Here is a 265,796-nt window from a genome sequence, read left to right on the forward strand (position 1 = left end):
ATGCTGCCTCTTCTTATTCTCACTAGTAACCATACCCGTGCGTTGCACGGGAACCACTATAAAAGAGAAGAAAACAATTATTCTATTTAAAAGTGTATATATGTAATATAAAATTCATATCTTCAACAGCACGGATGGCTAATTTTGCAAAATCAAGCAAATGAAAAAAAAAAGGAAAAAAAAACAATGTTTAAGAAGAAAAGAAACTCACTCGGCACAAATTAAGTTTTATCATTGTAAGATAAAGAAAAAAAATACACCTCAAATTTTGATCGAAAAATTTATACCGCAAACAATTGAAAAGATTTATAACAAATTGTCTATTGGTCTAAAAATAATTCTAATTTTAAATCACAATAGAATGAATTAAATGTGATAAGTAATTTTTTTTAGGCAAAACAATAAACTATACAAAATCAATCTAAAACTAATTATAACAAACTTTACGTTAAGTTGAAGTCAATATGATAATCTAAGGAATAGTACATTTTTTTTAATTTCTGGATACAATACACACACACACAAAAAATAATAAGATTGTACTTGAATTCAAGCCAACAATAGCTTCAGTTTATACTTGGCCTTCATTTTATTATGATCACTGTCACTATATGCACAATATGTAAAATTACTTGCTAATTGTAAATATAAGATTTTAATAAAAGTTAGTAATAAGATCACAACAGAGAAAACGATCTAGAGAGAGAGAGCTATTGCCATTGGTTATTTTTATTAAAAAAATGTTAAAAAAATTAATTATTTATTCCAACAATGTTGACCTCTCAATAAAATGTCAATGTTCGTCAATGCCCCCAAAAAGCTCTCGTAACTGATTCAGTATTTGCAACTGAGCACACTCAATCTTAACAACAGTCTCGTGATTGGTTAAGGTCTTGGAAAATTTGAAAAAACTCTTTATATTGATGGTCCAGTAAAAAACATGCGTGAAAAAGAAAAATTAAAAGCTAGGCGACGTAATTTCAAAGATAGTTGAAAATTCAATATAAACTCCGTAAAAACAGGCAGCACAAAGCGCCGGAAGTAATGCTACTACATGTCACGGTTGTTTTAAAAACAATAAAAAACAGAGTTCTTCCCATTTTTGTTTTACCTCGCATGAAGGAAAACGTAAAATTAATGTTCGCTAACAATATTGTCTCGAGTGAAGTGCAAGAGACTGATTTACGAACTAAAGCTGCAATTTTGTTAACACAAACAACGAATAAAATTTCGCAAAGCACAGAGAAATTTTTGCATAATTCCAAAAACCAGCTAAAGTTTTTCCGGAAAAGAGGGAAATAACGCAAACAACTGAACAAAATTTTGAGGAGCGGAGATATTTTTAGTGTAAAAGAATACGATAAAATCATGTCTATGCCAAAGATTTTTTCGGAAAAGAGCAAAGTAGGCAAAGTAGCTATTTACCAAAACTTCTATATTTTTATCTTAGGTAATGAAGTAAAAAATAACGAACTTGACAGAAGTTTGAACACTAAGTTAAAACACAAACAAAAACATTGCTTACGCTAACTAACCGAAAATCAATATAAGTATAATCGTGGAAAAAAAATCATTTTCTTGTAAAAACAAACATCTCTGAACAACCCACTGTTTTCAAAAACTAAAGCTGCAATTTGTTTAACGCAAAATAACCGAATAAAAATTGTCAGAGCTTCATGATTTTCTCTGATTATTTTTCAGTACTATGACATTCACCAAGGAGTTTTTTTGGAAAAAATAGGTTGCATATTTAAGAACAGAAACCTTAGCACCACTGAAAAGAAAAGAAGTTCGTATTATTACATACTCGCAAAAAAATATTTTTCGGAAAAGAAAGATTTTTTTTTTCATACTAACAAACATCCATCATGTTATAGCATCTGCAAAACTGGTTCCCATAATTACACTGTAGTTCAATTGTAAATAAATACTGAACATATTTATTAATCTAACATAGCAAATTTGCAAAAAATTAAGCCATTAGATGCAGAAATTGAAATATTAGACGCATCACATTTGTAAAAAACAAACAAATAACATGAGAAAAAGAAACAAAATGATCTTACTTTGGTTGGTGGGAAGAAAACAGTGTGATCATAAACCGCATAACCTCGAAATTATCTTTGAAAATCAAATCACTTTTAGAAATTCCGCCTAATCAAATTCAGAATTCGGCGGCGATCTGTATGGGTTCATCCAGAAGAGCAACCATCATCGCAATTTAAATCACCTTCTGATAATGACAGGAAATGAACACATATGGTTCACATGTGAGGAGTCATTATGAACGAAAATTATGCATGTGTTCAAAAAAACCAACACCGTTAGCAACTATTATAAGCTGTGAAATTTAAATGTAATGTAAAATAAATCTAAATAAATAAACATACATATTTCTACCATCAGATATTCCGGCCGGGTGGATATCTTGTTCTATGTCATACTCTTTCATTTCTTCTAACCAACTTGTTTCTATTGCTATATCTAATACAACATATGTATCGACTATCGTGATTATGAAATGGAACCATGAGAGGGAATATGAACGACTAATTGTAAACTATTGTGTAACGGGCTGGCAACGTACATTCTTCATAGTAAGTCCTGGAATATCCATAACTTCAACCGTTCTTCGGAACTGCCTCTCTTTACCAAGCATATTAATAAAGTTGTTGAATATACAATGGAATTTTCAACAAATCTTAATGTTCTAAATATTAAGCATGATAAACATATACTTATGATTATGTTGATAGAAGATATATTTTTGAAATGACATGCATGAACTATTGTCGGAAAAAGTATTTATAACAAACCAAAATACTCATCATAGGAAAGAAAATTAACAATTAAACTGCATACAAATGTTTAATTCTAAACTAAGTGCAGATATATTTACAAAACCGAAAACAAAATTGTCATTGTTCACAACCTAAATTTTTAAGCATGATAAGGCCGTATTATATGCAAGTACATACGAATTTTGGATAATGCTAAAGAAAACTACAAAATCACTGCCAAATTACCTTATTAGTGCCTTATTTGTCAGATTAGTGTGGCACTCTGATGTTTTTTTTTTAATTCTTCTGCATAAATACACAAACACAGAAAGGTCAATACAAATATTTCTAGGTACTGAAGTCAAAAAATCCATTATACGCAGTAAACTTATAACATAATAATGATACAAAGAGCAGAATGTTCTTTAATTGTTTCAGAAGCACTAAAACATAACAATATTATTTTATGATGAAAAAAAAAAGATGCAAACTTACCAAACAATCAATGGCCAAAGTAAAACATTCTAAACAAAAATTAATTTTGCAAAATCTCTTAATAAAACATAAAATCCTGTAAAATTTTGACATAACATCTGCCAGCGAAAATATTATTATTTATTTACATCAATCCTTCAACTTTTGCCAAAACAATTAAATCAAAAGGAAAATTAGTTGTCTAAGAAGCTCTCGGACAGAAAGTAGAGCATATTATAAACATAATTCAGTTTTGCAAAATCTTTTGGTACAACTTATTTATATTCTTGTCAAACGACTTCATGTTTTGCTTAAACATCGAAAGACGGTATTTATCAAAAGAAGAAGCCGTAGGATTATGAAAAAATAAAATTGAAATATTCTAAACAAACAGTAAAACAATGTCAAAAAATCTGCCAACGAATGAAAATCAGATTTATTTACATTTTTTTCTAATTTAACGACATCTTCACTGAAAAAATCGAACCACTGCATTGAAAAAGAAAAAAAGAAAAAAAGTTGAGCAGAAGGGGCCGTCAGATGATAAAGAACAAAACTAAAACATTCTAAAGAGAGTACAAATTGCAAAATAGATCACCTTTCATGAAGCCGTGGGATTATGAAGATGAAAACTGGAATGGGAAGAAACAAAGATTATGCAGTACTTTTGGATGATTAAGAACGGAGAGTTGGAGAAAAACTGCTACTACGTGGAAAGAGGCCGTGTGCGTGAGAACTGCTCTTACGTGGATTTGGATGTTAAAAAAAACTGTCCAAATAAGAAATTACCAAAGTGTCCCTAGGTTTAGGTTTAGGGTTATAGGTCAAAATATCTTCCTTTTATATATAAGATCACGTACTACAAATAACTGGTCCGATGACCCGATCTCTATGCAATTTCGATGAAAATTCCAGAAAAATTAAAAATAATAAATAAATAAATAAGTAAACGGTTGACTCTTTAAACCGTAGGTTATCCGTATAAATGTGTGGATATTCCCCCGCTAATACGCAGTATTACGCAATAATATTCCCCGTTAATTCAGCGTAATATTCTTCTTCTCAATCGCCTTGTATTTATATCTCTTCGTATCTCCTGCCTTGTGGAATGTGAGAGGAAGATAACACGGTGGGCTCCCTGTTCTTGGTGCAACGGTTACACACACTATAGATAAGAAAGATGGGTGCATCGGGAACAACGTTTGTGCTGGCTGTTCTAGCTGCTACGGTTCTTAATTCTGCGGTTCTGTGCAGTGGGGGAAGCACGAGCACTTTTGTTAGGAAAGATGAGAAGAGTGGTGATATGCCACTTGACAGTGACGTATTCAAGGTGCCTCCCGGCCATAATGCCCCCCAACAGGTTTCTCTCTCTCTCTCTCTCTCTCTCTCTCTCTCTCTCTCTCTTCTCTCTCTTAATTTATTATTATTCTATTTAAAAATAAACCTACTTTTTCTGATAATCATTGATCTCCAACGTTTTTGTCTTTTAGCGCTAAATTAATTAATTGGTTAATTTTGTCTTGTTTTCTAATAGATATTTATTCTGCATTGAGTATTTTATATGTGGTTGGATATTCGAGGATTCCTCTGCAGTAGTAATTTCTACGGATTTTATCTATTTAACCATACATTTTGTGGATGTGTGTTAATTTTGGTTTGGTTATAGGTACATATAACCCAAGGAGACCATGTAGGAAAAGCAGTGATTGTATCATGGGTAACTGTAGAGGAGCCAGGTTCAAACACAGTTCTATACTGGGCCGAGAATAGTGATCACAAGCATAAGGCAAAGGGGAAAGTCACCAAGTACAAATTCTATAATTACACTTCTGGTTATATCCATCACTGCACTATTAGGAATTTGGAGGTACAAACTTTATTCTGAATATTTATGAATTTACAGTCACAAATTTAATTTTTAATCATGAATTATTTAATGCTATATTTTGCAGTATGGCACCAAATATTACTATGAGGTTGGAATTGGGCACACAACAAGAACTTTCTGGTTCACTACACCACCAGAAGTTGGCCCTGATGTTCCATACACTTTTGGTCTTATTGGTACTTTTATTTTATTTTATTTTTATTTTTTTTGTTTTAGAATTATATGGTGTGTTAGGCTTGCTAGAATACTATCGTGCTACAATAATTGGATTCGGTTCCGTAATTTAGTGGATTATTAGTCTTTTTGGTTGTGTGATCGGTGATCGTTTTCAAGAATATAGATAGGGGATGATCCAATTGAAAGCCATATGCATAGAAATTCAATTATTTATGAAAACAATGCTTAAGTTGCTTGATTCCTTTTGTTCGTTCATTGTAGGGGATCTTGGCCAGACTTACGATTCGAACTCGACGCTTACGCACTACGAGCAAAATCCAACAAAGGGACAAGCTGTATTATTTGTCGGAGACCTTTCTTACGCTGACAACTATCCTAATCACGACAACGTTAGATGGGATACATGGGCGAGATTTGTCGAAAGAAGTGTGGCTTATCAGCCTTGGATTTGGACAGCTGGAAACCATGAACTTGATTACGCCCCCGAAATTGTAAGTCTCGTGCAAATTCATTGTTTGCATGTATAATTCAAAAGAACAGAGCACGGAACTAATAAACTAATGTTTGATCGTATTATTTGTATTAGCATTTATTTCAAATCTTCGATGTCAAAATATGGTTAATTACTTACTTGCCACACTTGTTTGTCGAAAAATGAATTTTGACAAAGTAGTCATAATTGCATTGCAGGGTGAAACGAAACCGTTTAAGCCTTTTACGCACCGTTATCATGTCCCGTTCAAAGCGTCAAACAGCACTTCTCCTTTATGGTACTCTGTCAAGAGAGCTTCGGCTTACATCATAGTCTTGTCTTCATATTCGGCATACGGTAATAGAATCCCCGTAACTAAAGAAAACTATTTCACTTTCTATTTATCACTCTTCGGTTAAATATGAAACTTATAAGTTGATTCCGTTTTCTTCCTTTTCTTTTTTTTTTCGTTTCTTGAAGGCAAGTACACTCCTCAGTATAAGTGGCTCGAACAGGAGCTACCGAAAGTCAACAGGTCCGAAACACCGTGGTTGATTGTTCTGTTGCATTCACCATGGTACAATAGTAACCACTACCACTATATGGAAGGAGAATCCATGAGAGTTATGTTTGAACCATGGTTTGTCAAGTTCAAAGTCGATGTCGTATTTGCTGGCCATGTTCATGCATATGAGCGATCGGTATACCTTTATTCCTTTCTTTTTCTTTAGGGCAAATTACGGTCACCTCTGAGTTATGGTCAAATTACGAAAAAAACCCTCATGTTTGATACTTACAGTCACCCCCTCAACTATGTATTATCTTATGAAAATACCCTTCCAGAGGTAAATTTAGGGATGTTAAATCGGTAAAACCGAACTGAAATTTTGGTACGCCAACATTTCATTCCGTTTACCGAACTGAATATACGATTTGGTTCGGTAAATAACCGAATTGCATAAAACGAGTACAAACTAGAGGGGTTATTCCGTAATTTGGCCATACCTCATGGGTGGCCGTAATTTGCCACTTTCCTTATTTGCATAACAGTCGCATAATATATGTGCTTCTTATTACAGCACCGTGTGTCTAACATAGCTTACAATGTCGTGAACGGAATCTGCACTCCGGTGAATGACCTGTCCGCGCCGGTCTACATAACCATCGGAGATGGAGGAAATATTGAAGGCTTGGCCAACAAGTAAGACTTCAAACTCTGAATCAAGCTTAATTTATTTAATTACCTCGAAATCAGAAGTACTATGGCTAATTTTGTGAACGTAATTATGTTATATATATTCAGCATGACAGTGCCACAGCCCGAGTACTCGGCATTTAGGGAGGCGAGCTTCGGCCATGCAACGTTTGATATAAAGAACAGAACGCATGCTTACTATAGTTGGCACCGTAACCAGGATGGTTACGCTGTACAAGCTGATACAATGTGGTTTTCCAATAGATATTGGAATCCGATTGATGATTCTACGAGCGCTCAATCTTGAACCAGTGGAATTTTCGCATTCTAATTTGTTTCGGTTCTCCTTTTCCGTAATTTGTGCAGTTTGTGGTATATATATATATATATTTTTTTTTTTGCTCGGGCAACTTAGAATAGGAGCGGTGCGTGCTTAAACAAGCTCAAATAAAACGCGTGGATTGTCGAATTGTATACGAGTCGGAGAACACGAAGTGTATTTTGATTCTTTCACATGTTGTAGAACTTTAGTGCTACAAATGATTTCTGTTTGATTAATTAGCTGCATTATGTTGCTTCTGAGATGAATTGAAGTTAAATAAATGAACTTATGATTCTTTGGCTGTATTCGCATACTACTTGCCATGATTTTGGGGTCCAATATTTCACTAACTGTGGATTTGGTTGGAGCATTCATTTTGGTCCACTATTGGACCATAACCTATACCAATACTAGTGCGATTTTCCAGTTTTGCATTTGACTTTGTAGTGCGGGAAAGATAACTAGGAAAAAGGGCTTACGAAGATTCTGTCACTTGATTATAGTTGGCAGCTTTTTTTTTTTTTATAATAGAAAAAGGATAAATTATGGAATGGTAATATCAAATTACGAAAAAAATCACTAATTTTTTGGCAATTACAAATACTCCTCTAAACTATGAATCTTCTTAGTTCTTAGTTCTTACGCATCCATTTTTGTGGTGTCAAATTTAGAGTGAAATATTCTAGATTATGTGGAATATTCTCCGGTTTGTACCTGTTTTACCCTACTCCAGTTCGACATTTTGAAATAAGGTGATTATAAAATAAGTCTCCCCGCCTGTAAATATCAGATTGTGGTGCATCAGAAGCTGCATTTTTGCACAAAATGAGTACAAACTAGAGAACATTTCACATAATCTAGAAGATTATGTTGAATTTGACACCACAAGAGTGGATGTGTAAGAAAATTAAGAGCTAAGGGAGATTGTTATAATAACCCAAACATAAGCGGGGAGAGTTTCGTAAATTGACATTAATTCAGGGGTGACCGTAATTTATCCCAAAAAAATTAATAGGACCAAGTATGAAATCAAAATCTAGATATTTGGATTATTAAAGAAAAAAAGTATTTATAAAGATAATAAGAAAAAGGTTGATTGCATAAGACGGTCGTTTTCATCAGAACTTAGATATTTCCACTATATCGGCTATTCGGCTCTAAAGTTTGGCCCATGCTACTGTCCTTTGCCTCATCGACTATTGACTTTTTATATTCCATTGTGATTGGCTGATAGCCGATACGTCATTTTCACATATCCCCATTACCATGTTGTGGATTGCCAGCCACGTCACTCCCTATGTCCAGCTCTGTTTTTTTCACAACTCCCAACCTTTTTCACATTTTATTACAGAAATTAATTTTTTTGTCCAGAAAATTTATTACGATATATAGCTAGTATTTTGGTCCAGTGGTCCGATACTCGAGATTAGAAGGTTTGACTGCTTAAAAAAAAAAACCAACGTATATATTCGTCTACAATCCTGGATGTAATTAGCAATAATATATATTAATTCCCCGTTAATCCAGCGTAATATTACTTCTTAATTGCTTTGTATTCATATATGCCTGCTTCTGGAATGTGATCAGAGTGTGGTGAATTGGTAATTTCATTGTTCTTGCTGAGAAAGATGAGTGCACTGGGAACAACGTTTGTGCTAGCTATTCTAACTGCTGCGGTTCTCAATGCTGCGGTTCTGTGCAATGGAGGTGTCACGAGTAGTTTCGTGAGGAAAGTTGAGAAGACTGTCGATATGCCACTTGACAGCGATGTCTTCAAGGTGCCTCCCGGCTATAATGCGCCTCAACAGGTCTTCTTCCTCTCTCTCTCTCCTCTTTCTCTCTCTCTTCTTTTTTTTTTTTTTTTGAATTTTTTTAAATTCTTGTGATCTTACTTTTTAATAGGTACATATAACTCAAGGAGATCATGTAGGAAAAGCAGTAATTGTATCGTGGGTAACTGTAGAGGAGCCAGGCTCAAACACAGTTCTATACTGGGCCGAGAAGAGTGCTCACAAGAATAAGGCAAAGGGCAGCCTAACCAGATACAAGTTTTACAATTACACCTCTGGTTTTATCCATCACTGCACTATTAGGAATTTGGAGGTACAATCTTCTTCTCTGTTCTACAGTTGTACTTTTTATAATCAACGGTCAAAAATCTCTCTTTTTATTTAATTTTAATCTTAATTTATTTCCCTGCAGCACGAGACCAAATATTACTACGAGGTTGGAATTGGGAACACAACAAGAACATTCTGGTTCACTACACCTCCAGAAGTTGGCCCTGATGTTCCATATACTTTTGGTCTCATAGGTACAATCACACTTCTATAATTTTATATGACTAGCAAAATTCTATTAATTTACTGAAATATTAAATTATTGAAGTAATAATTTAATGCGGTTACTACGAGTCGCGACCGAGAAAATAATATTATTTAAGGGAGAATATTAATTTATCGAGATTCAACAGTACTTACTTTTTGCCTTATTATATTGGGGATGTTGCTTTTAGGCTTTCTAGCATTTTTATACCGGGAAATTTATAATCGGGAATTAAAATTCGCTGTTGTTTTCGTTTCTGTTTAAATGTTAATCTTTAGCAGTTTCGTAAAATATAATATACGTGCCTCAAAATGTGAGTGTTTTCGATCATTTGATTCCTTTTGTTCGTTTGTTGTAGGGGATCTTGGCCAGAGTTATGATTCCAACAGGACGCTCACGCATTACGAGCACAATCCAATTAAGGGGCAGGCTGTATTATTTGTTGGAGACCTTTCTTATGCCGACAACTACCCTAATCACGACAACGTTAGATGGGATACATGGGCAAGATTTGTCGAAAGAAATGTAGCTTATCAGCCTTGGATTTGGACAGCTGGCAATCATGAAATCGACTTTGCTCCTGAAATTGTTAGTGTTGCAATAAATTTGTTTCTTCATGAGAAGTTTCTTGATGAGGTAGAAATTCATTAATGACGAAATTTGTGGCCAATTATCGTTGCAGGGTGAAACGAAACCTTTCAAGCCTTACACGCACCGTTACCGTGTCCCGTTCAAAGCATCAGGAAGTACTGCTCCTTTTTGGTACTCTATCAAGAGAGCTTCAGCTTACATCATTGTTTTGTCCTCGTATTCGGCATATGGTAAGAATGCACCTAATCGAAAAAATAAATTAAAAAAAAACTATTTAATTCAGTCCCCTTGATTATATATATATCTTCTATGTGCACTTAATTAAGATGAGTATAATTTACTTTGTTTAGATTTTTAGTTTTGATTTTTGACCTTAATTCTAAAGACAACTTTGGATTATTAATGAAATTACAAAAATATCCTTGTGCCTTAAATACGAAACTCGAATATACTTAACCTCGATTTTTTAACATCAACCTTTTTGTTTTGTGTCCGTTTTTTATTTAATTTAGGAAAATACACTCCTCAATATAATTGGCTTGAAGCGGAGCTACCGAAAGTCAACAGGTCAGAGACACCGTGGCTGATTGTTCTTATGCATTCTCCATGGTACAATAGCTACAACTACCACTACATGGAAGGAGAAACCATGAGGGTCATGTACGAACCATGGTTCGTCGAGTACAAAGTCGATCTCGTATTTGCAGGCCATGTCCACGCATATGAACGATCGGTTTGTGTTTTTTCTAATTAATTATATTTATTTAAAAAAAAATCAACAATAAAAACTCAACAATTTCACTATCTTCGACGCTGCAGGAACGTGTATCTAACGTAGCTTACAATATTGTGAACGGAATTTGCACTCCGGTGAATGACCAATCTGCCCCCGTATATATAACAATCGGGGATGGAGGAAATATTGAAGGCCTAGCTACAATGTAAGAGCTCCAACTCCAAAGTCATTTTAATTTACCTATTTAAATCAGAAGAATTACGACAAATGTTGTAATAATACCGGCCGTATTGTTTGTTTCAGCATGACAGAGCCACAGCCTAAGTACTCAGCGTTTAGGGAGGCTAGCTTCGGCCATGCAACACTTGATATAAAGAACAGAACCCATGCTTACTACAGCTGGCATCGTAATCAAGATGGATTTGCTGTAAAAGCTGATACGGTTTGGTTTTTCAACCGATTTTGGCGCCAGATTGATGATTCTACTACCTAAAAAATCTGTGTTTAATTTGTTTTCTCGGTTAATTGGACTGCTTTTAGATGATAAGATGAACACACGAAGTCGAATATTGCGAACTTTTTTTCTTTCGATGCGAAATATGAATCCACGTGTATTGAGATTTGTAGTGCAGTTCTCCTCAATAATATTTCAACACTCTGAAATCTGAATTGCAGAAATACATCTTTTAATTGGGTTGCTAATTTTGATTGCAAAAAAAAAATAAAAAATGGGTTACTAATTATTCTGGGTTAGTTAGACTCCCACATTGCTTGAGAATATATGTTCTTAAATGTTTAAATATCGAATAATCTTTTGTACAATAATGAGTTGGATTATATTATTGTGTTTCAAATTGGTATTGATCTAGGTTATATAATTATGTTTAATCTAGCTCTGATACCAATTTAAATATAATATATCTAATTCAATTTTTTTTTATTTTTTATTTTTTCTTTGGGAATTTACTTCTATGTTTTTTTTAAAGAAAAAATATTTATATGTAATTCGATTACAACAAAAAAAGTATTAGCATTTTGACTTCAGATTAATAGATCATACATTATTACATTTACTCTTGATAAATGTAAATTTCAATAAATTAATATTTTTATGACTATGACAATTAAAATAATAAACACACTAATTTTATTTACCTGCCTATTGTTGAAGAGAGAAAAGAAAGAGTTAATAGCATAAATTTTGCAGAGAGAAGAAAAGATTAAACTACATTAAGAGAGAGAGAGAGAGAGAGAGAGAGAGAGAGAGAGAGAGAGAGAGAGAAGTCAAAACTAAAGAAAAAGGTAGAGAGAAGTGATTGGAACAATCCCCACAGCACGTAATGCAATTACGCAACACAATCTTTCAGCTCCGAATATAAAATCTCCAACTGCAGTCGAATTCGTTTAACGGGCAAATATAATTCTTCAAACTGCAATCTCTCATTCACCGACAGAATCCAAATACTGTAATTAATGAAAAATAGTTGAAATTGAGCTCGGCTCCGAATGGCCGATCCTGCGGTAACCAGCATCTCGCCGGAAGAGGATGATCAGAAATCGAAAAACGATGAAATAATTGGGAAAGGAGATACAGATTCAGATCCAGAGTTCTTCAGTTGTTTGCTTCAGCCTTCGCCTTCAGATTCCGATCCCAATTACATCGGAATCCGCCGCATCCTCCTGTACCGCAAGGCGCAGGCCGGCGTTCTCCGCCGCAAGGTATTTTTGTTTTTTCGCCGCGCGTGTGACTTTGTATTTCGATTTACAGGTGCATAGTAAACCTTGTATGTACGTCGGAGGTAGATGTTTTGGCTGAATTTTTGGAAAAGATCGTCGTTGAAGCATTGATAAAAATAAATAGATTCATATATCCTGTCGGTTAAACCTGGTGAAGAAAAAGTTTTAATGTTGGTGGCATTCAACAAAATCTGATTATAAGTCTGTATAATCTGATTCATATATACGTTTTAAAAATGTAATCGATCTTATTAAGTTCATTCGTGATTGCATCCCTGATTAAATGCTTAAATGCTTATATACGAAGTTGCATGTTGTAGGAATGGAGATGTAATGGAAAAGGTTACGTTTCATACCGCAATTACATCAACAGGCCTAGGAATTGGGAGAGTGCACAGACACCAAGCCGATCGAGCACTCCTGGACACAGGTTGCTAAATTCTGGTTCTGATTTTGGATCAACATTTTTTTGTGTGTGCGACTATTCAAATCTTCAGTTGCAGCTTCTTCTTTTAGTTTTAAATGCGTATATCTTTATGAAGTAAGGTTATTATTTAAGTTTTCTTCCATACGATTCTCACATCAGGTTAATTTACTGGTTGATGCATCAGTGGACGATGGGCACCATCTACAAGTCCACTCTCCCCTCCATTCTTTGAGGCAGACAGCTGGAGTACTAACAGAGTATGTGGCCATCCTATACCGTCATTTCAATATTTCGTTGTAGTTTTATTTACATTGAAGTACTTGAGAATGTTAAACGATAAAAGAGGAGTTAACTTGAGTTGCTTGGCAACTGTCCTAATGAAGTAAATAAATAAAAAACATTAATTATGGAGTCTAAGAAAAAGGACCAATTGGCTTATGGAAATTAAGATTGTAAAGTGATTACTTTTAAGTTTCCTCGTGATGTTCATGTCTTTTTGCATGAATGACTTGGAGAACTCTGACAACAAGACTGGTGGTCCAGTGGCCTTCTATATACATGCATAAAAACAAGATTATGGAAATGTATGCATGTTTGTTTGGTATTGACTATGTAAATTATGCATATGATTGCGTGTGTGTTTATGTATAAGATATTACTGTAAGAATCTTCATTGAGACGACTGGTAGTGGTTGGGAAACGTCAAGTTTTAATTTTCAACCTACTTCTTTCAAAATTGACATATAGGTATCATTAAGTTTGCAATTTGGTGTTGAGAGCTTATAGTCTATACTACGAAATATTTTTATGGCAATTGATGTCTAAGGAGCTTTATCCAAAAGTTTTTAGCCCAGTGTAAATCACCAATGAAGATGCAGATGCTAGCTTGTAACAACGATTAGAATAGAATAAACAAAGTTGCTTGCTATTAGCAACCACATTTAGAAGTATTTACCTTTCCCTCTGAATGATATCAAATCTTTATTTTCTCTTCTTGATCTATTTATAGGATATAAAAAGTTTTAGCCGAACACTGAGCCACAGCACAAGTTTCAGTTCTAATGCCAGTGATATCGAGTACCCACGTAAAAAGAGTGAACCTGCATATTCCTTTGTAGGGATGCACTGCATTTTAGACCAATGCAAGGCTATGGGTAATTTCTGACACTTAAATCAGAGTCTATTGTTTCGTTGCATTTACAAAGTCGGAATTATAGTATTTTTATAAAATTTATGGTGTATTTATTTTATAGTTACGGTTATAAAGTTTGGCCACATGAGTTCGGATCTACTTGCTTATGGAGCAACAGATGGAAGCTTGACCGTGTGCACTGTCTCTACTCCACCATCGATTCCGAAGGTGTTTACAGGGCACACAAAAGACGTCACAGGTTGGATCAACTGGTACTATGTAAATCTTTTCTATACTTCTATGCTCATTTTTATTTCATAATTATGGTCCCATTGGTGGAATCATCTTCTATCAGATGTTGATAGTGGGGAAAAAAACTAGGCTTCTTATTACTAGAACGTATAATTGCCTATGTATGTTAACTAGCTTTGTTAGCACAATGTCCTACATTATGTCAATAGAAAGAGTTGCTCCTGTGATTTAATGATATTGTGCTACGATCAAGAATTTTGACGTTTTCCCATTACACGAATACTTATATGCAGATTGATTAAGGATTTTTAAAATTCGCGCGGATTTAGTTTTGTACTATAAGATATGAATGTGATACAACTGAGACATGGTTCAGGTGCATTAATCAGACATGATTTAGCCAATTAAATGTCTTTTCTTTAGATGCTGTAGGGAGGTTTGCAGTTCGAGCTTGCTAAGCAATTTGATGGTCATTCGGATCTGAATGTCTTTCCCTTTCAGATTTCGACTTCTCAACAAACAATCAGTACATTGCATCTGCCTCAGTTGATAAGACGGTACGAGTATGGGATATCTCCAAAGGCGTTTGCATGAGGGTGATTTATGGAGTCTCTTCACAACTTTGTATTCGTTTTCATCCTGTAAGTACATTTCAATCTTAAGAATTTAGCTGATGGGCCCACAGGGGAAAATTTTAATTCTTTCTACCTTAACTGTGCAGGTTAACAACAATTTTCTTTCAGTAGGAAATGCAAATAAAGAGATAATGGTAATTTCTTTGCTACTTTTACCAATTACATCAACGTGGTGTCACGGGGTAGTCAGAATTGTTGTTTTTTTCAAAATTCTGGAATTTAAGCCTTTTCAATGTAGCGAAACAAATTAGTACTTGTCTCCTCAGCTTCTCCTTGCACAGGTACTTCATATTATTCCCCAGATTGCTCATATCAACTCTTGTAACTTGAATTCCAGGTGTTCAATTTCAGTACTGGAAGAACAATAAACAAGTCAACATTTGACAGTGAGGTAACTGCCATGGACCTTGACCACACCGGTCAACTTATTTTCTGTGGTGATGCTCAGGTATGTGTGGTCTCCATGGAGAAGGATTTATACTGCTGATAATCATTTAGAATTTTTTTCCTTAAAACACTTTTGTCATAACTCTGTGCAGGGATGTATATACACAGTTACTATGAACTCACATACTGGTGCTTTATCTCGTACTCACCGACATCGAAGCAAAGCTAAGCACAAATCTCCAGTCACTACTGTACAGTACAGAACCTTCTCTCTGCTGGCACGGGGTCCAGTACTGCTCACCTTTTGTCGAGATGGAAGTTTGTCTTTCTTCAGGTTGGTTTAGCTTTCAATAAACATTTGTTTTGGTAGTTAATATATGTGATTTTTTGGAATTATTTGATTTGAACGGGGTGAAATTTGTTCAACTTTGTAGCGTCTCTTTGGAGGTACAAGGTTATTTGACAGTTCGTTGCGCACTGAAATTGGCGCCACGTTTGCATAGCATCCGTGCATCATTTTGCCCTTTGCTTTCCCTTGAGAAAGGAGAATACATAGGTATGCTTGCTAAGTCATTACGCACGTAAATATTTTTGTAAGTTACTAAAAGTTTGAGGTTGATCTCTTTTACTAATTTAGTTGCTGGGAGCGAGGATGCAAATGTCTATTTCTACGATTTAACACGGCCGAGGCATACATGTGTGAACAAGCTGCAGGTTTATCTCACTCAATTCCAAGATTTTATTTTCATTTTATTTTCACTTTATGTACATCAACGATTTCGTACTGAACCGACTATTGATTATGATTGCAGGGTCACAGCTACCCAGTTATAGGCATTGCTTGGAACCATGGAGAGAACTTTTTGGCTTCTTCCGATTTTGGTGGTACTGTCATTGTATGGAAGAGAGCAAAGTCAAATTAAAAGCAGTTATTCGATGACTTAACCGTGTAAATGGATTCTGGAGTACCGAAATTTATTTTCTGTTACTGAAAAATGAAGTCTAACTGCAGAAGATGAAGCCTCTTAACTAGTCATGTCACTGTATACTAAAAGTCTCAAACTCCAAGGAAAACAAAGTGTACTTAGGAAGACAATTTGTGTAGACATTCGTACTTGATCCAAAATAAGTATAGAAATATTGAATATAGATTTATTTGTTTGTTTTATGTTACACTCAGTGAATTCATCGGGCAAGATTACACGTGTATGTAACATCCCACTATGCACACATCCTAATGTGTATGCATATATTGATTGTATGTAACTATCTGCCACTGCCAATCATGCATGAAGATAAATTACCAGAACATAGTGGTAAAAGACTAATACCCGTGTATTACGATTGATACGAAAAATGGTAAAGCCCTTTCACTTCCACTCTTGAGCTGACGAAGTTTCTGATCCTGAAACTTGAAGATAGGAGACAATGGAAACTACAAATATTAGTAAGTTATGATACAAAATAAGTAATCACCAATCATTTCATAAAATTACATGCTATAATGAAATTCTAATATCACTTTAACCACTCGCAACTCTACCTAAACTAGCCAACAGGTAGAGAGCATCTAATGAGCCCTGTAACTATTATGTTGAAATACTATTTGCTTTTACAAAGAAAAAGAAAGGAGAATCTACATCACATAAATACAGACAACCAAACACATCCTTGAAATTAAAAAGTAGAAACGAGGAGTTTCTCCATCACTGTTCCCTTCTTTCACCCATTCACACTTTTTTTTTTTTCTTTTTTCATCATTGCTTATGTGTTTGTTTGCATTGGATAAGTACAATAATACACATCTTGCGCACATCATCTGCGACGCCGTTTTGTATCCACCTGTTCACATAAAAAAATATATGAAAAGACATAGATGCAATTTGTGATATACTCTATTTGAAAAGAACATTTATCCAGATATTTTCTTTTTTATATATGTATACAGATGACTAGATTTTGGATGAACAAATACTAAATCAGAGAAAAATACAGTCATAGTTACTGAATTACCTTCTCATCAGAGTGTCCAGTAGAAACATGAGAATTCTGTAATTTGTTTTGATCTTCAGAGGAACAACTAAGACAGTAGAAACAGTCTAGTTTTTTGGCTTCCTCAGGGGTCATTTCAATACAAGTAGGATGAAACCTGAATCAGATTTTAAAGAAAACAAAATCACTAATAAACTATTAAGATATTTTCGAATCCTAGCTAAGAAAAATCAATAAACTATCAGTATTGTAAATGTGGCAGCATTCCAAACATATGAAAAAAAGAAAAAGATCGCGGTGCATATAAACTCACCACTCAGTGCATCCTTCACACTGAACCATAAGTTCGTCAGGATTATAAGGCATCTCACATTTACAGTACCTACGGCAGCAAAACGAGCAAGGATTAAAAAAAAAATTCAAGAGTACCATGCAACAGTAGCTTCTGCCTATGTTCTCGAAACCAAGGATACATACCAGATTGTTCAACCAATGGAAGAAACAAAAGACAAAAATACCCACTAATAGAAGCAATAAGTAGGCCAAAAACACCCAAAGGCAAGAAAATGGATGCAGTGACAATGGGCAAAATTCATTAAGTCAAAGTATCTTCATCTATGTAAAGTCATCATTAAAATCAATGATCTAAAAGGGAGATGTATAAGAAACAAAAAGCAACACAATAATTTCTAAAACTCGACCAAGAGTCAAGCTAGAAACCTAGTCTTCTTAGCAGTTTCCATTTCTATTAATTGTAAGATAACTATTTAGTATAATTTTTTTCCCAGCTAGCACTAATTCACAATGGAAATCGGAAAACAACTAACTGGTTCAAGTTTCGACCATCGCCTAAATGAGGCTCCAATCAACAAGTTCAACAATTCGGAAACTACTCTAATCAAATTCAACCATTCACCTATAAGCCCTCCGTATACACATCAACCAAATTCAATAACTTAATCGTAAAACAAACGAGTACAAAAAAGTTAAACCTACACGGCGACTCGATCAGGATTGAAGCCACCGGTGGACGAATTGTACTCGAAACGACAGAAGAAGTCTTCGTTCCCAACGGCATCGAGCTTAGTGTAGCTGATAAAGTTGTGCACCGTACACTTCCCCTCTATAGTATCAGCGCTCTGATAATCCAAATGATCGGACAGAAACAACTCCTTCGAGCCGTGGAACTGCCGCCGGCCTCCGATCGACTCCTCCGGCCGGTAATACCACCTAACGCGTACCCTCACGCTCGTGCCGCCGCCGCGGCCGTCTGCCGCCTCGATCTTCTCCACGCGCGCCACGTAGGACAGCTTCGAAGAATCAGAAGGTCTCATCAAAACGCAGTCTCCAGCTGCAAACAATCGAAAACAATTTTGACCGAATTATGCAACAGATACAAGCAGATTGAACGATTGATAGCATATCATATGCCGTTGATGAAATTGCGAAGACTTACGGCGTATGGTTTTGCTTATATGCTTGACGGTGTAGGAATCGATTGTACGGCGGCAGGATTTGGCTTTAGCCATGTACTGTACGGCGGAGGGGGGCGGAGGAATTTCCTAATTAAGTAGAGTACAGATTAGCAGAGAGAGAAAGTTCGAACAGAGGTTTAAAATTAATTAACAGTAATTTTCATATTTCTACCTGAGATTATTCAGGGTGTGTGGCGGTGGAAATGTGGAGAGAGGTATCTTGGATGAAATCGACGGTGGGGATTGATTCACACGAGACATCGAGTAGATTGACGGTCGCTGTTGGAGGAGGAACACAAGGCTGTACGGTAAGAAAAATGCACATGATTTTAACCCCGTTGCAAACTGTTGTGTCTTTGTAGTTGACAGTTGATTTTTGCCTTGTGATTTCTGGGCTTATGTTTTTGCCCATATTGGGCCCATTTTTAATACCCTTTCCTTGATTGAAGCTTCAGCCCCATTTAGTAAAACTCAAAGGCCCATCCTTTTTTTAATTTCGAATTAAATAAAAAAAATTAAAAGAAAATAAGCTAATTCACATATATTAAAGAAAAAAAAAGTACATATGTATTCTGGAAGGGGAAATTCTAAGTTACACCTGGTTATTTACATCGTGTTATTGTTCACCGTGTGTGTGTTGTTGTATACATATCTTTATTTAATTTAATTAAATAAAGATTTGGTTAATAAGTAAGAACCCAACTACCATGACATAAGCCTCCCTAAAATTAGTACTAATTAATAAGTTAATCATTATTAGTGGGCATATAAAATATTAAAATATTGCATCTGCTGAGAACCCGACACTGAAGAGTGAAGACCGACAATCTATTGATGAGAGATGAAATTATGGCAGTACATAAACTCTTAGTAATAATTTAATTTGCACATTAGTGAATTATGTTACTTGTAGTTTTTAATCAATGAATATTGCCCACAATTTGAATATGTTGAGTTGTTTAAAATTTGAAATGTTATTATACGTTTATAACTTTATCATTCGACAATCAATCTAGTTAATTCAAATTAGATTAAAAATTATACGAAATGACTACTTTTTTCGTGTTATGAATTGTACCAAATTTAAACTAAAAATAAATAAATTACAATCACATTCAAACTAAAAAAGTGTTACTAAAATTGAAACAACATTTAACATTCGAGTTAGCCATTATAATTAGCAATTATTAGAAAATAAATAAATAAAACAACTAATTCATAGAAATAAGCTAGTCGGCCCCAAATGCAGGGGCCAATAAATAATTTATCTTCTTTGGTATATAACCCTAGATTCGTTTAATTCACGAATCCCCATGCTTTTGCTCAGACTACAGTAATTCTTTCTCCCCTCTTCTGATATCTCTGTATATCTTTTGCTGCTCTCTGCCTACTGAACATTAGCCACAGGCTTTATTATTTCCTTTTTACAATTTCAGTCCCTCAAATTTCCTCAATTTCTTACGTACCCCTTTTGTTTGTTACTAATTATTCTTTACTACCAATAATTATGCTTTATACACTAATTACAAATATACTTTTTTTTTTCTGATATATCAACAAACTTCCAAAAGAAAAAAACATTAAAAATTGTTTGTATTTTGGTGCTTAGAACGAGCAAGGCAAAGAGAGATGGCCGGCGACACACACCACTCTTTTGGTATCATGCTTACCTTCAATTAGCAAAAAGGTCGTCATTTAAATCAAATATATTTGTTTGTCTTCGAGAAATAATAAAAATTAGTGATGTGACGTAAAGTAAGAGTGGAAATTGGATAAATAGAAATTAGTATTTCGAATTTCATGTCGAAAAAAAAAACAGAGAAAAATGAAAAATCAAAATTTTGGAGAACGGAATGAATAAACTATAAAGTTGTTCAAAGTCTACTTATTTATTATATAAAATATATTACCAGAGTAATTTCTAGAAAGAAAATGGATTTTTTTGAATTATTCCCGTTGATTAAAATTGGAATGAAAATCAAAATCTCATGTATATTCTGATTCCAATTAAAAAAGTTGGAAGTCTTAGAATTCAGATTAAAAACTTTGTTAAAAATTGAAACATTTTTATCGACAAATTTCAGAAATTAGGTTCCAAATCCCTAGCACAAGAAATTGATTATTGATTAATGGGGCATGGGGCAAATGTAGAAATACGAAATTTTTTAGGACCACTTAGAAAATTAAATATCCCACATATATAATTAGGTGCCACAAGAAGACAAAAAAAATAGTGACATGGGCACCCTATTGGTGCAGTGCAATGGAAAAAGATAAAAGATTTTGGTAACCCCATTAAAATATTCCACCCAAACCAGATAAAATAATAATTCAACAAAAGAATAAATAAAGTAGTACATGGTGCATATTGCATCAATGCAGACCTTCCACCCATGCTTATGTTTAAATTGAACTTTTAGAGAGAGATAGAGGTTTAATGGATATTTTTTTTATAATAATAATAATTATTATTATTATTATTTGAATATATATGTATATATAGATATATATATATATAAATGGTTTAAGGGAAGTTTTAGGTCTACCAACTGGTGGTTAGAGAATGGCACTCCATAACCAAACACCAAACAAACAGCAGCAAAGAATTAAACCAAAGTCAAGAAACAAATAATAATAACAACAACAGCTAAGAATTAAAGATGGCCAACATTTTATTTAATTATTTTTTAAATAATTTCTATAAACAGGCAAAGCAGAGAGAGGAGAGATAAGTGGGATTTTATTATAGATGTGTATTTAGAGAAAGGTGTGATTTTTATTTTTGTGGGGTTTGGGAAAAAAATAGTAATAAGAAACGACCCTTTTGTTTTAGGGGGGGTTTCATGCTATATATTAAGAGAAAGGTGGAAAATTGAGAAAGAGACTTTGTGTATAAGTCTCACGTGGGAATATATAAATAATATGATGATATATATATACACATATGTGTGTGTGTGTGTGTGTGTGTCATAAAGGTGAATGGAAAGAGTTGTAGAGGGGGTGTGATATAATGTTCTTGTACTTTAAACTTTGAAAAATTGCAACTCTACTATGCCTGCCTAGATAGAGAGGAAAAGAAAGAGGAAAAAAAAGTTTGTCTTCTTTCTTGGGTTTTCCTAGTTCTTTCTTCTTTCTTGTGTGTGAGTGTTTGTGTGTGTGAGAGAGAGAGAGAGAGAGGAGAGAGAGAGTAGAGAGAGAGAGAGATGAAAAGGGTTGCAGGAGAGAAGGGGTCATATAATAGTGTTGAAGTGTTGGGATCTGTGAGTTTGGTTTGAAGGTATATATATATTTTTTAAGGCGGATCGGAGAATTGTGTTCATTACAAGGCGAGAACAGCTTATACTGAATTTCAGGTTTGTCTGAATTTTTTATTTTTATTTTTATTATTTTTCTGGGGTGCTAATTGAGGAAGAAAATTGCTGTCTTGTGGTATTTGGATTAGATGATTATGTCCACACAATCATATGATTACAGATTGCTGTCTCTGTTTCATTACTGTAATACTTTAATTTTCTACGTTGTCCCTCACACACACACACACACACACCTATGTGTATATACATGTGTGTAGTTCTCAGGAAGAAAGTAAGCAACTTTGTTTGAAATTCTGTATTGAGGAATTTGATACCTTTTTGCCTCCTATTGATCATTTTTTTTTTTGGGTTTAAAAAACTGGATTTCTGTATATCTTGTGTGTGTGTGTGTGTGTGTGTGTGTGTGTGTGTGTGTGAGAGAGAGAGAGAGAGAGAGAGAGAGAGAGAGAGAGAGAGAGAGAGAGAGAGAGAGAGAGTGTGTGTGTGATTTGAAGCCAAATTGCATTAGCAAACTACAATGTGCATGAAAAAAAATTCAAATCAATAAACACAGTTGTTGATGATTTTTCAGCACAAAGGAAAGCCATGGAAACATATTTCCCGATGCCAAACAACGAAAGAGATTCCGCCACAATGCTCTACGCAAGGGACCGTTTGGACGATTCTCATTCCGAATCTCCCGTTTTTCAAGAAAACACGATAATGTTTTCAAGTAATTACACGCCACCGACTTCTTCTTCGGTGCCTAATTATGACTCCAATACTTCCCAACAAGAAATTCTATTAAATTACGGAGGCTCACAAAACAATAGAAACGAGATGCTAATGATGAACCAAGGCACTGGATTATTATCCCTCAGTCTCAATTCAAATGTATCACCTATCCAATACCAGGGTTTTTCGTCGATTATTTCCCATAATAATAATAATAATAATATTAATAATAGTAATAATGATAATAATAATAATAATGATAATAATGTTTCTGCGTATAATGGTATGCCGAGTGTTGTGAGAGCTGTTCCGAATTCTAAGTATTTGAGAGCGGCTCAACAATTGCTCGATGAAGTTGTTAGTGTCAAGAAAAGTATGAAAGATCAAAATGCCAAACGGGAATTTCCGAAAAACTCGAAACAAGTCGAAGAGGAATCATGCAAGGAATATCCTTCTTCTTCACCCACAGTTAAGGCGAGCCGGAGTGAGATTTCCGTGGCTGAAAAACAGGATTTGCAGAACAAAATGTCGAAGCTTTTGTCGATGTTGGATGAGGTGAGAATTAATTTACATGTTATGACAAATATTGCTATTTTCGATTACAAAAGGAATCTAATTTTCAAGAAAACGTAACTGTTTCTAACTACCGTACAACAGGTGGACAGAAGATACAGACAGTACTACCATCAAATGCAGATAGTTGTTTCCTCGTTCGATGTAATAGCAGGTGCCGGAGCAGCTAAACCATACACGGCAGTTGCCCTAGAGACAATTTCCCGCCATTTTCGATGCTTGCGTGATTCTATAAACAACCAAATTCACTTAGCAAGAAAAAGCCTCGGAGAAGAAGATTCTTCTTCGAACGATAATAAAGGAGTTGGAATATCTCGCCTTCGCTTTGTCGACCATCAACTCAGACAGCACAGAGCCCTTCAACAGCTCGGAATTATGCAACAACATGCTTGGAGGCCTCAGAGGGGCCTTCCGGAAACTTCCGTTTCCATCCTGCGTGCTTGGCTTTTCGAACACTTTCTCCATCCGTAAGTTGCATAATTTAAAAAAAAAAAAAAAAAAATTAACTTTCTGCTTTAGGAATTTTTGGGATTATTTCTTTTCTTGATTATTTTTTTGTGTTTGCAGCTATCCGAAAGATTCTGACAAGATAATGCTAGCAAGGCAGACAGGATTGACAAGAAGTCAGGTGAAGTAATCGTTGTTGTACTATGAATAAAACATGCATCATGTGTTAGCAAATAATTAATCATATGGTGTGTTGACAATTTCAATGTTGAGTTGTTTATAATCTTGATATTGACAGTGATGAAATATAAATTGTTGAATTGCCATTCGAGAAATAGATAATTGCTCGTTTTTTTGCGAATGACCAAGGAAAAAGGATGCTTCTAGACATTTTATCTTTTAATTTTCTTGCATTTTAAGAGCATAATTAAGAATCTGTTGCACAAAGTTTTAATTTTATGTCTGGCTTAGGTCTCAAACTGGTTCATAAATGCTCGTGTCCGCCTATGGAAGCCAATGGTCGAAGAAATGTACAAAGAAGAAACTGGTGATGCTGAAATAGATTCCAATTCTTCATCCGAAACCATATCAAGAACCGCTGTAAAATTAAAACCCTCCAACAAAAACAGAGGAGAAGATTTTTTGCTGCAAGGGGCGACAATTTCGACAGACCAGATTACAGATATAGAAATGATGGGATCGGACAGTAATTCCATATTTCAGACAGAACCACCGCAGATGGATTACGGGATTGGGAAAAGGCAAACAACTGAGTCGACTCGTTACCAAGATTCGGTGGTGGAATCGAGTTGTGGGAGTGAGAGGTTCATTACTTCTGCGTACCACATTTCGGATATGGAGAGATTTGGTAGTGTTAGTGAAGTGTCTCTCACACTAGGACTGCAGCAGTGTGAGGGTGGTTTTATTCCCTTGAGAGAGAGTGATGCTTATAATGCATCGGCTTCAGCTATGGGGACTGAAAACGCAGAATTTGATCGAAGAAATCAATTTATTTCGTCTCTCCTCCCATCGTTTACGTGATTTTTTTTTTTTATGTGAAAATCCGGGAGTGATTGTAGAAAAGATTGGTTGGACAGATTATATATGTAAAGAAATGTGTGTTTTGTGTAATGTAAAATCGAGAATACGATGTTTTTTGTGGCATCAAATCGAAGAATAAGGGAATTGTCCCATCCTATGTAATGTAAATGCACTGTTATCAGATGAACAAAAAAAATCAGAAAAAAGAATGCAACCGAAGGCACACAAGCAAAGCTTCGGTTACGGCTTAACCAATAAAAATCCAATACAACTGTAGCATTGGCACAACTTCATAGTATAGCCATAGATTTAATTCACTGTACAAATCAACTCTCTAATGACTTGACTCATAATCACAAAATATGCTTTTTTTCATGTTCAGAAATCCACCATGCTTCACCGAACTTCTTAACAGTTTCGTGTTTCAATTGCCACTAGACAAGAATTCACAAACAAATCAATCTGTGACAGCAAACAAGCTCAAAAAATCCAGTAGAAGACCGACCCTTACAATTTTCTGCACATATTACCTGAAAATAACGATAAATACAAAAGAACAGTGAAAAGGTGGATATAGAATACATGCATCAAAAGGTGAAAAAATATAGCTCGATTTACCTCTTAAACACAGAAGTCACATCTTCACTCAATCGTGCACTTTCCAAAAACTCATCTCCGCAGTTTTTAACATCAATAGTCTCCATTTCAAGCCCTTGTTGTCCCCTAAACTCATCCCACTCAAACCACATCTTGGAAATCGATTCCTTCTTGAAACAGGTGGCATGGTCATCCTGCTCTGGCGACTCAGCAGCAATCAATCTGTAAGTATATACCTTCTTCACCTGGCCGGGTCGAAATGCCCGCCCAATTGCTTGCCGGGTCACAGACGGGTTTAAGTGAACATCCAGGATAATAATCCGAGAAGCCCCGACTAGAGATATCCCTTCACCACATGCTTTGATCGACCCAAAAAACACACGAGCTTCTGATGATTTATTGAATGTATCCATGGAAGATTCGCGTATGTCCGCATCAGAATCACCCGTTATCATAAACATTTCCTTCCCGATGCTATAGCCCTTGACTTTAGCAGTTACTCTCTCCAAGCATTTGAGGGGCAAGAGATATTGGCTGAAAACTAAAAGCTTTTCCCCACTCGATTCGCAAAGCTGGAGAAGATTGAGGTAGAAGTTGAGCTTTACACCTTCTTTCACATTTAGCTTCTCCAGTAAAGTGTCAATCTTCTCCTCATCGACTCTTTCTTTCACACCAGAGTTTTTCGAGAGAGCTTTCAGCTTTGGGTGCACGTAAATTGCACTTCCTTGTGCACTAACTGAGAACTTTCTGGCTACAGTTTGAGTCAGTTGTTTGACTTCGGTTTTTTGCCAGGGACTGAGCCTAAGAAAGACAGAAAAGTCAACTAGTCCAGGAAGCTCGTCCAAGTTATCGCCCTTATAGTAATGGAGGACTTTCCTTGTCATCTCTCGGAGATCTTGTATCACAGTCACCTTCCGTGTGTGATTCTCGTCTTTTGTGAGGCTGTGTTCAATCAGATCGTAGAACTCGTTGTTCGTGCTGTTCTTCATCAAATTCCTTCTGCTAGAGATTTCAGCTCTGCTCAAGATGCGTCTCCTTATGGCTTTCGAAGTCTCCATTTTTAGAAATTTTGGGCGCACCAGATTCAAAATGTTGAACACTTCTTTGACGTGGTTTTGGTACAGTGTTCCGGAGAGAACCACCTTTCTTGTGGTTTCGACCCTCTCAAGTGAGCTCAGAACATCAGTGTCTTGATTCCTCGGAGTGTGGCCTTCGTCTAAAATGAGGATTGTTGGAGTCTTGAGCAAATAATTTTGGCAAGCGAGAGTAACTTTCCCATCGTCCTTGTCACAGACTATGGAAGAGAATTGTTTGTAGCCTAGAAACAGAACGCTCCTTTCCTTCACCCATTGCTTCAGAACTTCCAGCTGTTGTGAACGGCTATCTGCTTTGACTGAGTAAAAGTCGTACAGGGGAATGTCTTCGACTTGCCATCTGGTGAACTCCCTTTTCCATATCATCAAAATACCTCTTGGCAGTACAACAAGAGGTCTTGCACCGGGATATTTCGCCATGAAGCTCTGAAGGAAACTGATGATCATGAAAGTCTTGCCTGAGCCAGGTGCATGGGCCATGATGCAACCTCCAGGATTATCTGTCACGAGGTTGCTCAGAAGGAAATTGAATCCCTCGACTTGATGGGGTTTCATCTCTTTCCTGTGGCGTGGATGTGGGTTAATATCAGCTTCGGTAAAATCGATATCAGATGATCTGAACGCATCGGGTAAATTTTCGGTTGGATCTAACTCCCTAGTACTGCGCCCTTCGTATCTGTAGGTTCTTGTATTTCTTGTGCTCTGTATTCAAAATAGAGCAGGAAAATCAGTTGTTTTAATCAAATATTATTTGCCAGAACAATCTAGTATTGTCAACATTCAGTTATTCAGATGAAAAAATGATGCAATTTTTGTATCAAGATAAGATTGATAATTTTACATAGGAAATTTTAAAGCAGGAATGGGAAGGTGAATACTGTGTGCAGGAAACAACCATTACAAAAGAAGAACAAGACATGTATTCAGCACATAAAGTTGGTCTAGGTTAACATGTGCAACACAAGTGTTGAGCAAGCAAATAGAAGTTTATATAGGTTAATTTGTAACATTCTCGCATACGATTTCAGAATATGACACAAGATTTTTTATGCTTGCGGTAAATAAAACCAAACATATTTTCACCAATCTAGCTTTCGGATGCAACCAACACAAACACATTTCTTTTCATATATACCAAGGCAACTTTCTAGATCTTTTCAAACACATGTAAAACATCACCTCTAGATATGAAACTAAACAGAGCATACAATTCGACTGTAAAGCTCTTTATCGCTAAAAGGGAGTAGGTCATCAGAGGCCCAAACAAGCACATTTTTATAATTTCTGTCGGAATCATACTAGTACTTTTTCGAATCATAATGATGAATTGAAAAATATGGCTACAAATATAAATGATGTAGGTTGTAGGAGTATTAACATAAATATCAATGTACGAAAGAGGTTGCCTTATAGTGAAGTCAAAAGGCTAGAGAGATGCATACAATCAGTTAAAAATGAAAAAAATTAACAGATAGCACATTGACTAAAGATTTTTTTTCTAGTATGCAGGTTGCATCAGGTTAACGAAAAGCTGCAGGACAGCAGTTCGGTACGTGTGAGTTTAAGTGACTGCGAAGCACATATAATAAATTATGCCAACTTTTAGGGACAATGATGATAGATATAGATTTTCACACTAATAACCAAGTTCACAAGAATCAGCAAGCAATAAATACTACAAAAATACAATGTGGAACTCAAAGCCATACCTTTGAGAAATTATACTCGATGATTGTTTCAATTCCTCTCCTAATGACCCCACAGACGCGGCATACATCACCAATATCATCTTTGAGTATAAACGAATGCTCACACTCGTATTCATCTTCAGCATCTTGCCCATCAAGCAGGGCATCTTCAGTGGCATCCTATGACATAAAAAACAGACTAGTTAATGAGGTCTCAAGGTATACAAGGATAAAAATTCAAACGGAGATTGATCACAATATAGATTAACTTTTTCAAATTATAAAACAAATTAAACAAAAGGAAGTAATAACTGGAAAGTGAAACACAGCATCTAGGATTGAAGTTTCAGATATTAGGCACAAAAAAGTGAGCACTTCAGATTTAGACAGTGAAGGACATAAATGCATATTGACAAAAATGAAGACACAACTCGCATAGATCCCATTGTGACAAATTAAAGCATGAAAAAAGAACCACATATATTTGGATGGGGGCAGGGGGTGGGGGTTAATTTATCATGTTTTTAATATTTATATCTCTTAATTATCACAGGCCAAACATTTTCCAGTGACAGGCTATCATTAGGGCATTTTTGTATACAAACAACATTGATGCAGCTCCCATGCTCTAAGCCTCAGAAGTTACAAACTATTTCCATAGTTCCCCTATGTTTTGATTTGCATTCTAAGGCAGTATTAACCATCATGAGACAAGAAACGACACACTCTCAAGAAAGAAACGAAAACAAAAGATAAAAAATCAAGCTATCCATAGAAGTCAATAACTAGAAAAATAACAAATTTGAATATCTTTCGTAAAAGACGGCCATGTTGTGATGGTTACGGGTTGTAGCAGTAAAAATGATATGCTTAATATGTATCGCGCAGTACTGAAAATGTGTTGTCCGGATTAGCAAATCAAATTCTGAGGTCCAGAAATTTAACCATCTGGAATAATAAAAAGGAATAGTAGAGGAGGATACCTTTGAACACTCTAATGCAACTGTCATCTCATTCCAAATGTCACCAAGACCGTCAGAATGTGTATCAGACATCGCATCATTTTCTTCTTCCATATCCTCCTCTATGCCAACATATACACCTTTATCTTTCGGGGGTTCAGTTTCATCAGCAACATGTGGATTTGCTTCTCGAGAATTTTGGCCTTGAGCAACATCCACAGGCACATTTGTTTCTCGAGCTTTTCGGGTTCGGGTTCGGCTTTGGCTTCGAGAGAAATCCCATTCCTGCATAGTGTCAGGTCACTTCAGTTATATGGCAATGAGGTCACTAACAGAATGGTAAAAATAAATAAGAGTATATCTATGACATGGAAATATATATCAGAAGTTCAACACAAATCTCATCTTTCTTAAGTTATAATCCCACCAGAACACCATTAATAAAGTTAGATGAATGATAGTATAGATTGATAATTGATAAATGATAAAGCTCCAATGTAGGTAGATTCAGAAGTTCAATTACCACAAAGTCTTTCATCTGAAGATTTCCGGGAGGCTCCTTCAACTCCATTTCCAGATGGGGAGGTCTCCTAGTATCATTTTCGTCATCTGAATCAATGATAACAACTGGCTCAGGCTTAATATAGTGGGGTTGCTGTTCTAATGGAACAAATCTTTCGACTGCAAAACTATTTCCGTCCTCATCATCATCTAGGTCAATGACATCAGGTGTAGTTGGTTCAGTCATCTTTGATGCCACTCCAATTTGCACATCAAAGCACGGTAATGAAAGTTCAGGATTCATTGGGCATAAGGTGTTCAATAACTGTGCCCTCCGCTTGAGAAGCTCGTATATCTCTTTAGTTGCACTTCCATATTTGCCAGAATCTAACTCGTTCAGCAGATTATTTGTAGCGAACGGATCAGAATGATCTACAACTCGTGAATAAGTGCAACCCCTTTCTCGTTCGGATTCAAAACGCCAAGGAGAAGATAACGTACTATCATTACAGCCACTTCCTTCCTCGGCTTTTATCCCTTTGTGCCGCTTGGAGCTCAAATCTGTTAATGAAAAAGTCAAATACAATGCACAAATTAACGTAAATACTTCTTTATTTAATGGAAAATGGAAGAACTGTTTAGATGTAATCTATAATATAAGACTGCGGGCAGTTCAGTTAAGTCAGTTTCCAAATTATACCATGTCTATAGCTTCTGGATACAGGCAAAACACATTTTTTGAAGACGTGCAGTTTCTTAACAAAACTGTAAGCAGGCTAGTCATGTTACTCGATGGCGAATTTCTCAGACATTTAGTTTCAAGAATGCATGTATACCATAATGACAGCAAGTTAATCACCCAAGTTTACAATAGAGATGCCATAAACTGTATAAGGTGGAGGGTATCTCGAAACCGCTTAATTACTGTAGGTTCTCAAGACGCTTCCTCTTTCAATAGTTACTTCTGCATGCACAAACTTCAGGGACAAATGCACAAGGACTGAATCCAATAACATTTTAGCAAACAGCTACTAGACAATGGATAATTTATTTTGTACATCCTATCGAATCGTGTGAGCAAGACTTGCTTAGGCCCTACAAATTTCTAATGTAACGAATACTTCCATTTTATTTTAAATTCTTATTCTGGTCAACAACAAACACTTGTTAATTTTCAAACAGACACAAAAAATCGTGAAGACGTAAATGGTTATTAAGAGAACGAAATTCAACAGAGATCAAACAAATACGACAAAAATAGTTAACGCAGTTGTCTCCACAAACATAGTACTTCAAATAACAAAAGAAAATGAATCAACAAGAACAAACATCGCCTAAACAAAATTCACAATGCAAACATGAATTCATGTGAAGTACATATTTAGTACTTACGCACACGAAAGAGAATCGAAAAAGAAAATGATAGTAGGAACATTTACCGCTTGAATTAATGGCCGGATATCTTTTCAGAAACGGAGTATGATATTTTCTTTCAGCAGCTGCAGCCATATCGCTCTAAATACGCCAACCATGAAAAACAGAAAAAATGTCAAAATCGTTTTTCGACATAAATACAAAATGCATGTATATATATCACGATCGTGTGACGCTAATTTTCAGAATTCTGAACCAAAAATATCAACAATCATCCGAACCCCAAAGCAGTGAAAATACATAAATTAAAACAAAAAAAAAAATCATATACCATCGAAGAATAGCTTACATTGAATCGGAGTGGCGTTTGAAAAATGAGAGGGTTTTTTGCTTCTCTTCTGGGGACGATTCTGTTGACGAAAAGTACAGCATCAACTGGGGAGTGAGCAGAAATTTAATATGAAACAAAGGGCAAAAAAAGAAATTGAGAAAACGTTTGATTTTCTTCAACCTTTTTCCTCGTTTATAATGCCAGGACAAAATTCTTTAATGCCAGAAGCGAGTTTGTTCGAGTGACAATTTTACCCTTGATTAAAAGTATTTTGAATTTTCCACCGTGGACATACATTGGTGATAGACGTCGCATATATATTTATTTGTTTCTACAAAAAGTAATGACTAATTAAATATTTCTATTAATTTCGGAATTGCTATTGATTTTGGCCTAGACTAAATAAATCGTAAAAATATTTTCCCATCTAATTTAGGTATTTCAAAATAAATAAATAAAATTAAATTAGATATGAGTTTTTTTGGCTCACAATTTATTTTTAGAGTGTTTGCAAACGCAACTTTTGCTCTATGCATGGATACTAATTTGGGCTTAAAGTTGTTTAGGCATTCGTGCACTTATTATTTTCTCATCAATTTATAAGGGACTTGCTTTTTACAGTTTGAAAATTGTTATTTATCGTTTGTAACAAAAAATCTTTTATCTCTAAAATCCCAAAATCTCCCAAAAAAAACCTAAAAACGCCCAAGGCAGGCGTCCACGGCGTGTACGAACGTCCGGAACGGGCGTTCATACACGTTGTAGGCGCCCGTCTGGGCGTTTGTGGGTGTATGTGCAAAAAAAAAAAAAAAAAAAACCTACAAATCGATTTGTAGGGCTTTTTAACATGAAATTGGTTCCGTCATCGACCTACCCAATGCATATTACACATAAAGGAGTCGAAATTACCTCAAAAAATCGAAGCCCAACTCTTCTTCAAGCTTGATTTCGAATTTTCGAAATTTTCTTTTTTTGCTATTTGCAGTTTGGGGGGTTTTGGGGTTTTATTTTGGGAGTTTTTTGGGGGTTTTAGAGAGATAAATGATTTTTTGTTATGAACGATAAATAGCAGTTCTCAAACCGTAAAAGGCATTTCACATTTATAACGAATTTATTGACATTTTACGAAAATAACTTGCAAAATTTATCGATTGTTGTTGCAGATACGCCAACTTATAATTAACCGTTTAAAATTATATTTTCATAATATTTATAAATACCCCCAATTTTATAAAACATGTATTTATTCATAATTGTACCCACAGTCATCAATTTCTATTTTTTGAAATTCTTTGTAAATACCATCTTAGTATCGCTCTATCTTTATGATCGAAATAATGGTAGCGGACCAAATGCAATATACATTTAATCCATAAATATTACTCCCTCCGTTCCTAAATAGGTGTCGTTTTTCACCTTGGCACAAATCTTAAAAATCTCAATAAATATGTCTTGATTTTAGGAAAATAGATATTGATGGACCAAAATATCCTTGTTTATTAATTAATGCAGGAAGAATGCTATAAAGTTAATAACAATAAAATTGAAAAATAAGCAATTAATGCAGCATTAGAATTGTAAAGTGACAGATAATATGAAATAAAAGAAATTCTCAAAAGTGACAGATATTATGGAACAGATGGAGTACCACTTATTTACTCTCACCAATTTAAATATCTTCATGCATTTATAAGCTATTATATCATCTTTGACTTTAGGTTATGCACTTCTATTGTAAACTAAATTAGATGACAAAATTCGTGTAATTGTTTGCTCCATATTCATTAATTATGAAGCAGCATAAATTCTCTTGAATATTATATGCTTTTTAGTTTTGTAACATGTAACATTTGATTTTGATCGGCCTAAGCCACCTCAAATCCAAACTCACAACTATTAGCTACAAGTCCAAAAAAAGCCCAATTCATTAGCTAGTTTAATTATGGGCTATTATAGCCCATCATTAATTTAACATCAAGTACACCTATTTTCTTTTTTTGATAAATAAGTATACATAGTTTTTTTTCCTATTAAGGTCACACAAATTGTGTGCTATGCTATAAAGATCGGGTGTGTATGCTTTGATTTTGAATATTATTTTTCTATTTCTTTGATTAAATGCATCTCCACAAGATGGGGTAAATTGCTGCCAAAATCGAGGGAAATGGAGGCTAGGGTTTAGTTTGATCTGAACTGACAATTTAAAAATCCCATGTGCAGTGCATGTGAGTGTGATTCCGGTGAAAATTGAACAATTCCGGCATATTTAGGGCAACATACCAACAATTTACGAGTTCGAGTAAAAATCTGTAAAAAATATTAGTACGAGGGAAAGTGCAAAAGACACTTAGTTTAGGGGTAAAGTGCCATTTACCCTAAAATAAAGGCAATGATTTTTTATATTAATTTTTTATTTCTTTGATTAAATGCATCTCCACAAGACGGGGGCTGCCAAAATCGAGGGAAAAAAGGCTAGGGTTTAGTTTGATCTGAATCGACAATTGTACCCTGACAATCCCACGTGCAGTGCACATATATGAGTGTTGTAATTCCGGTGAAAATTGAACAATTCCGACAAATTTTGGGCAACATGCCAACATTTTACGAGTTCAGGTAAAAATCTGTAAGAAAAAAATAGTACATGGAGTAAAGTGCAAAAGACACTCTAGTTCAGGGGTAAAGTGATATTTACACTAAAAGAAATGACAATAATTGAAGTAATTGATGGGGTGCAAATCGCAAACTCGAAAAGTCAAACAAGTGAAAATTGGAAAAACAGTGCGCCTCAATTTTCAATTTTTACGCCCCTCTCCTCCCACGTTTCGTCTTCCCCGCAGCCAAACACGCTGTTCTTCTACCACAAAGGAGGAGGAGTGAAAAAATAAATATTATTTTTTTGGCGCCCTTTCATTAGCAAAATTCTCCCCGAAAGATTCCCCCCTCTGTTTCTCTCTCCCAACGCTTACGATTCCCTAAGATATATATATTTTTTCTCTCTCTAACTGCAGTACCTACGCGTAGTTTTGCATCTTTATCAGTTAACCGCTGACTTGTTCTGCTTTCTGTCCGTACAATGGCTTCCGAGCAACAGTTATCTGCAATTAAGGTACTCAATTTACTTCGTTTCGCACATGATTTTGTAATTAGTAACTCGGAGGAAGAAGTATTGAGTTTATCTACTGTGTTTAGGGTGCGAAAGTGCTTATGGTGGGCGCCGGCGGTATCGGGTGCGAGCTTCTGAAAACCCTCGCGCTGTCTGGTTTCAAAGATATACATATCGTGAGTGGAATTTCTTCTTCCTTTTCGTCGTTTATTTTTATGTTTCATGCTCTATTTCCAGTTATTTGGTTGCCGTGGATTTTTAGGGTTTTCAATTAGGGCTTTAGAAAGTGCTTGGGTTTTGAATAATTAGGGTTCATATTTCGATGAGTGAAACCATAATATGAATATTTGAGTTGAAAGCAGTTTAGTTTTAGTTCGAATTGATTTGTTTATTAGATTTTGTAAATTATTTGGAAAGGAGGCCTTTTAGAAAGTGATAAGTGTTTTGTAATGAAATGTCCGTTTAATTGCAATCTGTGCCGAGGCTGAAGGAGTTATTAGATACAGATTATAACTTACAGCATCTGAAATCTCATATTTTTCTTCTGAAAGTTATTTGAGAAGCTAGGCTCTTTATTTTCAGATACATAATCCCATGTAGAATGATATAATTATTTTTCCATTGCTTGCCTCAAATCAGATTGACATGGATACCATTGAAGTCAGCAACCTGAATAGGCAGTTCTTGTTTCGACAATCACATGTTGGGCAATCCAAAGCCAAAGTAAGTAGAGTCTTTAACTTCTTGAATGCTTCCCGCTATTGTCCTCGGAAATATTTCCTAATATTAGTTGGATGAATGTTCATACAGGTTGCTCGTGATGCAGTGTTGAAGTTTAGGCCTCACATCAGCATTACACCATACCATGCAAATGTGAAGGACCCTGATTTCAATGTTGATTTCTTTAAGCAGTTTAATGTTGTTTTGAATGGGCTTGACAATTTAGATGCCCGGCGGCATGTGAATCGCCTTTGTTTGGCAGCTGGAGTGCCATTGGTCGAAAGTGGGACCACTGGATTTTTGGGACAGGTGGTGTTTTCTTGTAAGAATTTATTGGCAATATATGTTTATTTTTTGCTATCATTGTGATTCCATTAGAGTATTCAATTGAAGAATGCTGTTTTTCCCTTCACTTGCAAAGATTGTACTTCACTGCTTTTGTAATTAGGTCATGAAGCGGATGATTCTTCCACTTTTACTTGTTGGATTATCCTGATAAACTCTTTAACGAGATTATTTTTCCTGCATCTCTATTGAATTATCCATGTCCGTAATTTACTGTTGAAAGTTTCATAAAACCATTATTATTTTTGAATTGTTGGAGGCAGGTAACTGTTCACGTGAAGGGTAAATCGGAATGTTATGAATGCCAGCCTAAGCCAGCTCCAAAAACTTACCCTGTTTGTACTATCACAAGTACACCATCAAAGGTATACAAAACATATATGCTTATTTCTTCACGTCTTGTGTTAGGGACCTCCGTTTTAAAAAAACTGCGCCAGAATTTTCATGCACTTGGTTATTAACTACAGGAGACTTAAAATTTCTTTGTTGCTTAAGTAGATTGAAGCTATATGAGAGGGTTGTTGAAATTAATATTTGAGTCAACAACATGGACCTTTTTGCTAGACTGATGCTTTTGGTAGTTACACGCCTGGGAGAAACTTATTAGGAGTTCAGATGTTTTTTTGGGGGATATTTGACCACACTTTGCTTATTGTGGTAATTTAGAGAGCATTTTTTAGTGAGAGAAGTTGGTAGCAGTTACCGAGAAAATGTATTGTTTCTCTTACAGTATTACAGTACTACAGAATTCCTACCTGCCTGATTTTTTAGCTAAATTATTATCATATCTTGTTTCATTATTGCAGTTCGTCCACTGTATAGTATGGGCGAAGGACCTGCTTTTTGCAAAACTATTTGGGGCCAAAAATCAGGAAAATGATCTGAATGTGCGTTCTAGTGATGCTTCCAGCTCGTCTCAACAAACTGAAGATGTTTTTGAACGCAAAAACAATGAAGACATTGAACAATATGGGAAGAAGATATTTGATCATGTTTTTGGTTATAACATTGAGTTAGCATTGTCAAACGAAGATACGTGGAAAAATCGTCACAGGCCAAGGCCTATTTATAGCAAAGATATATCTCCTATTGAGCTTCCTCATCAGAATGGAATCCAGGCTAAAATTTCAGTTGGAGGAGATATTTCATCAGTTTCTGCAATGGCATCTATGGGTCTGAAAAATCCACAGGATCTTTGGAGCTTAAATGAGAACTCAGCTGTGTTTCTTGAGGCTCTGAAATTATTCTTTTCAAAACGAGAAAAGGTTTGAGAATGAAATTATTTAGAAGATCTCAATATTACTGGTCACCTGATTCCTGTTTGTAGCTGGTATCTAATTTTTCCGTTTTCAGGAGATTGGTAACTTAAGTTTTGACAAAGACGATCAGTTGGCTGTAGAATTTGTTACTGCTGCCGCAAATATCAGAGCTTCTTCATTTGGCATCCCTTTGCATAGCCTTTTTGAGTCCAAAGGTATTGCTGGTAATATTATACATGCTGTTGCCACCACAAATGCCATCATTGCTGGGTTGATTGTGATCGAGGCTATTAAGATTCTGCAGAGTGATACTAAAAGTTACAGGTGGTTCATACTTGCTACACCAAACATTTGCTCTTATGCATTGCCAACTCATTGTTTTGATGTTTTATTTGTTTGTTTTCCTTTTGAATTTTAGAAAACCTATAAATAAGTTGAATATTAAGTAAAACCTGTTTGTTTGCCTTTTGAATTAGTTAAGATTTCTCATGTATCTTATAGCTCTGGAACTTCCTAATTTCTTAGCTATAGATTCCCCTTTTCATTTCTCTTTTAACGCGAGGATATTTCCTTGGTGTTACTGGATTCCTGTTTTCCTGATTAACTACATCGATGTGACAAGAGTCACAAGACTGATAGAACAACATCCTTTACCTAACTAACCAAAAACTTGGACAATTATATTTTCTAGCTGTCTTTAGTTCTCGTTCTTATAGGCTCTTTTATGTGTAGGATGACTTATTGTCTGGAGCATCCTTCAAGAAAGATGCTTCTTATGCCAGTAGAGCCATTCGAGCCAAACAAGTCATGTTACGTCTGCTCCGAGGTTTTTTGGCTTTTCTTATCTCCCTTTAATTTCTTTCTCCTTTTGTCTTTTTTGGAATTTTCATTCTATTTTGACTAAATAGACGGCATTATTATACATTTTTGCGCAACTGTTGTTTAATGCTATGGCATGTGTTTGCAACTAGACACCTTTGACCCTTGAGATAAATGCGCATCGTTCAAAGTTGAGGGACCTTGTTGACAAGATTGTGAAAGCAAAGCTTGGCATGAATTTGCCTCTAATCATGCATGGTTCAGCCCTTCTCTATGAGGTTGGTGATGATCTCGAGGAAGATGAGGTTGCCAACTATGCAGCAAACCTTGAAAAGGTTGGTTGCCTCTTCTTTTCAACTGTGTTAGCATTATTAATTGTAGTTTGCCTCTCCTTGAAAAGGTTGATCATTTTATGTTAGGTATTATCTGAGCTTCCTTCTCCGGTAATGGGTGGAACAATTCTTACTGTTGAGGATCTCCAACAAGAGCTTAAGTGCAGCATTAATATTAAACACAGGTTTGCCTTTCTTTTAATTTTGTAGCTCGAGAAAGGTTGTTGTTTAATGATTTCTACTTATGCAAATGGATATGAAATTAGTAAATTACCGTGCGATCTCTTATTAAAATTTCAGTGAAGTTTGGTAGCATTATTATAATTTGTATCTAGGAAATAGCAGGCATTCAAAGTACTCGAAGGTTTTTATTTTAAAATTCATTTTCTGCTCTATTTTTAATGTTTTAACTATTAAGGCAATGTTTTAATGTTTTGACCTATTCCATTTCCTTCGTCTTTATTTCCTCATGCATTTTCTTATCGAAGTAACAAATGAGTGAATCTATGACCCGATCTACTGACATTTTTATAGGCATTTTGCTTAAGGATAAATAAATTTCTTATCTGTATGAAAGCAGATCTGTTCAACTTCTAATCATAAATGAAATATTTGCAGGGAGGAATTTGACGAGGAGAAGGAACCCGATGGAATGATTCTGTCTGGCTGGACACCTGCTCTTGCAGCAGAGAAGAATGGCAGCACATCATCTACCACTGAAAATGGTGCCAGCACCTCTGATGTATCTCAAGCTACTTCCTTAATGACCGAAGAAGACGATGATCTGCAAATCATTCCAGCACAACCTGTTGGGAAGAAAAGGAAGATATCCGATCTTTCAAGTGCTGCTACTTCTGATTTTTCATCTGTTGCCAAAGATACAAAGATTCAAAGAAAGGATGTTGATGGTAACAATGATGTAGTCATGCTCGAAGATGGCAGTTTGGGAAATAGCAAGAAGAAAATCGAAACGTAGTTAGTTTATTTTGCCTTTAATTTAACTCTGATGAGTACTTCTCACTCTAACTCGGTCTTAGAATACAGAGAAAACGGTGATTCTATTTTTGGTGGCTGTAATTTAAAACATCTTTCTTTTAGGAGCCTTCAGTTTTTTGTCAAGATGTTTATTCTAAGTTTAAATTAGGGGGAATTAACAATGTAAATGTCATTGCTATGGTCTGTGTACTGAGAAAATTGTGGATTAGGGAAACAAGTATGTTTGTGTTAGCATTGCGTTTGCTTAATTTGCCATGTCATGTTGTCTTATTTATGGGAAAAATACAGTTTTTGTCCCTCAAGTTTGCATCGATTTCACATTTGGTCATTCATTTTCACAAAAGACACTTTTGGTCCCTAATGTTTCAAAAGTTCAGCACCTTTAATACTTTCCGTCAAATTTCCGATAGCACTAACGGTATCGAGAGCGTAGCTTTCACTAACAGACTAAGTGTAAATTGATGGAAATGAACAAAATTGTTAAATTATTAAAATATGTGGGATTAAATATGTTTTTTGTGAACATAGAGAACGAAATATGAAATTGATTCAAACTTGAGGGATGAAAACTGGATTTTATTCCCACTTATTTACTCTCCCACTTTCAATGAACGGAAGATTGAGCAATTCATATACTCTTGGAATTTATTATTATTGTTCTGAAAAATACTTTGACAATAAAATCGATTTTTTAAATTGTTTCCGGTAACGAAGAAAAGCTTAATGGGCCCAATGGACACCTCACAAAGCCCACTACATATTAGGCCCAAATACAACTGTGGAAAATATCTCTTGCTTCGCTACCAAGCTGAATGCAGACCATTTTCAAAAATTAAAATTAAACGAAAAAATTTACTCAGAAAATTTTGAAAAAGGAAAAAGAAAAGCCAATGTCTAGCGAAAACGACGATGCTGCTCGCCGGAAGACCGCCGTTTCTGATTATCGGAAGAAACTCCTCAATCACAAAGAACTCGGTGGCCGAGTTCAATCTGGTAATCGATTATTTATTAGACCTTACTTAATATGTTGAATTTGATTTGTATCGGTGCCGTTCAGCTGACCTATCATCGCAGTCTCTGAAAGTTGGAGATCTATGTTGTGATTTGTGTTTTTTTTGTTTACTTAATTATTTGTGGTTCTAGTTAGTGTATACTGTATGTGTTTGATTGAAGAGATGATTTATTGAAATTCAGGAATCTAGTTTTGTGTTGTTAGGGAGTTATTGCATGTACGACGAGCTTTGATTTAAGATAAATGGCGGAGGATATTGTGTTCTAGGTTTTTCTAACTTGAAGCTGCATATTTACCTTATTTGTTTGATATAATATATGATTTTTTTGTGGAATTGAAGCTGCATTTGTTTTTTTTTTTGGAACAGTGGTTTTAGATTTTGAATTTTGGTTGTAGCTCAGTATCACTAATGTTTTGAATTCAACTGTCATCACTCAATGAGAGTTAGCATTTGCTTCACGCAGAGAGATAATATGTTGTGTGGAGAATTTTAAACAATGGTTAGTTTAGGTTTCCAGGAGTAATATATTTATGTTACACTCCTAATCGTGTGTTCAGTTGATGTAAAAGTTTCAAAAAAAAAATCAGCAATATGATACGTTTTCTAATTACCATATTTTTCATTTCTATATATTGGAGTTCATTGTTCCTTTATTCTGGAAAATGACTTGATTTGCTTTAGTGTCTTGATACGTTGATTTTTATCGTTCTGCTGCCATGGATTCGGTTCACAAGCTTTGTTTCGTAATAGATCTGAACTATATAGCTTTTACCATAGCAACTTAGCCTTATCAGTTATCACATATAAGTTGCCTTTATCGTGGAGTATAATATACTATTAGCTAAGACTAAAGTGGAAATATTTTATTTGTATAGTAAGGGAGAACTTAAGAGCTAAGAAGAAGGAATATGCTAAAACAGAAGATGATCTCAAGTCTCTCCAGAGTGTTGGACAGATCATAGGCGAAGTTTTGAGGCCTCTCGATAATGAACGCTGTAAGACGTTTGTTTACTCTTCTTCTCCTCTAAATACACACTATCAGGCATTTATTATCTTTTCTTATAAATAAATATGTGCAGTATGCCAGCATCAATCTAGTACATTTTTAGTAGTTTTTTTCCCCATGTTATCCATTATATTTAAAATTCACGTCTGCATTTGGAAATTATGAAGAAATAGATGGATTCTCCTATGTAGAAACACCTGTCTTTATTTTAAGTGTTCATTGACCAATCACATTAGTACTGCCTCGGTAGTGCTTAGACAAGTTATTTGGTTTCTTATCATAGGCTAGGTGACTGATAATTTGTCACTAATTGCTGTTCTTCTCTTTGTTTTCTAAATTAATCTTTGTCTTTCGCTATATTAGTGATTGTTAAAGCCAGCAGTGGCCCGAGATATGTAGTTGGGTGCCGCAATAAGGTGGACAAAGAAAAACTTACAGCGGGCACTAGGGTAGTTCTTGATATGACAACACTGACAATTATGCGAGCACTCCCTCGTGAGGTAAACAGTTGTCCTCAACACCTATTGTTTGGGTTTAACTAGTTATGGCTCACAATTTTGATTCTCAAAAAAGGAAAATAAAAAGTGCTGATGGAATAGTTATTTTGATGTATACTGCAGGTAGATCCTGTTGTGTATAATATGCTTCACGAAGATCCTGGAAATGTTAGCTATTCCGCGGTGGGTGGACTGTCTGATCAAATCCGAGAACTGAGAGAATCAATAGAATTACCTCTTATGAATCCCGAACTTTTCCTAAGAGTTGGAATTAAACCTCCAAAGGTAACATTATTTAAAGAGCACTTGGGTGATTTTCAGTTTTTCATCTTTTCGTTTTTTAGCAACCGTGTATACCTGTTTCAGGGTGTACTTCTCTACGGGCCTCCTGGAACTGGCAAGACATTGTTGGCCAGAGCAATTGCTAGTAACATAGATGCCAATTTCTTAAAGGTGGGAAAATACCAAAAAATCTTACATAGTCTTCATATCATAGGAGTTGCTTCTTACAAAAAGTGTCTCTGCAGGTTGTATCAAGTGCTATTATTGATAAATATATAGGTGAGAGTGCAAGACTGATTAGGGAAATGTTCAGTTATGCCCGTGATCACCAAGTAAGTATTATACACTAACTTTTCTTTTCTCCCTTTCCTTTCCAAATGAGACATGATAATTTGATATATTAGTCTGGATTGACATTAATGAAGACCATTTTTTTTGTTCTGTATAGCCCTGTATCATCTTTATGGATGAGATTGATGCCATTGGTGGGCGTCGTTTCAGTGAGGGAACAAGTGCTGACCGTGAAATTCAAAGGACACTTATGGAGTTGCTAAACCAGCTCGATGGGTTTGACCAGCTCGGCAAGGTCTTGTTCATTCTCATTCTTAAATTAAAAAAAAAATATATAAAAAATATATATTTGTGTGGATTCAGGCATTGTTTTATAGGCTTGCATGCATACTATAGCTTGAGTGGATGGTGATGTGATTTAAATTGTTACTGCAGGTTAAAATGATAATGGCAACAAATAGACCCGATGTTCTGGACCCTGCGCTTCTTCGTCCTGGTCGTTTAGACAGGAAAATAGAAATACCATTGCCTAATGAACAATCAAGATTGGAAATTCTCAAAATCCATGCTGCAGGGATTGCCAAACATGGCGAAATTGATTATGAGGCTGTTGTGAAACTTGCTGAGGTTAGCTAAAATTGCTGTTTTAATATCTTTCGTGAATATTGTTTATAACCTTTTTTTTCTCTATTGATATATGTTGCATTGTTCAGGGATTTAATGGGGCCGACCTTCGTAATATCTGCACTGAAGCTGGTATGTCAGCGATACGAGCAGAGCGTGATTATGTCATTCATGAGGATTTCATGAAGGTAACTTTTTTTTCTTGCGTTTTGATATATTTCACTTAACAGTTCAAACGGACTATCAATCACAATTTACCTAATTGACCATAGTTGATCCATATTTTATTTTCAGTTCATTCTTTTAAAGCTAGTTAGGATTGATGGGATAGATTATAGATGTACTTCACACTCCTGCCTTGTAGCTATTAACGGAGTTAACTATTTATAAATTGCACACTTAATTCTGTTATATTTGACAAAATCACACACATGTACGAAACTTCATCTTGATTTTTGCATATTGACAGATTTATTTTGCTCCTAATCTTTTGTTGAGTTTCTCGTGGTTGAAAATGTTCCAGGCTGTAAGGAAGCTGAATGAAGCTAAGAAGCTTGAATCAACTGCTCACTACAGCACTGATTTCGGAAAGGAATAGAGAGAGGAGCCTCCCCTTTGATGGACATGGCGCATTATCCTTTCATCAGATCGGACGCTTTTAAATCACTTTTAGCAATCGGAACAAACTTGTTAAAATTTGTTAGGATGCGTCTTTCAACAATGTGAACGATGAGTATTTTCTTTCAACAGAAATGCTTAAGAAGTCTTCAATCTCAGAGTACAAGAGATGCATTATTACAGTATATGTACATAATCTGTTTGTTTCTAAATAATGCCACTGGGAAACCGTTATCTGTGTCGAATTATAAACCGCTGATATGAGTTTTCATTCGTGCAAAACAAAAGATATTCATTCATGTTTGCCGCTTGGTGTTGTAACTATGAAAACAGAGCTGAAAAAACAAAAAGAGAAATAAAATTAGCCATTCTACATAAATAAGCTATTCAATCACATGCATTGTAAATTTTGACGTCTTCAATTGTTCCCAATGGTTGTTTCTTCAATGAAGAGCTACCAAGTTAAGAGGAGATGAATCACAACAGGATTTCCCGTTTCTCGAGCGACTTATTGCCACTGTAGTGTATCTAGAGCTTCTTGATGAACCCCTTTGTCCCCTGCTGCCACTACATTGAAACCTGAAAACAAAAGTAAAAAAAAAGGGAAAAAATAAGATGTTAGGCTCGTTTAACACATGATATGAAAGTACATTGAATAGTTATAACCGATATGGTTGAAAAATCAATTTTCATTGAATGAGTGATGATTTAAGCCACATGAAAATCGTACTAGTTGCTTCTGCTTTAGAAGAAGCCTCCCAATAAAGTTGATGCCCTTTCCAGTCCGTTATAACTCCGCCAGCTCCTTCAATCACAGGTATCAGGGAAAGGAAATCGTATGGCTGGAAAAAAAGGTCAATGAGAGATCATAAATATGTATACGACCGACACAATAGTATGAGTGTTTAGCAGTTGAGATTTCACCAAATCAGTCACAAGATCATGTCTTTGTGGCTGAAGTATTATAACTATAATAAATGGTAAAAACTAATGAATTATGCATAAAATGGAGAATTTCTTATTTCCCACACTACTAGGTAATAATTTTGATTAAACAGTTCGTATTTCAAAAGAAACACATGACCAAAAGATACATTAATTATACTTGTAATATGTTAACAACATAACATAGCGAAAAAAAAGACGGATCTCACCTTGAGGCCAGACTCAACCACAAGGTCTACATGACCTGACGCCAACAGGGCATAGGCATAACAATCGCAACCATATAGTGGCACTTTGACCTGCGAAACCAAACAAATTGAATATCAGAATCTTATAAACTTGAATTATACATATCAAACTTTTACACTTATACGTCATACGTATTTTAAGTCAGCTGAATCATACATATCAAACTTTTAGCAACACCATGTTTATATATATTAAAAAAAAAAAAAAAAAAAAAAAAAAAAAACTTGTAGCAATATCAAGTGGACACATACCTTACTTCTTACTCGAGCGAAAGCCACTTCAGCATCCCCCCTAAATAAATGTGGGCTAGTAGTGTACCTGAAGAGACCCCACATCTCAGAAAAGAATGGAAATAAGAGGAACGGAAAAAACATAAGATATGTTACAGACGAACAACATTCAGAACAAAAAAATCTGCACATAGCATAATCTATATCAACTTATTATGAATATTGTTCTGAAGAATACGATATTTGTTAAAACAGGATGAACATACAGGTAGGCTTTCGAGAGTTGTGAACAGTTGCGTGTATAGATCTCCTGTCCGTTCAAGGTAGTTCTCTTGCCACTTATTCCAATCCATCTTTCTCTCAGGACAGGTTGGTCAATAATGCCAAGAATCTGGTCAAATAAAAAAGAGAAAAATAAGTGAATTGTATTTCTAAATGAGTCAAAAAGGTCAAAAAACACAGAACATTCAGAATTCTCTTCATAGCATTCTTGAATGCAGTAAGCAGCAGGAAATCCGTACCGGTTTACCCTTATGGAGTAAAGCAATTAGTGTTCCAAACAAGGGTTTCCCTGTGAGTAAAACAATTAATCAGGTATTAGGCAAAGCTTCATACTTAATCATAGAGCGACAAAGAACATAGATATAATACCAGTAATAAAACTTTTTGTGCCATCTATCGGATCCAATACCCAAACAAAGTCTGCAAAATCTTCTTTGCACTTCCATCCATTCTCCTCTCCGAAACTGCAATTATACATTAAATCAGCTAAACAAATTGATGAATATGACAACATAATGCATCTTCTATCGCAGTACAACTTTTAGGTGATGAAAATTGAATTCAGCTATGTCCAAAATAATACATATAAAGACAAATGAATTATATGCATATATATCCAAATATGCCATACATGTCTCGTATTACTTGTTTTTCCCTGTCACACGGTCATTCAAAGACATCAATTCCGTATGGAGTATCATCATGTTATATAATTGCGTTTATTTAAGTATTAGATGTATCAGTCGCTATAACTTAATGAGGAATGCAAACAGAAATTCAAGGAAAAACATGCCGAGCAACGGGGTGCAGGGAGGATACAATTAACAAAATTGACATGGATATTATTCATTCACGTATTTTTTGTTATTTATATATGTGTGATATTCACGCATGAACTGAAACTAGCACCAATTCATACATGAGATAACAATCTGAAAATAAATATACACCAATCACCAGCTTCGACAAAAACGATAAAAATTTGAATTCATGGAAAAGCAGACTAATCAAGATGGTGAAGCTTTAGATTCTCTTAAAAATTCAAACCAATTTCTAATGATTTTCTCAAAACACCAAAATAAATAAATATCAGTTTGCACCATTGCATGAGAAGGAAAATTCTACTGTATAAAGCTCACATTGCATGAGAAGGAAGATTCTCCTGAATAATTTTCACCATGGACTCCTCCGCAGCTTGATCAGCAATCGTAACAGGACCTAATTCCAACAGAAAATCAATCAATCCAGACAACAGCGAAAATCAACAAAAAAAAAATTCTAGAACAAGGAGACAACTGAGCACTTTAATAACTAACTTGAAAGCAAAAATTAAAAGTAAAAAAATAAAATCGGAAGACTCACTTAAATCCTCTTTATCCAGAATGTCGAAGCTTTTGCGGAAGTACCGGCGGATGACGTCACCGGCGGCGTCGGCGAGCTGGTTTCCTACGTCAGCGAAGCGGTCGAGGTCCACACCGTCCAATCCCAGGGCAATCGCTTGATTGCCGCAGCTGTTGCCATTAGAGAGAGAAGAATTAACAGAAGTCATTTTAACTGAATTCGATTGAATTGATCCGAAAGTTAGGGCTGAATTGAAACTACTCCGGCCGGAGAAGAGAAATTGAGGAAACGCAGGCGGAGAGGAGACGGCGGGGGTTCGGCGGGGGTTTAGAGAGAGAAAGTTGGAGTGAGAGAAGTGGGCGTGCATTTGGAGAAGCGGTGCTTGCATTGAGGATGGGGTGATTATATAGGCGGGAAAAATGACTGAGCGAGAGCGACGTGTTCGCACAGAGACACGATGAACTGTGTGTGTGTGTGTGTGTGATGTGTTCCTGGGCAGTGGGCGGCGGTGGTAGAGAAAAGGGAAGGGAGAGTGGCGGAGGCTGACGTGTTTTTCCACCGTCGGATCCACGAAATAAAATATAAAAACGGAGAACAGAGAAATAGGCAAATAGCAATATAGGCAATTTTCATCCCTCAAGTTTGCATAAATTACACATTCGGTCCCTTATATTTCAAAAATTCAATACTTTTAGTTATTTTTGTCCTTTTTCCGTTAAAACTAACGGAATCTACGGTGTGTGTGCCCATCCATCACTGACTTAACTGACGGACTAACGCTTAGTGGACAGAAATAACTAAAAGTGTTTAATGATTGAAACATGAGTGACAATGCGTTTTTTGTGAACATGAAGGACGAAATATAGAATTAGTGCAAACTTGAAGGACGCAAATTGTAATATATCGATTCATGAGGAACTAGATACTACACATGTTACATATGGTATATTTGATTAAATAACTACACACTAAACACACAATACACATTAGTATGTGATTATATGTAGATATACGGTTCAAATTCACTCAATTCGGCCATGAAATGTATATACATGGTTAATTAGAGATGCTAATTTCAAATCATAGCACACAGTTCCCATGTTTGGGGAGTGCACAATGAGATAATCACAATTTACAACACTTGTGGTTTGTTAGTAGCTATCCACTACATTGGCTTTTTTTCAAGTAGAGGTATCAACTAATGATACAACATGTAAGTGGATTTATGCTGTGGTGCATCCACTCAAACACCCGATGACTTGTTCTCTCAAGTCCTTTTGCACTTAACTACTAAGCGTGCCTTTGCTAGTAAGGAAGAATATACTTGATTCTTTTGGCATTCTATTGGCTTATGAACTATTCGATGAACCGGCTCGACAAAAGCTCAAACTGCCACCTCATACTTTTCAACTTTCGGACAAGCCAAATCCGAACTAAGACTAAGAGTGTAAATTATTTTCGTGAACTCAATGAATCGACTCGACAAAAACTCAATCGGACCTCAAGTTTTTCAAACTTTCTAACAAGCCAAATCCGAACTATTATTATTTGTTCCTAAACTCAGCAAACTTTTTTATTTAATTTTAATTTACTTTTTTAGTTTCATTGTGAATATAATTAATATAAAAATCAAAATAGATTCATATAAATAATTAAAAAATAAATTACATATAATTCTTTTTCATATTTTTTTATTATAATTTATAATAATAAAAAACCAATAATATTAATAAAAAATAAAAATGCACAAAGTTCGCTCAGGAGCTCAATCGAGCTCAAAATATAAAACTTCTTTTCAATCCCAAGCTCAAAATTTAAAACTTGATGAGCTAAAGCTCATCAACTTGGACTCAGCTCGAGCTCACCAAAATAGTCGGGCTCAGCCCGAGCTCGTCTAACACAACCTCTCCGCAAAAATTCCCCTTTTTTTTTTTTTTCTAATATCAGTTATCTCGTGTATCCATATATCATATATACGTATTTCTTAGATATGAATAGTTAAAAAAGTAGATATACAAACCACAAAAATTACTAACGAGTAGGAACACCATACACATATATAGCATGCAAAATCCATTTGATGTACATGGGCCAAAAATATGATGAAGCCCAACAATTATAATTACAATATTTGGGCTCAATTATCAATTAAAAGTTCAAGATCACATTTCAAGCCATAGTAAAATTCCGTTATTAAGAAAAGGTAAATATTTATTCAATACAGGCATTAGAATATATATTTTCTTCTCGTATTCCTGCGATATTCTTCTCTTGAAATGCATACTAACTTAAGCATAGGAGAATTGTATTTTTCTTCTTAAGAAGATGCCTAATTCCATCAAATTGAAGAGGATCATCACAAGATCATATCGGTTCTTGAATATTCATTGTAGGCTCAACCTCAATTTGAGGTGTAGGTTCGTGATTCGAGTTAACTTATTGTTGACCGCATCAAACAATAACAAGAAATTAAAATCAACATGCAGAATCATCAAACAAAATAATAATACAACATATTACAGCTTCATCCAAATGAAATAATACAAGAAAATTAAACCACAAGACAACTAATTAAAAGCCAACTATAACAAGGAAGCTAGTCGACATACAAAACATACTTACACACACAACACACAGTACTGAAACTGTAACTATTATTCCAATATGTAATCAAACACATCTTAATTTGTTTAGTGGTTATGGTGGCCGGGTAGCTTCTCCTTGATCTTCTCAAAAACGCCCTTCTTCTCATGCTCCCCTGGAACAGTGGTCGAAGTTTTGCTTTGGTATGTGGTGGTAGTAGTAGCAGCAGTAGGTGCTGGTGCGCTGTGTGCGGCCTCATCCTTATCTTTGTGTTTCCCACCCCCAAACGTCTCCTTTATTTTCTCTTTCAGCCCCTTCTTCTTCCTTCTTCTTCCTCCTTGCCCATCATCCTCCGACTAAGTACACATTTTCATTAATTAATTATTTACAGATCCACAATTAATAAATATAATTGAGTACTCACACACACACACACATATATATATATATATAATATCTTCGTTAATTTTAAAGTTAATTATTTGAAATTAAGAATTAAACTGACCGAAGAGCTGGAGCTCGAGCTGCCAGTGCGACGGAGTTGCTCTTGCAGCGGCTTTGGCTCAGCAGAAGGCGGCTCGTGACTGTACAGCGGCGCCCCCACCCCCGCCGTATGGCTGGCGGCGGCGATGCCCTGCGTGTGGCCGGTGGCCCCCAAACCCTCGGTGTGGGTGTGGCCGGCGGCCCCCAAACCCTCGGTGTGAGTGTGGGCGGCGGTACCGAAACCCTCGGTGTGGGTGGTAGCGACGCCCTTGATGTGCATAGGGTTTCCGAACTCATCAGTAAGCTGAACCGGTTTTCCGTACTGATCGGTCAGCTGAATCGGATTCCCGTGCTCATCTCGTAAATCCGCCATTTACTCAGATCTCTTTTTTTTTTCAATTCCTTTCGAGATTAAAAAAGAAAACAAACGATTGCTTCACTAAAATCACAAAGTTCGAAGGAGTGGATTAATGGATTTATTTGGGGGTTTATTTAAACTGAGAGAAATTGGAGACGGGTGGCAGAAAAATGTATTTTCTGCATGTTGATGAGCTCTCAACACGTGTTCGAAAAAACGGCTAGGGGATCTGCGCGAATTTCACGGCTGCCACGTAGGCTCACCTAATGACACGTAAGCTTTCGAGTTTCAATGGATTGGGATGAATGATGATGCATCACCAAAAACGTTTTGTTTGTTCAGTGTCGTCAAACATTAATGTAGCGCTTACATGAGAATTTACACGCTTTTATATATAAAATATTTTTATTCAAAAAGGACACGTGTTGAAATTTAACACAAAAGATGTGAAAGTATAACCGGCCCGAATTTAAGAACCACGAAAGTGAGTTTAAAAAAGACTAGGCCCCTAACTTTATAAGCCCATAGATGTGTACAAGTCTGGCCCAATCTAATCATTAAGCCACAGCTCATATATATATTTTTTTTGTAATGCATTAATCTTATTTTATACAATAATTAATGATTTGAATTGTAATAATAACATATTTGTTAAGTGAATAAGTTAACATTTCTATTTCAAAACTAATCCATATTCTTAGCCCGGTAAATTTGGTGAACTTACACAGCATCAAAAAAACAACCAAAAATAATCATCATTATACAAACGAAAGCATACATACTTATAATTCAATTACTACCATTTATCTTTTTTTCAACATAATAATAATGAATTGGACCTTCATTAGTAATTTATCCCCCCTTCTTTACAGTGTGTCTGCACCCTGCAGTAGCTATCATCACTTCTATAGTGCATTGTTCAATGAAGGGCTGATGTATGCAAACCGGTTCGTCTCGTAATATTCAATAATCGTAACAGAATCGAAACATAAAACACTTACTTTTAAACCAATAAGAACAGGGCTTAAAAAAGCTCAATTCTTGCTAGATCTTGCCCAGAAAAAGCCCTTTCTCGGAGTTGATTGATTATCCGAAAACGACCTACTCGTTTTCGAGCCAAACGAAAAGTGTCTTTTCAAGAAAGGCTTCCCTATAGAGCTCGAGCTGCTCTTCATGCTCGAACTTGAGCACATCTTTGGATCGACTCCACTTTTTCGATACCTGACATCACCGCTGACATCACTGTCGACAACAGCACGTTTCCTAAATTTCTTTCTAGCCTTGGAATCCAATTCAGATTTCAGCACCTTCTCAGACATCTTCACAGCCCGTTTCTCTCCGAAGGTACAAATGGGGCAAGCGGGGTCGTACTTGTCGATTTCAGGTGTCATAGTCTCCAAGCACTCACCATGATAAACATGCCCACAGGTCAAAACAGAAACCACAGCAAGATCATTCGCAGACATAATTTTCGATCTCTCGATCAAAAGCTTAGTGCAAATACCACAAGTTTGAAGCTCAAACGAAGGAGATTTAAAATTAAGCTCGCTGGATCTCGTAAATGATTCGCTATCAAAGGACCATCTCTCTCTCCGAGTGGTGGCCAAAGGGATCGACCAACTGTCTGAAGAGCCGCCATTAGAACCCCTAGTTGAGGATTCATTGCCCTCGCATATTGAGAATGTTGGAGACTTGTACTCTGGGATAATTCTGCTGTCGGACACTTGACGTAGTAAACGGTGTCTGGGGGAACGGTGGTTATGCCATCTTAAAGGGGTGGAGTTTGGATGAAGGAGGTGGCTTTGGGAAGAGAGAGGAGATGCAGACGTGGATGAGACTGAAGGGACTGAAGGAGAGAGCTTCATCGGTGACGGGTATGAAACAGTTGGGGAGCCTCTTGACTCCTTTACCTGAACAGTGAACAGTGATCAGAGAGAGAGAGAAAAATGTTTTTAACTCCAAACGAGGAATTCCATGCTAAGTATTCACATGCACTGAAAGAAATCGAACTAACTTTATCCATACCCTCCACGTACCTCTACGATATTCTGTGAAATAGCTTGATCTGCAAAAACAGTAGATAAATTAAATTGAGTGCCGAAAGAGTCAAATATGTAAAGTTGGTTATGCTATGATGTGTCGGCCAAGAAGAATTTGATACATGATAGCCAGTGTTTCTTACTAAACAATGATATGGAGTTTACGATACCTATATGTCAAAAGGAAAATGCACAAATTCTGGGAGCTCAAAGTCTTGTATACAAAAGGTTCCAAATTATGAATCAAATAATCCATACTCCAAAAACTCATGGACAAGGTCTTAATGAAGCCAGAGATATGCTTCATATTTCCCCATCATTTTTAACTTATCGATATAAAAAATTCCCAAACATAAATTGAATATAATGGCCAATGCGACACCACTCATACCCATATGAAGTAGCTGGTTGCACATCAAAACTTACCGCAACCACTATCTTTCTAATGTTTACAATTCAACGATTCATTTAGTAGTGTTGTCCCATAAATAAGGCTAAGATAATTTGATGGGAAAGAGCATAATTATTGGAGACTTCTTAGTTGTTAGTGTAGCAAAATGCAAGTGCAGTGAAAACCACTATTTGCAATTGCAACCATAATATTCTTCTTTGGATAATTTCCTATCTTACTGCACCTTCAACAGAGGACAACCAGAGAGATTCTGACAGCATATGTCTTTACTTTGCTGATAAGTAAACAAATATAAGAACCTTAACTAAACCTGCTCCTCCGTTTCTGCGGGCCCACTTTACTAGATCACCCAACAGAACAGAGAGTTGCAAGTCTGTCAACTGAAAAGATAAGAATATCTTTATGTCCCTCGTCCAGACAGCAGTACTCTCACATCCTCTATAAAACATTTAACTTTTTGATTCAATAGAAAAATCCGGATATTGGAGCATCTATTAATTTGATACTAGGACTGCCTAAAAGTCTCTAAAATATATTTCCATGTATCAACTGCGTAATAAATTGCATATACACACACGCCTCCTTCCGTAATACAAAGATAATCTAGAGAAAGAGAGATAATATGTGTTCCAGTTCACCATCATCGTTCATGAAAATTTAAAGGGGGGTTTTAGTAATTAATCTATTAATATGGGAAAATTTAAAGGGGGGTTTTACCAGAAGATTGGGGCATTGATATTCCGCCATTTCTTTCTGAAACTGGAGACTTATGCCAGGCAAGTGACCTGAAACTATCTAACGGACTACCCTCCTCTGAAGCAAACACCGTTTCAACAGAGGTACCAGTTTTGGCTCCTCCGTCATTATGTAACCAATTTGCAGGTGTCTCTTCCTCAGCTACTCGTCCACGATTATCCCATCGGAAACTCCATGTCGGTGAATTGCGTGAATGCCTTTGCAAAGTTTCAACAGGTGATCCATTTGTTATAGTTCTGTCTTTAGCAGCAATACAACAAGCAGCTCCCATTGTACTCACACACAGGTCAGTGAAGCGAATAGCTATGGCTAATTTCCTTTCACATCAATGACCTCGGAAAAGCAAATACGAAGGGAATCAATAGCAATAAGTTACCTGCAATTATTAAAGGAAAAATAGTCAACTATCATTAAAAAAAAAAATTGGTACTTCATATGAAGTAGCAATCTACAATTCTACATATAAGACTTGGAAATTTATGATTCCAGATTCGTTTAAGTGAACATAAAACTGTGAATTCTATCAATCACTACTTTCTCAACTTGCAAAATAATGAGACACCAACAAAGCCAATTAAAACACGATGAGGAATTCCGAAGCACCGGAAAACACACCTTGCGTAAATAAAAATTCTCAGATTCAATAATCAGTAAATCAGATTCACTGGATTAGTATCCTATAGAATATTTCACTCTTGCTAATTACTACATCTTCAACAACTCTCGTAACAGCTATTCTACAAATAAATTAGGCATAATTAATTACAATTAGACCTTTATCGAAGCGAATAAATATCTGAATCAATAAACTTAGACGAAAAACTAATTCCTCGATTTTCAAGTGCTATTTAGAGGGGCAAAAAAAAACCCTAACATTCGAAACTGCATCGGTCAATAGAGATCCGAAACTCGTGCCTAAAAAAACTGAAATCCAAGTCAAGAACAATTTAGCATTATATTTACCATCTCTAATCCAAAAAAATTAAAATTTTCACCTGCTTCTAACATATTCTACGAATAATCAAAAAAAAAAAAAAAAAAAAAACAGGAGAAACAAACGAAACTTACATGATCGAACGGTACCGTTTTCACCGCTCACGAACCCTAGGAAGAAACAGAGATACTGTGTTCGCGAGTGCGTGTTACGCATATATATGTAAATAATTATACTATACACTGTGTTTGTGTGTGTATAGATAGTAGAGAGAGAAAGTAGAGAGAGAAAAAGGAGTTGTGATTCTTCTTCTCGAACAGTAGTTCAGATTTTGAGGAAGGTGGAGACGACAATTAATTGACGGCGTTAGTTGGCGCTGGCTGATGACGGTGCCACGGTCCACGTTTCCAAACGGCGGTGGTTATGAGTTTTTTTTGACTTGTAACGGCGTCAATGTGAACACGTCGTAAGCAATGCGTCTTTTTTTAGAGGGGTTGTTACTTCTTATCACAATTATTTTTGTAATTTTCACTTTAAAAAAAAAAAACTATTTTCTAAATTTTGTCTGTTGAAATAAAAGTCTTCTGAATTTGAGTGGTACGTTGTGGTGGTGGAGCTGTACATTTTGGACTTTCCTCTACTCTTTATTACCTCATTTTGCAGCATTTAATTTAATTGATTTTTATATTACATAATATATATTGATCGACATATTATGAATTATCTTATATTCCCTACGTTCCATAATAACTGTTTTTTTTAAATTATTTTTGTTCCATATATCCGTCGCTTTACATTTTCAATATTGTATTAATTGTGTAATTATCAATTTTACCCTTATTAACTATCTCCAACATTCTTTCACATTAATTATTGGCAAGGGCATTTTAGTATAAGAACATATATTTTTCTCAAATTAAGCAATATTTATTGATATTCTTAATCCTTGTACACAAGCTAAAAACGACAATTATATTAATTTTAAATTTATATTTATACACCTAGAGAGAGAAATTTTAATTCTAAATTTGACATCAAGGAAAAAGATATGACTTACTAAAAATAAAAATGAATGGTCACAAATTTAATTAATTTATTTTTAATTTGTTACCCATCAAACTCTCTTATTTCTCCATCTGTTATTGCAAAGTACACATGTAAGAAAGATATAAATTTCATTGTTGGAAAAGTACACAAGTGACTCAACTTATTCTCGGAACCATCATTATCAAAGATATAAATATATATATATATATATATATATATATATATATATATTCTCAAATTAACGAAAATAAGGAAATTCACACGGTAGTGAAAATCATGGAATTGATTCTGTGGTCCAAAAAAAGTAGGCGTTATGCAAATTGGGCCCCATGTTTCAATTCTGGCCCGATTGTTGAACAAATTAAGCCCAATAAGTTTTTCTAGCATTACTTAAATAGGAAAAAAATAACAAAAATAAATAAATAAAGCCCGCAAATTTCTTCATGTTTCATTATTGTGTTAAAAAAAAGAAAGAAAAAGGTCATTATTTTAAGTTCTTGATTTTTTTTTTTTAATAATACAAATTATTGATTAAATGAAAAGGGAATATGTTGAGAGTCAGAAAAGCATTGCTTCCCTTTTATAAATATTTAAATAAAATAAAAATGAATGATTGTATAAAAAAAATTGGTTTTGCCCTTTTATACTAATTTTTTTAGTTACATTATTATTTTTCTCAAAAATTATATAATTTGGTTCCCTGCGGTTCAGTATAGAATTTGAAAGTTTAGAGCCCTTGTTTAAATACATTGATTGAGGCCTTCAACATATTTTATATATACCAAAATTTTATCGTTATATACACGACATTTAATTTATACAACAAAATCGAAAAGATAATGTAATAATATAAAATAAAATTGATGGATGACATTAGGGATTCGATAATTTTTTTGATTTTTAAACAATAATATAGCTTACGAACATTGTACGATACAATATATAACGTACCGTATAAAATTGTCATGCATACTCATACATAAACACATATATAGTTGATATTTCACATATAGTAGGATCCTCTATATAGATAGGGCTTGTATAAAACCCTAATTAACATAATAAAACTCAACACTATTATACATACATATATAAAAATTATATTACTACATTTTTTTTCCACAAATTATTTGTGAATATTTAGATATATTGTGCCACCCCAATTAAGTAGATCGATCACGCTCAATTCGGAATGAGTTTGAAAGGAGGCTTGACGAATGCAGGGGTTGGATCGTAACTTCCATAATCGTTCGTTTTTACTTTTAGAACCCTTTCGTGAATTCCACTGCGTAATGGCTCCCACGATTCTCGTACCTGCCCAATTTATATAATTACAAGAAAAAAAATCATGTTTCGTGCATATAAAAATTTGATAATAATATAAAAGACATAGTACAGTAAATCTAAATTTTAGGTAATAATCGTAAATATATTATACAATTTTCTCGCACAATATCCGCGAGTATGTATACGTATTTGATTTCTTGTTATGTGTAGTTAATTAGTAATATAATTTTGACAAACATTGATGCATGGGCCGAAAGTACTAATTAAAGTTTATATTTATTTTATGCTACACCCGATTAATTTTATCGACTACCATCCAATATTTTGCGCATGTATTCGAAAGTGTGCAATTTTGTTATTAAAACTTAAAGTGAATATGTTACCAGATATATATATATATATATAAATATATATATATATATATAAATAAAATTAATTAAGATCAGAAGCTGATAAGAGAAGTTACCTCATGAGTTGTACTAACTTCTTTCGACACCATTGATTTCTGCACTCGGCCTGCATGCAAATATTTTTTTTACCAAATAAACCATACGAAACGAAAACATTTTTTTCTTACCAATTAACGACGATCAGAAAAACTCGACTTATAACCAAAATTGTTATACATGTATGCCATATTAACCGACGGTGATTTATTAAGATAAAAAAAAATGAAAAAACGTAATAAATCAAAATTCAAACGTATACCTGCAAATGAAGTCGAAACGAGAATCGCAGAAACGAGGAGGAAAAGAAGGCTGATTTTCTTGAAAAGAATGAAGCCCATTTTGTTCTTCTTCATCAACACACAGACTTTTCTTTTTTCTTTGTCTCAAAGGCAGAAGAGAGTACTTAACTTTTTTGGCTGCTCAAATAGAAATAATAGTGCATATATGCACTACTTTAATTGTATTATTATAATTAAAAAATTAAAGGTTTAGGGATAATTACTGGAATTTAATTCTACTATATAAAAAGAAAGCTTTTTTTTTTATTTAATTTAGTTTAAAATTTTAAATGACATAAAGTTGAGGGACAGCATTTTATTGTTGTTGGGGCACTAAGTGTAGGCAGTTAGTGGATAACTGCATTATTTAATTAAAATTGAAAACACTATGTATAGAGAGAGACATGTAAAATCATATCATCAAATCATATCATGTAAAAATTAAAATAAAGTTGTTGATTACCGAATTTAACATATATATGATTAATTATTTGGCCAGTTACTTATTACATAATTGAGATTTACATTATTATATTCGAACTGTTAATTAAGTACTATAAAACGAAAAATTGTATAAATATATATATATATATATATATATATATATATATATATATATATATATATATATATATATATATTTTTTTTGGCGTGCATGTTAGAAACGTAATGATGGATGTTGTTGAAAACACAATATAGTAGTGCAACCTAGACATAGACTATTATCAATTTCTATTGTGCACCAACATAAGATCTAAACATGATATCCCAAATTTTATATATCAATGGTATAACAGTTAGAGCAAGTGAGTTCGTGTTAATTGACTCAGTTCGAATATTTCCAACGATCGCTAGGTTGAGTTTGTCACACATGATTAGCCTAGTACGGTTTACGTCTCTCGTATAGTTATTATATGAGAGTGTAGGTTTACCCTATACCAAATTCTTATTCAAAAAGACGTTCAATTCAATTTTTTTACTTTTTTGAATTTCATGCAAAAGTTCCCCCTTCAAATATTAATTTCTTCCATTTCCCACTATATATATATATATATATATAATTATGTATATATATATATATACCCTTGAAAATTCTTGAAGATATAAATATCAGGTTACCGAAATTGAACAAAGACTACGTAAAGAAGAAGAAGAAGAAGAAGAAGAAGAAGAAGAAGAAGAAGAAGAATAGAAGAAGAAGAATGGTAATTATGTAATAATTAAATGTGTGGTTTGTAGACAAATTAGGTTGTGCTAAAAAGAGCTTTTGTGGGAAGAGTAATGTTGATCAATCATCCTAAACGACAAAGACAATGTACCAAATTCCCACTAATTAAAAAAAGACAATCGTGGAGAATAAAGATTAGAAGCACTATCTTCCCTTTTTCTTAATTTAATCTTTTTTAATTATTATCTTTTTTTCTTTTTCTTTATTTTTTTTCCAAAAAGTGGTGTTAGGACAGCTTCCCTCAAATTAAGTCATTAACCATATAATACGCTTGTGTCAATTATCCCGCATCGTCTAACGGTCGGGGTAATTGAGTTTGTGACAATTGACCCAAGTTTGAATCTCATTAGGTCAAGTTTATCATACATAATTAGCCTAGTTAATTTACATTTGACGTAAAGTTTGCAAATTATTATACGTGAGTATAGATTTATCCAATGAACTCATACGATTAGTTGTTGGTTCTTTCGTTACTATATTATTAAAAAGAAAAAAAAAAGTTGAACCATATAATGGTTTCTAAAGAAGACCTAGTAAACCCATTATCTTCATCCTTAATTAAACTACATTACTTTGACAATTATTGGCTGAGTTACGTCGTTATTTCTTCTGAGCCTACACTTTTTCTTATTTTTTTTTTCTCTTACTTTTTCTAATTTTAAATTGGACCTAAGAATAGTGTGCTTTAATTCGAAAGATTAGCTCATGCCAATCTTGAATAGGATTATAAGTTATAATCAGGATGTAAGTTATACTTTTTCTCTATATAGTTTACCGCCAAAATACTTCTAAAATAGACCCCAAAAAATAAATAAATAAATCAGAAAAGAAGGATTCTAATTTCAAAGGTACAATATATTACTTAAGAGACTCGTTATAACACTTTCGCCCGATATAACTTTATCGACAATTTTTGCCCTTAACATTTACCGTATATATGAAGTCAATTGATCAGCCACACGAAGTTACATTGAATATCTGCGTATAACTACACTATGTATACATATACAAGCGCGACAATGTCGGATCCTGCACAGATAAATATATTTCCTATTCCATAGTATTTTGTCCTCTTTTTTTTTCGGTTTTTCCGATTTCCTTTCTATAGGAGCGAGCTACATTGGTACAAAGAACCTCAAAAAACACGAAACGAAAAATAAGCTCATCCTTCTATTTTAGCTTTTGAGAAGACTTAAGTTTATACTCAATTTACGTAACGCCACCTGCGAAGTAGTCAATGCTTCACCTATGCATCGGTTCTTTTGTCTACTGTATCTTGATTTGGCATCGCACCCTAAAAACCAGTCACAAGAAATTCCTTCTATAATTTTACATATAAATTATAAATCGACAAAATTAGAGTACTAAACTTACTTGGAAAATTTCACCGAGTTTCTTTAATCCGCGGGCCCGTAACCTGAGAATTTCCTTGGAAGCTTCGGAATCTTTCAAAACCTGATGTATTATTATAATTAATTTATTTTTTTAAAATTAATAAATAAAAAATCGACAGAAAATTCAAACAATTGACGAGCCAATACGATTTTCAAACATACCGATTGACACACATGGGAAACAGTCATTTCAATATCCGCCACATTCATTCTCCAGAAAGAATCGAAAATCGCTTCTTTGATTTTTTCAGCTGTTTTCATTGTGTTCTCATCCTTAATCTCTTCTTCGGTACACCTCTTCCATTCCTCCCGCAGTTGAATGCATGCAATAGCAGCTGAGAGCAAGAACGAGGTTAATTTTATTTTCAAGATTAAAAAATTATAATAAGATAAAAATAAATAAAAAATCGAGGCATGTGAAACAATTGTTGGCACCTTGAGCTGCTGCAGACTGTGTTCTTCTCGAGTGTCTTTTGTCCCGAACCCACTCTGCTAAAAACGGAACCTTCATATAACGCTTCCCCTTTCCGATTTTTCTTGCAGCTTGCCTTGTGTATATGTATCCGATAGTATGCAACATAGCCTTGCCAAAAGCTGGAAAAAAAAATAACATTAAAAAAATAAATTATATATATTACTCCCAAGGGCATAATGGGTATTTTGCTAAAGACGTACGTACCAGCTTGAGAAAGACGGTGGGCTTCTAATTCTGCAGATTCTACAAATTCGTCTTTTTGGCCTTGAACATATAGTTCAAGTCGTTTTTGCAGAATTTTTATGAGTTTCTCTTCCCTTTCTTCTTGCAATGCCTTTAACATGTAAAAAGAGAGGAAAAAGGCTCGGTTAATCACTTCATAAAAAAAGAATTTTCAAAAAAAAAAAAAAAAAAACAATTACACGGGCAATTAAGTAAAAACCTTGAGTATCTTCTCGAGTTTGGGTTTTTGAACTTCAGGGGGTAACTCTGGATCAAATTCAGGGGGAGGTGAAGAAAGCAACGAAAGTTGGCCCACGTAATTCTCAAATATTTCATTTCCAAACATCATTCCGAAAAGAACTGTTGGATCAACCATCGAGTCCCTAAAATCAGAGAAAGGTTCATCAATTAAGTTTAACCTGAACATCGAGAACACTAGCTAAATTGTTATACATATACAAATTGGTAATGAGAAATAAACGAGAGTGTCGAAAACTTACTTCATTCCTTCCTCTTTTCCGAATTTGTCGTATGCTTCACGTTTTTCAGGGTCACTTAGTACCTGATAAGCCTCTCCTAATGCCTGTATACAAAAACCGTAACGAGGCAATTGAAATTTTTGCTTCCCGTTTCCATTTTCTCACAGAAATCCAACATTCAATTCCTTATTGTGTACATATTCAAGATTAATGGCGACTGAAATAGCAATGTAGCTTACATGGAAATCTTGAGCTGCAGCTTCGGGATCTCCGTGGGTTTTATCAGGGTGTACAGCTCTTGCCTAAGAACAAGATAATCGATAAAATACAAACAGGTTTCAAACACTAAATTTATTAATTATTGATAATCCCACATTAGTCACTGATAAAACCATCACCGAAAGAAACGAATAAAAACTAAATACCGAAAATACCATGTAACGAAAAAATTGATCTCTCACTAGGAGGCAGAAATATGTGCAAATCTAATTTACATTCAAAGCGACGAGCCATTCCATCGACTATTGAATATATTTAAATGACAAAAATGAGCAAATTTGGATATGTTGACGAAAACAAGATCAACGAGTTCTTAGCACAACGCAGTGGTTTTGGGTCTCAAAATCATAAACTAGTGTGCAAATTTCGACATACCGAGATAGAAATTTAGGAGAAAGACGAGCTGGAAAATTGGAATCGAGAAACTTACAACTACAAAATCCATTCACAGGCACAAACAAATACATACAATCACATCGAAAACTATGATATACATATATATATTATCTGAATGGCTCACCTTTTGATAGTAAGCCTTATTGAGATCTGCTAGACAGGCATCTTCTTCAACTCCCAATGTTTCATAGTACTCTTTGTCCGCAGACATGGCTTACAATCAACTAAACGGAAATTTAAAAAAAAAACAAATTATATATGTGCATACAATTTTTAACCAAAAAAAATATCCCCAATTGTTTACTTCGGAAATTAGGGATTTCGTGATAGAAAATAAGGAATTCTAACAAAAATCAAGTAAATTTATACATGTTGCCCTATGTTTTTCAATAGCCTAACGCCAATCAAATTTACCAACAATTGCAGAAATTCACAACATAGCGACTTGGTAAAATTATCACTCCGCAACAAGCAGAAATCCATGCGGCTCAGAATTTTTCGATACAGGAGATAGAGAGATAGAGAGAGAGAGAGAGAGAGAGAGAGAGAGAGAAACTCACGATATCAATTTTGAGCTGGAGAAAACAATCGAACTCTGGCTCAAAATTGGATTCTTGATTTTTTTTTTTTTGTTGTGGAAAATGAATATTTTGTTTTCCTTTTTACGATCTATAGTGAGTGGTATTCAAAACCGCCTGACCGTTGAGATATTAGCTTTTTTTATTTTATTTATTAACTAATTAATTTATTTATTTATTGTTAGATGACCGTTTAAGCTTTAACTAACAGCAAATAAATACTAAATATTTAGCAATTCTTTTGTTGTTTTTTAAATAAAATGTCTTGTCACGTTATTATAATATTTTTATTATTAATATGCATTTAATAATTGCATTTTTATCCCTACAAGATATTTAGAGGCTATAGAGATAGCTGTGTTGAATATTTCAGATATTTGATTCTTTTTATATGCAAAATATCACTTCAATACAAAAGCCAAGTAACAAAATCCTTATCTGAATTTTCTAATTTGAAAATAAATAAAAATATATTGGAAAAGGATAATGACCTAACCCCAGTTTTCATCCAAAGATAATATTTTTATCCTTTGTCATTATTAAATGAGTTCATACCAAAATTGAAATTCCGTAATGCTTTATATTCAAATGCAAGATATCTTAAACCATCATTTGGTTAAATGTATATATCAAAATAATTGAAACAATCCAATTTCATTTATTATTTAGGATAAATTACGGGCACCACCCTTAAGGTAAGATTAAATAACTCACAGACCCCTGTGGTATTGTTAATTAGAAATATCCCCCTAAGTTATTTCTCCATCACACAATTACACCATTATGGAGTTATGAGTAATGAAATGTTGAAGATTACATCTGAATTTCCATATCTACCTACATTAGAGCAACTCCAATGCTAAATATCAAAATTGAGTTATCAAATATTCATTTGATATTTGAGAATTATTTTAATATTGATTTAAAATTCATGTACTCCAACTATGGTTATCAAATTAATTATCAATTGGAAGTTTATTGGTGGTTTTATTTGTAATTGCCACGTGTCAACTTCTGATTTGATGGTTAGGAGGTTACACATTTTTGATAACTCAATTTCCAGCAAGTATTTTTACAACCCAAAAAGTGAATTATCAAAATGGAAAACTCATTTAATAACTCCATTGGAGTTAAAGATTTTTATTTTGAAGTATCTAAATAGGGATTAAATGTTTGAATACTCTATTTAATAACCCCATTGGAGTTGCTCTTACAGAAGGACAACGGTAATATATTTTTTCTTACCTCAGGAATACGAATAATTTACCTATTGTCTGTTTGTTTAATAAAAGGGTAACTTAGATAATTCATTCATTGGGTTATGATTTATAACGGGATGTTAGTTTTAGGGAGGTATTTATAATTATCAATACCACATAGGTCGGTATGTTATTTAGTTTTATCTAAGGAGGTATCCGTAATTTCCCATATTATTTAATTGGCCCCAACAATATTGGACCAGTAAAAAAGAATTGCTATTGGGCCCTAATAATATTAAGTATTTTATTTGGGCCCATCTTAATTAAGGAGGAATGCACACAGAAAAAATACCCATAAATTAAACCGAATCAGAATTTTGAAACATATCGGCCCAATTCAATCCCACCGCAGCTTGTTTTCGTTCTCACCAGTCACCACATTTGTGTAGCCGCGTTTTCGTTCTCGCACTCCAACTGTTCGATGAATTGTCTCACAGAACAAAGTTTAATTTTTTGGCTTTTTCAGCACAGTAATCAAATTTCTCTCAGATTTCTGTTCGAGCGATTGGCTGAAAAAATACACAGCAACACGTTACGAAGAGAACGCATGAATCAAGCTGCAAGTTTTTTATGGCTTACTTTTAAGTAAGATTAATTGTGATTTTCGATCCTTAATTATGTGGAATTTTATTAGTAAAAAAGTATCTCAGCTGGCCGTGTTTATTAAATTGCAGGAAAAAAGGTTCCAATTTCTGATGAGAAATGCATAACTAGGGTTTCTCTGCTGGTCCACGTCGGATACAGCTCAGCATGTGCTGGAAAACAACCTCTGGAAGGAAGTTGTGGAAGTTTTATGCATAAAGGTGAGAACTCACTCTACAAAACTTTTTTCTATATGGTGCAATTCCGAGTTCTGCTTTTAATTCCAACCAATTGGTATGTTTGCTTTTGCTGAGTATTGCTAATCCTTCATACAGTGCTATCCTATCTATGCTTTATTGTTATCCCAATTTAGCAATAGGATTGATTGTGGCCAGGATAAAAAAAGTTAAGAACCGGATAAATGAGTTCCGCCACAATTCCTTTGTAAAGAAGTCTGTTTGATGTTTAGATAGGTATGCCTTGTGTAAATGAGAGACAACAATGAGTTATAAATGTTACAAACTGCAAAATGGTGATCGAAAAGCTGAAATTGGACTTTTTGGAGAAAAAAAAATATAAGAGGTTTCGAAAAGATTTCAGTATTAAAAATGAAAAGCTTATTGCATATTGGACAGAAACTCGAGTCTAGTGGGGCCAATTGCCAGCTAATTATTCTTGGTGGATTAAGCTTGGGTGTTTGGTTTCGGGTTTTCAGGTTTTCGGTTTCACGAAGAAAGCAACTGAATTCCCAAAATTTTGATCTGAGGAAAATAAAAATATTTTGTCCTTACTCAGACTAGTTCTTGGCTTATGATAGACGATTCAATATATTAGAAACAATTAGGAGATAGATAAAAGATGCAGGGCAGTGATTAAAGAACAGTATGATTAATTTTGGGAATTAAAAAACACATCTCTTCTCTCTCTGATGTTTTGTGATGTTTTTTTTAGTATTGAAAGAGCAATAATGGCCCTAGCCACTTTTGTATCACCCACCTCTATTTCGGTAAGAAGGAGAGAGAAAAAAAAAAAAGACAAAAGTAAAAAACGATAAATCACCTCAATAATCAAAATCAAGAATGAGGTTTTACTGTGTTGCCTTCATCTGAATTATTGAAGGGCATTGGCTGGCCACATGGGATTATAATCTCATTAAGAATGTCGATGCTTGCATCACCTATTTCTGTAATAAAAAATACGAGAAGAAAAGGCAACGTAAGGCTTGTCCCTGTCTAGATTCCGTCATAATTTAAAGAATGCAGTTTTGAAGTACAATATTTCTAGCTGTCAACATTTATGTGGTTCAAATTATTCAAAGTCGTAGATAAGAATGGAATAAACCGAAAGGCGGACTAATGGAAGTGTTTTCGGTTAGTGATTTATTTATTTTTAATTTCCTGGTCTTAGTGAAAAGTTTAATACATTACTAATGCATATATTCCTTTACAATGGAATCTGCGTGATTTGCGTTGTGCCATTAGACTTATTTCTCGAGAATAATCATATTCGTCCGATCTGTCAGCGGAGATAGAAAAAAGAACTATATGCAATAGTTTAAGGCTCGATTTTGTCAAATGCAAGAAAATAATAAATTTATGTTAGGTGGTTCGTATTAATAAAGAGTTTATTGGGTCGTTGCCTTTATATGTTACATAAGAACCAACATAATGGGAGTATAGTTTAATCACTAGTATATTTATCTTTTTCGTTTCTTTTGAAAAGTATTTAAGATTATCTTAAACACGAAAAGGGTAAGGGTATACTGTATACATATGTTTGTGGCTGGTATTCTTTCAGTTCATTATCTTTACGATTTTAGATGCTTAATAAATATTAAGTATATCTCTTTGTTTAAAGGTTATACTCGGGATTAAGAGAATATTGTGTCGAAAAGATGGGTGTCGAGATGAAAAGACGCTTAAGGCACAAGTTTCAGATTCTGTATATATCGGAATAACATTTTGCATTTTGCAGTTTGCAGTAGGCTTTAATCTAAAACTAATCAAGACCGATCACAACCATCGATTTACTTTACGGAATGATATTCTTTATTTCTAATTGTGTGTATAGCAAATGCCATTCTTTTCCCCTCTCCTTTATTTTACACCCCTCAAAGCAACATTCACTTTTTACTCTTCGAGAAATCGAGCTGTTGCCCAATTGTAATTCCGGGTCTATACTTTTTATTGCCACCCTTTCTTGCACCTCCACTCTTCCACTTGAATGTTTTGCTATTTAACGACGAGCAATAATTACGATAGTATTTTGGCTTTGCTAGTGAAAATCACAATAATAGAAATATATACCCCAGCACCATTGTTCGTGCAATACACTTTATTTTATTTTTTCTTCGTTACCCTTTTTTTTTAATTTGCTTCCTCCCCAACCCTCATGCGTACACGGAAGTCTCTACTTCATGAATATAGATAACGGTGCCTCTCTCGATAGTTAATTTATTTATTTTTATTATTTTTTCTTATCTAATGTTCGAAATGTGCTAGATAGAACCAGGCTCTATATTCGTTGCATTTTCATCAGGTCTCTTGTAACCAATTAACCATGCATATCGAAAACATATCTGCTTATTTCACGCAGGGACATTCCGGTAATTTCCAATTTATGTGGCTGATTTGCTTTGGACATATGATAGTTGAAAACCTTACATAGTACTTTGATTTAGCTTATCACAAATGTTTCTTTTTGATTTATTTATTTACCAAATAAAAAAAAATGGGGTACAGAAAAAGAACAAGTGGGGTGGATTTTATTTCACTAAGCATCTTTGGACAAATATGATTTTTTAATTTTATTTTTATTATTTATTTTTATTATTTATTACTTGAAACAGGGGTGCATGAGATATTGGAAACTAAAGAAATACATATACTGTGTTCATCTAATACAGCAAGTTTCTTCCTTTGGCTCTTTTTCCCACATGAAATAAAGTGGTTTTTAAAAAAATTAAAAATTAAAGTGTACATTTTATTTACCTTTCTTTTGTATCTTCAACTGTTTAGTGCTTGTCAATTTTGACATCTGATTGTCACTATTATGTTTTTTTACATCAATTGATATCTCATTTTCTTTTTAGTAACTTTATTTAATTACAAAGTGTGTTTCACCAATTATTATTGGAGTCTTGAGAAATTATATTGTAGATGTTGGTAGATTGTTATGTCAGTTATGCTTATTAAACCTCAAGAAATACACAATTTAAATAACTTAATTGTCGATTTTCAGTTTTGCACATGTATAGAAAATTTCAATAAACATGTCTTGATTTTAGGGGGGAAAACTCATTAAAAAAACTAAAATAACATTATTCGTTTCATAATGTGATAAGAGATAGTTAATACTTGAAGATGAATTTTATTAAGGTTAGAACATGAGAAAAAAAAAGTATTTATTGCACTATTAAAAATCTAACTTGACTGATAATATAATATTTTTTAAAATACACAATTATATCATACATAGTGGATAGATCCAAACAAGTTTTACATACATCCATATATATATATATATATATATATATATGTATGTGTGATAGTGTGTGTAAATCATAGGTGGGAAATTACTCAATATTTTCATTGAAAGTAGAACAAATAATTTTTTTATTTCGAAAACATGAACTTTATTTGCCCTCATTTGAAGGAGTTGTATTAACTTGCATTTCTGAACTCTAAAATAAATAAATTCTGGCCAGAAAAACCTGAAATTATAAAAACAAAAAATAATTAAAAGAAAAATAAAAAGTCAGATATTTATTTGCAGTACCGTACACTAAAATACTCAGATGTCACGTTTAAGATCTAAAAAAACAGTAAATTGCAGTGATCAAGTGAGTTTAATGAATCTGATGTGTGTAATTAAATTATCATAAGACTGACAAATACCTTTTGTACTTGTACTAAAAGAGATTTGTCTCTTGTCCCCTGCACGTGGGCCCTCTTCTCTAGATTTCCGATCTTTCAAGTAAATTACCATCATTTAATTTATTTAATTTTTTTCATTTTCTTCTCCAAAATAATTAAGGGGAAACTACAGATAAATCCCTAATCCAAAACTTGAAACACAGATCAGTCCCTAGGTAGTTTGCCCTAGCATTTCAGTCCCTACTCACACGCCTAACATGCAGATCAGTCCCTAATGTGAATTTTATATATTTTATTATATATTCTTCTCACTCTCACCCTTTTCTCTCTCCTGCTTTTCTCTCTCTTCATCTTCTCTTTCTTTCTTCTCTCTCTTCATTTCTATCTGCTTTCTTTCTTCTCTATTTCTTCTCCATTTCTCTCCTCTGGTTTCCCCTTTTTTCCGGCGAAAAAATCACTGTAAAACCCACCCACCCCACAATGGCTACAAATGATGTATCTAACGATGTACCCAGTGTGATTCTTGGAAGTTGTCGATACAAAAATCAACTTCACATTATTTCCATAAAAAGTAATTCGACATTAATGGAGATATATGGTGCTATTATCAACAAATGGAATCATATCCATCCAGATGCACTGATCCTCCAATACTTGGCTCCTCGGGAAAGATTGTATGTGACATTGGGCACTGATGAAGATGTGGAGAATATGGTTGCATTGCATCTGATAATGAAGATGAGTGTGGTCGACATTGTCGTGACCTGCAAAGATGAAGCTAATTCGCGTGGAAAGAGGGTTCGCACCGATGGCTGGTAGGTCTCCATCTTTTTCTGTACTGCTGAAATGCATTTCTTTATGGTTGTTAATTATTGTGTGATACATAGTATAAAATATGGCACATAATAGTATCATGCTAATATAAATATGGTATGGACGTATGATACTTACAGTACGTAACCTTGATCTGAGTAGTATGGGTGATAGGTAAATTTGGTACTGCTGGTGGGAAAACATAGTATCATATAATGAGGAAGATAGTACGTTACCTTCATCTGAATAGTATGGGTGATAGGTAAATTTGGTACTGTTAATGGGAAAACATAGTATCATATAATGGGGAAGATAGTACGTAACCTTCATCTGAATAGTATGGGTGATAGGTAAACTTGGTACTATTTGTGGGAAAACTTAGTATTATATAATGGATAAGATAGTATGGAACCAGTGCATTGTTATGATATTTTCATGTACATTGTTATTTGGATTCCACTCTATTGTAATCCATTTTTAAAATTTTTTTGAAACCAAAAGCGGCGATCAATCGATGGAAATCGAGGGTAATCCGCTTGGAAATTCAATTGATGCATGGAGACATTGCATCCGTGGGGAGAATCAGTTTTTTAAAGATCCTGATGATTTTAGGCATATGCTGAAAAACTATTCTATTGCTAATAATCGATCATTTAAGTACATGAAAAATGATCAACAAAAGATCATAGCAGTATGCATTCACGAAAACTGCAAATGGAGGGTTTATGCATCATTGTACAAGTCAGATAAGTTATTTAGCATTCGCAAGTGCAATCTTGAGCACACTTGTGGTGATGCTACTCTTCGTACAAGGGGTCATCCTAAAGCCGATGCTACATGGATTGCCCAAATTATGAAACGAAAATTGAGAACGCAGCCAGCTTACACACCATGTGGTATGTTAGAAGATATCCGAGACGATTATGGTCTGGAGCTTCAGTACTACACAGCATGAAGGGGTAAAGAAAAAGCAATGCGCGATATCCATGGTGATGAGACGACATGTTATGATAAACTGAGACGCTATTGTCGTGCATTAAAAATGCATAACCCTGGTAGCATGGCAGAGTATGAGATTGAACCTGCTACTCAAAAGTTTATTCGAATATTTATTAGTTTTGGGAGTTCTATCTCCGGCTTTCATCGGTGTAGGCCGATGATATGTTTGGATGGGACTCACATTAAAAATAAGTACAAAGGATGCTTGCTTTCTGCTGTGTGCAAGGATCCAAATGATTCCTTGTATACATTGGCATACGCAGTTGTTGATGCTGAGAATGATAAAAACTGGGAGTGGTTTTGCATTAAATTGAAACAAATTCTAGATCTTCACAATGACAATAGATCTTTTACCATTTTCTCTGATCGTCATTCGGGGCTTCTTAAAGCCGTCCCGATGGTATTTCCTAGTAGCCACCATGCATATTGTTTGCGACACTTGGTGGATAACTTTAGAACTCAGGTATTTTGATTCTCTTTAATATGCAAATTGGAACGTACCATTTGTCACCTCATGTCATACTTTTGTATAACATGTTTCATACTTTTGTATAACATGTTTCATACATTTGTGTAACATGTGTCATACTTTTGTATAACACATTTCATACATTTGTATAGCATGTTTCATACATTTGTATAGCATGTTTCATACATTTGTATAACATGTTTCAAAATAATATAGGTCCTGAGGAAGTACCCATTGCACAACAAGTCATATTGGGCGAGTGTTTTACATAATGCTGCATATGCTCCTACTCGGCAGGAGTTCGATGCAACTATTTCTCGTATAGTGCAATCTATGCCTCTCGCGGCATCATTTATTTCGAATTCTGATCCAAATCATTGGGCGAATGCCTATTTTTCTGGAGAAAGATGGGGAATCGTGAACAATAATCAGGCAGAAAATTGGAATGGTTGGGTTAAAGATGCCCGATCTTTGCCTGTTCCATCCATGATTGATCACATACGGATCAAAATAATGGAGATGCTAGTTAAACGAGAAGGAAAAAGTTTGGCAATGACTGGCATATTGTGCAAGAAAATTCTAAAGAGATTAACAATCAATCATATGGCCTCTCGTTCCTTAAAATATTGTAGATCAAGTAGTACCGCTTTTGAGGTATATGATGAGGACAAGTCGTATAAGGTTGACTTGCAGCAGAAGACTTGTTCTTGTAAAGCATGGCAATTAGAGAAACTTCCATGCAAACATGCATGTGCATGTTTGGAGTCAAAAGGATACTCAGTATATGAGTTTGTGGATCCATGCTTTCATATTGATACGTACAAACAGGTATATCAATTCACGATTAACCCAATTCCCTCGTTTGATGAGGACTTTGACTTGTACGATGCGTGTAATGCTCCGCCCGATGTCTTTGTTAATGCACCTGATTCGAGAACTCGACCGGGACGTAGAAAGACAAAAAGAATTCCTTCACAAGTGCAAACTCGTAAACTGAATTGTACTCGGTGTGGGAAGCCTGGACACAATCGTCGTACTTGCACACAACCAATCTGACTAGCAATTTTTTTTAATGTAAATACTGTCTGCATTTGTGTTAATTAAACTAACTAGTCTTGTTTCTAATGTAAATTTTATGTTTTTCATCAGGGAGGACAAGATGGAGGAGAGCTTACATGATTGCCCATTATGTTATTCAAGTGATTGAAGTGAATGAAAACTGGTTGTTTGTACTTTATTATTATGTGATTTGCACTATGTTGTTTTGAACTTTGTACTATGTTTCAATTTGCACTATGTTTTTGCTATTTGTAGTTTGTACTATGTATTAGGTACTCTGTTCATTGATGGTTTATCATTTTCAGTCTAATGGTACTATTTTTATTTACACATGGTATTGGATATGAGATAGGATGGTATGCCTATTGTTGGTTGATGGTTTATCATTTTCAGTCTAATAGTACTATTTTTATTTACACATGGTATTAGATATGCGATATGATGGTATGCTTGTTGCTGCTTGATGGTTTATCATTTTCAGTATAAAGGTACTGATTTGATTTACGCATGGTATTATCTATGAGATAGGATGGTATGACTTACTCAATTTATGACCGTTACAATATAGCCGTTGCTTATAATATAGCCGTTGCTTATTGTCAGAACTAGTCAAGTCATAATATGACCATAAATGACACATAGGCTCATTTGTTTCTAATTCATGGCTTCTTCTAGTAGCACCACTCAAAGGGAAATGAGTGGGTTAAAATACAAAAAAGGGAAATGCAAGCGTCTTGATTGTGGGAAGAAAACAATAATCATGGTTTCAGAAACTATTTCGAATCCCGGAAGGTTATTTTACTGTTGCCCACACCATGGCTACTCCCATTGGTGTGAACCATTTGAAGTTGGGCAAACTTTTTCCAACTCAAATCGTGAAGAAAATGAAGCTACAAGTGCGTCGATGAACCAAGTCCATCAAGAAAGTGAAGTGAAGAATTGCAATTCTGAAGGTGGAGTAGTTCATAAATTGATAGTGTTGAATCTAGTAATATTTGCAGTCTACATGCTATGTAAAACCTATGTACTGTTGTTTAATTAGTGAACATAAGAGTACAATGTATAAGCTGGTAAAGTTTGGGTTCTTCAGCATTTATAGTACGCTTTGTTAACCAATTAAGTATAATGTATAAGCTGGTAAAGTACAAGTGAGTCATCACTATAGTACCATGTGTTCACTGATAAAGTATATGTTTGCCATTCATATAGTATTTTTACACTCTATATATTATTGTCGGGCCAATGCGTCCATATGATCGCATTTTAAGACACAACTCTTCAGTTTTAGACTATTAAGAATGAATGGAGACAATGTGGGAGTAGATCAACATCGACTATGGTAAGAATTGAGGAAAGTATTAGTTTTACACTTGAGCAATGTAGACTTGTATGAATATATTGTATAGTATATGAGTATCATGTATGAAATTCAACATATTTATGGGATCTTGTATTCAAACGCAACAATAATGCTCACCTACCTTAAAATAATCATCTAAAACATAATTTATGCATCTCCCGTACTTATTGATCATTAAAACGTCGATGAAATTGGTACAATTCAATTCATCAAAAAATATAGTACGCTTTGTTAACCAATTAAGTATAATGTATAAGCTGGTAAAGTACAAGTGAGTCGTGACTATAGTACGATTTGTTCACTGATAAAGTATATGTTTGCCATTCATATAGTATTTTTACACTCTATATATTATTGTCGGGCCAATGCATCCATATGATCGCATTTTAAGACACAACTCTTCAGTTTTAGACTATTAAGAATGAATGGAGACAATGTGGGAGTAGATCAACATCGACTATGGTAAGAATTGAGGAAAGTATTAGTTTTACACTTGAGCAATGTAGACTTGTATGAATATATTGTATAGTATATGAGTATCATGTATGAAATTCAACATATTTATGGGATCTTGTATTCAAACGCAACAATAATGCTCACCTACCTTAAAATAATCATCTAAAACATAATTTATGCATCTCGCGTACTTATTGATCATTAAAACGTCGATGAAATTGGTACAATTCAATTCATCAAAAAATATAGTACGCTTTGTTAACCAATTAAGTATAATGTATAAGCTGGTAAAGTACAAGTGAGTCGTGACTATAGTACGATTTGTTCACTGATAAAGTATATGTTTGCCATTCATATAGTATTTTTACACTCTATATATTATTGTCGGGCCAATGCATCCATATGATCGCATTTTAAGACACAACTCTTCAGTTTTAGACTATTAAGAATGAATGGAGACAATGTGGGAGTAGATCAACATCGACTATGGTAAGAATTGAGGAAAGTATTAGTTTTACACTTGAGCAATGTAGACTTGTATGAATATATTGTATAGTATATGAGTATCATGTATGAAATTCAACATATTTATGGGATCTTGTATTCAAACGCAACAATAATGCTCACCTACCTTAAAATAATCATCTAAAACATAATTTATGCATCTCCCGTACTTATTGATCATTAAAACGTCGATGAAATTGGTACAATTCAATTCATCAAAAAATATAGTACGCTTTGTTAACCAATTAAGTATAATGTATAAGCTGGTAAAGTACAAGTGAGTCGTGACTATAGTACGATTTGTTCACTGATAAAGTATATGTTTGCCATTCATATAGTATTTTTACACTCTATATATTATTGTCGGGCCAATGCATCCATATGATCGCATTTTAAGACACAACTCTTCAGTTTTAGACTATTAAGAATGAATGGAGACAATGTATGACTATATTGTATAGTATATGTGTATCATGTATGAAATTCAACATATTTATGGGATCTTGTATTCCAAACGCAACAATAATGCTCACCTACCTTAAAATAATCATCTAAAACAATAATGGAGACAATGTGGGAGTCAATCAACATCGATTATGGTAAGTTTTTTGTGAATACACATGTGAAATACGCTTTGTTCATCAAATAAGTACAAGTCTATTGTTGACAAGGTATCTTCGAATGGACTAGACAGTATTTGTTGCTCATTTTTATGGTACGCTTATATTCTTTATACAAACTAATTAATCGCAAAATAAAGTACCATGTGTTCAAAAGGCAAGTACATTTCATCGAAACATATAGTACAATGTATACAATGAAAAAGTACGAGTAGAGCTAATCAATAGTATTATTAGCTCTACAACAAAAGGACAGATTGTTTATGGCATAAAAACACATTCACCTGTTCATTAATTAATTACAAAAAAGACAAGAACCCCAAAACACTTCCACTCCCAGTTTTTTCACAATAACGCCAGATCTATTTCATATTTAGCTTCCACTTCTACTCCCCGATGCCTCAGAAAGATAGCTGCTAGTTTTGGGCGAAGTATTTTGATATCGCAAGTTTTTGCCTTAAACCAAATATCTTCACTGTTTATAGCATGACAATATGCCCACATGCAGACAAACAAGCCGCAATCAAGGTTCCCATCCTGCTGCCTGCATCCATGAACCCATTTAGCTTCCGATTGTATCTCCAACCCAGACCTTCTTTCAACCACCTTGCTGTAAAACGAGGCCTACGAAAATAAAATATTATATTAGTCTACAACAATTCGCAAGAATAAAGAATAACTAATTACAAAAATATGGGCTTACGACATAATCCGCAATTCCTGGGAAATTCGGAGAATAGTCTATGGAGTTCCAATGGTAAATACATTTATCTATTGGGTTCAGAACAAGCAGGAACCAGTGTTCACTGGAATTGATAGGTATCATGACAAATGTTTTACTGAAGATATTTGCTGTGTTTAGCTTGTCAAAAGCCATCGTTCCAAAAATAGTAAAATCATTGAGAAGACGATCAAACATGGCATCGCTCATTCGTTCTACGTCCACCCGAGGTCGCGACATTAACTCTTGCTACGAAACATAATAGAGAATATTAGATAAACATTGTAATGTATGCATAATTATTTGTTAAACCACTATATACCTGGGCAGGGGAGTCAAGGTAATCAATCTCATGTCCATGTTGGTTCATGATAGATTCGGAACATAATAGATTCAAGTACAAATCTATGTGTTCTGCACTCAGCATTTCATCAAATAAAAGTTCGCACATATGCCTTCCCGTCAACTGATGTGGGCCTCTCTCCACAATAGTTTCACTACAGTAAGACATAACCACGTACTATTGGATAAGTAAACTTGTACTATGTACAAAGTTACTACATACTATAACATGCAGTAAACATGTACTATTGGATAAGTAAACTTATACTATGTACAAAGTTACTACATACTATAACATGCAGTCAACATGTACCATTGTATAAGTAAACTTATACTATGTACAAAGTTACTACATACTATAACATGCAGTCAACATGTACTATGCATTCACTTGACATATACCATTAAAGACATTAACATGTACTATCAAGGTGGTTGTGCTCTTACCCTAAATCAACACTTTCCAAGAACTGATCCAACAATATCCTATCTTCTTCGGATATTTGGTCACGACGTACGTAGTCCTTTCTTCCCCGGTAATAATCGGCATTCTATATAACGAATAAATCACACCAATTATGACAAAAAATAATAATAATGTAATACTAATATTAGATAAAAATACCTTGATCCCAGGGACTGAAACCGAAACCTTGGACACAGGAACTTGTTTACGACCACGTCCTCGTCCTCGTCCTCGCACGCGTGGAACTTTGGCCTTTGACTTTGGCCTTTGACTTTGACTTTCGTCTCCTTGATTTCTTTCTCTTTCTTCACTTCGTTCTCCTTCACCTTCCATCCCCTCTACTTCATTTTTTTCTCCTTCTTTTTCCCTTTCCTCTATCTCTATCTCTTTCTCTATCTCTATCTCTGCCTCTATCTCTATCTCTTTCTCTGTCTCCGTCTCTCTCTCTTTTTCTGTCTCTCTCTCATTCTCTCTCTCATTCACTCTCTCTGTCTCTTTCTCTGTCTCTTTCTCTTTCTCCTTCTCTTTCTCCTGCTCTTTCTCTATCTCTATCTCCTTCTCTTTCTCTATCTCCTTTTCTTTCTTTCTCTTACTCTGCATTTTTTTTTCTTTATTTTTTTCTTCTGTTACATTCCCCCTCTTCCTTTTTAAGTTATTCTTCATCTGCTGCAACTAAAAAAAACAATAGTACGAAACATGTTATACCATAGTATTATATTAGTTGACATATAGTATGTTCCAATGGGAATGGAAGTATGAATTTTAGGGTTTATTGTTTTAATGACTTACAGATGTTGCTTCCACGTCTCCAATCTCATCTTCACTACTCTCAGAACTTATTTCCACAAATCTGTCAGCACTAATTCCAACAACTGGACCAGAAATTACTTCCAAAACCGGAGAAAGCAACACTTTCTCTTTCGGGTACACAGAAAATGGTATAACCTAATAAACGTAAAAAAATTGTTAGCAAATACCTAATACATTATATATTTTGTAACTCAAAGTGTTACCTGCACTTGTTTTATCTGATCAAAAAGCAACCTAGCTGCTTCTTCATCGATTGGGATTTTGCTGTCTTGCCACCGGAAGAACCGGGGAAATTTGTAAACACTGGTGCTAACCCCTAGTGACGTGATCCTTTCATGCACCCATGCCTGCGTATTTTGGAATCAATATTAATTGGTATATTCAATATAACATAATATATATTCACTATTAGATATCACTTACCAATAAGCCGATAGTGCATCCATCAAAATACTTCAACCCCCCCTTCAGATACCCCTCCATATTCTCAACAAGAATATCATACACCAACTTTCCCCATGCAAAAGACCATAAAACCTCCAAATCTTCTACATGCGGATAAACCCACCTTTCTAACGTTTTGTTCCCCTTTGGCAGTAGAATAGTATTAAACAGATAAATAGTGTACAATCTGCTGAAATCTTCAACAGATTGTTGATCGGTCATAACTGCATAGGCCTCCAGTTTATAACCAATATATGGCCTCGTCATTAAAGATAACTTACCATCAAAAATACGTGTGATGAAACCAGTGTCTCTGCCATCCATATTCACATCCACCGGTACACCTTCGTACTGCAGCCCTAATACGATAGATAATTGCTGCGGAGTGAATTCCAAGCGTATAGTATTTCCCCCAAACCAGAAGGCCCGATCTTCTGGATTGTACGCTTGCATGAGAGACACAACCCTATGGAAGCTGTGGTTTATTTTAGGCATGTCCATGTAGTGATAGAAGGGATTTTTCTTCAGTACTTCATGATGTTGTTTCTTCATCACTTTTTTCACACCTTCCATAGTTAGGTGAAAAGCGATCGGTGAGCACCTGCAGCCTATTGATAGCTTGCTGCAATCTTCTTTTACAACAATTCCTGCAATTACATACACATAAAACAAATACAATTATAACAAATACAACGTACTATAAAGTTCCACATGTCAATACCATCCGAAATCACTAGTAATACCATTCAAAGGCACTGGTAATACTATTATGGCATATGACTTATACTACAGGACCATCAACATTATACTTCTAGTACCACATGTCAATACCATCCGAAGTCACTAGTAATACCATTCAAAGTCACTGGTAATACTATTGTGGCATATGACACATGCTACAGAACCATCAAAGATTATACCATCTAAATGCACTATTAATACCATTACTGCGCATGACACATACTATAGAACCAGTACGAAAAATACAATAAGCCTCTTTCCCATATCCTATATGAAACCCTTGTTAGGACTCAAAATGCTTTGGGGACATGCTAATGTCACCGAAGAATAATACCCATGAGAAAACTGTTACAAAATCATGAAATTCGACAACAAATAAATGATCTTTGCAAACCCAAACAACAGAACAACAAATATTGGAACCGATTTAATGATTAGGGCAAACACCGAATAAAGTCGAGGCATAATACCCATGAGTGGATATGTTCAAAATCATGCAATTCTATAACAAATAAACCTTTTTGCCCTGCTTAAGCAACACCCAAATGGGTCTGTTTCCAAGAAAATGAAAAAAAAAATAAAAAATCAAACCTTGTTGTTTACCCTGCTTCACCATTGTTTATAAATGGGTTTGTTTATACTATTTTTCTGCGGTTTGTTGATTCTTCGTGTTTCGTAATTTCTTCCTTCTTTGTTGTTTCTCTGTTGCGTTTCTTCTTCGTTTCTTCTTCGTTTCTTCTTCGTTTCTTCTTGGTCTGAAAATGGGTATTACTGAACGGTGGTTTTTTCTGCGCCTTTTTAGCTTCTTTTTTGTTGTTTGATTTTTGAAATGTAACGGGCAAAGAGCGTGTAATACAAACGGCGCGTTGGAAGTTGAAAAGAAGTTATGTAAAATTAGTATAAAGTAAAGGGTATTTTCGTATTTGCACATTTTATTAGGGACTGATCTGCATGTTAGGTGTGTGAGTAGGGACTGAAATGCTAGGGCAAACTACCTAGGGACTGATCTGTGTTTCAAGTTTTGGATTAGGGATTTATCTGTAGTTTCCCCAATAATTAATTACTTTAATAATTAAATAAATACTGCTCTAGATATTAATTACTTCAATTATTGATTGCGATATTTGTATTTGAACTTCCGTAACTTTCTTGCTCTTTTCTTCCTCAATAATCATTCTCATTCTCGTCACGTTAAAGTGAATATTCTAATTTATAATATGTTGTATTTTTTTATAAATATATTAATTTAGAGTAATAATAATTTTATTGAACAAACCAATAATAATTCAGGAAATAAAAGAATAGAACTCGATAATAATTTTTTAAATCCATAATAGAATAACTATTATTGCATAATTGGAAGCAAATTACAAATTACAAAAGTTCTTGAAGAAGCCATATTTCAGTTGTATGGAATATATGCCTCTTTTAACAAGAACCTTAATATAGTCTAATACATATTTTATTAATTAATTAATTAATTACTAATTTTTTTCTTCCCATCTCCAGCTAGTAATAATCATTAATCTCCATATAATTAATTAATTAATTATAATACTAATTTCTTAAAAAGGTTCATTAGGAGATATCAATCAAATGATCAATACAGAAACCCAGCATCAGCTGAAGCCGCCGCCGCCGTCATAATAATCGGCTGGCTCGAACAATTCCAATTCCAACCATAGTCCATTCCATAAACCGGCTCCTCCTCACTCGGGAAGCCGTCGTTGTTTCCGGCGCACAAGAAGCTGACAATCTCGTTCAGTGACTGGAGCCGGCTTGTCAGCTCAGCCGCCTGAGCCCTGAGAATAGTGTTCTCGGATTCAACCCCCACATAGTGGTGAGCCGTAACATTCAAGGCGGTGAGCATGTGGTGATTCTCCTTCCTGAGGTGAGCCACCTGAGCCATCAAGCCGTCGAGATGCTTCTGTTTCCTGAGCCGGCTCCGCCGAGCCGACTCCCTGTTTGAAATCATCCTTTTTCTCTTCCTTTGATCCAGTAGGTCTCCTTCGGAACCCGAATTCTGTAGCCCGGACGATGAATTCGACGATATCCCACTTGATGAATCCATATTAATATTACTTAATTAATTGAGATTTTATTAATATATAGTAGTAAATTATGATTTTAATATAGTAATTGAAATAAAATAATAATAAAAATATTTAATTAGAAGAAGGGAAAAAAAGGAGAGATCATGAAATGTAGTTGTAGAACCAGTAGAGGAAAACAACGGAGAAAGATTGAACTAGATGGGTTCTGCGCTTGTATGTGGAATTTACCATAAACCCAGAAAGGAAAAGTTCACTCAGAATTAATGCAGACATTAATTATCTTAAAGAAGAAGATGAAGATGAAGAAAAACAGATTGAACATCAAGATTTATTTCAGATTATTACCCAACCCACGCAATAATAATTATATTATTTTATCTTGTTTTTAACCTAATTAAAACAACAAGTATATATTATATTATAGTGCCAAGAAAAAAATAATAGGCAGAGTGGTGTAATTAGTAGCTAAATGAGAGAGAGAGAGAGAGAGAGAGAGAGAGAGGGGGGAAGTGAGAGTGTTGGTTTGGGTGTGATTTTATAGAGGGAAAATAGCTGCAGAATTGAAAAAATATAAAAAAGGTGTTGGTGTAAGAAAAAAAAAAAATAGGGTTTTGAAATAAGGTATAAGAAAAAAGTGGTGGGTGTGGGGTTTAAAGATTGATGGGACACGGTGTTGGATGGGAGGCGCAACCGTCTACATACAGCTGGGCAGCAACATGCCCAGGTTTATTGTTACCTTCAAACAACCAGCGGTTAAAAAAAAGAAAATACTGACTGACGTTCTTGTCAACTATTGTTAGGTGGAGATCGATTGTTATGCACGGTTTGTCTAGGGTGGTTTACATTTCTCTTCTTGTTTGCGAGCTATTATACGAAAGTGTAGGTTTAACTAATGAATTTATATAGTTTGTTGTCCACAACAGAAAAAGAAAAAGAGAGAGAAAAACAAATTGGAAATTACTATTCTTCAAAAAAAGAAGAAAGAAATTGGGGAAATAGTGATGTAACAATCACAGATTGACACGTAAATAAGTGAAAAAGGTAAAAAGGCTGTATGTGGGCTGTAAAAGATTCATTCGTATATAAATTAACCTCAATCCCATCACTGAATCTGTTAATTTTGTCTCAACCAGCCCTCCTCTACGGCTCCACCACCACATCAATCATTGCATATCATACCAAGTCTTGGAGGTCAATTTTGTAATTTCGCCTCTCCAGTGGCAAGGATGTAAATTTCTTCAGGTATAGATGTTATTTTACTCCTTGCTACATCATCATGCATACTGCATAGCGGTGTAATTGAGCTTAACCAACTCTACAAAAGCTCGAGCTTTCTGGCGAGTCGAACTCGAACTCATTCTTAGTTGTTTATGAACTTGAAATTCATAAAATAAATTAAAAAAATGGACTCCGGCCAGCTCGACCCCAACAATAAATATTCGAACAAGCTCGTCAAAATGGATTCGAGCTCGAGTTCTACACGTCTACACCCCTAATCATGCATAGTAACATTTATGAGGTAGTTATTAAGACGATGATTAGTGATTTAAAGATAGAGACGTGACAAGTTTGTTCTTTTCTAAAATATTAGGCAACAAGACTATTAGTCCTCACTTTAGGTTAATTTAGCCTAAACTCTTATTTATTAAACAAAAGAACAAAAATTAACACATCTTTGAAAACTGATTATTAGTTTTTTTTTTTTCTAACTTTTTTTTTAATAATTGAATCAAGCCAAATTATGAAAAATTGAATCAATTTCATATTTTCTCTAATCAAATCTATTTTGTCACTTTTTTAGTGGATTTTTTTTTATATACCTTTTTCGCTATAAACTCTCAATTTATTTATTGGTTTTGTTTTTCCTCTTTACTTTTAAATTTTAATGTAACGTCGGCCCAAATTTAGTTCATAGACAGAAGTCCACTTTGGGCTTCAGGTATCTAACCCTTCACCCTAGTGTTTCAGGCCCAATATTGTATTGTATCATTTGAAGCCTTCTTTTTATTTATTTTTATATATTATTTTTTTATTTAAATAATATATAATAGTATAAACTACTATTATAAGAATATAAAAAATTAAACATATATAATTACAATTCATTATTATTTTTTTAATTTTTATTATAATAAAATTAATTTTTAATAATAATAAATCAATAAAAAAAACCAAAATGAATTTGAGCTCGAGCTAGTCAAAATCGGTGTTAGACCGATTCAAGCCAAAAAAATAAAATACTTAATAAGCTCGAACTCGACAAAATAGACTTCATCTCGAGCTGAGCTGGTCTCGTTCACACCCCTAGTTCATACACTCATTAACTTCGGTTACATAAATCAAATTATTTTGGACTAGAATTTTATTTATTCTTTATTGGCTACCTTCAACTAACTGATTTCAGTAGTTGGTCTCCCTATGAATATTTTGAAGTCTTCACAATTTAAATATATGCAATTAGTTTCTCTTGCTCTTTGATTAACTTCAAAGAATACAAAAGTAGGTGAAGTACTTTGACAACATCAAATAATTGGGTAATATACAATTATTTATTTATTTATAAATTAGAAAAGGTCAAAGATGGGTTAGATACTAGATATTTTATTATATTTGGATTTATTATATCATATAAAATAAGAATGAGGCCAATCATAATTGACAAAAGTCAAATGCGCATAATTGAAAAAAAAATTATAAAAATAAAATGTAACAATTTACTTACTCCTAAAATATCTTATCACACGTAGGAATTTATCAGTTGTTCAAAATTTAGCTTAGCCAAACGGACAATTAATAAAAACAACGATTACTATACTGAATTCAATTCAATGAAAATTTAATGAGGGAATAGTCACTTCAAAATATATTTTTATTGAATGTAAAATGGAGGCAAACAAATCCATTGAATTATGGGTGGAAATTGGAACATAATTACACCTTATGATTTCCGAAATTTGAATTCGAGATTTTCTCGATTTTCCGAAACAAAATTAAATAATTAAAAAAAAAATTTGAAGTAGCTATTAACGATTAAAAATCTACTTGATTTTCAACCCGATTAGATGATTGATTACTTTTGGGGTTTCATCAAATGAAAACAATATTAAAAAAATAAATTAAAAACAAAATAAATATACCGACAACGTATGATTCAAGACACCACGCGCCAAATCATGTGGTAATCTCCACCCCGGCTCAAACAAGGTCTAACAGCATAGTACTGTACAGAAAATCACGGCACCGAATCATAATTGCATAATAACTACTATTCAAAATCAAAACCCCTTTTTTTGGCGTTTTCCTCCACCCACCGCCGCCGGCGCATTCTATTTCCCTCCCCTGCCACGCTCCTCCTGCCACGTGTCCAGTAGGTCCCACACAGTCCAAACAATACCTACACAATTTGACAAATTCTCCCCCTTTTATCTCTTCTTCTCTCTCTAAATCGCCGTCGCTCTAATTATCCGGCGATATAAATACGTACTTATATTATTCTGTTTTTATTTTTTTTCTTTTCTAATTTAATTTATCTTACTGGTGGTATCTTTTCTGCAATTATAACCGTCGATCAAAGCTCTGATCTCTGCCACTACTTTTTTCGAGGTTTTTCTTAATACTCCAAAACAAGGTTTTTGAGTATTCAGTTGTCGATCTAGAAAAATCACATAGGGTTTTTTTCTTCCTGATTTTGATTAATTTACTGAAATAAAGTTTTTTTTGGGGTTTCAGTAATTGCAGAGTTGGTGAGTGTTTTGATTGATTGGTTGATTGGTCAATTGATATCAACATTGGCGATGTCGGGTCCCTTGGATCGATTTGCTAGGCCTTGTAAGTTGAATTTTGTTCGGATTCTCGGTTGTTTTTTGTATCTGAATTTTTCGATTTTACGGTTGCAACTTTGTTGTTTCCGATTTTTTTATGTTTAGCTGTTTGTTGTATCTGTGACTGTATGTGATGAAGATTGTTTGTCCCGAGCTGATTGAGCTTCTAACTGCAAATTTCCAGATTGGTTTGGATAACAATTTGTGTTGATTTAGCTTTTATTTGTTCTGAATTAATGGAATTTTCGAATTTTAAAAACAACGGTATCGATATGGAGAAAAATAAAGGGGTTGTAGGCTTGTAGCCATATGAATGGTGTCGGTGTTTAACCTGTTCATGGTAATTTACACTTTCTTATGGTGAAAATTTTGAAAAAAAAATTGTGTTTTTACTTTGTGAGGAGTAAAAGTGGTTAATAAGAAATAATTCTGTGTAATTTTCTGAAGTGTTATAGCATAGAACTTCTTGAAGCTTTATCTTGATTTATGCTTAATAGGGATATTTTTCCTGGAAAATTAATGGTTTACATGTGATTGTATTCTCTTTGTTTGGAAGTGCTGGTGTCCAATCATATATGTTTTGGGGGATATTATCGCTAAAAAGTTGAATTGTGCAAACATAATACTGCATTATTTGGGTGTACTCTATTCTAAAAAATGTTTGTTAATGTACTTCTGGTGGAACAGGTTTCGAGGGTTCATCTGGTAGTGAGGAGAGAAGAGAAAGAAAGTCCGATTTTGAGAATTCTGAGGATGAAAGAAGGACGAGAATTGGTTCTTTGAAAAAGAAAGCCCTCAATGCATCTTCGAAGTTCAAACATTCTCTAAAGAAGAAGGGCAGTAGAAGAAAGAGTGATGGTAGAGTCAGTTCTGTTTCAATTGAAGATATCCGCGATGCGGAGGAACTGCAAAGTGTTGAGTCATTTCGGCAAGCCTTGATTCTTGATGAGTTGCTGCCAGAGAAGTTTGATGATTACCATATGATGTTGAGGTCAATACTCTTGAATTCTGCTATTTTTGTTAATATCAACTTATGAATTGCGACATTAAATCACAAGGAAACTAAGAAGAGCGCTATATCTTATTGATGGGAAGAATGGCTAAATCATTTTTAATAGCTGTCTTATATGCGTTAATTCCAGCCTCTAGGTATCATACTGTTGCATAGTTTTCTCTCTAAAAATATTTTGTTGGCATTCTTGGAATTGCCTGCAGACTTGCACTGTGAACATCACTTTGACCCTTTACTCCCTTCATGGGATCATTTTTATGCCGTCCATTTTCAAATTGAGATTCGTCTTAAGCAACTATAGTCAGTCTTAGGCCTGCATTTAATTTTTTCTCTACGGCCTTTTGGTCAGGAGTCGTATCTCCTGTTTGAGAAGTTTTAGTTTAATCTTGCTCAATGTACGTGCAGGTTTTTGAAAGCAAGGAAATTTGATACTGAAAAGTCTAAGCTCATGTGGGCTGATATGATGCGCTGGAGGAACGAATTTGGTACTGACACCATTGGAGAGGTAAGTGGACAGATGTTCCTAATCATATCTTCGCATGTAACTAAACCAAAGACTCGTTTGTTTTGATTGTTTTTCTTTCCCACTTTTTTTTTGTTTTAGCTACTTGGACCTTAAATAGTTACCTTTATTGAGTTTTTTTTAATTTTTCTTTTTTTTCTGTTTTTCCATCAGGACTTCGAATTCGAAGAGTTAAATGATGTTTTGAATTACTACCCCCATGGCTACCATGGAGTTGATAAAGATGGAAGGCCGATATACATTGAGAGACTGGGGAAAGTTGACCATAACAAACTTATGCAAGTTACAACCCTTGATCGTTATATAAAGTACCATGTTAAAGAGTTTGAAAAAACCTTTGCAGTTAAGTTTCCAGCTTGCACCATAGCAGCCAAACGGCACATTGATTCAAGCACGACAATTTTAGATGTTCATGGTGTGGTATGTTCTCCCACTTTTTATCTTTACTTTCAGTAATTGGCATGATTTCTGTTTCAGTTTCTTTGTCAATTTAAGGAATTGTGTTACTTTCAGTAATTGGCATGATTTCTGTTTCAGTTTCTTTGTCAATTTAAGGAATTGTGTTACTAATCTGTTACTGTATTTAGGGCTTGAAAAACTTTACCAAGAGTGCAAGGGACCTCATTACGCGTCTCCAAAAGATTGATGGTGATAACTATCCTGAAGTAAGCCCTGAATTTTAACTTACTCAATTATGATGTTTTATATGTTTTGGCTAATAATTTAATGTTCAATAACTTATTGCAGACACTCCATCAAATGTTTATCATCAATGCTGGTCCTGGTTTTAGGCTACTGTGGGGAACTGTGAAGAAATTTATAGATCCCAAGACTGCCACTAAGATTCATGTATTCTACTTCTTACTTTTCGTCATTTGAAAAAGCTTTATTATTCTTTGTTGAGAGACTGCCTGTAACTTATAGATCTCTCGATTTCTGGAATGCGACAGGTTCTTGGAAATAAATACCAGCAAAAATTGCTTGAAATAATTGATGCCAGGTGAAAGGAGTGAATATAACGTTTATTACATTTTTTTGTAACTATCTAATGTTGATACCCCTATTAACGATTCTTCACATCCTTTTGTGGGCTTGTGCAGCCAATTGCCAGATTTCTTTGGGGGTACATGCGACTGTGCAGATCAAGGGGGATGCCTTCGGTCTGATAAAGGACCATGGAAAAATCCGGAGATACTGCAGGTCCTAATTTGCCTTGATTAAATTGTTGTATCATAATAGTTTTAAGTTTTCAGTTTCAAAATGTTGTTGTGAAATTAAGATAGTTTAACTGTGCAGATGGTGCATAACGGTGATGCAGGGCGTGCTAGGCAGATTGTTAAAATCATCAACAGTGATGGGAAGGTTGTATATGCTAAGCCTCATAACCCCATGGTATGGATGCTCTACTTTATATTTTTTTAGGGCACACATTGTTCTCAGTATGTCTGATTTAACTTGAGATATCTAACGTTCATTTATGTATGCGCCAGTTTAAAGGCAGTGATACTTCTACAGCCGAGTCTGGCTCTGAAGCTGAAGATATTGCTTCACCAAAAGCCACTAGGAGTTACTCACAACTTCGTTTGACACCAGTTCGTGAGGAGGTATGGTTCAGCGTAAAGTTTAATATTAACTGATTTTTGGTGATTTAAAAGAAATAAAATTCATTTAAAAACTCATCTACTGTTAAGTAGTTGGTTGTAAGCCTCTTTGATTTTTTTTATAGCATGTATAGAATATAGATAGTTAGAGTGTCCAAAGAATGTAACAAGAAAATAACTGAAATTTTTCTATGTTGCATTTCTCTTACGAGTTACTTGCGGGTCATACTTCCGTCAATGATCTTAAGACACAGTTAACTTATTTATCAGGCGAAGGCTATTGGAACAGCTGGGTATGCTGCTGGTCACTTCTCAGGATATGATGAGTATGTTCCTATGGTTGACAAGGCTGTTGATTCAGGATGGAAAAAGTCCCCTCAAAAGCTTCGCGTTTCTAAAGGTTTGTCATTGTTTCAGAATCTCAATGCTTGTCTTTCTCTCTCGTTTTGTATCAAGATGCTCGTTTTTATTTTGTTCTGTTTCAGAGATGTTTCCACAGCCAGATTCCCGAAAGATACCCGAAGGATACCGTGCACAGATTTCAGCAGTTGTCATGACCTTGTACATGACGCTTTTCTTGTTCTTCCGTTCAATATCATGCCGTGTCACAAAGAAACTCTCCGGTGCATCGTCACAGCATAACGATCAAATCACTGAAGGGTTCTCTTTCGACACCAACAACAAGGAGGAGTTGCTGTTCAGACCACCATCCCCAACACCATCTTTTACAGAGGCAGAACTCTTTTCCTCTGTTCTGAAGAGGCTAGGCGAGCTTGAGGAGAAAGTCATTACTCTTCAAGATAAACCATCTGAGATGCCGTACGAGAAAGTAGAACTGCTGAATGCTGCTGTTTACCGAGTTGATGCCTTAGAAGCCGAATTGATTGCAACCAAAAAGGTAACTTGGTTCAATTTTACTCTTATACCCTTGAGGCCCTTTATATATCCATCTAGAATTTTTTCTTAACGGGACCAAATGCACACTAACTTTTTTCTCGGGGGGTGGGGGGGGGGGGGGGGGTATGGCCCCTATGGCCCTATGATGACTCTGCTAGTGGCTGTTTGACCCAAAAATAAAATTTGAAGTTTAAGAAAACACATGACCTCATGGTGAGAACTGTAGGTTAATAAGACGAATTTGTGGGGGGCAGGAGGATCTGAATGGAAAAGGAATAAACTACGATAAAATAAGTTATTGATGTATACTAATATTGCATATGAGTAATTTTATTAACATTAATGCTGGCTTGTATTAAAAAAATGTACACGTGCTTCCTTGCCCAAGTTGTCATGGGAACGTAGTCTAATTTTAAGTCCAGTCTGTAGCCAAATTAACATGTATTTGTGGCTCTGAACAGGCTTTGTACGAGGCTTTGATGAAACAAGAAGAACTGCTTGCTTATATAGACAGCCAAGAAGATGCTAAGTTCAGGGTAAGTGTGAACTTGATTTCTTCTTATCCTGGTTAAATAGAATGATTATATAACTTAAATTACGAGAATTGTCATATGACACGTTTTGTGCTAACGAGTCTTTGTTAATTTGTCCAGAAGAAGAAGTTTTGCTTTGCATAAGTGTCGTATTGGATTGAGCGATCTTTGATGGTTGAGGATATCTGCATTCTCCGGCTTTATTCGATTCTCCCCCACCTTATTATTGTCGTATCGAGCTGTGAATGAAATTTGTAAATTTCTCCTTGATACACACTTTACTGTGTGAATCTATACTGAAGATATATATATATATATATGTATACATGATTTGGATTATTACTCTACTGCTGTGGTTCATGATTTGTTTGAGATTCTGTTTGAGTGATGTTCGAAAGTCGAAACACTTTGTGAAAGTATATATGAAGACATGAATTCGTGATTTGGATACTTTACTGGTGTCGTTTGAGAATTGTTTTGGGAGATATACTTTCGGGTAAAATTCATTTTTGCACCCTTGTACTATGCGAAAACGTATCATTTGCCCCCTAAATGTTACCTTTCGCATAGTACAAAGGTGCAAAATGAATTTTACCCTTTCTGCAAAACAAAAATAAAATGAAATTACCCCAAACAAAAAAGAAAAAGAAAAAGAAAGATGTATAAACACTCAAAACACCTTATTTAGGTGTAAATTCATTATTAGTTATTGTAGTTTAAACAAAGAAAGAGCCATAAACAGTTTTACTGGCCAAGGAGAGAAAGCTTGGCTTGCCAATGGTTGCTTACAATTCCATACAACACCAAAACATCACTTTACACACTAAAATAATACAAACAGCAAGCCGCGTAATTCCGAAAGAAAAAAAACAACGTTTTAAACACAAAACTCGGTACAAGAAAGCAAACACCTGTTTGCCGATCCAAGGATATATATATATATATATCGTATTGTGGGGAGCTAAAAAAATGGAAAAAAAACAACACAATTTTTCTACAAGAATAATCGAGACGCTATCAACTTCACTGTCAATGTGGTTTTCTTCGTTCAGAAAGCGAAGAACTTCTTCTTCTTCTTCTTTTTCTCAATGTAGGCGAGCAGCTCCTCTTGCTGAGACAGAGCTTGCTCCAAAGCCTGTCAAATTTAAATAATCTTTAGGGGGTAGTTTGCTAAAAAAATTGCACGATAGGGGTTTTTTAGCAATTAGACTAAACACAAGGGTGCATAATGCAATAAACTAAAAAAAATCGAACCTTTCTGGCCGAAGAAAGCTCTTGCTCCAAGGCATCAACACGGTTCAAAGCACTATTCAGCATCTCCTCCTTCTCAGGCGGCATAGTTACGGGCTTCTGGCAAAGAATACTCATCTTCTCCTCCATTTCGTTCATTCTTTTCATCATAATCAAATAGTCGGCTCGGGAGATAGCAGCTTCCGGCAAATCGTACGCATGCGGACGAGGCTTAATCATTTCATCCACACCGCGCATCGAACTCGAGTACAGCGTGGCATCCGTCAGCTTCTTGGGCATATTACGCGTCATACGAACCATGGTCATAACTCCCATCACAAAAGTCAATACTCCGGTGAATAGATGGTTGCTCAGCCCATCCGAATTTTTGCATGCCGTGTTGTGGACCGGGAAAAAATCCGTAGCTGTAGAAATATATAAACATAAAATCATATATATATGATTTATATATATATAATCCGTCTTTTAGAGGTACAGTTAAACCTCTATAAATTAATACAGTTGGGACTAGCAAAATTCTATTAATCTAGCGAAATATTAAACTATCGAAATAATAATTTAGTTCGTTTTTACCGAGTCGGGACCAGAAGAAACTATTATTTAAGCGAGGTTATTAATTTATCGAGGTTCTACTGTAGGATAGAATTATGTACCTCTAGAAAGGGCATAATTGTCACATTGTGCTGCTTTTTTCCATTTTGCAGCGACGGTTTTATCGACCATGCAAACATATTGTTCAGACTCAAATGCCGTGGCAGAGTTTCTCGTTACCTGCACAAAATAACTCACTAGTTACGTAGCAATTTTATAAAATACATTTGATTATTTCGATACAATTTACGTTTTTAATTACTTACTTCTTCATGAACAGGGGAGAGCTGCGGATGTGTAATATATTCCCTATTACCAGTGCTCATTGGATCGAACGAGTTTGTTTTCTTCATACTCTACATTTCGAATAGAAAAAAAAAAGTCAACGGTCAACTGATATCAGATACCTTAGCAAAACAAACATTTGACAGAAAAATAAAATAAAAATTTAAAAAAATTTGAAAATTGTACCTTGGTAACGGTAGTCTCATCCTCCGAGATTGTTTTCTCATCGACAGAAGAAATGACCATTTTGTTCGAGCATTTGTGTTCGCCATTACGGACCATCTATATATATTCAAGATTCTGTTAGATAAATTCTTGATAATGGGATTGATTAGTAGCACAATTTTACTAAGACGATGATTAGAGATAATTAACAACCTTCATAATCTCGGTATCGTTCCAAGGGCCCTTATCGGAAAGCATGCAACCACCCTTTTCTTCACAAGTGCACGTGCCGCCCAAAAACTCGGGTAGTTCACTGATAAAATTTCAGACCGAACAATACTATGTTATATCGAAGCTGTAATAATCAAGAACAAGTTTACTTAGCTAAATATTCGACTTTTTTTTTTTACCTTGCATCAATAACTTCAAGTAGTTTGCTCTGGTATTTATTACCCAAAACCTATTAAATTAAAAAAATAATAATTAGCAATATCGATTTTCGTGACATTTTCAGCCGGAATTAGAAAAAAAAAATGTAACTTACATGGATTTTGGCGGTGGTTTTTGGGTCGAGGAACGACTTAACAGTGTTCCACAACAGCCTAAATCCAGATCCTGCATTGATAATATACATTTGGAATAGTGTCTGAAAAAAGCAAACAAAAAAAGATCAATTGAATCGAACAATTAGAAATAAAACCAAATTAAATAAGATTTAACGAAAGAAAAAAAAAAAAAGTACCTCAGGGTAATTATCACCATCGACTTTCTGAAGGCGCTGAATGAGTTCCCTAGCCGCCTTATTGAAATTCTTCAGCCCCTGAACCCCCGAAAAAAAAATATTATAATTGTTTTCGATTATAATTTTAAATTACGAAAAAAAAAACCGAAACCGATGTTTCTTACCACTCCTTGGACATCCAAAATGGTTGTGCTTTGATCAATATGTTTTTTAGCAGCAATCGAGCAAGCTGGAAACTTATCGATAAACGTCCTCTCAAATTCTTGAACGTGGTAGTTAATGTAACGGTCCAATGTAGTAACTTGCATGAGCTTTGTGGGGTCCACTAGACCGAGCCTCTCGATGTAGACAGGTCTACCTTCTTTGTCTACGCCATGATGCCCTTGCGGGTAGTATTTTAGCACCTCTTCTCTCTCCTTGAATTCGAAATCCTACCGAAAAAATAACAAACCATATTTATTGTATGGATTTAAAAAAAATTAAAAAATTAATAAAATTCTCCTTACTCTATGATCAATTTAAACTTTCGATATTATAAATTACGAAAATACCTCCATGATGGTGTCGGAACCAAAGTCCTTCCTCCATTGAAGCATGTCACCCCACATTTGCTTCGTTTTCTCGATATCGAATTTCCTCGCCTTCAAAAACCTGTCACAGTTTGGTTTATATCTTCACTAATATTGCATTTAGCACCCTTGTCTTATCAATATTAAAAAATTCCCCCCCAATGATTCAATTTCATTAACAAACTACCCCTAAAAAAATGCATCATAAGTTTTATAACACGAGGATTTTTTCAGTAATTCAGTGCAACATGGATAAATAAATGCAATGCACGTTTGATTCATCGGAAATTGATGAACACGACAAGGGGTAAAAGCATAATTTTACCTAAGTAGCATGTGGTAGTCATCGTGTTTGGAGGGGAGCAATTCCTCGAGGATGAGTACCTGACGGAATGAATCGACAGCCTGTAATTCCTCTGCATCGTGTTCGTCTTCAAACACGACGGACATAACTCTGCTATTCCTTCTGCCCCTCTTATTCAACGAATTTCTGAATTTATTCGACGCGTTAATCGCCTTCTGCTTCAAAGACCCGAGCCTCGTTTTCCTCTCATCCTCTGAATTTTCCATGTCAATTTTCTCCATACCTACACAAAAATTAAAAATTAAAAAAATTCAGCTAATGTAACATTTTGATTATGAATATTTATAATATAAATATAAATACGAAAACGAAAAATACTTACTAGGCCTGGATGGGCGTTCGACTGATTCCGACATTTTGATCGAAATTTGCAAGTTTGATCAAAGTCAGCCTATATTTACAAACTTTAATCAGATTTTCACAGCAAACACAACAAAATTTTTTTTTTTCAATTTATTTATTTATTTCTGTTTCATAAAAGCTATTAATATTACAAAAAAATCACAATAAAATAGAATTCATAATCCTAAAAAAACATATAAATTATATAATTGACCTATTGAAATGTGATCAAAGCCCTCTCCAAATGCAATAAACGATTAAAAAAAAAAGAAAAAAGAAAAAAGAAAAAGAAATGATGAAGAAAAGTAATTACCCGAATAAAAGAGCTGAGCTATGTACAATTTGTTAGGAGGACGAGAGAGAGGGAAAGAAATAAAGTGAGGTATAGAAATAGACGAATACAAAAAACCAGGGGGAAGAGAGAGAAACTAAATTATTAAATATTAAATAATAATAATAATACTAATTATTATTGTTATTATTAATTACCCTGAATAAAATTTGTGGCTTTGCTTAAAACAAAAAATCAACGGCTGCCCATTCTTTTTTAAACTCGGAATTCTTTCTTCACAGACACATCCTGGAGTTATAGAGATACATTGTGTATCTATATTTATGGGTAAATTTAATATAAAATATTTGATTTGTTCTTCCTCCTTCTTCTTCTATTTGACTGGGCTCCTTCGCCATTGCTTATCTGGATATTTTCCATTTAATTTATCTAATGTGTGTGTGTGTGTGTGTGTGTGAGAGAGAGAGAGAGAGAGAGAGCGAGAGAGAGAGAGAGAGAGAGAGAGAGAGAGAGAGAGAGAGAGAGAGAGAGAGAGACTTCGTGCTTAGTGCTTCCCATTTTAAGTTCAAATTAACTAACGTCTCTTTCAGTTAATTTTCCCGGGAAAAAAAGAAAAACAACTACTCTACATTTCAACCCTTATATTTTTTTATTTTTTTTATGAACATAAACTATATATTCACAAGAAATCATTACTTGTAACAATTAATATATATACTCTCTTTTAATAATAATATATATATCTTAATGTAAGAAAACAATTACTCTTACCCATTTTTGTTTATCTAAACAATAAATTAGGTAAACTAATTAAAATGTACTTAGTGGAGCTCCACTAATTTGACAGAACCAGCCCGCAGCTCCATATATATAACTATTATATTAAATAAATAGTTGATATTATCATCTAGACTTTTAATAATTCTATATACATTATCTGATATAAATTATATATTACTCCTAATATTTAATTACTTAAACGGGCCGGATGTCTTAATCAGACTACACACGTCTTAATTAGCAGGTGGGCCCATTACCGAGTTTCAGAAGAAATAAAAATAGGGCCATTAAATAATTAACTTAATTAAATTTATATATTGATCCTTATTAGAAAAATAAATAAAAATATTTATAAGTGGCGGTCCATAAACCCATGCTTCTTCTGTGACTGTGTGATGTTCGTGTTCATAACTCATAAAACCGGGAACAGCAAATTATTACTTAGGCATTGTTTGGCTGCTCGCCCGCGAGATAGATATATGAATTTTTTTTTTATTTTTATTTTCTGAGCGGCGTTGGCCGCCGCTGAGGCGGCCACGGATCGGAGACTATTGATTTTCTCGAGGGGAGCCGGAGCACAATCCATGGATACATGAGCTTGTTCGTCTTTGAAGAGGTATGTAATTGAATACTTTTGGGAATTAGTGTTTTCAAATATGAAAATAATTAAATTTTTGGTACGTAGATTCTAGAATTATCGCATTTCCTTACTTGGATCAGAAAATGTTGAATTCGTAGCTCAGGAATTCAAATAGATTTTTTTTTTTTTTTTTTTAATTTCTCTGAAATGTTCTATCGAACTTATAGTATTGATGATTAAGGTCTGTTTGGTTTGTAAAATTAGCCGTGATTAACTGAAATTGGAGTTTATTTGATGTTTGGTTTAGTCCTAGATAAGCTGATTTTCATAAAATTAGGTTAATCTTATTTTAGGAATCAAACCAAACGAGGCCTTAGTAGTTAATCATAATGATTAATTTATTATGGAATCAACAACTGATATCTCAGATTCAGACACTCCATAACGAAAATTGGTGATGAATTATTATTATTATTCCTCAATTTGTTCTCCTTTATCGTCTTCGTTTCTTGCATTTCGTTCGTCGCTTTGCCTCTTTTTCTCTCGAAGAAACTCGATAAGTTCACGAAGTGCAATATCAGCATCTTCATTCCTCAGCAACTGCTCACCAACTTCTGCTGGTGTCACCATGACATCATCAATCAATCCTTCAATCTCGCCGAAAAGCGAGTGATTGTTAATCCCGTGATAATTCTTCGCTAGAATCTTGAATGCACAAGGTGTGCAGTAATTCATCAATATGTGCATATCCATTCGACCCGGCCGAAGCAAAGCCGGGTCCAATCGGTCCTTGTGGTTTGTTGTGAACACTATAATCCTTTCGTCTCCACAGCTTGACCATAGCCCATCAATGAAATTTAGCAGCCCTGATAATGTCACCTAACAAAAAATACACCAAAAATAACAATGTAGTCAAAATCGGGATTTTAAGGAGAATCTCGAAAGGGGATTTTAAAGATTTAAAGCGCAAAATAGAAGGATTTTACTTGGATTAGGATTTTACTACGATTTTAGGATTTTAATCGGGATTTTAACTACTTGCAACAAAAATGATCAAGAAATGCAATTATGTCACTCACACACACAAATGGATACTTACTTGGTTCGTTTTATCGTTTCGAATAATATTTACTGTCTGGATTTGGGTTTGACTCGATGTGAGTTTCTTGAGAATTTGTTCATCTGACTTGCGATCGTCAATCTCAAGGCTACAATCGATATCCTCCACCACAAGTATAGACCTATTCGCTGTATTAACCAACAATTTTCTCAAACTGGAATTTGTTTGAATACCGCTTAACTCCAAATCATACACATCGAAGTTTAAGTAATTTGCTATAGCAGCAATTAAGCTCGATTTTCCAGTCCCAGGGGGGCCGTATAACAAATACCCCCTTTTCCACGCCTTCCCCACTTTTCTATAGAAATCCCTCCTCCTCACAAACATATCAAGATCATCTATGATTGTTTTCTTTAGCTTATTGTCCATCGCTAAAGTGTCGAATGTTGCTGGATGATCGAGCTTAATCGAATTCCACGCATAATCACCTGTGTAGCGATCGTTGCCCAAAGTGTAGATTTTGAGGGTCTTTTTGTCTTCTTTCATTATTTGCGACTCCCCGAGGATGTAAGGGAAGTAAGACTCAAACACCGTTTTCTTGTGTTTCTTGTGAAAACGGAGCTCGAAATACTTGACTTCTGACTGGTTGACTTGCTGACCGGGGTATGAATTCGAACGAGCGGACTCGATTTGTCGAGTGATTTGCCGCCACTTGAAGGTGTTCCCATTGAATTCGTCCGTAAGTTCTTGATTTTTGGCCATTGAAGTCGAAATCTTGCTCTCCATTTTGGGCATGTGCACCGTGAACGTGTCCGTGTGGGGAGAAATCTTCGTGCCTAGGTAGATTTCGGCCGCCTTGTAGATTTGATTGGCCGATAGTCCGCTTGTTTCCTCGATGATCAAAGTGATGTCATTGGAAAATGATTTAAAGAAAGATTGGATTGATAAGTGGACGTATTGTTGGAGTTCGTAGGGTATTAGATCACGGGCGATCGAACGGATCACCATAGCCGAAGCGGCTAGTGAAGCTGCGGTTGAGATGATTGTTTTTGCAGATGGTAAGTTGGCCGCGTGATTGGATAACATGTTTGAAATCGAAACCATGTTTTTCTCTTTTCTTTATATATCGATTTAATTTGTATAGAAATATGAAAATGATTGCTATGAAGTAAATTAAGGAAGGCATTTTATCTACACTTAGTGTTGTGTTAGTTGGGAGAGGAAACTTCGAGGAAGAGAGTTTGTGTAACTATTTTCTTGGATTTTAGTGAGTGGGTGTGCTCTTTTTTCCTTCTCTTTGTTTTTCTTTGGAAGCTTCTTATGGTAGTAAGAGTGAGTTTTCTTGTCTTGTTTCGTTGACCGGACGGCGAGGCTAAGGTAATAATGTCGAATTTTAATTCAATGTTAGGTGTGGAACTTTAAGACTACGGCAAATTGCATGCCGTTAATAGATTAATATCCTCGTCGTCTTTCGACTATTCGTCTTTTGGATCACACACATACACATGGGTGTGTGTGTGTGTGAAAGTGAAAACTTTAGTAAGTTTCTTGAAAGAATAAGGCAGATTAGGGAATGGAAGACAATTTCTTTTTCTACATTATATAACTTTCCTGAAAAGATTTGTGCACTGCTCTGAAAGAGCCGAGTCATATCACAATAAAATTACTTTATTTGTGGATGGCTTTATACTTCAAATTTCTTATGCTTATAAAAATTAGGTCAAATTACGGCGAGCCCCCCGAGGTAAGCTCAAATTACGAAATCCCCCCTCGTGTTTGGATAATTACAACCAACCCTTTCAACTATGTATTGTCTTGCGAAAAAACCCCTCCTTCGGTGGGTAAATTTGACACTATAAGGGTGAACGTGTAAGACAATATATATGGTCGAGGGGTGGCCGTTAAGGGGGTTTTTTCTCGTAATTTGAGTATACCTCAAGTGTGGCTGTAATTTGCCCTAAAAATTAAGTAAGCATGTAAACAAGGCCCTGAGAAAATTGGTGAAATAAAAGTTCCCATATATATACATGTCATACGTACTTGATAGGAATGATATATATATATACAGTACGTAGTAGTACTTCTTACCATTCACTTATCATACTTGTAACTCCGTATTACCAGGAACTCCAAAAAACAAGACTTAAAAGTTACTGAGGAAGGAAGAAAAATAATTAAAAAAAAAACCTTAATAAAAAGGTACAAGAGAAACAGCACCACGTACATCCATGTTTCAAACTGAAACAAGTGCTGTAAACTCTTCTTCTTCCTCCCTCAAAACCCTCTGCTGCCGTGCAATAAAAGCCTCCACAGTCCGTCGGAATTCTTCCCCGCTCATCTCATCCTCCACCACCACCGCCGCCGCCTTCTTCCGCCCACAATCCACGCTTTTCCGGCAACTTTGGCTCATGCTTCGCCTCAAATCGCGGTGGCTCTCCTCCCCTTTAACCACCACCGCCCCCCTCCTCTCGAGATTGATCTCCGATTTGCTCTTGCTTATTATCTTATTTGCATTATGGAATTCGTAGGCCTCCGGCGCCGATTTTTTGACATGCTTGCTGTGGGTGATCTGCTGGTTGTTGTTTCGACATTTTTCGACGTACTCGTCGTAGAAATCAGTGGGTCGTTTTTCATTCTCTCCACCCTTGGAGGAAGATAACAAGAAGAGAATGACGATAATCGTGTTTCCGACTAAGAAAACGAATCTAGGGCTGATTAGGGTTACCGAGATTCCCCTGAAATATTCGCCGGAGATATTGAAAGAAAAAGCAAACTGACTGGAAAACCTGGAGACTACGACCAGGAAAACAAACAGCTCCACCAATCGGAATAAAGTCGTCAGTCTCTGAGTCCTTCGGTGCCTCGAAGTCGCGTTTGCTTTCTCCGATTTTACGTTTTGAAACTTGACTGAATCCATTTCGTGGGAATTAACGGCGGGGCGGGTGTTCCTTTTTTCACTAGAAAGAGAAGTGGTTTGAGAAATTGGATTGAGCTCTCAATTTAAACACATAGAACAAGTGGATTAGTGCAATATTCATAGTTTATAAAATACAAAACAAAAACAATTGTAGTGTTATATAATATATGCAATATTGGTTTTTCTTCTGTTTTATTTTGTTTTGGCTTATGGAATGGCAGTACAAGAGGGAGGAGTGGTATTTATAGACTCAAAGAATATAAAGATTCGATTTTTATTTTATTTTATTTTTATTTTAATTATATAAGTTAGTATATAAAATAAAGAAAAAAATATGGTGAAGTGTGGAGTAGTGGGGTTCTACCACTTGTTTTTTGGGCAGCAAAAAGAAATAAAAAGTCAGTAGTTGAAGTAGAAATCTCCAGCTGGTGGTTATGCATGCACTCTCTCTCTCTCTCTCTCTCTCTCTCTCTGGGCTGTAATTTGGATGAGTAGGCATACAATTATTGCTTGTATAGTGAAGGAAGGTTAGAAAGCACTGGAAAAGACAATATCACTAAAACTTTTTAACAAGATAAAAGATTTTTGGATCATGATTGTAGTAAACATTTCGACCTCGTATAGTTTTATCAAACTTGTAACAATTGTGTTTTACTTTCAATAATTCTTGCCATTCAATTAATGAGAATTGAGAAGTTCCCATGCACATATGGTTAAATTCATCCCTTGTTTTGATGATTTACCTATTCTTTTCTCCTTTTATTTTACATATATAATTAAGGGTAAATAATGAAAATCTCCATGAACTTGGGCTAAATTACGGAAAACATCCCCATCTATCCGTAATTATCAAAATCCCCTCAATGTTTGTTTCCTTCTTACACCCGACCCCCTTATGGTCCGATTTTTCATGGATTTGTTTATTTTATTTTAGGGAATATTTTCCCGAAAAATGCCGATTATACCTCTAGGAACCGTCTCTTAAATGTAGATGGCCTTGGTATACCTTTTGCAACAACCGCATTATCTGCAATGTCACTGCACTTTTTGGATTGCTAGTATGAACCATCAAAGGACACATAGGCATTGCTTAAACATATGTGCATGTTTACCTTCAATTTGTTGTACGTTTATAGGAGTAGAATCAGTATTTTTCGGGGAATATTCTATGGAGTAAAAAAAAATTCGTGAAAAATTACACCGTGAAAGAGTCGGTGTAAAACGGGAACAAGCGTCGTGGGATGATTTTCATAATTTAGTCAAAGTTTGGTGGTTTTGGTAATTTACCCTATAACTTGTGAAGTTAAACTAGAATTTGATTTGAGTTGACAAATCTACTACTGTGTGTTAGCAATACTCAGTACCATAGGTGCAATTTTTGCCTCCAAATGGATCATATTCATTGGAATATATTCCTGAAACCCCACCACACCACTTTTTTTATTTATGCCTCTTGCTTTCTTTTTCAATTTGTGGGGTTACCCCAGTTTTTTTTTTTTCTTTTTTTTTTTTTTTTGAGTTTCTGATTTTTGGTTCTTGTATAATTGTAGGGCCAGCTCGTTTTCTTCCTTACTAAGAAAATGCCACGTGGCACTACTTTCCTAGTTGCAAACTTTCTTTGACGTGGCAGTTTAAGCTGTAGAGTTTTGGTGTTTTTAGCAGCACCACTTGTTTCTATTTTAGGGACCTCGATTGACCTTTGGTGAAAAGAAGAGAAGGATAACCCATACTCCCATCTCCTTTTTCAAATTTGTCCTCTAACAATAAAATTTGAAAATATTCAAATCACAAAATTATTTGAAATTAAATTATCACCATCTAATTATCAAATTATTGCTACCATAATTGAGATCAAGTTATATGTGCATAGACATACTTCACGTAGTTACAACTGACTGAGGAGACCATTTGCATGTTCTTAGCTTTCAATTTGAAATCATTGATTATTTTCACAACAATGTATTCCATGTCCCTACAATTAATATAAATTGAGTTTAAATATATAAAATAAAAATTTGTTTGGATTTAGTTATTTTACAACGAAATCCAAATCATATGGTTAAAAGTAGTGGGCCCACTTTTACTGGTTAATTGGCAATAATTGGGCTTTAATAGAGGCGGCTTTAACTTCAAATGCTCTAGATCTGTGGGGCCCATGGGTTAACTTTTGTTTAGATTATCCAACTAATAGAGCCTTAAGTGGGAGACATCTCTTTCTAAAAGCATTTTAATATTTATTATTATTCATTATTAGTTTTTTATATCCTACAAATTTGTAGTGCAAATGTTTTTATTTTGATTTTGAAACATTTTTTTTTATCTCAATTAAGAGATTAATGGTCCACATTAATATTCCCATCAACCTAAATTATTAATGTTCATTTTTTTTCTTTGTCCCACTTGTGAGAGTTTATTTTCGAATATCAAATAAAAAAAGTGCCGTTGATGATTAAAATTAAAAAAATATGATTAAAATTATAACTAAAAAATGGTGAAATACGTAAATAACTAGTCATTAAACACATATCTGCATAGGTGGGTGTTATTATATGTAAGTTGGTGCAAGGTCCTAGGATCGACTGACAGTCGCAGTGTGGGAATATCAACCTCAATGAGGGTTGGTTCCTTGTGGGCACCAGGTCCGGGTCCGCAACCTTAACGGACCGTTGAGTTACTATGATTTACATTCCTCCACCAAATACTGGTCGGGCCAATGGATGGGGCCTTGGGGGTGAGGGATTTCGTCTTCTGGTGCAAGTAGTCAAATAGAATAAACGATACAAGTATTTTCAGTTATTCCAGCACTATATGAAAGTTATTATATTCATGAACGAAATTATTGCATTTCACAAATCCAGAGTTAATGCAAAGTTAATCACACTTTTTATTGATCTTAAAGCAACTTTTGTGCTTCTAAAAAGATAATTAAAGAAGAGATAAGGATACGGACACCAAAGCTGAAACCTAGTTGATTTAATTAATCACTTCCTGGACTATGTTCTTAAGTTGATAATCGGGAGACAACTTTTTTTTAATTATTTTTAATTATAATTAATTAATTAATTATGTTTCTCGAATAATTCTTGAATATATAAACACAATGTAATATGCTGTTGGCTATCAATTCATAAAAGATGCACACGCTGGATTTAGAGGATTTTTAGTCGGATCCCACTTTTGATATGTGCTCTTTGTTTTTGTTTTTCTTTAAGACTTTCTTTAATTAATATATATATATATATATATATATATATATATATTAATATATATGTATATATAAATAATTAAATTCCCTATTGAACATCTTTTTTAAAGCTGAAATATCACTAACCATAGCATATGCACTTAAAACGACTTTGGATATTTCCAACTGTACTACGTTTGTTTGTTGGATTTGAGAAATTGAAGTCAAGAATTTTTAATATATAGTAATAATTTGGTTAGATTCGTGCAAATGTAATTGTTGGACAATTTAATAAATTCAAATCGAAGATCGCAACAGAAAATCCAATGCAAACTCTGGACAACACGGCGATGAAAAACTCAAGGAATACGTTGTTCAGCCTTGAATGGCCTACTTTCACGGAATAGAGCGACACTTTATTGATTGATAAACAACACATGTTAATAAGATTACAATAGCTCATTTTTTTCTCAATTCTCATATTTCTTCCATCAGATCTAACTCTTCTCTTGTTTTTCAAAAAAAAAAAAAAAATAACTCTTATCTTTCTATGTTTTCTCTCTTCTTATATAGTGCGTGTTTATCGTGCCAATGTATGTGTTTCTTGTTGCAATAAGAAATTTGCTACTAATGAATATTTGCCGAGGCGAGTTGACTCTGTCCTTAAGACGAAATTTTCCCGCAACGGTGCTAACGGCTTGAACGGAAATCGTCTCCCAAGATACAACGACAAAGCTTGGAATAGGAGCACTCCAAATCCCAAGTACGACGAACTGTACTTTGTGTAGAACTTTTCGAGAGAATCTGTGAAGGGTAGGCTAAATATGCAGTAGGCTGTTTTTGTATTGAAGTGAGGAATTATAGGAAAGACGGGGTCTATTTATAAGGTTTGAAAAGTAGTGTCCTTTGGAGCAAAAATGTACATAAAGAGTCTTTTGGGCCGAATGGTTGCACCATTTCGAGTTGAGCCGATTGGTTTGCATTGGTACGGCCGCACCAATTCAAACCAGTCAGACCATTCGAGATGGGCTTCGGGTAAGGAGAGTCATATGGTTTGACGGCCCATGACCTAATGTTTTTGCCCAAAAAAAATAATGTTGTGGTTTGGGCCCAGGCCCAAATCCGTACGAGCGAGCGAGCCGGCGGCGCGCGCGCGTGTTGGCACGATTCGAAACACATAACATATAAGTCTTTCTCCCAAACAAAGTTGAATGTCCAAAGGGCGTGATCATTTGTCCCAACATTTAGATATATATACAACTAGGGGTGTAAACGAGCCGAGCTCGCCTCTTTTGGCTGGCTCGAGCTCGAGCTCGAGTTTATTTTGTCGAGCTCGAGCTCGAGCTCGAGCTCGCGAGCTCCTCTGTTTTTGGCTCGAGCTCGAGCTCGTGTAAATTTTGTCGAGCTCGAGCTCGAGCCCATTGTCTTTTTTTTTTTTTTTTTTTAAATATTTTTTTAATTATTATTTTATTATTAAAAATTATTTAAAAAAAATAAAAAATAAAAACAAAATTGTAATTATATATATTTTTAATATTTGTATTTATTTCTATAATATTTTACATTATTATACATTATTTAAATAAAAATAACATATAAAAAATAAAAAAAAATAAAAAAATAATAATAAATCCGGCTCGCGAGCCGGCTCGCGAGCTCATGAACAACTGAAAACCGGCTCGAGCTCGGCTCGTCAGAAAGCTCGAGCTCGAAAATCTCGAGTCCGAGTTCGAGCTTTTTACGAGCCGGCTCTTCGAGCTCACGAGTCGGCTCGGCTCGTTTACACCCCTATATACAACTCAATACTTCTCAACTTTTCCAATGTGAGATAACTCAAAATCCCACTTTCCTTATATTTTGGACTAGTAATTTTTCATTCACCATAAATTTGGTTTTATACTAGTCTATTCCAAAATTGATTTATATAATCAATTAGACCATACAATATCATTGATGAAAAAAAATTCATGACTCGATTTTAACAAATTTTCCCAACATTTCTAACTAATTCGAACAACTCGTCATTCCTTATAATATATGCACAAAGGAATCCTTCCATAAGCTTCCCCCCTGTTATCCCTACAAATCCAATCAACAACTGCCACATCAATACATAAGTTAGTTAGGGGAGTTAGTTATCCGATACACCCCAGGCTTTATTTCCGTTTGTTAATAGTGGTTATCTAATTACGAATGAAGTTTATTTACGAAAAAAGCCCCTAACTTTTCCATAATTACATCCAATCCATGCGATTTGTAGATTGCTTACACTAACACCTTTTATAGGGGTGGATGTAAGAAATTAACAAACCGCAGGGGGCTGAATGTAGTTTCAAAAACATGAGAGATTTTTTCGGCAATAAACTTTACCTCAGGGAGGTGGTCGTAATTTATCCATTTTTATATTTTCTGATTGGTTAAATTACTAGGCCTAGGCCCATGAAAGAAAGCCCAGAAGTGTTATTATAAGCTATATTCGGCCGGCCCAAAAAAACCCAATTGAGAAGAACGACACCGTTTTGAATGTAAAACCAAATAAAAACCCTAGATAGTTGTCAGTCATTTGCCTTCTCTAATATTCATCTCCGCTGCCCCCTCTAACTTCCAGCCGCTCTCGCATCCTCAACACCCTACTCTCGCTTTCCGATGGTGCGCCGCCGCAGCACTGATTATATTTTTCTTAGTTTCGCACACTAAATCCGGTTTCCGATGTTATTTAATTTCCCCATTTTTTTTGTTTATTTAATTTTATCAGGCGCCGAAGAAGGAGAAGGCTCCCCCACCGTCCTCCAAGCCGGCGAAATCCGGCGGTGGCAAGCAGAAGAAGAAGGTCGTTACTTTTTATTTTATTTATTTAATTTCTGCGTTTGGTTGTAGATTCGGAATTATCTAATTTGAATGAATAAAATTTCAGAAGTGGAGCAAGGGAAAGCAAAAGGAGAAGGTGAACAACATGGTGCTGTTTGATAAGGTGACTTATGAGAAGTTGCTTGTTGAGGCTCCTAAATACAAGCTCATCACTCCTTCCGTTCTCTCCGATCGTCTCAGGGTATAATTCCTTTTTTTTTTTTTTATTATTATTTTTAATTCCTCAGATCTGATAAACCTTATTCATTATATATATCTCAAAAACCCTTAATTTTCGTTTGTTAGTTGTTTGATTGCGTTTTTGTTTGATGATATGTGGTTAATATTCTGTAGATAATGTTTTTTTTAATTTGCTGTGCTTTTCTGTTTATATTGTGCTCATATTTATGCTCAATGATGTAAACGTGGAATAGTTGTTATTGGAAACATATATATACTTAGCTTGCTTATCGTACACTGTTCTACAACTCTTTAATCACAATTTATCATGATACTAAACAGTTTCAAATGCATTATGTTTCTTGTTGTTTAGTTTTTATGTTATGCTATGTGTGTATTGTAAATAGGGAAGTTGTAGCTTTGGTCAGTCGTAAGTAATGTTAATTCATATACGTTTTATTTTTTTCAATCGTCCTTATGTATTGTTTTTCAACATAGAGCTGTTGAAAAATCACGGGATCAGCATTAGAGTATAGACATGCTACCGAAATCCGTAGAGTTTAAGTGGCGATTAGGTTACTGGAATTATCTGGGTTAATATTTGTTCCCTCATCCGGTGTTTATTTTATGTTTCGAGTGTTTGTGAAATTATGTTTTGAGTGTTTTGATCAACCAAAGTTTGTTCGCTCGTTACTTCTGTTCTTTCTCAAATGATTGTGCAATTTGCAATGTACATGTTGATATTAAATCCGATTGTTTGAACATTGCAGATCAGTGGATCTCTTGCAAGGAAAGCTATCAGAGAACTGATGGCAAGAGGTTTGATCAGAATGGTGTCGGCACATTCGAGCCAGCAGATCTACACCAGGGCCACAAACACCTAGGAGTTGCCTTTTATTGTTTTTTTTTTCCCGAGCTTCAATGGATTTTGTCTGAATAGGACTCTGTTTTATTTAGCTTTAATCTTGTTTCTTTGAAAGACTATAAACTTTGGGTTGCCGACTGTTATATTGCTACTAGATTTTGTTTGTTGGTCAGGCCCGTATTGAGTTTATTTAACCTCGTATTCCTTATATCTTGATATGTGTCATTTCAACAATGCGTGTTTTATTTTCTTTCTCTGTGAGTAGTTGTCTTTAATTTGTCTCGATTTACTTATTATTGGATCCTTAGATAGGTGTATGCTTGATCTCCATGCTTATGTCAACATGAATTGTTAGAATTTGTTTGGTTTTTGGATATCTGAAAACTTTGTTATAGTTTATTGCATGAGTGTTGAATTTGTATTTCGATCAAATCTGAACATTTGGTGTGCAACTCTAACTGTTGATTCGGTGTGCAAATCTGAATTTTCGGTGTGAAATGACTCAATTTATTTCTATTTAATGAAGCCTAACAGTTTATGTTGCTAAGCCTAAAAAACCTGAGTTGTAGTAGTAATCCATGCCATTAATTGAGGAAAGCACAAAGAGTATTTGCACTTTGTTCTTCTTCTTCGGTTTGGTTCTGTTTGGTTTGCTGTAAAACAGCTGCAAAGTGTCTGTTTGTTAAGTGGCCCGATCTCTCCCCAAACTTTGGCCTTGCTCTCTTATTGGTCGATAATTTTATTGTGGTTCGACGAAGCATTTTCATAGTCACTTAAAAAACTGAGCAGCAATCTTTTACAAATGTACTTGAGGCTATTGATAGATGAATGAAAGATTTAGGGTACCATAGTCATTATAGAGTTTTAATTACATGCTTTTAGAGTTCAAGCTGCGTCCAACAATCAATGGCCGCCCTGTACACTAAACTTATATTTTCAATGAAAAATAATGGCTACTTATTTATTTATTTATTTTGCACATTTCAATTCCTCTAATTTTTAGGAAAGGGTGCCACATTTATCTTGCAGACTTCGAAAAGAATAAAAGAATAGCAACTTCAATAATGGTGTTAATAGAATCATGGTTAACAACTTGAAAATCTAAGAGATGATCAAATTCAGTTTCTTTTTTTTTTTTGATTTTTTTTTTTTGAATTTGATCAAATTCAGTTTCATAACAAATTCCAGTTTCTTAAAATCTAAGATATACACAATGTTTTGTTTGATCCCGTACGATGCGATGCACGGGTGAAGTACTAGGCATGGTTAAAAACTTTAAGATCAAATTCAGTTTCTAGTACTAGCCATGGTTAAAAACTTTAAGATCAAATTCAGTTTCTTAATCGACAAAGTTCGATTTCACATTACACAAAAACACGAAAAAAACAAAATAACTTCCAAACGAACAACACACGTAAAATTCGACAGACTCCGCTTTCGAACTACAAATTTTGAGAAAGAAATTCTTCTCAGAACCACGAATGCACTACTGAGTTTTAGCCTTGGAGAGAGCTTTTTTCCTCTGCCCCAACATATACCCATACAGATGAGGACTACACGGAACATAAATCCCTACAGCCAAAAATGCCAAGTAATAATAATCAAACGAAAAATTCAATTTATTCGGCATTCTAAAGCTGTATTTCTCGGTTTCCTTCATATACGGCAGCGCATAGTAGATCAACCCTAGTTCACTAGTGATCCCCACAGGGTACAATATCAGGAACGTGCTGTACCTCAGCCAAAGCAGCCACGCCGGCGCAAACCCCAACGCCTCCTTGAATCCGAAAAACGCGTACCTGATTATCTCCGTCACCGACCAGCCAATCACCAGAGATACGACGAAGAAATGCGTCTGGATTTCAGGGAAGCTGTAGAGGACTCCCCAGGTGACGTACAGTCTGGAGCTGACCTGAGGGAGAGTTGCGGTCACCGGAGATCTGACCAGTCCGAATAGGCTGTGGAGGATTTCGAGGAAGGCGGCGGATTGCGCGAGGATTAGGGGCTTCTCGACGGCGGCGTAGACGGATTCGTGGCCGGAGTTTTTGAGTGATTTGACGGCTAGGTAGAAGACCTGGAACCAGCCGAGGAAGACTATCCAGTTGTATAGAATGAGGTAGATTCGCCGGAGGGAGGAGAATATTCCGGCCATCGGATCTACGGATTTGGGGATCTGCTGAAGGATTTATGGTTTGGAGTTGGGTAAGATGGTGATTTAAATTGAAATAGATTGTATGAGGGCGAATTAATGAAATTAGTTGTACAGATCAACTACTTTTTTTTATTATTAATGGCTAAACTAAATAATTATCTATTTTTTTTTAAAATAGTAAAATTAAATTAAAAAACTAATAGAAAATGGTGGGTCAGATTTCCGTTTGGTTGGGCTTCTTTGTGGACAATAAATTCGGGCTCAATCCCTATTAAATGTTTTAATTTGGGCCAAAGTTATTGATAATTTGGTTTCTAAATAAAGCAAAAATTGGATTGGGACCATATGCCAGTAATAAATGGGAAATAGGAAAAAAAGAGTCTAATAGAAAATAAATGATTTTTTCCACTTTTGTATTTTCTTTGATATTCAAAAATAATAAAATAAAATCATTCTATATTGATAAAAAAAAATCCATATATTTTTGCCATGTTATTATTATTTTTTATGTAAAAGTTATTACTATCCATATTTTAATTTCATGGACGAAGCTAAGGTGGTAAACGAGCCGAGCCGACTCGTGTTCACTATGAGCCGGCTCGAAAAAAGCTTGAACTCGGACTCGAATTTTTCGAGCTCGAGCTTTATGACGAGCCGAGCTCGAGCCAAAAATGAAGGAACTCGACAAGCTCGAATTCGAGTTTGACAAAATAGACTTGGACTCGAGCTCGAGTCTGCCAAAAGTGGCGAGCTCGGCTAGTTCACACTCCTAGACAAAGCTCATTTATTGAAAAGTAGAAAAATAAATGATAAGATATGAAGGGGTGGTGGCCCCATATGGTAAAGGTCAGGACACGTGAAGCTCACGTGCCTTTCACCTAAAATAGGTTTTACTCTTTTGTCATTTCATTTGTTGTCTCAACGTTCCATATTTATGATTAATACATTTGCTTATAATATAGAATTCTATATAGTTATTTTCTAATCTAGGACTTCTTTATTCGATTTACATCAATCAATCAATTATCGATCTTATTGTACATTTTTCTTATTCGTTTATATTATACCTCGAATCTTCATCACACAACACCTACTTATCACTCCGTATTGCAAGCTGATGTATGTTAATCGTCTTTTACCAATGCGAGCTATGAACTTTTTACTTATGCATTCCCTCTTTAGAGAATATGTCAGTCTATCTCGGTTCTCATCGTTCGTTGGAACTTGACCCATTGGGTATGTGGGCCCATCTACGTTTTGGGCTCAACATTTATCATACATTGGGACCAAGGCTCGCTGATCTTTAATATAGGGAGTCGGACCAAGAATGCCGAACTGACCACTACTATACCATAACTATTTAAACCTAAGGCTAAAAACAATGTTTTGAAACCCGGACCGGACCGGCCGGTTCGACCGGTTCAACCGCGAACCGGTGCCTTGTTCGGTCCGGTTATACCTATAAAACCGAAAATTACAAAAACCCGGTCAAAAGGTCAAAAACCGTTTTTTTGACCAGTCGGACCGGAAACCCGGAAACCGGCTCAAAACCGGTTTTTTGGCTGCACAGGCGTTTTTTAATTAATTCAAAAAAAAAAAAAAGGAATTCCAAACGGCGTCGTTTAATGCCCAGAAAAAAGAAAAAAAAAATAAAAGAAAACAAAAGGAAGTTGGAACGTGAACAGTGGGCTGATTCACAAATCACAATAATTCAATTTTCAACATTCTACCCTAATAAGACAACAAGTCAAAAACAGGAACGTCTTTTTTATAAAAAAAAATACCAGCGGCTTTTTCTAAAGAAAAAAAACAGAGAATTTTTTCTTTTCTTGTGGAAGTGCTGTCGTTCTCCAAATCAAGCACAACCTGCACCGTTGTTCTGGAATTGCTCTGGTAAACTTTTTTTCTAGATTATAAATTTATAAATTCGTTTATTGGAAAATAGATCTAATTACATAGAATTTATATTCTTTTTACTATTATATAATTTAGCAAATAAATCTTGAAATTGGTGCTTGAAGTACACAAATAAAATAATTACTTGTTTGTTTCAATTAGTTGATTCATGGATAATTACTTGTCAAGAGTTTAAAATTACTTATTTATTTGATGAAATTTTAATAGTTTAAAATTATTTTCAATCGATTAATTTTTATTTTTTTTATTGTCAAGAGCATGAGTTCGATGTGATGACATCCCATGGAGGAGATGAATGTGCGGATGAAGGTGGAGATGAAGATGAAATTGGAGATGAGTACGAGAAAGAGTGATATATGAAGATGATAGTGTCATTCATATGCATTTACTATTTACTTTAAATATTTGATTTTGATGTGAGACTTATTTTAAATGTTTGCTTTAGAATTTAGATGCTCGACCTTTTAATTTTTTTTTTTTTTTTGAGTTTTGATTTAAATTAAATGTTAACTTTTGAGTTTTGACTTATAAGGTGACTATGATTTATGTTCCCTGTTATTTTATGGTTTGATTTATAATTTTATGGTTAACTCGTATGAATATTTAATATTGATGATAAACAGGCTATTTCTACGTATTTTTTTGCATAAATAATACTATATAAATTAAATATAAATAATTAAAAATAGATTATTCAAAAACCCGGTTGGACCCCGGTTGAACCGGTCCAACCGTGACCCGATAGCTTGGCCGGGTCAATGTCCGGTCCGGTTTTCAGAACATTGGCTAAAAATAAATAAATAAATAAAATTTCCAAGAAATGAAATAGTGACACGTGTGCGGACACCAACTCTCAAGCAATAAAAAATGAGCAACAAACACAAATCAAAATCTTGGGAGATTCACCTTGGATTGTATTTTTGTTCCACCAAAATCATGATTGACATTTTCACCAGTCATTTTCATTATCTTCATATCTTATTAATAATATTTTAATTATTATTAGGTTATCACATTGTCATTTAATCCATAATGATCTAACAAAATCATTTTACTTTGTATGCACATCTAATTAGGTGCACATTAGCTTTAATTTTGACCGTTAAATTATTGGTGAATAGCTTTACTCATCACTAATCTCTTTCATATGATTGTGTAATTATGGAATTAGTATTTGATCATGGTTGTGCACAAGGTTAATAATGTGCTAAACAAAAGTTATCACTTTAATTTGGGGGATTTTCATAATTAATTTTGCAAATCTCGCTCGTGCGAATGTATATGAATTGACAAGTTTCGTCGTGACCCGAGAAGAAAGTGTGAACGTTGAGGTCATTTTCATGAAAATTAAGACATTCAAATGGGATCCATACCGTAATAATTATTTTCTTTAAGGATATATTTTGAATTGAAGTCGATGATTTCTTATTATAATAATTAAAAAAATATTATACTATATTAAATTAAAATTTTCAGAATTTTAATTTTGAAATACCTTATTCTTTTGGGGTGATTGTGAAGAAATTAAGATTAATGGGTGTATTTTTTTATTTTTTTATACATTATTAAAATATTAATTGATCACATGGATTAACTTAATTGTATTCTCATTACATAATAGGAGATCAAAACAATCTACCGGCCCAACGGGCCCATAAAAAACTCAATACCGGGCCACGTAGTCCTAATCCATGTTATTAAGTATTAACACTTCAATTTAGTAAATTACTAGTATAAAATATTCAATCTTTCTTTTTTTTTTTGAGATGATAAATATTTAATTTAATAATAATAAATTAAATAATTTATTAAAGTGTTAATTTAGAAACAACTTTTAACTATGTATTGAATTCATCTGTCAAACCCACCAACTCTACGGTTCATAGCTCTACCGAAATGAGTTAATGCCACGTAGATATATAATGATTATTTTTTCTAAAAAATAATAATATTATAATAAATTAAAAATGACAATTACTAGTAATAGAAATCCTAGTAAATTGGACCAAAACAAGTAACATGGGTGGGGTGTCCCCATATTTGGATAGTTCTCGTTGTTTTCAAGAGTTTGGATAATATGGAAAATATGTACTTATTTATCCTATCTTTATTTTATACCAAATTTATATTTTGAAAATTTACATTACTACTTACATACCATGATTTTGTATCAACTATTGAATACGCATAGTAGAAAAGACCATGAAATAAGGTGCCGTTCAGGGATCGAAGAACGCGAATGACAGCGATATAATGAACCAACATCGAAGCTGTCAAAAATTATGCACACCTTCAAGCGCCAGAGATTTTCAGACGCTACGCGCCTCATCTGTATGGCTTTCATGATCACGTTAGAATACTTGAAAAGGTATTATTATAAATTAAATTATGTATTTTTTTTCTTATGGAAGTACCTATTTATAAGAGAGGATATAAGTCTAATAACAATTTAACTGCGACTCATAATTGGAACATAATTCTGTAATAGTAGACTCATAAATATATATTAACAACTTATTTATTAAACTTTTGATCGTATTTATCATTTATAAACTAATTCTTCTTCATTATACATATAATTTTATTTTTTAATTAATTTTATTTTTTTATAATTTGTTCTTCATTTGACAACTTGAACATATGTACATAACATTTTGGAATGTAATATAGTGAAATGATCCTCATCCAATAAGCAACTTGTGCCACGTGTCAATTACGTACCTGCCTCACATTTTCTTGACAAAAATTCATATAGGACCCTCGATGTACAAAAAAAATTCATTTCCAAAAATTATGTAAAAATTGCAGCCACGAATAGAAAACAGGGAAGATTTATTCAAAAAAATAGTCCCAATTAATGACGTGGATATTGATACAATACGTGTAAAATACACATGAAATTGACACGTGTCTTCTTCTCCAAGCTCAGAAATTTGACTATGGCAGAAAACCAAAGGCCTTACGCAGAAGCTGGACTACAATACAACACATTGCATGGGCGGAATGTTTTTTTTGTAATAAATTATTATTTTATATTTTAATATTTTTTTTAACTCGAATTTCTCAAATATAATTAATAGTGTGAATTTTTTTTTTTAAATTGACAAATGGCATATAGCCATTTACACACACACTTGAACGTGTGTATGTGTGTTCAATTCACTTCTCAATATATTTTTTTTCTATATATAACCAACCACATTTGGTAGCAATTAATTGCAAGATTGCAAGATTTCCCGTGATTAATAAAAAAGAAGAAGCTCACAAGCCAATAAAAGCTTCTACCTTTCACCACCACCACCACCACCACCACCGCCGCCGCCACCACCGCCACCACCACCCCAACTTGATCAGAAAACCTTCCATTCATGCATTCTCCACACACCCACTTCTTCTTAATATAAATAAATAAATAAATAAATAAATATCCACTCATTGCTTCTCTGCAATAGATCTTTTCCCTTCTTTTGTTTCTCGAATAAATACAATTAGATTCTTGATTTCTCAATTTCGTTGCTTCTAGGTTTTCCAATTTTCCCCCTTTTGAATCAGAATCTTGATTTTTTTTTCTCGTCATCCTGCATGATCTTGTCCTAGTACTTACAAAGTTTGTTCGCATAAAATTTCTTCTTCAGATTTTGATTCTCAGGTACAATTCCTTAAGTATATTCCCTGTGTGTGTGTGTGTGTGCTTTTTTTTTTTTAATATTTATATATATATATATATATATATATATATATATATATATATATATATATATATATATATATATATATATATATATATATATATATATATATATATATATTAATGTCATAATGTGATTAACGCTGATTTAGGGTTACCAGCTGTCAGAATTTATTGTTATTATTGTTTTTTTTTTAAATTTGTTTGAATATGTTTATGTGATCTATACTTTACTTAGATTACATTTCTTCTTTGTCCACTTTACTCAACATGTGTATTTGTTCTTGATTACATTAAAGTTATTTAAAACCATTGATCTACATATAATTGTACCCTTTAATTAATTCATAATCATCACCATCATCATTATCTTAATAATTTTTATTTTGTAATTATTAATTTTTATATGGTGAAATTGATTTTGAATTAGTGAGTGAACTAAGATGGATGCTTGCTGTGCGACACTGAAACCGGCAGCCCATTTGGCGAATTTGAGGAAAGGAGTGTTCTGTAATGAAGAAAGTAGTGGTTTCTGGGGAGACAAGATTAGAGGGAGTTTAAATAATTATATTCAATTTGGGAAAAAAAAATTGAATCTTGAAAATAATGGAAGGAAGATCAAACCCGGGTTTGCTTCTTCTGTTCTCATCAGAGAAACCGACAACGAAACCACGGTCAGCATTTCCCCCCATCCTCTGTTTTCTTTGTTTATATTCTTTGTTTTGCGTTTGGGGAGTTAGTATTTATACTTAACCGGTTGCATTTGAACCGTATATTTGATTAAATAACTACTCAGTAAGCACACACATACACACATGTGTGTGTGTGTGTGTATATGTGTAGATTTACGGTTCAAATTCACCCAATGTAGATCAACAGGTGTAGCATCTAATTTCCCGTTCTTCGTGTGTGTGTGGGTTTTTTTTTTTTTTTTTTTATTTTTTTTTTATAATTTATAATTTTTAATTTGTTGGAGTTGTTTTCAGACAGTAAAAACACCAAGAATTGAGAGAAAAAGGGCAAATCTGAAAAATGTGGCTGCAATTATTCTGGGAGGAGGCTCCGGTGCGCAGCTATTCCCTCTTACAAGCAGAGCTGCAACTCCAGCTGTAAGAAAAAAAATATATAAAAAAAAATAAGCTACTGCGATCAAGACTCGATTTTTATTAATGTTTCGTGTTTATGTTATTTTTTTTGGTTTTGTTTGTTTAATGTGAATTGATTTTTGCAGGTTCCGATTGGAGGATGTTACAGGCTGATCGATGTACCGATGAGCAATTGCATAAACAGTGGAATCAACAAGATATTTGTTCTGACGCAGTTCAATTCGGCTTCTCTAAATCGGCATATTTGTCGCACGTATACTGGAAATGGTGTCAGCTTTGGTGATGGATATGTTGAGGTTATAACACCTTCCGATAATGGTACTTAAAAGAATGACAATTTAATCTTTAATTAAATATTTTAATTTAATCGTTAGGTTTTGGCTGCAACTCAAACGGCTGGAGAAACCGGCAAACGGTGGTTTCAGGGCACAGCAGATGCTGTTAGGCAATTTACATGGGTTTTTGAGGTACGTTTTTAGCATACGAAATTAAATTTATATATATTTTTTGATCTGATTTTTCTTTCGATTCTTGATTATGGGTCAATCTTGAATTATTGAATGGTTCTTGTAGGATGCAAAGGCGAAAGATATAGATAATATAGTGATTCTATCGGGGGATCATCTTTACAGAATGGACTATATGGATTTCATTCAGGTTATTTTTTAATTAGTCTCTCAATAGTGAATTATTTTATTACATTTCACAGTGTCGAGATTGATTCGTAACTCGTGTTTGAAATGATTTAACAGAACCATATCGACCGGAATGCTGACATCACGCTTTCATGTGCACCGGTCGGAGACAGGTTCAATCTTTTAGCCCTCTATAATTCTTTTATTTAAAAAAAGAAATCCAAGATTATTAAAATGTCAAATTCGAAATTTTGATTTTTAGCCGAGCATCATCGTTTGGACTGGTGAAGATTGATAGCAGAGGCCGCATAACCCAGTTTTCGGAAAAACCCACAGGCAACGATAAGAAAGCAATGGTATTGCCTATATTTCGTCTCGGAAAAAAAAAAAAAAAATCAAGTGTTTTGATTTTTAATTGATGAAAGAAAAAAAAATCCGTCTGATATAATTTTATTTTTCAAAATTAATGCAGCAAGTGGATACATCTATCATAGGATTATCTCCAGACGAGGCTTTAAAATCACCGTACATTGCTTCGATGGGAGTTTATGCATTTAAAACAGATGTGTTATTGAATTTGCTTAGGTGGCGTTACCCTACGTCGAATGACTTCGGCTCTGAAATCATTCCTTCTGCTGTTAAGGATCATAATGTGCAGGTTCGTTTTCGACGAAAATCTAATTTCGTTTTGCTTCTAAGTATTTGTTATATTTAATGAATTTTAAAAAAACGATCCCCGTAATTGCAGGCGTATATATTCAGAGACTACTGGGAGGATATTGGAAGAATAAAATCGTTCTTTGATGCTAATTTAGCTCTTGCAGACGAGGTTTGATACAATTTTCCGTTTATAGTAGTATCACTTAATTCACCATATTTTTCTGTTTATTATTATTAAAAAAATTATTGTTTGCAGTTTCCGAAATTTGAATTTTATGATCCAAAGACTCCGTTCTTCACATCCCCCCGTTTCTTGCCGCCGACTAAAATCGACAGTAGCAAGGTGAGCTAGGACAATTAGTGCTTCAAAAAAATTAAATTTCATCATGTTTGATGTTCTGATTTTATTTATTTATTGTTAAAAATGTTTTCAGATAAAAAATGCAATAATTTCACACGGGTGCTTCCTTCGAGAATGCATTGTTGACCACTCGATAGTCGGTGAACGGTCTCGTTTAGACTCTGGTGTTGAACTTAAGGTGAGCTTATATAATGCCCTCCCATTGCATCAAAAAATATTTTTTTTAAAAAAAAGCATTTATGTTAACTATAGTATTTTGTTCGATAATATTTTATTTTTATATTATAGGATACTTTGATGATGGGGGCCGACTACTACCAAACAGAATCAGAAATTGCGTCACTCCTCGCACAGGGTAAAGTTCCAATAGGGATTGGAAGAAACACGAAAATCAGGTGAGTGTGAATATAGTAATATTTGATTGACATTCAGAAAAAAAAAAAAAAAAAATACTTGCATAAATATAATATATTTTTCTTAAACGAACTGCAGGAACTGCATTATTGACAAGAATGCGAAAATTGGGAAAGATGTTATTATCAAGAACAAAGATGTAAGATTTTTTTATTAATTCGTCATGCTTTAAATATATATTACCGGAAAGTGAGCCTTGTACTAAAAAAAGAAACAATTCATAATTTGCTTTGTCTAAATAGGGTGTTGAAGAAGCTGATAGACCGGAGGAAGGATTCTATATTCGTTCGGGGATTATAATCGTACCTGAGAAGGCAACAATTAATGATGGAACTGTCATATAAAAATAATTTATTTCTTTGCTGGCATTTCTGTGGCCTTTTGAGGTGAGAAACTGGACGAAACTTGAGCAGATAATCACTTGAGGCAAAAACCGATCACCGTTGGAGACGAAGAATATCTGCAAGAAAGCTGGTACTGGCTTACGTTAAATAATCGTCGGGGGAATAAATAAATTAATAAATAAATAAGTGTTTGCACTTACTAAAGTGCTTTTTGTTTTTTGAAATGCAGTAGAATAAACTATGTATGAGGGATTCTGTATATTAAAAACAAAAACTTGTGCTGCTGTAGTATTAAGTAGTAACAAGAGAATAAGTGATGTAATAAGGCATGTTCATATTGTGTTATCTCAATGGAAGAATAATGTATTGTTCAAAACTTGGAATTTATTTAAAGAGAATTACTTTACCTACAATGATAATGAGTTTCAAACAGTTGATGTTCAAATGTTTAAGTTACTGATAAAATCATGCAAGCAAAAATTACAGAGAATAGGCATCTCAGTCGTAATCTTAGATTAGAATATCTCTACGAATCATCGACATTCGAACTTCATAATAATACAAGTAGTAATAATAAATCACTGACTTCACAACTTAACAAAAAATGTGGAATAAACGAAAACTTGCAATGCGATTTTTTTTCTTTCAGAAAGCTTTTGTGTTCCAAACAGTGAAAGAGCCTCTCTTCTGAAGCTCGCACGGTTGAAAGCAAGTCAAAGCCCTTCCCATTAATGCCATTGCTGCAACGCTAGGGCACTGACCCTTTTCGATGTTCTCCAATTCCAATTTCGAACTTTGTGCCACACAAGAAATTCGTGTTTTGGGGTTTTTTTCGGCGATTCTTGATCCATTGCTCAGCCATCTTTGCACCCAAGCATGTGACAGCAATAAGCCCTTGTCCTTTTTGTTCGGTTCTTGGATAAGGTTCTTATCTTTACTAAAGAAACCCCCACCCTTGTCTGAAAGGGCTAATTCTTTACCGCCACCATACATGGTTGGAGTAATTTCTGAGCTCATTACATCACTTTCCAGAATTCGTCTGAAGAACTTGCTCGCTTTTTCGGGAGATGGGTTTTCGGCCAAGTTTGAGCTCTTTATGCATTGAGCAGGGTGGTTCGATGAGCTCATTTTGAGACGCTTGATCCATCGAGTGCTTGGATCTGCATTAGGATAATTATCGAGGCTGAAATTGGACTTCCTCTTTGGCTGCTCCATCTCTAGAGTTTGAGTTTTTGAAGAGATTGGGCATACATTCTCTGGCGAATTCGCTAACGCGGGAAAGTTGATATCGGGAATTTCGATATTAGGCTGTTTAGATACAGTTTTTCTTGAGGAAGTCGCACGCTGAATCCAAGGTGGTAGATTTGACTTCGTATCGAGGATCTGTAACACGTTTCAAAAGATATGTTAGAGCGGTTTAAAAGCTGATGCGCAACTGTAACCTTTAGAATTATATCAGAATCTAAATACACAAGAAATAGGAGATAATAGTGCATAATTCAGAATAACTAGCATGAAAAGGGTACCTTGGTCGATGCTGTAGAATTCGAACCTACAATAGAGAAAGAGAAACGGCTTAATAAAGGACAACATTTCGAATGCACATAAACAATGTTTTTTTTTATTTTCTTATTTAAATAAGAATAGACTTTTTTTTTTACTGCATCTTCCATTTGCCAGCAATAAAGCAAAAATAAAATAAACTGATAAATAATCGAGAGCAAAACCAATCTAGCACAGGTAACACGTACCTGATTGCAGATTCTTCTCCTTAAAAGACATGGTATCTGTCTCAGCCGATAAATTATTCCTAGTAACTTTAGAAGCCTTGGCGTCTTCATTATCAAAGGAACTGATCAGAGGCTGAAGTTCCATTTGTTGCTTAACATGACCAGAATATGCAGAGAATCGATGAAGATGACTAGATATATCTCCATTCTTACTAATATCTCTTGTACTACTGGTAAATAGGTCATTTTTTTTCGACGAATTGAAATCAATCCTTTCTGTGATTAACACACTTTGGGTTGTCTGAGCATCCATGGTGGTGCCGATTCTCTTAGTCCCCACATCATGAACACGATTCTGAAACTTCATTAAAGAGTAACAATCATTACGCGTATTCCTTGTTTCAGTTTCCTCGGAAGTAATGCACTGACTCGAAAACATTCCAATACCTGAACACTTCTGCATCTTTGGGGCACGTTCGAGATCACTCAATGAGTCGACATATTTTTCTTTGTGAGGATTAGGGTTTATCAAATGAGATTTCATCCACTTGGGAAGATTCTTTGAACTACCTTCTCCCACAGAATGGCATCCTCGGGAAATAATTCCTTCCCCACTCGAGCACTCAACAGCTTTACCACGCTCAAGGCTGAGCTCAAACGGAGGCCTTAACGCTTGCATTTCATCTGTGTGCTGGCCATATTTGAACGCAGAAGCGCAAATTCTCTCACTCTCGACGATTTTTGAATTCGTTTTGACGATCTCGAAAGTTTTAGTCTCGATCAGTCTGACTCCTTCGACAGACCTAGAAGAAGCTGCCAATCCATCTGTTAGATCAGCATCCATGGTCGAACGGTCACGTTTCTTTTTTGGAGAAGTACGTGTTTCGTCGAGGCTCGTTCTCAACCAATGAGACATCCACAGAGATTGTTGCGCTTGCACAGACTGTCCACTTCTCCCATCAGTGTTGTCATTAACTGATTGTTGGACTCGATCAGACATGATGAGTTGGACTCGGTTGCAACTGTATCTTTGGAATGGGATCGATCTGCACACACAAATTAAACCTACTATTAAAACCTAAAAGGCATGTATTTGTAAAGACAATAAAATGCTAATTATCAAAAAAAAAAGACAATAAAATGCTGATTCAACTGCGAAATTCACAACCTAATTTCCTAATCCGAAATATTTCAACATAAAACGTACACGTTTTGCGCAGTTTAATTTCAAGGTTGATTTTAACTCAAAATTAATCAAGGATTGAAAGACTAAGAAATACTAGCACAAAGCACAACCAGGCGGATAAATCGAGATCCAATGAACAGAAAACGTTGCTCAGCTAACAATTAAATTTCCATCTCCGAAGATCCAAAACTAAATTAAGCAGTGGAACAAAAAAGGATAAAAAACAAAGATCCACACAATAAAGAGATCCACGAACAAAAATTAAGCAACTGACAAATTAAACTGTTGAACAAACAGATTTCAATCGCCACAAACGAACAGAAACAAAATAATTTGAAGCAACAATTAAAAATGGCCATGGAGTAGTCAACTCACCTCTCTGTTTAGTCCCACCAAAATACTGAAAAATCACGGTTTCGCAGCTGAATTCAGGATCGTGTGTGTCAGTGTGTGTGTATATATATCGTTATGTATGTATGTATTAGCTGAAAAGTGACGGAAGAACACAGAGGAGAGAGAGAGAGAGAGAGGAGAGAGAGGAGAGAGAGAGAGGATTGGTTTATGGAGCCAAGCTTAATCTTCTTAGTTTTGGTTTTAAGCTTTATAGAAGCAAGGCGGGGGTAGCTTAGTGGTGGGCCCCACTTATCTTGCACTTTTTGGATCTTTAGCCGCTACACCGGATTTAAATATTAGTAGCTAATTTTTCTAATATAGAATAAGTTATAGATATAATTCAACGTTGACCGCTTGCCTGGACTAAACCATGAGCTTAGCTCATTCATAAGCTTGATTAAGCGGCTCCACAAAAGCTCAAATTTAACCCCGTTTAATATATAATATTGCAAAAATTGGTAATATAAGTAATTTATAAAATAGTAATAATAATAATAATGATAATAGTTAATGTAAAAATAAATAAAATGAGCTCGAACACAATATCGAAAAACTCGAGCTGGCCGAATTTGTTATCCGTCAGGTTATCAATACTATAGAAAAAATAAAGAATATAATTAAGTCTTGTTTTGTTACATATATCGAATTAATTTGGATTAGATTTGTATTTGTGATAATTTTGAAACATATTTTATCATTTAATCTGTAAAACAAATCAAACATAACAACTACACCACTGGGAAAAATAATCCAAATATATCCTTGCATATAATGTAACAACAAAGTATGACATAATAAAACAATGAAATTATTACTTTTACAATGTAATAGTAGTTCAATTTTGAGCATGTGCTCTGACAAATGTTTAATTTATTTGTAACAACATTATCTTATCATATTATGGGGCATCTTAATTCGAATAATCTTTAGATACTTTTAGGACTGATTATTGAGGCGGGCCTAACCGAAGCCCGCCAGCTCGGCTCAATTAAACTTGAATCGAGTGTAATTTTTGTCGAGTTGGACCGATTCTAAGTCATTTTATTCAATCTAATTTATTTATAAACCGAGTTTGAGCTTAGTTTGGCTCAATGCAAGCTCGACCATTGCCAACCATATTTAAAAGAAACAAATAAATATATAATGAATATTGCTATTCCTGAAAAAAAAATATCTAAAATAAAAGGGAATTAAATAGAAATAATATCTAAATAGGATGGGCTGAGCAGAATGATTGTCCCTTTTTGAGGACACAAATATCTAGCCCATGAAATATCTTTGTTTGCTATGTTGATCCGATCCAGTCACCGAGTCAGTCAGTCAACATTATATCTATAAATAAATATCTACGCTGAGCCGACAACAAAGCCGAGCCGGTTGATTATTTAAGCACGGGGGTTTATTTTAATATTTTTTTAGTATACAACATTAGGTGGAGTGGTTTGCCACGAATTCAGTTGTTACACCACTGGTTTATTTTATGGACACGTCATTATTTTTAATATTTAATTAGTGTGTCCTTTTCTACCTTAATTGCGTCGGGGAAATCGGATTAACTTGACATTGATTAGTGAGATTCAATAGTGGGGTTTCTTGACATTCAAAGGTTTATTATTATAAGAATCGAATCGATGAACATATAAATAAAATCAAATAGTAAAATTAAATAATAAAATTTGAATAGTAAATCATAAAATTTAAACGATGAACTAAGAAACATAACTTCTAATCAACATTTAATCAAATACATAGATAAAAGGTCCATTTGATAACATTATTTGATTTTAATAATTATTATTGAACTTACTTTTGGGGTAAATCAGCCATCTCCAACCTTTTATATATATAAAGGGTAAATTACAACCACCCCTGAGGTGGTTAAATTACAAACTCCCCTCTTGTTTGGGTAATTACAACCAGAGCCGGCCCTAGGGTTCCCAGGGCCTTAGGCGAGATGAAAAATCGAGGCCCCGATCTTATAAATTTTTGTTTGCAATATTCTTTTCTATTAAAAAAAAAAAATTATTTATATATATTAGGCTTTTATTTTTTATTTTATTTTATTTTGGGGGCCCAGATTAAAATGGGACCCTAAGCGATGGCATCTCTGGCTTCCCCTCAGGACCGGCTCTGATTACAACCACTCCTCAACTATAAATCTTCTTACACGTCCACCATTGTGGTTTTAAATTTAATGGAATCTTTGAGATTATATGGAATATTATCATTTTTGTACCCGTTTTACCCCATTCGAACTCCACATTTTGAAGCAAGATGATCATAATATGTGTTTTTTGGCTTATATATATATATTAGATTTTGATGCATTATAAACTGTATTTTTACACAAAATGAGTACAAACTAGAGCACATTCCACGAAATCTAGATGATTATGTTGAATTTGAAACCATAAGGGTGGAGATGTAAGAAAAAATCATGGTTAAGGGGTAGATGTAATTATCCAAACAAGAGGGGTTTTTTCATAAATTGACCATACCTCAGGGGAGTGTTTGTCATTTACCCTATTTATAAATCATGAATTATGAAAATCAACAACGCTTTTATAATAACAGGAAACGCGTTTATCATTTCGAAAAAATATATAATAATATCTTGAAAATATAAAATGACGAAATTATCCAAAGAATGAAAGCATATTCCGATAAAAGGGCGAAATCGTCGTTTATTTTGTTATCGCAGTCGTGTTTGTTTCTTCGCATAGTTGTCAAAGGAGTCGGTGCTATCTGGATACCTATTTCCAAACAGATCCGAATCCATATTTCTTCACCTCCGAAAAACGGAAAACCCCCAAATTTCGATTCACTTTCACCGGCTGTATGCTAGCCAAAGGTAACCCTAAACTATAATTTGTGTTTTAATCAGCAATTCGTTACATTTTTTTTAATGCATAATGCACGATTATGGTAATCTTCTGTATTTTTTATTATTTGTTACCTTTTAATTAAATTTTTGGCAACCATTGATCGGCGGTGTCAGATCTGCTTGTTAATCGACGTTTGGTTTCATTATTTTGGGTTAATTCTGTTTCCGATCGTAAATTTGGTCTACTGTTGTGTTTATTATCGCGAATGTGGGGTTTAATTTGCATTTATTTAGAGCTTAGCCGCCGTAATGATTATTTGAAACGGATGTTGTATAATTCCAAGTTGAGTTGTTTGTGTTGCATTGCGTATTCGATTTGAAATACAGCTCAAGCAGATTAAATGAGCTGTAGTTGAGGTTAAATTTTTTGTCTTGCCAAAATTTTGGTGAAATTATCATATTTTCGTTATTCTGCTGCATTGTTCTTCGTTTTTTTGGATAGAGCTGCTGGATTTATGAGGTATTGTTTTTGTTATCACCGCTACAATCACTCGTGTTTTTTTCTTTCTTATTCGATTTCTATTTCTCCTGTTATTGAAGTTTGGGATGTTTTTTTTAGGGTTTTGAATTTGATATTCGATGGAGGGGGTTGGAGGTGATGGTCCCTCAGCAGCAGCTGCAGCATTGAACCAAAAGAGGCATGAAGTGTCGAGACTTTTCCAGTATTATTTAGATAAATCTACTCCACATGCTACTAATCGCTGGGTCGGAACTTTTGTTTTAGTGTGTCTTTACGCTCTTCGGGTTTACTATGTTCAAGGGTTCTACATTGTTTCATATGGTTTGGGGATCTATATTCTGAATTTGCTCATTGGGTTTTTGTCACCTCTTGTTGACCCTGAGCTGGAACAAACCGATGGGCTGCTTCCAACAAAGGGTTCTGATGAATTCAAGCCTTTCATCCGCCGTCTCCCTGAGTTCAAATTTTGGTGATTCTTCTAGTACTTTCCCTTGTCCCAATTTTGGCATGATGTGATTTTGACATGTTATATGTTCTGATTGATGCCTTTAGAATTTTGTGTTTGTTATTTCTTCCGAGCAATTTGATTGCTACTTTTGCTTTCCAATACTTTTTTAATCGAATGTTTTGCCTAACTCAAAGTAAAGGTGGGTAAGAGTATGTTGAGAATGCCATAGGTGGTTCTGAGACCTTTCTTCGTTTTATTTCGATCATGTCCTGCTAATCCTTGTTATCTTCTGTTCCTTAGCTTTGCTGAAAGTGTAGTACATAGATGCAGAATGTTGTTGTCTATGACTGGCATAATTGTTTTTCATGACTGGCAGAAAGTGTAGTATATAGTTTAGTATTGATCATGTCCTGCTAATCCTTGTTATCTATTATGGTTCATTTATTTGGTATATACAGTCAGCTGATTCCTATGTCTGTTTCTTTTCCTTTTTTGTATATGCACATTTGTGACATCCAGTTGTTGACATTGATAAGAGTCTTGTTTTTGTGATTCCAGGTATGCCATCACTAAGGCTTTTTGTGTAGCATTTGTGATGACCTTCTTTTCCATGTTCGACGTCCCAGTCTTTTGGCCAATACTATTATGTTACTGGCTGGTACTTTTCGTACTAACAATGAAGCGTCAAATCATGCATATGATGAAGTACAAATATATCCCATTCAATATTGGCAAACAGGTATAATAATCCCTCGAAAATTGTATATTATTATCTTTATTTTTTGTACTATTATTTGCTTATGATGGTTCTTGTCTTACAACAGAAGTACAGAGGGAAAAGACCTGCTTCCAGTGCCAGCAGCCCTCGAGCTGACTGAACTTTCTCAAAGTACATGATATTAGGAAGTATGAAATTGGAAGAAAAAAAGGGGTTATGGATTTATACTTCACTTTAGTTTACGTGATTTGTTTTTGCGTTGAAATATTCACACGCACCTAAGTACAGAATTATTAGCGTATAGTTCAGTTGTTGTGCTGATATTTGACTATGGCAGCAAACTGTTGTTGATGATGCAGGGTAAGAAGATAAACTTCATTAGTTTTAATGTTTGCTTTATACTTCAGATGTCTCACTAGATGGACCAAGTTAGCTTATTGCCATGTAACTTTTTTTTTTATGTTTAATGACCTATAGTTTATATTATACCATTGAATGTTTTTATTGAGCACATAACTGAATATGTGCCACAGGTTCAAGATTGTTAATTGGTTGTTTATGGATTACCCTTTAAATGATCGGCCTAATTCGGTGAAAGCATTACGGTGGCAATATATAAGCTGCAGTTCATAAATTATTGATACGTCTATGATATTATAAACATATATTTGATCAAACAAAAAACATCGATGAAACTGAACTGAAGAAATTCCAAATTCAAACATATTGGTCAAGCATCTCATCGACAGTAGCATACTTAACATCAGGATAAATCTCCGATGCCTCGACACCAACCGAAGGTTCAATCCTAAAGTTTGTCTGATCTCCCTTCACAAAAACAGAGTGTCGGATTGCCATTCTCACATTTAACGGGGCCGATGCCTCTGAAAACACGTACACACACAACTATCCATAAACTTATTTATATAATAAACGAAAAATCAAGAAAACCAAAGGTAGAATTCATCTTACCTTGAATGTCTTTCAGAACTTGTTCTTCAGGAACATATATTCGTTCGATTTTTTCGCCGCACTTACTCTCCCACAAAGTCGTTAAGTCATTCATCGAAATAGAGTTGGCTGGAGGTCTAATGTAGAGTACCTTATTCAAAGTCCTCGGATCATCCACAGCTTTTATAGTATAAGCGGCGATATCTTCTTCCGTATTAAATACAGCTGAATATAACAGAAGCAAAATATTAAAAGAACTTGGTCGATAATCAATATCAACTGCAACGGGCAACCACATATCTGATCTTATATAACTTGATCATACACACCTTTTGTGTTCCCATCTGCTAAAATGACAACTTTGTCCCTTGGTGGAGCTGTGGCATCTAGTTGAGCAAGCGCTCTAACAAATAAACCAGCAAAGCAATTGCTTACGACATATGTATAAGGAACTCCGGAAGCTTCGACAAGACGACGGAATTGAACTTTTTGTCCGAATATCGATTTTGCCGGCTCAACAGGATGGCCACGATCCACGTCACTTCCAAACTCCGAAGGGAGGAACCGCTACAAATTAACATGTTTAATTAAGCCACAATCGTTTGGTTGGTGAGATAAGCCATGATTAATTAAATAAAATTAGGTATTATATATGATTTTGGTTAGTGCAAAAAAAAAAAAAAAAAAAAAAAAATCAAACCTTGACATTGCCGGATTCTTTCATAGCAGGTAAAAACATGTGTTGATCATTCACCTGAGTGGAGCCAACAGTTGAGATCACAACATCCACTTGCTTTATTGCTTTCACCAAGCTCTCGTGATCGTGCAGATCTCCCTACACCAACTCAATCACCCCAAAATTAAATCAATTTATTTGAGTTCCGTACATTACGCAGAAACAAAAAAGTAATTAGAGGAAAATTGGGCTCACAGGGATGAAGGTGACGCCGGAATTTGTAAAGGTCTGAATTAGGTCGGATTTGTGGGGGGTAGGGTTAGAGAGAGTGGACTCTCTCACTAGAAGGAAGGTGGGGTGACCGGCGCTGATGCTGGCTTCGACGATGAATTTGCCCATGTATCCAGTTCCTCCGATTATCAGAATCTTACTCTTGCCGGCCATTTTAACGATTCTCGCCGGCGACGGTAGTCTAATTGTGAAATAGTCAAGTGTGATTTGAAGGCTGATGTGTTCATCTTTTCTTATCCAAACCAAAATATTATTTTAGTGGTTGTTAAATTGCCATTAGAAAAACGTTTACTAATTTAGATGTGGGGAAATTTGCCAAAAGTCCTTGTACTTACGGAAATTGTTGTATCCCAACCAAATCTTTTATTTTTTTCTTCTAAAAAGTCCGTTAATTGATTAATCTATTGACATAAATATTCAAACGCGATTTTGATCATTTTTCACTTCAAGTTTTGCAAAACCCGAAACCAGAATTTGTAGTTTTTTGAGTTAGCTTTCTAATTCAATCTGAATCACCAAAATTGGATGTCGGATGAAAAAAATATACATTAATCAATGAATACTGCCAACAACTTTGATCTTTTGAGTTACCTAAAATTCAAAATGTGACTGATTCATGCATAACTTTGTGACACGACATCCAATGTAGCTGATTTAAGTTGGATTCGAAAGTTAACCTAAATTACTACAGTTTTCGTGTTTCAAATATTGCCAAAATCAGACTGGAAATATGTCAAAGTCAGGTTCGAAGTCAAAACGGCATTAGTAGAATTGAAACGACAATTAACATTTCAGTTTCGTAATTGTTTGCTTTCATTTTATTTTTTATATGATACATATTTTGCTTGGAGTGTGAACTTGTCAAATGAATTATCAGAATAATCTCTTAATAGTGTAAAAACACATGAATATTTGTCCTCAACAAGATTGCTGGTGGTTTTCTTGTACAAAACAAACAAGTACAAAAGTCAATAATTACATGTAGCTTAAAATTACAATTCCTACAACAATGTATCCAAGAACTCACTCACTGTAGTGTATTTAATACGCGGATACAGCTCTGTTCCTTCCACACCATTCGACGAGTTTATGTCGAAATACGTCTGATCTCCCTTCACAAACGCAGAGTATATAAATACCATCTCCATGTTATCTGGATATTCCATATCTGAAATAACGCAAAGTCACATTGTTTACGACTTTCAGTAACGAACTAAAAAAAAACGACAAGTTTTTGCAATAATCAGATGTACCGTGAATTTTCTTAAGAAGGGCTTCCTCTGAGACATAATTCCTCTCGAGATTTTTCCCGATTTTCTTCTCCCAAATATCAACAATCTCGTTCATGGAAAGAGTGTTTCCGGGTGGCCTCAAATACAATGTTTTATTCAGTGTGCGTGGATCGTCCACCGTGCTAATCGTGAATGAAGCAACATCACATTCCTTCACAAACACACCTATTATATATAACCCCCAAGAAAAAAAAGTAATTAGACGAAATCCCCTAAATTAGATGAAATTAATGTTTTAATTCACGAGACCTTTAACATTTCCATCTCCGAATATCGTGACTTTGTCTCTAGGTGGGGATTTAAGGCCCGGCTGAACGAGGGATGGAAGTAAGTAGCTCGTATAAAAGTTGCAGCATATGTAAGTGTAAGGAATGCCTTCATCTTCGACAAGACGCCTTATATCGGATTTTCTTGAATAGAAGTTGTGGTCCAAATCCGAAACCCTAGTTTTATCGGGATCCAATCCAAATTCTGATGGAAAAAACCTCTGCACTATCCCAGCTCAATGTAGTAAGCTCATATGAATTTCATGTTCAAACACTTTTTGAAATAAAAAAAACTCAAAAAAATCTGCAATAATTAAATCATTAATTCATTGGTATTTATAACAAAAAAAGAAAAAAAATACAGAATTAAGAAAAGAATTGACCTTGATGCAAGCAGCGCGTTTGATAGCCGGAATTAGAAGCATCTGATCATGCGATTGCTTCGAAGAAACTGCGCAAATCACAACATCTACTTGCTTCAGGGCTTCGATTAAAATCTCTTCATCTTGCAATGAACCCTAAAACCCCAAATTAATTTTTTTTAAAAATCATAATTTACAGGAACGGAAATTGAGCTGAAATAAATGGTGCATCGGAACATGCCTTAACGATCTCGAGGCCGGCATTGGAGAGGAATCGAAGTTTCTGGAGTTTGTCCGGGTCGGAAAATCCGGATTCTCTGACGAGTCCGATTGTTCGATGGGATGCATTGAGGCTGGCTTTCGCTAATTCGAATCCTAGGTTTCCTGTAACTCCGATTATCAATATCTTGCTTTTGATTTCCGCCATTGTTCAATTGATTGGAGTGAGGCGGCGGTGGTGGTAGTGGTGGCGCGTGGGTTGAGACTGGCGGAGAGAAATGAATTTATTTGGGCTTGGAAATGCAAATTTCCAGAAGGTTTATGTCAGTTGTTGCCCAAATGGATCTGGGCCGTCTAATTAAAAAAGGCCCAATCAATTATATATTTAAACAACATTTTTTAAATTAAAACGGACAAATAAAAATTACTAGGGCAATTATGTGAATTGACTATATTACCCCGTTCCCCGTCTAATTTTTTGTTTATAAATACCCACAATTAATTAACACAACCCTAATGCAGATGGCCGCTTTCGTCTCTCCCCCATTCTAAATCTACTGTTAATCTCTTCATTCAAAGTGTTCGCGAAATTTTGTTTACACTGCACACACACACAGATAAACACACGGATGTGTGTGTGAAAAATAGGAGGCGCGATGATGAGATAAAGAAATAATCTCGTTAATCTGATAATTAATGAGGAAACTTATCTATCCATTCATATTTCCTGAGCGCCTTCTATTTCTTTTCTCTGATTTGCATTTGTGTTTTTAAATGAATTTTTTTGGTTAATTTGTTTTTGTTTCTGCATAATTTTAATTTTTTACTAATCCTTCAAATTTGGTTCTACACTAATCTAATTCTTCAACAAACTGCTCTTTTTAATTTTGAAAATTTCTTATTGCTATTTTGATCTGTAGAATTTTAATGAATTTTTCGTTTTTTTATGGGCAAAATTATTTTTTAAAGATTTGTTGGTTTTTATAATTAAAATTAATTTCTGGTAAAGATCTTTGTTGATTGTTTTGTATAAATATTTAATTCAACTTAAATTGTATAATTGTAGTTTTGAAGCTCTTTGGTCTAAGTGGTGCAAGTAATTGATGAGATTGGAAGTGTTGGGCTCTTTGACCTAAATGTTTATCCACTTTAATTTCATTTAATCAAGAGCTTTTTCTAATGACAAATTAAATGTTTTATAAATCTGTTGGCTATTAAGGATGGTTTTATCTATCCTACACCCGGTGAAGGTTACACCGGGTGATTGTTTACCGTTGATCTACACATACCAATGTGGGTGTGTGTGTTTTTGTGTGTATATGAATGGTAAAGATCTACCCGGTGTATTTCACCCGGTGTAGGATCTCAAAAGCCATTAAGGATTTAAGGATGATTGCAAAAAAATGTGTACCTGAAAATATTCAAGGATTTAAATTAAGAATTTAATTGACTAACGAAATAAATATAGTTGACAACTAAATACATTTTTTTTATTTTTTTAAGTTGCAACTATATATATACAACCATCTTGAGTTATGGTTAAATTAGGAAAACTCCCCTTTTGTTTGTAATAATAATCACTCCCCTCAACTATAAAACTTTTTATATATTCAACTCTGCGGTTTCAAATTTAGTGAAATTTTAGAGATTATATGGAATGTTATTACTTTTGTATTCATTTTATCCTATTCGAACTCCACATTTTGAAGTAGGACGACCATAATATGTGTTTTTTAGCTTGTATATATCAGATTGTGGTTGTATTTTTATACAAAATTAGTACAAATTAGAGAACTGTAGCACATTCCAAGAAATCTAGATGATTATATTGAATTTGACACCATAAGGGTGGAGATGTAAGAAAAAATTATAGTTGAGGTGTAGATGTTATTGTCCAATCAAGAGAGTTTTTTTTCGTAAATTGACCATACTTAATGGGTGTGGTTGTAATTTGTTTTTGATACTGAGCCTATAAATACTTGGTGATATTTAATCACTGGTGTGTGGTTAAATAATTGCTCTTGGCATCAAATAAATCCATAGTCGACATGTACTTATTTCTATTTTTCAAAGTAAAAAACATTTTCGTCGGCACTAAAATCAAATTTCACTTTATTTTTATCAAATACCAACCTAACTTAATTTTGCACAATAAAACAATAATAATATATAAATAGGATTAAACTCGAAATTAAGGGAATAATGGGAGAGAAGTCGGTGAACCAAAACCTTACCAAATTCAGCGACAACGATTGGAAAATGAAAATTGAAATTCAACCCAAAAAAAAGAAAAGTATTAATCACACTTTAATCTATTAATTATTATTCAAAGTCGGCTGGCTCGCTCTGCATTCCAAAATCAAAACGATCACCGCTTCTCTAAATCACAATAAACCAAACTCAAAACGAAATCCAAATCTCACAATCATTATTCCTAATTTTGTCGTTCAAAGCAAAAATTGTAGATCGAGTAATCAATCAATAATCAAAGCACCAAATCGGAAAAAAAAAATGGAGACGCTGATGGAAGATGTAGAGTACAGCTGGAAAGAAGTGTCTCTGCCGTCGCTGATTGAACCGGAACTCGACAGAGAAACCGGCGAGAGGAGAAGAGGCCGTGACATAATAATCGCCGTCGATCATGGCCCTAACAGCAAGCACGCCTTCGATTGGGCCGTCACCCATCTCTGCCGCCTCGCCGACACCCTCCACCTCGTCCACGCCGTCTCCAGTTATTTTCCTCCAATTATTATCTGCTTCCGCATTTAGGTTTAATTTGCTGCTAATTTAATTTTGTTGATTTTTTTTTTTTGTTTGAAGGTTTCAGTAACCAGATTGTTTATGAGTCGACTCAGGGCCTCATGGAGAAGCTCGCCCTCGAGGCTTTTGAGGTTGCTATGGTAATTTTTCTTTCTTAACTTGATTTTTTTTTTTTTAATTATAGATCTAATGATAATAATAATTATTATTATTAGTGTAGTATTAAATAATTCAGTTGATCAATTATGCATCGGGATTAAAAATGAGCTCAATCAATGGTTCGAAACTCCATTTTACGCGGTTTTAGTACGTTTTGAACACTTGTGTTGCTTACGAATTTATTTAGGTTTGTCGTGATTATTTGTTGTTTGAAACTTATATAGAGATTCGTCGATTCTTCTTGCAATGATTTTCTTCTTCAAGAATCGTGCTATCGTAATATCGTTAGAATTATTACAACTCTTGTTCCTTTCCATAAATTGTTAAAAGTAATGGCTGCAAAAAAAAAGTTTCATTAGAGAAGCTCTTGTTATGTTGGATTCTTTTGTTTTAAAGCTTCGAAACAACCAGAGAATCTTCGATATTCGTCGTGAAGTTGTAATTGTATTTCCTCTCTTCTGTAAGTGAATTTTCTCGTTCATCTTCGAAACTATGTACTATATTATATCTCCTCTGGTTTATTTATTTATGTAAAGTGGAAATGACTGATCATGTTCGAAGTATACCTTCTCCTCCATTACTTTTGAATGTGTTAATTCTTAAACCAAGAACTACACCTTACGTAACTTGGGAGTATAAAACACAAGAAAAATTAAATAAAGCGAGCTATTATTTTTTTGTGACGAGGCTATCGTATGTTAATATTTGGTGTAAGTAGGTGAAAACAAAGGCTAGGATTGTCGAAGGAGACGCCGGCAAGGCAATATGCAAGGAAGCAGAGAGGTTGAAGCCTGCCGCTGTTGTAATGGGCACCAGAGGCCGAAGCTTCATTCAAAGGTCTCTCTCTCTCTCTCTCTCTCTCTCTCTCTCTCTCTCTCTCTCTCTCTCGAACATGTGGTTGACTTATTATTTAATTAATGATTTTGTTAATTGTTTGTAGTGTCCTACAGGGAAGCGTAAGTGAATATTGCTTCCACAACTGTAAAACAGCACCGGTAATTATTGTTCCTGGGAAAGGTATTTAACTTAACTCTGTAACTAAGCCAAGTTTCGTCAAATTTCTTACAAGAGTTAATATTAAATGATGAATGTAATTCAATAACAGAAGCAGGGGAGGAATCTGTTTTGTAAAAGGAACATGCAAACGGGGCCTCAACCATCGTTCATGAGAGTCTCAACAGCAGAATGATTTCGCTCTATTGGATGTGAGTGTAAATTTAATGTTTTTACTGTAATATAATTTATCATGTGTGATTGACTATGTATTAGATTCTATTATTGCAAAAACTAAAAAAGAAAAAAAAAACTCTTATTTGTGATTTGTGAATTGATTTTCGATTTTTGGTGGGGATTATTTGAGATTCTCTTCAAGTAAAAGACACAGAACAAGTAGTAACTGAGTTGAGTTTGCATTATATTTTATTTTTAATTTGTTATCAGTGTTTTAGATAAAGTTGTGAAGCAGGGCAAACTTTGTTTCACCATCAATTGGGGCAAAGAGAATCAATTGAGATTTTGCTAATGTACATAAAAATTAGGTCCAGCATTTTGTCATTTTCCATATGGCTTGAAAATGAAGTTGATATGAATACTCCTTTTTAGAGACTATTTTTTGTTTGGTCGAATTACGAAAAACTCCATCAGGTAAGGTCAAATTACAAAAGAAACTCCCTCTTATTTATGTAATTACAACCATCTCCCTCAACCATATATTGTATTACATGTCAACCCTAACAACGTCAAATTTACCTACCGAATGAGGGGTTCTTTCGTAAGAGGGTACATATTTGAGGGGCCAGTTGTAATTATCCCAAATTAGAGGGTTTTTTTTGTAATTCTTCTATTCAATTTGATTTTTACCCCTACTTGTTGACTGCTTACCCTAAAGCATTTTAGTCACATATATATATGATTTCCTGGAAGCCAGTCACGGACTTCATGATCACAATTGACAAACCAGACATATCTTATCATAGGTAAACTAGATGTGTATATAATAATCTTATCAAATCAAATATTGAAACTTGGATTCTAATCCATAATTCAATAAAAGAATAATAATTTCATTGTGATTAAGTAACAATATTAGAAGAATATTGAATTGATACCAATTAGATGAAAAAAAATAAAAAAAATTGAAGTGCATATATTATATTTAAATTGGTATCAGAGCTAGGTTATATATACCCGAAAATAACCTAGATCAGACTTGCTTTATGTACGCAAGTGACGTAGAAATCAAAAAAAAAAAAAAACGAAAAAAAATCGGGACCGTTGCGGGTGATATAAATAGATTGTCTGATTCTAGTCTCACAAGAGGAACATATGTGTTTCATATTGGTTGACTCTGTTTTCTTATCTCTTCACAGAACAGCTTAAAACCTGCTTCCATGTTTCTAATTCACACAAACAACTTGTCCAATTTGATGAATGTTACACTTTTGTCTTAATAATTACAGAATCCATGTTTCTTGATGAACTCTTTCTCACATTCATATGCAAAATTGGGCTACATCTCATTTATCTTTTTAATAATTAATCAATAATCATTTTGTTAATATTATCTCTTGCGCTGGGGGTATACATAATATATATATATATATACACAGCATTTAGTTTCAATAATGTCGAAAAAAAGATTCATCTGCAACACTCGAGAATTCGACTTCTTCGTGGAAATTTGTACATTTGGTGCATGCCGTTCATGTTTTCAGCTTCGTACGGCTCGAATAAACCTGCAAAAATAAGATTTTTTTTAAACGTAAATTTCAAGATTTGAATTTTTTTTTTTAAATATTTTTCGGCGTTTGTGTAGTACCTGTAAATGGCAGCTGAGAAATAATAAATGGGGTTGTGATCTTTACTCCATGTTGTATATGTTTTGGAATTCATCCTCCCATGTTACGTGCTGAATTTGCTGCTATATATTTGAAGATATTACAATTAGAAAATAAATAAATAAAAATTAAAAAAAAAAAAAAATAGATGATTTATTTATATTTAAGAAAAACAAACTCACATTTAAACTGGATGAATCAAGAAATGGATGTGGGACTGAAACAGGAGCACTAATTGTCCTCCTCAGAGAAACATCCATAGGATTAACTAACATTTCAAGAATCGAGCCCGAAATTTCTTGCCCTATTGAATTGAACTGAAGAAGGGATTGATCCATCATTTCCGATGGTGTCCCGATTGTCGGAACACTAGACGAACACCCCGTAAAATTCTGATATCCAAAAACAAAAAAAATAATATTTTAGAGCCATATATTAGTACATAATAGCCTAATCGAGAGGATTCGAATACGAGTTTTATTACATGAAAAAAAAATTACCTGCTTCGTATGATAGTTTTCAACGTCGAAATCGAGTCTTGGATTAATTACAGCCAGTTTCATGGACAAGAACTGCATGATAATTGATTTAGTTACACAGATCAAAGCAAAAACTCATTGTTAATTAATATATATTAATTATATAAATATATATACCTCAACTTGTCTTTGAAGAGATTGAACATAATTGATAATTTCATCAAGCATTCCAGCTTTGCCAGTAATTTTATCACAGCCCGGAACTAAATCTTGAAGATATTTCATTCTTTCACTTATTTTTTCCCTTCTCACCTGAAAAATCAATTCATCACTCCATCAGAAATCGATATTAAATGATCGAAAACAACATTGATTTTTTTTGAAAATGTTTTCTTACTCTTTCAGCCAAGCTATGGCTGTCAGTGGCTTGACCGCGACGAGCACGAACATGAATGTAATCGGTTTTCGGAAATTCCTTCGAATTGTTATTATTATCCTTTGAATTTGTAGCACTTGTTATTGTGCTACTCTTGTTGTTGTTATTGCTGTTTTGCTCTGTCATTTTAGATTCTTCTTCAAAGCATTCATTCATCTTCTTCTCCTCTATTTTTTCCTCTGCAATTACCTGAAAAATAAATATATATATAAATATACAATTATATATATATATATATATATATATATATATATATATATATATAGTAAAAACAGAGCACGAAAAATGGGGAAGCAAATTAAATGGGCAAAATTAATTGAAATTGGGGAAAAATGCGAACCTTAAGGGTTTGAGTTTTATCAGCCTTTCGCTTTTTGGAACTCTCTCTTCCGGCGGCGGAGCTAAGAGCGGCCTCCTGGGCGGCGATCTTCGCCGCCGCCACGTCCGGCGGGCAGCTGACGGTTCTCTGAATAGCGTAATTCTTTTCCAATTCCGACCCGTAGTTCAAATCACCGCCCCACCCGTTTTCCAGACCCGGGTCGGGTTTCATCGCCCCGCCGAGCAGCAGCTCGTGGAGACCGCCGTGATCGCCGTTCAATGACATAAAAACGCCGCCCAATTGATCGCTGTTGTCGCTGAAATAAGGAAGGGGCTGATTCTGCTGGTGTTGGTGCTGTTGAATTAATAACTGATCCTGCTGCCATTTGTGGCGCGAACGCTGCCGATCGAGCACGCTGATGTCGGCACCTTCCGACGCGGCGGCGTGAAGGCAGTGCAGCATCTCCGGTAAACCTCCCCTGTTCATCACCGAGAGTGAAAAAAATGTCCTCTGAAATTGGTTGGGGAACAAAATCACGAAGCCCGATAATTGAAACTTGCAAAAATTGAGGCTAACCGTCGATTATTATATATGAATCAGAAGAGAGAGAGAGAGAGAGAGAGAGAGAGAGAGAGAGAGAGAGAGAGAGAGAGAGATGTGATTAATTGGGGGAGAAGTGATGAAGTTATCCTTGGATCTTCAATTTTAGTAGGAGGAGAAAAAAACATTATTTATATACTCGAAATTGAGGTTTAGATGTGGGGCATAGATAAAACTGCCGGAAAGTGTGAAAGAGACCGCCGGGAAATGACGGAAGCAGCCGGATAAATAAATATTAGAAAATAAAAATGAAGTGGGGGCAGAGCAGAGAGACAAGCATGGAATGTAACCACAAGCAGGAGGCCATGGTGCGTGGGCCCCACTTAGACGTGACCAGCCACGTGGGCTTGTCTCTGTGGGGCCCGTATCCCTTGTGGGCGACGGCCCAATTTTTATTTTTGGGCCTCTGGATATTGATATATCACAATTTATACATTATTATCTAATTTTTTTTTTTTTTTTTTTTTTTTTTTATTATCTTCCCATGATAATTTGATATGGTTAATAATATATATTTTTTTTTAATTTGTTTTATTTTTTTGAGATGGGTTATGGACTTAATTTCTTATATATTTAGTACCTAAAAATTGAAACAAATATTTTTGGAAAATGAATTAATTAATTAAATGAAAATATTGATCCCCCTTTTTCAAAATATAAATAAATAGAAAATGACCTAGCGGTCAGAGCAAATGAACTTTTGTGGATTAATCCAAATTCGAATCCCCTTTGTAACGGCCGTTGTGTCGAGCTTATCACACATAGTTAACCTAGTGTAATTTACATCGTCTCTCATGTAACTTGCAAATTATTATACAATAATGTATGTTTACCAACTAGCCACCGCTTGTGAGACATTTGATACATATTTTTTCTTTTTATAATAAAGATTTACTTAATTAAGGTGTTGAATTATGTAATATTTGAGAAGAGGACCACAAATATTATAGATTTTCTACCTAAATCGTTGTCACAAGACAAGCACAATCCGTTATAGATTTCATATCCTTTTCAAAATAATACTTATTTCTCATTCACCTTTTTTTTTCTTTTTTTTTTCTATAAATGATGATGACATACTTTTCCATGTTGCAATCTGACTGGCTTCATATTATTTTTGTACCATTTCTCATTTAATAATAATTATTATTATTATTAAATTAAATGAAAAATAGTGTCATTTATTTAAACATATAGTCAACTAAGGTTAATAAATAAAATATATATATGTATATATATGTATAATTATAAGCTAATAAGTAATAAGTAAAGCAAGAAATAATCTAATATTAGAAAGCGACGTTGACCTAATAATCATAGTACAAATACACAAGTATGTATATATGTATGTATATATTGTTGGCGCCGCAATTTGATTACGTTTTCTTTTTTTTTTTTTATCCTTAATTGTACTTTATTATCATAACAAATCACTATCAAATATGATTAGTGTTTCTAAAAGTATTTATAGTTGATTAGGACACCTCTTAGCTCGATTTTTTTGCTTTAATTAATATACCAATTCATTATATAAATATATATATGTCCATGTATGTATTATATATCATATTGTGCCTTGTAGTTTAGGTAATTAGTATCTACTTTTGTATAGTGACTTGACACAACCTTGATATTATACATTGCATGGCTTAATTTACATAATAATGATATTGATGGAGACTTTTCTAAGGTGACAATGGCTATACCATGCAATTTGGATTCTCAATTTCTTCTAATTTTTTTTTTATATATATTTTACATTTTATCATGTGTATATGCATAAATAAATATCTTTATCATGTGTTCGAATCTCACAGCGACCCTCCATTCGAAAAACTCTACGTGCAAGACTTCAAAATGTAACACGTCTATGCATATGATCGATACAACATGTTTGAGAAAATAATTGATACCAAATAATTCATGTTATGATGAGTGTAAATTTCTTTTTTTTTTTTTTTTGTTTTAATTTTTGAAGTGGTAATTAATTGGGGGTTAAATTAAATAACCTAATTAGCAAATGGGACCTATTAATTTTATTTGAATTCTTCAATCACTTTCAATGTAGGGAAATTAATCAAAATCCCTACAAAGGGCTTCAAATTCTTCCAATCTTTATGCTTTTATTGCACTAAGATAGCCAAGTACAATGCACCAATCAACAGTGTCATCATTGGCCAACATTATACTATTATTACGAATGGACCCCATCTTTTTTAACTATATATATTCTGCACCCCACCAAAATGATGGCTCATATTCATCAAGACTATAATAAATTTTGTAATAATAATTGAGGGCACACAAATTTTATATTATATATTTATATATATGTATGTGTGTTATTTTGAATATTGAAGCTTCAAAGATTAATTACTTAGCTTATATATTTTTTATAGGAATTAATTAATTAAATCCCTTAAAAGATTATTATTATTATTATTTTGATGATATATTGTTGAATTAGAATATGAGCTCTTGATGTTTGGGAAAAGCCATATATAAATATATATATATAATTATTATGTATGTGTATGGTCAATTATAAATGCTGACAGATCTGTTCCATTTGCAGCAGGTGGTATTAGGTAATAGTAAAAATCCACACACACACACAAAAATAATAATTAATTAATAAATAAATAAAAAAATCCCTGCAATCTGATAATACGATTATATATTTATATTTATAAATATTGGATAATTTAAATTTTAGTTTGATGGTGTTATCTTATCTTCTGGCCGGAGATGAAATGGAGGCAACAAATAATAAGGCAAACTATACATTATATATTTAAGTGATGGGGTTTGATAAGAGGGATATGAAATATTTTTTTAGTTTTAATATTATATATATTATATATATATAACATCTGAATCTTCAATTATATATGTAACAAATATTTATATAAATAGTGGATATTTAAATAACGTCGTAGGGCTACGGCACGATAGATTGGTAATTTATACTATGTTACACCAGGTAAATCGATTTTCATTTATAAGCACATAAACACACAGACATCTAAAAATTTATCTTATGTAATAATCCCCACTTGCAGTTCTAACTTTCATTATATATATATATATATATATATATATATATATATATATATATATATATATATATATATATATATATATATATATATATATATATATATAGTGTGTGTGTGTGTGTGTTTGCTGTGATGTTTTTCTGGTTAGGTAGATCAGAAAACCTGCAAATTCTTTACCGGTTTTCTTTGCCTTTTTAAGATATAAAAAGAGTTAGAGGAGAAATTCTAATAGTAGTCACTGCAGCCAGTTGTCTTATATCTGCCAATTAATGGGCTCTCTTTTTTTAATTTATTTTTATTTATATTTTGTTTTCATATTTTAATAATTGACTGCCTTTTTTTTCGGAAAAGAAATAATAATAATAATAAAAATAAAAATAATAATAATAATAATAATAATAATAATAATAATAATAATAATAATAATAATAATAATAATAATAATAATAATAATAATAATAATAAATTAATTAAAGCATTATCATGTATTGTATCAAGTTGAAATTAAAAAAATAGAAAAGATGTAGTAGCCATGAATAATTGAATACTATGGGAGTCAGTGTTGGAGCTACACATCGAATAATTAAATATTAATTTATTTGTCAATTTCCAAGATTCAAATTAACCAATTCCATATATTTATTTGATTCCTCATAAAATCAGCGTTACCATGAGGTGGATATTTTACTAATAATAGCTATATGTATGTATAGCTATTCGTACATTGTGTTCGAAATGGATCAAATAATAAGAATATATGAGAGACGTAAACCACACTATTCTAACCAACTAGCACCTGTTGGTAAAAAAATTTAAACTTTAGTCGATTGATACATACTCACTTACTACATCCACTAGATCAACTTCATTATAAATATATAACATATCGTACGATCTAATTTTAGCATATTCAAATAAAATACCAAATTATGATAAGAAAGTTATAAGGTCACTAAAATTATTAGAGAATTAATTTAATTATAAAACATTTAATTTAAATAATTTGTAATAATGAAGATGGGAAACATAAGAAGAAAGTTGGTGGTGTTATGGATAAACATGAAATGGGGCGTAGCTTTCTTTTTCCAGCTGGGGTTTTTCGACACTTAGTCCCCTTTTTCTTATTTTTGTAGGCCCTTTTAATAACAACTGTCCTAGTAAAACCATCTTTTTTTCAACCTTATTTTTTTTTATAATATTTATTAGTATTATTTAACTGCTTTCTTTAATTTAATGCTTTAATAATGTACTAAATATTTTTCTTATTGTATATTTACATAGTCACTAATTAAAGTTTTTTTTTTTTTTTTAAATCAAATTTAATTAATCGAACCTTAAGTCCGACCAAAACCATTCGCTTTTTGGTCAACTTTCTAGCCCAAATTTGCAATTTTCACTGGTTTTGAATTTCAATCCCTCGGAAGTGCATCTCACTTGCTCACCGAATAACATAGTTCTGAACAAACTAGGAAGAAATTCACATAATGGATTGGTATGTAGATGGAAAAGAAGGACTGTCTCGAAAGTAGGGAATTGAAACAGTACATCCATCGTCATAGACAAACAAGCATGTCACCGAGAAATGACATGACGCATTCAACGCGGTGGTACTACCGGAAGAGAGAGAGAGAGGAGAAAATATCACAAAGTAGGCTCGGGGACAGAGGCGGAGTCTAAATACCTCAACTGGGTGATGAAGATCAAAACAGAGAGAACCAAATGTCAAAATCCAATATGTAGAGAGTTTTCACTGTTTGACACGTTAGTTGGGCTTTTTGTGCTGCTGGGCTTTAAGAGTTGGGCCCAATAATCCATTTGGGCCCAAAAATCCAAAAGTGGTATTATAGAAAACTCAGACAAGATTTGCTTATTAGTGACCAAATATTACATTTGGTGATTTTCTTATTTGAGATTAAGAAATGAAACTTTTGTTGAGAAAATAGTAATTAATTTAGGACCCAAACTTGGTAGATTGTTTTGAGCCCAAACATGTAATAGGCCCTTTTAACTTTTTTAAATATTCTTACAAACCAAACACCTATTTCACTATTACTCATTAATTTCAGTTTTGGAATATGCTGCAAGTATATAATCATAAAATACATAAAAATAATATTAAAAATAATGGAATATTACATATATATTTATAGATTTAGTTTTTAAAACATGTGAGTTTTTTCATAATTATAATCACAAATCACAATATGTACGTGCCTAAATTCTTTGATTGAATTATAAACAATTTAGAATTTACTTAGAGTTAAAAAAAATATATATTATTATTATCTTTGATAAAATAAATGTAGGTGGAAGTGCTCGTTCAATGTCATCCATTTTTTCATGCATGTGCAACTACACCGTCGTCTGTCGTCTGCAAACGACGACAAAGCTCTTAAATGAGGTGATCATTCAACGATCAACACCAGTTTTATTTTCGTATCGAAAATAATGGATTTTTTTTTTTCCGATTCTTGCACTATTTTAACTTGCATGTCTCCATATATAGCATGCATAGTATAATAGAATTAGTGATTATTACTTTAATTCATAATATCTCATATTTCGTTAAACAAATTTATTGATCAAAATTAAGAAGCATACATTAGTACTCAACGTACACGAAAAGTCGAAAACTACAACACCGAAAGAAGTTCTTTTTTTTTTCCCCCCGAATACTGGACTAAATTAAAAAAAAAAAAAAAGAAAAAAAAAAGACAGCAATTTTCTGCAATAAAATTCCCACTGCATTAATCTTCTTCTTCATTTTAAGGCATAAGTTGATGAAGACTCACTTAGATCATAAGAAACTTCGAAACCTGTACAACGACGACAAATTAAATTAAATACATTAATTAATTATCCGGTTATTAATGGTACAATTAAGGGACAGATTTTCAAATTAATAAAACAGTATTATATATATTTTGTTGAAAATATATTATATACTCCAAATTTGAGGTGGATATTAATAAAGGAAAAAAGAAAAAGACGAATATTAATTTTATGAATCTTTATTTTGTGGTATATATTATAAATACATATGACGAATGTCATAATATAATGTTGACATATATTGTGCCCTTGCATGCACCTAGCTCGCACAGAATAAATAAATTGAATATTCGTAAATATATATACCTTTTATCTTCCAAATTGAATATATATATATATATATATAAGATTACTATTATTAATAATATTCATGGAAAGAATTTTAGAGAAAAAAAAAAGGAATTTAATTAGTGGTAATTAATTAATTAAATAAAAATAAAATGAAAATAATACCTTTAATTAATTGTTGATCATCAAATTCAACGTACAGAGGCGTTTCTGTAGTTGGGAATGGGAACATGGCCGGTTTCGATACGGCGGAGATCCTCAATGAGAATCTGGTAGTGCATCTTCACCTCCTCCGCCGATTTGCCGCCGCCAACTGCCCGGGCCACATTCTGCCACCTGTCAGGTGTGTCCCGGTCGAACCGGGCCAGTGCCTTCTCGAACAGTTTGTTCTCTTGGGCCGTCCATGTTGAACCGGCTCTACGTGTACTCATTGAACTTGAAGCCATTTTTTTTTATATATATATTTCTGTATATATATATATATATATATGTATCGAAAACTGTATACAAGTAAATAACACTGTTTTGATATGTGAGTTGATGAATTTAGTTTCCCATGCTGGGTTCTTATTTATAGGGCATTCTGGGGGGGTGGACTTAGGGGTAGTTGTGGGAATCTGAATATTGGGGAAAGTTGGTTTAAATTTAAAATAAAAATAATATCTAAAAAATTTCGACTTGTCTACAGTACAACCACAAGGTGAAGTAGAAGAATCTATATCAACAAATTACAAAGACAAGTTGTTCATCCATATTATATTTTTAGCCAATTTATCTCTATTAAAATTGTATATATATACACACACACATACATTTGGCAATTTGCTCAATTCTTGCATTGGACACACTACACACACAACTTTCCTTTTGGGTAAATAAATACCAAAAATATGTTTATTAAAAAAAGTCCCTATAAAATGTTGGATACTCCAAACAATACCATCTTTACACATGAACATTGAAACTACAATTGAGGAATTTGATTGGCCAAGACTGCCTCACGTAGTTTATCTCATGATACAGAATATGCATTAAATTTTAGAGTAAATTACGGTCGCACTTCCAGTAAAGTCAAATTACGAAGAAAAAAAATCCCTCTTGTTTGGTGATTACAATCATTTCTCAACTTTGAATTTTCGTACACGTCCACTTTTATAGTGTCAAATTCAACAAAATCTTCTAGATTTTTTGATATGTTCTCTAGTTTGTTCTAGATTTTTTGATATGTTCTCTAGTTTGTACGTACCCATTTTGTGCAAAAATGCATTTTCTAATACACCGCAATCTGGTATTTACAAGGCAAGAGAACACACCTTATAATCATCTAGTTTCAAAATGTGGAGCTAGCTAGAATGTAATAAAACGAGTACAAACTGGATCATAATAATCCATATAATCTAGAAGATTTCATTAAATTTGACACTGCAAGCGTGAACGTGTAAAAATACTCATAGTTGTGGGTGCAAATTTGACTTTATCTCAAGGGGTGGCCGTATTTTACCCAAATTTTAATTTCATTTTCGGTGTGCAGTAAATGTAAATTTATGATTGGATATTTGATTTTAACCATGACAAATGAAGACAAGGGCTAGTGTATTTTCCACTACTAAACTAACCAGTAGTAACACACACACAATGTTTCGTAGAATTAAATCTCCTGACATCAAAATATATAATAACATATTTTTCAGACAGGTTTTTTGTTTATATGCTTATAAATAGTGTGACTGACTGTGCGAAATAAAAAAAATGGCAGTCGAGGGTTGAGTTTGATTCGGAGTTCAGAACTTTGGAATTGCTGTTTCAGATTTTTATTTTCAATTTTTATTTAAATAAATTGAAAATGGGTTTTAGCTGTCAAATAATACCAAAACCATGCAAGGTAATTCGAAATCCGGTGGCTGCAATACTTATTTAATCCCCTCCTCGAACTTCATGTCGAATTTTCGACATTTTTTTCTTCTTCGAATTTGTCGTCTAAACCTTAAACTATTGCGACTAAATTTTTACTTTCCGTTGCTAATACAAAACTATTTGCAATGAAAACTATTATCGTAGTTACAACGTTCCCTTTTCGCAACTTTTCTCTAATTGGCTGGCCAATTGCTTACCCTAATTAATTACAAATTCACTATTGACGTGGCAGAATACAATTCGATAAACTTCACTGAGTGTAGCATGGAACAAACCAGTGGTGGTCCGGAGTAAGAACCGTTAATGGTCCTCCTTGCAATTGGGAAATAGCACAAAGTCGAGATTCTGGATCACGAAAATTCTAATAATAAAGTGTATTTATCAAGAATCGAGGTCCAAAATATCTCTAATTTTTTTATCAAGGATTCGAATTCGAAAAGTGTCCTTTCACTAATAATTGATATATGATTGTGCATGATTTTTGAGCTTTTCTTTTTCTTAGCTCGAATCATTACCAAGAAGAGGTCCACACCTAGAAATTGGTCCATAGCTATTTTTGGGCCAATAAAAAGAATAATTAATAAAGAAAAAAAACTGGGAATGAATTAAAAGAGAATATTTAACAGATATTGTTTTGAACAAATGGGCCGAAAAGGATAAGTGAATAGTATCACCACACGGTTGAAGATAAGCTGCTCGCAACGCTGTTCCGTTTTGTGCCAAACAAATGGAATCGTCTCGAGGCTGAAGTTATTATCTTGCAAAACAATTTACTGCGCGGTTGAATTGTTGTTTTTAACTGTATTTACATAAGTTACATAAATTGACTATAATGGGTCTATTGATTTATATGCTTATAGAAATTTACTTATGTAATTAATCTGAATTAGTTGTTTCCGTAATTCATATATTGCAACTAGGGCTGTGCGTTGGTTGGGTTGGTTAAAAACCAGCCATAAAACCAACTCAACCCATCCCACCAATTTTGGTAGGACCCAATTTACATGGGTTGGGTGGTGTTTGATAACCAATTTAGTGTGTCAGTTGATGGTTTGGTTGATGGGTCATCCATTGAAATATTTTTTATATTTTATTAGTTGTTACAACATTAGTTTTTTTACAATTAAATATGCCCAGTTCAACAATATTCGAATACAAAATTTAAAATATTACGGGCATATGTATTGCAATTAAACATAAATAATTCAACAATTAATAATCGTCCAAATATTTTAGGCTATATGTCTTAAAATTAAAATAGTTCAAATTTGATAATTAGGTTGTCTTAAAATTAAAATAGTTCAAATTAGATAATTAGGTTAGATTTATTGCTTTTAGGATTTTGGTCAATATTAGACAATTTAATAAATGTGTTATAAAATAGAATTTTGAAATAAAAAATATGAAAGCTTTAAAATAAAATTAATAAATAAAGTTGGTTGGTCGATATTACCCGACTAACCAACTTTTTAGCTTATTAGAAACCATTATTGACCCAACTACACATGGGTTGGTTGAGATTATCGACCCAACTTAGATGGGTCGGTTGATTGTTGATTATCCATCACAAAATATGGGTCGAAAATGGGTTGGTTGGTGGTTAAAACCAATCCATGCACAGCCCTAATTGCAACTACTGATCGTGTAGAATTATTAATTCTAGGGTAAATTACAACCACCCCTGAAGTATGGTTAATTTACGAAAAAAACCCCTCTTGTTTGGATAATTACATCTACCCGCAACTATGAATCTTCTTACACATCCACCATAATGGTGTCAAATTCAACATGATCATCTATATTCCGTGAAACGTGCTCTAATTTGTACTCGTTTTGTGTAAAAATACAGTTTTTGATGCACTACAATCTAATATATACAAACCAAAAAACAAATCTTATGATCATCTTGCTTCAAAATGTGGAGCTTGAATGGGATAAAACAGGTACAAAAGTGATAATATTCCATACAATCAAGAAGATTCCACTAAATTTGAAACCGCATAGGTGGATGTGTAAGAAGATTTATAGTTGAGGGTTAGTTGTTATTCCCCAAATTGGAGTGGGATTTTCGTAATTTTACCGTAGCTCATAGGACGATTGTAATTTACACACAAACTTAGTAAAAACAATAAGGACTCCTTTCTTTACATAATACGTCGTTCTTGCAACGAATTTCTTCAAGTACACAGTGAAATTTGGCGCCAATATGACTCGTTTAATGCTAGTTAGAAACACAGGCTCCGGGCAATACTTATTCTGGGGCCCAAAGCTAATATAAATTCAGCTCATAAACAATTATATAAGCCTATTGGGCCTTATATAAGCCCACCATCATGCAGTATTCTGAATTCTTCATTTCTGTGTGAAAGTTGATTAAAGTTAGTATTGGCATTTTATCGAACACTTTGGGGGCACTTTTGTTCATGAGTAGCACAGCGAGATTCATTCAGCTATTTTTTATTTAATTTTTGCTGTTGGGATGAAATATGTGGGTTTGTGCATTGAATTGGAATAAATATAGAGTGAGGTACGAATATTATTTTCAGCCGCCCCCTCCCCCACTTTCTTCCCCCACCTGATCTTACTTTACTGCTTGAAGATTAGTAGTAGTAGTAAGCTGACATCATCATCTGCAACTCCAGCCCCCAACGATGACGTCATGTATGTATAGATGAATTATAATTAATGGAAATAAATTATAATATTATATTTATGTTATCCACTGAAATGAATGGTATGATGTTGATAAAAGCATAAGTTGTTGGTTGGTCAAGGAATGGTGGATTGAGTGTATGTATATTTGTGTGCGTGTGCATGCTGTGTGCCAGAGGCCACAGCTAATTCATATATATATATATATATCAAGGTTAATTAGAGATCTAGAGAGAGAGAGAGAGAGAGAGAGAGAGAGAGAGTATTATTAGGTAGATGAAGGTCCAGGCTAGGGAGTTGCAGCAGCATCAGTATCACTATCACAGTATATATAAAAAACTTAAGTAGGTATAGATTAGAATGTATGATATTTGATATATTTTCAGGCGGTACGCAGCGCAACGTGTACATTTGCCCTTCTCAATGGGGGATTATTTAATTTATTGTGGTCCCCATTTTATAACTAGCATAAATTCTTTTGATTGCCTATATCCCCTGAATAGCCAATTAACTGATTTTTCTTTTTTTTTGCGTACTGGTTCAATGTCTCTCTATTTATTTTTATTATTCACTTTTATTTATTTTCTTTTATTCTATGCGCTGGATATTATTATTATTTATTTATTTATTTTGATTTGTATTATTTATGATATATGGAGCAAATTGTTGGACCGCAATGTGAGATGCGATGGCTTATTAATATCGTGGAATCATATATCTCTGAATTACATTACAGCACCATGCATGCATCAACATATCATATATATATTTTTAAATTAATGTTGTTATTACTTAAATTAATTTATATTAATTATTAATCCCATCTTAGCGACGCTCGTTCTTAAATGATAAATCCAATTAATGGTCTTGTCGATAATATTTTGGTCTAGTAAAGGACTTCTGGCAGGGGCATTTGTGTAAATATATATTGGTGGCACTACTTGAATATTATTATTCAATTGGTTTATTTGTTCCGTAAAGGATGACCTAGTGGTTGATGTACGTGAACTGTATAAATTGATTCAAATTCGAATAACATTGTCAACGGTCACTAAGTTAAGCTTGTCACCCATTGGTGGAGGGGGGTGCTGTTGTCCCCCTAGAATTTTTTTTTTTTTTACTATTATTATTCTTATATATATATATATATATATATATATATATATATATATATATATATATATATATATATATATATATATATATATATATATATATATATATATATATATATATATATATATATATATAATATACTAATGCTTATTGATATTGAATGGATATATATACACAAATGATTAGTAATTGGTTGGTATATTATCTACTATTATATATTAATTATTTATTTATAAATATTTATTCTATAAAATATTTTTTCACAATATCAATCCCTAATCTCTATTAAAGCTTATGATAAGAAAATAATATAACATAAAAAAGAAATTATTTTTTTTCTTTCTTTTCAATGTTTAAAGTTTTTAATCTATCGAATTTCTATGTATTTTAAGATTTTATTTTTTTTAATCACTTTTACTTATTCAACTAAATGTATACTATATTACAATTTATTTTACAGAAGTTTATGAATATTGTTTTGACAACAATATCTATTACTCATTACTTATTTGTGTTGGGTTTTTTTCATAAATATCTCTAAAAAATTTCGGGGGCGCTGCCCCCGAATCCCGCCATATTATTACTAACTCTCTAAAGTTTTCGGCCCCCTACCAAAAAATCCTTGTTCCGCCACTGTTGTCCCACATGGTTAGCCTAGTGTTTTTTACACCTCTCGTATACTAGATTTACACAATGCACCTATATGATTGGTTGCATGTCGTAATGATCGACAAAATGAGGGTTGGTGATTTATTCATTTTGGTGAATTTTTAATCTCTCATTTGAATTTATTTTAAATCAGCTATCAACTTTAAAATTTTCATCCAAATGCTCCCAGCTTTAGTCTCAATTTTAGTTTATGCATTAATTTTTAAATACTGATTTTTTTTTTATTATTTTTTTATTATTTTTGGGTAAGCGTCCCTTAGAGAAACAAAAATGTAGGCATATATGAACACAAAATTCTTTCAGAAATTCAAAGTGAAAGAAAAATATGCAACTGAATTTCACATTGAACAACTAATAAATAACACAGGTTGAATTGCTAAGGAATTCAAACGTTTCCTCGATCTCACAAATTCAGTACATAAACTAAAAATTAAAGTTAAACTATTTATATAATTCCAGTACACCAAGAAGAATCACTATATATAACCATGATTCTCGAATTCATTACTGCTGCATAATTAATTAATAATAATAATAATAATAATAATTAATCTTCACGTAGTTGCCGATAAACGCAATGCATCTCTTTATTTCGTTTCTTCGGATTATTCGACCTGCCTGCATGGGAACAAATCAAAAATATTAACATTAATAAAAAAAAAAATATCAGTATATCTTTCATATATTATAACTAATGAAGGATATATATGTTACTGCATGCATGGCTGGAATATAATAATTCATCAAAAGATTATTATATAAAAATTGCACGTGAGAAGATCATGCAACAGTTTTATATATAGTACATAAAGCATTTCTAACAAGTACCTTAAAACTTTAAACTCACAAAAATCCAATTCATATATATTTTAAATTCATGGAGTAGGTGCTTTATTAAATAATTATTATTACAAGTGATCATGTTTCCGAAGGTCCCCCGTCTCGATAAAGGCCTTTTTTTTGTGGCGATAATCGAAACTACGTTTCGAAATCGCTGTACTCTACGTCAAATCGTTAACAAATGTTTTCAAAGTGTAATACACGAGCGGCTAAAAAGTGCGCGTATTAGTTATATACTAGTAATATATATATGTAGGCATATAGGTCTACTTGCCTTTGTAACCACAAGCAAGGATGGCCCGACAAATACACTAATTTTCCTGATCGATTTGATCCACGATCAATTTCGCAGGAATATTAGTTCCACCAACCAAATTAATGCATATTTCGCACGACGGAGATAAATGCACGTTGATCATCAAATATTCAAATTTAAAAATAAAATAAAAATAAAATAAAATAAATAGGGTATGCATGTGCAAAAACAAGAAAGTTAGGTAGGTAATATGACTAGAAATAGAAGATATGTAACTATATAGTAAAATACCTTATTAATAAATAAATTGGTTGATAAATTCATCTCTTGGTGGTACCGTTTGAGGCGGTGGTACGGTACTTGGGGAAGGGGACTCGACCAGTCTCGATAGAGTTGATATCCTCGACGAGAATATCGTAATGCCTTTTGACCTCTTCGGGGGTTCTCCCCCCCACCGCACGAGCCACATTTGCCCAACGGTCCGGTGTGTCTTTGTCGAATACGGCTAACGCCTGCTCGAACGCTTTGTTCTCCTTTGCACTCCAGCTTCTTATCGAGCTTGATGCCATTTTTCTTTTTTGTATAAAAAATTAAGTTATCAAAAAATATATATATATTTGAATAGAACAGTGTATAGAACAAAGAAGAGTGAAAGTGTGATGGTGTAGAAGTTATGGGAAATATTGCTGCTTATTTATAGGCTCCATGGGTGGGGGTGGGGGGTGGGGGTGGGGTGGGGGGGGGGGTGACATGCCAGTTGGCATATGATGAAGTTGTGAAAATGTGAAGAAATTTTATTTCAGGGATTTGTGTAAGCATAAGAACCACAACTGAAGGAGGAACTTGAAAAAAAAGGACCATTACACAACCTTGAGGAATCTTTTTTTAAGAATATTTATATGTAATTTGATCACTTTTTTTTTCTTGATTTGTTTCTTGATTTTTTTTATGGTTTTCATGACAAATTTGGTAAATTATGTTGATTTTTTTTCTTTATATATATATATAAATAAATTAATCTCAGTTTAATTGAGTTATCAGTAATTATGATTCACATGATTGGTTTATACTTGAAGGACAAGCATGGAAACCACTAGGCAAAAAATCTGAGCTCATAAAAAAATCTATACGTACATCACAAAACTAGAAAAATGGATAACAAATTCGAAATAAATAAAATTAAATTAAAAATAAATAAATAAAAAAGAAAAGCAAATATATGGTAAAATGAGGCAGTTGGGTTGAGGTGAATGTCACATGCATGTTAGCCTCAATACATTGTTGCAATAATTTGCACAAAGTCACCAATTTAATTTAATTAATTTATATCGTGCTATAACTCCCTCCTTCACTAATTTAAAAAAGGGATATAAGAAATAGGGGGAAAAAATCAAGAAATAATATATAAAAATAAAATAAAAGTACGTGTATATATATACATCTATATATATCATCTTATCTCAACATTATGAGCTAGGGGACCAAATAAATTGAATGAGAATTATCACAAAGGCTATTTCCTTGTCTGAAATAAAGAATTTTCTCCAACACCTCTTCATCAGAAAATTTAATTATATATCGACTCGTGATCGATATATATACATACATACATACATACATGAACGTTCGATCAATTCCAAGAATTAATGAGCTGTAGAAGCTGCGAAAATCGTACAATAATTGTATTAGTTTTGTAGTCCAGAAAAAGCTGGACATCAGAGTATGGAGCCTTCCCTCGAAATATTCTCTATTCTTTCTTAAGAAAATCGATAAAAAAATTTAAATAAATAAATAGTTATGGGTGTAAATTTGCAGAAGTACTTTTGCTTCCAAACACTGCAAGAAAAAAAGGGTTTGATAATTTGTGATGTTTCTTACAACCATGCAATAAAAAAAAAATATGTTTGATATATAGTTTTATTATTGAAGGGGGGAGGGGGGCCTGTTTTTTGTTTTCAGAATCTTCCAAAACATCTATAAAAAAGTTGTACCCTCCTCAATCAAATGCTTCCCTTTTTTCACAATTTCTTACTTGAGCAAATTTACTTTTTCATTAATGGAAATAATTTTTTATTCAAAAAAAATAATTTTAAAAAAATAGTATATGGTATTAATTAGATGTAGTACATATATTTTTTAGAAAATTTATTTCATATTTTTAACAATTAATTACATGGACATGGAGTTTTGAGCAAATTTACTTTTTCATTAATGGAAATAATTTTTTATTCAAAAAAAATAATTTTTAAAAAATAGTATATGGCATTAATAATTAGATGTAGTACATATATTTTTTAGAAAATTTATTTCATATTTTTAACAATTAATTACATGGACATGGAGTTTTAACCGATTAAATGTGTGTTACGTTGCTCGTCTCCAAAACCGTGGAAATTACGATAACAAGAACGTAGAAACATACTTGAGTCCACAATAATTTATTTTCAATCATTTAAAAGAAATTTGGGGTCTATGAGGCATGAAATGTTGTTTCCTTAGTTTATTTAAGGGTAAATTACAAACACCCCCTGAGGTATGGTCAAATTACAAAAACCCCCCTCTTGTTTGGATAATTACATCTACCCCTCAACTATGATTTTTTCTTAGACCTCCACCTTTATGGTGCCAAATTCAACATAGTCATCTAGATTCCGTGAAATGTGCTCTAGTTTGTACTCTTTTTGTGTAAAAAAGACAGTTTCCGATGCACCACAAACTGATATATACAAGCTAAAAATCACATATTATGGTCATCTTGCTTCATAATGTAGAGTTTGAATGGGATAAACGGGTACAAAAGTGATAATATTCCATATAATCTCGAAGATTCCACTAAATTTGATGAGTTGAGGGGGGTGGTTGTAATTATCCAAACAAGAGGGGTGTTTTTGTAATTTGGCCATACCTCAGGGAGGTGTTTGTAATTTACCCGTTTATTTAATGATTTTTTTTTTTTAATTATGTTTTAGAGGAGCAACTAATTTATTCAGGATATATCTCTTAATGAAGTGAACATGTACAAATATCTGCAAGAATATATTTATTTATTTATTTATTTATTTATTTGAAAGGTTATTTTTGTGTGTTTGAGGCTATTGATTCTTGCAACAAGTTGATGCAATTTCTTGGTCCCATTTGTTGACTCAACTCACACTTTATTCTCCTACAAATGATGAGTTTATAACTTGGGATTTTTTTTTAATAATTAAATCAAAAAAGATAGGATCAAGGAACCATTTCAAGAATCTTGGGTTATGTTCATTAATAAATATTTTTTTTTCTAATCTATCTTATTTTACATATATATTTCAGGAAAAATAAAAAAATAAAAAAATCGGAATAATTATGAATTACTTGGAGAAAATCTTGAGATATGACCCCTAATATATATGTATATATAAAAGTTGCAATATACTTTAAAATTAAAAGGGACTTCCAATCATAGGCTAATTGCGATATCCTCCAATGATTAGTTGAAAGTTACATGTGAATATTGCCAAGGAATCTAATACGTAGAAATAATAAATTAAATAAAAAAAGTGAAAGCCCTTTAAAGAAATACAAACTTACGACGGTATAAATATTTAAAGAACCATTTATTTAATGACTAAATAAAAAACATGTGTATGTGAATCTACCTGTCACACTCTGGAATTAATTATATCCTGGTCTTTTCTCACAACTTGAAGAATCCGAGGGACCTTCAACAAAAGAAAATAATCTTGTGGAATATTGCACTTGCATTTTTTTTTAATTTTTTTTTCTTCTAAAAATAATAAAATTAAAAAAAAATAAAGACTAAAAAAAGAAGAAAAATAAAATAAAAACTAATAAAAGCATATGATTCCCACGTAGGAAAAAAAAAAAGGGAAAGTTTTACCATATAAGGGATAACTGACTGTCGTGGATGTTTTATTTTCGTTACATATGAGTGATTCTGATAGGATGGGTGACTCTTTAAATGAATATAGGGTAAATTACAAACACCCCCTGAGGTATGGTCAAATTACAAAAACCCCCCTCTTGTTTGGATAATTACATCTACCTCCTCAACTATGATTTTTTCTTAGACCTCCACCTTTATGGTGTCAAATTCAACATAGTCATCTAGATTCCGTGAAATGTGCTCTAGTTTGTACTCTTTTTGTGTAAAAAATACAGTTTCCGATGCACCACAAACTGATATATACAAGCTAAAAATCACATATTATGATCATCTTGCTTCATAATGTAGAGTTTGAATGGGATAAAACGGGTACAAAAGTGATAATATTCCATATAATCTCGAAGATTCCACTAAATTTGATGAGTTGAGGGGGTGGTTGTAATTATCCAAACAAGAGGGGTGTTTTTGTAATTTGACCATACCTCAGGGGGGTGTTTGTAATTTACCCATGAATATATTAATTAAAATAAATAACAAAATAGCTTCTGATAAACTTTCTGTGGTTTTGCTTGTCTAAATTTTTGATAAGATATGATTCCAATAGTACCACATAAATAATGAAGCAGATGAGTAAATTTTATTTTTTTTGGTTGAGGATAAGAATGTTTTATTTTTTATTTTTGGTGAAAAAGATGAGTATATTAAAATATGGTTGAATTTATGTCAGGTATATCATAAATATTTATTCACACATATAAATAAAAATATTCATGTTGGTGTGACTAAATGGACCATAGTTTTTATTTATTTATTTAATTCACACTTATTAAGTAAGTAAAGGATTAACATGGAAATTCTTCGAGGATAGTAAAGTAAAAAAGAAAAAAGAAAAAAAAAAGATACAAATTCTATTGAGATGATGTTGTGGGGCAAATTGTACTATTGTGATTTATGAGAAATTGGATTTTTTTTTTTAATAAATGAAACCGTAGCCAACTTGTGTGCATTTTCTTATAATGGCTTGTAAACTATACGATGCACGTAAACCACACTAGACTAATCATGTGTGACAAGCTTCACCTAGTGATCGTTGATAACGAGATATGAATCTGGTCAATTGACACCGGTTCACTTGCTTTAGCTTGTAAACTATACGATGCACGTAAACCACACTAGACTAATCATGTGTGACAAACTTCACTTAGTAACCGTTGATAACGAGATTTTAATCTGGTGAATTGACACCGGCTTACTTGCTTCAAGTGGAACTTTAGGTCATGGACAAATTGGATACTTTTGATATCTCTCTCAATCTCTCTCAACTTTTTATTTATTTATTATTATTATTCTTTGAACTTTAAAAAGTTGTTCGAATTCATTAAAAGCTAGACTAGGCATTTTGGGCCTGAGGGAAGTGAACCATTGGGCCCAAATATTGTGGTTACAAAATTATGTTAAGCCCGTAGTGCTGTTGCTTATAAATTGGGCCTGCACCATATAAACCCAGCCCAATATAAACTGAATAAATAACATGTAAATAAAGGACAATAATAAAAAAAAAAATGGATAATTTCGAGTATTCATCAAAACATATGCTTCTTGGATATTTATGTCCAAAGTTTATTAAAATTAAAAAATATATATAAACATCTAATAACCACTAAATATTGACTAATATTAATTAAAAAGTTATATATTAATTATGCCCACATTTTATAGATAAATGTTGCACAATTTATTTTCTAGCCATTCTTAATTGATTTCATGGGAAATTCATTATTCAACGGCAGTATAAATTCAAATATTAATATAGAAAACTATCATACTATTATAAATTTGATTTTTAAAACATAACATATATTGTTATAATAAATAAATTAATAAAATAAAGTTTGTTTAAATAAAAAAATTGAAAATGTTAAGATTTGCCGGCTAAATGGCTAATTAATCAAATCAACTCCGCCATGACATAAATCTCACCTAAAACTCCAAAACGACGACGTTTTAAGTTGAAAAAGTAGATTAAAAGACAATTAATTAGCGCAAAAACCTCAATTTACTTCATTCACCAGAAATCTGTAAACATTGATTTGTACATCGACACAAATGCAGAATAACAACTCGAACAGCAGTAACACAGAATCAGAAACCAAACACAACCGATAACAGCACAAAGTGCTCTGATACAAATTAGATAAAAACCCCAAATTAATTCTCCAATTTTCTATTCCCTCCAGTTTCCATCAGATCCACCTCCCCTGCTGGAGTAGCCACGGTCAGCGCCATAACCGCCACCGCCGCCGCTTCCACCACGGCCACCACCGCCGTATCCACCCTCACGTCGGCCGTATCCACCGCCGCCTCCACCAGATCCACCTCCATAACCACCACCACCGCCCTCACGACGGCCGTAGCCTCCGCCACCACCACCACCACCACCTTCACGACGAGGTCCACGGAATCCACCACCGCCACCACCGCCGCCGCCACCTCCACGGGACTGAGCCTCGTTGACAGTGATGCTTCGGCCGTCGAGATCCTGACCGTTCATCCCCTCGATCGCCTCCTTCATCGAGTGCTCATCCTTGAATGTAACGAATCCGAAACCCCTGGATCTTCCAGTCTCGCGATCGTTAATAATCTGCCCGAACCAAAAAATCAAAATCAGATCCAGCAAATATTCAATTCAGATCTGGAATTTTCATTTACCAAAATAAAAAAGAAAAATAAAAAAAAATAAAAAAAAAAAGCTGAATAGCGACAATTCAATCTTCGACCCTTTTTGTGAGAAAGAGGAAGACGGAACGTACCGTATCAGGGGTGAGGTAAAAGAGTAACAGTAACAGAAACAGTAACAGTGGTAACAGAGTAACAGTAGTAACAGAGTAACAAGGTTAACAGATCAGAGAGAAACAACGGGTCGTATCAGATCTCCGCGACAAACAGACCTTTGATTCAATGACTTCGCCGAATTGCGAAAATGCCTGCTCCAGTGACTGATCGGTGGTGGCCCACGCCAATCCACCGACGAAGCATCTAAATTCTACATCTGCGGCGGCCATTGCTAACTTTATTAATTAATTGGGCGATGAATACTAGAGAGAGGAGAGAGAGAGAGAGTGAGCTGATGAAGAATGTGAACGGGGAATTGAGGGGTTTATATAGGTGGAGGTAGCTAGGTTTTGGGGGTGTGATAATGGTTAGGTTAAACCTTGTGCCGCCGTGAATTAGGGTTAGTTGACTTAACCGTGGTTAGTATTCTCGGAAGATATTTTCTTATGTGGACCCCATGCCCACGTGAGGATTGATCCATAAGAGACGGGGATATGTACTGAATCAATAATTAAATCAAAAATATCTACATCCACCAATCAAAATATCTCAATCACTTTTTCGGGGTTTTCCGATTTTGCCCTCGCTTTGTAAGATCTGATTCAGATTTCTTTCTTCAAAAAGAGTCTTTCCAATATTTAATATATTAAATAATTGGACTAGTATGAGTGCATGACTACTAGATACGGGCATATTCCTTTCAATACTTTTCATTATTTTTTTATTGTAATTAATGTTAATTTCAATAATATTATAAATTATTAAAATATTAATTTTTTTTAAAACCAAAATAGATTATTCTACGAACTACTCAGGAATTTTAAGAAAATTGTCTTCTACCCGGCCCATTGACATTTTTATCAATCAAGCTCAAACACAATATAAAATTGGAAAAATAAAAATCAAATAATTTCGAACAAACGTTTTGGGCCTCAAAAAGGCCCACAAATTGGGAGTAAAATGTTATGAAAATGGTCTCACACTCGGTACCATTTGACAAAATCATATAAATAAATAAAGCTCATACAAGCAACTATTACTTTATAAATATTTATGCATCTTAATTTGTTTCTTCAGTGGACATATTAATTTATATTAATATAAAAATAATCATTTAGATTTATTTTGTTTATTAGAAGAGTTTATTAACCAATAAATAACTAAGGTATTATAGATATAAAAACAATCATTCTTTCTTCTGTAACTATACAAAAATTTACCGAAAATTCTAACTCCGGAAAAATTACGGTATCTTGAAGAGCCTTTTCAATTTGAATAGCAGATTCTTTTCGTCTTGAGATACTTCATCCTGCATATATTCAACAAAAAAGGAGCCATTAATTTTTTTTGAAACGGTAAACTAGTAAAATTGAAACGATCTTTAACATTTCAGATACGATATATTGACGAACCTTGTAATTTTGTTTGAGTGCATCGAGTGAGCTTCTAGAAATCTTGCTCACGAGTTCATCATCGATATCAAAATGTCTGCCAAACGTCTTCTGCTGATCCTCCGAATTACTGCCAACTATCTGTTAAAGTAACGAAACAGAAAAATTATGTCAACACGAACATGAACTCATTACATTAACATCAAAATATCTAATTAACATTACCTTTGTCCTATCCTATGTAAAGGTAGTAAGTGGAATAAATATCTTCCATATTACAGTTAAGGAGTTGTTTACGATTTAAACGAATTTCCTCAAGATTCTAATAAAACACAAATTACGCTTACACATGCTACAGATCTCGATATCGCATACCTTAATGGCCACACTTTGGCCTTTCTTGGCATAATCAACAGGCTTGTGGTTATTCTCAATCGAAGCTATACGACCAATTTCAATAAACTCCTTTTGAGGGACGCAAATCGGAGTTCCAATCTGCAAGGCATGACGAGAGTATATTAAAACATCGAATGTTCGGAAATTATCAGAATTCAGAATCAAGATTTATTTTTGTTTACCTTTAGTGTGCCTTCAACGACATCAACTCCCAAAACAATGGGATCCTTCTTATTGAACACGCAGTTCGGTACGATCTTGAGCACACATGGAAAAACTGCTTCTTCAGCAGCTTCTCTCTTCCTTTCCTCCTTGAGATTATTTATGTAAGCCTTAAATTGCTCGAGGAGTTGGTAAATACTGTCGGCGGTGAATATTCTGACTCCGAGCTCGTCGGCAAGTTCCCTAGCCTCTTGAGTGACTTTGACGTCGAAAGCGAGTATCGTGGCGTACTCGTTTATCTTTTCGAGCATGACACTTGCCTTCATCACATCCTTCTTGTGTACCGGACCGATGCTTATGCCCCGGACTGGTATATTAACAGGTGTCTTCAACAACTCCAACAACGCTTCCAACGACCCGAGAGTAGATGCTTGAACATACACTCCCTCGCCACTTTTGTCGATTCTACTCATCACGGACTTCATATCTTCCATGGTTTTGTTTTTTACGTCTTCCAAATCATCGTCCGGCCCTACAACATAGAGACTAGTGCCTGCAATTGCATGCTCAAGGCCCTGCAAATATTAAAAAAAAGGCGGAATGTTATCAAGGTCGGACAAAAACGGGCAACTAAAAATATGAAGTAACGAATGAAACGAAAAAAAAATGACCACGTCTACATAGGGAAAGGTATCGCCTAGACATATAGACAGAGAAATTTAACGTTGAAGACATGAATCGGAATTTGAATTTGCACATTGACAAAAAATAAATGACTACTTCCGAGAATATTAGCATCTTTACCAAACAATGATATAAGTCCTAAAATCGTAGGCTGTATGATGCCCATAAATCGTGTTTTTGATCTATGATATTCCATTTATGCCTTTACAAGGCTAAAGAACGTATGAGACTAACCTGAGCAGTGATCTTGATACCCTGGGCAGCCTTGATTTCTTTATGATGCAAATATGTTCCCTGGAAAAAAATAATAACAAAACGATGAAAATCCATTAAAAAGGGAAAAATGCTTCGAGAAAGTTACTAGACGAAATAATAAGCAGAAGATATCTCCGTCAAACGGAAATCACATTAATAGAGTATATCTTTATTAACTATTAAAATACCTTAACGCGGAGCTCCTTCATCGGGTGGGGTGTTAATAATGATCTAATTGTGGTAACAATGGGCCCCTGGAAGAAATGTAAAGAACAATGAGTTAAAAGTAACATAAAAATAGAAATGAAGCACAGTGTACAAATATATAAATACCTGCAAGCCACAAACAACTATTTGATCTCCTTCGTGAAGCACGCCATTCACCAACACCACATCTATCGTTGTCCCATGTCCTTCAATAACTTTAACCTCCAAAACAGTACACTGTGCGCAGCAAGGTAAACAGTAAATTAATAATTTAATCATTCGATTATATTTTTCGCTGTTAAGAAGGTGATAAGAAGAAAGCAAACCTCCACTTCTTTGCTAAATGTAAGTCTTTCAATCATCGTCTTTTGAGTCCATTGAACCAGTAGCAACAATATATCAGGGATGCCTTCACCACTGCCAGAATCACCAACATAGTAAGAAGTTAAGACAATGATAACAAAATATAACAAGTGATGTGGTTAGACGACGACAAAAAAAAAAAAAAAAGAACCTTATAGCACTAGTGGGAACAATGTTGAAAGTATCTCCTCTATCTTTGTTCTTGTAATACAATTCGGTATTGAGACCTTGCTCCTTAAACTGTGTGATAATCTATACAACAGAACACTTGCATTAGATAAGGCCAAAGAAATAAGCTCGATATTTATCGTGAAATAAAAGAGATAAATATAACCTGAATCAGCCTGTCGTTAAATAGCATTTGGACTTGTTTCGATTGTTGCTTCATTGCTTTTGCGATTGGTGCATTACGGCATGTTTTCCAACCGTACAGTCTGTCCACCTGCAACAATACCAAAAATAATAAGCCAAATCACACCATAAAAAAAACGAGGGCGTACATACAACAAAGTAACTAACTCACTTTATTCAAAGCAACAATGAAGTCAGTATTTCTCATCTTCAGAAGATTGAGTGATTCAATGGTCTGTGGTTCCAAACCATGCATTATATCGACAACCAATATTGCAATCTCACATAATCCCGACCCCCGCGAACGCAGATTGGTAAAAGATTCGTGTCCAGGTGTATCAATCACTAACAGTCCGGGTACATTAAGCTTTGCATCGGCTTTCAGTTCCCTAGTTCTCTCGCGTATGTTCTCAGCAGGGAAATAGGTCACTCCAATTTGCTGTGTAATCCCACAAGCCTCGCCTTCTTGAACGTTAGTACCTCTTATGTAATCAAGCAACTTTGTTTTACCAGTATCAACGTGACCCATAATACAGCAAATCGGAGACCGGAGTTCATTCTTATCATCAGAATTTGGTGATTCCTCCTTAGGAACTTGTTTGATATTCTTCTTCTCCTCGATAAAATCACGTGGCTTGGTTGTAATAGAAGCTAGTTCAACATCTTGAGTTGCATTCCTCGAATTCTTTATCTCCTTCGGTTCAGGCTTCGTGTCAACATCTTCATCTTCAAATGCACTTTTACCGGGTAATTTCAAATCAGAGTCATCCCAACTATTAGCATCCCACTCTTCATCTTCTTCCTCATCGTGAACTCCATTCTCTTCAACTAGATCAACAGCGTCAGAATCACGTGCCAGTGAAAATTCATGCTGGATTTCTTTTGAATCTGTGATCTCGACATTGTCCGAGGCGGATGCTCCATTAGGTTGAGCTTGTTGTGCCTTTGCCTTTTTCTTCTGATACAAAGGTCGTTTGGCGGAAGGTTCTCCAGATGGTAACTGCAGGCCACCTGCATTAGCTAGAAACTGCGTCCTCATCGCCTCCCTCTTACGAACTTCTTCCTTCTGCTTCGCCGTAAGAATCTTCCCTTCCTGCTTTTTCTTCAGAAGTTTCTCCTTCTCCTTTTCCCTCTTCAAGCGCTTTTTTTCTTCCATCAACCTCTGTTCTTCTTGTTCTTCTTCCACCCGACGCTGCTCCTCCTCCTCTTTCCTTTGTCGCTCTTCCTTTTCCTGTTTTTTCTTCTCTTCAGCTTCCTTCTGTTTGGCAAGTATCTCCCTGACATGCTTCGGCACTTTCTTACCCAGTACGTTGCTATTTGTCTCGATTTTGGTTTCTTCCTGCTTTTCATGCGCTGCCGTCTTCTCTTTCTCTTTATCCTTCTTCTTCTTCTTCTTCTTCTTCTTCTTCGATGTTACGGACCCCACAGGTCCTTCGTCTTCATTCTCCTTGTCAGCATCAGCAGCCTCTTCCAGTTCACCCCGGTGCTGTACCACAGTTGGAGCTGCAATACAAGTCGATTCAGGTAGTACCACACCAAGTTCAGCTAGAATTTTGTCCAAATCGTCTTCTTCATCACCAGTTTTCCCACCCTTGTTCTTCTTCTTCTTCTTCTTTTTGTTCTTTGAAGTATCTGTCGGATCTTCACCTGTCTGCTTTTTAATTTTGGAATCATCACTCCGTTTCTCCGGTTCAACAAAATCAGAAGATGCGTCACCATTCCAAATTTTAGACGACTCATTTGAAACGGAAGCATCCTCCCCGTTTTCTTCATCGAGCACAGCTGCACTAAATGAATTCCCAGAAGCCTTGTTCAAACCCTTGGATGACTTCTTCTTCTTACCTGTAAACGTAATTCCAATATCCTCGTCTTCCTCCTTGGAACTGTCATCCTTGTCTTTACCGAGCAAATCGAAAGCAGAAGACACACCACATCCACTCTTCAAATGCTTTTTCTTCCCAGAAAACGCAATCACCGGTGAACCTAGTTCTTCATCATTATCATTCCTTCCATAATCATTTTCATCTTCATCTTCACCCAATAACACGAAACTCGAAGCACTAAAACACGCGCTCTTTTTCTTTTTCCCCTTAGACTTCTTTCTACCATCAAATTTGATTACCGGAACATCATAATCATATTCCACTTGTTCATCCTCATTATTGAGATCTGTTTTCATTTGTTTACCAAGTGGTGCCACCTTCGATTCCGGAACTAAAACAGAGTACTCTGATAATTCAGTTCCAATTGAGTACTCATTATCGTCAATAAGAAATCCATTCTTCTTTGATTTTTTACCGCCCATAGAAGTACTCTTATTATTTTTCAGTTCCACATTATCTCTCCCCATTAAATTATTTCTACGTCAATCCCACAAATAGTTCAAATTCACCAAAATTCCTGCAAAACCCCAGTTTCAACACACAGAAAAATAACACCTGAAAACAACCGGAATTCTGGGACAAAACAAACAATTTTTTTCCTCCGAAATTTAACGTCTAAATTATTAAAAAAAAAAAAAAAAAAAAAAAAAAAAAAAACATGTAAAACGAACACCACACAACAAGTACAAACAATCACATTCGCAGTAAACCATTAATCAGTTGGTAGAGATGATTCACCTGGGCAGTGGGGGTTAATATAAACAAGTAATCGTAATTATGGCTGTGTTGTGTAAATATATATATTTCTGATAATTGTTTATGAATGAATATACAAATACGTAGAGAGAAAATTTTGCTAGGGTTGAGTTGAGTACTTGGATTTCAACACGGGGGACGGGTATTTATAAGCATGGCCATAATTACGATTGTAATTAAGAATGTTATTAACTTTGGTAAGATTCAAATTACTCAAAGCCCAATGTATTTAAATTAATTATTAACTTCCCTTCCGTTGGATTATTTAATTTATTTTTATATGGATGATTAAAAAGGAAAAAAATACAATTTTCTAGGAATATCTTTTTCATTTTTTTTTTTCTGAGCATATTGAATATGGGATAATAGGAAATAATTTTTATGTTTATTTTTTATTTTTAAGGGCTAAGTGCACTTTGCCCCATACTTTGATTCGTATCGCGCTTTGCTCCCTAAACAAAAAAGACATTGCACAATCATATCTGAATTTTACTAATTCGTTACGTCGGTAACTTAAAAGTTCATTTTTAGCTTAAATGTTGCATGAGTTGCACACATGACGTGAGATACTCATGTTAGAATGGAGGGTCAATTTCGCCAATTAACAAGATTTTGAGAAGAAAAGAAAAAAGGAAAAAACCAAAACAATATGAAGCATGTTAATATGGAACTCATGTATAAGATAAAGGGTTTACAACCACCTTCCTGAGGTAAATTTTAATTACGAAAAAATCCTTCATGTTTGAAAAATTACTAACCACCCCTTGTAGTTGATAAATTTCTTACATTCACCACCTATAAAAGGGTATTAATGTAAGTAATCTACATATCACAAAGGTCGATATAATTATGAATTGGCAAAATTGACCCTCCATTCTCACATGAGTATCTTACGTGTGCAACTCAGGCAACATCTAGGGCTGGCAATCGGGCCGTGTGAGCCGAGCCTGGGTCGGCTCAAGCTCATATACCATCGGGCCTCATTATTATAGGCTCAAGCTCAAATACCATCGGGCCTCATGCCTATAGGCTCAAACTCGGCTCACGCATTTTTTCGGGCTTCGGGTTTATATCGGGCTTATATCGAGCAATAAACAAATTACATATTTTACAACTTTGCAGTCGACATATTAAAGAAAAACAAAAAAAAACTTCGCAGTCTAAGAGAAAAATCTAGACTATTCATTGAAAATCAAAATAAGCTTAAAAAATAAATAAATAAATAAAAAATCATAGTCTGTTCATTAAAACAAATAAAGCTTAATATTGCAAATATTTAATCCTTAATTAATTATACTAAAAAATGCATCCGAGGCCAGAATGAAAAAAAAAATCATAAAATAAAATAACTAGAAGCAATTCTAAATGTCCTTAACTCTTTTCGAAAATCTTGAGACCTAAAATAAAAAAAAAGGACAACAAATATATATATATATATATATATATATATATATATATATATATATATATATATATATATATATATATATATATATATATATATATATATATATATATATATATATATATATATATATATATATTAGGTCTTTATTCGGGTCGAGCCATGGTAAGCTCAGACTCGGCTCATAGTTTAATCGGGTTTAATAAAACGGCTCAAACTCGGCCCGGCTCACAATTAATGGGGCTCGGCTCAAATAAAATCGGGCCGAGCTATCGGGCTTCGGGTAGGCCCGGCTCAATTGCCGGTCCTAGCAACATCTAATCTTAGCCAAAAAATGGACTTCTAAGTCACCGGTGTAGCGAATTAGTAAGTCCAGGTATTTCATTTTTGTTTGGGGGCAAAGCGCACTTAAACCCTTTTTTTAATAACTAAATCGAGTTAAAAGGAAACAGGCCGGATGAATGAATTTGAACCCGTACCGAGTTAGATACTGGCCGGATCTAATCAATGTACAACCATATTATCTGGTGTTCATAGAACCCTTGCTTATTATGAATTGGGCCTCCTACTTTTCACTCGAGCGCGTTACAGGTTTCTCTCTCTCCCCACTCCCACGCGCACACACAGTGATACTGAACTAGTCCATCTCTATATCTTCTCAGCTGTATCTCTAAGGTTTTGTAGGACTGATTTTCTTTGGTTTGTTATACCTGTTTGATGAAATGCCTGAAAGAGTTATTTCAATGACAACGATTAAAGTTTCTCGTTATTTCAAATTAAATTTTCTTAGAAATATAACATTTTCTCGATTCATGTTGTCTTTACACAATTTATCTGATTTATCACATCAATTTGTAATATATCTGCATTTCCCTGATTTATGTGCTTTCTTTTTTTGGTCAGTGTACTTGATATTTGGATTAGGGCTTAGAAATGATTATGCTGTTGTTAAGCTTAATTTGTGAATTCAAGATCAATAATTAAAAGTTCAGTTCAGGTTCTTAATCATAGCATACCAAGTTTTCAACATCTTTTAAGATTTGAAGTTGTACACGCCGTGGGCGCCTGCCTTGGGCGTTCGTGGGTGTATGTGCGAAAAAAAAGCAGGGTTTTTTTAACATGAAATTGATTCTATAATCGACCTACACAATGCATATGACACATAAATGAGTCGAAATTACCTAAAAAATCGAAGCCCAACTCTTCTTCAAGCTTGATTTCGAATTTTCGATTTATTTTTTATTTTTTATTGGCTTAATTCCACTTTGCACCCTTGAAACATACCATTTTGGCATTTTGCACCCTCGAAAAATAATAATAGCACTGTGCACCCTCAAAACACAATAAACCATTCACAATGCACCCTCAATTGAATAATAAAGGCAATTTCATTTTCCATGGGTGTTTTTCTTTTCGGGGTACAAAATAAAAAAAAAAAATTGTTATTTTCTTGAACCTCAAACATAATTTCGAGTGGACAAAGTGCGAAAAAATAAAAATTACACCGGATTATTTAAAAAATCTACATTTTCTTACAAAAGAAAAATAAAAAATAAAATTTTATCACTAAATTATTCGATTGATAGATCTTTTATGTAATTGTGTGAAAATATTAGGTGAAAATAATTGGAAGAAAATATAATTTTCAGATAACTTGATAACGGAATAGCGGAATGATTTTTTTTTCGTAAAATATTTTATTTTGATAAAAAATGTAATTTTTAAATATGTTGATGAAATGTATTTTTATTTTTGAACTTTATAGTTTCAGAATGATTTATGAATAAAAAAATATTTAACATTTGGCATCCTAAAAAATTATCACTAAAAATATTAAATTTATATTTTTTAGCTTTAAAAATTCATTTGGGGTGCATTATGCATGATTTATTGTATTTCGAGGGTGCAAAGTGCTATTAATTTATTTCGAGGGTGCAAAGTGCCAAAATGGTATATTTCAAGGGTGCAAAGTGGAATTAAGCCTTTTTTTATTTTGCTATTTGCAGTTTGGGGGGTTTTGGGTTTTTTTTGGGAGGTTTTAGAGTTTTAGAGAGATAATGTTTTTTGTTATGAACGGTAAATAGCAATTTTCAAACCATAAAAAATATTTCACAATTCCAATTTTTTTTGAGAAAATTCAAGTCAATTACAAGGGAAAGTAGGGGAGGGGGGACTCGAACCCTAGACCGTTACCCTATTGGTAAAGGCTAGGTACCAACTCTCCTAATGAGGGTTGGTTCACAGTTCCAATTACTCAAAGTTATAATTTTTACTATTTCATTAAATTAATTATTAACCCCTTCCCTTGGATTAATTTTATAGGGATGATTAAAAAGAAAAGAAAAGAAAAACATTATTTTTTAGGGCCGTAACTTAGGAACACCTTTTTATTTCCCTTTTTTTCTTTTTTCTTTTTTTCTGAATATTGGATATGGGAGTTAGGAGATATATTTTGTTTGACCCGTATTTTGGTCTGTTTTGTGCCCCAAATAATAAAACGTTGCACAATCATATCTGAACTTACTAATTCGTTGCACCTGACTTAAAAGTTTATTTTTTGCTAAGATGTTGCATGAGTTGTTGCACTCTCAAGATATTCACATGAGAATGGAGGGTTAATTTCGCCAATTCACAAGGTTTTTAGAATAAAAGGAAAAAGGAACAATAAAAACTTAATAATAAATTAAAAAAAAAAAAAAAAAAAAAAAGAGTTTAATCGTACGTGTTTTGGTTAGCTGGTTCCATACGTTGGACACAATTGTGAAGATCAAAATCCAAAATTTACGTTTCGGGCCTCAAAAAAGCCCACAAAGGAAATTAAAATATTATTACAATGGTCCTACTATTTATGGGTCAATTCACATCATGACTTGATAAAATTATATAAATAAAAATAAATAAAGCCCATAATATCCCATAAATGCATAACTAAAATCTTATGAGATGACTTTGAGAGAATACCAGCTAAGATTGTTTAATTAGTGTAGTGCTATAAATATAATATTCAAATAATTTTTTTTTTCTCGAATTTGTCAACTTATGTAGCTGACTGATCAAAGTATTGCTCAACATTACCAACTTGTAATTTGTGATAATATTTTATGCATAATGTTTTCAATTATACAACTTCTTCTTGTTTATTGTTGTTTTATTTTTATTTGTTTTTTATTAATTTTTTTTATTATTATTATTATTATTTTTTCTGTCGTTGAATTTGATGAATTGTTAGGAATTTTGTAAAGTTTGAAAAGGTCAAACATTTTTGCCATCCATAATGTAGTATCATAGACAATTTTGACATAAGTTTTAATTTTGTCATTCTTTCTTAATCAATTTAATTAGCAAACAAATCCAATAGTCAATGTTTAGGGTCAAACAGTTTTAGGCCAATAGAATAGAGGTTGCCTTGTCAATCTCAAACTCTATAATGATGTAAGAAAGTTGTTAGTATATGATTCAATTTTGACCATCGAATCAAAAGACATATTCGCATATAGTTACAAATTTATAACGTTACATAAGTTGCATTAAGAAAATATAAAGGGGAAAGAGTAATATGTAAGATTTAAAATAATAATTCAACATATATATAAAACCACAACAATGACATGTTCAAGGTAGAGATGTAATAACAAGTTGATGTTGATGTTGAAGTTTATGGATCCAAAGTTATATTATTGCACCAAAAGAGAAAATCTTTCGTACCCGCCCAATATATGTTGACGAAGAAATGTAAATTGTTGTAACAGTCCGTAGGTAGCGGACCTGAGTTTAGTATTTTCAAGAAATCAGCTCTTATTACAGTTGAAAATCTCACATTGCGGCTGCTTGTACTTTGTATTAGGAGTTTGCACCAACTTACCCATGTGGGCCCAAAGTTAGAATATTAAAATTATAATTAGGAGATATGTAAATTGGAATTAAAAAAAAAATAACAATTCTTAGTATATAGTCATGGTAGTAGGCTAGTAGCTATTAACATTCCTTAATTTGAAAACTGAAATGTTAAATGTCATTTCAATTTTACTAATGTCGTTTTGACTTCGAACATGATTATGACATATTTCTATTTTGATTTGGGCAAAATTCGAAACACGAAAATTGTAGTCCTTTGGTTAACTTTCTAATCCAACTTAAATCCGCTTGATTGGATGTCGTGTGACAAAGTTATGCATGAACGAGTCACATTTTAAATTTTAGATATCTCAATACATCAAAGTTGTGGGCAGTATCCATTGATTCATGTATATCTTTCTCGTCCGACATCCAATTTTGGTGATTCAAGTTGAATTAGAAAACTAACTCAGGATACTACAAATTCTATTTTTTGGGTTTTGCAAATTTTGGAATTAAAAATGACCAAAATCACATTTGAAGTCGAAACGGTATTATTAAAACTCGAACGACATTTATCACATCCCATTTGAAAATGACAAACTATGTTAGAATGAAGTAAAGAGGAACCTTTACACACATACCGAACTGATACGATCTCTTGTGTATCATAAATATTTCCTACGAAACGTAAGATCTATTCTTTAATATTTCTCTCTGCATAATAAAACCCTAGCACAAAACGACTATTTAAAGATAATAAAACCCTAGAATCCTAATCTAACTAGGAAACATAATTACCTATACTAATAAAATACTTAATATTTCTCCTAACAACTAAGTACTCACGGCAATATATAAACCTAAACAAACTATTCTAATTAATTAATAATAAAAATACTAACTAACTAATAATTAAATAATAAATCGTATCAAACCACCCCTCTTGAAATGAACCTTGCCCTCAAGGTTCTGCCCAATAATCGTCTCTCTTTTTTGTGTTTCCACCTATGCTTGACGCCATCGAATTGCTTTCCGATTGAATCCGAAAAACATGACGAAAAATCGAGCTCTTTTCCGAATATGAGTTCATATGCCCAAACGAAATTTCTCAATCTCTTACCCCATAAATCAACCTTCGTCTCAATTGTCTTTTCAAGTTTCGTCTTCCTTACATTCACCGTAACTTTTTCTTCGACCGTCTTTATAGAATCTGGCTCACTCACAATCACAAGCACTTCTTCGTTTCCTTTCTCCTGAAAGTCGTGGCCTCCTTTCACTATATTTTTTAATTCTTCTTTGTCATCCTCGCTACTTAACTTCTCATGTTCGTTCCAAATTATCTCACTTAACACGAGTGATTCTTTGTTCTCCTCTTCGGTTAATTTCTCATCCTCGTCCCAAATTACCTCAAGTGAATCTGATAATTCATCTTTCGGCGAACTCACAAAAAATTGAGGTTCTTCGAAAAAGTCATCGTCGTCCTCTTCCTCTCCCTCCGGCGATAGGCTCGGCAGTGGCGGCGGTGGTGGCTCTTTGAAAAAATCATCATCGTCCTCTTCCTCTTCCTCCGGGAATAGGCTCGGCAGCGGCATCGGCAGTGGCGGTGACGGGCGGCGGTCCCTTCGGCTTTTGTGATGGCGTTGACGTCGTCCTTGACTTTGTTCGAGCAATTTCTGAAAATCAATCCGTAATTTCTCCACGGATTTCTCCAATCGCTCCAACCGTCTTGTTTCTAACATCATAATTTTCACAAAGTTTTGATGTGATCTCAACTTTGCTCCAGCTTAGCTTTGATATAATCGCTGCCTTGCTAACGAAGCGTTGGTGTTAATCGCAACTTCGCTCTGATACCAATTGATACGATCTCTTGTGTATCATAAATAAGATCTATTCTTTAATATTTCTCTCTGCATAATAAAACCCTAGCACAAAACGACTATTTAAAGATAATAAAACCCTAGAATCCTAATCTAACTAGGAAACATAATTACCTATACTAATAAAATACTTAATATTTCTCCTAACAACTAAGTACTCACGGCAATATATAAACCTAAACAAACTATTCTAATTAATTAATAATAAAAATACTAACTAACTAATAATTAAATAATAAATCGTATCACGAACTTATTAATTGACCTTTTTGATAAAACGTTATTTATGTTGAAATCGTCAAAATTAGGATGCAATTTTGTATTTTTGTATACTAAATAACACGATTTTACTTCTATTTTTTCAAAAAAAAAAAAAAAAAAATCATATTTGGATTCACAAAAAATAACAACTATTTTCACACATAGATAAAAATAAAAGATAAAAAAAGATGGAGATTTAAAAAGCAGTCATCTGCCACCGTGATCACGTGTGTAATCAACTTTTCTAATCATTAATTAAGTGATATCACTATTGATTAATTAATTAATTAATTAATCAGTATAAAGAAGCAAATGAAAGGCTAATCATGAACTGGACAGAGTGCGGTTCATGATCCCAGACTTGTATCCCAGTCATATTCATTAATCCTGCACTTTTTTTTTTAATTAAAAATTAAACATTTCTTTTTATCATTAACTGCACTGTCTAATCTTCTAAAACCAAATATAATTATTTATAATATTTAATAATAATAATTAAAGTGTCCAATCGCACTCAGAACTCACAAACTATTAAGAAAATAAATATTTTTTTCTGAATAATTCTAATCTTATTAAATATTAATTAAATTTTATTTTATTGTCGAAATAAACTTTATAAGAAAATTAATTGAAATGCATTTGAAGAGAACATGCAGTGGTACTAGTGGGAAGTGAAGGAATCTTTGAATTGATAAACCTAATTATATATATGGATCTCCATTTTCACACACAAATACACACTCTTACACACACACATGAGACATATATATATATACGTATAAATGTTTGTATATATTTTGTGGAAGCAAGTGGTACAACTAAGCAACTTATTATTATTGTTATTTTTTATTTTTTTATTTTTTTATTTTAATTTTGCACTTGTTGGATAGAGACTAGACGTAGTACTACAGTGGATGCATTTAGGAAAATATATTTTTTGAATATGTAACTTGTTAATCATTGTTAGTTGTTACAGCACACTTTTATTAGTTGTTGTAATAAAATAAAAATAAAATAAAATATATAGTCTTGTTAAAATAATAATCGGAGAATCCCAGTTATTTAAATGGATTGGAAACTTCCAGTGTAATGTTTGTTTTATCTATTGTATTCTTATGGCTATTTGAAGACTCACACAATTCTTAAATATATTACTAAAGCTTAAATAAAATTAATAAAAGAAGATAATTAAAAGGTTGCAGGCTGCAAACAAATTATTTTGGCAGGGCGAAAATGCAAATTTTTTAAAGAAATGAGTACAGCATTAATTCGACCAATTATTTACAGTCTCTTTATTTATGAAAGTAGATAAGTGGTGATTGTTCATTAATCCCAGCCACAACAGAAAATAATGGAGTTGACTCATAAATAGTGTTTGACCACATCCACTAGAGCAATACTATTTTTCTTCTTTTTAATTAGTCATAAAACTAATTTGAGACTAAAAAATAAAAAATAATAAATAAGAATAAATTATTGGTTCTTTATTAGTAATTATTTTTATTTTCTGAACTAGTAAGTATTTGAAAATGCATCAATAACTTGTTTTATTTTATTCAATTAATTAGATTGCCAGCTACCAACTATAAATGAGAAGTAGCATACTACTTGCCTCATCTTTATTATTCTAAATTATAATTCTCTCCCTTTTAAAAATATTAAGGAAATACATTAAATCCCTTAAATCACTCCCCTCGATTTAAGGAGTTTATGTATTCATTTATGTTTGTACTAAATTCCATCATTTTTATTGGTTTTTACATGTATATACCAGATGCTACACTTGGTGTAAAACACCGAGTTGTTTTGAACTGTATTTCCGGGAAAAAAATAAGATTGGGATTTTTTTTTATCTCTTGTATTTATATTTTATTGTGACAATTATCTATAAATAATTAAACATTTTGGAAAAAATCTCAGTCCAACCGTGGCCTAATTCTCTGTTGTTTTTTTTAACAAACCATGACCTAATTAATTGTCACATTTTATGTTTGATCCGATTATAATAAAAAAAATATTTAATATATGCTAGATTAATTTAATTATAGGCTTAAAATATTAATTCTAGCTTTAGTTAATCGTTGGGCTTCATAAACTATAAAATTTAGGCTTCACCAAACCTCTAGCCCAAATACATCACATCAGGTAATTAATTTCACCGGATGTAATATCTACAAAATATTTTAACTTGTGCCATACATATTTCCAAATTATGTAACTTTTAATATATTCGAAAATTTTACGTAAATATTTCATATAATTTGCGGATTATTGCACGACAACGAAATAAACCCAATATAGTTGCGGGTCCCCTTTTCCGAAAAAAAGAAAGATAATATGTTGCATATATTTAGGTCTTTCATTAAATGTCCGTCTAAAATTGACTCAAATTGAAATAAATATAAAAAACACAATTCAGATAAATACTCCTATCCTCTTCACCATCATCAACCTAACACGTAACTAAAATAAGTAAGCAATAAATACAAATCTTATTCCAATTACCAATATACTACTAGTATCAAATGTACAACTATGTATAACAGAAAGTACAACGTGTTACAGTAATACAGCGGAGGAAGTTATTAAAAGCTAGCTGTGTTGTATTTGGGCAGGTTCACCGGCGATTGAACCCTAACTCTCGCCGGAGTGGATCGGATACTCATTCTAACCAGTCGCCGGCGGTCCAGTTATAAACTTTATGCAGCCGATTCCTCCGGCGTCTTATTTTCCTCCGGCGCGAGTGTTGAATTTAGAGAGAGAAAGAGAGAGACTGGTCTTCAGTTTCTCTCTCTTCGACTACCATATTTGTATATCCAAAAACTATTACTGACTATTCTGCATTCAGTAAATTTCAACCCCCATTTTTTGTTTCTCTCTCTACCTAAAACCCAAAAAGTTTTTGACTTTTGTTGTTTTTTAAATCCCCCTTTTTTTCTCCCTCTCTCCTCCGTCGACCGAAGCAAAACTCAGAGAGAGAGAGATTTTATTTTTATAATCGAGAAAACAAAAAGGAATAGAGGTTTGGAGAAGGAATCAAATCGGAACTTCTTCTGGTCCACTTTTTACACATCATTTCATAAAGGTAAAAGCTCCCCCCGAGAAAGTGTGTGTATTTCCTTCTTTACAGATTTTTTTTCTTCTATATCCAGGCAATTATACGGCGAATGCGCACACCAATTATATATATCTATATATAAATTATTAGAATCACAAACGCCTGTGTGTGTGTATGAATATATACGTGAATGTGAGGGGGATTTTGGGTGAAGAAGTTCGATGAAGCTGCAGCAGAAATGGTGGATCGGTGGAGCAGGGTAGTTTGTGTTTGTTTATGTGTGTTGTTCTTGCTGTTTGGCTGCACAATACAGCAGCAATTGTTGGTCTCTAGGCAAGAGAGATTGGTTTTGCTTCAGTTAAGATCTTCATTAGGGTTGAGGGCTAAAGAATGGCCTGTAAAAACCGACCCGTGTACTTCGTGGGCGGGTATCCGATGCACAAACGGCCGGGTCACAGAAATCAACATTTCCGGGTTCAGAAGAACAAGGAGGGGGAGTCAAAACCCTCAATTCTCAGTGGAACCTCTCCAGAATTTGACCCTTTTGTCCTCGTTCAACGCCTCGAATTTCGCACTCCCTGGACCAATTCCTCAATGGCTGGGATTGCAGCTTGTTTCTCTCCAAGTTCTTGATCTTAGTTCTTGTTCCATCAATGGTGTTATTCCATTCACCCTGGGCAATTTGAGTAGCTTAGTCGAGCTGTATTTGTCGAATAACAATCTCACCGGTGCACTCCCCTCGAGTTTATCTCAGTTAACCGGTCTCTCTGTGCTTGATCTTTCGCATAATTTACTAACAGGCCCCATTCCTACGACTTTTGGCTCTCTTGGTAATCTCAATGTGTTGGATATGTCTTTGAATTTCTTGTCTGGAGCGATTCCTCCAGAAATCGGAACATTATCCGTTTTACAGTTCTTGAATCTTTCTGGAAACAGTTTGTCCTCTTCTATACCGGCCCAAATCGGTGGACTTTCCAATCTGATTGACCTTGATCTTGGATTTAATTCTCTCTCAGGGTCTGTGCCTCAGAATTTGAGTGGGTTGACAAATTTACGACGGATGATGATTGGAGATAATTTCCTTTCAGGACAATTGCCTGGTAATTTATTTTCTCCTTTGACTCAGTTGCAGCTTGTGGTTTTGAGTCATAATGGTTTCGTGGGCGATTTTCCGGGTGTGCTGTGGTCGTTTCCTTCATTGCAATTCCTCGATGTGTCGGTGAATAACTTCACCGGTGTGCTGCCAAATGTCACTTTAAGATTTAATGCTGGTGGTGCTACAGTGCTTAATATTTCTCAGAATTTGTTTTATGGAAATATTACACCTGTAATTACGGGGTTTGGTTTGGTCGACATGTCGGGAAATTATTTCGAGGGCCCCGTTCCGATTTACGCACGTGGTGGCGGCATCACCACCTCTCTCGTCGGCAATTGCCTCCGAAATGTGACTAACCAGAGGACCGCATCAGAATGTGCGTCGTTTTACAAAGAGAGGAACTTGCTATTCGATAATTTCGGAGAGCCGAATTCCTCCACACCGCCTACTATAAAGTCGAGCAAGAAGTGGCGGAACTTAATCATCATTTTGGCTTCTGTTTTCGGAAGTATTGCCCTGATTTCGCTCGTCATATTCGCCATTGTAGTGGTGATTGTGTGCAAGCGTAAGAGGGGTACCTCGACGAACCAAAGAGGTATCAGCGTGGGACCCGTGCCAGCTGGCGGGGGGGCCTCGCCCCCCGGAGGAGCACCGCTGAACTTTTCGAATCTCGGAGATGCTTTTACGTATCAGCAGATCCTAGATGCCACGGCCGAATTCAACGACGAGAATCTAATCAAGCGCGGCCATTCGGGCGAGATTTTTCGTGGGGTAATCGAAGGGGGAATTCCTGTGGTAATCAAGAAAGTTGATTTGCATTCGTCGGTGAAGAGGGAATCTTACATGTTGGAATTAGAGCTTTTTACGAGGCTATCACATCCAAGATTTGTTCCTCTGTTGGGGCATTGTTTGGAGAATGAGAATGAGAAGTTTCTTGTTTATAAGCACTTGCCTAATGGGGATCTCTCGAGGTCTTTGTTCAAGAAAACACATTCTGGTGAGAGTTTGCAGTCGTTGGATTGGATAACTAGGCTCAAGATTGCTATTGGAGCTGCAGAGGGTCTGGCTTACCTGCACCATGAATTTGTTCCACCTCATGTTCACAGGTACTATTGAACTCGTGATTTTTTTTTTGAATTTTTTTTTTCCGTTTAATTCCATATAATCTTCAATGCGTACCTTTTGAAATTTTTGAGCTGATTGCGCGATGGATCTTGTGTTGGATATGAAATTATACATTAATGATTCTGGCTATTGGTTATTGAGCACTAGAGGAATTACAAAGCATTGCATTTATTTTTTCTTCTTTTTTACTGTTTCCCGAGTATAGACAATACATGCTTGGTTTGTAAATCAGTTTTGAATTGGCTAATGTGAGCTACCCTCGTTTATGTTACCCTTGGTTTTCGAACTGATTCATTTCACCGCTTGGATTTAGATTATCTTAATGCCAGAAACTGTAAGAGAGAGAGAGAGAGTGAATTAAATTACTGCAATCATTACCGCTTGGATTTATTTCTATTCCATTTGATAAATTCTTATTGCATCTATTCTCGACCATTTTTATCTTTGATTTTTGAAGGGATATTCAAGCTAGCAGCATACTTCTTGACGATAAATATGAAGTACGGCTAGGAAGTTTGAGTGAGGTTTGTGCTCAAGAAGGTGAACCTCATCAAAGTCGGATGCCAAAGTTCCTGCGCTTCCCACAGTGAGTATTTATTTCTCTTTGTAATCCTACTACTCGATATCTTACAATTTCAATATATCAGTTAAATTTAGGATTTCATATTTACCATGGTTATAACCCTATTTTTTTTCCATGTATGCAGGACATCGGATCTAGGTGCTTCAGGTATGTCTATTTCCATCATTTTAATCTTTTTGTGTGTTATTGGCTTAATTCCTTATTTTCGATGATTGCTAACATAAACCCCGTGAGACCCCTAGTCCAGAATCGTTACTTGAAGCTCATCATTTAATTAATTGTACAGTGCTGATAGAGTTGTTAAAAACTAATTCCACTTCCGTTCCAACACAAATCGGAAAATCCAGAATTTGGAATGAAAAAACTAGTTCCAAAATCTGAAACCCGTTCCAATTTCCACCCCTAGACTATCATTAGACGATATGTGAGATAATAATGTATGCTTGCTATGACTAAAGTTTCAAGAAAGTCTAATATATTCATCATAATGTCTAGGTACTCCTAATGCAATATGTGCATACGATGTTTACTGCTTCGGAAAAGTTCTTCTCGAGCTAATAACAGGTAAGCTTGGCATTAGTTCATCAACCGAAGCCACCATGAAGGAGTTTTTAGAGACAACACTACCGTACATAAGTATCTACGACAAAGAACTCGTCACAAACATAGTGGACCCCTCACTCATCATAGACGAGGACCTTCTAGAAGAAGTGTGGGCCATGGCTATTGTCGCCAGGTCATGCCTCAATCCAAAGCCCAACAGACGCCCCTTAATGAGGTATATTCTTAAAGCACTGGAAAATCCTCTTAAAGTTGTGAGAGAGGAGCACACTAGCTCCGCTAGGCTTAGGACCACCTCTTCTCGTGGTTCGTGGAATGCTGCTCTGTTTGGCAGCTGGCGGCAGAGTTCGTCTGACGTGACGGCGGCTGGCCCGTCTCGGAAAGTTGAAGGGACGAGTGGTGGTGGTGGTGGTTTGAAAGGGTCAGGGTCTCAAGGGAGTGGGCAGAATGGAGATGGGCATAATGGTCATTCGTCGAGGCGGCATTCGAAAGAGATATTTCCGGAGCCTTTGGATGTAGAGAGAGAGGGTAAATGAGGGTTTTAGAGAGAGAAATGCCGTTGTTCTTGATTCTTTGCAAATAACAAGGTAAGGATGTACATTCTCTTTCTACATTCGGGTAAGCGAGCCTTTATTCTTCTTCTTTTTTTTCTTGGGGTGATTATTTATGGCGATTCTTCTCGTTCGATGAAAGTGGACCTGAAAATTCGTTTGTAGAAAATGCAGTGGGGTTGGAAAGTGGTGGTGATTGTTTGTGCTGCTCTGTTTTGAAGACTTGTTTTGGGGGGGGGGGGGAACAAGCCACAATTCTTTTTCTTTTTTTTCCTGTATTTTTTTATTTTTATTTTTGTGTTGGCATTTTGGTGAAGTGTAAATCTTTCATAATGGTTGTGAAAAATCCAGGGTTGGAATTGGAAGGAGAAAACAGTAAAACTACATTTTCATTTTTTTCACTATATAAATTCATTTATTTCCCCCTTCCAATTCAGATCATGCTGGTGTTATTTATTTAATTTCTTCACTGAAATGCTATATAAGATTGAAACTGCTGATCCAAGAAATTGAGTCGAATCTTTTACCACAGTAGAGAAATTACTTTACAAATGTGAAAAAATCAAAATAAATTAATAAAATAAAAAAAAAAGTTGGGATATTTTGGTTATATTTTGATCAAAAAAAAAAAGAAAAAGGAAAAAGGTCCCACCGAGACTTGAACTCGGGTTACTGGATTCAGAGTCCAATGTCCTGACCACTAGACCATGGGACCGTTTGCATTTAGAAAAACCTATACAATAATAATAACCTACGATTCCTGATTTTGGGGATATTTGATCGTTCTCCGCCGGCAGCCGCTCTCCGCACTCCTGCAACTACTACCAAGTGCCGCTCCTTATTCTCTCTCATCTCGTCCTCCCACCAACCACCACCACCACCGCCGCCACCGTAACTTCCGAGACCAATAAAACGACGCCGTATAAGCCAGTGAGAGTGACATCCTCTGAGCACACAACGCCAAGTCCACCGCCGGCCACCTCTCAAACCAAAACCTGAAAAAACATCCGCTAAACAAATCAATGCCGATCATACAGAAACAGATCACAACTGCGGCGGTTACCGGAGCAACTCGGATTTCCGGAAAGCGAATCGAAAAAATGTTCCAACACTGGAAATTTAGATTCAAAATCAATGAAAATTGGGGATTTTTTTTTTAAATCAACTGGACAAAATGTTTAACATTTTATAATTTAGTTGACTAAAATTAAATGTTTGAACTTTGAACTAGTCTCAGAATCAGCTCTTCTTCTTATCTTGTCTTCTGTTAGAGAGAGAGAGAGAGAGAGAGAGAGAGAGAGAGAGGCTATGTCGAGGATGTATGACAACTGGGAGAGGCTGGTCGGAGCTGTTCTGAAGAGAGAGAAGCTCCGGCAAATTGCCATGTGTGAAAGCTTCAGCAGCTCCAGTTCAGTTGATTCCAGTTCGCGTTTCATTCCCGATTTTCCTAATTTCCTAGATATCAACGGTATTATTTCACTAACCTCTCTCACCTTCCTTAATTTATTTATTTAATTGATTAATTAATTAGTCATCCCAACATGATCAAGATGCAATTCCGTGTGTTTCTATGCAATTAATATCTTCATGATCACTGTGCGTGTGTGTGTGTGTGTGGTGTGTGTTTGTATTTTCCAGAAACAAAATTCGAAGATGTGTTTTCGTACGAGCAGATTCTAGAAGCCACGGATGAATTCAACGACGAGAATCTAATTAAGCTCGGTCACTCCGGCGACATCTTTTACGGAACACTCCACGGTGGAATTCCTGTGGTCATCAAGAAAGTTGATTTGTATTCACCGATGAAGAGGAAATCGTACATGTCGGAATCGAGTTTCCTTACCAAGGTTTCGCATCCTAGGATTGTACCTCTCTTGGGGCATTGCTTGGAGAATAAGACCGAGAAATTTCTTGTTTATAAACACATGCGAAATGGGGATCTCTCGAGTTCTTTGTTCAAGAAAACACATTCCGATGATTCTACTTTACCGTCGCTCGACTGGATAACTAGACTCAAAATTGCAATTGGAGCTGCAGAGGGTCTGGCTTACCTACACCATGAATGCATTCCACCTCATGTTCATAGGTACTACCACTACTATGGAACGTACTCGTGCATTTTCATTCGTCTTTTTTTTGCTCAATACCTTACATTTTGATTTTGAAGGGATATTCAAGCCATCAGCATACTTCTTGACGAAGGATATGAAGTACGCTTAGGAAGTTTGAGTGAGGTTTGTGCTCGAGAAGGTGACACTCGTCCAAGTCGGATGATAAGTTTTCTGCGGTTCCAACAGTGAGTATTTATTTAACCTTGTGTTTATTTCCATTCCAATTTTGAAATATGGACCAGTTGGGTCGCAGACTATAGAATGATGTTGATATTGACAACTCAAACGGATCCCCCTTTCGATATACGTTTTACATTCTTAGGTCTTACCAGTATATCTGCTAAAATTAGGATTAGCAACATTAAATTAGCCTTTTATTTTCATGATTTGTGCAAAATTATCTTTGCTGTAGTACTTCAGCATGGTTGTGACCTTTATTTGTCCCTTGTAAACAGGGCATTGGAACGAGATACTCCAGGTGTGTCGTCTATTTCTACCATTTTATTCTTTTTTGGCCTCGTTTGGTTGCGGAGATTAGTCATTATTAACTAAATAATTGGACTTTGTTTGATGTTTGGTATACAAATAAGTTGCCAGGTCGACCTGCAAATTTTATTTTGTCATGACTTATCTTGCATTTTAGGCATGCATTTTTATTGGATCTTCCAAGGTCCAATAATATAATTGCGTTTCATTAGATTATTTAATTTTATCTTGGCAACCAAATGAGGCCTTAGTATTTTAATTAGTCATTAACTTAATTTCTTGTTTTACATAACATAAAAATCCTGAGAGACCCCTACTCCAGAATTTTTACTTAATTAGTTGTTTCTTCTTTTCTTGTTCTTGGTTATTTTTGTTCATCCAAAAAAATCGAGCTCGTCATTTATTAGTCAACGCTCTTGTCATGTAAACTTCTCGTTTACATATTTAGACGATATGTGATGGAATAATGCCATGACTACAGTTTCAAGAAAGTCTAAATAGCAGTAGTTAATATATTCAGTTCACTAAAATGTAAAGGTACTCCAAACGCAACATGCGCATACGATGTATACTGCTTTGGAAAAGTTCTTCTCGAGCTAGTAACAGGTAAGCTTGGCATCAGTTCATCAAACGAATCCACAGTGAAGGAGTTTTTAGAGACAACACTACTGTACATAAGTATCAACGACAAAGAACTCGTCAAAAATATAGTGGACCCCTCACTCATCATAGACGAGGATCTTCTAGAAGAAGTGTGGGCCATGGCTGTTGTCGCCAGGTCATGTCTTAATCCCAAGCCTGATAGGCGGCCGATAATGCGGTACGTTCTCAAAGCACTGGAAAATCCTCTTAAAGTTGTGAGAGACGAAAACACTACTAGCTCCGCTAGGTCTGGAGGTTCGTCGAATGCTGCTCCGTTCGACAGCAGGCGGCAGAGCTCGTCTGATGTGGCGGCGGCTGGTGGGCCTGTGGCAGACGCATCTCCGGAAATGGATGGGATGAGTGGCGATGGTTTGGAAGGGTCGTGGTCTCAAGGGAGTGGGCAAAATGGGGATTTGGAATAATGATCATTCGATAGCGATATTTCATGAGCCTTTGGATGTGGAGAGAGACAGTAAATGAGATTTTTTTAGAGAGAGGAAGGCCATTGTTTTCGATTCTGTGCAAGTAACAAGGTAAGGATGTACATTCAGGTAAGCGAGCTTCCCTCTTTTTTTTTTTTTTTCTTGGAGTGTTTATTTATAGCGATACTTCTCGTTGGATGAAAGCGGACCTGAAAATTCGAGGAGTTTAATCCATAAATCTTTTTTCTTTTTTTTTCTGTAATTTATTTTAGATTTATTGTTGGCCTTTTGGTGAAGTGTAAATCTTTCATAAGAGCAACTCCAATGCGAAATACCAAAATTGAATTATCAAATATTTATTTGATATTTGAGATAATATTTTAGTATTGATTAAAATTCATCTACTCCAACCATGGTTATCAAATTAATTATTAATTAGAAGTTTATGGGTAATTTTATTTGTAATTGCCACATGTCCACTTTTGATTGGATATTTGAGTGGTTACACTTTTGATAACTCAATTTCCTGCAGGTATTTTACATCCCAAAAGTTGAATTATCAAAATAGAACCATAATTTGATAACTCCATTGGAGTTAAAAATTTCTATTTTTTAGTGTATAAATAATGGTTAATGGTTTGAATAACATGTTTGATAACCCATTGGAGTTGCTCTAATGGTTGGAAGGAGAAAACAGCGAAACTACATTTATTTCCCCTTCCAATAAATGGAGATCATGGTGGTTTTAATTTTTTAATTTCTTCACTGAAATGCTATAAAAGAAACTGAGTCGAAGAATATCAATGTTTTGTAATAAAGAAATTGAATCGAATATTTTACCAACTACAATAGAGAAATTACTTTAAAAATGTGAAAAAAATAAAATAATAATAAATAAAAAACAAGTTAGCAACATTACTTCCAAAAGGTCGAAAAAAAAGGTCCCACCGAGACTTGAACTCGGGTTACTGGATTCAGAGTCCAATGTCCTGACCACTAGACCATGGGACCATTCACGTTTCTAAAATCTTATATATTTGTATATATACTATATTAATAACAGAAATTAATCCTTATTTCTTTTATTATTTTTATTATTTATGTTGTTTTTAGTAGCCGAAATTTTCATTTTAACCCCCTATATTTTGTAATTTTCCAATTGACCCTATATAGTTATGCAATAAACCCATCACAGTCCTAATGAATGCCTCTATCCACTTTGAAAGATGCTGGCATCCCAACCTCAACACCACCACCTCTCCGCCACTCTTCACCTCCAAGACCACCGCCGTCGTCCTCCGCCGGCATCCACTCTTCACCCTCCCGCAACTAATTCCAAACGCCGCCCCTTATTCTCCGCCATCTCCTCCTCCCTCCGCCACCACCACCAACACACCTCCCCAGACCACCAAAACGACGCCACCGGTGAAAGTGACATTCTCCGAACCCACAACGCCAAATCCACCGCCGCCCTCCTCCGCCACCTCTCAACCCAAGACCAGCAAAACCCAGATGGGCAAAATCAAGAACCATTCCTACCATTACTCAAACAAGATAAAGAAAAATTACTCGAAATCTCGTTACTCACTAAAAGAACCCCACAATTTCCAGGTTCAATTTACATCAACTCTTCTCTCCCACTAGTGCAAAGTGTCTTCAAAGGGCAAAATGGTAATCTTGATTACTCCGGCGATGACGTGGACGACGAAATGCTGGTGAGAGCACTTGAGATAAGAAGGAAAGTCACTGCCTCAATTTTCAAAGAGGCTATGAAAAGGGACAAATTTGGGATCACTTATTGCGAGAATTTGATTTCCGAAATACCCGATTTTATTGATTATGTGATGATTAAGGCCGTTTCGATGAAGAAATTCCCCGATTTTTCGCAGTCTTCGTATAATGTTCGCGCAAACTTCTTCATCGATGAATGTAAAGTTGTCCCACTTATAAGGTAAAATCTACATTATAATCTAATTTGAATTTCAGTTCAAGTTTCGATTCTTGATTGTACGAAGTTTTGTGCTACGATTCGAAAGAATGTCGTTTATTTGAATTTGAATTAAAACTAAAATATTCGGATTACTATAGGTGGTTGAAACACAATTCACTTTCATATCCACAAATCGGGAAGCTAATATGCGCGTCGAAAGGGAATCTCGATTCGATACGACAGCTGGCGCAATGGTTGAAAACGATCCACATAAAAGGGAGGTATATAGGAGTGACATTAACACGTGCGGGTGGGAACGTATTGGAACGAAGCATAGAAGAATTCAACGAAATTGTCGAGTATTTGGAAGAAAATGGCGTAAGAAAAGATTGGATGGGATATGTAGTTAGTCGGTGTCCCGAGATATTGTCGTTTAGTATGGAAGAGCTGAGGCGTCGAACCGATTTCTACTTGTCTATGGGTATGGAGAAAAACGATTTCGGGACAATGCTTTTCGACTGTCCTAAAGTGATCGGTTACTTCTCTATCGAAGAGATGAATCAAAAGGTACATAAAATACATTTAAATATAAACTCCCTTTATTTTAATTACGAACTCGGTTTTTATTTCTTTTTTTTTAATGCAGGTAGCATATTTGAAGGAGTTTGGGCTCGATAACGAAGAAGTGGGAAGATTATTAGCATTTAAACCACAATTAATGGCTTGTAGTATCGAAGAAAGATGGAAGCCTCTTGTTAAGTATTTTTATTACCTCGGAATTTCGAAAGATGGTATGAGAAGAATCCTCACTATGAAACCGATGGTTTTTTGTATTGACCTAGAGAAGACCATTGTGCCAAAGGTATATATATATATATAGACACACACACCGTTTTAGCATAAGCTTAACTCACATAGTTTAAGAACTAAAAGGCCCTAATCTATAATTTTTGTTTTATTTTTTTTTGTGAAGGTTGAGTTTCTACGAGATATAGGTGTTCATGAAGATGCCATTGGCAATATGCTTGCTAGGTTTCCTTCGTTGTTTACGTACAGTCTATACAAGAAGATACGCCCGGTGGTACGTTTCGTAATTAGCCTCTTTTTAAATCTCGAACACTTTTACTTATGTTGGCCTAACTAATTTTGTATTTTTATTTTTTTAATTTCTGATTAGGTCATATTCCTATTGACGAAAGCCGGAATTTCTCAAAGGGATATCGGAAAAGTGGTTGCCTTAGGGCCAGAGCTCTTAGGATGCAGCATAACAAATAAATTAGACCAAAACGTAAAATATTTTTTGTCGCTTGGAATAAGGCTCACTGTATTGGGTGAAATGATTACCGATTTCCCCATGCTTTTGAGGTATAATGTAGATGTTCTCCGTCCGAAATACCGTTACTTGCGAAGAATTATGATACGGCCTTTGAAGGAGCTCATTGAGTTCCCGAGGTATGCAAAATTTGTAGACTTCGAACTTAATTTAAATTCATGTGGGCCCACCTTCAATTGAGCTTCTGTTTTTCTCACATTTTTCAATTTATGAAAGGTTGAGATTATTGGATACTGACTTGTGATAATTGAATAGGTTTTTCAGTTATTCGCTTGAAGGGAGAATAATACCGAGGCATAAGATAATGGTGGAAAATCGGATAAATTTTAAGCTTAGGTATATGTTGGGAAGCACAGATGAAGAATTCGAGATGAGAGTCAAAGAGGCGGTGGAGAAACGGACGAGATTCGAATCTGGTGTTCCGTATAAAGAAGAATCTTCATATTCCCAAAATGACGATCTGTCAGAAACAATGCCTGTATACGGAATACCAGATAACTTGGTACTTGATACAGATCATTAGTAGAACAGTTGTAAGAGCTTTTAAGTAGTTATATACACTTTTATTGTATATATAGTTGAAATTTTACTATCTGAGAAGCTTATATATCTTTGTATAAATGAATAGGAGGGTGTTTGGCGAAGCTTATAAGCGTTAAAAATAACTTGTGCTTACTAGTTTTTTTTCTAGAAAAAATCTTAAAATTTCTAAATATAAGTTGTTGAAGAGCTTATAATCAGGCAATATAACTTATAAGCTTATTATCTAAACATTTTTAAATTAATTTAAAAAATAAGACGTAAGATCAAGATAGCTTATCAAAAGTAAGAACTTCTCCGATGTTTAAAATAAGCTCAAAGCTACAATAGAAAATGGAAATAACATATGGGATGAATTGTTGAGCGAAGTTCCGGAGTTCGAAATAGTTTGGAGTATGATATCATTATTTGAAAAGAAAGATGCAAAGGCTGTATGCGATAGCACAAACCATCATATGACGAAACAAAAGTTTTAAGTTGAAGTCTTCATCTTAGGAGCAACTCCAGCAGCACTCGCGTAAACGGGATGAATTTCATGACCTTCTTTCGGCTCCACATGAATCCACTTTCGACCAGTAATTTTGTGCTTCTCGAATTTGACGCACCCTTCTTTTAAAGCATAAAGTGTGTGATCTTTCCCGATTCCAACGTAATTCCCTGGATGAAAACGTGTGCCCCTTTGTCGTACAATTATGTTTCCAGGTATCACTCTCTGCAGAAAATCAAGAAATTTTAAGAAAAAAAAAAAAGAAGGAAAAATTCAATAACAAAACATATTCACCTCTCCACCGAATTTCTTCACTCCGAGATTCTTGGGGAGCGAGTCACGGCCGTTTTTTGTGGACCCCGCTGTTTTTTTGGTAGCCCATCGCCTGAACATCAAGCTCAATCCTTCTCCAGATACCTCTATAGATTTAAGATTAGGGTATATATATGTGATAAAATCAGTCAATCACCAAAACTTTCATCACAAGAGAAACACATTGTTCGAATTATAAGAAAGTCCAAAATTCGATACCGGTGGCAGAAGTATAAACAGGTGAATTTGCAACGAGATCCCTGATACTTAGTCTTTTACAAAGAGATGCCATGCCGCTCATCATTTTTTGCTACTATACAACAGAAGAGAAACTAAGTTATACAATGATAAAAAATGTAAAATTTCATCGGTTGAAAATCAAGAATATAAATCATTTGACCACATCGCAGATATTCGAGTCAAGTCGATTGGTCTCGAGTTTAGTCCGCTTATTATAAAAATGTTCGACGTTTAAACAAATCAGACGCACGATGAGATCGAAAAACTTATATTTCTATACAACTTCAAATCGTAAAAGATGTTGAAAACTTGGTATGCTGTGATTAAGAACCTGAACTGAACTTTTAATTATTGATCTTGAATTCACAAATTAAGCTTAACAACAGCATAATTCATTTCTAAGCCCTAATCCAAATATCAAGTACACTGACCGAAAAAAAAAAGCATATAAATCAGGGAAATGCAGATATATTACAAATTGATGTGATAAATCAGATAAATTGTGTAGAGACAACATGAATTGAGAAAATGTTATATTTCTAAGAAAAATTAATTTGAAATAACAAGAAACTTTAATCGTTGTAATTGAAATAACTCTTTCAGGCATTTCATCAAACAGGTATAACAAACCAAAGAAAATCACAGTACTACAAAACCTTAGAGATACAGCTGAGATGATATAGAGATGGACTAGTTCAGTACCACTGTGTGTGCGCGTTGGGGTGGGGGGAAGAGAGAGAGAGAGAGAGAGAGAGAGAGAGAGAGAGAGAGAGAGAGAGAGAAACCTGTAACGCGGTCGAGTGAAAAGTAGGAGGCCCAATTCATAATAAGCAAGGTCTATACGAACACCAGATAATATGGCTGCATATTGATCAGACCCGGCCCATATCTAACCGGGTTCAAAGTCTTACCTAATAAATAAATAAATAAATAAATAATAGTGTTAATGGCAAAGAGTCCCATGACATGGCCACTTAATTATTAAAAAATGCACATCTAATTTTTTTGTCTTTCAAATATTTCCAGCTCATTCAATCTTATTTGCACATAATGAAAACTCTTTTAAATATAGCAAAATTAGCCCCAATCCATTGAAACCCAATTCAACTTCAATTTTATGATTTACACCCTAATTTAGCCAAATTTCACCAATTAACCAATTTTGACCCGCCATCACTGGAGACTGCTATTCAGCCGCCGGTGTCCGGTGTTTGATTTTTTTTTTAATTTTTTTTTATCTTAAAAAAAATAATTAATATTACTGTCTTGACTGCTAAATTACTGTCTCCAATAGTTATTTAACTGCCGGAGACAGTAATTTAACTGTTAATTGACTTTTTTTTTTCTTAAAAAAAATATTTTAATTAATATTACTGTCTTGACTGCTCTCCAGCAGTTATTTAACTGTTTGAGACAGTAATTTAACTATTAATTGGTTTTTTTTTCTTAAAAAAATTATTTTAATTAATATTACTGTCTTGGCTGCTAAATTACTGTCTCATGCAGTTATTTAACTGTCGGAGACAGTAATTTAACTATTAATTGACTTTTTTTTATAAATTATTTTAATTAATATTACTGTCTTGGCTACTAAATTACTATCTCCAACAGTAATTTAACTGTCGGAGACACTAATTTAACTGTTAATTAACTTTTTTTTTGAAAAATTATTTTAATTAATACTATTGTCTTGGATGCTGAATTACTGTCACCAACAGTAATTTAATTGTCTGAGACAGTAATTTTACCATATTAATTAATTTTATCGTCTTGGCCTGCAATTTCGCTGTCTTCGACTGTAATATTACTGTCTACGACCGTAATATTATTGTCTTATGCAATAATATTATTGTTTGGGACAGTAATATTACTTTCTGGGAAAATAATATTACTATCCCAAACAATAATATTACTGTCTAAGACAGTAATATTAATAAAAAAAAATATATAAGAAAAAAAAAAGAAAAGTCAACGCCTAAATCTGGCCGAAAAAAATTCTGAAAATTTTTTTTTTTTTTCAAAAAATTATTAAAATGGGGGTTAATGTGATATATTTGTTTCAATCCGGGGTTAATATCTAGTATTAAGAAAGTTAGAGTATAATGAATAAAATTAATAAAAACTATATTATGAAAGGTATTTTGGACTAAAGACACTAAATAAGTTTATTTGAAAGAGTGTTTTTTTTATAGATCAATTTGCATTTAAGTCCCTTATCGTATCTCAATTTATAATTATATGGAAATAGGTATTTGATTCCACGGTCAAAATTGAATCATATGCTAACAACTTTCCTTACATCAATTAAGATTGACAAGGCACCCTCAATTGGCCCAAAACCATTTGACCCCAACCATGAGTAAAATTCATTTTTACTTGCTTCAATTTGGTCCTTCCAACCAACATTTCACCGCCTAATTTGAAGCAAGAAAAAGAAATGCCTACTCTTCCCTCCAAAGTGACAGTTGCACTCAGTGTAAAAATATAGCAGTTGGAAAAACTAACTATTGGGAGAAAAAATATTGCTGAAAAAATATCTCAATTTCTATATAATATGAACCCGGCCACACAATTAAAAAAAATATATATTATGCATTCGTCACAAAATCCAAGCATTACAATCAACAAAGATAATTAAAATCCAAGTATTACAATCATAAGCCGAAAAAATATTTATTTGCAGCAATCAAACGACAAAAATAATGGAAAGCTAGCAAAAAAAACTGATATTTAAACTCAAGTAATGCTTCTCAAAACAACTAGGTTTCTTAAACAACAGAGATTACTTCAAAAATATTGATTAAGCAAAATCCTAGTTCAAAATACTTGCCAGTTCTTAAACAAAATTAACTCAAAAATCTTAACTCAACCCTAGTGTAAACCCCCTCAATTTGGATAATAATTTGACATACCCTTAGCTCACCTTGAAGTACCCAAAATACCATTTTAAATCAGTTTTAAACCCTAGCCAACCTATATCGGTCTTTATCTTCCTCTCTCAATTTCCACATCCAAATCCCGCCCCCTTAAGGTCTCTAACCGGCGATATTACTTCCCGGAGTCATAACTCTCTCTAGTGGTCGGAATTCAATGGTTCAACTATCGTTGGATTCCTCTCGTCGAGCTCTTTCTTCTGGTGAGTTTTCATTCAGTTCGGAGTACTGGATCTATTTCTGCAATTTTTTTTAGCGGCATATTTCGACGACGGTGGTCTTACCAGATGTGTAACTTGTTTTTGGCCAGTCGGAATTTGACGGGCTACCCACCGTTGGATTCCTCTTGTTGGGATCTATATTTTGATGTCAATTTCATTCATTTTTATATTTTCAGATTTATTTCTCTCGATCTCTTAGTGTTTGTTGTTTTTTGATGATGCTTTTTAATTTTTGTTGATTTAAACTAAAATAATTTTTTTTGTTTTGATTTTGCAATTGCAGCTTAACGAAGGCCACTAATCTTTTCCTTGAAGGTGTCAAAATTTTTTGTTGAAGTTACATCTGCTTTGTTCAACAGACTGTATACATTACTGTACATTACTATACATTACTAGTTACATATAGTAACATGTAGTTGCATATGCATATATTTGTGTATTTTTCGATTTGTATTTTATCGGTTCTGAGGTGATTTATAATATAATATTGAAATTTGTAAATTTTTATTGTCCCCAAATAGAGTTAGGCCCAAGTTGGCTCAAATGTATAGAGATAGGTAGAGAATCTTGGAGAATTCTAGAAAGCTTTCTAGAACCTTCCCATTGTAGATATTGTATATGAATTCTTTTGAGTGTTCTAGTGAACCACTTGTATCCATTAGATCAAATAGATCTCCACCATCTATTAAGGAGGTAGCCTAGTATAAATAGGGGTATGGTCCTCATTTGTAATCATCCAAAGTACAATTTAGAGCATTTGTATTAGCTAAAGTACATCTTTTTTGTGTACGTATGTGGAGTTCCTCTAATGTTGTATAATGTCTGATTTGCTATTTTTCAAACGGACTAAAAGAACATTTCACCCTAAAGATAAGAACAAACCTGTGGTATGACTGTAAGAGGGTGAGTAGTTGTACGGCTGAGAAGAGTTATTCTCTCATGCCTTCTCTTGAAAAGCCAGTTTGTGGAGGGTCTCTCGAATGTCACCGTACATTCTCTGTTTCATCATTGAAGAAGGATTCAAGCGTCATTAGTGATTCGTCAACCATCTTTTGTCACCGTACCTTCTCTGCTTCATCCTTGAAGAAGGATTCAAGCGCCATTCGTGCTTCGTCAACCATCTTTACTTTTAGAGGAGTGCTTGCTGTCGTACCTGACTTACTTAAAAAAGTGAATGTTCATCCCGTTACTCAAGACGACAGTGCGTGTCAGAGGGGGAGCGAGGGAAAGAGATGAAGTGGGGTTTTTTTCAAAAACTGGGCGCCGAAAGAGTTAATACGTTTTGTTTTTTTATTAAAGATATACATTAATCAATGTATACTGTCCACAACTTTGATGTATTGAGGTATCTAAAATTCAAAATGTGACTCATTCATGCATAACTTTGTCACACGACATCCAATCTAGCGGATTTAAGCTGGATTAGAATGCTAACCTAAATGACTACAGTTTTCGTGTTTCGAATTTTGCTAAAATCAAAATAGAAATATGTCAAGATCAGGTTCAAAGTCAAAACGACATTAGTAAAATTGAAACAACATTTAACATTTCAGTTTAATTATTTCAAAAGTAAGGAATCTAAAATGGGGAAAATAAAGTTTTTACCCATTAAGTTTGTACCGATTTCATATTCGGTCCCCCATGTTCACAAAAAGCAATGCAACATTTTTAGTCATTTCTGTCAATTTTCCGTTAAAACTAACGGACTTAAGCGTGTGTCCATCGCCTACTTAATTGACGAACTAATAATAAATTAACAAAAATGACCAAAAATATTATATTATTAAAACTTGGAGACCAAATATGTGTTTTATGAACATAAGGAACCTAATGTAAAATTAGTGTAAACATTTAGGGATGAAAATTGTATCCCAATCTAAAACTAACCCAAACATATATTTACCAAAATAAGTAAATTGTAAAATTTAATATAATATAATTTTTGTTATTATTTAAAAGTACTTAAAATATATAAAAAATATATCTATGCTAACGGAAATAAATAAACATTCGGAAAAGACAATTCTGCCCCTAGGGTTTAAGCCAGAGCCGTTCCTTACCGTACTCACAGTAGCAAACAACGCGGTAAAACCTCTGGATAGAAGCTCCAATGGCGTCAGTGTGCAGATCCGCTGCGATCATCAGCAGAAAGTCTGTTTGCACTCGGCCTAACTCACTCATCCAAACCCTAATTCCAAAGCCCACAATCGCATCCGCTTTCTCCTCTTCGACCACTCGATCCCCTCTTTGTTCATCAAGGTACCGCTCACAAATTCATCATCTTTGTAGTGTTGTATAATTAATTATGTAAGCATTATAGAATTCTTTCATTCTTCAATTAAGCTATGTTATTGGTAGTATTGACTGCCTTTTTGTTTTTTTTTTGGATTTAATTTGGTTTACTTAGTTTTGGTTGGATATGGAGTTTTACAATACCAGAATTGGTTAAAAGATTAAAATAATTTAATTATTAAAATACATTTTTGGATCAGTACCAATTTATTGTTATTTGGCTATGAAGGTTTGCATCAGTGTTGGTAAGCCTTGTGACGATGCTGCCGCTCCATAGTACGATTGCAGCTGCTCGATTGAAGTCGAATATCGCCATGGATACCAGCTACTGGAGTTTGCTTTCTCAAGGTTTTACTTATTTCATTTCCTTTTTTTTTCGTCCCTCAATGAATCTCTCGACTCGAATTGATTTTTTTTTTTTTTTTGGCGAAGTAATGCTCTATCTCGTCTTGGTAAATTTTAACGTATTTGATTCTTCGGTGATGTTGTTGATGTAGTAAAGCGATTGAGACCACTGATTGGTGATCTTCTCGAATGTGAATAAAGTCGTGTATTTATATGTTGATTCTGAAAACGATGCTTAATGATCAAATGCAATGGAAATAACTTGAGCGGCGATTGCTTCAGTTGGTTTTAATTCCAAATTGCAGCCGTAATAATGCAACGGAAACACTTTGAACACAAGTGTAAATAGTTTAGTTGTTTGACCTTACACGGATGGTCAAAGACTAAAGAATAGATCATTCGAGTTCATTTTAGTCGTTTATAATTAATGAGAATGATTTGACTATCATTACAGTGTTGGCCATGAATCTGCCATATTAGTTTCTTTCATCGGAATTTTATTTATAAAAAAAAACCAAGCGGACCAGATGAATCATCGACTCTTGTATTTCATAAAAAAAGAAATTGCGTTGTGTTTAATTTAATTTGCAGTTATCTGTGATTCTTGTATAGTGTAACTTATCACACGATTGTCATACTGATTTGATATTTCTTATACACGGTTTGTTTTTTCCACTGATTTTCGACTTTTGTGTGTTCTCTTTATGCATGTAGATTTTGCAGTTCCTCGGTGAAAAGTGAGTGAGGTCAACCTTGCATCTATCAATCTCGGTTTATCTTCTCCATCTTTATTTAATTCTTCTTGTACTAATGGCTCTTCATTTTCATGGCCTTTACCTGGTATGAAATCATTACATGATTCATTAAATCAAGTAATTAAAGCAAAAATTTGTTTATTACTACAGATTTTTCACATGGATAATCGTTGAATGTATTGTATTTGCTCATACTCCGGTGTTCTTGATTTCTCGATTATGTTGTGCTCTATATCGAATCATATCATATTATAGAATGATTCTTTTGTTTCCCTTGTTATGATTCTTGTTGAAAATTAATCATTTTTTAATTGTATTTATTTATTGTGTGGAAAACTTCAGGATAGGGATCGATTGATTGGAGTCTATATTTGTTGGCAATATTTTTTAGGTCGGATTTGTCGCACAAGGTTTGCTCTGTATGGAAACCTTAGAGTGTGATAGTTTATTAGCCAAAAAACAAACATTGGAAACTACACTTTCATAAATTAATAAATGTATTCTAATAATCAAGTATTTTATACATTTGATATGTTTTATAAATAAGAAAAGAAGAATTAAAAGAATTAGGACAAATGAATAATAATTCAATTATAAGCACTGTCTCTAAACTCAACATTGAAAACATGACCAGAGTACATCACTCGTCACGTGATGCGTGCCACGTGCTTAGCAAAACCCCGCCTTTCTTCACGTGTTGGCTTCCCCTTGGGGCTTTGGTTTGGCCCATTTTGTCAGGACTATAAAAAATTAAATACATTTTTTAATCCTTTCATTTTCCCAATTTTGTCTTTTACTCCCGGTAATAATAGGTACTTCTATTATTAGTGCGAAAATAAAAATTAAATATTTTTATTTATTTTAATATTTAATTATGCAAATATAATTATGTATATTTTAATGAAATAAATAAATAATAGCTATTTAGTATTTTCTGTCACTCTTTTATCCCCATTTGCGCTGAAAATGGATCAAAAATAGGGTTAATCCAACTCGTGTTAGAAAGATATTTTCTGGTAAAGCTGTGTGTATTGTGTGTGTGTGTATATATAGAAACCTAAATGTAGCAAGTATGAATGATTAAACAGTGCGTCACCTTTTAATTTTGCTTTGCTTTCCACTGTGTGTGTGTGCGCAAAACACACACATTTCTCAACGGTGGGGGTGGGGGGGGGGGGGGGGGGGGGGGGGGGGGGAGGCGGAATTTGTTTGTTTGCGTGTCACTGCATGAGAAGATGGTGGTGTCGTTTAGTGCTGGTTTTTATTTCAGTGTTGGAGTTTGTGTTTTTATATATTCTGTTTCATTTCTCGCCTCTGATTAATTCTTTCTTTCTGATTGCTGATCACACGCCCAATTATTTTGCTTTTAAATTCATTCTTCTCAATTTCACACACCATAGCCTTTTATGCAGCTCTTCTCTCACTCAACAATCGTCTCCTTTGTATCTATAACTCCATCGGAACTGGTAATTTTTACTCTCAATTCTTCGTGTTTGTGTGTGTATTTTTTTTTTTTGGGGGGTTTGTTTTTGTTATTGCCTTTCTTCCCCATTTCTCTATGGAATTTTGAAAGATTAGATTTTTTTTTATCTATGGTACTATTCATCAATTTTGCTGTTCTCAATTCTCTTTTCTTTTTTTTTTTTTTTTTTTTTAATTTTCATTTTTTCACAGAATTTATGCTGTTTTATTCACACTTTCCTCGTTACCTCTCTACTTTATCTCCTAGTTTCAGGTGTTCCTTTCTGCTAAGTTTGTTGCTTTTCTGTTAAATTCAGAAATTTTGCTTCAGTGGATTCCAATTTGTCTAACTGAATCCCCTTTATCTTTTCTCCTTTTTGCTAAAGGTGTTTCTGCATATTGTTTTCTTATGTGGTTCCTTTGATGCATGCATCATTGTAAAACTAATTTGCTTATTGTATAACTAATTTGCTCAATTCCCACCCTATTTCAGGTTTATCTTTGTTGATTACATCAAATTAATCCCCCAATGAATGTCAACGAAGAGGACATGCTAATCTCTCTAAGAGAAATGGAAGATTCATCCGAAGAAGAACTCGACGAAAATGGGCCAATCGAAAACGGCCACCTCGTCACTCGGCCCCACACCCCCTACCACCCCAGTGTAAAGCTCTCTCTCCCATGGCTTGATTTAAGAGTCTTTTACATTAGGGTTAGCAGATGCGTAATCAACGATCCAGATCACCTCACACTAAACCTCGTCCCGTTAAGCCGCAACACTCTTCTAGAAGTCAACTCCGTTAGACCTAGCATATACGCAGATGGTATATCTACCCTTTTGAAAAAAGATAGGTTAGATAAAAGATCTGAAGAAGTTACATTTGTGAGCACCGATAGTATTAGAATGACTGGGAGCGTCAAATTTGAGGTTTTCAATCAAGATGTGCTTATATTATCGGGTACTTTAGAATTGGCTCTTAATGGAAATGGATTTATCGGGGAGTCGAAATACCAAGGGCAGAGTTGGAATATGGAATGTGATGGATTTTTGGTCAAGGGAAATCAGAATAATTACACAGGGTCGGATTCGTCTTTTTCGCCGGCTATTGAAGTTTATGTTGCGGGTAGTTTTTTAGGGAGTCCGGTTATATTGATTAAGAGCTTGCAGCTTAATAATCATAGGAGGAAGCAGGTTAGGAAAGGGATGCTGGAATCTATACCGGAATACGAGGCCGCTCCTCAAAGCCGGAAAGATGATTCGTCTAATTACCCTACAATACAGGTATAATTATGTTTTTTGTTTCATTTATTAATTATCCTGTTGTGGCATTTGAGTTAGGAATTTCTGCACAAAGAAAATAGAATATTCTTTGGGCAATCTTCTTGGTGAACACAAAACATTGACAGACATATAAAAACATATCCTGGAGTTATGTATTATTCAGGACAGCTTGAGGGCAGGCACATTTTTCTATGCAGATATTTTTAGGATATTATTACCTTTCTGTTTTTAATGTCACATGGTTTTCATTTTCCAAAAAAAAGAAAAAAAAAATAGATGTTTGTACTCTTGTTGTATGCCCCTCAAAGGTAAAAATCTTCCACGTATGCATAATTAGGACAATGATCTGTTTTAAATGTAAAATGAGATGCAATTTAACTGCAGTAAAAACTAGATAAAATCAGTGCTCGTTGCTCAATTTAGTAACGCATTTCTTGGAGTAAACGAATGACTTGTTCTTTATAATGAATTATGCAGCCGAGGCATTATCCCGATTATAAACAACAAGATGAAGACAATTGCAGTCCATATTTTGGCATGGAATATGTGGAAGGCGAAGATGGAGAATTATCATGGTTCAACGCTGGGGTAAGAGTAGGTGTTGGAATCGGCCTAAGTATAAGTCTTGGAGTAGGAATTGGAGTCGGCTTGTTCGTTCGAACTTACCAAGGTACCACCAAAAATTTGATAAGGCGATTACTGTGAATGTGCACGTGAACGAATATGCCTGCATTTATGTCACTAATCTCACTACTTGTGTGTTTCTTACTTGGGGTAGAAAGTATCAATAAAACTGTTTTTTTTTTTTTTTTTTTTTTATTAACACAAGAATTTCCACTGTAATTTCTTGATGTGATGATAAGAGTACAATCGTTGATGAAAGCTTGTGCAGAGTCTGATGATGTCTTGTAATGTTTTTGTAATCTCTAATGGAATGAAATCGAAACTTTTTTTTTTTTGGTGCGTTACATATTTTCATTCATGTTTGTTACCGAAAGGTACATAAGCAAAACAAGAATTTACACAATAAATATATGTTTCATTTACAAGGTGAACAGACGAAGAAACTCTAAGTTTAAAACAAGTTGCACGATTCAAAAACCAAACCGAATACGACCAGTGCAGAAAAGTGCAGAAAATTTACACATGCTTGGTTTTGTGCACAAATGCAGAGTTAAAGAAAAGTTTGAATGCTCAAAACAACTGCAAAAAAAACAGTTTTTTAAGTTTCAAAATAGAGATAAAAAAGCTCTCATGGCGCAAACTATAGAAACTTCATTCAAAGGAGTCTGGGTGAGGGGGTCGATTTGCACGGCGAAACCAAGTACTAAAAGCAGAGACCAAGTGTGGGCAGTCATCGACGTTTCGAGTTGAAAAACTAAGACACTGCTGAAGCAAACCTTGTGCATCTGACAGTGGGAGAGTGGATATAATTCTTAAGAAGGTCTCTTCCAACTCAAGGTAGAGTGATTTGTGATTCGGCCCCATAGGCGAGACACTGTCTTTGCATATAATCAACACTGGAAGCCAATCTCTCACGAGCTTCATTCTCACCTGTTGCACAAAGTGTAATCATACTTGTCAAAAACTACACTCGTCAAATATCGTTTTCATGGCTTTTAATGGTAGACATAGCTCATATATCTATTTTTCCGAAAAGGATATTCTTGCATTTCAATTTCAATTCCAATTCAATTTCAATTTCTACAAGAATTCTTGTAGATGATCTACTCGAGCATCCTAACATACCACTAATCAGCCTCATCAAAGCATATTTAGCAGGTTTGCCATGATTCACCTAAAGTATTAGGCCTAAAGTGTCAAAAAAAAACACGACTAATAAATTACAAGAATTGCTTAATATTTGCTTTATCGCATTTTTATTTCGTTCTTTCTTTTGAGGGTTTATATACGAAAATTATACACAAGACCCCTCACGGAACTCTCATGTTCATCAGAATTAAGAAAATACTTCTTGGTATTTAAGCATAAAACTTGTCTGGCATTCATAAATTCAAGCAGCTAATTCAAATTTGAAAATTCAAGTGAAAGCAAACCAATCCAAACCCCAACTCCAAAATATTTGTATGAAAGAGCATATTAATAAACAATGACAAATCGTTGAAGGGCAGACCTGTTTAGTAGCTAAAATATTCCCCGTAGCTACAGCATTCGCAAGCCTGCTAGTGCAACGGAGCACAACTGCAGGAAGGCTCGGAACAATATTCCTCCATGCATCATCACGAAACGCCCTCTGCAAATCCGCTGTAAACGAAGCCTGCTCGCTCCATGCCATGACAGCTGTATCCGCAACTCTAAGCTCAATCATCCTCTCAACCAACCACAGCAAGTGCTTCCCATTAGTCATGGCTGTGTGCAAATTCAACCGCTGTATAGCCTCGGTCTCGTTATGATCACCTCTAAAATCGGGACTCGAGTACTCCTCCAATGATTGCTTCACAACCCTCAAACTCTTCTCGAACGCCTTATCCAAAACCCTCCTTATCGACTCCCTGGAGGAAAAATCCCTCAACAGCTTTGCCACGAATGCCTTTGCAAAGGCCATGTTTGGATGATTGTGAATTGCGGAAAGTATCAATCCGTGGAGCATTTCCTCCGACGAATCACGTCTCACTGGAGAAACCCTAGCAAGGAGTTCCTTCGACTCTTCGTCGCTCAGAAACGGAATTAAATTTAGTATCTTTTCTTCTTCGTCTTCGGACCACGGCACTGCCTCGAGCAATTTGACGCAAGCCTTAATGCAGTCCTCGAATAGCAATTCGAGCGCGATCGGGAGCAAATTAAGCGCGGCGGATACATTATCGATCGAAGAGAATAAATCATCGGAGTAAAGAAGTTGCAGGACGGTTAGGTGGTGATTGATGGAAGCGGTAGTGGCCGGAACAGTAAGATTATATCGGTGTATTTTGGGTGGAATTTCTGGATTATTGGAAGAGGATTCATTCTGTTGCTGCCAGCGATCGGAGAGGAGTGCGGCGAAGTATTTGGATCGGCGTAGAACGTGAGAATGGAGGTGGATCTGAATCTCGGACTGATCGACGGTGGCATCAGAGGAAGCTTCGGAGAAGTCGGCGAGAGGATATTGCTGGTCGAGGACAAGGCTGAGGATGACGTCAGCGGTGGCGGCGTCGTTGAAACCGCCGGCGGAAGACGGGGCGGAGAGGGGGAGGAGAGAATGGGAGGAGGAGCGGCGGAGGCTGGGCGATTTGTGGGAGCCTTCGGCTAGGGTTCCGTCGTTGTAGGAGGAATCGATTTCGGCGAGAACGGAGGAGAGGCGGCTGTTGCTGCCGGTGCGCTGCTTCTTCTTCATTACGCCGCCGCTATTCATCTGGTGGGGGCGAGACGATACGAGTGTAATTTGATCGATTGTACGAAAATTGATTTTTGGATAATATGAAATTCTTTTTCCCCGATTTGGCAACAGCTGATAATATCGTCTGTGGAGTGACGAAACGGTGACGTATAGTTTACTGCACCTATTATATGTAATTTGATTATTGATTTCGTATTTTCTTTATTTATTGGTTGATTTATATTGATATTCCTCAATCTTTATTAATGATGAAAATGAATACCCTCACTCAACTGTGAGTTATGTAGCAGGAACACGAAAATAGCGATACGAGAAAATGGCATGTCTCGATAATGAAAATACGGAAACTTGAGAGAAATATGTAGAAATTAAAAGTATACGCGTATATTTATAAATATGCTATATAAATATATATAAATTCTTTTTATTTATTTTCGTACAAATATATTCAAAATAAATATTATTATCAACTATTAATTTGTAATTGATCCTTAAATCCTGTAAATAATTAGGGAATCAACAAAAAGATTTGAAAATTTATTATTCAAATATATTTCTAATTTTTCAGAAATTGCAAAATGATTCATAAGGTGTCTGTCATGTGACATTGAGTGTCAGACACAAAACGTATCCGGAACACGTATACACTAACAAAGTGACGTTTCTGTGCTACATGGATTACGAGACAAATGTAAGGGGTGTAAAATGATCGAATCGAGTCGGAAAACTTGACTCGTATATTTATTATCACTCTTCTAAAAATAAAATAAAATAAAAATAAAAATAAAAATAAAATGTTATAAACCAAACACTTAATAAACCGACATTATTATATAGAGTGAAGCGAATCCCATACTAGGTAGAAAATAAATTAAATGTAGTCGATAGGCCCAAAAGTAGTTCAGCCCAGTAAACAATATTAACGCAGAAGTCCAAAAGTGATTATTTCCACAATTGAATAGTGGGCTCGTACAATTTGCTATAGGTTAGTTTATAAAGTCTATTTTCATGTGAACAAAGAACAAATAATAATGGATATATCATATGATTCATGAATAAGACGTGATACATGTAAACACAAGCTAATTACTTGTGACAACATCAACCTGCTCTTTTCAATGCATTTGATTCCAAGTGGTAATAGGTGGAAAAATATTCATCAATGCCTTAAAACAAGAGTTGTGACGTGGTAAGATCGATTCCACATCACGTTTTGCAATTCCTTCCTCGTATTTCTTGATTCTTCGTGTCGGACATCGTAAAAATTCGTTACGCTACTGGGATTAGTTCCGACGAAAACCCTCCAACATTTTAAGTCAACTTTGTACGATAGAAAAATTCAGAGAATTCATGAGAGTGTTCAGGAGTTATAAATTGCGTACCTATAATTGTGAGACTTCTGAGTATTTATATGTAGACATATATTCTCATAGGCCTGAGCCATATAACATGTGCCGACTTCGGTCTAACTGATTAGGTCATGGTTAGTTTGGGCCTCAGTCAACTTAGACTTGTATTATTATCTTTGATCGATTTGAGCTTGGTTTGTGTGCCTCTATAAGCTTGTCGATATGGGTATTTGGTCATGCGCCCATCAAGTTGTAATTTGTTTAAAATATTTCTATAATGATGCATTATCTGGATCTACTCTAATTGTTTTTTTCTTTTTTTTTTTTGGAATTTTTGAATATTTTGGTAAATAAAAATCAAATAAAAATTCGTACAATTTGAATATTATTGATATATAATTATGGCTCCAATCCAACATTTAGCACGCAAACGGTCGGCGACACGCTCCAATACTAATTGTCCCCTACACAGTAGTCCTCAGTGGTCTTTCTGTAAATTACGTAAAATCAAAGCCCTAAGTTCAAAAGCCATTTTTCACTAACTCTTTTTCATACGTAGTTTTCTCTGTATGATATCCGTTGATCTCCCCATCATTTTCTCCAAATATTATTTATTATTTCTCCCATTTTTCATCTCAAAATAGAATGTTTTAGCAACACTACCGACACATAACGCTCTCGCCGGAAACAATGGCAGCTTCCGGCAACTCTACCGGCGACCATGTTTTCACCGCCGAAACTCCAATTCTCGGCCAGAAACTCTACGTGGTCGTAATCGCCACCGTCGTGTGTGTGCTCGCCGCTTTTGCTATAGCTTTCGTCTACCTCCGCAGACGGAACTCCGAACGGCGCCGCCTCGGCGCCAAACACCATCCCGGACTTTTACCCCTGGTATCCGAAGAGATTGGGGAAATCAACAAGCCGGATCAAGGCAAAGCAGCAACAAAAATTGAAAACGACGACGACAACAAAAAGGTGTTTCTGATAGACGACGTAGCCGTAGGGTTTGGGGTTGAGTCCGATAGCAAAAAAGGAAGTTCCGGAAGCAACGAGTCGAGCACTACTCGGAGTGATACCTCATCGGCGTTGTCGGCGTCCACCGACGGTTTGGGGAATTACGGGTGGGGCCGGTGGTACAGCTTGCGCGAGCTTCAAATTGCCACGGATCAATTTTCCGGGGAGAATGTGATCGGAGAAGGAGGGTTTGGCGTAGTTTACCGCGGGGTTTTGAGCGATGGCTCTGTAGTTGCGGTGAAAAATCTTCTAAACAAAAAGTAAGTCTATATGCCCTATAATCACTTAATTTATAAGCTTAAATAGTCCGATTCATTTCATTAAAAGCTTAAATGTTAAAAATAGAAGCACATTGCAGAACATAGGTACATGAATTACAAGCAATTGAACATGAATTCACACTGGTGTGTATATGATCAGGATAAAATCTGTTTACGATTTCATTTTGTCTGTAGTGTGTGTAAATTTTTCCACCTTTGTTTCTTAGTTATTATTTATTCCTCGGTAGGTAAACAATTTAATCTGAATTATTGCTTTAGTGTTCGTCGAATTCGGAGGAGTGATATTGTAAATGTGTTTGGTGGGGATTCTTTGATAGAATGGAAGAAAATCAAAGCTTCATATCTGCATTTTATTAATTTTTAGTGGGTGGGGACTTGAAAATTATTTTGTCTCTTATAAGTAGGGATGATAGAAAAACAAAGTCCACGGTATCTTTTTTCTTTCTTTATTTCTTGTGTTCTTATCTACCTCATATGGGCCAACTTTGTACCCACTTTTGTTTAACTTTAATTAATACTGTTTTGGCTGTTGCAACTTGCAATGTAAATCTCTTACTTTATTTTTGCATTGAATGTGTCCTTTTTATGTTGCTCCTTTCATGATTTGTTTTCTTTACGAAAGTAAAATACATTGTTGAATTTTGTATAATGGCCGTAGTATGCTGCCTTATGAAATGATAATTCGCTGTTTTAGTTACGTGTGATATATCGAACATGTAGGAAAATTTATTTTGAACCTTTTGTAAATGTAGATATCTCAAAGATGGTTAAATCGAAACATCATAAGTGAACAACATAGATGAATAACAATCCTATTAAACTTGCTGTATCGATACAACACTATTAATTTGTAATGCAAATGCAAAAAAGTTATTGTCAAACTTTTACTAAAGTCAATTTAGTAAACTACCTCTTATTGATATTCTAATTGCATATGATTTACAAATTAAACTACTGCATTAAGTTCAAGAAAACGCAGCAACTTTGATTACAGCCTTCTGCTTTAGTTTTTCAAAAAGGTGAAGTAAACCATTTATTGGAATAGGAACAAATCTTTCTATCTTGTAGAGATTACACAATAAACTTTAACGGTGCCTTATCTGCTTTGTCACAGGGGTCAGGCGGAGAAGGAGTTTAAGGTGGAAGTTGAAGCCATTGGTAAAGTGAGACACAAGAATCTCGTGGTTCTGATAGGTTTCTGTGCGGAAGGTGCTCAAAGGTTCGTCTGACTACGCAATTGCTACCCTCGTTTAATTTATATACAGTAATGTTTTTATGAATTATAATTAACCTTTTTTTATTTTTCTTACTCTCTTTCAGGTTGCTTGTCTATGAGTACATTGATAACGGCAACTTGGAGCAGTGGTTACACGGTGATGTGGGCCCCGCTAGCCCTTTAACTTGGGAGATTAGGATGAAGATTGCCATTGGAACAGCCAAAGGGTGAGGCTTCCTATTGTTTATATGTTTCCTATGCTGTACGAAATTTGTTCTTATTTTTATTGTCGGAATTAGAGACTTTTATGCTTAAAATCTAACTCATAACTGCTTGTAGTTGTCTTTGTCTATAATTTTTTATTCCATTTTTTTTCCCTCCGCCTTTGGCATATTGATGTATATAATTGAATCTGTTAATATTTTGACAGGCTGGCATACTTACACGAAGGTTTGGAACCCAAAGTTGTTCACCGTGATGTAAAATCCAGCAACATTCTCTTGGACAGGAAATGGAATGCCAAAGTATCGGATTTCGGACTCGCCAAACTATTGGGCTCCGAGAAAAGCCATGTCACCACACGCGTGATGGGAACATTCGGGTTTGTTTTCTATATCCCGATAATTAATTTTCTTTTGGATAACCGAATTTATATTCACTTGTAAATTAATTTTTGCTTATAATCCACAGATATGTCTCTCCTGATTATGCAAGTACTGGCATGCTTAATGAAGGAAACGACGTTTATAGCTTTGGAGTTCTACTCATGGAAATAATTACCGGGAGAAGTCCAGTAGACTATTCCAGACAAGCTGGAGAGGTACAAAAAGTTCTTCCTATAGTTAATTTATTTTATAAGAATTTATAAAGAAAAAGAACTTATTATCATTCTTACTCGTTTATTCAATTTCAGATGAATTTGATTGATTGGTTTAAAGGGATGATATCGAGTCATCGTAGCGAAGAGTTGGTAGATCCCTTGATCAGTGTGCCTCCTCCGCCACGAGATTTAAAAAGAATATTCCTTCTTTGCCTTCGCTGTACAGATTTGGATCCCAATAAACGTCCGAAAATGGGGCAAATTGTACACATGCTCGAAGCTGATGAATTTCCTTACCGTGCTGTGAGTATCTCTACTCGAAACGTATTCAATTTTTTTTATCCTCGTAAATAATTTTTATTTTTTCTATTCACGAGTAATTGAGCTGTTTTACGTTATACAGGAACCTCGTTTTGCACGTGATAGACCTCCTCTACACCCCCAAGCTACTGGTAATAATAGCAAAGCTGAATCTGTTGAAAAGGAAGTGGTGAATAACGATGAAGAACGACCTCCGTGGAGATAATCATTTAATTATAAATGACAAAGGTATACTATACTGAGTTTCTATTTATACATCTTATGATTATGGATTTTTCAGATTTTATCATATATTTATGTATACATATTTTATCTTTCACATATAGAAATACATTATGATTATATATATTGAGATGAGGTTGTAAATACACTTGTGTGTAAAACTAAAGCAGGTATTTTCATGCAATGTACACCAAACTTTGTGTGGAACAGGCACAACATTTTGGACCTTTTCAGATTAGACAGGCCCATAGAAATATTAAGATAATGGGCTTGCTTACTTGGTAATAATAGATGGGGCGATATAGAATTAACGGTATTCATAATTTTAGTACCGCGAAAATTACTTCAGTTCCGTAAATTTATAAATTAAAAAAAATTGAAATGAAAAAATGGAAAGTTTATTTTTATTCATGTATAATATTAAATAAATTCAGAAATTAAAATTTGGGAATTAAAATTGGATTTGAAATTGGAATCTCATATAATGTATAAATAACTAATCATAAAGTATACATGCACACGAGTGCTTGTGTTATCACGTGTTAATAGTGTAAAATCACATGGTGTATTTCACCAGGTGTGGTCCTACAAAAAACGTGTGTTTTTGCTTGCATTTTATACATTAAAGCAAAAACATTTATCTCTATAAAGAAAAAATGTTAATTTACTTTATTATTCATTAAATAAAACCATCCGTGAGAGAAAGAAAGTATCCGATGAATCATGAATGCCAAATGGGAAGATTTTGTTTGATTTGAGTTTGAAAATGTGATTGTTTTATTTAATTCTTGGAATTCTTTCATTAAATTACCAAAAATAAAACTGTCAAATAATATGTATCCTATTATTTACCACATCTTTTTGATACTCAGACAACATTTTTTTAAAACTCAAATTACTAAATTGAATATATATATATATATATATATATATATATATATATATATATATATATATATATATATATATTAAGTATATATATATGTCGATGTTTGCCTTTACTGTTATTCCAATTTCTATTCTCTTTTCTTTTGCCCCTTTTATCCACCAAACGGCGACGTCTCCTTTCCATCATCTAATCCGCTGTCTTCAATCTTTTCTTTTCCCTTTATTTTTTCATGGGTAAATTCCACTTTACCCCCTTGTACTCCGCCCAAGAACCACTTTACCCCCTCGTACTCTTAATTTCGTCGATTTACCCCCTTGTACTTGTACAATTTCCCAATACAACCCTCTTCATCAACTTTTTTCGATTTTGACTCTGACGCCATTTGGTCAAGAGTCAAAATATTGACGTAAATATTGAATTTTTTCGATTTTGACTCTCGAGATTAGAAAAGAGAAAGTTTCACACATTCATATATTTTTTTCTTTGCACTGGGTGGAATCGATCAATTTTTGGGTCTTGATTTTTACTAAGTTAGGGGTTCAATTTGGGGATATCTTGGAAGGGGAACTGGTAGGAGAAGAAGAAATGACAATATTGACGGAGGAGAAACGACGCGTTATATGCAGTGGCAATTTTGTAATTTACAGAGTTGACCAAGTGGCGTTAGAGTCAAAATTGACAAAAATTGAAGAAAAGGGATGTATTGGGAAATTGTACAAGTACAAGGGGGTAAATCGATAAAATTGAGAGTACGAGGGGGTAAAGTGACTCTCAGGCAGAGTACGAGGGGGTAAAATGGAATTTACCCTTTTTTCATTTAAAGCTTCCTGCTTGACCTGCTTGTCCTTTTATTTCTTTTCGAGTTTTTTTTTTATCATCTCCAACCCCTAAACGACGTCGTCCGCCCGCTACCGTTGACTTCTTTATTTCTTTTTTAATTTTGTTTTTCTCACCTTCACCCACCCACAAGGCCCCAACAACTACTGCCGCCGCCTCTTCCCCTTCGACCGAAGGTGTTCACCTCCCTAATCGTTCTGATGTGCGGAAGTCGCTGCCCCCGTTCCCAATACAATTGCATGTCGCCGCTCCCGCCGTCCTAGCACCGCCGCCTCCTTCTTCTTCAATATCCGGAGCTCCGTTCTTCTCCGCACGGCGATCGGCCGGCGCACGGCGGCGCTGTCGTCTTCCTACAATTCTTTGCTTCGCGATTCATCCAATTGTTCCGATTTGGGGAAATGGTATTCAAGCTCAGGATCGGGGAGTAAAGAAGGCGGCACAACCATGCCGGCGGCGGGGTACCACGTCGGCATCGGACCGTCGTACATGCTGGGAGCTGTGTTTTGGGAAAAGAATAAACCACTCACTTTTGAAGATTTTCAGATGCCCCACCCTAAGGCCAACGAAGTTCTGATCAAAACAAAAGGTAATTAATTTGGGTTGTGGTTTTTTTTTTCCTCAATTTAGTTGTTGTTCATTATGCTACAAAGCTTGTTCTTTTTTTTTTTTTTCCTTTTTTTTTTGGGAATATACTAATTGGAGATGAGAGAGAGGGAAGTAATTGGAGAAGAGAAGTCATTTTTGCTTTTATGTTTATAGGCTGCTAAATCTTACATTGTTTATAGGTGTAATTACAGTACCCCTCTGGACTATAGGCTCCGACTCAAAATGCCCTCTGAACTACAAACATGCAGAGTTTGTACCTTTCGGTAACTCAGTCAACGTTAGTCAACGTTAATAACTGCCAAAAATATTTACTGTGTATATATATATGTGCATAGCCTCCTTCTTCCGCCCCCAAATTTCTTTTCCCTTTTTCTTTGGCCCGTTTATTCACTATGTTGGTAAGATTAGATTTTATAGTTATGTTGGATTCAAATACGCATTTGTAAATAATTTGCAAGAATTGCTTATACATTTTGTAGTTACATTCCAACTGATAAGTTATTAAGGTTCATTTTCGTCCAATTGTTTCATAGTTTTGGGATTGCACAGTTTCACATGGTGCATTCGCATCACCAACTCCGTCGAAATAACCGATCGACTTGTGCAAATATGACTACCGGACACCGCGCCTTGCGCGGTGCTCCGTACCTAGTATATATATATATATATATATATATATATATATATATATATATATATATATATATATATATATATATATATATATATATATATATATATATATATATATATCAATCCAATTTTCCCCCAAAAAATATCCCAAACTGTAGAAAAAAAATAAGAGTAAACTGCAAAAAGTACCCATGTGTAATTTCAAAGTAGCAAAAACCCCCCTATGATAAATAAACTAGCAAATACCCCCTATGAAATTTTGTTAAAGGCAAAAACCCCCCTAGTGCATTTTCGTGTTGCACACTCGCCGAGTGTGCAGCTGGTGACGAATTTTTAGAGCTGAAATTACATAATTACCCCCAAATTTTATTAATATGTAATTTCATGATTTTTCCGGAAAATTCCTACACAGACCTTAATCTCCATCTTCCCAACTTCAATTCAACCAGCCTCCTCCCACCACCGCAGCACAGCCTCCACAGTCGGCTGCTCCGCTGTGCTGCTCTACCATAGCCGCCGCGCGAAGTCCAGGCTCGAGCACTTCGTGAGGACGAACAAAGGCGCTGACGATCGGAGGAGCTTCCGAATCTTTTAATCGACTCTGATCTAGAAGCCCTCTTCGGCGGCGGCGGCAATTAGAGCCTAGCGGAGCCCTACAACCCCGATTACAAAATGGCGTTCTAGCCTTTCCTCACCACATATCACATATGCGTTCGTGTTCAACGGATTTTGTGGAATTTTTTTTTTTTTTTTTTGTTGCTAGGTTTGCAGAAACAAAACTAGCTTCTTTCCCATTGTTTTTAATTTTTGTTTTGTTTTGTTTGGTTTTAGATCTTGACAAAAAAAATAGATAGAATTTTGTAGTTTGTTTTTGCTGGTTGGGATTCAATAATTAAGTGGGAAGACGATGGTGGTGGTGTTGGAGATGGCATCGGGATTCAAATCGTTGAAGATGATGATGATTCGATTTTTCTTTTTCTTTTTTTTTCTTTTTTTTGATTTTCTTGATTTTTTCTGATTATTAAAAATTTAGTATACAAATTAAATGGAAATATTATATTAAAAAAAATAATCATCAATAAACATATAAATAATATCGTAATTTTTTTTTTCTTTAACATAATTTAGTGTAGGAATAATTTAAAAGTTATAAAGAAATTATATGATAATTTTAAAAATAAATAAACCCCTTTCCATTTTTTTAATTAAAAGATATAACAAAAATAAAATTAGTTTTTATCAGTATAAAAAAATAAAATAGTTAGAACATTAGAAATTAAGAATTTAAATCTCATTTGTGATTTTTTAATACTATAAAAATAGATATTTCACAGGGGTTTTTTTGTCTATTTACACAAGGTCAGCCCTTAAATTGCTAGTGGGTTAAGTGTGCTATTTAAAAAAAAATACAGGGGGGTTTTTGCTAGTTTATTTATCATAGGGGGTTTTTGCTATTTTGTGATTACACAGGGGTACTCGAAAAAATAAATCCAAAGATGCCCCTACAGCAATTGTCCCCTAGTCAATTTTCCTCCAAAACCCTTAAAACACAGGTGGTCTTCAACAGTAAGAAAGAGCACTAACCAACGGCCACGTGGCAACCCCACATTCCCTCCACCCTCTCCAATAAATGATAAAAAAGATAAAATTATAAAATCATTGTAATGATATATTCGCGCAACCCACACCATAGGCATTCCAGTTGGACTTGAGACCTTTCACCTTTCGGCGAAACAAAAACACAATCCTGAATAAATACGAGAAATCCGTAAAATCCAACGCTCGTGCGCATATCAGATCTGTTGTATTTGAATTTACTCGCCGGAAATCTTTGCGCGAGAAGCTATTGGACGGAAAATGGATGAGAATTTGGTGAAGCGGTTGGAAGTCGCGGTGGCGCGGCTGGAGGCGCTTTCCGCCGGAGGATCCCGTGGATTTTCACCGGAGGATGGCGGTGATGCGGCGGCGGTGGATCCGTCGATTTTGGCGTTCGACGATCTGATTTCGCAGTGCGTTAACAGAGTTACGACCGCCGGGGAGAAGATTGGAGGACGGGTTCTGGATGTGTCTAAGGTTATTGCCGAAGCATTTGCTGTGCAGAAGGAGCTACTTGTGAAAATCAAGCAAACTCAGGTCTGTTGCCCTTTCTGTATGTTTTTTTTTTTAAGTTTACTGAAGAAATTGGGAACAATTAGCTTTTCGATTAACAGTTTCTGTTACATTGGTATGCAATGGAATATATCATTAAGTTGATGAGTTCAAAAGAAGTTCACTGTATTATTTTGATTACAATTTTGCGTTATAATATCTATGATTTGGAAAGAAAAATTAATAATTAATTACATCCTTTGCTTCTTTGCTATGTTGTATTATCATTCCTGTGAATTTGGGAGCAATTGTATTCGCAGATTGTAAATTACACGAGGCATATGCTTGATTGTTGATTGTGTTGACTTTGAGACGATCCATCCATAAATTCAAATAAACACTTAGCATCTTCTTTCAATTGTTTCTGTCCGCTTTGTGTTTGTGTGGCTCTGTGTGATTATGCTGTCTGTGCAGAAACCTGATAATGCGGGAATGGGGGAATTCCTTAAACCATTGAATGAGGTGATGATAAAAGCTTCTGCACTGACAGAGGGTAGGCGACCTGATTTTTTCCACCACTTAAAGACTGGTGCCGATAGTCTGGCTGCTCTTGCTTGGATCGCATATACTGGAAAAGATTGTGGTAAGAAAATTTACCAACATCCATGTGTGCCTTTGACTGTGAGTTGGCTAATTGTCCCCTTTCCCCTGTTCTGAAATTAATCTAATTCAATTGTAGGTATGAGCATGCCTATTGCACATGTTGAAGAAAGTTGGCAAATGGCTGAGTTTTACTGTAACAAGGTAAGAGTTCTACTCCTTAACCTTCTTCACTTGAGGGTGGATGCCTTCTGTACCTAGAGCAAGAAAATGAATAGAAGATGAAAAGAAGGAAAACGAACTCACTAATGCATATCCTTTAACCCGTGCTGTATTATGTTAGTTTTATTCCATGCTCTATTTGGAGTAGCAGCAGCTGCAATCTCATTATATATATATTAGATGTGTTTTGCCATGTTATTCCAGGACAAGATACGTCAAATAAATAATATGTATGAAGCTTTTAGGCAATTAACAGATGTCGATGTTTTACTCGTTATAGCTTGCAAGTGGAAGCCCTTCTAAATTCCTAATTTATATTCTCACAGGGCAGCAATTTTTGTTTTCCTTGTGATCTTGTAGTATTGTGGTAGTTGGTAGGAAAAATCAGAAAAAATTCAGGAATGTAAGTTCTGATCTTTTTTCTGTCGACTAGGTTCTTGTGGAGTACAGAAACAAAGACGCAAATCACGTAGAGTGGGCAAAGGCTTTAAAAGAACTCTATGTACCTGGGTTGAGGGATTATGTGAAGGGTCATTACCCACTGGGCCCTGTATGGAGTGCCACAGGTAAGATAGCATCAGCATCAGCATCTGCACCTGCACCTGCACCTGCACCTGCACCTGCCCCTGCCCCATTGAAAGCTACCCCCCCAGGTCCAGGTGCACCCGCTCCTCCACCGCCACCACCTGCTTCACTTTTCAGTTCTGAAACAACTCAGCCTTCATCATCGCGCCCCAAAGAAGGGATGTCTGCTATTTTCCAGGAGATTAATTCTGGAAAGCCTGTTACTTCTGGTAGATATCACTCTTTTTCATTCCACTTATTTACATTTTCATTGAAATTATTTTTTGACGAATGTTGTTCTGTACTCAAAGGTTTGAGGAAGGTCACGGATGATATGAAAACCAAAAACCGGGCGGACAGAAGTGGCGTTGTTGCAGTTGCTGAGAAGGAAGGTCGAACCGGTTCACCTGCTTTCTCAAAGGTGGGCCCTCCAAAATTAGAGCTTCAAATGGGTCGTAAGTGAGTAAAATTTTAGCTTATTGGACAGTCACATTTCTCTAGGTTTTGAGTCTTTTTTTCTCAACTGAGTGCCGTATTGTATGCAGATGGGTGGTTGAGAATCAAATTGGACGAAATAATCTAGTAATTGATGATTGTGATTCTAAACAGTCTGTGTATATCTATGGGTGCAAAAATTCGGTTCTGCATATCAAAGGTTTATTTTCTTCATCTTTTTGTTTTCTTTTGTTTTTTTTGGAACAATTTGTGTTCATTTACTAGTATGGACCTTTTTGCATTAGGTGTTTGAGTCGGGTTCTCTTGTTCTAGTGACTCATGAAAGCTTAATGTTGATAAATGCAGGGAAAGTAAACAATATTACAGTTGACAAGTGCACTAAGATGGGGGTGGTATTCAAGGTTAGCGAGGGAATTATTTTAAAGTTAGCTTGTTATCTAAAACTTTTTAATCTATATATTGCGAGTTCAACTCACTTGTTTTATTCTGATTTTTGGGGCATAGGATGTTGTGGCAGCTTGTGAGATCGTCAATTCTAGTGGAGTAGAGGTGCAATGCCAGGTAAATCATCGTATTATACTCTGAAATTGGTAGTTTTCCTTTTCTTTGTGGCGGCAGAATTTCCATCGTACCTTTGTATAATCATTTCAAGCAGAAAGAATTAAAAGCCAGCTATATCCAAGTAGCATTATATTATTTTAATGAAATTTATAACCAGCTGTTGTTGCAAATTTCCCTTTTGTAGGGCTCAGCTCCAACAATTTCAGTAGACAATACTGCAGGCTGCCAATTATACTTGAGCAAAGACGCTTTGGAGACTTCTATTACGACAGCAAAATCAAGTGAAATCAATGTATTGGTTCCCGGTTCAGAACCAGATGGCGATTGGGTATGTTTCAGCTCAAGTTCACATTCTACGATTATTTATCCAATCCTTCAAAAGCACCATCTTAGTAGTGATCTTAATATGATTTCAAATATTTTCTAAAATTTGTCAAATATGGTATTTCGTTCAACCAGATATCGACTATCTATGATCGAAGCAGAAACCAAACAACTAGATGAATTAAAATATGCAATTTTAATAATTTGTTGCAGGGAGAGCATGCGTTGCCACAGCAGTATGTCCATGCATACAAGGATGGCCAATTTGTGACGACTCCAGTGTCTCACTCGGGTGCCTAACTGGAGAGTTTTGACGATTATCGGATTTTCATCTTGAGCTATGTTTGCCTTTCTTTAAACTCATCTTTCAAAAGTTTTCGGGATTTTTTATTTTCCAAAATTTGTTTATTATTTGAAATTATACCCACTCAAGATTGATTTGTTGTGTTTAACAGAATTGTTGAATTATGCTTGCTTGTTGTGTTGGCAGTTTGTTTTTGGAGCTGTAAAGTAAAAGCCTATTTGCTTCTGTTGTTTTCGGAAATATTGAGAACTGAATTTCAAATTAGTGTACTAATCTATTCTTAATTGCTTTTTTTTTTCTTTAATAACAAACAGACCATGTTTGCTGAGGTGGATTTGACCAATTATATTTATGACGGCCAACGGATACGAACGTTGGCGTCTATAACCTAAACCTAGTTTTATGAATTCAAATTCAAATTTTATATATTAAAAATTAGATTATAACTGGTTTATTTATGATATACGGGTGAATTTGAACACTCGTATACATGGATGTTAGTATGTTACTATGTGTAATTGTGTGTAAATTTTATTAGTTTACGACGGGTCCTATGACAGGGGTCTTAAGAGCAACTCCAATGGAGGAACTAAATGGGGTATCAAAATGAAAAACTACCACTTTGATGCTCCAAAATTAAAAAATCCTCCTCCAATGGAGGCATTAAAGGGAGAACTATTTTGATATTCAACCACCCCGAGGTGCAAAAATACTCCCGGGAAAATGAGGTATCAAAAATGTAACTACTCTATTAACCTATCACAATTTGCCACGTGGCATTTAATAATATAATTATTTATATATTTAAAATTTGATAATCTTTTTAATACTTGTGGTTGGAGTGAAATTTTTTTCTAGAAGTATCAAAGTATTATATCAAGTATCAAATGTATATTTAATGCTCCATTTTGATGTCTCTCCATTGGAGTTGCTCTTAAGATAGGTAGTGGAAATTTCAACATCTGCATTATTGATTTATAGACATCATTATTCATCGGTTTTGTAGATGTTACACTAGATAAATATATCGGGTAATTCTGCATCATTAGTTTACACATAATAAAAGACGCCCATAGAATCACCCGATCAGTTTTCACCAGGTGTAGGTCGCATAAAGCCATATTTCGTATTTCTTTTAAGATGAAACATTTTGTTTCACTTTTTGATCATGTAAATAGAATGTGGTCACCACTAAACATAGGATTGCTTTTTGAAGCTTGTTTTAAAATAAGCAAAATATTTTCCGAATGCTTTAGAAAAATCAAATAGTATAAGCTTAGAGGCTAAGGCAAGTATATAAAGGAAAGTTGTCCATTTGCCTTCCAGTGCACAAAGTTAGTAGTAGCACTAATTTAATTGTCAATTATCGACCAAAGAAATAAAGGTTTGTAAGTCCCCATCTTGTCTTCCCTCTCTTTTAGCCTTTAGATGTTGAAGCAGGCAACATTTTTCTTTTGGTAATGATCGAACTTGCAGTCAATCATACATGTACACTGAGTAATTCGTATAATAGCTTGCAAACTATACGAGAGACGTAAATCAGACTAGACTAACCATGTGTGACAAACTCGACCTAGTGATCATTTGCAAGGGAATTCGAACTTTGGTCAATTAACACAGACTCACTTGCTCCAACTGTTACACTATCCCTTACGGGAGAGGAGACAACATCTTAATTATTGATGGAAAGAAGTAAAGAACATAGAAAAAAACACAGCAAATTCAAATACCATGTTCCTCAAAACCACTCCAACATAACAATACATAAAAAAATGAGCATTTATGAATATTTAGGATATACTTTAATTAGTACTAGAATTGTATATAGTATGGTGATGAATATTCAAAATTATTTCAATTAACCAATAACATAAAAAAATAAATAAATTATCTTCACATCTCAATCCCACCATCTTTATTCTTTCCCCCCTTTCTTCTTCTCCCATTCTCCACGTTTCTATTTTCAACCCTCTCCCACACTCCGCACTTTATACTAACATTGCTTACTAAGATACACTTCTAAATTATAATTCTCTCTCTCTCTAAACTTATGTGATTTCTTTATAGTATCCATTTCCACATATATATACAGTATTATATAGATATATTCAGCCATAGCCATGGCTCCAATTCTGCAGAAATATTCTTCTACTCTATCTTTTTTCTTGCTTCTTTCTTTTTTACTCTTGCCCTTTTACCCTGCCAGTAAGTCAATTTCTTTCTCTCTCTAGTTTCAGTTTTCTAGTTGTGATTTTTTTCTAAAATTTATTATATAATAATAATTTGTGTTTGTGTATGAAAGTGCTATTCACTCTAGAAAACTCGGTGCAACTCATTGAGCGGTTTTATTATTTTTTTTTTTTAATTTTTATTGGTCAAAGGAGAAGACGTTTTTTTTCTCGACGTTTAATTCTTTTATTTCAATTTTTTATTTTTTGAATTAAGATTCGCAGTCTTTCATCGGAGTGAATTACGGCCAGGTGGCGGACAACCTTCCGCCGGCGGAGGCGACGGCCAAGCTATTGCAGTCAACGAGCATCGAGAAGGTGCGGCTGTACGGAGCCGACCCTGTGATAATCAAGGCGCTGGCCAACACCGGCATCGGGATAGTGATCGGCGCCGCCAACGGGGATATTCCGGCGCTCGCTACCGACCCGAATTTCGCGGGCAATTGGGTCTACTCGAACGTGCTGGCGTATTACCCGGCTAGCAAGATCATTGTTGTGAGCGTTGGTAACGAGGTGGTGACGTCACCGGATCAGAATCTCGTCTCCCAGCTCCTGCCTGCTATGCAAAATGTCCAAAACGCCCTCAATGCAGGTATTATTTACACCCCTGCCATTTCCATAACTGGATTATTGAACCCTAGATGAAGATTTTGGTAATAGCTTTAACTTTTAACTTGCCTATTCTTAAGGGGTCCCCAAATCTACAACTTAAGCATGACTATTTATCTAATCTGCTTACTAACTGTGCTTAATATAGGATTTAATCTACCGAGAAATTTGCGCAATAATTCCACCGAAAATGTCATGAACTAGCAAGGAAATCCTAAATATTTCACCATACTTAGTATGGGCGGAAATTAGAACGGAATTTCCGAATTCCTCCGATTCCAATCCGAAAATTTTCCGATTTTAGAAAATCATTTTTCATTCAAAATTCCGAAAATTTCGATTTTTTTCCAAACGGAATTGGAATGCATATTATATTCCGATCTGATTTGATTTACAAAAAATTCCGATTATATTCCGAAAATTACACTTATTGATATCAATATTTAATATTATTACATATATATTTTATATTATAGGTGAATAAAATTTTGGAATTTCCAAATTCCGATCCAAAAAATATTGATTTTTTTTCCGAAAGTGTCAATTCTGATCCGTCCGATTTCCACCTCTTATAGTAAGTCTCGAGCGATAAGATACGCATAGATAAACCCTAATATATAGTTTAAGTCAATAACTTCTATAAACAGAGTGGTGCATCAATAATTCTAAAGCATTGCAATGTCAAATTAATGACAGCATCATTGGGCGGGAAAGTCAAGGTTTCGACGGTACATTCCATGGCGGTCTTAAGCCAATCAGACCCCCCTTCGTCGGGGGCATTTGGATACGGAGACACAATGAAAGCGTTGCTACAGTTTCATAGTTCAAATGGTTCGCCGTTTATGATAAATCCATACCCTTTCTTTGCATATCAAAGTGACCCTCGGCCCGAAACTTTGGCCTTCTGTTTGTTCCAACCGAATGCCGGACGAGTGGATTCTGGATCGGGTATCAAATACATGAACATGTTCGATGCGCAGGTCGATTCGGTGCACTCTGCATTGAAAGGAATGGGATTTAAGGATGTCGAGATAGTTGTTGCTGAAACAGGATGGCCTTATAAAGGAGATTCGAACGAAGTTGGTCCGAGTTTGGACAGTGCAAAAGCCTATAACGGAAACTTGATTAACCATCTTAGGTCAATGGTCGGCACGCCACTTATGCCTGGTAAATCCGTCGACACGTATATTTTCGCGCTGTATGACGAGGATTTGAAACCGGGGCCCGGTTCGGAGCGGTCGTTTGGGCTTTATAAGCCTGATCTTTCTCCTATTTACGATGTTAGCCTCTCCAAGACCACAAAGGTCAGTCAATTCTTTCGGCATTGGAATTAAACGTTTTTAAATGAAATTAAACGGTCGTATTATTGGAATTTTCGTGTATTTCATGCTTGGTTGATTTGCGTAGACTCCTGCACCAACCCCAGCAGCCCCGGCAGCACCAACAATGATGCGATCTCAAAAGTATCGACAGTGTTTTCTACGCAATTTGCAAGAAAATACTAAGAAAAGAGTTTTATTATTCTGCATAATTAATCCTAAACCTACGTGCTTATATTTATACTAAACTAATAGAGTCCTAATGACCTAGGAAAACCATGAAAAGATAAATACTAACTAAGAAATAAAAGGAATCCTATCAACTAAATAATACGTAAGGAAAAAGAACTCAATTAAGTTGCAATTCTAATCTAACTATCCTATTCCATAATGTTGGGTCGTATCATTCCCTTCCCCTTCAAAACGAATCTTGTCCTCAAGATTTAGTTTTGAAGAATTCTTCACAGGAATCTTGCCTCTCGTTCTTCCTTGAATGTGGTATTCTCGACCGCCGTCCTTAAACTTCATCGTTCTCATACCGTAATCAATCCACATCGGTCCAAGACTCTCGAGCCAAGGCATACCTAGTACCACGTCCAACCCATTTATTGGTAAAGCAAATAGATTGGTCTGGAACTCGTATCCTTGCAATGTTATCACATTCAATTCATATTTATCTCGGCACTCTAATTTTTCCCCGTTCGCCACTCTAACTGAGAATGGTTTAGTTGGAGTAGCGTGCATCTGTAGTCGACTAGCCAAGTTCGGGTTAATAAAATTGAGACTCGAACCACTGTCAATTAATACCTCAATTGGTTTATTCTTAAGCATGCCCGTCAAACGCATCGTTGACACTCCATCCTCCCCTTCTAACGCATTAAGGGAAATATGGGGCTCTTCCTCAATTTTTTTGTCGCCTTCGACTCCCGACCCATCAATTTCAATCAACAAAGCTTGCGCCCGTTTACATTGGTGGCCTCGGACGAACTTCTCGTCACAATTATAGCATAAATTTTTCTCACGTCGTTGTTGCAACTCATCCCAAGTCAGTCGTCGAGTCCCAGAGCTAACCGATTCTCGTCCTGCTGCCATTGTCGTGACCGGGATCGTCCCGCCTCCCGATTTCTTTCCAACTTGCAGCTGTTCCTCTTTTCGTTTGGCTAGCTCGATGGCTGTTTGTAAATCCTTGGGTCTGAATAGCCGTACGTCGCCTGCTATTTCCTCTTGAAGACCTGCCATGAACGCACCCATGAGCGCCTCTTCCGACCAATACGGTAGACAATTCATTAAGCGCTCAAAATCCCCCAAGTATTCCCGAAAGTCTCCTTTCTGCCTCAGCCGGCACATCGATTCGTTTGGGTCTTCGTAGTCTCCGTGGCCAAAGCGCAGTAGAATACCCTTCTCGAATTGCCCCCACGAGATCCGATGACCCCGATTCGAACGTTCGAACCATTGCCACCACTGGTTGGCATCCCCCTCCAAGTGATATGATGCAAGCATCACTTTCTTGTGGCCGTGCAGGTCATTGGCCAGAAAGAATTGCTTCGCACGGCTGAGCCACACTCGAGGCTCTTCACCACCGAACTTCGGAAAGTCCATCTTTACCTGGGTACGCCGCCTTTCACGCTCGCCGCGTCCTGATGCCCGACTCCTAATCGAAGCATTAGATGCATGGCTGCCCTCACTTTCGTTTCCCGACGAATCGCCTGATGATGGTTGAGACGAACCGTTCCTTCTCCCCCATGGATTTTGTCGTTCATGACCTCGTTCGAGAAACCGCTGCATCTGCTGCATCGAGGCTTGGATCTCTTGTACGGAGTTTTCCAGCCTATCGAATCTCTCTTTGTTCGTTGCCATGATCGTAACGGAGCTTTGATGTTATCGCAACCTCGCTCTTGATACCAATTGATGCGATCTCAAAAGTATCGACAGTGTTTTCTACGCAATTTGCAAGAAAATACTAAGAAAAGAGTTTTATTATTCTGCATAATTAATCCTAAACCTACGTGCTTATATTTATACTAAACTAATAGAGTCCTAATGACCTAGGAAAACCATGAAAAGATAAATACTAACTAAGAAATAAAAGGAATCCTATCAACTAAATAATACGTAAGGAAAAAGAACTCAATTAAGTTGCAATTCTAATCTAACTATCCTATTCCATAATGTTGGGTCGTATCAAACAACTCCGGCGACTCCGCCGCCGGGAAAAACTCCGGCGACAACTCCATCACCGGTAACAACTCCGGCGACTCCGGTGAATCCAGCTCCAACAACTCCGGTGAGTCCTGTGAATCCAGGTCCAACAACTCCGGCGACTCGAGTGAATCCGAGCCCATTTGCAGGTTGGTGCATGATTTGGGCAGGAAAATCTTGATTATGCTACGAATCGAATATATCGATTTAAATATCAATTTACTGGCAGGAAACCACGGGGCTGCGACTTCAAGCAGACAGCCACACTCGCTACTGCTAATCATTGTAAGAAGTCCCTTTTTAATTTTTTAATAAATATTTTTTGTGGTTTTTATTTATTTATTTGTTGTTATATATGTGCTTGTGAAAAATGTTTAACTCTTTAATCTTTTTCATATTTGGGACATCTTTTTTTATGTTGCAGGTTGCAATGGTTGCATTTATGGTGGTGGAAGTACATGATAACTCGTATAATTTTGGTAGTTAATTCATGTAATTTCAATTTTGTAATAATGATGAAAATATGTGTACAGATTTTATGGTGCCAATAAATAATTTTTTTTCCTATTGTAGGGTATCCTTTAAATTTTTTTATTTTGAATAGGAATTTAAGCTTCAATTTACTTTCTGATTTTTTAATAAAAATATTTTTTTAGGGCAAATTACAAAAAAGAAACCCCTTTCTTTTTCGGTAATTACTAATCACCTCTCAAATATATATTTTTTACGAATAAGGCAGTACACAGTTGAAGGGTGATTGTAATTACCCAAACAAGAGGCGATTTTTCGTAATTTAATTTTACATCACGAGTCCTCGTAATTTGCCATTTTTCTTTTATTAAATACTGAAAGATCAAAGATCCTTCGATTTATTTGTGACCTATGAGGACCCAGTAATTAATATTGGGTCGAGGAAATCATTGTTATTTTGAATTCATCAGCTCAAAAGCACATTTACTCCATACATTTTAAATTGAGTTCAATTTCAGATTTAGGTACTATAGAAACCATTGTCCAAATTTAATGTTTTTTTCTAATCTAAATGTGATATATGTTTGAATATTGCAATTAGTTCAATAATCCATAATTAAAAATTAGAATTTTAATTTTTAAACATAATGATTATTGATTAGGCTATACTGCCTGGGGAAGCCAGTAGTATTAATCAAACCAATTAACAAGCACAAAAACCTTAGTCGGAATGCCACGATTTATTCACCAGTGATTTTATATTTTATACGTGTATAATCCACGTCAGCAAAAAAAGTGGGCCCCAGTGCATTACAAAACCAGTCAATTACCTCTCTCCATTTCCACAAAAAACATCCCTTTCTTCTCAAAGTCTTCACAGTCCACCTTCCCGATAACACCACCGCACCCCCGCCGCCCGAACCTCAATTCCGTTTCTGAAAATCATTTCTTCTTTTAATTTTTTGATTTTCAGTTTCGAATTTTGTTTGAATTGCGGAAATTAGGGTTCAAATGAAGCTGAATTGGTAGTTTTTTTTTTGTGTGTGTTCCTTTTGTGTTTTTCCTTGATTTGTGGTGGAGAAGAAGATGTCAGTTGCTGACCTGAAAGAGCGTCACATGGCCGCCACAGAAACTGTTAATTCACTCAGAGATAGATTAAAGCAGAAGCGTCTTCTTCTTCTCGACACCGATGGTTCCAATTCATCTTCCTTTTTTTTCCAATTCCAGTTTAATTTTGTGATTTTGAGTCTTTTGGATTTAGTAGTTTCTCGCCATTTCCTTAGATCTGTTTATTCTGGCTCGAATTTCGTCGGAATTAATCCTCTGTAATTTTTTTTCAGTGGCGGGGTACGCGCGTTCGCAGGGGAAGACTCCGGTGACTTTTGGTCCGACTGATCTGGTTTGTTGCCGAACTCTGCAAGGGCACACGGGCAAGGTAAACCGTTTCTTAACTTTCGGAATTTTTCAGTGCGGCAATTTTAATTTCTACATGTGAACCCATATGGATCAATTCAATACATATCTGTCCTTTGTATACATCTAAATATATCTTGGGATTTTTTCGGGGGAATTTGGTTTTTCAATGTAGGATTGCATTGATTAGATTTCCAGTTACTTGTTTAGGGAGCACGAGATAATTAATCGTTAGTCTACGGTATACTATTAATCTATTTTGATAATTCTTATGGCGTGAAGAAGTTATGGGTGGGATACGTCTAAATATACCTTAAGTAGCATTATAATTAAGATCCTTGGACGAGAAAGTTCCTTATGTAAATGTCTGGAAATTGGATGCCTGTTAACTATCTCTTGGATTCGATTTCTCGTTTTGGATTCAAAACTAGGAGTCTAATTCAACCTTACACTATTGGAACTTCTTTCATAGACTTCTGAAAGGTGGATTTACTGCATGTGCGTGATATCCGAGTATAAATTTTTTAGTAGCTGTAGGTTTTCCTAAAACTAATATCTAGATCTCATGAATAAATAATAATAAAAGCTAAGGATTTTTGCAGTTCCACTTTTACTTCATTAGTTTATCAGATTTGAACATGGACTCACGTAGTGTTATGATCAGTCGTCGTGAGTGAGCTCAATAAGGAAACTAACAAGCAGCTGTTGAACATATGCATGCATCCAGTCCACGTGGCACGTGGCACGTCTCCGTAGCTCCAGATATTAGGGATATAGGCATCTTTTATTAGCAAAAACGTGTTGCATTTAATAAGTAAACCTGAACACGTTTTAGATAATAGTAAGCTCTATAATTTGACGAGCTCTCAGCTCAAACCAGGTGGCTAGTTTGAGTTCTTTCTTTCTTTGGCTTAGATTCTGTGCAACTGACTTTAAAGTGAAGCTATCTCGCGTCTAATTCCAATCGCTGGCCTTCAGAACTTCTGCACTTTCCTTCTATTTTCTATGCGATACACAGTGAAGATTCGTTGGGCGTTCTGAATTGCAATTAAGAGTAGGTTAATCAGAATTCTGCAATGCACATAGGCATGTGGGTGACGTATCCCTTTTGGCAATTTGTCAAAGATTTTTAAGTTACATATTTCAGAAGTCTGCATTAGCATTTCACGATGTCATCAATTATGCGTTACATGGCCATATTTATTAAATGAAGTGTGTGGGATCTCATTAAAATCTCGAAAAAGTTGCTAAATCCTTTTGGTATGTAAAATCTCAACTCTCAAATGAATCTTTTAGGTGTATTCACTGGATTGGACTCCCGAAAAGAATCGCATCGTGAGTGCATCTCAAGATGGCAGATTAATAGTATGGAATGCTCTGACAAGCCAGAAAACTCATGCAATTAAGCTACCTTGTGCATGGGTCATGACCTGTGCCTTCTCTCCCAGTGGCCAATCAGTCGCATGTGGTGGCCTTGATAGTATGTGCTCTATATTTAACCTCAACTCTCCGACCGACAAAGATGGTAATCTGCCAGTATCAAGAACCCTTAGCGGGCATAAGGGTTATGTTTCGTCATGTCAGTATGTACCTGACGAAGATACACACCTTATAACTGCATCTGGTGACCAAACATGTGTTCTATGGGATATAACTACTGGCCTGAGAACTTCTGTATTTGGAGGCGAGTTTCAGTCTGGCCATACTGCTGATGTTCAAAGGTATTTTATTGTTACCTTATCGTCATTTTCGAGCTTTTTAATTAGTGAATTTTTTTTTTGATGAACTGTTTCTTGACTAATTGTGAAATAACATATTTATGCTATATATTTGAGTGTTAGAAACTACTAAAAGAATGTATGACCAGTTTCAGCTATTTTTAGCAAAACAATGAGCTATAGTGTACTATTTTTTGTGATTTTGCTCGGCTAGTCAAAAATTAGTGAAACAAAATTTTGATGAACTATTTCGTGACTAATTATGAATTAAAATCTTCTACGCTATATGTTGGAGTGTTAAAAACTATTAAAAAAAAATATCATCATTTCAGCTATTTTTAGCAAAAAACGTGAGTTATAGCATACGATTTTTTGTGATTTTGCTCAACTAGTAAAAAAATAGAGAAAAAAAATTCAGATGAACTATTTCTTGGTAATTATGAATTAACTTCTTAGATGATATATAATTGAGTGTCAAAAGCTATCAAAAAAAATATTTCGTTACGGACTTCACAAGAAAGGGTTTTTTTTTTGTTGCAGTGTGTCGATCAATGGAACAAACTCGAGAATGTTTGTGTCCGGCTCGTGTGATTCAACTGCCCGTTTGTGGGATACTCGTGTTGCTAGTAGAGCTGTTCGAACTTTCCATGGTCATGAGGGAGATGTTAATACTGTGAAGTTTTTTCCTGATGGGAATAGATTTGGAACAGGGTCAGATGATGGGACTTGCAGACTGTTTGACATTAGAACTGGGCATCAGTTACAAGAGTACAGTCAACCACACAGTGGTGATAGTGAGCCTCCTCAAGTGACTTCAATTGCGTTTTCCATTTCTGGGAGGCTCCTATTTGCAGGGTACACTAACGGAGCTTGCTATGTCTGGGACACTCTATTGGCACAGGTAATGTTATATATGTTCTTTGTTAGTGGTCTGTATATTTTTCCTTTGTCAACAAAATTAAAATGGGTTTCCATCTTTGTCGTAATTTTTTGAATTGCTTCTTCAGTGGGTGTTGCATGGGGGTGGAAATTGGAATTGGAAATTTCGAATTCCACCGATTCCTATTCGACCATTTCTGATTCTGGAACAACATTTTTTCTTACCGAATTGGAATTTCTGAATTCTGCGGATTCTGATCCGAAAATTTCCAATTTTCGAATAAGTGTTTTCATTCCAATTTCTGATTTTTCCGACTTTTTTTGGAACGGAACTAGTTTTTCACGTCCGACAAAATTCGATTTTTTTTCCAAAAGTGTCAATTACGGATCCGATCCGTTCGATTTCCACACCTAGTGTTGCATTGATCCTCTGATGAATGTAGTGTCATCGAACGCATTTCTATTCAACTCTTTAACCGTAATTTCAAATGAACAGGTGGTTTTGGATTTGGGGTCTCTTCAAAATTCTCATGATGGAAGGAGTAGGATCAGCTGTTTGGGACTGTCAGCTGATGGGAGTGCCTTGTGTACAGGAAGTTATGACACAAACCTCAAGGTTAGTGCTACTTGATATAGTGGCTTATTGATTTACTGTATATATTGTCAAATTGTTTGAAATTAAAACAGTGAAAATTGATAAAAACTTGTAACGTTTTTTTTTCCGTGGCAGATTTGGGCTTTTGGCGGGCATAGAAGAGTAATCTGATTGGGTGACTGCAGAGCGGTGATTCTCTCTTTCTGAAAAAAAAAAAAATCAGGAAACGTGCGAAATATCCAGTTGTTGGCTGTGTGATACTGTAACTGTGTTTGTATTTCTTGTAATCTTTGTGATCTTTTTAACAGACAACTTCAGTGGATGAATGGAAATGATGTGCCATGGTCTCGATCAACTGTTTGTACTGTAGTAAAGGCATGTAAAGCCCAATGCCCTTTTTGAGCTACTTATTTAATATTACGATTACTACCCTTTTTCGTTTGCGTTGATTAATACATCAAACCTAAGTAAATTTCTCCAGATACCTCCATTAAGTCAAGAGATATGTTAATCTTTTCTCCGGAGTACTTTCGTCTTTCACACTAATCAAACAATTGACAAAATTACTTGATGCAGTTTCGTTTCAAAGAGCTAGGTGTCTATAAGAATAAAAATAACCGAGAAACGGTGCTAGGGGATTTCCGAGCACCATCTTTCTGAACTACTGATCTATCAAAATCAGCTAGAAACATCGATTGACAAAAAATGATCAGAATCAAGAGCCTAAATAATACCAATTATTCACCAGAAGTATGTAACCTTTACCCAAGTCGACCTTCCCCTGTATTTCCTACTAAGTTAGCTAGCCAGGAATCTAGCACCGTTTCTTCTTTTTCAGCATCCTCCATTGGTCCAGCAACTGTGAAATTCCTTCTTTGAGAGTTGCTTTTCTTTCGTGGTCGTTATTCCACAGCTCCGAAACTACGTATCTGCCACTGGGATTGTACTCATTCAGCTCCATCAAAGCAGTTGCCACAGCTCGGTAAGCGTCTTCACCTAACTGGTTCTTCAGTTTTTTCATTATCTTATCTTCTCCGTCCACAATTGTCTGAAGTTGATAATCATAAAATGAGTCCTTTAATTATGCAGTTGAACATGGAAGAGTTTCAACAAGTACAAAACAAAGGCCATTTAAGGTACAAGTAACTTTAGTACATTTTTCTTCCAACTCATTGCAATTATAGCTGAACGGCAAACTGAAATGCAATGAAATTAGGCCTCGTTTGGTTGGGGAGATTAACCATGATTAACTAAATAATAATTGGACTTTGTTTCATGGTAAACCCAATAATTTTTCGGGTCGACCCGGAAATATTATTTATCTTAGCTAATTTTGCTTTTTAGGGAGATTTATATGTTGAATCTTCCATTGTCCAATAACACAATTAGGTTTTCATTAGATTATTTAATCTTATTTTGGCTAATCAATCCTATCTTGCCAACCAAACGAGGCCTAATAGAGCATGGTCTTTATATTCCTCTTTAAGAAGCTAATTGGTCGAAAATGCTACCTATATAGGGGATGCATGTTCAAAATTACTAAGTTACTATTGGAAGAAAGTATAACTAATACATAATAGTTCAAAAAGCAAAACATAACACAACTTTTCATGCATGGAATGTAAACAATATGTACCTTGTGACCTTTACCATCTTCAGCTGGAACATTCTTGAAAGGGTGCCAATTGGCTTTCTTTAGTTGATATTGCCACCCAGTACATAGCTCAGCAGCTTTCTCGTCTACTTCGTGCTCCATATACTTTCTTTTAGCTGCTGCTATGAAGGCTTTACTATCTAGCTCACCCATTCTCTTGATTCCAATGGACGCCTCAGACGATAGTTCCATCAAGACCTAAGAAAAATTGTTTTCTCACATTTTAAATAAATGATTAAGTGTTACAAACATAACACGAAAAAGGAATACATAAGGGATTTAAATATACTATTCTGTATAGTTGCTCCTTGAGCAAAAAGTCCTAAAGTTTCACTTACTGAGATTTTTTTTATTAAAATGTTAATATCTCTGTAAAAATTGGAAAACTTACATTAGTTATTCAAGTGTAAATTCCATTCTTGGTTTTAGAATAGTTTGACGTTATATATGGGTTCCATTAAAAATTGGACAAAGTTCACTGATAGAACATACAAACACACACAAGCAAAAAGAAATCCATCGACATTATTAGGCATTAAATGAAAAGGTTGTCATACGAACACAACTATTGAATGCTTACCGCAATTAATTCCTTTCGAGCTTCTTGTAATTCATCATTGCTTTTGCGTTCTTTGATAATAAGAGCTTGACTGAGTTGCTCAAGATCTTCAAGTTCTTCTTCCTTGTCTTTTAGTTCTTGTTCTATGCTATGCAACTTCTTCGTTACTTCCTCATCTCCATCATCTCCATCATCTCCTATGTGCTTTGCTACCTGCAAATTCCCTTTGAGACATCGTATCTCCAGCTCTAGTGCATGCTTTGCATCGAGTTTCTTTTCTAATTCGATCATTGTTCTCTGTAGTGCTTCTTTCTCTCTCTAGCAGAAAGTTATGAAGTTTATTAAATATCCATAGCAACCCAAAACTCATTTATTCAATTAACTGAAAAGAAAAATAGTACCTCATGATCTTCTGCCAACCTTAAAACATTTTCATCGGCCTTCTTTTGCTCTAAGATTGCTCTCTCATTCTGAATAACAAGAAGAATTATCAAGACTTTGCAACAATAGCATATTTTGAGGCCATATCGGGAATACGTTAAAAATGTGTGTGATAAATACAGAACAAATGCGCTACTATTATCCGCTGTAGTAATTTTACCCTGATTTCTTAAATATCTGCCAATTCATAACGGAGATCAGGTTAGAAAAAAAAAAAAAAAAAGAGGGTGAGGTTCTGCAGCAATACCCTCATTATATGCTTCTATATTGATACACAATGCAAAATAAACACAAAATCTTGTGGAATTTAATCCTCATGTACAAATCACAAATTGGTTTTCCGTGCCTATATTACATATTGTCACAAGGGAATGTGAGAGTGAGCGTGGTAAAAGACATATTTAGTTACAAGGATCAGAATACCTGTTCTTTTTCAAAACTAAGCTTTAGTCTCTCGTTCTCATTCCGAGCTTCACGTTCCTCCAGCTCTTTCTCATGCTGCTTGAGCTCATTCCTCTGCACTTCCAGCTGCTTTGCGGTTCTTTCATGCTCCTGAAAAATCTGTTGGAGTTGATGTCTCGCAGTCTGCTGCATCTTTTTCCTTTCTAATAAAATTGTTTAACAGAATGATTAGTATAATGAGCTTGTAGAACCATAAAGAAACTGAAAACTGAGAGAACTATAACCAAATGATGAAAACCCTGTATATACCTTCATTAAAAGCTTGGAGCATCTCATCTTTTTGGCTCATCAAACTGCTCAGGGATACGGAAGTCTCTTTGTACTTGGTCTCCATTTCTATAAGCCGCATATTCTGACCTTCAACCGTGCTCGTCAAATTGGAGAGTAGTTTGCTATTTTTAGTGTGCTCTTCCTCTTGATACTGCGTTAATGTCTTCAAATCTCCATTCCTTCTTAGATAGTCACCAACCACATTTTCTGCGTGGAAATCATCATCCTTAGCCACCCAACAATACAGCTTGCCCCAATAATTTTCAGTCTCAAAGTAGTCACTCTTTCCTTGATGAATCACCTCATACGCCTTCTCAAACCTCAAGGCGTCGCTAAGTCCAAGCCACTCATTCCTAAATTCTACAATCGCATATCCAGAGAAACCCTTAAAATTCCACAAAGGGTGAACCCTCAACGGGTTAAAGCCCTTCTCCGTCAGCTCATCCCTAAGTTTCGAGCCGCTCTGCCCAGTATAACGCCCATTCTTCCACTCAACGGGAATATTTGCTACAATCCCCATCCATGGCCACACATAAAGCTCGTTCAGATCACAACTTTTGTGAATCTCATTGTTGTCCGCTGTATTTTCTGGAATACTCTCACCTTTGAGTTCCTTCTGAATATATTTCACCAGGCCTAAATGCCTTCCTCTATCTTTTATCCCCCTTTTCTGTGAGCCACGGCTTACCCCAGATGCATGTTGTAAAAGATCATTGAATCCAAATATCCGCTTCTTTTTCTTAGGACAATAGGGGCAACGGTATTCAGTTTCTGATATTTTTACTGTCTCACCAGCTTGCTTCAATTTCTCATAACACGAATCGGCATGGTCTTCTAACTCGGACTCGCTGATGTCGGTATCTTCGTCGGTTATCGAGTCACACATTTTTCCAAATTAATCACCTGCAGTAGATGACAGTGTAGAGGTGTTGGTAAAGGTATTTATGAGCTTACAATGAATAACAGAAGTAACTTAGCAATCGCAAATTCGCAGTAACAAAACATAGAACTTCATCACAAACATATAATGTATTTTCGTAGAAGAAAGAAACTCAATAAACCAATGAACTACGACACTAGAAACTACGGTTGTATAATCACTTGCCAAAATTGGAGCACCATTTAATGTCTTGATAAACTCAGCATCGAACATTCATAAACTCAATAACTCAATAAACTACAACAATGAAAATTACGATTGCATCGTCACTTGATTAGAGCACCATTTAATATCATGATAAACGTAGCATTATCGAACATTCAGAAATTCACAGTAGAATTTTGGGGAAAAAAAGCACACACAAAACCAAAGACAGAGCAGTAAAGCGTACAGATGCGAAAAGAAGGTATTCAATATTCACAAGACCAGAAAACATGACTGATGTCGGTACTCGGTATCCTCTTCAGTTATGAAGTCAGACATTTTTTTCAAATTAAATCACCTGGCTGCCATAGATGATAGTACAGAGGTGTTGGCAAAGGTATTTAGAACTTGAGATGAATCACATACAGAAACAACTTAGCAATCGCAAAAACAAAATATAGACTCCATCACAAACATATAATACATATATTTCCGTAGAAGAAGCTTGTAAATTAAGAGCGAAGAAGGCCAGTCAATCGGTTGGCGCAAAGAAGAAGCTGAACAAAGGAGCTCAATAAATTACAACAGTAAAATCTACGGTTGCGTTATCACTTGCCAAAATTAGAGCAGCATTTAATGTCCTGATTAACGCAGGATCGAACATTCAGAAACTCGATAAAATTGATGAACTACAACACTAAAAATTACGATTGAATCATCACTTGTCAAAATTAGCTTGATAAACGCAGAATATTGAACATTCGGAAATTCAGAGTAAAAAAATTGGGGGGAAAAAAATACAAAACCAGAGACAGAGAAATAGAAGCACCGAGCATACAGATACGAAAAGCGAGTAATCAGTATTCACGAGACCAGGAAACATCACCTTTCGGAGAAGAAAAAAACGACGGCGGCCGAGAAATAGACGATTGGTGGAAGGGAGAGAGAGAGAAAAAGGAGGCCTGTGTTTTTCTGAATGCTCTAGGGTTTTAGAGAGTGGGAAAAAAAAAGTGTGGTGGTCAGAGGGAGGTAGGAGGACTGCGTTTCAGCTGCATGGCTTGTTAAGGAATTGCTTGCAGTTGCAGCGTGCGAGTTGTGCAGTACCTTCTTTTGGCGTATTTGTACACGTGGCGAGTGACGATTGGAGCACGGGAGAATTCATATTGTTGTTTAAAGAGCTGTGTCACTGTCACGTGATCACTTGACTAATTGTCAATTGTAGTGATTAAAAGGGATGAAAATTTGAAAAAAAATACTATATTTTGAAACCATTTTTTTTTAGATCAAATTTCAAATATTCTGATTCTTTTCGAAAATAGTTACAAATATTTTCATGTCATATTAAAATTATATTTATATAATTAATATACAAATGCCCTCATAATTTCAAAAAAAAATCAGTCATTTTTTGTCTCATGAGTCATGAGTCCTAACTTTCTATTCTCCCATTTATAATCCTTTCAAAGTTTCATTTCATCACTCTCATTTACAGTTGATTTATTCTCTATGAAGATAAATTTAACTAAATTGTGTTTTTTTTTTATTACGAATCGTAGTAGATAAAAGATCATTATTATAATAAATTTCAAAAAAAAAATTCCAGGATTTACATGGCTTTCCAAATGTGGAACAGGTTTTTGGAAAACAATTTTTTGAAATTGGAATTAGAAGCCATTTTCTACTACCGAAAGAAAAAACTATTATTTTTCAAATGGCTAGTTTTAATCGGTTCAGTCCAATTTCCAACTTTAGTTCTCGTGCATCCAAGTAACCTCTCTATTTTAGGTCTATTTTAGGTCTTTTGGTTATGCTATGATGTTTTTATTAGTTGTAGTAGGCCGATTATGTTTATATGTTATAACTGTTAATTATGAACAATGTTATAGAATGTCATTAAACAAAATTAATGGATTGAATAATATTTTGTGATTTGCTAGTTGAAGATCTGCAGAAATAGTGTTGATTTGAAACAAATAAACCTTATTCTATAGGTTCCCCACTTCCCTCGTTTCTTTTTCAATAGAATTTGATTTTATAATTAAAATAATTGCAATATCTTTTCAAACTATAACAAGCTTAGTAAAGCAGTTATTATTTTTTTTTTTACGGTTTACCGCATTCATCTAACACCAATTTTATCATAAATATAAATATAAGCCATGGTTGTATAATAAGAAAATTTTACTCGCAAGTGGGCCATCAACTCGAGGGAATCAATGTTATTGAGATGTTACACCCGATAAAATATATCGAATGATTATTAACCGTTGATGTGATGAAATAACTTCCTACTAAGCACACATACACATGGGTGTCCGTGTAAATTATGTGCAGATCAACGGTCAATAATCTTCCGGTGTATTTCACCGGGTGTAGCATTAAATAAATCGGAAATCACACAATATCAGTATCACAAATATACCTATGAACGAGTGAGGAGGAAAATATAGAAATTATTTATACTTAATACAGTTTTCAAATAAAATAAGGTCCAACAGAATTATTGTTATTCAGAAGGAAATGAACCAAAAATATATAAAAATCTAAAGAACAATTTTCTATCAAATTCAACTCATGGACCCCCAAAAAAATATCTATTTGTACTTCATTTTTCCACAATAAAAATTACTGTGCCGCTCGACTGAAAAAATACAAAGCAAAAAGGCATGGAATAGAGAAATTACCCACTGGCAACAATTTCGTGAATCGCGTCGCTGACATTCTCATCCTCAGATCTCACTGCTAACTTCATTGCCACCTCTTTCGACCCATCTATTCCAAATGACAACCGTACGAGCACCTTCACATTTCCTGTGTATACACCCGACAATAAACATGTGTGTGATCTTGAGTTGTTTGGTACAACCTCCGTGCCCTGTAAAACAAATGTTAATACAATTAAATGCTTTTTTTTTCTTTTCAATTTTGTCCAACTCCAATAGGTGAAGGGCATAAACCAAAAATACGTGAGGCCAAACTTGACCTATAGGGCGACGGGAGGCCATGACCCCCCACGATTTCCAGGGAAAAAAAATCATATTTTATACTCTAATATTCGTTTATTTCCCTAGAGAATTTTTAGTGTATATTTGGCCCTCGTGAATAAAATCTTGGCTCTGCAAAGAAAAACCTGTCCAGGATATACTACCTATGTTTCTTATTAAGTGTCAATTTGGTCTTATTTGTTTTCCCCCATATTAAGTGTCATTTTAGAATTTCAAGGTAGGACTTTTCTTTTGTCCAACTTTACCATAATATTAATGAAACATTGATAAAGAAAAAATGAAAAGCCACAAATGGTAAATTTGTCTAATAAGAACCTTTCCCCCAAAATAAAAGCTATTTAATAACTTTCTTAATTAATGTGCAACTACCTTAAACGACACTTAATATGAAACAGATGTAATAAATCTTTTGCTAAACAAAAAAATTGGGAGCACAATCTCGATTTCTTCTAAAAACTAATGGGAAAATCATGCCCGTTATCCATTAGCTTCAACAACAAAAGGAGCCTAAAACCCTTGTACGAATATTTGGTAGAGAAGTACTAACCTCACAGGGCTGCATGCCGAGAAGATTGATGACTGTATTGACAGCTTCAACGAGGCTATCTCTAGGCCCAAGACCATATTCATCTATACGCTCGCTATCAGGGCCCATGCTCTCCCATGCATTTTTAAAGTTAGAGACTCCAACTTTAAGAATATAATCTGCAGCAACAACTTCGAAATCCTCGAGCTGATATTCGTCTTCCACACCATCATCGTCAGCCTCACCAGTAGAGGTATCAACCTAACCCAATTAAAGCAGCAATATAAATAGTTAAAATAAAAAATACGATGGACAAAAGGTTAGCATCTTCTATAGCAAGAAAACCAAGATTAGTCATACAAATGAGAGCAAGAGAAGAACAATTATATGTCAGACATCATCTGTCTTGGCACACTCGCAAAAAGTCCTTTTTTTCGAAAGTGAAACTAATTCCAATCCTTGTTCCAGAAAAAAATAGAATTTCGTAAACTGGAATGCAAAAAACTTCATCCAAAATTGGAAATTTTCATATCGGAATCAGTGGAATTCACCTAAAATACAAAATACATAATAATACAGATATTTTACGTATAAATTTCAAGGGGAAAAAAATTCGGAATTATTTTCGGAAATTGAAATCGGGAAATCGAAATTCATATTCATCCAATTCCAATCCAAAAGTAACAGAAAAATGGGAATCGGAATTTTGGAATTCGAAATGAATAGTATTGTTCCAAAATCAGAAACTTTTGGATCAGAATCGGCGGAGAATTTGGGAATTCGTTCCAATATCCACCCAGTAGTAAAGTATTTTATGGAGTACTGCATAAATAATTAATGAATAAAAAATTTCCTAAAGATAATATAAGTAGAAGAGACATTTTGAAACGAATATGATGGATTAATAGGATTGCACTTTCCTCCTGGTATTGTATGAACACATCTAGGCGAAAACATAGCTAAGGAACAAATACCTCTTTAACAGTAAACCTCAACACGTTTGAGAATTTTCCAACAGTAGGGACACCTTCAGGTTTCTCAAACGCCACAAATGTTTGTGCTGGTGTATCGTATGGAAGAGATTTCAAAAGTTTGGTTCCTACTTCAGAAAACTCCTCAGCTTCAGAAGCATCTACTATAACAGTCACCTACAAGCAAGAAGGTAAATATGAAAAATAATCCCGGCAAACGGGAAAAATTGCTTTAGGAAATACACTCCTTACATTTTCAAGTAGCTGTTCTGGTATGGTATTCGTGCAGTTATACTGAAACAACACGTGTCGGTCGAATATGTGCTTGACAACATTAACTGAATATTCAGTTTCTGCCTCTGTAAGTTCCACAGGTGCTGATGACTAAATCATGAGCAGCAAAAAAAATCAATGAGTACCTCAGAGAATTTCCAGAATGAATCATAACATGAATTAAAATGTTAAATATATTCACCCACAAACCTTGAAAAGCTTTCCAAAACTTGCAAATTCAGGGATAGAGGATAGAAGCCTTTCATAAGCATCAACTGCAGAGGTGGGGGGAGGAGGTGGTGCACCCAACCCAGTTGGTTTCTTACCAGGGGCTTTCTTTTCGGTAAGAGCCTGGGACTTAACTTCTCTGGGTACAGAATTAATATTGAAAGGCTCTTCTGCAGGATTCTGAATCTGTTCCAGAAAGATGAATTAGACCATGGCTTCAAGCTCTATTAGAAAACAAATACATATAAAATAACCATAAAAACAAACACCAATTACCATAATTACTTACATAGTTTTTCAAACTAATTTCGAAATTTGTTAGTGGTATATCTAGCGAGCCAAACAAAAATTCCTTAACATCTTTGTCAGTTTCTGAAACTGAACCATCTCCAAGGGTATTCAAGTATAGTGTAGCTCTGTCTCGAACCTGTAAAATTGGTGTGGCACTTGAATATAAGCTGCATCAACTAATATCATTATCATTTGAAAATGAATTTGCGAACTAGAAATTATAAACAGGTTGAAACACAACTGGAAAGAATACTGACCTCGTCATCAGTATCGAAAAGGCAACGCCTCAATAAAACAAATATGCGAGGCTGTAGCACAGAGAGAACATGGTTTATTATGGTAGCTAACTTAAGATTTTAACTATGTCCGTAAAAGATATGCCGTCTTACTTTCAACGAGTCAACCATGGCACCAAATTTGGCCAGTGTGCTAACAGCGCTAGCTCGAACAGTAGCATTCTCAAGTATTACTCGGTTGTAGATATACCGAATATACTTACTCGGATCTGATGTCTTGGGTCCCTCATTTCCAATAAAGTGGAGAATCTAACACAACAAATAATTAGATTCAAAGTGATTGAGCCAAACTAGAATATTGCAAAGAAGAGTAGCCTAGTTCTAAAGAATGGTACGAAGAAGATGAATGAAAACCTGGGTGGAAAGATACGTGAATTCACAATCTTCTATGAATTCACATAAGTGCAGCAATCCATTTTCTTTGGCATCTGGAATATCTCTAATTAAGATGACAATTGAATCAACAATGGCCTTTTTGTACTCAAACCCACCTTCTTCTCTTAGGATATTGCTTAAGAAATTCATCCTGGGGAAACCCAAAAGGTTAGGCATAGTTAGATTTATATACCAAATAATGTGAAAAAGGAAATACCACTTTCAGAAGAAAGGAAACAAGAGAAGTTATAGATCTTCTGTTTCCAGGGAAAACTCTAAAATCACTCACAGAGATCTGTACTTAAGGGGGAACTTCAGACACAATGATCTTATAGCTTCTACCACAACAATCTTGAATTCATCAGCAATATCAGACATAAAGTTTGTGATCTGTTTCATCAAGCGATCAACACTAGATTCATTGCCTGTTTTCAGTAGAGTGGTAATAGCAAGAGTTGCTATACTTCTATTCTGGTCCGAGATCAAGCTTTCCATGTCTATATTACAATTGGTTACAGCCATGGGATGTGTCATTGCCACCTGCATGCATTGTAAGTTTGAATACATGAAAACGAGTGAAGCCCCTAGCATTCATGGAAATTATAAAGAGGTAGCAAATGAGTGAAAGCTTGAAGAGGCCATTTCATTAGATAGTCAAACAGTAAAGCTTACTACATCATATGATCAATACCAGTTGAACAAGCATCTATCCACCTATTTTTTGTGAAGAATTTGCCACAAAACTCAACGGCATCTAATAACAGATAACACAAACAATTCTATCTAGCACAAGTAAAATCAGAGGCTATATAAGTCGAGCATGAATTTTTATTGGGTATCACCGCAGAAACTTAAGTTACAGTATTATACAGCCAAGAAATACTAAACCGTAGATGTATAAGTAGCATGAACGCTTTTGCATTCTTTAACCATATGTAGGTCGACTTTATCGAGCCCAAGTCAATGTGGAACTTTTTATGAGGTCAAAAGAAGGTTGAAATTAGCTCACATAGACTACTTTCCACTGTCAAGTAGTTTGAAAGATAAAAGTCACTTTCATTAAACAAACTTATGAAATCAAAGCCAGCAAGAACTATTTACTGTTGTGAAACTGAGAACCCAATCAGGGAGCAACTATAAGATCAAATACTGAAAAAATCTTGATATGGGTCCTTAAGCGATTCATGTCTTAGTCTTCGACACTCATTTTTCAGTGTCCCCATGAAAAAAAAACTCCAGATTTTAGTATGATTTATATCATAAACTTGAAGAGGGAAAGAGCGGATGAGCATATGCACAAGAAAAACATAGTAAACTCATACCACGTTATAAAATCAAGTGGAATTAGGAATCACTATAGGAATACCGACCTTATTCAATGTCCGGACAGCAGCAAACCTTAGGACGGGCTTAGAAGAACTTAAGAAAAGTTGCAACACAGTTATGGCAGGAGTTAGCTCTCTGGTAGTCACGTTGCTCAACTCTGTGATTGCCCTAGCTGCTTCAAAGATAACCATTTCAGCTTTGTGACGTAGACAACCCTCGAGATAGTCATAGAACGGCCTGTCTCCTGTTTGTGTATTAACACCTGACTCTCTGATAACCTATATTTCAATGAAAAATTGCTTTATTAGTAAATGAAAGAACCCGCGCCATTCTCGACCCAACATCCCCTACATAAAAAAGTCATTTTACAACTAAATCACATCAGTAAAATTAATACCTCACTAGTGTAGCGAATCAAAAGGCATTGAGCTAAAGGAGAACGAACAGTCCCCTTTGTCAGGCTGATAACCAACTTGCTAACAGCCAAACGATCATTTTGCCGTATCTGCAAGATCATAAATATAATATTAATCCAACCAAACCATGTCAAGGGCTGTACTCAAGAAAACATCCACACGAAACACTGTTTTAAAGACCATGATTTATACAATCAACGGACTGCATTGTCAAAATGGTTTGATCGCATACTGCCACAGAACAAAATATCTTACTTGGTGAAGCAGAGCAAGTGCATGGAACTGTACAAGTGCAGCTCGAGATTGAACAGCTTCTTGTACTTCATTACTCCATCTTTTGACTATCTCAGGAGTTGTCTATCAATATAATCATGAATATTAATTAACGCTCAACACTTCAACTAACCAAAATTTGTTTAATTCCTAAAAAGTAAAATAGTACCTGTAGCAGATGGATACCACTCACAAGTGCAGCACTAGCAACAACGGGATTTTTGTCCACAATAGCCTGCTTTAGGTATCTTTCAATTTGGGTCAAAAGTGTTCCATCAATAATTCGACAAAGTACACGGATAGCATTAGCTCGATACATGTCAGTGCGACTATTCATGTCCTTCATTAGGGAGCTTGTGACAATGATAACCTTTGAATAAAATAAAAAAATAAAAATCAATCTCAACATCCTTTGAAGAAAAAAAAAAGAGAGCATCAATACGAAGAACTAAAAAAAAAATAAAGCTGTCCGAAAAAGCGATGGAAGAAGCTAGAAAATGTATACCTCGTCTGAAGAGGGAGATAGCTCCTTTATAATAAGATAAACCATCCTTCTCAAACCAATATCTTTCGACTGAAATAGCTTTGTGACGGAAAAGAATACTTCTGTAGCTTCAGTCTACAAATTAAATCCAAACATGTTAACTAATATCCAGACGCAAAACATATAGAAATGCAAGGGTTGTCACTTTTCTATACCACTATGAAAATATAAAACCTAAACTGCATAGCAAAATGTGTGAGAGTGTGTATCAATGTATCTGTACATGCACAAACATGTTGTGATTGTGTTCGTGTTTCAATGAGTGTGTGTAATCGTGTGCGTGAAAGAGGGAGAGGAACATCATCAGAGTCTAACCTTTGTGAATATTTCACCCTGATTAAGAAGATACAGAAGCTTCGTGATGACCTAAAATGGAGAGATTTGGAACAGTTAATTATTTATTTAAGACAATCATGAAGCTAAAAAGTATGATATAGTTTGACATAACAGCAAATAGGAGTACCTGTGAACATCTTCTCGCATCCAATTGAGGGTCATTAAAAACTCTAGCTTCCTGTAATACCGCACCCTTCTCAATTCCCAGGAATGGAGAGTAATCCACTGCAAGTTAACAAAGTTCAACACCGCAATATATTAACAACAAAAAACCTAAATAAAAAATGCGTCACGCTAAACCACTGTAGAGTGCATAAGTAAACCCAATCGGAATGTACCACCATAGCTGAACCCCAAGTGATCATATATCTTATACATTACAACATCAAGTGATATGAAAACCTTTATTACACTTGTTGATCTAACCACAGATACTATCAACTGAATCATATTCCTTCCTCAAACACATGATTGAAGAAAACCTATATCAGAATCAATGTTTTACTCTGATTCATCAAATATTTCAGACTCTCACTCGCGTGAATTTATGAACACACAGAAAAACTGCGGATCTAAAAAACGAATTAATTAGGAAAAGCCAAACTGTAAATCCCCAAATCGATTAACAATTGCAATTAAACAAGTCACAGGCAGACGTGTGAATATTCATAAAAAATCCAAATCATATAATCTCATAGGATGATGATTCAACTTTTATCGAATTGTCTAGCAATCTAACCGAGATGTAAAATGGAACGGCAGATCTGAAAATTGAATTATACATTAGGTATAACGGAACAGTAACCATGGACTCTAATTACACCAAATCGAAAATCACCACGCATACGATTCAAAAACTATGAAGTAAGAGAGAATCGAATTCCAGAAAAAAGGCACCTTCATCATCGCGGTCGTCGTCTTTCTTCACAAGCGGCTGCGCCATTGCAGAGAGATCTGTTATCTTTCAACTATACAGATTACTGTGTGTCGGTGTGTGTGTGAGAGAGGGGGATTTTCCGAAAGCAGTGTTTTGTTTCTGTTTATATACGGCGTGAGAGTGGGAGTGCAGATCTCTCCTCTCTCTCTCTCCTCTTGGATACCCAGATAAAGCTCAACGTACAACTGAAGGTTTCCACAGTGGTGCTGGCATTGATCCAGTGCGAGCGCGCCTGTTTATAGAAGGGGTAAATTAGTCAATCGAGCCACGTTCATTTTAGTACTACATCCCGATGTTTTGACTTTTTGATTTATTCCTAAATAATTTACTGTAATATTGCTCATATTATCTGAACATACTTTTTTATGACAATTAATTTCACATTATTGTAATTGGAAATATTTAATTACTGTCCTACTACCGGATATACCCTCGGTAATATTTTCACGAGAAAATTAGAAGAAGATCCCTTGGTAGGTTGCATAATTAGAGATGAGGACATACACTATTTTTAGTTTCAATTAAAGTCCATATTTTACATATGGGTAAATTACAGAAAACCCCCTAAACTTAGGCAAACTAACGAAAAATACCCCCACCCATCCATTATTACTAAAACCCCCCTCTGACTAACTATTGACCGAGTTTTTAAATAGAAAAATGTGTAAAGTCCATTATACCCTTCGGTTAAATAAGTGAAAAGTAAAAGCAAAAAATCCGAAATATGTAAAGTCTACATCTGGATCTCGAACAAGGCCATGAATTTTATGAACAACTTCATTAATGATATCTTCGAGAAACTGATGCATGAGGTAGAATCGACATTTTTAGCGAATATTCCCTCGAATCAAGAAGATTTTGTGAAAAGTCACACCATAGGGGGTTTTGTGTAAGACATAAACAAACGTCAGGGGGATTTTGATAATTACGAATAGGTGGAAGTGTTTTTTGTTATTTAGCCTAAGTTAAGGGGCGCTTTCGTAATTTACCAGAGCTAATTCCTATCTTTTAATTAGTTTATGCGAAATTTGTCATCTAACCGCCCCGTCTAGAGATGGAAATTGGAACGGGATACTCCGGTTCGAGTATTTGCAATTTTGGTACAATATTTTTCATTTCGAATTTCTAAAATTCCATTTTCAGTATTTTTCCGATTTCTTTTAACGGAGGTAGAATACATATCAAATTACCGTTTCCAAAAGATAAAATTTTCTAAATTCCGTCGATTTTCATCCGAAAAATTTCGATTTTGGAACAAGTATTTTAATTTCAAATTCTAAAATTCCAATTTTCACTTTTTCTTTACCATAATATCCCGTAGTCATTATCAGTGTTCGGCGAACAGATCAACTGGAGCCAATCGCCTTCCCTCCCGCCGTAACTCTAACAATGGAGCACCTCTAGGCACTTCTGTGGGCGGCAACCAGGAGCCAATCGCCCTCCCTCCTGCCAAGGGATGCGCCGCCATAGAGGAAGTTGTCGGTTCAGCCCGAGCATCACGATGCGGAGGCGGAGGCGGAGGTCCAGTTAGATATGCAACCCAACTCTATATTGCATATGCAGTTTATGTCAAATTAGATATGATGCTATAAATTATCAAAATGAGAAGCTGTGTACTCCATTTACATTACTATATATAACAATCTCACAGTCCACAATGAAACATACTATAAACATAACTATAATGAAAATGAAAAAACATTGTATTCAATGTTAGAACCTTCAAAAATAAAACTACAAACTTCGCCAAAGCATCATATACACTTAGTCCCTTCACCATATTCATCTCCCTCTAGTTCTTACCAAACACTCAAACGGTGTAAAAAGACCATTTTTTTCATCCTATGAATTCAACATAGAAAATACTCAATTGAGCGGGGCCCCGCCTAGGTGGCACCGCATTCCTCATGAATTAATGTCCGCCACTCGTATGGCCAAACTCGTCGCTGCTAGTGAACTCTTGGCTGGTCATTGGCCCACCTTTCCCGAGTCTTTTCAGGTCGTATTCCGAGCCACTGCTCGAGCCAAACAGATTGTTATGTGTCGCCTTAACATCCTCGTTTAAGTCATCTAGAGACACATCTCCTTCAAGAGCACGCACAATCTGCATCGAAATTTAATTAAATATAAAACTGAACACTTGAAAACGGTTGTGTATTGTTGGAGATATTAATATTAAATGATATATTTCAATAATATGTATAGTTTTTTGTTGAGGTGGTCGTTCAAACATGTATCGAAGAAACGAAAATGAAAAATTATATGTATATAAATAGATATATATATACTATATTGTATATACCTGGCTCATTTTAGGTCGACTTCTAGCAGATTGCCTAATACAAGCAGCAGCACAAGCCACCAAACGAACCATCTCGTGGTGATTGAAGTTGTGCTCTAGTCTTGGATCCACCAACTCTTCGTAGCTTCCTCCTTCAGTCACTTGTTTTAGAATTGGCCTAGCCTGTAGATATAAAATCACAAAATATTAAATGAATATAATTGGGAGATATAAATGTATTTGTATGAGAATATATATATATATACCCAATCAACTAAGCAGTCGTCGTCACTATGGATATCGATGGGGCGTCGTCCAGTTATCAGCTCCAAAAGCATTATACCGAATGAGTAGATATCGGATTTTTCAGTTAGTTTCCCGCTGGATGCATATTCTGGAGCCAAGTACCTGTAATACATATATGGTTTAATTTTGCTGATTAATTAAGTAGCTGAATCGCACTGTTTCTATTTGCATGACGAGTTATTATATTAATGAAGTTGGATAAGTTCTAGTGTGTACTATGTTATGTTCTTACCCGAATGTTCCCATTATTCGAGTTGAAACGTGTGTATAGTTGTCCGAAGAGAGTTTAGCCAATCCAAAATCGGCTACCTGCATAATCAAAGTGCAATTTTTTTAAGAGTGTATATAAATAACCAAGAACAAGGTAAATCAAATGAACGAGTTGTATACTTGTATAATTAATACCTTAGCTTCGAAATGATTGTCGATCAAAATGTTCGCAGCTTTTATATCTCTGTGGATAATACGAGGATGACCTGTCGGATGATTAAAAAAAGAATTAAGCACCAAATATTGTTAAAAAAAAATTAAAAAAAAAAAAAAAAAAAAAAGGAAGAAGAAGAAGTTACAGTCTTCATGAAGATATGCAAATCCTTTAGCAGATCCCAAAGCAATTTTAAGCCTGGTAGGCCAATCCATAGTTGGCCTACCAGCTCCTGTTATTAATATTATATTTATTATTATAAAATGTTATTACATTATTCACTAACAGAAAAACAAATTAAATTAAAAAAAAAAAGGAGGTAAGAGGAGGAGCATATATATATACCATGAAGGTGATATTCGAGGGTACCATTGTTGACAAATTCATAAACCAGCATCCTTTGAACACCTGAAATGCAGTAACCGACCAAGGAAACCAAGTGGCGGTGGTGGACCCTACTTATAATATCAACCTCCGCCTGAAACTCCCTCTCCCCCTGCCCGCTGTTCATTTTCAGGCTTTTTACGGCTACTTCCTTCCCGTTGGGCAGCACCCCCTTGTGTACGTACCCGAAACCCCCCTGCCCGAGCAGATTCGCCTGCGTGAATCCACCTGTCGCCGCCGCCAGATCCTCGTACGAGAAGCTGCTCTGGTTGAAACCCAGCGCCATCGCCGGGTGCGGCGGCGGCAGCGCCGGACCGGAGAATCCGGTTGAGCTCATCTCGCTGCTGCTCATCATCGGCGGAGGAGGCGGCGGTGCTATCGCCCAGCCCTGCTCTGAGCTTACTCCGGCGCTCGCCGGCGGAGGTGGTATTTTCACCATGTGGTCGGGGGAGGGGGCCTTGTTGTTTTGCCAATTTTGACCGCCGTTGTTGTTGTTATTGTTGTAGTAATTATCTGCAGCAAAAATGATTAATTAATTAATTAATTGATTGATTAATTACTACTTAATTAAAAAAAAAATTAGGGCTGAAAAAATTGGGAAATTGTACTCATATTTCCACGGGAGTTGTCTCTGTAGTATTTCATGTCGTTGCGTGATCTTCGTTTCTTCCTTTTAGAACAGGACACGATGAAGACGATCATAATGAGGAGCAGTAATCCTGCTCCGGCGGCTGCGCCGGCGATGATGGATTTCTGATCCGAATCCTTATCCGGTGAGGAGTTATCCGTTATCGACGTTGGGGAGTTACGACCGTTATTTCCAGAGCGAGGCGGCGGAAGAGACGGTGAGTCGTCTCCATCTGACGACGAGTCCCCGGACTTGGGCGGCGAAGGAGATTTGTCGCCGCTGCCGCCGTTGGAAGGTGGGGAATCATTGTCGGGGGATGGAGGAGATGGACTTTTGTCGGGAGAAGGAGGAGAAGAAGATCCCCCTCCGCCGCCGCCGTTTGAATCTGAAGGTGGTGGCGGTGATGGTGAATCGCCACCATCTGATGGCGGAGGTGGTGACGATGAATCTCCGCTGGGTGGAGGTGGTGAGGATGATGAATCGGGTGACGGCGGCGGTGGAGAACCATCTGACGGCGGCGACTCCTCCGGCGACGACATATTCACAAATATACAGATCTCTCTCTCTCTCTATCTCTTTCTCTCTTTCTCTCTCTAGGTATTCAGCTTCCCCACCGTTCTCCCAAAAGTAAACGACCCCTGGTCAATATTTTACCAACTGTTCGTCAAGTTTCTAGCATCATTGCAGGATCAAACAAACACAAATCAAAGTTTAGGTAAATCAAATATTATTTCCACAATATTCAAACTATCGTCAACTAATTAATCAAAACGAGAGTCCTGATTTGAATAACAATGGATTTGATTATTGTAATTACAATTAAGGAAAGTAATTAGGAAAAGATCAAATAATGTATACCTTTAGGAGAAGGGCAGGGTCATGAATTCTAAGAGGTAAGGTACGAGAGAAAAACGAAGAAGATGGTGATGATCCTGCATCTGCATGGGAGATGATTAGTTTCAACTAAGCAAAATACGGCCTGTCTTCTCATCCTCATAAATTTCCAACAATTACGGAAGTTAAACTATATTTTTCTATTTTTAGTTTTATGTTATGTGTTTTTTATGTGGTGGTTTTCAAAAAATTCTTTTTTAATATTATGTTTTTAATTTTATTTTATTACACCTTCTTGATAAGTTTTTTTTCATTAAAAAGGAAAATACTTGTTGATTATGATAGTATGGATTTTAAAAAAACACTAATCGAGTCTAGATTTTAAATTCGTAGAGGCCGAATGCATGAAGTTATTTTATGACGCTGACCGATAATACTAATTATACACAATTTTGTTTTAAATTTTTACATTGATAATAGGGATTCGAGAATTGTTGGGTGTATGCATAATCCCTCTGGTCCTATGCTGGCTCCGCTACTGTATATACCGAGGACAGAGGGTGAATCACTATTTTTCCTGTATTACGTATTTTATTCTTATTAAAAAAAAAAAAAAAAATTACAACATATTAGGAAGAGAGATCGATGGATCAATTAGACCAAGATATATTTTTATGAAAATGTTGAATTTGATAACTTTAATCGAGTAAATAAAAACCTGCATGTCGACCAAAAGTAAACAAAGATTAGAGAATATGCCATGTTACTAATGTCGAACTAGACGTGAATTATTGATTTATAAAAAAATAAAAACTAGATGTGAATTATTATTATAAGACAGATATTTTGAATAAACAATTGGCAATAGAGCATGACTTGTACTAAGCCAACTAGAAACATCCGTTTGCCAACTGTTCTACCGTCTAGAGAGAGAAAACAGGCTCGAGCAGATAGAGAGAGAAAGCAACAATTTGGATCAAAAAACCCAAATTGAACTTCTGTGATAAACACACACAGTGAGAGAGAGAGAGAGAGAGAGAGAGAGAGAGAGAGAGAGAGAGAGAGAGAGAGAAAGAGAGAGAGAATCTTAGATCGGGTCAGCTATCCAACCCGAAGTCCAGACGATGCCTTCCCGCAGAAGAGCTCTTCTCAAGGTTATCATTCTAGGCGACAGTGGGTCAGTTATTCTTCTATTTTCAACTCAATTTTATTCGAATTTTGTCTGCTTGTTTGGATGTAGCTGTAATTTGGCGTTTTTTTTTTTTTTTGTCGATTTGGTTGTTGTTGTGATCTTAATTATTAGGTTTAGAGCACAATTTGTTGAAACTTTGGTGTTAAGGTTTAATTTTAAGCGATCTCAGTTTGCTGACCGTTTGGATGTGTGATGGCATTAATCTGGTAAAATTAAGTAACAGATTCAATGTTTAGATTAAGCAATGTATGAATCAGTTCCATCTGTACAATAATTTATGTTCATTGTTGCTCCATTAAACTGAAATAGAGGAAAAGATTATCTGGTGCATTGGAATACTTTGTCGAAACATGTATGTATATGTTGATACACGGGTGTTTGGTAATCGGTTTACTTTTTGTATGTGATTTGCAGGGTTGGGAAGACCTCGTTGATGAATCAGTATCCTTAAGAACTAATTATTAATTGTATGATTGTTAATTATGAAATTTTGCAGGCCTATTGTGAAAATTGATTGTACTTTTTAGTTTGTTCATTTTCTTGACCTGTCGCTTAAAGATATGTGAATAAGAAGTTTAGCAACCAATACAAGGCAACAATTGGGGCAGATTTCCTTACAAAGGAAGTGCAGTTTGAGGACCGTCTTTTTACTTTACAGGTTAGTCTGAAACATTATCTGTTTTGTAAATACACCAAGTCTAAATATTTGTTGTTATTGGCTTGTAGAGCAATTTGTGAATTTGTAATTTGTATATAGAAACAATATTTATATCTTAGACAAGCCGTAAGAGAAAACATCATCTTGGTACTCTTTTTAGAATAGATATTTAGTCACACAACTATCATTTGGAAGTATTGTGTTCTTGCGACGTACCCTATTTTATTTTTCTCGTCTTTTTTTCTTGCTATTTACCTTTTTGATCTCCCTTCTTTTGTTTATGATACCTTTAGGAAAGCCCTAACATTGAGTTTTTGTTTAATTAGATATGGGATACAGCTGGACAAGAAAGATTTCAGAGTCTTGGGGTTGCATTCTACCGTGGTGCTGATTGCTGTGTGCTTGTTTATGATGTCAATGTGATGAAATCATTCGACAATCTTAATAATTGGAGGGAAGAGTTCTTGATTCAGGTATTTATATTTTTCTTGCTGCCTTTTTTAAATGCCTGCCTATGTTCAATTAGCACATCAGATTGAGATCAACATTACCTTTCGCATTAGCTCTCTTAGTTTTAGATTTGGATTGGGCATTCTTTTGATTTCATTCTTGTAATATGAGTGTAAATCAACAGACAATGTTATTTATGTGTTATCGTGGTATGGCTTGAAATCTTTGAGGTCTTGCAATGAATTGTTCTCCGATGTTGATTAAAATTTAAAATTATGTGGCCTGAGTACAGATCGACTTGTAACCCAGCGCTGGACACTTCTGATAAAGGAAGCTGTATAATCCATATGTGATCTATATTCCTTATCATTTGAAGAAATGAAATGAATACTAAAATCTGAAATTTCGTGCAGGCAAGCCCATCAGATCCAGAAAATTTCCCATTTGTTGTGATCGGCAACAAGGTTGATGTTGATGGTGGAAACAGTAGAGTGGTAATCCTCTCTCGCCTAACCTTCTGTCATCTTTCTTTATATTCCAATTATTACCATATTTTATAATAACATAACAAATATTGTTAAAATTTGATGTGACACCATCCATAGGAAAAAAATCTTTAGAAAAAGTGCCATGTTCTTCCAAATACGATCGATCACACACATTTCCATTCTCCTCTTATTTCCTCTGTTATGCTGATACTCAGCTCAAATTTGTTTGAACGGATACAGGTATCTGAGAAAAAGGCTAGGGCTTGGTGTGCCTCGAAGGGAAATATTCCCTACTTTGAGACTTCTGCCAAAGAAGGTACCAATGTGGAAGAGGCTTTCCAGATCATTGCAAAGAATGCCCTCAAGAGTGGAGAAGAAGAAGAAATGTAAGTTGAAAATTGCATTTAATTAGACATGGATATTGTTTCTGATAAATTTGTTCACAGTGAGTATGAATGAGCTTAATCTACGGTGGTTTTTGTCCGTTAATTTCATTAACCATGAGACAGTTATATATGCATGATTAGACGAGACATACATGTTAGGCATGAATGCCGAAGTCTAGAAATGTACCATATATGTTGCTTAGTTTTCTCATGTGTACGAGTAAGTTCATCCTCAGGGCACTGATCTATTAGCTTGCATGCTTTGCTGTAATTTATTTGACGATTATCCTTTTCGTGTACCGAGAAATTAATAGTGCTGACTTTTTACTGTCCTATCTTGCATATTTGTAGGTTTGTTTAGGGCTATGATTTGTACACGTCTCAATCGTAGTTTTTTTTTTTTTTTTTTTTTTTTAATACTGATATTGTTTTTCTCCTTGTGAACATTGTTGACGTTGGTGAAGATATTTGCCGGACACAATTGACGTTGGGAGCAGCAGCCAGCAAAGGTCAACTGGATGCGAATGTTGAACGACGTTTATCATCTAAATGTTTCTCAAGAAGGATAAGAACAAAGTGGTGTTATCCTTGTGTGTTTTTTGTGTGCTTTTCCATGTTACATATGTACACTAGTGTTTTGATTGTGTAGTGAACTCCCTTCATCGAACTTTTTTGCTTGGGCACTGTGAACGTGATGTACTTTGTTATATAGTATTCTTCCAGTACATTAATAACCGTGAATAATTTTCTACGTGAAACTCTTGCTTGTGAGGACTTGCAAGATTCTTTGGTATGGATTGGCGATGTTGATGAACTTGTATATTTAGATCAAAATAGATGCTGCACTTCATTTCTATTTTCTACACGGACAAGTAAATGGAATCGGAAATAAGTTAAGTTATCCAGGGCTACTCTTATAGAACTTACCTGAGTTCAACTACTACAAGGAGAACCGTAAAATTTGCATTTTTAATCGAGACGATTTAAGTTACAACAAGTATACAATTTTCTCCGACCTACAAACACAGATACCAAACTGCAGCTAGTAAAGAAGCATTCCCTCTGTTGTATCCTACTTCTGATGAGATGCTTCTACGTTATTGATCAAGTGACGTCATTCCAAATCTTCCATCTCTTGGCATTAAATTATTTGATTACCGTTCAAGTAGAGGATCTTGCCTTTGAGTTGGACCAGAGATACATGCTTAAAATTCCCTGGTTCAGCACCTCTTTCAACACTAAAACACGATTTACACACCGATCTGATAAATTCATGATAACTTCAATTAATGAACTTGCATACGAGGACTGCAGAAATAGAACATCTCAGTGAAACAGTTATATGTCGTATGCAGTACTAATATTCATATGAAGGGCTGTTGGAAGACTTTAAGAAACTGTTTGATAAACATAAATAAAAAAAAAAAAAAAGAAAAAAGAAAAAAAGAAAAAAAAGGAAAACTAATGAGCCATCTCAGAGAAAACCCTTAATTTAGAGGATGTAAAAAATAACGTTGAATTAATTTTCTCCTTGGAAATAGACCAAGCATGAAGGAGCATAAAATTAGAGCCTACTTCACCAAACGAAAAGATTTTGAGCAATTTGTGTTTTGCTTTATTATTTTTTTCTCTTTTCTATCGTGAATACCTCTGTTTTAGAACTTTCAGCATACGAATTATCACGAGTCGGTCAAATATTTCAAAACACTTAGTTGAATCACAAGGCGGTGATTTATGACACAATACTTACTTGGTAGAAGGTAGTTGTACAGGCGAGCAGAGAGTACTTCACTTCATGCTAACAGAAGAAAGCTTATCTGCATTAGGCTGCACTGAACTTCCTGTTGCACTTCCAGGCATAAACGAATTTGGAGCAGGATTCGCTGTCATCATTGGTCTCGAAATAGGAGGCCTAAGTGAGTTCATGCCCATAAAAGGTCTTGATGCCATGTTGGGTACATTATTAATGGGGGGTCTGTTGGGAGGTAAATTCTGTGCATTAGGACGATTTGATGATGACATCCCAAATCGTGTTGCGATTATGTGTGCTCTCTCATGGAAAAGCCTCTGCTTCGACCTATCCAACTGTTCCTTAACTCGCATCACCACGTTTTCCATATCGTTGAAGAAAGACAACTTGGCTTCCAGTTTGTACAACTGCAACAAAGGTACCTAAGCTATTGAAATCGTATAAACTTATATAATATTTGATGCGAAAAATACAGGCCTCGATGCACTTTGGAAATTTGTAAACGAACAAAGTCATTGATACCAACAAAGTTCATTTCCAGGTCTAGCAGAAGGGCTATTAGATATAAACATACCTGTTTTTCTACAAGTGATGTAGAAAGCTGAAGTATTTGATCTTCTTCTTGGTCTGCAAGAAGCTTTGCTTTCACTGCTGCAGCTGAAAGGGCAGTAACTGCAGCTTGCTTCAACTTTTTGTTGACGTCAAGATCATTTTCTGTCACTAGGGGTTTATTCTTTTGACTGTCACTTTCTTTAGCTTCTCCGTCACCTGGTTTAACATCAAATAGATGATGATATCCAATGAGATTTTCGTGTTTTTTTTCCTAACAAAGCCCTCTTGGTGCTTTTACATGTTTTTAGCATATTCTGAAGATGGATATTCCATATTTTGCATATCCTCATTTTATGGTCCGAGTTAAACATGGCAAAGAGATGTGTTATTACAGAAAATCTAATGTATTGTCAACTGCCTCCAACCTTCATCGTGATTCATTGATTTTTAACCCCCGTTAATTCCAAATCTCCAAAAACTTTACATCTTCTATCAAATGACAAAAACAAACTTCATTCAATTACCTGTATTTTCTTCTTTTTCAGTTGTTGAATTTGGTATCGACACATCAGCTTCTTCCTTTTCAGGGATAGGCAGCATTAATTCATCTTTTAGAATCTCTTTAGACTGAGAGGTTTCCCCACCTGAAGCTCCTTCTGATTCCTTCACAGAAGCTCCTTCTGATTCCTTCACAGTATCGGGTTGGAGTTCAGTATGAGATGCCGCAACAAGAGATTCTTCACCATCTTTTGGAACCTGTTCTAAATTAGAGCTACTTGGTTCAGTTTTTGAGACCGGTTGAGTTTCCTCGTTAGTGACCATTCCATTAGGCTCCTTCAGAGTATCGGATCTGTCTGCACAGTCACCACTGGGAGAAGTCACAGGTTTCTGGTCTTTAGAAGTAGTATCCGTCTTTTCATCATTTTCTTCAATAAGAGAATCCTTACTTCTGTCGTTTTCATCATCGCGTAAGTTGATTCCGTCAGCAACTGAATCAGGTGTTTTATCCAGCTTTTCGGCATGTTTAGTCTTGTCCTTTTGAACTTCTTCATGTTCATTTGTTACAGTTGCAGCTCTGAAAGAATTACATTGATATCAGGAATATTAATCACAGATATAGTAATAGTATGAAGATGATAATTAAATACACAAACCCCTCTGGATCGACCACATCCTTCATGTCTTCGGGTGGATCTTCCAAAGGGAAACAGTGCCTTGCAGCAAGCTGTTCGCTTGAACAATTGCTCGATAGAGATTTCAAAAGGCTACGAACTGATGCATTCGCAATGTTAGGTTCCACCAATCGCACAAGGAATGCAGCCTGTACATATAAAAATACCAAGATTCATTACTCATATTATAAACTCATCGAGCAATTCATTATTAACTTGGTGGGGTTTAAAATTTATTGCCCACAAATACAGATTTTTTTTCTGTAAAAGGAAAACATGATAAGATACTCATTGTTTGATTAAAGGGAGGAAACTCCACATACCAATGCCATCACAGGATTACCAGCTTTTGCAAATGATAGACTTTCCTCAGGTGAAGGAAGATAACCCACAGCTTCAAATGCTTCGTTGAGAGCCTTCAACGCAAAACTCTTCCCATCTTCAAGACCCCCATCCAATTCTTTGACCTCATCTGGCTTTGAGATTTCCATCGGACAGGATGAATCCTGATTGTCTGTAGCACCACCCTGGTTTTCTGTAATATCAGGGACATCTTTTAGAGGAGTGTCAATGTCATCGTCAGCTTTTGGAGCTGAAACTTCAGTACTGTCGGAAACCGGTACTACATTTTCTTTAGGAGCATCATTATTTTCGTCGCCATGGTTGAAAAATGCGTCTTCAATAGGCATTTGAACAAAGTGCAGTATACACTGAGCTTTTGTCTTTGTGGCTACATGCTCAGCAATCTCACTCCAGTTATCTTTAAATATTTCTATCGCTTCAAGGAGTAGAAGAGTTTCTTGATCTGTCCAGTTCCCTCCACTTACACCACCAGCTTCTGCTGGTTCCATAAGAATGAAATCGGATGGGGACATATCAGAGCCAAACTTCCCATTGTTGAAACAATCCGCACAAAGATCAAAATCTGCCTGTTTTACAGATTGGTTTAACAAGAACGTAAATTTAATGGAAAATATAGGTAGTCATTGAAACTGGATGGAAATATATCATGATATCATTCTTGAGATTAGAGTGGATGGTTAACACATACTATATAGGAACCAGTAACAGCTAGTATATATAAATAGTTACACAATCTACAAGCTAATAGAAAGTGAATGCATAACACAAATCTAAAGTCAGCAACTTACATAATTAGTCACAGGAGCTGCAGATTTTGTTTCTACTACTACGTAACAACTATTCTACACCATTAAAGGATTAAATAATATTTAGCAACTTCCTTCCAGCAAATGTTAATCAACAGGTATGCATAAAAGAAGATAACAAAATAGAAGAATTGTATGTGTATCGATAGTTTATTCAGGAATGAAGTACCAATTTTCATTTAGCTTTTCACTGAATTGAGTAATCTCACACATTGTTTACATGAAATACCCCTTTGACTCGGTCACTGTTTTCATATGATGTTTCGAACTGAGAACATGTGCAAGAAGGGCCTCATGATTTCTCTCATTTTGGAACATTTCTAAGTAATTTCGTAGAGTTCATGTCTCGGTGCATAAATAATAGAGTTCACAACTGTCATAGATGCATCTTACTGGCATTTTCAACGGGTAAAGACCAAGACACTACAAGTATTTACCCTGAATTATCATTTTTTTCTTTTTGTATTAACAAACTGCAGGACTATTTTAGCACATTAAGAATCCCAATGTCAAAATGGGTAAGAAAGCAAATATCCATGCACACAAAACAGGCTTTTATCCATTATTTTTTAAATGAATTCAATTGTGATGGTATCTATATTTGCAACATGTAATCACTGAGTTTCTAATCAATGCCTGTGGCAAGGGACCTATTATGCAAAATCTCTGTTTTCGGGTACTTCAAAAAATAAACTACTGCAAAGGATGCATCCTCATAGATGCTTCTGCACCCAAAATAAACATTTGATAAGGGGAAAAAGAATAGCAAAAACAAGGAACCTGCTTCTGGCAATGGTAGCGTTTCCGAGAACAATCTCCTGAACAAGAATTGCAATGGTACTCAACCGAAGGACCCTCAGACTTCACCAGTTCATCAGCAATGACAGATTCCGGTAATAAACCAGATGACATGGCTGGTATCGCTGTAGTCATCCTAGGAACAATTGGAGTCCATGATTCCACACTTTCAAATTGGAAGAGCTTTTCAACCAGAGAGTCCATTTTAACAATTTCGTCTTTGTTACTGTCAGCATCAACAAGCATAGCAGCAGGTTCATTACGAGGGAATGGATGGTAATTAATCAAACCCCAGTAGTCAAGAAACTCCATCACCTCTTGCCGAACATCCATATCTCCAACTGTGAGCTCGTTAAGATGTTTCAACTCAATTTGTTCATTAGGATTGTGGTGAAATCTCTTCATTATCCAATTACGTATCTCCGTATATATTTCTGGAGTCCTACTTTCTGATTTCCCATTAAAGAATGAAGGCAACATCCTCTCCTCCAATGGATGGATTTTTGTCCATGAAAACCAACCTATAACACAGATAACCACAGAAAGATAAATTGGTCTACAGTATCTAATAAAACCTAAACTTCAAGGACTGGATATTGAAAACAAATATGAAACAAGATTTCTAATGAATTTGGATTTCTCGTATGATTCCGCCTCCCATGAAAAACACTGAGAAGAACCAAAAAGGCAATTAATCGTCAGTTGGAAAAGGAGAAAGACCGAAGGGAATAAGGCAGAGAGGCAAGGCAGCATTCAACACTGAACAAAGTTTTCCTCAATCATTTCCACATAATGTCCCTAAGAAATAAAATCATTTTAAGAACAAAGAATATTCTCAATGGTCTCCCTCGGATATTTTCCAACTTAACCCAGGATCAAACATATAAAATCTTACCCGATAATTTCATTTAATTTCATTATCACAAACAAGGCATTATAACTATTTAGTCTGGGGATAAGATGTGGATGGAGTAACACATTCCCTGTCCCTAACAAACCCTAAGTTCCCAAAACACCGTAATGCATGCTTCAGAGCAAAATACTTCACCTAAAATTGCAAAATATGAGTACTTACTTTTTCCCCCTTGATAATCACAAAACTGACACTTCGTTACCTACATTACAACTATTATACAACCTCACAGATCTAAAATCCCCAAAATGGACAATTGAAGTGAGAAACGTGTCCCTAAACTCCATAACCACAAATCTCAATAGTGCAAATCAAGCAATTCGATGGAAAAAAAATGTACGAATTACTCACTCACCAGCATGAATAGGAACCACATGAGCATTCGCATCCCTAGATACGATGGCGTCGTACTCAGCCTCAATCTTCGCCTCCAATGCCTCCCAATTTTCGCTCACTCTACTCATCTCCGCCTTCGCCGCCGCCTCCCCAATCTCCGCCTCGCTCTTCACCGCACTCACCTCGGACAAGCTGTTGGTGTTGTACGGTTGCACGCGCGCCCTAGTGAGGGGTCCATTCATGTGGATCGGAGGGAAAGGCACCGGAGGCAGCTTCTCCCGGGCCTGTCTCTTAGATGATGTCATTTGAGAAGTAGAGCTGCCGCCGCCACCGCCGCTGTTGTTGATAGAGGCCGATTTCCGTTTCTGCCCTCCGCCTCTCCGCCGAGACGTCGGAGGCTCCGATGGAGGTGTCTCCGCCATGGACGAAGGCTGCGACTGAATTCCGGCGAGATCTCTCCGCTTGTCCTCCATCTTCCCTGAGCTCTTCTCTTCTTCAGTGGCTTGTTTCGCCTGTAAATTTATTCTCTGTGACGCCCGCTCGTTGGTACTATCGCGTATCAGCAGAGAAATTGTTGCTCGTTATCGTCGATTTCTGCACTAAACATATCAACGGTTCTGATTGCTAGATGCGGCTAACCAAAAAATCGAACAGTGCTTTTACCGCTTTTAGGTGTGAAATTGATAAAGTCGCATGAATATATATGGTCCTGTTTTAAGGCTTTAAATATTATCCTATTTATATATTAAAAAATCTCCAATAATGATAGATTTAACTAATTTTAATACATAGTCTCCAACTACAATATCCATTAATTATAAATTCAGAATCAAAATAAAGTTGTATCAATTTGATTGAAATAAACTCAACTATGATGCTTCCATTTGTTATTCGCTCAAAAATTTAAACTTCGTTGTTAAATGTTATAGGAAAGTATATTTATATAAATTTATTTCGTAATTTACATAAAAAAACCTTGTTTTCGTCTCGTATATCTATATAAATTATATAATATAACATACGTTTTTTGCTTAAATCGTTTTTGTGGGCCCAATGCAACTTTTTAAAGGCCCAACATAGCTTTTTCATGGGCCTAATATAGCTTCTGGTATTTTTTTAAGCACTGTATGATGAAGATTTAACCTTTTTTCAATGGATGTAAAGCTCTCACTGTGCTTTCTCCTGCTTCACCTCCTGATTCTACTGGTAATATTTTCTATATCATAAACAATTATGGTTCAACGAGACGTATATTTACTTCAACAAAATCTCTAACGAAATAAATTATCTATTATTACCTGTGTTAATTGGGCATTAATTGGGCAGGGAGCTTCTAATGGGGTTGAAACAGATATGCGTATAGAGCAAGTTCATTCCCACGTGCACCACCACATAGATTCTTCACTGACAGTGTTCTTCTTTGTAGAAGATCTCAAACTAGGGAATACAATTCCCATCTACTTCCCGAGAAGGAAATCGGATTCGCCTCCTCGCGTACTATCAAGAGAAGAAGCCGATTCGATTCCCTTCTCATCTCAAGAACTCGATAACCTACTCCACTACTCAAGGCTCACCTCAAGCAATAGCCATCGAAGACACATTAAGACAATGCGAGACAAAACATATAAAAGGCGAAACCAAGACCTGCGCAACATCTTTAGAGTCGATGCTCGAGTTCGCAAAAGGGATCTTTGGTTCGGAAACAGAGATCAAGATTGTCTCTACAGTTCATCTTACTTTGTCTAACACTCTCTTACAGAAGTATAAAGTAATCGGAATCCAAGAAATTCCAGCCCCTAAAACGGTGGCATGCCATACGATGCCTTACCCTTATGCTGTTTACTACTGTCATTACCAAGAGAGCGAAAGCAAGGTGTTTAAGGTTTCACTAACCGGAGAGAATGGCGACGAGGTTGAAGCTATAGCTGTCTGCCACATGGACACTTCTCAGTGGAGCCGTAATCATGTGGCATTCAAGGTGCTCGGTATCACCCCTGGGTCCCACCCTGAATGCCATTTCTTTCCAGCAGATAACTTTGTTTGGGTTCCTATCGTTTAGTCAAATGCTTTGCGATAAAATGTATTTGTATAATATTTATCTGTGTTTTATCTTATAATCAGCAATAAACTCCAGGAAAAGGCTTCGAAAATAAGAAATGTAGCCATTATATTTCTGGAAAGAAACTACTAGTTCTACATATTAATTCGAATCTCATTGACAATGCAAGATAACTGTATCTCAGGCAAAATCGGATGCTATCAATCTACAAGATGGGAAATATTTTAAGACTCTAAATCCATCGTATATCAATCACTAAACTGTCTGTCTAATAGTAATTTTGCTTTTCCTCAATCTGTTGCGTTTCCTGCTCCTGACATTTGTGTTGTTATCAACATTACTCTCCTGCAATCAGAATCGAACTCTCAGAACCAGGTAAAATTGTGACAGTAATCGAGAGACACCTAAAATAACATATAATAAACTGAAAAAAACATAGAAGCACATAAATATCCAACCCGTAAGTAATCCTTGGAAGGTTCAATCATATTAATTGGATATTTCTCTACAGCATTTCATATAACTATATAGGTTAATTGGTTGTGTGATACATCCAATATTAATCATGCTAAAAGATAGGGGGAGTTTGCAAATCCTTTAAAAAATCAACTTTAAGCTGTCAATTAAGAAGTTGTAGGTGTTTGCAAATCAACTTCAATTTTTAGCTTATTTTGGTGAAGTATCTAAAATATCCATATTCAAAGAATTTAGATAAAACCAGTAAGGGTATGAATGTCAAACACCATTGGTTGTTATCCGGAAGTACTTTTAAACCATAAACTTGATATTATAGCTTAAAACAACTTATGTTCAAAGAAGCTAAATAAGAAGTTGGTTTTGCAAACACTCAAAAACTAATTATGAGCCAAAAAAAAGCTCATAATCAGTTTTCAAAAGCTTTTGTACACACCACCTAACTAACTGATTCTGAGTCAGCATCATCTTTTCCTAGGAAAATTCACCATATAAAGTTAAACTGAAACAATTTGAAACAATTAATATCAACAGACCTTCCCTGAAGCAGCATCTTTGTTCTCTTGGGACTTTTTCTTCTTGCATGACAGAGGGTTTGGACCCTGCAACAAACAATACATAAACTGAGTATTCAACGGGGAAGAGGTATCAGCAAAATGTATACTCCATTCATTCGCTCTCTTTTGCAGAATGGTTGCCCTGTAAGCAACATTCACCATACTCAAAGAAATTTCACATTTGTCCACAAATAAGCAGCAGCAACAACTATATACACATTGTTTAGCAGGGAAAACCCGTGGTGTGAGTTACAACATCACATAGCACACCATATTAATCTGATATTCTCAATTGTGATAGTAGCTATTTGGGCTACCTAGTCAAAAATTAGAGTGCAACTTAAACAACACATCTTTCAACTGTTGATTGAATTAATTTGTACAAGTTATACGTGGAATTCTGCAAGCAATATAGGAGGGAGGGAGGGGTGGGGAGAGAGAGAGAGAGAGAGAGAGAGAGAGAGAGAGAGAGAGAGAGAGAGAGAGAGAGAGAATCTTAGTTACTAACCTTAGCTCTCTTTCGTTTGAATTGAGCTTGATCTTTTGTATCTGTTCTGTTTCTTTTAACATTTCTTTTGGCTTCCATTGTATCTAAAACATGATCTTCGTGATCTTCATTTGCATCAGAAGAATCGTTTGCTTTATCAGTCATCGCCTTTTTCTTCTTCAGCTTTAGCATCTCGAACTCCAAGTCAGTCATACGTGACCGCTGTTCTTCAAGAGTCTTGGCAAACTCTTGTTGAACTGTTGACGGGCGGTCCAGAAAGAGAGCATTTCTGAGAGCATATATCACAGGCACACCTGGAATCTGACCCCCCAAAAATTAATTAAACAGTGTTAAAAGTGGGGATAGTCCAAAACAATATTCACCAAATATCAGATATTTAATCATTCAAAAAGATATGCAGTATCGGAAACTGATAAGACATGTCTTGTTTTGGAATAAGAAACCTCTTGGAACTTCTTTCTCAGCTCTGCGTCCTGCGTGGCAACAAAGAAGTGCTCCGAGTTGTTTTCTCCAATAACGTCTGTTATGCATGCCACAGCACTCTTACGCTTCTCATGTTCACATCTACAAAACAGGTTTTCAATTCAGACAAACAATTAAACATCTCATATGCCATGCACATTTTAACCATTAATTGAGATTGAGAATTAAGTACAGTATAATTTGATAGTCAGAGACTTCGGGAGGTAATTACGGCCAAGTGACAGAGAGACTATTCAGCTGTGTGTGAATGTGTATGTGAAAGAGAGATGAGAATAAAATTCTCAAAAATGCTTTTTTATCTTGCAATGGTTTTCATAAGTACGACTACCTTTCAGTATACAAGCATGTCACAATGCCAAAGCAACATAGTTTCACCGTCAAATTTATAGTTAATTACTCTAACGAGATGATATCTGATTGGTATAAGACGATGCTGCACATGCAATACAACGATAAACTTAATAGGCCCAATCTATATGTGCAAATTCAACTACTCTATCAATGTATTTATAGGAGTTTCGTATCATGAGATATAAATTGTTCAGATTATCTCAGGATTATATGTGTACATACATTCAGATCATATATTTCTTCTTAATCAGATAAGGAGAAAGCAGGGTACTTTGTCTCTTCTCACCAAACCCACATGCTCAGGCATATAAAAGCTCTTACTATACATGAATTTAATCTAGCAAACGAATAAAAAGGACTCAGACCAAAATTTCTTGTATAACATAAGCTTTTAAACAACATTTTGCATCAGAACACAGACAAATTAACAGCATATTTTTCTACTTGCTAAAAATTTCTTGAGTTATCGGGTTATCAGGTTACGAGCAGCATAATCTCAATGCACCGAGTTCAGAATTCGGAAAATAAATAGCTGACCTGGCAGTTATCAGGTTACGAGCAGCATTAACTGAGTCGGAATAGGATTGACCAAGGCTTTTCAACTCAGCAACAACACAACTGTAACCAAAGTTCATTTACCAAATTAAAAAAAAAAAAAACATTTTCGCCAACTAGAATATGAAGAAGAAGAAGAAGAAAAAAAATGGCGGATATTAGATAAAAGAGAGAATACCTGGTAGTGAAGATTTTGACGGTGGCTCCGAGAATATTCGCCAATGCAGTATCGGCGGGGATGATACCATTCGTGAGTAGATGGTGCACAAAAGTCCCGTCGCAGAGGATTTTGAAGGGCTCACGGAATCCAAAACAAGCCGTGTAAAATCGCACGGCTCTCCGATGCCGCTTCTGCTTCTTCACCCTCATTTATATATCTGCCGACGAAGAAAAACGACAATCTGAAATGGAGTAGACAAAATTCGAGAGTGAAAATCAGCCCCAATTCGATTTGCAACTTACCAGAAAAATAAGACGAAGGCTTTACAGGTTTTTGGAGTCTAAAACCCTAACGTGAGTTTTAACGGACTAAAAAGGTTGGGGGGGTTTCTTGGACGGAAAATGGAATTAGTAATTCACCGCTTTAACGGACTGGTGGAAGAGTGTGTGTATGGGCCGGATTAAGAGCCCGTATAACTATTGGGCCGGATCACGTAAAATATAGATAAATTAATTACAAATTCAAAAAACTATCATGTAATTTATTTTATTTTTAAATTAAGTTACTCATTAAGCAATAAAAATAATTTTAGAAAGGTAATAAACGTACATCAATAAATTAATACAGTCGAGACAAGCAAAACTCTACTAATTTAAAAAACTTTACTAATTTAGTAAAATATTAAATTATCGAATAATAATTTAGTACATTTTACGGGATCGAAAAAAAAAATTATTAATTTATCAATTATTAATTTATGGAAGTCGATAATCTCTCTCATATCTATCATATGTTCCTTCTAAAATAATAAATTAATAAAATATAAAATAAAATCATTTAATAAAGAGCACAAAACGGGTCGAGTCCAAATACTGTCTTCTCAATTCGGGTACTCCTATCTCCTCCAAGGCTCCAACCTCGCACAATGGTGACGTCAGCAATGGCGACGCCGTTAAATCTATCAATTGCTTCCCCGTGTTACAAAAAAGTCTCATCGTTTCAGCTTTTTACTCAGAGGTATTTCAGTCCTGTATAGCTTTCAGCGTTGTTTTTTTCCGTATTATCTTGTGTGAAACTTCTTTCTTTTGATTATTCCTTGCTCCGGTTGTTAATTGAATTCGATCTTTTCATGTTGAGCAGAAACTTAACTTTTAAACCTGTAACTTCAGCTCTATCAAGCTCCTATGGCGATTCTTCGTTAATTGGTATGCATTCTATATAATCATATTGAATTGCAATGTCACTTTTGATAATATGCAAATATGCAGGAGTTTAATTGTTTATTACCTTTTAGTATGCTGAATTGCTGTTTTTTTTTTCTTTCAATAGTATCTTCATTTTCATAAGTTTATTTTCGTTTTGTTCGTCTTTCTTTTACTGGAGTGGGGGATGGGGTTTTTGGTGATGAGGATTGGTTATGACTGGGATTTTATTTGGTGATATTACCAGGATTTTCAAGTAGAACGAGTAAATCGCCACTAAAGCTTGACCAGAGTGATATTTACTCTACTCCAAGGTTAGTTATTCTTTCGTTAAGATCTTACTAAGATTAGATGTTACTAAGGTTAGTTTTTAACGGGTTGGCTTTGGATTAATCTTGAATTGAGTCAGTTATGCTCTCTCTATATTCTCCTCTAGTTTATGTTTGCTTGACCTGATATTAACTCTATATCTCGCGTCTTTTATTTCAAGTTGTTGTTATCCTTCTTACTGTAGTTTACTGTAGCTACAAATTGACCGAATCTTTCGATTATCAGTAATGGTGTGATAGAAGCCAAAAAGGGAAACCCACCCGTAATGCCAGCTGTCATGACTCCGGGGGGACCTTTGGACCTTTCCACGGTCTTGTTCAGAAATCGAATAATCTTTATTGGGCAGCCAATTAATTCACAGGTGGCTCAGAGAGTAATATCACAACTAGTGACTTTGGCAACAATTGATGAAGAATCAGATATTTTGGTTTGTACAAATTTCTTTTAAAAGTCGTAGTAATATATTTCAAGTGTGAGAAAGTAAGACCCCATCTATTCTGTTTGTTTATGTTTACTGTTGTCGCCCTTGTTAGATATACCTGAACTGCCCGGGTGGGAGTACCTACTCTGTCTTGGCAATATACGACTGCATGTCCTGGGTAAGATTGCAGTTGGCTACATGCTTCTATTTTATTTTGTGATTTAAAATTTTGCATCTGCTGATCTATACTGCAACTTCCAGTGATACTTAGCATGCCTCGTTCGGCAATTTTCATAAAATTTTCTGATCTTATTTTCTATGCAATAAATCTTTACTTCAGATAAAGCCCAGGGTTGGTACGGTATGTTTTGGAGTAGCTGCGAGCCAAGGTGCACTTCTTCTTGCTGGTGGAGAAAAGGGAATGCGGTATTCCATGCCAAATTCCCGTATTATGATACATCAACCCCAAAGTGGATGTGGGGTATGAACCATTTCTTCATGTGTAAATATTTTGGTGGAAGACATTAGATTCTAGAGAAAAAATTAGACCAGCCGTGCAGTGTCAATTCCAATTAGTTTTTACTTGACCTTTTTACTCTATTTATAGGGTCATGTGGAAGATGTAAGACGCCAAGTGAATGAAGCGGTTCAATCCCGTCATGTCAGTATTTTTTTTTCCGTCCATTCTTAATATTGTTTTGTAGTTTGTACACAAGTATGATTTTCTGTTAGCTTTTTCTTGATTTTTTTCATGCCAGAAATCTTTAAGTATGCTAACACTGTTACAAACTTGTGGTTTTTCTAAGGCTTTAGAGCGAGCATAAGCTAAAATTGATGGTGTTTCTCCTGATTGGACTATTTAAATGAGATTTGGATGAATTTACAATCGTCAGTGCTAAGTGCAGCCTCTCTTAAGATATAAGTTGCATGGTATTGTTCTAACTTTGTCTTAATGGTTATTGGATGCAGAAAATAGACAAAATGTACTCTGCCTTTACCGGTCAGTCTCTTGAGAAAGTGCAGCAATACACCGAGAGAGACCGGTTCTTGTCCGTTTCTGAGGTGATATTATGCTTTTGACTTCTGTTTCTGATATTTGTATGATGCTACAATGTCGACGTTCTTCTGTATGGAATTTAGGAATGTATCAATTGTTGAGATTAAAAGGTAACGACTAAAAAGTGACTTGACTCTAATAACGAGGTTGGCGTGGTAGTAGAAATTAGAAAATTGAGCATGGGAAGAAATTGAATGAGACGTGTTGATATTTTGATGGGAGCTGAATTTACGCAGAAAATTTGCAATCTTTAAGAGCCAGTTAAATTAATTTATTGAATGTCCTCAAAGGTACCATAGCGTGCGAGGCAGCTTTCTAGGCGTAGATAGTAAGTATTATAGGATCTTGCTGGTATCAGTAGAATCAAACCATAAATTTGAATTATCTTCGATTATATGTCTGGGCTACAAAATATTATCAGACGAGACATGTAACTTGATATTGTGGCTTTTCACGTTTCTTACATCGTGTCATTTTTCAAACTCGATTTTGTTGGAATAAAGATGGGAAACAGCAACAACTGCATCGGCCTAATTTTACCTCTCTTCCTCTCTGCAGGCTATGGAGTTTGGTCTCATTGACGGAGTTCTTGAAACAGAATATTAAATCTAGAGGCATATTGGAAGGCAGCTCTATCCATAAGATGGCATTCTATAGTCCAATTCCACCTTTTAGCAAATCCAGCATTTGATAAGTGTATTAAATCTCTGAGGCATTGTCACAATGTCATAATGTAAAAGAATTGTCATCTAAATGCATAATCGGATAAGTCGTGCTTTTTATTCATCGCATCAAAAAACATTTTTTTTGTACTTTCACACTTTGACGTTAGAACATTGAATTTATGGTTCCCCGTTAATAATCAGGAATGATTGCAACGTCAATGGAGAAAGAAATTTATACAGTAGCTAAATTGATGCAAGTTTTTTTTATAAATGACATAATATTGTTATATGGTTGAATAGTATTTGTATACACCTCATGAACACAAAGCACAGAACCAAATTATCCAACGTAACAATATAGTCTAGAGGTTTCCTAGCAACGTCCAGTGGGGCAAGAATCATGTTCCTACTGTAAATGGAGCACCAGTTCATGTACCTGGTAACAAAAAAGTACGCATATTAGAACGAAAGCAAAGTTGAATAATCATGTCAAATAATGTACAACTTGCGGAGGTGTGCGACTCTATTACAATCCGCGCTATGACAAGTACCAAACGTCTCTTTGATTTCCTCTGGAGGTACAATATTTGCAAAAGTATACCGTCCATTCGTAACTAATTCCAAGCCTTTGAGAAACAACGGACGGAATACATGAAACCAACAATTTTTTAAATCTTTAAAAACATGGTTATTGGTTAACCATTCTAGGGAAACATCATTTTTCATCCATTTTTATTTTCTTCCAAATCTAGATTTCCCTAGAAAATGATGTCGGGTTTATAAATCTCTGCTTTGATCTTAACAAAGTTCATATCCAAGATTCAGTGTCGAAGGAAAATGGTAAAAATGGCTTTCTGAATAAAACAAGGTTATAAAACTTTTTTAAGTGGCTTTCAAGGAACTATTGGATCTCTATTTCTTTTATCCGTTTACGAAGAGCCTTCATGGGTCGAAAACAGATCAAACAGTGGCTAATTCACTCTTACAAACTGAAAGCATACGGAGCAGAAGTTGATATGCATACCATAGTTCTGATGCACCATAGTGTACCTATGAATGGCTTTTATGAGAGCACCTATTTTCATCGACTTCAATGGTCCCATGTGCCTGCAACCAAACACATAGTCAAAGACATGCTCTCGAACAAACAAGAACCTTGCAATTTTGTTGGTCTTAGGTTAAGCCGGCTAGGGAAAAAAAATGAATTTCCAACAAATAGGAGTAATTTTGCTATAGCTGCACATCAGGATATTTGTGGGCGTCAACACTTAAATGTCTCCATATGTAGGTTTAAATGTGTATTCTAGCAAATTAAAGTCTGTTCTAAAGTTCTTAATGATTTCTCTAATAATGTTCACTTGCTATAGTAAATCGCCTCTCGTAGTGTGCAGAGAACATTGGCAAAATATTGAGTGAATTGTACTTCAATAGGAACCAGTGGAAAAAGTTTCAGCGGATAGTATTGAAGTTTAATACCAACACTCACACGATCTCTGTGTAACGTATTCTCCAAGCTGGAAAACCCATGTGGCATCTTGCAGGCCCATAAATCAACATGAGATCAGGTTCTGGTTCCCTATACCCTGATTTCACCAAAACGATGGATGAGATTGTAAACCCAGAGGAAAAGTAATACATACTCTTTCTATTTACCAATAAAATCATTTAAAAAAAACATATCAAACCGCGTACATGGAATAGGGGAACATATGAAAAAACATACCTATTGCTCCAAGAGCATCAGTCATGTCAGACTCTGTTAACTTCGGCTTCTCAGTGTTGGAACTCAAATAGTGCTTCTTTAAGAGAACATCAGCTGCTTTTGCCACCGCTTGTTTCCCATCAGAAAAAGAGATCACTTCCAAACTCAAACATTTCTCTTCAACAAGGGGATCACTAGCAGTTTCCTGTACAAAGATGGTTCACTTTTTTGGGTTGGAGACCATTCATAACACCATTTATGGGGACGAAATGTATATACTGCAATCTGATTTTTGTTTTCTAATTGTCTCAATATATAATCAAAACGGAACCATTACATCATGTGAGATTTAAATGTATTTTACCACTGGCTAGAAAATTTTAGCTGCCAGTTTTCGAAAATGACAAATTCTAAATGTTAAAAGAACTTGAGTTGTTGCCACAAACAAGGAAGTCCCAGATTTTTTGTAGTCAGTCAGTTATGACTAGACACAACTTGTTTCAATTAAAAACAGATTTTTTCATGTGAATATCCTAGTTGGTGATCCAATGACCACAGCTTAAAAAAGAAATATTATATCAAATGATGGCAGTAACATAGAAACTTAATAATGTAGAACTGAGGGCAGTACACTGGACATTCTTTCATTTTTCAACAATAGCGTGAGGGCTTCTTTGGATTTCTTCAGCACTCCTACAGCAAAAAAGGAATAGCAAATTAAGATTTTACCTGGAAATCTGGCAAAATATATCCCAAAAGGTATAACCAAAGTTTCTTTACGGTGTTGTGGTTTCTATACCTGCAGTATCATAGAGGCAAACTTTTCTCAATCCAATAGCTTCAAGCCACCGCAACAGTTCTAGAACTTTCAGAGTCTGAAGAGCTTCATCACTGTCTATAGCAACTGCCAGGTACTGAACTTTACTGATATCAAGATCTCTGTACCGTTTAAACAAACCACTCGAGATAAGAAAGCTCTCAACTGAACCCATCAAACCTATAATAAAGTACCATGTGCTCAGAATCAGATGCAAAATGTGCCAGAGTAAGCGAAGCCCAAGATCACCGCTCTGCAAGATTTTACACCAATTAAAAAAATCTACAAAATTTTGAGAATGTGTAGCAGACAAGTATATCACACGTAGAAGCAAGTCAGCAACTAAGGTTACCACTCCAAGTTTAAGTATTGCAAAACACGTGCAAAGAGCTGTCGCAGTATATTATTATACTTGAGAATATTAAAGGTTTCTTGTCTTCCCCAACCCCCAACCAACACAAAACGGAAAAAGGAAAATGATGAATAAGGAGATCCAAACAAAATCCATCTTCTGGTCTCTGATATTCGGATAATATCAATAATCAGCATTTCTTCCCCAAACGTAAGGCACATTTCACAGCTTTGATTCATTAACCTAAACTCAAACCTATTCCGAATTCCCTAAGTGTAACATCTATCAACATGTGAATTATTTTTAGCATACCAGATTTATAGTATCACAGAATTAAGTCAAATAAATATATACGCCTTGTTTGGAAATCCAACTTATGAACACCTAATTTGAAACCGTTTCTATTACAATGCATCGCTAGCATACGCAGAAATTTTGTTTATAAGGAACTTTGATTTAATACCAAAAGGCAGTGGTCTAGTCTCCTAAAACATCAAGCACCTATATATCGATCTAAGCCTATCGGTGAACTATAATCAAAAGAACACTTTCTAGCACATCATCAATTGCAAAAAAAAAACGTAAACAAGTGCAATCACTTACCGACCATATCCACATGTAGACCCTGTGCATTTCATCCCCCAAATCCAAAATTCTGTAAACATCACCGATCAATAAATTATTAAGACTAAATCCCTCAATTTACCCAAAATTCATCCCTCGGAAAGAATGATGTCAACAAACAAAACTACACCCAATATATACGATCACAATCATTCAAAAAATTAAAATAAATTCAAAGAAATATTGAGTCGAAAAAAGAGAAACTAACGTTGCCTCGAGCCAGCGAAGGAACATGATCAAACGAGCGAAGTTAAACTCCAGCTTACCCGGTTGGGGAAAAACCCTAACACCAAATCCAGACAGAAACCGTGAGTTATTACTACAATTTAGTGCCATCCTTATTTAATCTCGCCAAAAGAAGGAAAAAATCTGGGTAAATTGCATCGAATGGAAGTAAAAAAAAATGCAAAATGATAATTGTTTGAGAAAATACTTGGGAAGTAGGTGATTGTGAACAAGAGTGGGGCACAAATCAAGGGTGAAATATATATATATATATATTTTACCTGTAAATTAGGCTTGCTTCATGAACATCAACACTGCATGACTGTGTGCGAGTGTGTGTTTCTCTCTCTCAGTGCATTTGTTTTCTCATTTCAACTTTCTTTCACGCGCCGGTGAGTTTTTTCCTTTTTTTCTGTTTTTGTTCCGACTGCACACACCGCTTGTTTTGTATTTACATATTTTATTTGATTTTTTTCAATGTGTGTATATATATATGCACGCATATTTATCCAGTTAAATATGTTTTAGGGTAAATTACACCCACACCCCTGATGTATGGTTAAATAACTTTAAGGTTCATGTGCTATCGATAATTACACTCACCCCTTGAAACGCAGTTATAAACTCTAATAGGATAATGCATTGGATACGTTATTATGATGGAATTCTAACGGTCTATTAGTTTCAGGAAGTGGTGGAGATAACAAAGAGTTATGGGTGATTTAAGATATATTGGGGGAGCCATGTCACCTTATAACTCCACATAACTCTATGTTATCTCCACCACTAGCTAAAAAAAAAGTAATAGTCTATTAGAACCCTATCGGAATAATGTATCCAATGCATTATGCCGTTAGAATTTCTAACTACGTTTTAGGGGGTAGGTGTAATTATTGATACCATAGGGACCTTAAAATTATTTAAGCATACCTCATGGGTGTGTGTGTAATTTACCCTATATTTTAAATCGGAAATGTTAATATACAACTTTTCACATGCATATTGGGATCAATAATTGAGTTGCACCTATCCGAAGCCCGATTATTCGGCTCAATTTTATTTGAGCAATCATAAGTGACATAACTAATTGTGACCTAGATCGAGTTTGAGCCATTTTGTTCCCCAAAAATTTATGAGCCGAATTCGAATTTCTTACACTAGTTGACAAAAACACTTCGTTTAATAATGAAAAAAAATCGAACCCACATTCATCCGATGTAGTTGTTTTCAAACTTATACTATAAGTGATTTAACGAATTTAAAAGTTTTTTCATAG

At 35.0% G+C, this 265,796-nt stretch overlaps 55 protein-coding genes, 2 long non-coding RNA genes, 3 other non-coding genes and 1 pseudogene across 83 annotated transcripts; 28 read left to right on the forward strand and 33 right to left on the reverse strand.

Annotated features, from left to right (window-relative positions):
- Positions 1-4,111: 4,111 nt before the first annotated feature.
- LOC105957680 (purple acid phosphatase 2) lies at positions 4,112-7,602 on the forward strand. The gene is made up of 8 exons (XM_012981628.2): positions 4,112-4,614; positions 4,921-5,121; positions 5,207-5,318; positions 5,581-5,810; positions 6,010-6,148; positions 6,272-6,492; positions 6,871-6,992; positions 7,095-7,602. The coding sequence occupies exons 1-8, from the start codon at positions 4,435-4,437 to the stop codon at positions 7,291-7,293; spliced, it is 1,404 nt and encodes a 467-aa protein (XP_012837082.2). The 5' UTR covers positions 4,112-4,434; the 3' UTR covers positions 7,294-7,602.
- A 1,043-nt stretch (positions 7,603-8,645) lies between these two features.
- LOC105957678 (purple acid phosphatase 2) lies at positions 8,646-11,623 on the forward strand. Its single transcript, XM_088822377.1, has 8 exons — positions 8,646-9,116; positions 9,211-9,411; positions 9,511-9,622; positions 9,992-10,221; positions 10,316-10,454; positions 10,737-10,957; positions 11,044-11,165; positions 11,264-11,623. Exons 1-8 carry the CDS (start codon positions 8,937-8,939, stop codon positions 11,451-11,453), a joined length of 1,395 nt encoding a protein of 464 aa, XP_088678503.1. The 5' UTR covers positions 8,646-8,936; the 3' UTR covers positions 11,454-11,623.
- Positions 11,624-12,136: 513 nt separating this feature from the next.
- LOC105957675 (Transducin/WD40 repeat-like superfamily protein) lies at positions 12,137-16,703 on the forward strand. The gene is made up of 12 exons (XM_012981624.2): positions 12,137-12,679; positions 13,018-13,127; positions 13,309-13,381; positions 14,134-14,278; positions 14,378-14,515; positions 15,010-15,149; positions 15,230-15,277; positions 15,481-15,591; positions 15,683-15,864; positions 15,965-16,086; positions 16,168-16,244; positions 16,343-16,703. The coding sequence occupies exons 1-12, from the start codon at positions 12,467-12,469 to the stop codon at positions 16,451-16,453; spliced, it is 1,470 nt and encodes a 489-aa protein (XP_012837078.1). The 5' UTR covers positions 12,137-12,466; the 3' UTR covers positions 16,454-16,703.
- A 260-nt stretch (positions 16,704-16,963) lies between these two features.
- On the reverse strand, positions 16,964-19,190 carry LOC105957676 (chromatin remodeling protein SHL). Its single transcript, XM_012981625.2, has 5 exons — positions 18,979-19,190; positions 18,519-18,873; positions 17,836-17,904; positions 17,544-17,679; positions 16,964-17,372 (listed from the first exon to the last, which is right to left on the reverse strand). Exons 1-5 carry the CDS (start codon positions 19,049-19,051, stop codon positions 17,346-17,348), a joined length of 660 nt encoding a protein of 219 aa, XP_012837079.1. The 5' UTR covers positions 19,052-19,190; the 3' UTR covers positions 16,964-17,345.
- A 2,752-nt stretch (positions 19,191-21,942) lies between these two features.
- Positions 21,943-25,254, forward strand: BLH7 (BEL1-like homeodomain 7). Its single transcript, XM_012981623.2, has 5 exons — positions 21,943-22,350; positions 22,883-23,580; positions 23,683-24,065; positions 24,166-24,226; positions 24,517-25,254. The coding sequence occupies exons 2-5, from the start codon at positions 22,897-22,899 to the stop codon at positions 25,084-25,086; spliced, it is 1,698 nt and encodes a 565-aa protein (XP_012837077.2). The 5' UTR covers positions 21,943-22,350; positions 22,883-22,896; the 3' UTR covers positions 25,087-25,254.
- Positions 25,255-25,282: 28 nt separating this feature from the next.
- On the reverse strand, positions 25,283-31,872 carry DRD1 (SNF2 domain-containing protein / helicase domain-containing protein). Of its 2 annotated transcripts, XM_012981621.2 has the most exons (7): positions 31,652-31,872; positions 31,368-31,443; positions 29,951-30,489; positions 29,449-29,712; positions 28,487-28,645; positions 25,705-27,479; positions 25,283-25,616 (listed from the first exon to the last, which is right to left on the reverse strand). In XM_012981621.2, the coding sequence occupies exons 2-7, from the start codon at positions 31,435-31,437 to the stop codon at positions 25,613-25,615; spliced, it is 2,811 nt and encodes a 936-aa protein (XP_012837075.2). In that variant the 5' UTR covers positions 31,438-31,443; positions 31,652-31,872; the 3' UTR covers positions 25,283-25,612. The 2 variants fall into 2 exon arrangements, with proteins under 2 accessions (XP_012837075.2, XP_012837076.2); XM_012981622.2 differs by lacking the exon at positions 25,283-25,616 and having other exon boundaries at positions 25,701-27,479; positions 31,652-31,823.
- A 2,435-nt stretch (positions 31,873-34,307) lies between these two features.
- Positions 34,308-39,455, forward strand: SAE2 (SUMO-activating enzyme 2). The gene is made up of 11 exons (XM_012981620.2): positions 34,308-34,739; positions 34,823-34,912; positions 35,376-35,459; positions 35,547-35,765; positions 36,065-36,166; positions 36,608-37,066; positions 37,155-37,384; positions 37,793-37,886; positions 38,032-38,214; positions 38,299-38,396; positions 38,830-39,455. The coding sequence occupies exons 1-11, from the start codon at positions 34,707-34,709 to the stop codon at positions 39,185-39,187; spliced, it is 1,950 nt and encodes a 649-aa protein (XP_012837074.2). The 5' UTR covers positions 34,308-34,706; the 3' UTR covers positions 39,188-39,455.
- A 544-nt stretch (positions 39,456-39,999) lies between these two features.
- LOC105957670 (26S proteasome regulatory subunit S10B homolog B) lies at positions 40,000-43,837 on the forward strand. Its single transcript, XM_012981618.2, has 10 exons — positions 40,000-40,200; positions 41,096-41,215; positions 41,590-41,726; positions 41,847-42,008; positions 42,090-42,176; positions 42,251-42,337; positions 42,454-42,591; positions 42,732-42,923; positions 43,010-43,108; positions 43,444-43,837. Exons 1-10 carry the CDS (start codon positions 40,098-40,100, stop codon positions 43,516-43,518), a joined length of 1,200 nt encoding a protein of 399 aa, XP_012837072.1. The 5' UTR covers positions 40,000-40,097; the 3' UTR covers positions 43,519-43,837.
- On the reverse strand, positions 43,763-47,202 carry IMPL2 (inositol monophosphatase family protein). Its single transcript, XM_012981619.2, has 9 exons — positions 46,607-47,202; positions 46,384-46,462; positions 45,614-45,708; positions 45,484-45,533; positions 45,229-45,353; positions 44,984-45,050; positions 44,693-44,782; positions 44,269-44,380; positions 43,763-44,117 (listed from the first exon to the last, which is right to left on the reverse strand). The coding sequence occupies exons 1-9, from the start codon at positions 46,971-46,973 to the stop codon at positions 44,047-44,049; spliced, it is 1,056 nt and encodes a 351-aa protein (XP_012837073.2). The 5' UTR covers positions 46,974-47,202; the 3' UTR covers positions 43,763-44,046.
- Positions 47,203-49,038: 1,836 nt separating this feature from the next.
- Positions 49,039-50,096, reverse strand: LOC105957377 (uncharacterized). Of its 2 annotated transcripts, XR_016030046.1 has the most exons (3): positions 49,674-50,096; positions 49,204-49,524; positions 49,039-49,152 (listed from the first exon to the last, which is right to left on the reverse strand). XR_016030046.1 is itself a non-coding variant. In XM_012981301.2 (2 exons), exons 1-2 carry the CDS (start codon positions 50,022-50,024, stop codon positions 49,276-49,278), a joined length of 600 nt encoding a protein of 199 aa, XP_012836755.2. In that variant the 5' UTR covers positions 50,025-50,096; the 3' UTR covers positions 49,039-49,275. The 2 variants fall into 2 exon arrangements, 1 of the variants encoding a protein (XP_012836755.2); XM_012981301.2 differs by having other exon boundaries at positions 49,039-49,524.
- A 647-nt stretch (positions 50,097-50,743) lies between these two features.
- On the reverse strand, positions 50,744-54,749 carry LOC105957669 (hypothetical protein). The gene is made up of 4 exons (XM_012981617.2): positions 54,285-54,749; positions 53,178-53,592; positions 52,046-52,074; positions 50,744-51,919 (listed from the first exon to the last, which is right to left on the reverse strand). Exons 2-4 carry the CDS (start codon positions 53,485-53,487, stop codon positions 51,044-51,046), a joined length of 1,215 nt encoding a protein of 404 aa, XP_012837071.2. The 5' UTR covers positions 53,488-53,592; positions 54,285-54,749; the 3' UTR covers positions 50,744-51,043.
- A 1,328-nt stretch (positions 54,750-56,077) lies between these two features.
- LOC105957376 (aspartate carbamoyltransferase) lies at positions 56,078-57,638 on the reverse strand. Of its 2 annotated transcripts, none has more exons than XM_088822386.1 (3): positions 57,193-57,638; positions 56,951-57,000; positions 56,078-56,511 (listed from the first exon to the last, which is right to left on the reverse strand). In XM_088822386.1, the coding sequence occupies exons 1-3, from the start codon at positions 57,284-57,286 to the stop codon at positions 56,380-56,382; spliced, it is 276 nt and encodes a 91-aa protein (XP_088678512.1). In that variant the 5' UTR covers positions 57,287-57,638; the 3' UTR covers positions 56,078-56,379. The 2 variants fall into 2 exon arrangements, with proteins under 2 accessions (XP_088678512.1, XP_088678514.1); XM_088822388.1 differs by having other exon boundaries at positions 56,078-56,507; positions 56,947-57,000.
- Positions 57,639-59,334: 1,696 nt separating this feature from the next.
- On the reverse strand, positions 59,335-62,508 carry LOC105957668 (chaperone protein dnaJ 10). 2 transcript variants are annotated; one of them, XM_012981616.2, is made up of 10 exons: positions 62,245-62,508; positions 61,809-61,908; positions 61,249-61,311; positions 61,031-61,113; positions 60,751-60,913; positions 60,513-60,642; positions 60,269-60,427; positions 59,996-60,168; positions 59,814-59,894; positions 59,335-59,733 (listed from the first exon to the last, which is right to left on the reverse strand). In XM_012981616.2, the coding sequence occupies exons 2-10, from the start codon at positions 61,893-61,895 to the stop codon at positions 59,686-59,688; spliced, it is 987 nt and encodes a 328-aa protein (XP_012837070.2). In that variant the 5' UTR covers positions 61,896-61,908; positions 62,245-62,508; the 3' UTR covers positions 59,335-59,685. The 2 variants fall into 2 exon arrangements, with proteins under 2 accessions (XP_012837070.2, XP_088678689.1); XM_088822563.1 differs by lacking the exon at positions 62,245-62,508 and adding an exon at positions 62,099-62,242.
- Positions 62,509-63,779: 1,271 nt separating this feature from the next.
- Positions 63,780-67,171, forward strand: LOC105957667 (uncharacterized). 2 transcript variants are annotated; one of them, XR_001172762.2, is made up of 3 exons: positions 63,829-64,106; positions 64,196-64,324; positions 65,961-67,171. It is a non-coding gene; the product is annotated as an uncharacterized LOC105957667 (long non-coding RNA). The 2 variants fall into 2 exon arrangements; XR_016033272.1 differs by having other exon boundaries at positions 63,780-64,106; positions 64,196-67,171.
- An 810-nt stretch (positions 67,172-67,981) lies between these two features.
- On the forward strand, positions 67,982-72,271 carry LOC105958127 (uncharacterized). Its single transcript, XM_088822395.1, has 2 exons — positions 67,982-68,793; positions 71,409-72,271. The coding sequence occupies exons 1-2, from the start codon at positions 68,459-68,461 to the stop codon at positions 71,464-71,466; spliced, it is 393 nt and encodes a 130-aa protein (XP_088678521.1). The 5' UTR covers positions 67,982-68,458; the 3' UTR covers positions 71,467-72,271.
- On the forward strand, positions 69,762-71,397 carry LOC105958110 (uncharacterized). The gene is made up of 2 exons (XM_088822400.1): positions 69,762-70,253; positions 70,476-71,397. Exons 1-2 carry the CDS (start codon positions 69,765-69,767, stop codon positions 71,313-71,315), a joined length of 1,329 nt encoding a protein of 442 aa, XP_088678526.1. The 5' UTR covers positions 69,762-69,764; the 3' UTR covers positions 71,316-71,397.
- Positions 72,272-74,603: 2,332 nt separating the features above from the next.
- Positions 74,604-75,135, reverse strand: LOC148772067 (uncharacterized). Its single transcript, XM_088814849.1, has 2 exons — positions 74,962-75,135; positions 74,604-74,882 (listed from the first exon to the last, which is right to left on the reverse strand). The coding sequence occupies exons 1-2, from the start codon at positions 75,133-75,135 to the stop codon at positions 74,604-74,606; spliced, it is 453 nt and encodes a 150-aa protein (XP_088670975.1).
- Positions 74,944-77,335, reverse strand: LOC148772068 (uncharacterized). The gene is made up of 5 exons (XM_088822570.1): positions 77,021-77,335; positions 76,801-76,944; positions 76,577-76,732; positions 75,769-76,459; positions 74,944-75,476 (listed from the first exon to the last, which is right to left on the reverse strand). The coding sequence occupies exons 1-4, from the start codon at positions 77,306-77,308 to the stop codon at positions 75,770-75,772; spliced, it is 1,278 nt and encodes a 425-aa protein (XP_088678696.1). The 5' UTR covers positions 77,309-77,335; the 3' UTR covers positions 74,944-75,476; position 75,769.
- Positions 77,336-79,097: 1,762 nt separating this feature from the next.
- LOC105957441 (bZIP transcription factor 44) lies at positions 79,098-80,391 on the reverse strand. Its single transcript, XM_012981362.2, has one exon. It carries the CDS (start codon positions 79,851-79,853, stop codon positions 79,383-79,385), a length of 471 nt encoding a protein of 156 aa, XP_012836816.2. The 5' UTR covers positions 79,854-80,391; the 3' UTR covers positions 79,098-79,382.
- Positions 80,392-83,047: 2,656 nt separating this feature from the next.
- On the forward strand, positions 83,048-88,673 carry LOC105957664 (phosphatidylinositol/phosphatidylcholine transfer protein SFH8). Of its 2 annotated transcripts, none has more exons than XM_012981611.2 (15): positions 83,048-83,439; positions 83,566-83,664; positions 84,345-84,648; positions 85,075-85,174; positions 85,346-85,612; positions 85,780-85,857; positions 85,940-86,041; positions 86,143-86,192; positions 86,293-86,392; positions 86,489-86,584; positions 86,683-86,796; positions 87,064-87,193; positions 87,279-87,691; positions 88,152-88,226; positions 88,344-88,673. In XM_012981611.2, the coding sequence occupies exons 2-15, from the start codon at positions 83,631-83,633 to the stop codon at positions 88,365-88,367; spliced, it is 1,887 nt and encodes a 628-aa protein (XP_012837065.1). In that variant the 5' UTR covers positions 83,048-83,439; positions 83,566-83,630; the 3' UTR covers positions 88,368-88,673. The 2 variants fall into 2 exon arrangements, with proteins under 2 accessions (XP_012837065.1, XP_012837066.1); XM_012981612.2 differs by having other exon boundaries at positions 83,101-83,464.
- Positions 88,674-88,886: 213 nt separating this feature from the next.
- Positions 88,887-92,984, reverse strand: LOC105957375 (phosphatidylinositol/phosphatidylcholine transfer protein SFH3). Of its 2 annotated transcripts, none has more exons than XM_088822583.1 (14): positions 92,846-92,984; positions 92,513-92,581; positions 92,152-92,413; positions 91,809-91,908; positions 91,422-91,688; positions 91,258-91,335; positions 91,060-91,161; positions 90,926-90,975; positions 90,729-90,828; positions 90,537-90,632; positions 90,332-90,421; positions 90,128-90,245; positions 89,478-89,878; positions 88,887-89,358 (listed from the first exon to the last, which is right to left on the reverse strand). In XM_088822583.1, the coding sequence occupies exons 2-14, from the start codon at positions 92,544-92,546 to the stop codon at positions 89,272-89,274; spliced, it is 1,785 nt and encodes a 594-aa protein (XP_088678709.1). In that variant the 5' UTR covers positions 92,547-92,581; positions 92,846-92,984; the 3' UTR covers positions 88,887-89,271. The 2 variants fall into 2 exon arrangements, with proteins under 2 accessions (XP_088678709.1, XP_088678713.1); XM_088822587.1 differs by having other exon boundaries at positions 92,747-92,847.
- Positions 92,985-94,047: 1,063 nt separating this feature from the next.
- Positions 94,048-99,931, forward strand: LOC148772069 (uncharacterized). The gene is made up of 2 exons (XR_016033320.1): positions 94,048-94,220; positions 99,712-99,931. It is a non-coding gene; the product is annotated as an uncharacterized LOC148772069 (long non-coding RNA).
- LOC105957665 (AAA-ATPase At3g50940) lies at positions 94,507-96,422 on the reverse strand. Its single transcript, XM_012981614.2, has 2 exons — positions 95,284-96,422; positions 94,507-95,063 (listed from the first exon to the last, which is right to left on the reverse strand). The coding sequence occupies exons 1-2, from the start codon at positions 96,346-96,348 to the stop codon at positions 94,656-94,658; spliced, it is 1,473 nt and encodes a 490-aa protein (XP_012837068.1). The 5' UTR covers positions 96,349-96,422; the 3' UTR covers positions 94,507-94,655.
- LOC105957666 (hypothetical protein) lies at positions 97,242-98,371 on the reverse strand. Its single transcript, XM_012981615.2, has one exon. It carries the CDS (start codon positions 98,159-98,161, stop codon positions 97,478-97,480), a length of 684 nt encoding a protein of 227 aa, XP_012837069.2. The 5' UTR covers positions 98,162-98,371; the 3' UTR covers positions 97,242-97,477.
- Positions 99,932-103,851: 3,920 nt separating the features above from the next.
- On the forward strand, positions 103,852-105,445 carry LOC105957663 (small ribosomal subunit protein eS25). The gene is made up of 4 exons (XM_012981610.2): positions 103,852-103,994; positions 104,101-104,175; positions 104,260-104,394; positions 105,143-105,445. The coding sequence occupies exons 1-4, from the start codon at positions 103,992-103,994 to the stop codon at positions 105,254-105,256; spliced, it is 327 nt and encodes a 108-aa protein (XP_012837064.1). The 5' UTR covers positions 103,852-103,991; the 3' UTR covers positions 105,257-105,445.
- Positions 105,446-106,547: 1,102 nt separating this feature from the next.
- PAS2 (Protein-tyrosine phosphatase-like, PTPLA) lies at positions 106,548-107,510 on the reverse strand. The gene has a single exon (XM_088822619.1). The coding sequence runs from the start codon at positions 107,387-107,389 to the stop codon at positions 106,724-106,726; it is 666 nt and encodes a 221-aa protein (XP_088678745.1). The 5' UTR covers positions 107,390-107,510; the 3' UTR covers positions 106,548-106,723.
- A 4,679-nt stretch (positions 107,511-112,189) lies between these two features.
- LOC105957656 (glucose-1-phosphate adenylyltransferase large subunit 1) lies at positions 112,190-116,890 on the forward strand. Its single transcript, XM_012981603.2, has 15 exons — positions 112,190-112,955; positions 113,425-113,668; positions 113,981-114,103; positions 114,226-114,396; positions 114,475-114,567; positions 114,674-114,757; positions 114,853-114,908; positions 114,998-115,091; positions 115,208-115,393; positions 115,484-115,564; positions 115,652-115,738; positions 115,830-115,934; positions 116,045-116,151; positions 116,249-116,309; positions 116,413-116,890. Exons 2-15 carry the CDS (start codon positions 113,438-113,440, stop codon positions 116,512-116,514), a joined length of 1,581 nt encoding a protein of 526 aa, XP_012837057.1. The 5' UTR covers positions 112,190-112,955; positions 113,425-113,437; the 3' UTR covers positions 116,515-116,890.
- A 122-nt stretch (positions 116,891-117,012) lies between these two features.
- LOC105957655 (uncharacterized) lies at positions 117,013-120,005 on the reverse strand. Its single transcript, XM_088822609.1, has 4 exons — positions 119,806-120,005; positions 118,266-119,290; positions 118,041-118,066; positions 117,013-117,897 (listed from the first exon to the last, which is right to left on the reverse strand). Exons 2-4 carry the CDS (start codon positions 119,242-119,244, stop codon positions 117,160-117,162), a joined length of 1,743 nt encoding a protein of 580 aa, XP_088678735.1. The 5' UTR covers positions 119,245-119,290; positions 119,806-120,005; the 3' UTR covers positions 117,013-117,159.
- A 2,467-nt stretch (positions 120,006-122,472) lies between these two features.
- RER1B (endoplasmatic reticulum retrieval protein 1B) lies at positions 122,473-124,834 on the forward strand. The gene is made up of 4 exons (XM_012981608.2): positions 122,473-122,674; positions 123,267-123,636; positions 124,174-124,354; positions 124,440-124,834. The coding sequence occupies exons 2-4, from the start codon at positions 123,287-123,289 to the stop codon at positions 124,491-124,493; spliced, it is 585 nt and encodes a 194-aa protein (XP_012837062.2). The 5' UTR covers positions 122,473-122,674; positions 123,267-123,286; the 3' UTR covers positions 124,494-124,834.
- A 93-nt stretch (positions 124,835-124,927) lies between these two features.
- On the reverse strand, positions 124,928-126,524 carry LOC105957659 (phenylcoumaran benzylic ether reductase POP1). Its single transcript, XM_012981605.2, has 5 exons — positions 126,216-126,524; positions 125,985-126,119; positions 125,614-125,851; positions 125,306-125,509; positions 124,928-125,217 (listed from the first exon to the last, which is right to left on the reverse strand). Exons 1-5 carry the CDS (start codon positions 126,402-126,404, stop codon positions 125,051-125,053), a joined length of 933 nt encoding a protein of 310 aa, XP_012837059.2. The 5' UTR covers positions 126,405-126,524; the 3' UTR covers positions 124,928-125,050.
- A 593-nt stretch (positions 126,525-127,117) lies between these two features.
- On the reverse strand, positions 127,118-128,746 carry LOC105957660 (NmrA-like negative transcriptional regulator family protein). Its single transcript, XM_012981606.2, has 5 exons — positions 128,413-128,746; positions 128,193-128,327; positions 127,793-128,030; positions 127,505-127,708; positions 127,118-127,419 (listed from the first exon to the last, which is right to left on the reverse strand). The coding sequence occupies exons 1-5, from the start codon at positions 128,596-128,598 to the stop codon at positions 127,253-127,255; spliced, it is 930 nt and encodes a 309-aa protein (XP_012837060.2). The 5' UTR covers positions 128,599-128,746; the 3' UTR covers positions 127,118-127,252.
- Positions 128,747-128,908: 162 nt separating this feature from the next.
- On the forward strand, positions 128,909-132,738 carry RD2 (Adenine nucleotide alpha hydrolases-like superfamily protein). Its single transcript, XM_088822632.1, has 6 exons — positions 128,909-129,613; positions 129,771-131,121; positions 131,211-131,290; positions 132,028-132,146; positions 132,250-132,326; positions 132,415-132,738. Exons 2-6 carry the CDS (start codon positions 130,902-130,904, stop codon positions 132,438-132,440), a joined length of 522 nt encoding a protein of 173 aa, XP_088678758.1. The 5' UTR covers positions 128,909-129,613; positions 129,771-130,901; the 3' UTR covers positions 132,441-132,738.
- On the forward strand, positions 129,043-129,123 carry LOC148772070 (small nucleolar RNA U30). The gene has a single exon (XR_016030124.1). It is a non-coding gene; the product is annotated as a small nucleolar RNA U30 (small nucleolar RNA).
- Positions 132,739-133,806: 1,068 nt separating the features above from the next.
- On the reverse strand, positions 133,807-136,241 carry LOC105957658 (uncharacterized). Of its 2 annotated transcripts, none has more exons than XM_088822631.1 (7): positions 135,402-136,241; positions 135,023-135,250; positions 134,803-134,937; positions 134,647-134,718; positions 134,329-134,538; positions 134,128-134,226; positions 133,807-134,044 (listed from the first exon to the last, which is right to left on the reverse strand). In XM_088822631.1, the coding sequence occupies exons 1-6, from the start codon at positions 135,864-135,866 to the stop codon at positions 134,170-134,172; spliced, it is 1,167 nt and encodes a 388-aa protein (XP_088678757.1). In that variant the 5' UTR covers positions 135,867-136,241; the 3' UTR covers positions 133,807-134,044; positions 134,128-134,169. The 2 variants fall into 2 exon arrangements, with proteins under 2 accessions (XP_088678757.1, XP_088678755.1); XM_088822629.1 differs by having other exon boundaries at positions 134,128-134,229.
- A 5,358-nt stretch (positions 136,242-141,599) lies between these two features.
- LOC105957439 (protein RADIALIS-like 4) lies at positions 141,600-142,621 on the reverse strand. Its single transcript, XM_012981361.2, has 2 exons — positions 142,325-142,621; positions 141,600-141,855 (listed from the first exon to the last, which is right to left on the reverse strand). Exon 1 carries the CDS (start codon positions 142,603-142,605, stop codon positions 142,351-142,353), a length of 255 nt encoding a protein of 84 aa, XP_012836815.2. The 5' UTR covers positions 142,606-142,621; the 3' UTR covers positions 141,600-141,855; positions 142,325-142,350.
- A 6,202-nt stretch (positions 142,622-148,823) lies between these two features.
- On the reverse strand, positions 148,824-150,229 carry MEE3 (Homeodomain-like superfamily protein). Its single transcript, XM_088822633.1, has 2 exons — positions 149,898-150,229; positions 148,824-149,128 (listed from the first exon to the last, which is right to left on the reverse strand). The coding sequence occupies exon 1, from the start codon at positions 150,173-150,175 to the stop codon at positions 149,927-149,929; it is 249 nt and encodes an 82-aa protein (XP_088678759.1). The 5' UTR covers positions 150,176-150,229; the 3' UTR covers positions 148,824-149,128; positions 149,898-149,926.
- A 5,300-nt stretch (positions 150,230-155,529) lies between these two features.
- LOC105957654 (glycine-rich RNA-binding protein GRP1A) lies at positions 155,530-156,791 on the reverse strand. The gene is made up of 2 exons (XM_012981601.2): positions 156,441-156,791; positions 155,530-156,133 (listed from the first exon to the last, which is right to left on the reverse strand). Exons 1-2 carry the CDS (start codon positions 156,552-156,554, stop codon positions 155,717-155,719), a joined length of 531 nt encoding a protein of 176 aa, XP_012837055.2. The 5' UTR covers positions 156,555-156,791; the 3' UTR covers positions 155,530-155,716.
- A 622-nt stretch (positions 156,792-157,413) lies between these two features.
- On the reverse strand, positions 157,414-162,889 carry LOC105957653 (eukaryotic translation initiation factor 5B). Of its 3 annotated transcripts, none has more exons than XM_088822634.1 (12): positions 162,755-162,889; positions 160,306-162,533; positions 160,117-160,224; positions 159,934-160,034; positions 159,746-159,836; positions 159,546-159,656; positions 159,401-159,466; positions 159,192-159,251; positions 158,294-158,848; positions 158,091-158,210; positions 157,737-157,856; positions 157,414-157,633 (listed from the first exon to the last, which is right to left on the reverse strand). In XM_088822634.1, the coding sequence occupies exons 2-12, from the start codon at positions 162,481-162,483 to the stop codon at positions 157,568-157,570; spliced, it is 3,576 nt and encodes a 1,191-aa protein (XP_088678760.1). In that variant the 5' UTR covers positions 162,484-162,533; positions 162,755-162,889; the 3' UTR covers positions 157,414-157,567. The 3 variants fall into 3 exon arrangements, with proteins under 3 accessions (XP_088678760.1, XP_088678761.1, XP_012837054.2); XM_088822635.1 differs by having other exon boundaries at positions 160,306-162,589; XM_012981600.2 differs by lacking the exon at positions 162,755-162,889 and having other exon boundaries at positions 160,306-162,667.
- A 9,631-nt stretch (positions 162,890-172,520) lies between these two features.
- On the forward strand, positions 172,521-177,558 carry LOC105957652 (putative LRR receptor-like serine/threonine-protein kinase At2g16250). 3 transcript variants are annotated; one of them, XM_088822666.1, is made up of 5 exons: positions 172,652-173,237; positions 173,305-175,412; positions 175,889-176,017; positions 176,139-176,161; positions 176,510-177,558. In XM_088822666.1, exons 2-5 carry the CDS (start codon positions 173,449-173,451, stop codon positions 177,109-177,111), a joined length of 2,718 nt encoding a protein of 905 aa, XP_088678792.1. In that variant the 5' UTR covers positions 172,652-173,237; positions 173,305-173,448; the 3' UTR covers positions 177,112-177,558. The 3 variants fall into 3 exon arrangements, with proteins under 3 accessions (XP_012837053.2, XP_088678792.1, XP_088678800.1); XM_012981599.2 differs by having other exon boundaries at positions 172,521-175,412; XM_088822674.1 differs by lacking the exons at positions 176,139-176,161; positions 176,510-177,558 and having other exon boundaries at positions 172,766-175,412; positions 175,889-176,021.
- A 211-nt stretch (positions 177,559-177,769) lies between these two features.
- Positions 177,770-177,841, reverse strand: TRNAQ-CUG (transfer RNA glutamine (anticodon CUG)). Its single transcript has one exon. It is a non-coding gene; the product is annotated as a tRNA-Gln (tRNA).
- A 54-nt stretch (positions 177,842-177,895) lies between these two features.
- On the forward strand, positions 177,896-181,083 carry LOC105957438 (putative LRR receptor-like serine/threonine-protein kinase At2g16250). Of its 2 annotated transcripts, none has more exons than XM_088822703.1 (5): positions 177,896-178,594; positions 178,800-179,212; positions 179,294-179,422; positions 179,693-179,715; positions 180,261-181,083. In XM_088822703.1, the coding sequence occupies exons 2-5, from the start codon at positions 178,929-178,931 to the stop codon at positions 180,785-180,787; spliced, it is 963 nt and encodes a 320-aa protein (XP_088678829.1). In that variant the 5' UTR covers positions 177,896-178,594; positions 178,800-178,928; the 3' UTR covers positions 180,788-181,083. The 2 variants fall into 2 exon arrangements, with proteins under 2 accessions (XP_088678829.1, XP_012836814.2); XM_012981360.2 differs by having other exon boundaries at positions 177,941-178,594; positions 178,765-179,212.
- A 643-nt stretch (positions 181,084-181,726) lies between these two features.
- TRNAQ-CUG (transfer RNA glutamine (anticodon CUG)) lies at positions 181,727-181,798 on the reverse strand. Its single transcript has one exon. It is a non-coding gene; the product is annotated as a tRNA-Gln (tRNA).
- A 130-nt stretch (positions 181,799-181,928) lies between these two features.
- Positions 181,929-184,715, forward strand: EMB2219 (Mitochondrial transcription termination factor family protein). The gene is made up of 6 exons (XM_012981598.2): positions 181,929-182,738; positions 182,876-183,284; positions 183,364-183,579; positions 183,691-183,798; positions 183,895-184,169; positions 184,306-184,715. Exons 1-6 carry the CDS (start codon positions 182,014-182,016, stop codon positions 184,571-184,573), a joined length of 2,001 nt encoding a protein of 666 aa, XP_012837052.2. The 5' UTR covers positions 181,929-182,013; the 3' UTR covers positions 184,574-184,715.
- A 151-nt stretch (positions 184,716-184,866) lies between these two features.
- LOC105957650 (uncharacterized) lies at positions 184,867-186,546 on the reverse strand. Of its 3 annotated transcripts, none has more exons than XM_012981595.2 (4): positions 186,415-186,546; positions 185,609-185,702; positions 185,372-185,496; positions 184,867-185,302 (listed from the first exon to the last, which is right to left on the reverse strand). In XM_012981595.2, exons 2-4 carry the CDS (start codon positions 185,691-185,693, stop codon positions 185,063-185,065), a joined length of 450 nt encoding a protein of 149 aa, XP_012837049.2. In that variant the 5' UTR covers positions 185,694-185,702; positions 186,415-186,546; the 3' UTR covers positions 184,867-185,062. The 3 variants fall into 3 exon arrangements, with proteins under 3 accessions (XP_012837049.2, XP_012837051.2, XP_088678839.1); XM_012981597.2 differs by having other exon boundaries at positions 186,286-186,457; XM_088822713.1 differs by having other exon boundaries at positions 186,332-186,427.
- Positions 186,547-190,783: 4,237 nt separating this feature from the next.
- On the forward strand, positions 190,784-192,455 carry LOC105957437 (uncharacterized). Its single transcript, XM_012981358.2, has 3 exons — positions 190,784-191,042; positions 191,305-191,423; positions 192,135-192,455. Exons 1-3 carry the CDS (start codon positions 190,894-190,896, stop codon positions 192,152-192,154), a joined length of 288 nt encoding a protein of 95 aa, XP_012836812.1. The 5' UTR covers positions 190,784-190,893; the 3' UTR covers positions 192,155-192,455.
- Positions 192,456-193,251: 796 nt separating this feature from the next.
- Positions 193,252-195,727, forward strand: LOC105957436 (uncharacterized protein At1g01500). Of its 2 annotated transcripts, none has more exons than XM_088822707.1 (3): positions 193,252-193,641; positions 194,130-194,918; positions 195,396-195,727. In XM_088822707.1, exons 2-3 carry the CDS (start codon positions 194,166-194,168, stop codon positions 195,621-195,623), a joined length of 981 nt encoding a protein of 326 aa, XP_088678833.1. In that variant the 5' UTR covers positions 193,252-193,641; positions 194,130-194,165; the 3' UTR covers positions 195,624-195,727. The 2 variants fall into 2 exon arrangements, with proteins under 2 accessions (XP_088678833.1, XP_088678830.1); XM_088822704.1 differs by lacking the exon at positions 193,252-193,641 and adding an exon at positions 193,936-194,022.
- A 194-nt stretch (positions 195,728-195,921) lies between these two features.
- LOC105957649 (BTB/POZ domain-containing protein At1g63850) lies at positions 195,922-198,560 on the reverse strand. Its single transcript, XM_012981594.2, has 2 exons — positions 197,053-198,560; positions 195,922-196,472 (listed from the first exon to the last, which is right to left on the reverse strand). Exons 1-2 carry the CDS (start codon positions 198,265-198,267, stop codon positions 196,194-196,196), a joined length of 1,494 nt encoding a protein of 497 aa, XP_012837048.1. The 5' UTR covers positions 198,268-198,560; the 3' UTR covers positions 195,922-196,193.
- Positions 198,561-199,406: 846 nt separating this feature from the next.
- LOC105957648 (Protein kinase superfamily protein) lies at positions 199,407-203,670 on the forward strand. Its single transcript, XM_012981593.2, has 7 exons — positions 199,407-200,875; positions 202,011-202,115; positions 202,217-202,339; positions 202,543-202,713; positions 202,803-202,932; positions 203,026-203,235; positions 203,336-203,670. The coding sequence occupies exons 1-7, from the start codon at positions 200,292-200,294 to the stop codon at positions 203,456-203,458; spliced, it is 1,446 nt and encodes a 481-aa protein (XP_012837047.2). The 5' UTR covers positions 199,407-200,291; the 3' UTR covers positions 203,459-203,670.
- Positions 203,671-207,909: 4,239 nt separating this feature from the next.
- Positions 207,910-211,843, forward strand: CAP1 (cyclase associated protein 1). Its single transcript, XM_012981592.2, has 10 exons — positions 207,910-208,573; positions 209,003-209,171; positions 209,268-209,332; positions 209,784-210,144; positions 210,226-210,373; positions 210,460-210,569; positions 210,716-210,771; positions 210,875-210,931; positions 211,116-211,259; positions 211,469-211,843. Exons 1-10 carry the CDS (start codon positions 208,298-208,300, stop codon positions 211,553-211,555), a joined length of 1,473 nt encoding a protein of 490 aa, XP_012837046.2. The 5' UTR covers positions 207,910-208,297; the 3' UTR covers positions 211,556-211,843.
- Positions 211,844-213,415: 1,572 nt separating this feature from the next.
- On the forward strand, positions 213,416-218,481 carry LOC105957643 (O-Glycosyl hydrolases family 17 protein). Of its 2 annotated transcripts, none has more exons than XM_088822730.1 (7): positions 213,416-213,764; positions 214,005-214,379; positions 215,093-215,700; positions 215,804-215,842; positions 217,903-218,063; positions 218,144-218,199; positions 218,339-218,481. In XM_088822730.1, exons 1-7 carry the CDS (start codon positions 213,680-213,682, stop codon positions 218,374-218,376), a joined length of 1,362 nt encoding a protein of 453 aa, XP_088678856.1. In that variant the 5' UTR covers positions 213,416-213,679; the 3' UTR covers positions 218,377-218,481. The 2 variants fall into 2 exon arrangements, with proteins under 2 accessions (XP_088678856.1, XP_012837044.2); XM_012981590.2 differs by having other exon boundaries at positions 213,507-213,764; positions 215,804-215,838; positions 217,900-218,063.
- LOC148772074 (uncharacterized) lies at positions 215,973-217,662 on the reverse strand. Its single transcript, XM_088822727.1, has one exon. It carries the CDS (start codon positions 217,570-217,572, stop codon positions 216,091-216,093), a length of 1,482 nt encoding a protein of 493 aa, XP_088678853.1. The 5' UTR covers positions 217,573-217,662; the 3' UTR covers positions 215,973-216,090.
- Positions 218,482-219,115: 634 nt separating the features above from the next.
- On the forward strand, positions 219,116-223,470 carry AGB1 (GTP binding protein beta 1). The gene is made up of 6 exons (XM_012981591.2): positions 219,116-219,577; positions 219,726-219,820; positions 221,095-221,519; positions 222,057-222,417; positions 222,892-223,011; positions 223,126-223,470. The coding sequence occupies exons 1-6, from the start codon at positions 219,472-219,474 to the stop codon at positions 223,159-223,161; spliced, it is 1,143 nt and encodes a 380-aa protein (XP_012837045.1). The 5' UTR covers positions 219,116-219,471; the 3' UTR covers positions 223,162-223,470.
- Positions 223,471-223,480: 10 nt separating this feature from the next.
- Positions 223,481-228,683, reverse strand: LOC105957642 (protein INVOLVED IN DE NOVO 2). The gene is made up of 7 exons (XM_088822724.1): positions 228,347-228,683; positions 226,356-227,279; positions 226,068-226,249; positions 225,605-225,673; positions 225,225-225,521; positions 224,627-224,842; positions 223,481-224,038 (listed from the first exon to the last, which is right to left on the reverse strand). Exons 2-7 carry the CDS (start codon positions 227,260-227,262, stop codon positions 223,805-223,807), a joined length of 1,905 nt encoding a protein of 634 aa, XP_088678850.1. The 5' UTR covers positions 227,263-227,279; positions 228,347-228,683; the 3' UTR covers positions 223,481-223,804.
- A 1,210-nt stretch (positions 228,684-229,893) lies between these two features.
- LOC105957641 (coatomer gamma-2 subunit, putative / gamma-2 coat protein, putative / gamma-2 COP) lies at positions 229,894-237,616 on the reverse strand. Its single transcript, XM_012981588.2, has 18 exons — positions 237,218-237,616; positions 236,448-236,545; positions 236,300-236,350; positions 235,946-236,059; positions 235,610-235,810; positions 235,423-235,524; positions 235,149-235,256; positions 234,796-235,029; positions 233,715-233,965; positions 233,405-233,576; positions 233,144-233,299; positions 233,012-233,062; positions 232,753-232,890; positions 232,446-232,649; positions 232,215-232,346; positions 231,966-232,139; positions 231,013-231,252; positions 229,894-230,335 (listed from the first exon to the last, which is right to left on the reverse strand). Exons 1-18 carry the CDS (start codon positions 237,261-237,263, stop codon positions 230,141-230,143), a joined length of 2,667 nt encoding a protein of 888 aa, XP_012837042.1. The 5' UTR covers positions 237,264-237,616; the 3' UTR covers positions 229,894-230,140.
- Positions 237,617-238,850: 1,234 nt separating this feature from the next.
- Positions 238,851-242,277, reverse strand: PERK5 (Protein kinase superfamily protein). Of its 2 annotated transcripts, none has more exons than XM_088822639.1 (9): positions 242,139-242,277; positions 241,261-241,918; positions 240,614-241,165; positions 240,414-240,500; positions 240,250-240,320; positions 240,077-240,153; positions 239,805-239,946; positions 239,560-239,721; positions 238,851-239,361 (listed from the first exon to the last, which is right to left on the reverse strand). In XM_088822639.1, the coding sequence occupies exons 2-9, from the start codon at positions 241,817-241,819 to the stop codon at positions 239,170-239,172; spliced, it is 1,842 nt and encodes a 613-aa protein (XP_088678765.1). In that variant the 5' UTR covers positions 241,820-241,918; positions 242,139-242,277; the 3' UTR covers positions 238,851-239,169. The 2 variants fall into 2 exon arrangements, with proteins under 2 accessions (XP_088678765.1, XP_088678762.1); XM_088822636.1 differs by having other exon boundaries at positions 241,261-241,952; positions 242,139-242,273.
- Positions 242,278-243,022: 745 nt separating this feature from the next.
- LOC105957639 (ras-related protein Rab7) lies at positions 243,023-246,081 on the forward strand. Its single transcript, XM_088822761.1, has 8 exons — positions 243,023-243,135; positions 243,188-243,291; positions 243,721-243,747; positions 243,865-243,964; positions 244,291-244,437; positions 244,828-244,908; positions 245,143-245,288; positions 245,753-246,081. Exons 2-8 carry the CDS (start codon positions 243,239-243,241, stop codon positions 245,817-245,819), a joined length of 621 nt encoding a protein of 206 aa, XP_088678887.1. The 5' UTR covers positions 243,023-243,135; positions 243,188-243,238; the 3' UTR covers positions 245,820-246,081.
- A 96-nt stretch (positions 246,082-246,177) lies between these two features.
- On the reverse strand, positions 246,178-253,909 carry CHB3 (DNA-binding family protein). Of its 4 annotated transcripts, none has more exons than XM_088822740.1 (9): positions 253,277-253,909; positions 251,998-252,572; positions 250,712-251,250; positions 249,086-249,691; positions 248,745-248,911; positions 248,115-248,665; positions 247,613-247,806; positions 247,039-247,445; positions 246,178-246,550 (listed from the first exon to the last, which is right to left on the reverse strand). In XM_088822740.1, the coding sequence occupies exons 2-8, from the start codon at positions 252,449-252,451 to the stop codon at positions 247,077-247,079; spliced, it is 2,880 nt and encodes a 959-aa protein (XP_088678866.1). In that variant the 5' UTR covers positions 252,452-252,572; positions 253,277-253,909; the 3' UTR covers positions 246,178-246,550; positions 247,039-247,076. The 4 variants fall into 4 exon arrangements, with proteins under 4 accessions (XP_088678866.1, XP_088678872.1, XP_012837036.2 ...); XM_088822746.1 differs by having other exon boundaries at positions 246,178-246,596; positions 253,277-253,868; XM_012981582.2 differs by lacking the exon at positions 253,277-253,909 and having other exon boundaries at positions 251,998-252,702.
- LOC105957638 (BURP domain-containing protein BNM2A-like) lies at positions 253,131-254,162 on the forward strand (annotated as a pseudogene). Its single transcript, XR_016033380.1, has 2 exons — positions 253,131-253,184; positions 253,305-254,162. The product of XR_016033380.1 is annotated as a BURP domain-containing protein BNM2A-like (transcript).
- On the reverse strand, positions 254,129-257,521 carry MEE21 (PIN domain-like family protein). 2 transcript variants are annotated; one of them, XM_088822753.1, is made up of 7 exons: positions 257,428-257,521; positions 257,144-257,342; positions 256,948-257,028; positions 256,020-256,140; positions 255,577-255,876; positions 255,048-255,113; positions 254,129-254,382 (listed from the first exon to the last, which is right to left on the reverse strand). In XM_088822753.1, exons 2-7 carry the CDS (start codon positions 257,332-257,334, stop codon positions 254,293-254,295), a joined length of 849 nt encoding a protein of 282 aa, XP_088678879.1. In that variant the 5' UTR covers positions 257,335-257,342; positions 257,428-257,521; the 3' UTR covers positions 254,129-254,292. The 2 variants fall into 2 exon arrangements, with proteins under 2 accessions (XP_088678879.1, XP_012837037.2); XM_012981583.2 differs by lacking the exon at positions 257,428-257,521 and having other exon boundaries at positions 257,144-257,410.
- A 389-nt stretch (positions 257,522-257,910) lies between these two features.
- CLPP6 (CLP protease proteolytic subunit 6) lies at positions 257,911-260,748 on the forward strand. The gene is made up of 9 exons (XM_088822766.1): positions 257,911-258,142; positions 258,266-258,330; positions 258,575-258,641; positions 258,883-259,084; positions 259,191-259,256; positions 259,419-259,559; positions 259,686-259,739; positions 260,048-260,140; positions 260,694-260,748. The coding sequence occupies exons 1-9, from the start codon at positions 258,051-258,053 to the stop codon at positions 260,739-260,741; spliced, it is 828 nt and encodes a 275-aa protein (XP_088678892.1). The 5' UTR covers positions 257,911-258,050; the 3' UTR covers positions 260,742-260,748.
- Positions 260,749-261,031: 283 nt separating this feature from the next.
- On the reverse strand, positions 261,032-265,007 carry LEW1 (Undecaprenyl pyrophosphate synthetase family protein). The gene is made up of 9 exons (XM_012981580.2): positions 264,802-265,007; positions 264,504-264,578; positions 264,275-264,326; positions 263,302-263,572; positions 263,134-263,195; positions 262,524-262,707; positions 262,287-262,383; positions 261,825-261,907; positions 261,032-261,236 (listed from the first exon to the last, which is right to left on the reverse strand). The coding sequence occupies exons 2-9, from the start codon at positions 264,527-264,529 to the stop codon at positions 261,229-261,231; spliced, it is 783 nt and encodes a 260-aa protein (XP_012837034.2). The 5' UTR covers positions 264,530-264,578; positions 264,802-265,007; the 3' UTR covers positions 261,032-261,228.
- Positions 265,008-265,796: the final 789 nt, after the last annotated feature.

This window comes from Erythranthe guttata, chromosome 2, assembly GCF_056151865.1.
Source record: "Erythranthe guttata isolate IM_541 chromosome 2, IM_541, whole genome shotgun sequence".
In the NCBI taxonomy this organism is placed as follows: domain Eukaryota; kingdom Viridiplantae; phylum Streptophyta; class Magnoliopsida; order Lamiales; family Phrymaceae; genus Erythranthe; species Erythranthe guttata.

Bases quoted from the DNA above. Each gene is read 5' to 3' on its own strand.
- LOC105957678 (XM_088822377.1), top strand. From the start codon at position 8,937: ATGAGTGCACTGGGAACAACGTTTGTGCTAGCTATTCTAACTGCTGCG. The intron at 9,117-9,210 runs GTCTTCTTCCTC...ACTTTTTAATAG, and splicing joins GCTATAATGCGCCTCAACAG to GTACATATAACTCAAGGAGA. The intron at 9,412-9,510 runs GTACAATCTTCT...ATTTCCCTGCAG, and splicing joins GCACTATTAGGAATTTGGAG to CACGAGACCAAATATTACTA.
- LOC105957437 (XM_012981358.2), top strand. From the start codon at position 190,894: ATGGCGTCAGTGTGCAGATCCGCTGCGATCATCAGCAGAAAGTCTGTT. The intron at 191,043-191,304 runs GTACCGCTCACA...TTGGCTATGAAG, and splicing joins TCCCCTCTTTGTTCATCAAG to GTTTGCATCAGTGTTGGTAA. The intron at 191,424-192,134 runs GTTTTACTTATT...TTATGCATGTAG, and splicing joins CTGGAGTTTGCTTTCTCAAG to ATTTTGCAGTTCCTCGGTGA.
- LOC105957441 (XM_012981362.2), bottom strand. From the start codon at position 79,853: ATGGATTCATCAAGTGGGATATCGTCGAATTCATCGTCCGGGCTACAG.
- LOC105957375 (XM_088822583.1), bottom strand. From the start codon at position 92,546: ATGTCGGAATCAGTCGAACGCCCATCCAGGCCTA. The intron at 90,422-90,536 runs GTACAATTTTCA...TTCGAAATGTAG, and splicing joins ATGAGACTACCGTTACCAAG to AGTATGAAGAAAACAAACTC. The intron at 89,359-89,477 runs GTTCGATTTTTT...TAAATTTGACAG, and splicing joins AGCTTTCTTCGGCCAGAAAG to GCTTTGGAGCAAGCTCTGTC.
- LEW1 (XM_012981580.2), bottom strand. From the start codon at position 264,529: ATGTTCCTTCGCTGGCTCGAGGCAAC. The intron at 262,708-263,133 runs GTACTGCCCTCA...ATCTTTGTACAG, and splicing joins AAAATGAAAGAATGTCCAGT to GAAACTGCTAGTGATCCCCT. The intron at 262,384-262,523 runs GTATGTTTTTTC...TGGTGAAATCAG, and splicing joins TGATGCTCTTGGAGCAATAG to GGTATAGGGAACCAGAACCT.
- LOC105957664 (XM_012981611.2), top strand. From the start codon at position 83,631: ATGTCGGGTCCCTTGGATCGATTTGCTAGGCCTT. The intron at 86,393-86,488 runs GTCCTAATTTGC...TTAACTGTGCAG, and splicing joins AAAATCCGGAGATACTGCAG to ATGGTGCATAACGGTGATGC. The intron at 86,797-87,063 runs GTATGGTTCAGC...CTTATTTATCAG, and splicing joins TGACACCAGTTCGTGAGGAG to GCGAAGGCTATTGGAACAGC.
- LOC105957668 (XM_012981616.2), bottom strand. From the start codon at position 61,895: ATGTCTGCGGACAAAGAGTACTATGAAACATTGGGAGTTGAAGAAGAT. The intron at 61,114-61,248 runs GTAAGCTACATT...TTTTGTATACAG, and splicing joins CTGCAGCTCAAGATTTCCAT to GCATTAGGAGAGGCTTATCA. The intron at 59,895-59,995 runs GTATGTTTGAAA...ATAATACATCAG, and splicing joins TTTCCCATGTGTGTCAATCG to GTTTTGAAAGATTCCGAAGC.
- MEE3 (XM_088822633.1), bottom strand. From the start codon at position 150,175: ATGGCATCAAGCTCGATAAGAAGCTGGAGTGCAAAGGAGAACAAAGCG.
- LOC105957649 (XM_012981594.2), bottom strand. From the start codon at position 198,267: ATGAATAGCGGCGGCGTAATGAAGAAGAAGCAGCGCACCGGCAGCAAC. The intron at 196,473-197,052 runs GTCTGCCCTTCA...TTTGTGCAACAG, and splicing joins ATATTTTAGCTACTAAACAG to GTGAGAATGAAGCTCGTGAG.
- LOC105957648 (XM_012981593.2), top strand. From the start codon at position 200,292: ATGGCAGCTTCCGGCAACTCTACCGGCGACCATGTTTTCACCGCCGAA. The intron at 200,876-202,010 runs GTAAGTCTATAT...GCTTTGTCACAG, and splicing joins AAAAATCTTCTAAACAAAAA to GGGTCAGGCGGAGAAGGAGT. The intron at 202,933-203,025 runs GTACAAAAAGTT...ATTCAATTTCAG, and splicing joins ATTCCAGACAAGCTGGAGAG to ATGAATTTGATTGATTGGTT.
- LOC105957652 (XM_012981599.2), top strand. From the start codon at position 173,449: ATGGTGGATCGGTGGAGCAGGGTAGTTTGTGTTTGTTTATGTGTGTTG. The intron at 176,018-176,138 runs GTGAGTATTTAT...CCATGTATGCAG, and splicing joins AAGTTCCTGCGCTTCCCACA to GACATCGGATCTAGGTGCTT. The intron at 176,162-176,509 runs GTATGTCTATTT...CATAATGTCTAG, and splicing joins ATCGGATCTAGGTGCTTCAG to GTACTCCTAATGCAATATGT.
- AGB1 (XM_012981591.2), top strand. From the start codon at position 219,472: ATGTCAGTTGCTGACCTGAAAGAGCGTCACATGGCCGCCACAGAAACT. The intron at 219,578-219,725 runs GTTCCAATTCAT...ATTTTTTTTCAG, and splicing joins TCTTCTTCTCGACACCGATG to TGGCGGGGTACGCGCGTTCG. The intron at 221,520-222,056 runs GTATTTTATTGT...TTTTTGTTGCAG, and splicing joins CATACTGCTGATGTTCAAAG to TGTGTCGATCAATGGAACAA.
- BLH7 (XM_012981623.2), top strand. From the start codon at position 22,897: ATGGAAACATATTTCCCGATGCCAAACAACGAAAGAGATTCCGCCACA. The intron at 24,066-24,165 runs GTAAGTTGCATA...TTGTGTTTGCAG, and splicing joins TTCGAACACTTTCTCCATCC to CTATCCGAAAGATTCTGACA. The intron at 24,227-24,516 runs GTGAAGTAATCG...TGTCTGGCTTAG, and splicing joins CAGGATTGACAAGAAGTCAG to GTCTCAAACTGGTTCATAAA.
- CHB3 (XM_088822740.1), bottom strand. From the start codon at position 252,451: ATGGAGGACAAGCGGAGAGATCTCGCCGGAATTCAGTCGCAGCCTTCG. The intron at 249,692-250,711 runs GTTCCTTGTTTT...TCTGTAAAACAG, and splicing joins GCTACCATTGCCAGAAGCAG to GCAGATTTTGATCTTTGTGC. The intron at 247,446-247,612 runs GTATGTTTATAT...CCTTTGTTGCAG, and splicing joins CATCACTTGTAGAAAAACAG to TTGTACAAACTGGAAGCCAA.
- CLPP6 (XM_088822766.1), top strand. From the start codon at position 258,051: ATGGTGACGTCAGCAATGGCGACGCCGTTAAATCTATCAATTGCTTCC. The intron at 259,085-259,190 runs GTTTGTACAAAT...CGCCCTTGTTAG, and splicing joins ATGAAGAATCAGATATTTTG to ATATACCTGAACTGCCCGGG. The intron at 259,257-259,418 runs GTAAGATTGCAG...TCTTTACTTCAG, and splicing joins TATACGACTGCATGTCCTGG to ATAAAGCCCAGGGTTGGTAC.
- LOC105957680 (XM_012981628.2), top strand. From the start codon at position 4,435: ATGGGTGCATCGGGAACAACGTTTGTGCTGGCTGTTCTAGCTGCTACG. The intron at 5,811-6,009 runs GTAAGTCTCGTG...ATTGCATTGCAG, and splicing joins TTGATTACGCCCCCGAAATT to GGTGAAACGAAACCGTTTAA. The intron at 6,149-6,271 runs GTAATAGAATCC...CGTTTCTTGAAG, and splicing joins GTCTTCATATTCGGCATACG to GCAAGTACACTCCTCAGTAT.
- LOC105957377 (XM_012981301.2), bottom strand. From the start codon at position 50,024: ATGGCGGATTTACGAGATGAGCACGGGAATCCGATTCAGCTGACCGAT. The intron at 49,525-49,673 runs GTCAGTTTAATT...ATGTGTACTTAG, and splicing joins GCTCGAGCTCCAGCTCTTCG to TCGGAGGATGATGGGCAAGG.
- LOC105957438 (XM_012981360.2), top strand. From the start codon at position 178,435: ATGTCGAGGATGTATGACAACTGGGAGAGGCTGGTCGGAGCTGTTCTG. The intron at 178,595-178,764 runs GTATTATTTCAC...TGTATTTTCCAG, and splicing joins TAATTTCCTAGATATCAACG to AAACAAAATTCGAAGATGTG. The intron at 179,213-179,293 runs GTACTACCACTA...TTGATTTTGAAG, and splicing joins ATTCCACCTCATGTTCATAG to GGATATTCAAGCCATCAGCA.
- LOC105957639 (XM_088822761.1), top strand. From the start codon at position 243,239: ATGCCTTCCCGCAGAAGAGCTCTTCTCAAGGTTATCATTCTAGGCGAC. The intron at 244,438-244,827 runs GTATTTATATTT...AATTTCGTGCAG, and splicing joins GGGAAGAGTTCTTGATTCAG to GCAAGCCCATCAGATCCAGA. The intron at 245,289-245,752 runs GTAAGTTGAAAA...ACGTTGGTGAAG, and splicing joins AGTGGAGAAGAAGAAGAAAT to ATATTTGCCGGACACAATTG.
- LOC105958110 (XM_088822400.1), top strand. From the start codon at position 69,765: ATGCGCGATATCCATGGTGATGAGACGACATGTTATGATAAACTGAGA. The intron at 70,254-70,475 runs GTATTTTGATTC...AAAATAATATAG, and splicing joins TGGATAACTTTAGAACTCAG to GTCCTGAGGAAGTACCCATT.
- LOC105958127 (XM_088822395.1), top strand. From the start codon at position 68,459: ATGGCTACAAATGATGTATCTAACGATGTACCCAGTGTGATTCTTGGA. The intron at 68,794-71,408 runs GTAGGTCTCCAT...GTTTTTCATCAG, and splicing joins AGGGTTCGCACCGATGGCTG to GGAGGACAAGATGGAGGAGA.
- PAS2 (XM_088822619.1), bottom strand. From the start codon at position 107,389: ATGGCCGGAATATTCTCCTCCCTCCGGCGAATCTACCTCATTCTATAC.
- LOC105957653 (XM_088822634.1), bottom strand. From the start codon at position 162,483: ATGGGGAGAGATAATGTGGAACTGAAAAATAATAAGAGTACTTCTATG. The intron at 160,225-160,305 runs GTGAGTTAGTTA...GTATTGTTGCAG, and splicing joins TCATTGTTGCTTTGAATAAA to GTGGACAGACTGTACGGTTG. The intron at 158,211-158,293 runs GTAAACAAAAAT...CATGCCTTGCAG, and splicing joins TCGTTGAAGGCACACTAAAG to ATTGGAACTCCGATTTGCGT.
- LOC105957436 (XM_088822707.1), top strand. From the start codon at position 194,166: ATGAATGTCAACGAAGAGGACATGCTAATCTCTCTAAGAGAAATGGAA. The intron at 194,919-195,395 runs GTATAATTATGT...TGAATTATGCAG, and splicing joins CTAATTACCCTACAATACAG to CCGAGGCATTATCCCGATTA.
- LOC105957650 (XM_012981595.2), bottom strand. From the start codon at position 185,693: ATGATGAGCGGCATGGCATCTCTTTGTAAAAGACTAAGTATCAGGGAT. The intron at 185,497-185,608 runs GTATCGAATTTT...TTAAATCTATAG, and splicing joins TGTTTATACTTCTGCCACCG to AGGTATCTGGAGAAGGATTG. The intron at 185,303-185,371 runs GTGAATATGTTT...GATTTTCTGCAG, and splicing joins TGAAGAAATTCGGTGGAGAG to AGAGTGATACCTGGAAACAT.
- LOC105957659 (XM_012981605.2), bottom strand. From the start codon at position 126,404: ATGGCCGGCAAGAGTAAGATTCTGATAATCGGAGGAACTGGATACATG. The intron at 126,120-126,215 runs GTGAGCCCAATT...GAGTTGGTGTAG, and splicing joins CCGGCGTCACCTTCATCCCT to GGAGATCTGCACGATCACGA. The intron at 125,852-125,984 runs GTTTGATTTTTT...GTTAATTTGTAG, and splicing joins AAGAATCCGGCAATGTCAAG to CGGTTCCTCCCTTCGGAGTT.
- DRD1 (XM_012981621.2), bottom strand. From the start codon at position 31,437: ATGGCTGCAGCTGCTGAAAGAAAATATCATACTCCGTTTCTGAAAAGA. The intron at 30,490-31,367 runs GTAAATGTTCCT...TTTCATTAACAG, and splicing joins TCCGGCCATTAATTCAAGCG to ATTTGAGCTCCAAGCGGCAC. The intron at 27,480-28,486 runs GTATGGCTTTGA...TTTTGAATACAG, and splicing joins TCGAGTATAATTTCTCAAAG to AGCACAAGAAATACAAGAAC.
- LOC105957641 (XM_012981588.2), bottom strand. From the start codon at position 237,263: ATGGCGCAGCCGCTTGTGAAGAAAGACGACGACCGCGATGATGAAG. The intron at 233,577-233,714 runs GTGAGTGATTTT...GGGTTTCCCCAG, and splicing joins CCCCTTAAGTACAGATCTCT to GATGAATTTCTTAAGCAATA. The intron at 233,300-233,404 runs GTTTTCATTCAT...TTGTTGTGTTAG, and splicing joins TCACGTATCTTTCCACCCAG to ATTCTCCACTTTATTGGAAA.
- LOC105957376 (XM_088822386.1), bottom strand. From the start codon at position 57,286: ATGAAGAAGAACAAAATGGGCTTCATTCTTTTCAAGAAAATCAGCCTT. The intron at 57,001-57,192 runs GTATACGTTTGA...ATTTGCATGCAG, and splicing joins CGTTTCGACTTCATTTGCAG to GCCGAGTGCAGAAATCAATG. The intron at 56,512-56,950 runs GTAACTTCTCTT...TAAATTGGGCAG, and splicing joins AAGTTAGTACAACTCATGAG to GTACGAGAATCGTGGGAGCC.
- LOC105957658 (XM_088822629.1), bottom strand. From the start codon at position 135,866: ATGAACAGGGGAGGTTTACCGGAGATGCTGCACTGCCTTCACGCCGCC. The intron at 135,251-135,401 runs GTTCGCATTTTT...TTTATTTTTCAG, and splicing joins ATAAAACTCAAACCCTTAAG to GTAATTGCAGAGGAAAAAAT. The intron at 134,230-134,328 runs GTGAGTTTGTTT...TCAAATATATAG, and splicing joins TTGATTCATCCAGTTTAAAT to CAGCAAATTCAGCACGTAAC.
- MEE21 (XM_088822753.1), bottom strand. From the start codon at position 257,334: ATGAGGGTGAAGAAGCAGAAGCGGCATCGGAGAGCCGTGCGATTTTAC. The intron at 257,029-257,143 runs GTATTCTCTCTT...CTTTGGTTACAG, and splicing joins GTCAAAATCTTCACTACCAG to TTGTGTTGTTGCTGAGTTGA. The intron at 256,141-256,947 runs GTCAGCTATTTA...CCTGTTTTGTAG, and splicing joins CGTAACCTGATAACTGCCAG to ATGTGAACATGAGAAGCGTA.
- IMPL2 (XM_012981619.2), bottom strand. From the start codon at position 46,973: ATGCAAGCACCGCTTCTCCAAATGCACGCCCACTTCTCTCACTCCAAC. The intron at 45,534-45,613 runs GTATTATATCTA...TTTTACTCACAG, and splicing joins CACAAAAAGTTTTATTACTG to GGAAACCCTTGTTTGGAACA. The intron at 44,118-44,268 runs GTACGATTTTCA...TTTTGTTTTCAG, and splicing joins TTCTAAAGCAGAAGCAACTA to GTTTCAATGTAGTGGCAGCA.
- RD2 (XM_088822632.1), top strand. From the start codon at position 130,902: ATGGAGACGCTGATGGAAGATGTAGAGTACAGCTGGAAAGAAGTGTCT. The intron at 132,147-132,249 runs GTCTCTCTCTCT...AATTGTTTGTAG, and splicing joins GGCCGAAGCTTCATTCAAAG to TGTCCTACAGGGAAGCGTAA. The intron at 132,327-132,414 runs GTATTTAACTTA...ATTCAATAACAG, and splicing joins AATTATTGTTCCTGGGAAAG to AAGCAGGGGAGGAATCTGTT.
- LOC105957675 (XM_012981624.2), top strand. From the start codon at position 12,467: ATGGCCGATCCTGCGGTAACCAGCATCTCGCCGGAAGAGGATGATCAG. The intron at 12,680-13,017 runs GTATTTTTGTTT...TGCATGTTGTAG, and splicing joins CCGGCGTTCTCCGCCGCAAG to GAATGGAGATGTAATGGAAA. The intron at 15,865-15,964 runs GTTGGTTTAGCT...TCAACTTTGTAG, and splicing joins GGAAGTTTGTCTTTCTTCAG to CGTCTCTTTGGAGGTACAAG.
- LOC105957656 (XM_012981603.2), top strand. From the start codon at position 113,438: ATGGATGCTTGCTGTGCGACACTGAAACCGGCAGCCCATTTGGCGAAT. The intron at 114,758-114,852 runs GTTATTTTTTAA...ATGATTTAACAG, and splicing joins ACTATATGGATTTCATTCAG to AACCATATCGACCGGAATGC. The intron at 115,394-115,483 runs GTTCGTTTTCGA...CCGTAATTGCAG, and splicing joins TTAAGGATCATAATGTGCAG to GCGTATATATTCAGAGACTA.
- LOC148772074 (XM_088822727.1), bottom strand. From the start codon at position 217,572: ATGGCAACGAACAAAGAGAGATTCGATAGGCTGGAAAACTCCGTACAA.
- LOC105957655 (XM_088822609.1), bottom strand. From the start codon at position 119,244: ATGTCTGATCGAGTCCAACAATCAGTTAATGACAACACTGATGGGAGA. The intron at 118,067-118,265 runs GTACGTGTTACC...TCTCTATTGTAG, and splicing joins GGAGAAGAATCTGCAATCAG to GTTCGAATTCTACAGCATCG. The intron at 117,898-118,040 runs GTACCCTTTTCA...AACGTGTTACAG, and splicing joins ATTCTACAGCATCGACCAAG to ATCCTCGATACGAAGTCAAA.
- LOC105957642 (XM_088822724.1), bottom strand. From the start codon at position 227,262: ATGTGTGACTCGATAACCGACGAAGATACCGACATCAGCGAGTCCGAG. The intron at 225,522-225,604 runs GTACTATTTTTC...ACTTTCTGCTAG, and splicing joins GGTTGGCAGAAGATCATGAG to AGAGAGAAAGAAGCACTACA. The intron at 224,843-225,224 runs GTAAGCATTCAA...AATTTTTCTTAG, and splicing joins CTCGAAAGGAATTAATTGCG to GTCTTGATGGAACTATCGTC.
- SAE2 (XM_012981620.2), top strand. From the start codon at position 34,707: ATGGCTTCCGAGCAACAGTTATCTGCAATTAAG. The intron at 34,740-34,822 runs GTACTCAATTTA...TACTGTGTTTAG, and splicing joins AACAGTTATCTGCAATTAAG to GGTGCGAAAGTGCTTATGGT. The intron at 38,397-38,829 runs GTTTGCCTTTCT...AAATATTTGCAG, and splicing joins AGCATTAATATTAAACACAG to GGAGGAATTTGACGAGGAGA.
- LOC105957660 (XM_012981606.2), bottom strand. From the start codon at position 128,598: ATGGCGGAAATCAAAAGCAAGATATTGATAATCGGAGTTACAGGAAAC. The intron at 128,328-128,412 runs GCATGTTCCGAT...TTGGGGTTTTAG, and splicing joins CCGGCCTCGAGATCGTTAAG to GGTTCATTGCAAGATGAAGA. The intron at 127,709-127,792 runs GTCTCGTGAATT...TATATATAATAG, and splicing joins CGGAGATGGAAATGTTAAAG to GTGTGTTTGTGAAGGAATGT.
- LOC148772068 (XM_088822570.1), bottom strand. From the start codon at position 77,308: ATGACGAGGCCATATATTGGTTATAAACTGGAGGCCTATGCAGTTATG. The intron at 76,733-76,800 runs GTAACACTTTGA...TACGTTTATTAG, and splicing joins ATCAGATAAAACAAGTGCAG to GTTATACCATTTTCTGTGTA. The intron at 76,460-76,576 runs GTAAGTCATTAA...TGTTTTTTTTAG, and splicing joins GAGACGTGGAAGCAACATCT to TTGCAGCAGATGAAGAATAA.
- LOC105957669 (XM_012981617.2), bottom strand. From the start codon at position 53,487: ATGGGAGCTGCTTGTTGTATTGCTGCTAAAGACAGAACTATAACAAAT. The intron at 52,075-53,177 runs GTAAAACCCCCC...CTGTTTTTGCAG, and splicing joins ATCAATGCCCCAATCTTCTG to ATCAAGCTATTTCACAGAAT. The intron at 51,920-52,045 runs GTACGTGGAGGG...TTCACTGTTCAG, and splicing joins TTTCACAGAATATCGTAGAG to GTAAAGGAGTCAAGAGGCTC.
- LOC105957666 (XM_012981615.2), bottom strand. From the start codon at position 98,161: ATGGATTCAGTCAAGTTTCAAAACGTAAAATCGGAGAAAGCAAACGCG.
- EMB2219 (XM_012981598.2), top strand. From the start codon at position 182,014: ATGCTGGCATCCCAACCTCAACACCACCACCTCTCCGCCACTCTTCAC. The intron at 182,739-182,875 runs GTAAAATCTACA...GGATTACTATAG, and splicing joins AAAGTTGTCCCACTTATAAG to GTGGTTGAAACACAATTCAC. The intron at 183,285-183,363 runs GTACATAAAATA...TTTTTAATGCAG, and splicing joins TCGAAGAGATGAATCAAAAG to GTAGCATATTTGAAGGAGTT.
- LOC105957676 (XM_012981625.2), bottom strand. From the start codon at position 19,051: ATGGCTAAAGCCAAATCCTGCCGCCGTACAATCGATTCCTACACCGTC. The intron at 17,680-17,835 runs GTGAGTTTATAT...AATCTGATTCAG, and splicing joins TGTGAAGGATGCACTGAGTG to GTTTCATCCTACTTGTATTG. The intron at 17,373-17,543 runs GTAATTCAGTAA...TTATGTGAACAG, and splicing joins CTGGACACTCTGATGAGAAG to GTGGATACAAAACGGCGTCG.
- CAP1 (XM_012981592.2), top strand. From the start codon at position 208,298: ATGGATGAGAATTTGGTGAAGCGGTTGGAAGTCGCGGTGGCGCGGCTG. The intron at 210,145-210,225 runs GTAGATATCACT...CTGTACTCAAAG, and splicing joins TGGAAAGCCTGTTACTTCTG to GTTTGAGGAAGGTCACGGAT. The intron at 210,772-210,874 runs GTTAGCGAGGGA...TTTGGGGCATAG, and splicing joins AGATGGGGGTGGTATTCAAG to GATGTTGTGGCAGCTTGTGA.
- LOC105957670 (XM_012981618.2), top strand. From the start codon at position 40,098: ATGTCTAGCGAAAACGACGATGCTGCTCGCCGGAAGACCGCCGTTTCT. The intron at 41,727-41,846 runs GTAAACAGTTGT...TGTATACTGCAG, and splicing joins TGCGAGCACTCCCTCGTGAG to GTAGATCCTGTTGTGTATAA. The intron at 42,177-42,250 runs GTGGGAAAATAC...GTGTCTCTGCAG, and splicing joins TAGATGCCAATTTCTTAAAG to GTTGTATCAAGTGCTATTAT.
- LOC105957439 (XM_012981361.2), bottom strand. From the start codon at position 142,605: ATGGCTTCAAGTTCAATGAGTACACGTAGAGCCGGTTCAACATGGACG.
- RER1B (XM_012981608.2), top strand. From the start codon at position 123,287: ATGGAGGGGGTTGGAGGTGATGGTCCCTCAGCAGCAGCTGCAGCATTG. The intron at 123,637-124,173 runs GTGATTCTTCTA...TTGTGATTCCAG, and splicing joins CTCCCTGAGTTCAAATTTTG to GTATGCCATCACTAAGGCTT. The intron at 124,355-124,439 runs GTATAATAATCC...GTCTTACAACAG, and splicing joins CATTCAATATTGGCAAACAG to AAGTACAGAGGGAAAAGACC.
- LOC105957663 (XM_012981610.2), top strand. The intron at 104,176-104,259 runs GTCGTTACTTTT...ATAAAATTTCAG, and splicing joins GTGGCAAGCAGAAGAAGAAG to AAGTGGAGCAAGGGAAAGCA. The intron at 104,395-105,142 runs GTATAATTCCTT...TGAACATTGCAG, and splicing joins TTCTCTCCGATCGTCTCAGG to ATCAGTGGATCTCTTGCAAG.
- PERK5 (XM_088822639.1), bottom strand. From the start codon at position 241,819: ATGTCGTCGCCGGAGGAGTCGCCGCCGTCAGATGGTTCTCCACCGCCG. The intron at 241,166-241,260 runs GTACAATTTCCC...TTTTTGCTGCAG, and splicing joins CAACTCCCGTGGAAATATGA to ATAATTACTACAACAATAAC. The intron at 239,362-239,559 runs GTATATACAATA...ATTTCGATGCAG, and splicing joins GTCGACCTAAAATGAGCCAG to ATTGTGCGTGCTCTTGAAGG.
- LOC105957643 (XM_012981590.2), top strand. From the start codon at position 213,680: ATGGCTCCAATTCTGCAGAAATATTCTTCTACTCTATCTTTTTTCTTG. The intron at 214,380-215,092 runs GTATTATTTACA...AATTAATGACAG, and splicing joins CCAAAACGCCCTCAATGCAG to CATCATTGGGCGGGAAAGTC. The intron at 215,701-215,803 runs GTCAGTCAATTC...TGATTTGCGTAG, and splicing joins GCCTCTCCAAGACCACAAAG to ACTCCTGCACCAACCCCAGC.
- LOC105957654 (XM_012981601.2), bottom strand. From the start codon at position 156,554: ATGGCCGCCGCAGATGTAGAATTTAGATGCTTCGTCGGTGGATTGGCG. The intron at 156,134-156,440 runs GTCTGTTTGTCG...TGGTTCGGGCAG, and splicing joins GCGAAGTCATTGAATCAAAG to ATTATTAACGATCGCGAGAC.
- LOC148772067 (XM_088814849.1), bottom strand. From the start codon at position 75,135: ATGGCTTTTGACAAGCTAAACACAGCAAATATCTTCAGTAAAACATTT. The intron at 74,883-74,961 runs GTAAGCCCATAT...TTATTTTCGTAG, and splicing joins CAGGAATTGCGGATTATGTC to GCCTCGTTTTACAGCAAGGT.
- LOC105957665 (XM_012981614.2), bottom strand. From the start codon at position 96,348: ATGGTTTCGATTTCAAACATGTTATCCAATCACGCGGCCAACTTACCA. The intron at 95,064-95,283 runs GTAAGTATCCAT...ATTTTTTGTTAG, and splicing joins GAAACGATAAAACGAACCAA to GTGACATTATCAGGGCTGCT.